Below are 288358 nucleotides of genomic sequence, written 5' to 3'. Positions count from 1 at the left end.
TTTATATGTTTATGAATTCTTGGTCAACTATCAATCTGACGATGTTCAAATTAATAGATGTTATGTAACATATGCTCGCTAGCATGGTTGTGGTTCAATTACCATAGTAGCCCTGTAAACCTTCAAAAAATGTGTAGCCTTTGAAGATTTTTTTTTTTGATATGGTAAAAACATATCAATTGATTTTTTATATCCAAAATTTGCTGGATAATTCTAATTTAGTTATTATTTGACCTTAATTTAAACGTTACCTCAATAATTTATCGATAATATTGTAAGCAAACCTTGTTTTTACTTTCTAGCCCAACCTCATGAGGCTTAACAGCTCCCATGTAAATAATGGTTTCATTATTTGATATTTTCCATTCTGTCTCCATTTTTACAACCTCTTTTCCGTTTTTTGGGAACTGATCTTTCCATTTTTTAAGGTTTTTCTCCTGTCTTTGCACTTTGCACTGAGAAGGTACATCAGCCTTAATATATATACTTCACAGGGCTTGTTCTGTCTACCTTAAGAAGACTCTTATTTGTATTTGTAATATTTATGCTCTTTCGTATACTTCTAGCAGTGAAGTAGCTAGTAATTCAGAGTTAATAATTGTTGCATTCGTTAATATTCTCTGTTTCTGTCTTCTGTTTTCAGTAGCTGTATCTAGTATCCTTTTTTAAAGAGCTTCTGCTATTATTTTTTAAGTTTTTTGTCTTTACAGTAGAACGAGAATGTAAATCAACCTTAATTCGTATGCTAAAGACTTAAGAGTTTAAGGAGACTCTCTCATTTTTATTTGTTATATTTCTGTTCTTTCGTTTTTGTTCTAACGCTTAAATAGCTATTGACTGGGAATTTATAAAATATTTTGAATTATCTGAGCCAATCAAAGTTGATGAATTGTTTACCTTAACTTGCTGCCGTAGGACATGTTTGGATCATAGGTTATATGTTTAAAAATTTAGATGGTAGACAGTTATTGCCCGTTAGTGATGGACGCGCTCCCAGCGATCAGGACGGACGACTCTTTTCGGATCCAGACTGTTTGTAGCGGGCGATTTAATACGGGTGATAACTTATTATTATCGCGTAGTGTACCAATAATAACAATTATCATTACAAGTTTCCTCTTCTAGTTTAAATGTTTCAGACATTATCAAATGGTAAGACGTAACTATATGTATAAGTAACTTATACGAGTACTAAGCGTGTTTTGTTCCTATGTTCATCATCAACCAATGTTGTCAGTGCTTAGTTTACAGTGTTAAACTCTGTTAAACCCCCTTTCTTCAGTTTTCTGTGTAAAACTAATATAAAATCATTAAAACTTTAATACATTTTGGAAGGATTAAAAACAACGTTTAAATAAAGTTTCTTGCATTGTAAGTCAGCAAAAATAATGTCTGATCCTTATTTTTGATATATCAAAACTTTTATGTTGAGTTCAAACTAATTTCATTAAGAATCTGTGCAGTATGAAAGAACTGTTTGGTGAAACAACTTCTTCTACAAAGGATCTAATATCTTTTAGTTAAATTTTCATCAATATAAAACCTTATATTAATATTATAATGATTTTGCATTTGTATTAAGTCAACATGAAAGTTACTATTTCACTAAATATTTTAAGACACAGAATAAAGTCAATTAAATGAATATACTATTAATGATTAAAATTAAGCATACAATTCGTTCAAAATTCATAATGGTAAATACATTTGGTTTTTGATGAATTTAGAAAATGTCCTTTGATGATTTTATAAAGATCGATAAACTTAAGACTTGAATAAAATAAAATCTCATACAACTTAAAGGACTGTCTATAGTTATTTGTACTATTTATTTATTTATTATATGTTGATGTGAGTCTGTAATAGTTTCTTTTTGATTTCGTTTTGAAACCAGTAATCCTTATTTTCGATATATCAAAAAGAAAAATCATTTAAACATAAATGTTACTACTTTTATGTTGATTTCAAACTAATTTCTTTAAGAATCTGTGCAGTATGAAAGAACTATTTGGTGAAACAACTTCTTCTACAAAGGATCTAATATCTTTTAGTTAAATTTTCATCAATATAGAACCTTGTATTAATATTATAATGATTTAGCATTTGTATTAAGTCAACATGAAAGTTACTATTTCACTAAATATTTTAAGACACAGAATAAAGTCAATTAAATGAACATACTATTAATGATTAAAATTAAGCATACAATTCGTTCAAAATTCACACTGGTAAATACATTTGGTTTTTGATGAATTTAGAAAATATCCTTTGATGATTTTATAAAGATCGATGAACTTAAGACTTGAATGAAATAAAATCTCATACAACTTAAAGGACTGTCTATATTTATTTGTACTATTTATTTATTTATTATATGTTGATGTGAGTCTGTAACAGTTTCTTTCTGATTTCGTTTTGAAACCAGTGGTTTTATAACGTCATTTTTTTAAATATTTTATTTTTGTATAGAGTTGTTTAATTTGAAATTCGTCAAGTATATTTAGGTTTAGTTCTGTTTAGCCTTTAGGATTTGGTTATAAAGATATGACTGTGTGAAATAAAAGTAAGTAAAATATGTCTTTTAATGTCTTTCACCTTTTTTTCAAACGATTTATTGGTATTTACGACTGTATCGTTTAATTTTATAATACGCTTTTCATAATAATTTAAAGCAGTAGAAGGGAATGTTTATTAAATTATATTTATTTTATTTGCTGTTGATTTTTAATCATAGGTACCGGTCATAGTTCCAAAACTTTTTTGAATAAACTGATTGGTACTAAACGGACATTTGTTTTTCTACCAAACATACATTGAAATAGTGTCAGTTGAATTTTAGAAATCTCAATAACCATAGAAACGCTAGCCAACAAATTTTATTGATTTCTATCCAAGCCATCGGCTTCCAAATGTTTGTCATATATCTATAAGTGTTCAAACTCTCACTGCTAATCTGACAAAGTGCAAATAATATATTTAGCTTGTTCTTGATGATTTAATCAACTTTTTAAATATATCAAATCAACCTGGGCTGTCATATTTACCTTCTTGAGCATATCTGGATTAAAGCTCCCTGTTTTATTATATTTATTAATATATACTGCTTTGTATCAAATTAACCACAGTAATATCTGTCTAAGGTTTAAACAATTCTTACTATATTATTCTTTAAGATTAATTAATTTATTTAATGTTACTTTAAGTAGCACCTCAATACTCATTGTCATTACCAACTATTTATTGATGATATTTTACTATGAATAAGCACACTTTATCTTTTCCTTTTCATCTGACCTCCATTCCATTTTAATAATTGTTTCATTATTTTCATTTGTTTCTTTAAGTTCTTTATCTACTTTATCTACTTCGTTTTCATCAAAAATCTCTCCGTGTAGTCACAAAATAATGATAAATCATTAAGAGTTTTAAACAAACAGTAGTGTATATATTTTTTGTGACTGACTTTCGTACAAAGTTGCCCAATCAAATCTAAAATATTTATAACATATACAAAGCTCCGAAATTTACGCCAAATTTAAATATGATATTTAAATATCCCTTACAGTAAAATTCGAATATTTTTACTTAGTGAAAAATGTTATTGATGTTGACAACTTGTGATTTCAATATGATGGTTCACAGATCTATACAGCCCAAGAAAAACTTAGGTGTAACGAATGATTCTGCGTATATCATAATATGTTATTCTAGTGCTAATGCTATGGTATGTTTTTTATAATTCAATAAACTGTTTTTGATTTAAATTTTACGTACATTTTGGGGGGTACAGTGGACTCCACTACCCATAACAATAAAATAATGTATAATTATCTGAAATAAACTTGTGAATTACTTTTTTCGATTCATTTAAAGAAACCATCTATTCGATATTAGAACTACTATTATATTATTCACTATACTATAATAGTATTACAGTTCATTGATATAGTAACAGTAATCAATTTTTAGGAAGGAGATACTATTGTCAGTGTGGAAAGAGCTACAAGAACCCGGAAAGTCTTTACAGGCACAGGAGGGAATGTGGTAGAGATAAACAGTATCAGTGTCCTCACTGTAGCCACCGCAGTCACAGACAGGATAATCTCAAAAGACACGTCGCCTTACACTTCATGGGAAGAAACTTCTGAACGTTCTTTTATCGAACCCTTTTTTTTATTTTGTCGTCCGAAGACGAGTGATTTTAGTACAAGGATTATGAATTAATTTTGAGTGTTTGACGTACGACCTTGGTTATTTTTTAGGAAGTGGTACTTAATCAGACCATGTGGTAACATGTTTGGTGCTTATAGCGTGTAGGGTATAACTTCCTCTAAAATTTCTTTCAAGTATATTCTTCAAAATTATTTTACATTTTCAATAAAATAAAGACCTAGGGTTGAGAAATTGAAAGAAAAATTGCCAAGACTTATTTATAATTAACAACATAATTATATATATATAGATATAGTATTTTTTTCGATATAGCAATAAACTTATCTACTGTAAATTATGTATTTTCACTATTCGTTTGCAAGCGAATCAAATTTTTTTAAGTTCGGTCTGTTTCATAGGTTCATGAATTACTTTTTACTTTGCATTTGTTCTTCTCTCGTTTTTAGTTGATGTTAATGTTAAAATTGACGCGGAGAATGAGTATTACGAATGTGTGAATACCTCATTACTGCATATAAATAAATATCATAAAATTAATAGTTTATTATGCCCTTAATATTTTAATTAACAATATTCAATAAAACGTACTTAAGTTGATTTTATTGAAAAGTCAACAAATTAACTAGTAATCAACAAGAAAAGAGTTATTTTGTCACGCCATCGTATTCTAAATATTCTTCTATTCATTCTGACTTTCTTCTCTAACCAAGAGTTAGCTTTGGACTGCGTTTGATCGTTGATATCAGCATTTTAAGGTAGTTATATTCTTGCAGGTTAATAATTTTCAAGATTTTTTAAAATTAATACGTTATTACTAGTCGTTACCAACTAACCTAAGGTTTATTTTCACACTATGTTAAAAAAAACATGGTATATATCTTGAAGAACCTATTTTATTTAATCTGTATTATAATTAGTATTCAAGTATTTAAATTAACTATGTTATTTTTCCTGTTAAATACAAGATCAAATGGTTATAGTATGTGTTCTGCTGAAATGCCCAAAAAATAGATGAAAAAGAATAGGGTTGTAGTAGGTTAAATAGAAGAAGGGTTGTAGTACTTCGGTATTGACATTAGAATGGTATCCCTCCACATGTGTATTTGCGATTATCTTGATTTCTAAGTAATTAATGAATAATAATAATAATAATAATAATAATAATAAATTAAGTAACCATTTCTATAGTATTTATAATATATTTAAGAATATATAAGACATTCTTTTATATTCCAGTTTTAAATGTAAATCTTACAACATGTAACAAACCACTCAGTAACACCAATTCAATAACCCATTGAATAAAGGATTGATTTCTGCACTCAGTTCAGCTACTTTATTTGCTCTGTAATTATATACTTCAGTGATAAATTAATAAATAAAATTAATATTATTTGATTGAAACAATTGGTAAAATGAACTAATATTTCTAAGCATCCAATCCTTATCGTTGCTGCTTCTACTGGCGTCATAAATAATGAGAATGGACCAGGAATGTTGAATATAAAAATACAGTACTCTATTCTTTTCATTAGCTACTTACTTTCTTTGAGTGGTCATATATATATATATATATATATATATATATATATATATATATATATAGATAGATATATATATATATATATATATATATATATATATATATGAGAAGGTCTAGTCAACTAAACCAAATTAAAAATTTTGATATCCCATAGAATATGGAAAAAGTTATACCAGTAAGTCATTCAAAATTAATTCACACTCCTCGTAATACAAAAAAATGTACGCAAAACATCAATGTCTTAGCCGAATTATAATAATGACCAAGACTGTTTTTATAATTTAATATAGTATTTATATAAGATATAAATTGATGTTTGGTGATGTTATTTTTGTAATTTTATCGGGATATTGATGAGAATTTTCTTTAATATCATCGTTTACTGATTTGGAATTAGCAATAAATTTATCGATAATGTATTGCGACTTTTTATCGAACCTTTGTTTATATCGTAATTTTGCGTGGAACAGGGTAGTTATTAAATTATTAGCAATTTGTTCGTTATATTATACTGTTATTTATATTTATTTTTTTAGACAAAGCGAGATTCTATGGGCATAATGAGTATTATGAATGCACCACTTGTATGAGGTCCTACTCCACCAAGAATAGTTACGCCGGCCACAAGAAACACTGTCAGGACAAACAGAAATCGATGCACTTCTGTGATCGGTGCGGGAAGTGTTACACGCAAAAAAGGAACTTGCAGAGACATCAGGTGTACGAGTGCGGGAAGGCCCCTCAATTTTCCTGCCAGTTTTGCTCCTATAAAGCCTACAGAAACAATGTAATTGTCTTACATATGAACAAAAAGCATGGCCTTTATAGTTAATAGACCCTCCATCAATTGGGATGATGACTAATTATGAAGAATCATTCTAATATATTTACTACTCCCTAAACATATTATTTCCCCAAGAAAAACGCTTTTTTTTCTATTTTAAGTCTTGAATTCATGTCAAAATGCCCGCAGTAGCACATAACGTCAATATACTGTTACTAAATGATAAAGTTGAGAGCTAAAGCATCAAAATATTTTTTTTTTCATATAAAACGTGAACTTTGAAATATATAAATGGCATACAGTCTTGCAAAAACTCACAAAAAACAATAAGAGGCAGAATTTGTTGAAATTTTAGCACCGTAATTAAATAAAATTGATTAAAATATGTCTATATCTTTTCTGTACATAGAAATAATGTCAAAAATATTTTTCTAACAAACCTATATGCTGGCTCTGACTGATTATTTATTCACCACGCTATAGTTCTTGGTTATATTTGTTCAAATAAATAATCAAACTCATTCAATGACTTGATTTCATTGGGTGAATACAATATTTTGGTGACTGTTGATAACTGTCATCATCCCAATACTCTATGAGTTAACTCTAGAGTTACACTTTTGGATATCTCAAAATACAAGGTAAATTAATCGCCATCTCATTCTAAATCGTTAACTGATGTGGAGAAGAAGAATTTTAATAATATTATTATGCCATTAATATATAATTTACGGAAATAATACAAAAACTATGGGTTTATACAGCACAGATTATCTACAATTATACATAGCACAGATTTTTCTAATAATAAAGGTAATGAACGAAGAAAAAATTAGGTGTTTATTTAATTCTTGAGTAAAATCTAGAGTTTCCATAATTTCAAAAGTATATACCTATAAAGCAGGAAGCAACAAACTTCCTTCTGCTTGTCACCATTTTGAATTATAAATATTTTATATTAGCTAACTTGGCGATAAAAAAAGTATATTCTTTCAAATTTGTAAAATACAAGATATATTTCTAGGACTGAGAAACGTGCTCGTCTACTGTAAAATAACCAACTCCAAAAATCCTTCTGTTTCTATTAAAAAAAATTATTAATATTGCTGTTTTTCTATAATTAACCTCACTAGACTCACTACCCATAAGATCTTTTTTTTCTTATTAGTATATGTCCTTTTCTGGTGCCAAGACTTGCAATACTTTGTAATTAACATGAATATAGATTATCCCCTTGTGTCTCCTTACGATTCTCTAGATTTCCTGAGTGACAGTCTGTATTGAAGGTCTCGGTGTAGGTGATCGGTCCTTTAGTATCTGGATGTAGTTATTTTAAATTATCCAGGTTTGGATCCCATTAATTATTTTTTCACTGGCCTGTTGATGCATATAAAAATCGTGCATATAATGTTTATTATAATTTTTCATGAGTTGTAATTTCGATTTATGTTTGCCTCTAATGATATATCTAGAATGGTGAAAGTTATATACTTACTATCTCATAATTTTTATCCGCAATTTTCAATATATTCATTTTTTTAACAGCAATATCTGGATTTGCTTAAGAATTAAAAAGACAGCTCTGATACTTTTGTCACCTATTGGGAGAACTTATTTTATTTGATTGCCTTGAATCAAACTGTTATCTTACCTTTATATGTTATATCACGTATATATACCGTTTACTCACTAAAAAATGACTCTGTGGTCTCATTAATATGTTTTTAATATAATAATTAATGATATATATAGTTGTATTATTTTTATATGTATGTATAATAAATATTTCTATTATTTGTGTCTTATTTTTGTAGATGTCTATTTGTCTATATTCCGAATTATCAGCCACAGGGTATATATATTGGCCAAGTGCATGACATTTTCTCAGTATGAAATATCTAGGTCCATTGAAACAGATGCAAGTCTTCATTTACAGGATGGATTATCACTTTCTCTGAACATCACTGCGAACGAAAATCAGGATTTCCAAAAATAAACTGAATATTCTTTGGATCGACAATCTTGTCAGTATAGAGTTATGAAATTAATTTCAATAAAATATTCATTCAGTATATTCCGAAACATAATATATTTTCTTTACAATATGTTAATGGTTATTTTAAATATGTAGACTATAAACCTTTTGTTTTTTTTTTAAATTTTGTTGAGCTTGAAAGGAGAACAATATACGAGTATTGTTCAAGAAGTTTAAAAATATTGAAAAACCGTCCCATGTTTCTCTTTCGTTTTCAAGTTACGGCATTTGTTTTTCTTTTTTTTTCCTTCAACAGGTGCTATTATCAGCCAATCTTTCGTGGATATACAGTTACGTTTAAATGAATCTATCGAATTGTAAACAATTCTAAATACAAGAGCTGATCGACCATGAACGTTATGAACATCGACTTCGATATGTTTAAATGTTAAGGCACGAGGCAACTATGACTTTTAATGGAAATAAACCAATTTTAATTCTAATATTACCTCGGTCTATGTCACAATCATTATATTATTCTCAGTCCTTAAATTCTCTAATTTTGTGGAGAAGCTACACACTCACTTTATTTTTTTAAATTAATTTAATTTCGTCAATGTAAATCAGTTTTAAGTTTAACCTGACAATTTTAACAGTACCAAATCTGTTTAATGTGACACAATATTTTATTCTTAGATCTAAGGCTTAAGTTCTTCGGCGTTTGTTGGTGGATTGTTTATATTAAATATACAAACAATATAATGTGTGTGTCCTTTTTGTTATTTTATTAAATACATTGGTATTTAAAAGTACCACGAAATATGAAAACGACGAACAATGATACATGGAGATAATGGTGTATTGTCTAGAAAGTTTCAAATTATCTACGTATTAATACAGTCCTGTTTTAGGCACAAAAAAGAAGAGTTTTCAATGCCCCACCTGCCTTAACTCATTCACGCGAGTGGACAATCTCCAAAGGCATATACGGCTGATATGCGGCAAGAACTGTAGACCGTACATGTGCAGCGTTTGCCGGAAAACATTCAAGCTAAAGCACCACTTGAAAAATCACGTGTTGGGCGTGCATTTCAAGGGATCCATGGGCCATCCCAGCGATTTGGAGGAGTTCTATTGATATCTGATGATTCAGTGCCCAGATTAATCGCGACAGTCATTAATCTCGACACTGAATCAGAATATGAAGAGATTCTTCCATAAAACGCGAGGATATATAAGATTTTTCTCTTGTTTCGGGTGTATTTCGATATTTTCAATTAGTTGCGGCATTTGAATCGACATATCAAGTTAAAAATTGATATTTCCATGGATGAAAATGTAAATGTTCAATCATCTGACTCAGCAATAAGTCTTTTTACGAATACGCTAAGAGTTTTTTTTAAGTTTCGCCACTTTTTCTCGAAAAAATTGTTTCGGTTTCCTTTTTTCCCAACGAACATAAAATAATACAAACTAAATTTAATTTTCAAGGTTTTAATGGCCATGTTATTAATACAGGCTATTATTTATTAATAATATAGGGATTTTGGAATAATGTAAAGGCAATATGAGACATTTTCATAAAATACATCGTATTTTAATTATTGCGTAATATATTTTAGCAAATTATTAATTGGCTCCTCCACCATTTTGTCGTTATAAAACGTTTTCTACTGATAACTCCATATGTACTTTCTTGGTAGCACCCTGTATTTTTTTAAAGTTATTATGCACTGTCCTCTCATCGAAGAGGAGCATCATCCTTAAGTTACAAGCTTTCCACTGGCGGTGGTCGAAATTTTTTCTTCTTTAACTTGACCAAAACTTTTTAAAAAATCTAATTTTGGTATACTCTGGCATACATACGAGAATCTGAATTTGCGACGTTGTCAACTCTCGCAAAATATACGTATGTTTGGGGAATATAATATAAATAAAATAAATTATTTTAAATTCACAAATTAACTTAAAAAGTTTGAGTGTAATTTTAATCTCCTGTAACATGTAAGATATCCAGATCATTTATTTCGAGAGTATGCTGTTCTCGAATTCAAAAATTTACCTAAAATTTCCCTTAAAACTCATGTTGAGATAGAACAGTTATATATTATTTATTGGCACCCTGTTCACCTTCTATAATATAATAAATATATTAAGCATAATTCTTGATAAACATATTTGGTTTTAAAATAATTTTGAAAGGAAAAATAGAAAATAAAGCAATATGTAAAATAACTAATACAATTTATTTATCAATATCTTTTTTCTACACCAACTACGATGTAGCTCTAGGCGCACTTTCGTTATATAGTGTCCACTTTATGTAGTCTTAGGACTAGTCCACAAGCATCCGTTTATTTTTACAATCACACAATAATACACCATTTTCCACAATTCAAACTTAATATATTAAATAAATACACTGTCCAATATCTCATCATATTCGATTACATGGTACAACAATCAAAATGCAATCCTATCCCTATCAAAATTCTCATTTCTATTTCATTTTTGATCTCATTTACTCAGGCTGCTGCATTTATAGGATTAGTTTTATGCATTGTACATATGGAATTCAAACAATTTGCTTGGAAATCTCCATGAGTCAATAAGTCTAATCGTTCCACTATCTAAATTATTTAGGATTTCGTCTAATATAGCATTTATTAAAACTTTAGCTGTGGGTATGGCTGCAATCATATTGAGTCATTGATCTGGTTTTAATAGCATTGATTTACCAAAGTAATTTAGTTGTTCTTTCAAAATTCATTGTTTCTTGATCAGTTTTAATGTTGCAGTTCGATCAACGTGATGTGTTTTTGATGAGGTATGCTCACATAAAGGGCAATGAGTCTTCTTTCTCTGAACTTTTACTTTCACCGAATAAATTATACCTAAAGTATAATTTATTCAGTATTCAGTAACAGTACGGAAATAAATAAAATATAAACAACAAAATTCTTAACTTTACTTATTAAACAATATAATACTTAAGCGTACTTAATCTAAAATTACATAATACATCAGTTTTATATGATAATAAGTACCAGATATAAACACTTAACTAGAGCTCTTACCAAAGTCAAAAGAAAAATTACTGCCGCAGTTCGTTGTATTCTCTTCCTAGTTCACTTGTTAGTGGCAAAATCATGCGGAAACTGCCGAAACCTACCGAAAGCCGGTTGGAAACGGCCAAAATTATCCATTACTTTTTACATTTTATGGTTACCAGCTTTCTGTTGTAACATTTTACAGAGGAAAAACTTATATACTCTCAATACATATTAACAGTGTAAAAATTGCCTTTCCATACCCTTCGTTTATATTAACAATGACCCAGATGATTTTAGTGAGCGTAAAATCACCATAACTTTAAAAAGTATAGATATTTTTTTAAAGAACATATACAGGATAAACCTGATGATGAGCAATAATCACCGGTGCTTTTGGGGATAATATTGTAAATAAGAGTTGTTTAATACTATTACCTTTATATAATATTTTATTCGATACTGTTTGTTTTGGTTATTATAAATATAAAATATATATGTACAGTTACAATTTAATATATTTTTTTATCAATTATTTCGAGGTGTTATTATTTCGGTTTAACGTTATTAATGATGATAGAAAATACTACCTCAGAGGGGGCGTAGCTCAGATGGTAGAGCGCTCGCTTAGCATGCGAGAGGTACCGGGATCGATACCCGGCGCCTCCAACTTTTTTTTCTTAACTTTAAAATATTAACTATAATTCCGCGCGTCTGTTAAGTATATTTTACTAATTTTGTCTAGTTTTTAGTATTGGTGCGGTATAGTTGTCACAAATGCCACAAGACCTACTCGTATAAATACAATCTGAACAGACATATGAAGTACGAGTGTGGCAATATGAAGCCTTTCAAGTGCTCGGTTTGCGATAAGAGCTACACCCAGAAGAGTTCCTTGGTTACGCATACGATCACGGCGCATAGATTGAGTTCCCGAAGGATAACCGTGTCAAACAATCTCGTTATCTCAGGAAAACAATAGAGAAACTAATTGCACACTGGTAGATTTAGGAAATGTCTTTAAGGGGTTATACCACTTTGGTCTTTTGGGGTTGTACCACACCACCATGAATAAATGAATCTTTTAAATCGAAAACTAATAAAACTAAATAAAATTCTTAATTAACTTCACTAGCATCATTACTTGACAAATAATAGCGGCACGGCAAGCAAGGTTTCCTTTTTCTTCTTGCTCTTTTTATATATTTCTTTTGTCAATCTTCTTTTTGTCAACTCGGGTTTATCTGGACTGTACTTACTGCATTCAGCATAGGGATTGTTCAGTGACCAAGTTGGAGATCATCCCATAGGACATCCGATCTTACCCGGCTTGGTTACTAACGTGACTCGCATTATTTTCCTTGTCGGTTTTTACACTCTTACCTTTTGGACAATCACAATTATAAACAATCATAAATATAAATTTACGATCATGTCCGAGCAGGATTCGAATCTGCGACTATTGCAGCAGTAGGAGGACCGTTCTGTCGCTTTGAGCACTGCGCCAACCCAGTCGGTAGCAATATTTTTAGAATAATCTTACAGAATAATCTGACAGCGCATCTGATCGTATAATAAGTGACTGTTGGTATCGCAGGACTTTCTTCTCAGAACAGTAATATTCTTCACTAAATCTCGCCATAGTTGGCGATCCGACACAGCTTTTCTGGCCTCCGAACATGTTAGTCTTCTAGGTGGGTGGACTAAACTTTTAAATAACTATCTGGATGATTCCATATGAATTTAAACCACTAAACAAAAAGCAAGAGAGTTGAAGATGGTATAAGCCCTTAAGAAACTACTGCCTATCGATGAAATTGTATAAATATATTTTGATAGTTCTAGAAATTGTATTTCATTGGACATTTTTAAAAACTTTCTTTAAGGTATGTTTATCTTTGTTATTCTTTCATCAATATAATGTTTTTAAGCTCTCTACACTGTGTATATATATATAGGTCTATAAGTTAGTTGTAAAGGTTTTCGAAGTACTGTCCATCGATAACCGCTACTTTTTCTCATCTTTCGGTCAATTTGCGGATTCAATTTCAAAAAAACTATGTATTTTTTAAAGTTATCTACGAACCGATCTATTTTTTGGCACCTTCACAAGTAACGGAGCGCTACTCAGACAGGTTATGATTCATATGTCGGAACAAGTAGGAGAAAACTGGTTTTAATTTCTCTGGATGGCCATTTTAATATTTCCAAATATGTTTTCGCCGACTTTACAACATGTGGTACAGTGTTGTCATGCTGAAAGATAACATTGGCGTGTCGTCGCTCGTATTCCAGAATTCTCTTTCTCTTCGGAGTCAAAATTACCACTTTTAATCTAACTGAAACCAGTATTGTCGTCCTTTTAAATAAAAAGTAAAACTTTCGGCAAATGCGAGTTACTCGATACAACTTCAGACATTTTCTATCGACTGAAACATTTTTTATTCAGACTTCGACGATATGACACATCGATAAATGAGGCTTCGACTTGAAATTGATATACATAGATGTTTATCAAGAATAACGGGTTTATTTGTTTGCTAAGAATATTGTAAGGTGCCAAAACAAAATTCGAATAGGTTCTTGCTTCGAGAAGAAATTGGAAATTGGGTGCAGTTTGTCTACACTGTTATTTTTTTTAAATTTATGTTTATCACCGATTTTTTTAATAAAACTTCGATAGATTGATGAACCTAAAATATTATCCTATATGATTTTCTACGTAAGATATAATTTTTAAGTATTTTAATGTGAAACTTTGTTATTAACTATTTTCTCGTAATTATCGTCAACATCAGATGTTACTTAGAATAAGAGTTTTTATACCATTATTTGTTTTTATGCATATTTAATTTTAGATACCTCATCTTCAAGGGCTAATTTTTCGTTATTTAAGGTCATTTAACATACAGAGAGAGCATGTCTAATTATTTTTGTACATAACATATTAATTTATATCGATTTCGATTAATTTCGAAACTTTTTTATGTCTGAATATTGTATGGTATAGTATCTAGTTTTTTTACTGTAATATTAATAGTTATATAGATTTTTAATATACTGTCTCCCAAGCAGTAGAGTAAGATTGAATTACTAATAAAGATTTTAATTTGTTTAACGTAATGTCTATTTCGTGAATACCGTCTTTCTCAGCACCAATTTGAAATATAGAATGAAAATAATATGAAGCTCATTAACTTCTACTTTATATTTTAGGATTCTATATCAAGAACTCGTTCTTTTATTGTTCGACGTGTAACAGGAAATATGTTACCAGAAGTGCCGTCGGTCATCATCTGAAATATAAGTGTAACAAACCGCCTCAGTTTCCTTGCGAACATTGTGAGAAAGCGTTCCGAAGCAAGTGTAGCTTGCAAGGCCACGTCTTTTCCAAGCATAAGGATATAGTTTTAGAGCATGTGTAAATTTATACATTTTGTTTCTTAAGTGTATATCAGATATGGGGAAAGTTCGCAGTGTTTTTGTGTGGGAAACTGATAATGTCAATAAAGTTCGTAGAAACGTGCAGCAAGATGAGCTTGTCTCCGCGTCTTTGAGCAAGTCGCCCATCGCATATTACAAACATAGCACCCTCTGGCTATAACTTCTTCCTATCTATAACCATAAAACTAAGCTATGTTTTCTAAAGTTCTTCCGATTCAGTTTTTCGATCAGAAACTGCAGGAGTTTTTCATCGGGAGCTTGGGGATGACTCTACCCCAAAATTAGCAATGAACTTTTTCCCACATCCATTGATCAATAAATTGATTATAAATCAATCGTCTATTTTGTCTCTGTGATTTAGCAACCTGATTTTTTTTATCTCTGATATTATAATCAACTGTCAAGTCAGGTCCCTCTTCTACAGGGAAATAGCTGGGAAAACTACCAAGAAAGGGGATTATAAAACTGACCAATTTCATCAATGCAGCATTTCGACTAAAACGTATCCCAGATGTTTGGAATATGGCTGCAATTATTATGATCCCAAGACCCGAAAAATCACCAAATAATATAAAAGTCTATAGATCTATACCATTGCTAACACTAATACATAAGGTATTTTAAAAACTGTTGGAAAGAATAAAACCGATTATAGAGATATAAAACCTAATAAACTGAAAAAACTTGAAAAAACTTATGGGAATATAAAGCCTATGTTCAGCTATATTCTTAGATGTGGCAGAAGCCTTCGATAATGTGTTTATAGACTACAGGAAATGTCACCTAAACAGCACACTGAACTATTAAAATATTACGTTAATATTATTAGCCGAAACGTTTGGAGTCAAACAAAACGAAGACTCTACAATAAAAGAGGCTTAACCAGGTATACCACAAGGAAGTATATTGGGAGCGATACTTTAACTACTTTACACCACAAATACGAAATATCACGATGGCTACATTTGCTGATGATACTGCATTGCTTGCTGGAGACAATAGTGAAGAAGCCACACAAAAATTATAACAGTTAAGTGACAATATAATTAATTGGACTCAAACCACTCAGACTGCCCTTATACCAATAAAAATTAATAATACTATCATTCCATATAGCAACAACGCTAAGTATCTCGGAATGAATTTTGATACAAAAATTCGCTGGAAGGAACGTGTAAAATAGAAAAGGAAAGGACTGTAGTTAAAATATAGTAAAATGTATTGGTTAGTTGGAACAAAATCATAATCATAATTAGTACATAATAAATTGCAATTATACAAGAAGGTATTTAAACCTATATGAATATATGGAGTTCAATTATGATGATATTCCGCGAAAAGTAATATAAATAGAAGTTTTCCAGAACAAAGTTTGAGATGTATCATATTCTACAGGACTGATACTTACTCAGATATCGACTATCACTCACTGTTAATATCGAAGGGTTACAACCTTGCATAACACCAAGACAAAAATCAAATGAACATTTGACCTAGTGAAGTGTAGTGAGGTGCATTTAATAGATAAACTGCAATGTTAATACATAAACATTATTACAATAGAAGATAGGATCGACCTATCCTCCAGATATATACCTAGATTTAAGTTATTGTAAAGACAAATTGTAAGTTAGTCAGCAACGACTAGTAACAATATAATAAATACATTTAAAATATATATATATATATATATATATATATATATATATATATATATATAAATCAATTTAGATAATAAAATGTTCTTCAATTAATTGTAAACTTATTTAAATAGTTTCATGTTATATTTTAGGTTATATCCCACTCGTTAGCTTGTATCATAAAGACGACGAATGGTTTGTTTGTAACAAATGTAACAAGAAATGCAAGCACAGGGCGTCAGCGTCGAGACATATCAAATGGTCTTTTTAAATTTTCTTGCGATATTTGCGGGAAAAAGGTCACGCAAAAGTCCAAGCTGAAATCTCACATAGGAAACGTGTTCTCCAAGGTTTATAATTGATGGTTCTTTCTCTTAGAAAATATGTACATTTTTAAATAAAATTATTTTTGACACCTTTCCATTTTAATTTAAAGGAAAGAAAGGTTTTAGGTCATTGTAAATTTCATAATCTTCGTTACCAATCAAGTTAAGGCCCTTTTTTAAATCTTCAGTAAAGGATTCAATTTGTCAGCAACACTTATATTTAGTCTATGAAACTAAATCAAATAAATCTTGTTAAATATCGAAAATATATTTTTCGAATCGGTTGGGCGGTTAGTCTTCTTCTATTGTAACAGGTCAATTGAAAAGCCCCCGGCCTACCATAGTACAACACATTTTTTGCCAAAATTAGTTTTTTTTATTCGACATAATTGCCTTCAAGGGTGATACACTGATTATAACGACCCTCCAATTATTCCAAATAGGCCCCAGTTTTGGCGATCACCTCTTCATTCGACGAAAATGTCTTCCCAGCGAGCATTCGTTTGAGATCTGAGAACAGGTAATAGTCGCTGGGCGCCAGATCTGGAGAATACGGTGGATGAGGAAGCAAGTCGAAGCCCAATTCATGGATTTTTGCCATCGTTTTCACTGACTTGTGACACGGTGCATTGTTTTGGTGAAGCAGTACTTTCGGCGATTTCGTTCTTCAAACGGTCCGATAACGCTATGTAATAGGCGGTGTTGATGGTCCTTTCATTTTAAAAGCAGTCAATGAAAATTATTCCATGCGCATCCCAAAATACAGATGCCATAACCTTTCCAGTCGATTGTTGCGTTTTCCCACGCTGTGGGGCGGGTTCATCGTGTGCAGTCCCCTCGGATGACTGCCGATTGGACTTCGGAGTCAAATGATAGAGCCATGTTTCATCCATTGTCACATATCGACGCAAAAACTCGGGTTTATTACGCTTGATCATCTTAAAACACTGCTCCGAATCATCAACTCGTCGTTGTTTTTGGTCAAAAGTGAGCTCGCGCGGCACCCACTTTGCACAGGGCTCTCTCATACCCAAATATTCGTGAATGGTATGCTGTACACGTTCAGTTGATATCTTTAGAGTGTTTGCTATTTCAATCAATTTCAATTTACGGTCATTCAAAATCATTTTGTTGATTTTTTTAATGTTTTCGTCGGTAACAACTTCTTTTGGGCGTCCACTGCGTTCACAGTCTTCGGTGCTCATTTCACCACATTTAAACTTAGCATACCAATCCTTGATTGATTTTCCTGGGGCAGTGTCCGGAAATTCGGCATCAAGCCAAGTTTTTGCTTCAACTGTATTTTTTCTCTTCAAAAAGCTATGTTTTATTATCACGCGAAATTCCTTTTTATCCATTTTTCCCACAATAACAAAACTTGCTTCAATTAAAATGTTATAATTCACAAACTAATAATCCGACAGCTGTCAAATTTATACACGCATCTTTTGAGTGTTAGGGTTAACTAAAAAACATATATATTTAATTATAATAGCGTCATCTGTTTGTCAGGCCCGGGACTTTTGTATTTGTAGGCCCTTCGTAATATTTGAGTTTAATGTTGGATCTTCGTAAAAATGTTGACACGTTACAAAATTATTTTTTCACGTGTACTCTTGTGTACCAATAGTTCTACTTTTCCATATTCAAATCAACTAACGCTCATACGTTTTTATGTATGAATGAATCAAATAAAGAAAAATCTTTGGCAAACGATTATTGCTCATAATACTACATACTTGTAGCTAAAATATGACAGAAAATAAAGTTGCATGAACATAGTTGCTAAATTATCTAATGCGATCTGGCATCAGTTACGTAATAGTTAGTAAATGCCTTAAAATTAATTCATAATTGTTGTATGGCGTCTTTCAATTATAGGTGGGTAGAAAGTAAAATCTCATTTAAATAAATTTGGAAATTACGCAAAATTCATTTGGTATCCTGTAATATTTTTATAAATTCATATATATTTTTATACTACATACAGAACAATATGTTATAATCGCTCTATTTTGAATATGTGAAATATGTGCATGATGTATCTCATTATACAAGATGTTCTGAAATTTGGGCAAAATTTCAATTAATTCGAAAATTAGTAGTCTTACGACTACGCCATCAGGCTAGTAACCAGGCCGGGTAAGACCAGATGTCTTCTTGGATTTTTAATCACCCCAGGTAAATTTCTTTCGTACCTTTATTGGAAAACGTCATGAATTTAGCTGACTTGTTCAACCTTGAAGACAACTATTTCTATTGATTCTAAACCATCAGCTCTCAATTTTTTGAGGTTGAACGGAACATCTCCTGTATTGCCTTATATTAATAATAAACGTTAAATATACTATTATTTCCATCAATTTTAATAACATTTGCTGATTTTATTTAAAGTGTATTGATCGAATTCATTATTAATTATTTATATCAAAGATTGGTGTGACCTATGGTAGCTTGTCATAACACTCATATATCTGTGTGTGTCTTTCATCAAGTTATGGTTAATATTTTTTAACCATGTCCCAATTCCTGCTTGAATAACTATTTCCGACTACAGGGACCGAAATATGAATTAAATGTATATAATTATACCCGAATATATTATACAGAATTGTTATATTAATATATATTTATTTTTAGGTTTGGTAAGGTATCAACACCTAAACTATCAAGTCTTGAGCGGACCGTTTGAATGCAAGACTTGCGGGAAAATGTACAAGTACAAGACTAGCTTGAACAAGCACGTCAAGTACGAGTGCAACAAAGAGCCGCTCTTTCTTTGTCCGATATGTCGTAAGAGGTTTTTCCAAAAGATTCATCTAAAGAAGCACCTGATGTCTTCAGTGCATCGAAGAAAACCGCACAGCACAGACGAGAAAAGTCTCTAAACTAGTGTATAATGAGTGTAATCTATTTTTAGTCGTTCTTCAAACTGATGATGATTTATTTTATTAAAATATGTTGGGAAAGGTGCTTATACAAGAGATCAACAAAACGAAAGTTTTCTAGATAATAGTTACAGTTTCAAGTGGTGGTTTCGGGTGAAGAATTAAAAATTAAAATAATTATGTTGCTGTCAAAAACATCTCATGTTCGAGTACTACTCTAGGTCTTGTTTATCGACAATAGTGTAAAATGTAGTATGAAATAATCAACTCACTCAGTTGTCACAGGATGGTGAGATTCAGGAATTCTTATTATATTGTGTTATTTTTTATAAATATTCTCATATTTTTATAGTACTTTCGATAAAACTCATCCCATCATCATTCATCATCATTATCTGACTCGTTGGTTTTTCGTTATCATAGGAGGTCAGCAATTACATTTAGCCCTGGTTTCTTTCAATTGTTTTATCCCATCAAAATAATATATTTTCTCAAAACCCTCGGCAAGGGCTTTTGTTTCAGTGATCACCATTTCGTGATGAATATCCTCCCATCCATCCTTTTCTTCAGGTTTGGAAATAGAATATAGCCTAAATATATAGTCTGTGATGGAATTAAAACTGCTGTGAGGGAAATTTAAAGTCTTTGACTGAAAATCTGAGTCTTTAAAGTTTCTTTAATATACCTTTATGCAGCTGCTTCATATACAGCAACATAAATTGCTTTTAAATATACATACTCGGCATGAAATCTATTAAACTTTATTTTTTCAAAAATAGATAATATAAAGTATTCTTACTCCCTTACTGTAACATTTCAGTAACGGATAATAAATTGAAGAATAAATAATTCAAAACAAACATGAAAATGCAGAAGCTTTCAAATAACCAGTCATATTTGTTTTTTTCTTTTAGTATATAGTCTCTTTATATGTGAACGTTTATGGTTTTGGTTCTTAGTATATTTGAAACGGTTTAATCAATTGACAATTTTGTTTAGTCATTGATATATGGTCTAGTATGGGTATGAGTTCTAACAAATTTACCAAAATCTTCATTATTTCAGTTATATTAAAATCTCCAAAGTATCAAACCATACCATATCAAATGATCAAAACATTATTGGTAAGAGACCGCAACTTTTATAAAACTACAGACGCTACCTCTTAAGCACCAACATAGCGATGGCAAAGTGAAAATGTTCGAAAAAAAAATAGATTACACTACATTTATTAATATTCAGGAAAAAAGAAACCCTATTGATATTTATTTACATAGAATTTGGATATTATACTAATTTTTAAATTATTATATTAATCTATATTAAATATGAGGGTGAGTTGAGAAGTAAAGCAGGTAAAACATGGACAAAACCATATAGAAAAAACTAGTAAAATGTATGTTAATCTTCATTTTTTTCCCAAGATGATGATGACTTTCTCCAATGAGATATCACTGACCTTTCAATGATACGGTTTCTTCTTATTTCTGAAAGGATGTAATGATTCAATTCGTTCACGACGTTCATTTCTCCATGATAGTCGCCCTTGGACCTGGAGGAAAACACAAATTCTGCAGTAGGAATAAAACTATTCTGATTCCCTGCATGAATATCTATATATCTGCAATTAATTATTACTAAATATTATGACCAACAAAACCTAATCAAATTCTCTTGTAACTTTTAACTTTAACCATCAATTTTTGTTGTCTTTACATTCTTTTTGTTACTATCTTGAATGAACCATTTTGAAATATCCAAGTTTCATCAATATACACAAATTCAAATAATTTATCTTCCTTGATTTTATTGTAGGCCTTTAAAAATTGAATTATTTTTAAGGCAATGTCTGGAAGTTCCATTAGATGCCCTCGAGGGTTATATTTACACCATTTAAATCCTATGCCCTCTAAGAGTGTATGAAGAGATGTCTTACATCTCTCAAAAAGTTGCATGTTCCTAACTCTTTTATGTATACTTTCCAGACTAATAATTTTTTCTGAAATAATTTTGTTAAATTAGGTTTATATCGATAAAATAGTTTGTATAGTTAATGTTCTTATACATTTCGTATATTTGATCTCGAATAGAGCCATTGTCAAGATGGTCAAGATTCGTCACCCACTTTGTAAGCGATGTTTTTCACTGTACCTAGCAGCAGAAGCACGCTAAAAACATTTTCAATAAAATTGCAGCAACTTATAACATTTAATATCATCAATAATTACCTCTCTAACAGAATTTACTGGCAAAAGGAGGGCCTCCATTATGTCGTTCCTTTTCGAAATAACTTACTAAAGCCGCAATAAATTTGTGACCCTGATTATCTATTGATTTCGGCATTTTCAGACAAAGTGATACGATATGTTACTACAATTGTAACTAATATTTTGAATAATTTTGCATTTTGACAAACCGACGACTGTGACAGGCTAGTTCGGCGTGACGTTCGAATTTATCAGACTGAATTATGTCTCTTTTTAATCGGAATAGAAGGAGAAGGAAAATATTGTCTAATTCTAAAACGAATTGCGACAGGCAAAACATTAAACATCTTGATCACGCACGTACAAAAGAACTTTTAACGTTTTTTCATTATATCTACATTACTTTTCAATCAACCCTTGTAATATTACCATGGCAGATTAATAGAATGGCAGATAAAAGTAAATATTTACATTAAAAACCCAATTTTAACTATCAATATCTGTGAACAATCACACGTTTTATACGACAAATAAAATAGTAGATCATTTATTATTTTATTAGATTTCGTCACACCAAACAAATGGGCATATATTTTCGTAAACCTCTAAAGCATTATATCTTAGAGTACCGAGAAACCTTGGGTGCCAAAATTGTTAAATTTTAAAACAATGTCTTCCGTTTATATGATATATTAGATTGTTCTGTTGGAGACTGATTTTTACGTAGACTTTAGATATTTTATATTATATATATATATTTATACAATGGCAACTGTTAGACAATTACAACAATTAATATTCATTGTAAGTAGCTTATTACTATTTTAATTAACAAAACTATATCAAGCCTTATCCTGTGCCTTTATAATAGTATTATTATATTTTTGTATTATCCTATTATACGAGTGTATAACATATTTTTATGTATATTTTTATCAGAATTGTTATTGCAAATACACTTTTTTGAGATAAATCACTGTGTTTATGTTTCTGCCGTTGGATCGATATCGACTAAATCATTTTTGGATAACTTCGTGGTAGTGTAGATGTTTGTTATGATTTTGACTAATGAGTTTTTATAGTGACATTGGTTTTCATGTTGTAGATTATGCGATGGACGGAGAGTTTTTTTGCTGTTTAAAGTGCAGTAAGCGATACAAATCCAAAAGCGGTATCAGGCAGCACCAGCGCTACGAGTGCGACCGAGAGAAACAGTTCTTCTGTCACATATGTTCGAAGTCGTTTACTAGAAACGGTTCTTTGAAGAGCCATATATTGATTTGTCACCACAGCGTAATATAGGACGCAAGTTATTAGTTTTTACCTGTCAGAAGCCTATTTACCTCTCGAGACATATTTACCTTTCGTTTATTTCAACTAATAAAGTCTGAAGATTCAAACACTGTTCATAGAGTAATATGTAGAGTGTTCAGTTAAAACGTTTAATTTCAGAATTGTTTTGCGTGGTCTCAGCAGGAAGTCGCTGAGAACACCATTTCGCTGCATTTCATTGGTTAGTTTAAATTACCATTACAGGGACTTGTAAAGAAAATATTATATATATATATATATATATATATATATATATATATATATATATATATATATATATATATATATATTATATATATAAAAAATTGTCTATGGCGCTTTTTCCCTTGTTCAAATTTTATAGTGTTGTATACTGAAAGCAGAGCAGTACAGCTGAACGGATCATTAAAAAGGTCAAGTTGTATGATATAGAAAACATACTAAAAGGTAATACTTTTTATGAACAAGTTAAAATGTATAATATATGTCAAAATTACCGTTGTGCTCTTATTATGGTAAAATCCAGGAGTTAAAAAGACAGCTATTATCTATTAACTAAGTATCTATAATTAAGTATATATTAACAATACAATAAAACAACGATGAGATAATATCCTGTCCATAAAATTAAGCTCATTTTCTTGGGAAAGAAATTTTATTATCTTATTTTGTATTAATGTTATCTCGGTACGGAGCCTTAAGCGAAATTATTAATTATAACTATCTTAACCAATATACATTTGTTTCAAGTAAATGAACCCCTTCATAATAAACAAGTTTTTAATTGATTGCACTTTACAACTTAACTTTTTAAAGGGTAATAAAAACTTTTCATGTAGTATAATCACATTTACCTTAATTTTACCATCGCCCATTTGGACACATTTTGGTTTTATAGTATGGGTAACATTTTCATGATTTCTTCTGTTGTATCTGGTTAATGTTATGTACAAATTCTATACGTACCAGGTAAAAGCCATGCTAAGTCACACACATATCCCTAATCTAGCTAATTTGGGCTCTCCAAGGAAAACGACGTCTGTTTTTAACACAACACTTTTGAGAATGTACATGTTTATAATCAAATAACGGTGATTATCATCAAGGCACAAAAATGATCACCATACTTTATATAAAACACACAATAATAGCGTAATAAACAAACTGATCGCATTATAGAAATAAGCCAATCAAATGCCTTTGTAGGCCATTTCAAATGAAGCAATCAAAAAAGGGCTCTCAGAGCCAGCATTAATTGGACTGTGGTCCGATCTTTTGTGTGCAAAAGGTTTCGTCGGTTTCGTCTGTTTAAGTAAAACCTCCATATATACTCTATGGCGTTATTCTGGAAAGTTCTCAGAAAGCGCGTATATTCCTATTTCAGCTGGTGTTGAGCATCTTTGTTTATTTTTGAGAAATGTAGTCCCATGGAAGTGTTGTATTGTGTTAACCAAGTAAGTCATGAAGTTAAAAACTGCGTATTTCTATAGATATTTTATTTGAATATATTTGTATATATTGTCAAGTCCATGCACCATATTTACATAAAGACATCGTATTGAAACATTTTTACAGAAAATCCATTAACTCATATTCACATAAAGACCTGCGGTTATCTAATATTATTTATAAAAGTCCAAAAACCATATTTGTATATGTCATTCTTCTATATCAAAGCAAGATCTTCATCTTGCAAACAATCGTACGTTTCACCTAAAGGAAGTCTACAGTCAATATACATTATTTTTACAAAACTCTTGTATAAAAATGTATTATTTTTTCTTTGTTATTTTAACACTTGCACCTTTAGAGTAGTCATAAAGTTATTATTTGTTAGTTATATTAGTAGTCATTATATCATTAGGATGTCATTGATTGTTTTCAAAGTATCGTCCACCACTATCTTGCAAAATCCTATCTAATGTTGATGGACAAGCCCCAGCTTTTGATTGAGGTATAGTACATTAGGATAGTTAATTGATAGTTAAGTACCTTTAGTATTACTTCTAGTACAATTGTATATTATTTCTTTCACATCCTTGTGCGGAATTTTGACATGTATTGATTACTTGAATTTATGTTTGGATATTTTAAGTTTTAAAAATATAATTGTAAGGTCCTCACTTATTTTTGTTCTTCTGTGTTTTGAAACCAATGTATGTTACTGCATTAAGAGTTTTTTTTTTTTTTTTTTTTTTTTTTTATAATTATATACATTGTTACTAGTCGTTGCCGACTAACCTACAATTTGTCCTTATAATAGCTTAAATCTAGGTATATATCTAATAGGACTCATCAGTCCTACATAGTCTCTAACATAATAATAATTGTTTTAACACTTTGAGTTTTTTCTAATGCACCTCACTGCACTACACTACAACACACTACACAAGTTCAAATGGTTTGGTCCTTTTGAGTCTGCGTCCGGTTTTGGTGTTGTCCAAGAGTTGTAATACTTCGAAATTAACATGAGAGTGAAGTCTCTCCTCATGTCTCTTTGCAATTCTTTTAATTTCTTGATTGACAGTCGGTATCTGAAGATCTCGATGTAAATAAATGGTCCGGTAATATCTGGGTGCACCTACGATGCTTCTTAGGACTTTGTTCTGGAAAACTTGTATTAGATTTATGTTGCTTTTTGCGGAACATCCCCATAATTGTATTCCGTATGTCCATATAGGTTTTAATATTTGTTTATATAGAAGTAATTTATTATGTATAGTTAATTGAGATTTTCTTCCAATTAGCCAATACATTTTTCTATATTTTAACTCAAGTTCTTTTCTTTTCTTTTTGACATGTTCCTTCCACCGTAGTTTTGCATCAAGTGTCATTCCGAGATACTTAGCATTATTGCTGTATGGTATGACAGTGTGGTTTATGGTCAATGGTGTAAGCGCGGCCTGTTTATAGGTGAATTGAACATGCACAGATTTGTTTTGGTTAATTTGTATTTTCCAGATTTGGGTCCATTTATTTATAGCGTCAGTAGCCTGTTGTAGTTTTCGGGTTGCTTCTTCGCTATTGTTTCCGACAGCAAGAATAGCAGTATCATCAGCAAATGTAGCCATTGTAATGTTTTCGATTTGTGGTATATCACATGTATAAAGTAGGTACAGAATTGGCCCCAGTACACTTCCTTGTGGTACACCTGCTTTAGCTTCTTTTATTGTAGAGTAAGCTTCCTCTTGTTTCACTCTAAACATTCTGGCTGTGATGTAAGATTTTAATAGTTCGGTGTGTTGCTTCGGTAATATTTTCTGTAGCTTATGGACGAGGCCTTTGTGCCATACCTTGTCGAAAGCTTGTGCTACATCTAAGAATACAGCTGAGCATACTTTATTATCTTCATAGGCTTTTTCAATAACATCTGTTATTCTATGCACTTGATCAATCGTTGAATGTTTGGTAATAAACCCAAACTGGTGTGTTGGTATTAGGTTTTTTCTCTCTATAATTGGTTTTAATCTTTTCAAGAGGAGCTTTTCAAATACCTTAGCTATCATCGGTAATAGTGAGATAGGTCGATAAGCTTTTATATCATTTGGTGATTTTCCAGGTTTTGGAACCATTATTATTTCAGCCATTTTCCAAACGTCTGGGACATATTTCAGTCGAAATGCTGCATTGATTAAGTTAGTGAGCTTTATAATACCCTTTCTTGGCAGATTGTGCAGCAATTGCCCTGTTATTAAATCATAGCCTGGTGATTTATTTGGCTTGATGTTAGTTTTAATAACGTTGGTGACTTCTTTCGGAGTTGTTAATTGAATTGTCGAATTTTCGCCGTCTATGTCCGGTAAAGTATGTTCAATTTCACTTTCGTTTGGTTTGAAAGTTTTCTCTAAATGGTCAGCGAATGCTTCTGCTTTCTCCAGGTTGCTGCGTGCCCAACTTCCATGCATGTTTCTTATCGGAGGACTATGTAGACAGGATCGTTTTAGGTATTTAGTGGCTTTCCAGAGCGAGTAGTCTGTGTTCTTGTCATCTGTTAAATTTCGTAGATAGTTATTTATGGAATTGTTTTTAATTTCCAAAATTTCCCTCTTCAACCTTTGTGTTATGTTGTTTAAGATATTCTTATTTTCAGGTGTTCTATTTTGCTGCCATTTTTTCCGTAGTTTTCGTTTTTCAGCTACCATTTCCTTGATTTCTTTCGGGTAATTTATTCCTTTGGTTGAAGTTTTAATTTCTGGAGTGTTATTCCAAGCAGCCTGTTGGATGTCTGCAACGAATTTTTCGGTTTCATAATTTAATTGGTCTTCTGTCTTAAGGGGAACATTTAGTTGAATTCGATTGTTTATTTCTTCAACAAATCCTTCCCAGTCTGTCCTCTTGTTGGTTAATGTTGGATTTTGTTGTTTTCTTATAATGTTTTCACTCAGCGTCAAAATCACAGGTGTGTGATCTGAACTTAAGTCAAAATTTTCTTCAACTTCCATGTAGTTAGTGGTTATGTTTCTAGCTATAAAGAAGTCTAACAGGTCTGGAGTTTTCTCTGGATCGGTAGGCCAATAAGTTGGTTTTCCTGTCGACATGTAACTGCACCCTAGCTCAGCAGCTGCTTTATGTAATTCATTACCTTTAGTTGTCGTCATTCTAGATCCCCATCTTGTATTTTTAGCATTGAAATCACCACCGATTATAAATTTTTCTCCTAGGTTGTTTAGAACATTCAAGTAATTTTCTTTTTTTTGGTTGTATCTTGGAGGGCTATATATGGAAGCTAATGTAACCCTGTATTTGCTAGATATAACAGTTACTGCCGTTACCTGATTTTCTGCTAAACTGAGTCCGGGTTCTTGATGATGGCATATATTATTTTTTATTATTATTGCACTTCCTCCTCTTGCTGTGTTAGCTGGATGAATGGTGTGGTAAAAGTAATATCCTCTAAATTTAATAAAGGATTCCTTTGTCAAATGGGTTTCAGATATTAAGCAAATATCTATTTTTTGCAATTCTAGGAATACTTGTAGGTCAGCGTGATGTTTCTGAATCCCATTAGCATTCCAAATTGCGATGCGGATGTCTTTACTTGCCATTTTTAGTTCTTGAGGCCACCGCCCTATTGTTTTCGAGTTTAAGTAATCTTTCAGAAAACGATTCAATAATCTTTTCCTGGTTGTCCAGCTTTGCTATAAGTTTCAATAGCAGTTCGTTGGTTGTAACGTCTTCTTTTTTTGTTTCTTTTTGAGCGGTTTGGTTTATGCTTTGAGCATAGGTCATTTCATCGTTGATTTCGTTGTACATTTTTGGTTGTTTATTTTGAGTCACTGTTTTTTGCTCTTTAGCCTGACTGATTTTATTTCTTCTCTCTTGGAATGTTTTCGCAACTACGCATCCTCTGTAGCTTGCTGGATGCGCTTCATTGCAATTCGCACATTTCGCTTTTGTTCCTTTGGGTTTTTTGCATTCTCCCGTGATGTGTTTTCCTGAGCATTTTACACACCTTGGTTCCCTTTTACAGAATTTTTGTGTGTGTCCATGTAATTGGCATCTCTTGCACTGTGGCACAAGATTTGCCTTTCTAAGAGGTTCTATTTTTACTTCGACTCCTAGAATTTGTTTAATTTCATAAATTGCTTTTATGTCCGTGTTATGTTGGAATGATAACATAAACAGTGGTAAGGGCTTCTTCTGGACAACTATTTCTCCATTGTTATTTTTATTTCGTTCTTTTTTCAGGATATTTGTGACGTCAGTACATTTAAGTCCATTTTTTATTAACTCTTCCACTATTTTAGTAGTTTTAGCTGTCGGTGGAAGCCCTCTTGCCATTACTTTAATGTCTCTGGTTTGCTTATCTTCATACGAGTGCCATTGTAATTTTAGGGATTCCAAGCACTCAGCAATTTTCGTAAAAGTTTTACGACATTCGGCGTTTAATTTGATTTGTCCATTGTTTAATGTTGTTGCTCTAAATAGTATATTATTTGTTTTCATTGTTTCATATAGCAAGTCAAAGTCTGTGACATTACTTACTATAATTGGAGGTGGTCTCGGCACTTTTATTTCTTTATTCAATTCTTGTGCTTTAATGGTTTTTGGTTGTTGTGGTGAAGCTTCAGGTGTGTAGTTTGCTTTTCGTTTCTTATTTCTTTTAACTGTTATCCAGCCTACTTCTTTTTGCAATTCTTCCTCGTCTGTTTCATAGTTTACAGGCAATTTGTTTTCAGTGCACTGGTTCACTACGGGAATGCTAGTTGGATTGTATGTGTTTTGGTTTTTTATTAGGAGTTGTAGTGCATCTAATTGTTTTTGCATATTTGTTAGTGCAATTTCCAGATTCCGTCGGGCTGTTTTTTCGTTAATATACGCATTATAGAGAGCTTGCTCATTTTGCGTTCTCTTATGGTTTTCTTGACAAAAGATTTGATTCTGTTGTGCCAGATAAGCTTCACCTGACGTTGAGGATTGTGTTTCCATCTCATTTAGTCTCTGGTTCTCTCTATTAATCATTTTTATTTAATGAATAGTTTAATTCACGTTTTTACAAAAATTTCAGTACCGGTATTTGTTTCAGAACCGTTATAACGCCGCATTTGTGGTACAGATGATGCACCTCCGACCCTTAACAGCCCCCAAAATTTTACCTTTGTTACTTTATTGCAGTGACCATCGTTTTAAACACATTTTCACTAAACATTTAACGCGCAGTTTTAACACTGTTATTGTCGTCACGGTTTTTACTTATTTTTTAAAATCGCATTTGTGGCACAGGTAGTACACTTTCAAATTTATTACACTGACCGTCGCTCCAAACACGTCTTTACTCTACGAAGGTCGAACGACAACTGTGCATTAAGAGTAACATAACAATTCAATTTATTATTGTTACAGAGTTGTTGATGCCTCACAAAATCTAAATATTCTCGATTTTTATTGTTTTCACTCGATTGACAGTTTATTTTAAAAGGCCTATTATGCATACTGTAAATAGAAAAAGATAGTACGCATATGCCGACCAAAAATTACCTTCTGAGTACTGAACAAAATAACTAGCATGACCTAAATATTTAAAATTAAGAATTTTGTATTTTAATTTCCCTAAGAATCTTGTAATTTTCAATAAAGTCTTCAGGATGCGCTGATGTTTTATTTTCCAATAATAATGTTAAAATGTTAAATTTCTATTAGAAATATGATGGTTAATATTTATTTTCTCTTATTTTGAGTTAATTTTAAGGGTATTTTATATAATTTTAAGACTCTATTTGGAGAAATTGTGTACATTTCTTACATGACCATCGGAGAATCTTACATCCAGCTTAGCGAAGTTGGCAAGGGGGTATTTCTTTTTGTAGATACAACCTTCATCATTGTATCATTACTGTGTATGCTTTAAATAGCGACCAGCTTCACATAAAGTGATCTTTTTAAGTACTTTGACGACAGGTTTTATCTTAATTGAAGTGTTTATACTCGAATTTTATATTTCAGGATTTTGCTAGGGCCTTTTGTGATGTAAACCTGTACTATTTTTTGCGACCATTCAGAAAGAAATGTCAGTTAAAAGGTTAAAAGCAACTAATTCTTGATAACTGAATATCGTAACTACTAGAGTTTTGAGAGTGCCATATATATGTTATATCTCGCTACTGATACTGCTATAACTACGGCGGCTGTGTGTGTTTATGGTTCTCTTAATGGTGAGATGTCTGTGCATAGAGGTTTTGTTTACATTAGAATTGATTTAAATCCCCAGTACCTCCACTTTGCATAAAGTAATATAATAAACTAAATAAGAAGTTTTTGTTTTTAAATTATTTTAGTTTATTTTAAACCTTTTACATATAATGTGTACTCAATATTATATAAAATCTGTCTCTATCAAGCCATCTCATTTATACCATTTTGTCGTTTTTAAGGAACTTTATACTTATCTGTTTAATAAAACACGAATATGAATCTTCTGAATTTTTGTAATTTTGTACCCAATTATTATAATACCCAATCTTATGCAATTACCTACTAATCATTCATGTATACGGTTATACCAGTGCTATCTATTCGTATTTAATGACTTTGTTCTATTTTTTAGGGATTAATATAAAATGCGAATTTGAAGACAGTATCGAGATATTCGAACACGATATTTGCAATGGCGACAGCGACTGGAACAGCGAATCCACCGAGGAATACCCGTGTCCGTTGTGCGATCAGATATTTGTCAAGAAAACGAATCTAAGATATCACGTTACGTTGTACCATATTACATAAATTCGATAAAATAAACGTGCCATGCCAAAAGACTATTCACTTTTTTAGACTAAAAATATTTGGTTGTTTTAGATGACTTGGGGGGGGGGGGCAGTTGTAGTATACTCTAGTGGCATGAATTTTAGATATTTTTAAATTAAAAAAAAAACAATATTTTACTGAGCAATAGTTGATATTTATTAATGTTTAAAGGACACCTACAATAACATTTATTAGAAAAGTTACAGGCTGATGAAGCCCAATAATACCACGCCCTTGTTGACGTAACTGCAACCTTCCTAATAATCTAAAATCAATAAAAAAGTAAAAAAAAGTCAAACAAATTTTTTTTCAATTTTTTAAAAATAGTGAAAATATAATTTTTTTTTATAATTTTACTTTGATACGATAGAAAAATAAATAGAGAAAATAGACCCCACACCAATTCTGAAACCTCTTAAGGGCATATTCTGAAAGGTTTGAACTTCGAAAATATGAAAAATTTAGAATACCCCTTAATTAAACTAAAGGTTCTTGTGACCTATAATGCTTAATGTTTCTGCAAATTTTTATTATTCATATTAGACATTTTTTCGTATTTTATTCAGGTACAATATACCCACCAACTGTACGCAAATTAAGTCAAGAGCATATATATTTTATATTTCAGCATAATATTTTATATTTCTGCTTTAATTATTCTTCATTCGAATTAACTTTAACAGTATACAATATATATTCATTGTTCCAGCATTGAATGAATGAGTTGATTATTTTAAAACAAAAGTTTTCCTTTCGTTTAACTACAGTCTTATGGCCTAATCTTAGAAATAATTTGGTAGTTGATCCGTTAACGAGTTTGTTTGGTTGAGTAGTTTGTTTAGAATATATATATATATATATATATATATATATATATATATATATATATATATATATATATATATATATATCGCGAGGTACAAAATCAAGGTCTTTCAAATTCTGATTTCAATATCTGGTATTCATTTATTCATTTTTTCCTAGTTTCTATATATTACTTCTGACTGTCCCATCACCTCAAGTTACGTTTTCCACATTTTTAGACACTATTTTAGTCCTGCTTTGTCTATTTCACGTTTCTTTATTACTCTATCCATTCATATTATAAACAAGGTTGAGTTTTAAAGGTTCTGATTTAGAATTGTGTGCAATGAGGATATTAATATCTGTCCTATATTTTTGCCTATATCTGTCCATATATTTTTGCTCAATATAGTTATTGGAATTAACTAACAAATACATCAGAAATAAGATATTACTTCAGGTATGACAGTATACCTATTTTGGTTTTCTAAAATTCATCATAAATATTTTATTTAAATTATTATTTTATTTTTTTATTATATAAGTATTTTATCCTAAAATACCATGACATATTTAAATGTCTCAACGTTCTTTTAATAATGGTTACTTTTTTATGTTTATTAGGAATTTATTTAGGCGTTAAAATTATTTTTTTAGTATAGTTTTAAGTCCTTTTTAAGTGTTTTATTTTTGAGAAATTTATTTTATAATCATCACGAGATGTTCCTGTCGTTTTTTTTCCTATTATATAAATCCAAACTATTAACACGTTTTGTTTTGTTATGATTTAGTTTAATATCTATTCTTTTACTGTTTGGTCTCAAACTAAACGATTTTTACAACTGTTTTGGTATTTTTAGGTAAATTCTTTTACTGCAATTGTGGAAAATCCTATCGGCACAAGCACACTCTGAAAAGGCATATCCTAAATGAATGCACACGAAAGACATATTTCCACTGCGACATGTGCAGTGCTAAATTTACCCAGAAACACAACGTGAAACGCCACAAAATGGTCGTACATCCTGATGCTGTCTAATAAATTACTGAAATAGGGATATTATGTTCAAAATAAATGCATTACATGAAATAAGTTTGTTTTATTTGTTAACTTACCTATTATTTTTGCTCGTTTCTTTGTTTTTTCACAATTATTGCACGAGCTCTCAATTGGTATTTAATTTGATCAAATGCCTTTCGAAATGTGAAAGTCCAGTAGGCCTAGTACTTTATTACCGTCGGTCGGTCAGTAAATGAGTTCGTGCCCTGAATGATAGTTACAATTAATAATATACATTGCTGTGAGTAATTCGTTTCTTTTTCCAGGTATTATTAATCGCAAATCCCATCTTGTTTGTTTAACAAGAATGTCCCTTCCAATGATAAACATTGGGCCTTCTTTTAAAAAATAAATCTTTGTATTGTTGTGTTATTTTGTACCATGGTGCAAATTATATAGCTATTATGTCTATTTCAGCGCCGTTATTTTCAACACTAACTATCGTAGCTTGTATTTCCTGTTATTTTATGTCGTTGTCATATTGGAAATTCTTTATATTTCGTTTTATCATTAGAAAAATTCCATCTCGAGGACGTTCACTAGGGTGTACTGTAACAGGTCAATTGAAAACTCCCAGACCTACCGTAGTTGAGCACATTTTTTGGCAAAATTAGTGTTTTTTATTCAACATAATTCCCTTCAAGGGTGAGACACTGATTATAGCGACCCTCCAATTTTTCGATACAATTTTTGTAGTACGATTTGTCATCAAAATGGCGATCAACTCTTAACTCGACGAAAATATCTTTCCAGCGTGCATTCTTTTGAGATCTGAGAACAGGCTATAGTCGCCTTGGGGCCAGATCTGGAGAATACAGTGGATGATGAAGCTATTTGAAGCCCAATTCATGGATTTTTGCGTTTTCACTGACTTGTGACACGGTGCATTGTCTTGGTGAAGCAGTTTTTTCGACGATTTCGTCCTTCAAACGGTCCAATAACGCTATGTAATAGCCGCTCTTGGTGGTTCTTCCTTTTCCAAGGTAGTTATTGAAAATTATTCCATGCGCATCCCACAATACAGACGCCATAACCTTGCCAGCCGACTATAGCGTTTTCTCACGCTTTATATTGGGTTCATCGTATGCAGTTCACTCGGATGACTGTCGATTGGACTTCGGAGTGAAATTATGGAGCCATGTTTCATCCATTATCATATATCGATGCAAAAACTCGTATTTATTAGACTTGATCATCTTCAAACACTGCTTCGAATCATCAATTCGTCGTTGTTTTTGGTCAAAAGTGAGCTCGCGCGGCATCCACTTTGCACAAAGCTTTCTCATACCCAAATATCGTAAATGATATGATGAACACGGTCACTTGATTTGATATCTTGTGCCTGCTATTTTATTCAATTTCAATTTACGGTCATTCAAAATCATTTTGTGAATTTTTTTAATGTTTGCGTTGGTAACAACATCTTTTGGGCGTCCACTGCGTTCACCCTCTTCTGTGCTCATTTCACCTCGTCTAAACTTAGCATATCAATCCTTGGTGGTTGATTTTCCTGTTTTTGCTTCAATTGTATTTTTTCTCTTCAAAAGCAATATTTTATCAACACTCGAATTTGCTTTTTATCCATTTTTTTCACAATAGCAATAGTTTCTTCACTCAAAATGCTATAATTCACAAAGTAATGATCCGACAGCTGTCAGATTTATAAAAAACATATGGATTTAGTTCTAGTAGCGCCATCTATGTGTCAGGCCGGATACTTTTCAATTGATCTGTTACAGTATACATCCTAACACCGTATTTTAATGTATTTTTTTAGAATAACGGGTCCTCGTTATGATAGCTATATCTTTATTATTTTTTCTCAGAAATAGTTCTAGTTTCCGATCTCACTGATTTAGACCATTTGCGTTCCATGCTAAAATTCTGAAGAACGAAATTCTCATTTTTGTTCTTCTTTAACTTGTTTTGGGATTTTTACTTAGTCTTACTTAGTCACTTTGGTAGCTCAGTTTGTGACCACAAACTTCTTCATTAAGGAAACCAAATATAGCGATGAACATTTTAATTATAGCTATTAATCACCGTTTAATATTAACGTCGGTGCTAATTATTCTTATTATTTTAGGTCTACATGAGTGTAAGGCCTGTAACAAGACATACACCAGCGTCAGGACAATTCAGAGACACAAAAAATACGGCTGTACTAAAAGCAAATAATAAATAAACTATTTTTTCACCACGCCATATTTTTTAGTTTATCGGGAGACCGTTTTAGTGTAAAATAATGTAACAAAACCGGAATTAGTAGCCGCAGCTCTGACCCATATCGACACCTCACTCTAGCTGTTTTCTTATTTTAGGTGGATATTTTTGCCCGAACTGCTACAAGCCCTACGTCAAACTACAGTCGCTGCACAAGCACATGAAAGTCGACTGTGGAAAATCGAAAAGGTTCGCCTGCATCTTCGAAAACTGCTCATATAAAAGTAGCAGGAAGGAAAACGCGAAGCGCCACATAGCGCTTGTTCATGGAGTGTCTTCGAATTGCTACTACAAATAAAACACAAATATTATCACAGCTCGGGAGATAACCAATAGAATTTTAGCGACTCATTGATTGATTCGCTATGAAATTTTAATTATTTTTTTTTATATTTATCTGTTTTTTGTATATTTTATAACCGTGGTTCTTGTTTTATTTTTGTCTCTATCAGATTTAGATGTTATCTGGGCAACATAGGTGCCGTTTAGCTACAACCAGACCTAACCACTCTTTAGATTACCGTACCTGTAAGCTCGATATTTTATTAGCTTCATCTTCGTTCTAATTTATATTGATTGTTATTTATATGTGTGCTGTTTAATATACGTCAATATTTTATACAATTTTTCTTTTTACAATTTTACAATTTTTAAGGCCAACAAAACATATAAAACCATAACTCACAATTTTTCACAAAATAACATCAGTTACATATCTCCAAAATAGGGGAGGTTTTTGGACTGTATTTCCATGTTCTATGTGAAGTATTTTTTATATATTTTTCTCGGTGGTGCTATTTGTCGTTGCTGTTAAGTAACCACATTGATATTTTCTCCATTTATTCTTGAAAATGATGATTCTCCATTATGCCTTGAAGAAACCATTCTTCTTATTCTTCCCTCCTTTCCCTTTCAGTCTTTTAAGCCTTTCGTCACCATCCAAGTTTTTAAGAAAAGCGGAGAGTTGTACAAGAAGTGGATTGTAAAGCTCATCAGACAACGAGGAGTTTTAAGCTTGTCTATCGTGTTAGATAGGATAAGTTTATATCTGGGCATTTCACATTAGCCAAAAACCTAGTCCCGACTTCTTCCTGAATTTGTAACTGAACATAAAGAATCTGTTGTTTCTGTTTAATTTTTGATATACGAGGACAATCACCATCTTTTATGAAACATGTGAATCTCTTTTCGTATGTACTTCAACAAAATGAGACCTCAGTCTGTACACTTGAACTGTTTTTGAGTAACTTTAGGCCAGTCGACATTTATTTTAAAAAAATTATGGCCAACATTTTCACCATTCTTTAACCTGTGACTAGCACTTAGTGGTATTATTTATTTATTTATTCTTATTATAAAAACGATTCACTTTAATTCACTTCTGATCAATGAGTTTCTAAAATATATTAAATTTAATTTACTACATTAATACGCAACGGAAAAGAAAAGTGATAACGAAAACGATGATTGTCTATTTTAACCCAAAACTAACTGACCCTATTATTTCTATTTGTCGTTGCTGTTAAGTAACCACATTGATATTTTCTTCATTTATTCTATGCCTTGAAGAAACCATTCTTCTTATTCTTCACTCCTTTCCCTTTCAGTCTTTTAAGCCTTTCGTCACCATCCAAGTTTTTAAGAAAAGCGGAGAGTTGTACAAGAAATGGATTGTAAAGCTCATCAGACAACGAGGAGTTTTAAGCTTGTCTATCGTATTAGATAGGATAAGTTTATATCTGGGCATTTCACATTAGCCAGAAACTTAGTCCCGACTTCTTCCTGAATTTGTAACTGAACATAAAGAATCTGTTGTTTCTCTTTAATTTTTGATATACGAGGACAATCACCATCTTTTGTGAAACATGTGAATCACTTTTCGTATGCAATTCAACAAAATGAGACCTCAGCCTGTACACTTGAATTGTTTTTGAGTAGCTTTAGGCCAGTCGACATTTATTTTTAAAAAATTATGGCCAACATTTTCACCATTCTTTAACCTGTGACTAGCACTTAGTGTTATTATTTATTTATTTATTTTTATTATAAAAATGATTCACTTTAATTCACTTCTGATCAATGAGTTTCTAAAATATATTAAATTTAATTTACTACATTAATACGCAACGGAAAAGAAAAGTGATAACGAAAACGATGATTGTCTATTTTAACCCAAAACTAACTGACCCTATTATTTCTATTTGTCGTTGCTGTTAAGTAACCACATTGATATTTTCTCCATTTATTCTTGAAGATGATGATTCTCCATTATGCCTTGAAGAAACCATTCTTCTTATTCTTCAACTCCTTTCCCTTTCAGTCTTTTAAGCCTTTCGTCACCATCCAAGTTTTTAAGAAAAGCGGAGAGTTGTACAAGAAATGGATTGTAAAGCTCATCAGACAACGAGGAGTTTTAAGCTTGTCTATCGTATTAGATAGGATAAGTTTATATCTGGGCATTTCACATTAGCCAGAAACTTAGTCCCGACTTCTTCCTGAATTTGTAACTGAACATAAAGAATCTGTTGTTTCTGTTTAATTTTTGATATACGAGGACAATCACCATCTTTTGTGAAACATGTGAATCCCTTTTCGTATGTATTTCAACAAAATGAGACTTCAGCCTGTACACTTGAATTGTTTTTGAGTAGCTTTAGGCCAGTCGACATTTATTTAAAAAAAATTATCGCCAACATTTTCACCATTCTTTAACCTGTGACTAGCACTTAGTGTTATTATTTATTTATTTATTTTTATTATAAAAACGATTCACTTTAATTTATTTCTGATCAATGAGTTTCTAAAATATATTAAATTTAATTTACTACAATAAATACGCAACGGAAAAGAAAAGTGATAACGAGAACGATGATTGTCTATTTTAACCCAAAACTAACAGACCCTATTCTTTTAATAGACCGTCTAGTCAACGTATAACCGTCGAGTTATTTTCCATTAATTCACATTCTGTTAGATCCTATTGTATTGCCTTTTAAGACTTTGTTCTAGACGAACATTAAACAGTATCAAATATCTTTATATCGTGAATTATTTCGATTAACATCTCCATCATTCCAACATCGTTGGTTTCATTGTTGATATTGATTAATTCTTGTTATTTTTTTAGCTCATAATTATAAGTGTAAGCGATGCGGGAAGGTTTACGACAAGAAAGTCTCGTTCACCTGTCACCTGTCATACGACTGCGGCATCAAGAAGTTCTCGTGCGCCATAGATTCGTGCAATTTCGCGTCGAAGCGGAAACACGACTTGAAACGACACCTGAAGGTTAAACATGACATTTACACGCCGGAGGACTCTCACATTAAGATCGTGGATCAGACGAACGAATGGTGATTAGCAGTGGAGCTCTCGGTAGCGAGGAGATTATTGCTTTTTGGATTTGAGATATGTTTGCTTTTTTTAGAGTAGTTTTCAGGAGATTGGTACACTTGGTTGATGGAGATCACAACATTTCATTACATCTACGTTAGATTTAAACAATTTTACCTCACATGCTACCACTTGATGCTGTTTCCCCTTCCCCTGTCACCGCTTTTACGTAGCTGATTGGAATTTTATTTTATTTATAACAGTTTGTTTAAAAATTCTCTATCTGGCTTTGTTAAATACCATGTTAAGATATTGTTTCATGTATCTAACTTAAATACTTGATTACTCACAACTGAACTTAAATTAAACTGATTTTGGAACCAAGCTGAAATTATCACGGAATGCTAGATCGTGCAACCCAAATTCGCGAATAATCTGAAGAAAGTTGGATGATCAGATTCCTACCTCATTAACTTGAATGTAGAAAAAGCTCTAAGAGGCTTTTTTAAGTAAACTTTTAAGAACCTTTTTTTTACCGGAAATAATATTCCAAAAAGACATAATATATAAAAATATAAATTATTTCAAACGAGACCAACGATTTTAATAAAAATTTGAATTTAGTTTGATATATTACCAAGTCTGTCTGGGCTTGTATATTGTTAACGTCCTCTATGTTTGGTGTCATTTTCAGTACTCATCATACTGTTTTCCGTTGAGTAAATCGACTTTCTCTCAAAGACTTCTTAGGATATTATACCGTCTTCGTTCAACAATAAATATATTAAAACTGCTGCATGTCTTATTTTTCATCTATGCATTTGTTAGTTAATATATTTAATACAATTTAAAAGAGAAACATATAAAATATTCCTTAAACATTGCATTGGAATTGCTGATATTTACAGGTCACAGACTTTACCAGTATCTCAATCTAGAAGCTACAGCTCTTCTGTAATTTGGTTCTGTAATGATTTTTCATTTTTGATAATATTTTGAAATGTACATTATCTATATTTATGTATAAATTAGCATTTTACTTCTAGATATCCCATCTATCTGATATATGTGATAAGATACTTTGGGTTGTTGAATACGCTTTCGTCAGAATAGTGAATTATCAAGGTTTTTATTATTTATGAGTGACAAAATAGTGTGGAACACTTTTGCTGACACGTTTTTTTCTATAAAATCATCACTTTATATTTTGACATATTTTTTTATCTAAAATCATCAGATATTTGTGTATAATGCTACCTCTGAACTGATATGACCGAAAATCAGATGTCGGTCAATGCAAAAGCCATTCAGTATGCTTTTTGAGCAGTAACCATATCATATGAGAAGTCGTGGAAATATTGTAGTCAACTGCTTCTTGGTGTAATGGTTAGAGCATTCAATTCTCACGCAGAGGTCGCGGGTTCGATTTCTGGCGGGGGCAACGACTTTTTGTGGTTCTGGTTTGGCAAATCACTTAGTCTTCCCTATTTTTCCTCAAACTGGCCGCACCTTTACTTGACTTACCCATTGTAATACTTAATAAAATAACTGCATAATTTATTGAGTAAATATCTAACACTAAAAAGCGAAAAATAAAATATTTTTAACAAAAGAAATTGAAACAACTTCAAAAAATAAATAAGGAACCCACTAAAATATAAAAAATAATCAAACTTAGATTTGTAACACAAAAAAAAAACGTTTTAAAATAAAATATGTCCATAATAATCATTGTAAACAATAACTTTATTTAACCTATATGTTACACGTATTTTATATTCTACTATATACCAACAATTTAGCTTAATACCTACCTAAACCTATTTATCTACTTACAATATTTACATATTACATACTATAGGTATTAACCTAAAGTATGTATATATAGTAGAATGTAAAATATGTGCATTACATAGATTAAATAAGGTTTTGTTTATTTTTATTTAGTAATTACAACGATTATTATGTACATATTTTATTTTAAAACGTTTTTTTTTGTGTCAAAAATCTAAGTTTGATTATTTTTCACTTTTTAGTGAGTTGCTTATTCATTTTTTTGAAGTCAGTTCAATTTTTTTGTTAAAAATATTTTATTAACTATATTACTATATCGAATATACATTTCAATGATTCCTGATACCTGATTTCTTTGATATTAAATATAAATTTTCATAAGAATTAAATAGGCCATAATATCAGTTACCATTTTCAAATCCAGAAAACCATTGATTCTACAGTGATTGTTATAAAAATTAATAGAACATGTTAATAAAACCCTCTCGAAGAATAATGCCTTTTTCTTTCATTGTATATCGTTTCTGTTTTTGTTGTTTATCTCACGCAAACATCCACACACATTACTCCAACATCACCGATTAGTCAGTTTACTCTTGAAATTTGTAGATTTCACCATGCAATTTCTGGAAGTGCGACAGAGGTTTTACTGCAAAAACTGCGACAGAAGTTACAAACACTATCGTCATCTAACGGCCCATCTCAAATACGAATGCGGCAAGGCGCCAATGTTCCAATGCGATTTCTGCGTAAAAAAATTCCACTACAGGTACAACCTAAATTCGCACACCCGAAGCGTGCATATGAGAGAATAAGTCCTGTTTTAATATCATATATATTTTTCCAAAAACAACGGCTCGATATCTGTTCAATGAATAACTTGCCAATACGTTTTATTGTTGTTTTTTTTTTATTATTTCAATACACTTTGTATATATTAATCTTAAACGATGAGTGTTCCATTGGGTTTTGAGTAGTCTTATTTTATATCTGTTATTATTCTGTTTTTATTTTCTATATGTATATATATAGACATGTGTTAATTAAAACATGGATTTTTACCGTTCGTGTTGTTATTACTGTATATTATATTTAAATTTGTTCCTTAAAATGAATAAAGATCGATACCAAATGTTGATGGTAGTTTGTGGCTTTTACTTTTTCAGGTTAAGATGAGTTTAGTATCGAGTGTTTTTTGCCAATGTTAGATACGGTCGACTATACCATTTTGTTTTGTTGTTAATTTGATTCAAATTTTGTCTCGTGCATATAAAATATTCAGTCATTTATATATAGCAATTTTTGTAATTTTATGTTAGTGGAAAAAATTGCCCATCGAGCAGGCTTACTTGAATTTAACCGTGAAACGTAGAAATTATAATAATACAAATAAAAACACATTAACTGATTTTATGTTTATTAATCTCTTAGAACTTCAACAATCTGCCCGTGGATAATAAGTATTATAATGTGATTTCCGTTATACAATATATCTCTACTGACATGTAGAAGATCGCTTCAGTAACTGATCTACTGTACAAATATATAATCTAAATATTATTCTAGATACTATTCTAACTTATTCTAAACTGTATCCTAACTTATTCTAAAGACTATTCTAACTTAATCTAAAGATTATTATATCTCACTCTATGTGTCTGTTAATTAGTACATATGGTAGTTTACGTTTGAGCTTTGGCGAGTGCATTGGGATGCACTAACAGTCTTTCAGACTAACACTTCAAGTCACAGTCGTTATGGGTTCTAAGGGGATATAGCGCTGAATTAGTTTGTTGGAGACGTAATATGGGGCATCGACGATGACTCGCAACACTTTATACTGAAACCTCTGGAGAATGGATATCTAAGTTAGATTTACTAGTAGTACCCATAGTTGTTATCTAAGGATAATTTTGATTTACGCCTTATCAACCAATACATTTCATTTAGTTTAAGCCCAAGCTGTTTACGTTTTGTCACTATATGTATTTTCCATGTCAAATGCCGATCAAAATACATTCTTAGATATTTAATAAGTTTATAATTATTTATTTCTACTGGGGGACAAGTTCTTCTACAAGGGTGAACGCCACATGAGTAGATTTTGTCTCATTTGCTCTGATAAGCCATATTTTCAACCACAATTCGACTTTGTTAAGATGAAGTTGGAGGTTTTTTTGTAGCTGATATTGCATATGTTGCAACAATAGTGTTTTTGAGATCAGTATGTACACAATAAATGTAATAAAACATTTTATTTAAGTATTTTAAAAGAAAATTTATAGAATTTTCTATTTTTAGTAATATTGTATATATGAGCATTTAATATATTCCCTTTCAATGAACATGAATGAACAATATTAAATTTCTATAATAAAATTTTATATGAAAGTAAATGGAATAACTTTAGGTGGTAACTGATTTCCTATTGGTATCTTGCATTTGTATTTTACATTTCTACAATAATAACGTTTCATATGAATCTAATAATAATCTAATAATTCTAGCTACAATTGATTTACAATTGTTATATTATGGGCTTAACTATAATACAATACATTTTAATCACTACTAAAATTTCAGTTAAATATTTCCTAAATACTACCTAATGCAAACGACAAAAACTATACAATCTTACAATTTTTATTTTCAACAGATATGATATATTTTTCAATATTATAAACATAACACAAAAATAACATCTTCTGATAAATGATATGTGAACATCTAGACTAGAGAAGCATTTACACTCATTTCAATATACATATCAACTATATCAAAATCAGTGTCAGTGAACTTCTAGAATTCTTTATCAAACCTTGTCATTAGCTCCACTGCAAGTATAATATCTTGATTTGGTAGTCATTCGGTATCTTACATTTCCGAGAGTTTTTTGAAAATAGGTATTTTTATAGATTTCGAATTGCATTCTTTCCGAATTTCAGCTTTTCCACCTCATAGAGGCCGTTCGCGCCATCATCTTTGAAAAATGGCACAACAGTTTTTGACTCCTATCCTCCTTTCTGACTTATTTAGCGATGGAGACAGGTATATACGATATAAAACTTTAAAAAATCTCCCATAATGTCTCCACTAAATAATTTTCCATTAAATAATATTTGTGTAAACGACCCAGTGAATAATATGTGTGTTAAAACAATTATTACTTTAATTAACTGGTTTTAACGTTTCTTGAACTGTAAACGCATCTTTCTCGTCATCAGACAATATAATATAGAAGAAGGAAATTGACTCCAGATTTCCTCTTGATTTCTGTATACAAAAGATTGAGTTCCAGAAAAAAACAACCTGAGTATGAACTAACCTGTTGAACTAAAATCCAGTATGATATAAAATAAAATATATCCGATGGACGCATTTTTTTTCATCATTATGAACAATTATTAATCATACACCGTCGTATTTTGATTTTATTTGGAATACAATATAAGTACTAAGCGGGCTTGGTTGGCTCACTGCTAACAGCGATAGAACGGTCCTCACGCAATAGTCGCGGGTTCGAATCCTACTGAGGCATGGTTGTAAATTAGTGTTTAAAATTTGAGAACTGATCCCAGTGACGTCAGTAACCAGGTTGGGTAAGACCGGATGTCTTTTGAGATGATTTATAAGTTGGTCACTTGCCAGTCGGTGGGCTTAATACAGAGAACCGTGCTTCGCAGTATACGTTAAAGAGTACGTCCAGTCTAGATACATCCTGGTTGGTAAAAAAGGGACTTTAAAATATATAAGAAAAATAAGATTTAATATATCAAAAAAAAAACACAATATAATGTTCTTTATTCAAAATATCTTCACAATCTTGACGGCATACGATTTTTTCTAGTTGCAGCTTTTCACAAATGGATGTAATTTTTTGTATCTTTATGTGATATAAAATACTACTCAATCAGGTTATATGTTATTGAAATAAGTAGTACTTAATCCGCTAAACAAGTGCTAAAGCTACATTTTGCTTATATAACTGACTGAATCAAATACATATTTGCTTTCCCAATGATATACTCCAATATATCAACTTTGAAATAGAAATAATACAAATGGCATTGACAAAAAACCTTCTCTCTGATATAGACACGACACTAAGTAAAAAAGGGCCATCGAAGCCCTTTTACATGTAGATAGAGTTTGGTAGAACAGTTACATGGTAATTAAAGGTAATTATAACAGTGCCTGTGTTTTGGATCAATGAAAATTAGCAATTCTTATTTAGAGTTATAAACCTTTCGACAACCCAGCTGTAGCGAAAGTTTGACAGGTTTAATGTATTCTTGTTTTCTTAGATTCGAAGCCTCACAGATGTAATATATGCCGGAAGTCGTACAGAAATGCCATTTCGCTGACACGCCACCAAAAGTACGAATGCGAAAAGCCACCGAAATTTTTCTGCCATGTCTGTTCGTTCAGAACGAAGTACCAGTTTACGCTTAAGACGCATCTTGCGAGATTACACAACATCAACAGCTGATTGGGCAGGTTTCATTTTGTTACTAATAATTGTTATTTTTTCTACATCTTCATGGTAGCATTCCTGGCGTTGTTTTCTGGATTATTTAAATACACAACAAACAGTAGATTATCGTCAGATTTTGTTGACAATGTTTAAGTCTATTGTTATGTTGATTGAAAGTAAATATTCCAAAATAGTTTGTTGTTTTTTTTAATAAATACTTTGATAATTGAAAGTAAATACATCACGAACAGGTGTAGGCTGAATAAAACAAGAAATCGAAAAATGGGCAATGTATTCAGAAGGAATATTATTGATGAAGGGAAAAATGAACCACAAAGTATAGGAGATTTTAGAAAATATTATGAACACCGTGCAATATACAACGTGGGGTGAAAGTCCCGTTGTCATTTTGATGGCCTGTAACTTTGCTCAAAGAAAAGACAAGTAAGTTTGGTTTTCATAAAAAGTTTATTCGGTCTTTACGTTTTTTTTTTTTCGTTATGATGAAAATTATATCGGCTAAGTGGTGACCACGATTCGTTATACAACTTTTGGCTCTTTTTAAGGCCTTTTTCGTGACGTCCTGCAACATCTGAGGCTGAATTTCTTCAATTTAGTGACGAATATTGTCTTTAAGATATTGACATTGATTATTAGGGACTTATTCACATAAACCTTTAATTTTATAAAACCCCATAAGTAAATGGCTGGTGCTGCTAAATCGCCACTTGGCGAAATTAGTCTTCGAAGAAAAACGTCATTCAATTATTGAATTGTTGAACGAGCTGTGTGTGCTGTGGCACCATCTTGCTGAAACCACATGTCATCAAGTCCTTGCTCTTCTATTTCAGGCACAAAATTTGGAATTATGTTTTGGTGCCGTTTAGCAGTAACAGTAACAGCAACACCTTGGTTATTAAAAAAAAGGGACCAATGATGTTTTCAGCATGAATACCACACCATACAGTTATTTTTGGTGAATGCAATAGTGTTTCATGAATTAATTGAGGATTCTGTGTTCCCCAAAACCGACTGTCCTCTTTATTGATGTGGCCACTGAGAAGAAAATGTGCTTTTTTCGCTCATTATCAATTTAGATAAAAAATCTTCAATTTCACAATAAGGATTGTATTACTGTAGTCAACTTGTTGATCAGGATCTTTATGTATCAATATTTGAACTAATTAAATTTTGTACGGGAACATTTTCAATTCAGTTTTCAAAATTCGTCTTAAACTGCTTGTAACTGGGATTTATCCAGAATCTCAAAATATTGTCACTGCTTGTTCTTGTGGTGTACAACACAATAGTTAAAGCGAAACTGAACTAAACGTTATATAACCAAAATGGTGTGCAATCAAAATGGTAGTGGGACTTTTGCCGCACCTGTTAGTACATCTTGCGATTTGTTCGAAAGACTGCTTCATAAAACGTACCCAGCGAAGAGTAATAATGGATGCAACCCAAAGTTAATTAACTAAGATCGATGAACTAAAAGTATTATGGTTATATGACATAAAAATACTGTGGCAAAAGTCACAGAAGAAGTTAACACTCACTTGGGTAATACCATTGCGACAAAACACAAAGCTAACAATCATGGAAGGGTTGAGATTATGCCACAATTATCATAAACACTAGACATTTGATGATTAAACAGATGTAAGAGGTCCAACGAATAGTCGTTTACATTGTCTCCTGCAAAAGGCCGAGCTTATGTGTGGAGAACCCCAAAAGACACCTACGATTTAGATTGCCTGCTTCCTACACTCAAGCATGGAGATTCCATTTTGATTTGGGCGGCAATATCGTGGTATTCAGCTAGTCTACTCATTCACTTCATTGATCGGATTACGACGAATGGATATCTCGACATTGTCAATTATAAAGTTCTTATTAAGACTAGTACATTGCTGCTAAATACTGCCATATTCATATGTTATATGAGGTTTTGAGACAGAGAATGAGATATACATTTCCATCTCCAACATCTTTGAAGCAATTAGTGGATGTTTTGGTACAAGAACAGGACGTACATAAATCAGATTCATGTTATTTTGTCCATCCTCTGTATATATATATATGAATGTATAACCTGTCATTATTCAGTCACTCTTAAAAATGATATAACTTTATAATCAAAGTAACTGCCTGAACAATCATCTGTAACAAATTGAGGCATTTCTCGGCGTTAAAAAACATAATTCATGTAGAAATAAAACGAAAACAAGCCATAGAAGGTTCACCAGGTGGTAAGACATCCGAAGAAGTTATTGTTTGGTTCGGATTTGCCGTACGTACGTAGTCTGTATATTTTCATCTTGTCAGCGATTACCCATTTATTTTTAGGGATATGGTTACTGGAGGTAACACAAATTAGCCACCAGTATCATACGGTATGACACCGCCAGACTTTTTCTCGTAGGGTTTTCTACATTCAACATAAAGCAGTAACCCAAGAAGAAGCCGCAGTAATAATGCCGATGAACCGGGCATAGATCAAAGTTAGACAACCAACATGAGGTGTTATTAGTGTTACTAATAAAAAAAAACGTTAGATTATTAGAAAGGCATTATTTATTATCCCAATTCTATACCAACCACCATACTTACCTGACTTACCAATATGTAAGTTTTCTCTATTCTCCAAGTCAGAGTTGCGGTAAAAGGAACAGAGTAATCCAGCTATTGGTTGAAGACTTTAAAATAAATTAACATACTACCATTAGATCATATAACAGAATTAAAAGCTTAAAAACTTAATACAACGTGATATTTAATTTATAAAGTTGTTTTATATACAGAACACTTAATATGAAAATACAATAAACAATATCGACTTACATTTTTCAAAATATGCTCATTCTGTGTCAACATGGTATTGGCAATGACTCTGCCAATCTTTGAAGACTCTGTGGAAATGGTCTGGACTGAACTGTAGTTCTTAATCGTTTTTAGTAGAGGGAAGACGAAAATGTCTGGGGTACTCGATTTTCAGTTACAATTGCTTTTGTTAAATTGTTCTTTCATCAACTGTGATCAGAGATCACAAGATTTCGCACTTCCACCAATGTTTTCGTCATTTTTGAAGGTTTTACGTAGTCTTAAGCATCAGAAATAATATATTATTATAAGATTAATTTAAGATATAGTTTCAATAAATACTAACAGGACAAAGTGTGTCATCTTGCATGCCTTCCTGTTTATGAATTTAGAATGTTTTTTTGTGTTGACCATGCTTTACTAATTCTTCTTTCATTGAAAGTGATAATCTGTATTTAGTAGAACCAAAGGAAGGTAACAAAACACAATCGGTCCGTTTTTCTTTCGAGCGATTACCATCGTTAATTAAAACACATTTTTTTTCAGATATTAAATATAAATGTACGGTGTGCGACAAGGGCTACGATAAGTACCAGTCGTTCTATATGCACAAAAAATATTACTGTAACGTAAACCCGAAGTTTCACTGCACATATCCCGGTTGTTTGTATAAGAGCAATCTAAAAACAAACTTGAAGAGGCATTATAACGCTTTTCACGGAGGGGACCTCCCCAATTAATGAAGAATCGTATGTTATGATATATCATATATTTAATATACATATTTATATGAACCGTTGCTTTTTTTAATATTAGTTAATGAAATATTTCAAAATAATCATTATAAAAGAAGTCTCTTGCGTTTAATAAATATAAGGTAATAAATTCATTCAAACTAAGCCAAACAAAGGAGTACATAATAAAATATTTTAAGTGATTTTGATGACGTGACTTTAAGTTCCAACGTAAATAAAATCAACTTATTTTATATATTTCATGACCTACCTTGATAATTTACTGAGAAAACTATTTTAAGAATTCATGTATACGTTTATTAAAAATTTCAGAAAACACAAAAAGAAAAAAAATGTTCCATAAAGCAACTTCTTCAACAAAAACAGAGGTATCTGGGAGGTAGTCATTCTAGAGCAGCAGAAGGTGGTTCTGAAAAACTGTTTGTTTACACTGTTGTTGTACTGACATTGATGATCCCGGCTTTTGGGGAGTATGAGCGATAAACTTATGAATATTCTAAATATTCGTGGTTCTGTTCAGGTTGTTAAATATAATTTTTCAGCCGATCTGAAAGGAAGAAAATCTGCGGAAAATTATTATTGGAGAAATCTCCCTAATGGGAGAATAATGAACAGAGAATGGCTGGTCTATTCTGTCTCAAAGAATTCGGTTTACTGTTTCTGTTGCAAGGTATTAGCTAAAACCGTATGTCGATTGTCTACTTTTAAAGGATTTTCGGATTGGCGACACTTGTCTTTAACACTAAAGCTACACTAAACAAGCCTTTGTTATAACAAATATGAGAAATTATGGATTATTAGAACCAAAAAAGAAACAATGAATTATAGCCTTCTTATCTCAACTACTCATATATCTATAGTCTATTCAAAGCTTTTTTGTACATACGTCATCAAGATGTTTAATGTACTGCCTGTCGCATTTTGTAACTTGATTTCAGAACCAGACAATATTTTGCTTCACATTTCATTCCAGTTAAAAAGAGACACAATGTTGTCTGATCAGTTCGAACGCGTAAACGAATGAGCCTGTCAAAATCGTCCGGTTGTCAGACGTATGCAAATTTCTTAAAAGCAATAGTGTTAAGAAGTTTTAACTCTTACCTATAAATTATTGCGGCTGCATAATTAAATTCATTTCAAACATTTTTGTTCAATTATTTTATTTAGATTAGAATTTAGATTTAGGATTAGAAATTTTGTCATTTCGCCGAAACGCAAAATTAACATGACAGATTTTGAGCTATTAAGGCGTATTTGTCAGTCTCTAGTCCATTTGTAAACTACTGCTTGTACTTTTTCCATAACCTCAGGCAGAGATACATCTTTAACATTATAACAGCCGTCAGTAAATATTCGAAATATTGTTTCTTCTGTTGTTGGAATATCAGCAGTATAGAGCAGATATAAGACACTACCCTGTGGAGCTCCAGCTGAAGTAGGTTTAAATGTTGAGAATGCCCCTTCATGCAAGACTCTCAATTTTCATTTAAAAAAAAAATGATTCCGGCAGTCGACAGTAATTCCACGGCAATAATTTGCTCATTTTTAATGGCATACCCGGTCAAAAGCTTGTGAGACATCCAGGAATATACCAGGGCAATATTTCTTTTCTTCGATTGCCTTTTCAATAACATGCAGTTGATCGATTCCGAAATTCAAATATATTTATAAAAATGGTATTTCTATAAATGGTTTAACACGTTTTAACAGCAGTTTCTCAAATAATTTTAATATCGCAGGTAGCAGTGAAATAGGGCCTGTAAGATCCAACTTTTTCCGCAGGTTTGACAGTGAATATATACGTCAATATGATTATTGCTTTTTTTGTCAGCTTTTTACACTAGGTCTGTAATACACTAGGTCAAATGCCATCAATTCCAGGAGCCTTTTTAGGAATGACGTTGTTGTCAATTTCTGTAGCAACTGCCAGTGGAGAAATTTATAATAATACTATTTATCAAACAAAATTATATATTTTCGCTATTATATTAATAAATAATATAGAAAAATAGTGTTTCAAAATGCTACTATGTTATTGTATTATCTATATTGTTATTTACACCGTGTGTAAAGTATGTAAGTATTTACACATATTTAAATCGGTACATTATTTTCAAGGTTAGGACTGCTGTGATTAGGGGAACGTTAAAAACAAGCCAAATAAACTAATTATAACACAAATTAGTCGGTCGAAAAGTAGTAGACTGAAACACTGGATAGTAAAAAGTAGTAGTACCAAAAATAGCGACTAAAGCAGTCAAGTAGTAAACAATAGATAGTCGTTTTCAGGCAGTAGTACCCATCCTACAAAATAGAACGTAAATTAAATGTATTAATGGTGAGATTGAGATTGAGACAGACGATGATATTACTCGAGAATTAAGACGAACTGGAGGTATGACTATTTTTCAAACAATGACCACGTTAAAACGAATTGGATTGAATTCATAGGTATATGTTGAATACATAATGCAAGGGTGATTTCAAACTTTTCGATACCATTTGTGTAGTACGATTTGTCCTTTACTTTAAAATAGGCCTCAGTTTCGGCGATCATCTCTTCATTCGTCGAAGATTTCTTCCAGCGAGCTTTCTTTTGAGATCTGAGAACAGGAAATAGTCACTGTGGCCAAATCTGGAGAATACGATGGATGAGGAAGCAATTCGAGGCCCAATTCATAGATTTTTGGCACGGTGCATTGTCTTCGTGAAGCAGCATTTCCTTTTTCTTCAAATGCGGCCGTTTTTCGGCCATTTCGTCCTTCAAACGGTTCAATAACGCTATGTAATATTCGCTGTTGATGGTCCTTCATTTTTCAAGAGATTCAATGAAAATTATTCCATGGGCATCCCAAAATACAGACGCCATAACCTTGCCAGCCGACTATTGCGTTTTCCCAGCATTTGGAGCCGGTTTATCGTGTGCAGTCCACTCCGATGACTGTCGATTGGACTTTGTAGTGAAACGATGAAACCATGTTTCATCCATTGTCACATATCGACGCAAAAACTCGGGTTTATTACGCTTGATCATCTTCAAACACTGCTCCGAATCATCAACTCGTCGTTGTTTTTGTTAAAACTGAGCTCGCGCGGCATCCACTTCACGCCGAGCATTCTCATACCCAAATATTCGTGAATAATATGATGTACACGTTCAGTTGATATCTTTAAAGTGTCTGCTATTTCATTCACTTTCAATTTACGTCATTTTTAATCATTTTGTGGATTTTTTAAAATGTTTTCGTCGGTAACAACCTCTTTTGGGCGTCCACTGCGTTCACCGTCTTCGGTGCTCATTTTATCACGTCTAAACTTAGCATACCAATCCCTGATGGTTGATTTTCCTGGAGCAGTGTCCGGAAACTCGGAATCAAGCCAAGTTTTTGCTTCAACTGTATTTTTTCCCTTCAAAAAGCAATATTTTATCAATATGCGAAATTCCTTTTTATCCATTTTTTTCACAATAACAAAAGTTGCTTCACTAAAAATGCTATAATTCACAAACTAATGATCCGACAGCTATTAGAGCTAACTAAAAAATATATGGAATTAATTCTAGTAGCGCCATCTATGTGTCAGGCCGGGGACTTTTCAATTAACCTGTTAAAAAACGAAAAAAGGTAATATTCTGAACATGAATTAATTAGGCTTATTTGTACTCTAAAGGAAATAAACATGTCCGCATAAAATGTTTTTTATTTGAAGAATAGTGGAGAAGTTATGACATTATAAATAATTAACTTCATGATGAATTTTTAAGGTACCAAAAATTGAATTTGATTTATTACCATTTTTTTAGGTGCAACCTACGAATGTAATGTGTGTCAGAAGTCGTACAACAAATATCATTCGTTCTATATGCACAGGAAATTCTACTGCGGCATTGCTCCGAAATTCGCATGCCCTTACGATGGCTGTCAATATAAGAGCCAGCTGAAAACAAATCTAAAGCGACACCAGAACACTTTTCACAGAAAACCTACGTTTAGTATTTAAAAACGAATTTCAACATGACGCAATGTAACCTAACATTCTTGATGTTCCATAATAAACAATACCCTGAACTTCTGGTTTATGTAAAAGTCACTGAAGGTTTATTTAGTGATTTGACACAAACACAATGTTCATCTTAAATCCTGCTTATTGCTTCTGGTTCTTCGACTAATCAATACTATTCTTTTAGCCTTTTCTTGTGAAAAATGCAACAAAGGATATAGCAGATTGGAGTCTCTATACATGCATAGACGTTACACCTGTCAGAAAGTGAAACAAGGAGGCTATAGGTTCGCCTGTTTCGTAGAGGGATGCAGTTACATGACGAATCTTAGATTTAATTTTAATCGACACATAGCAGGTCACAAGAATCGAGGGGAGTCTACACCTTGGAAGTTGTAAATCCGAATGACGTGAAATAAACATTGATATTACCCATAAAGTTATTTTATTGTCTAATTTTTAACGATGTTCTGGCGTCGTCATGGGCGGGCAATCAATAGCTAAGCTGTCTTGTGTGATATTACCATTATTTAAGCTGCATAAATTGACCGAAAGTAACACTGCATAATATTAATTAAATATAAATTAAATAATATAAAGAAAAAAGCAACACTTATGTCTTTATTCTCCATTTTATTAGATGACAAGTTACATAATGTTCCATAAAATATTGAAAATCAGTTTAGTGGACATCAGTTCTTTCTATTTCTCTATAATAACTTTCACTAAACTATAATTAAACTCAGATTTCAATAGCCAAGCTATCTTCTGAGATATCTCTATACTACCAATCTTTAAGCTTCATAAATTGGCCGAGAGTAACACTGGACAATATTCGAGAGGTTGACACGGTTATTACACACGTTTAATAGGAAAAGAGTAACATTTATGTCTTTATTCTCCATTTTATTAGATGACAAGTTACAGAATGTTCCATAAAATACTGAAAATCAGTTTAGTGGACATCAGTTCTTTCTATTTCTCTATAATAACTTTCACTAAACTATAATTAAACTCAGATTTCAATAGCCAAGCTATCTTCTGAGATATCTCTATTCTACCAATCTTTAAGCTTCATAAATTGGCCGAGAGTAACACTGGACAATATTCGAGAGGTTGACGCGGTTATTACACACGTTTAATAGGAAAAGAATAACATTTATGGCTTTATTCTCCATTTTATTAGATGACAAGTTACAGAATGTTCCATAAAATACTGAAAAGCAGTTGTGTGGACACCAGTTCCTTACTGAAAGCTATTATTTATTGCTATTATATACTCTATAATAGCGTCCACTGAATAATAATTAAATATTTTTTTACCTTTGTGCTTCACAGCTATATATTTTATTTAATTATAATTTTGAAGTGTTGTTTATGAGTACCACTGTTTTCATCTTTCTAGTAGTATATTAATAAATTCTAGTTATAATCAAAACGTACTAAGTTTATCCAATACAAGAGCCAATACATTTCTATATTTATTAAAAACATTCCTTATATGCTACACTCTCATGCATCTATTTTATTGATGACTATTCACTTGTTTTCATATTTCTGCCAATACTGGGACCATCCATTAGAAAAAAGTGTAATTAACTACTTATTTAAATGATTATTTGTAATCTCTATCAAGACTATAACAAAAACTTGTTAAAACCAATACTCATACGGTTTTGTACTCCCTATGTACTGCCTTTATTAACTGATTTAAATTTCAGTATATTTAAAAACATGACTTACATCAACAGCATTTTTTGTTATTCCATTTTTCTGGCAATAGTGAACTAAGACTCATACAGCGTTCCACCAAGGCAGTCCCTTAATAAGAAGCAGTTACAATCAAAGGAAGCAATGTTTGGTCATTAGAACCTCTAATTTAAGGAATTATCCTCTAATACTGTTATCTGTATCGACATCATCACAAAATTGTCGAAACCGTTCAGCTAAGTTTCAGTAAAACTTTTCTTTGAATTTGCCAAGAAAAAATAACTATGCAGAATTATCATTTTTAATATAGGAGACAAGCATATAGGTTTCTGACAATGCTGCAAGATTTCCAACATTCTTCACTAATTTCTTCACTATTGACTGCAGTCGCTCTGGCTTCTTGTACTGATAACATCATTAATCTTCAATCCAGAAGATGGAGGATGAAGTGTGAAGTATATCGTTTCCATATTTCCGAGTCGCAGGACTTATAAGTTTCATTTTCTATCTTTATCGTTTCCAGAATGTCAAAAACACTGGAGATAATGTGTAAAGTATATATATAATGTTGGATATAGAACACATCTGAACTGTTTGAATACACTCACACACACATAATTTAAGGCATCCTATGTATATTATAAATTATACAAAATAATCTAGATCTACAAGTTATATTAATTTTTTTACTTATATACTTGTTTTCTTTCAGTTTATGACTTTCAATGTTCCACCTGTGGTAGTAAATTCGAGACAAAGAGCCGCCTAACCTACCACATCGAGTATTACTGCGGCAGGAATTGTTGCCCCTTTTGCACTTTTAAAACGGCCAGCAAGTTCAAGTTCAACAGGCACATCAACACTTCACACTATGTTAAATTGATGAATAAATAGAAATAAATCCAAGAAGATGCGGTTGACTTTTTTATATCCACACTTAATGAAATCGCACTTAAGTTTGGTGGCGATTCTTCTTCAGTCATCTTGAATAACTAGAGTACTTTTGTTTTAGATGATAATAAATTCACGTGTGAGGTGTGCTTTCGTAAGTACAAGTACCCTAGTGGACTCAGTCAGCATAAAAAGTACATGTGCGGAAAAGAAGCACAGTTTGCTTGTGAACAACTTGGATGCTGTTACAAAACCAAATTCAAAAGTGACTTGAAGAAGCACTGTCGAAAAATACACCACATAGACTTATAGAGCAGATAATTAAAAAAATTACTACGTCAGCATCGTGTTATATAATGTTGGGTTGGAAAGAAATTATTTCTTTGTGTACAAAAATTAAATTTGATCTCAACTACACATTTTCTATATTTTATTGGTAAGCCAAATGCGACATAACTCTCTCTATAACCTTCATGTATAATAATAGAGAGCATGTGTAGGTATGGCAGCATAGACGCCTTATTCAATCATATTATCATTGATAAAAGAATAAAAACACATTATATTGGTATGTGAATGTGTAAAGAAGAAAAAAAATTTAGTCAATTAAAAAATTTATTTTATTTTCACTTAAATTACACATGAGCTGAATAATCCGGGGCCTAACACATAGATGGCGATAGTTTTATTGCATTCTCGGCTTGTTCACTTAGTACTAACCTTCAAAACGAAGCTGTTAAAATTTCATTATATTCTACTCATACGTTTGTGAATTATTGTGCTAAGAGTGACACTACTTTTGTTATTTTTCAAAACAATTAATCAAAAACAATTTCGTGTTTTAATTTTACGCTGCTTCATGATGGCAAAAAATACTATTCAAGCGAAGCAATGGCTTGAGAGCTGTTATAAGGGATTCACTCTATCAGAAACAACAATAAAACGTTGGTTTGCTGACGTGGTCGTAGAAACACCGATGGTGCAGAACACAGTGGAAATCCGAACTACATGGTAACACCACAGAAAAAAAAACATCATAAAAAATCCACAAAATCGTTTTGAATTATCGAAAAATGAAGTTGCGGGAGTTAGCTAACATCGTAGAGATATCAAAAGAACGTATTGGTTTTATATTGCATGTGTATTTGACTATGAGAAAACTCTGTACAAAGTGGGTGCCGCGTTTGCTCAGTGTTGACCAAAAACAAGAACGTGTTGGTAATTCTGAGCAGTGTTTGCCCATGTTTAAACACAACAAACCGGATTTTTTTGAATCGATATGTGATAATGGCTGAAACATGGATCCATCACTTCACTCCAAACACAACTTCACTTCACGCAACTGGTGAACCTTATCCAAAGCGCTCGAAAGCATAACGATGGACTGGAAATTATAAAATTGGAAATTGTATTTTGAGATATGCGTGGTTTAATATTCATCGACTATCTTGATAAAGGAAATACCATCAACAATGAATATTATATAGCTTTATTGGAGCGTTTAAAGGCCGAAATTGAAAATAAACGACCGCATATGGTTAAGAAAAAAATGTGTTTCATCAAGACAACGCACTGTGTCACAAGTCAATCAAAACAGTGGCAAAACTACATGAATTGAACTTCGAATTGATCCCACATCCACCGTATTCACCAGATTTGGCTCCCAGCGACTACTAGATGTCCGTAAACCTCAAAAAAACCAAAAACCTCAAAATGCTCACCAGTAAGAAATTTCGCCCAAATGAAGAGGTTACCGCTGAAACTGAGGCCTGTTTTGAGACAAAAGATAAATTGTTCTACAAAAGTAATATTGAAATGTTACAGCGGCGCTGGAATGATTGTGTGGCTCTTAGTGGAGATTACGTTGATGAATAAAGCCAATTTTAAGCAAAAAAAACGCGTTTTCTTTATTACGCCCGGGACTTTTCAGACAATGTGTTAAATAGACAGTCGTTGATCAAGTACTCGAAATTACATTTTTGTATCTGTAATAAATTCATCAAGATCCAAGAATTGTCTAGCACTCTTCAAGTACTTTTCTTATTTAGTCACGTTGTATTTCTCCAACTTCATGCAATTATTGTGATATTTTGTGTCTTCTTAAATATACGAAGTTATCATTCAAACTCACTGTATTTTTCTGTATTTTATTCTATAAAATAGATGCTCAGTATGATAGAAATATCACACACGATGAATGCCTGGCACATTATTGTAAATTTTTTTTGTTTACTGTTTCACAAAAATAGAATAACATAATTTTAATATCATTTAAAGAAATTTCTTTTTTCTGAACCCAATATGACGAACAACAATTTTTACACTAATTAACAACCTGAATGTACACACAGAAACGTTGCCTTATAAGTAACAATTATGATTTTAAATCAAGATCTTAAAGTCTGATTGGTTTAGTTATATGTCAGTGACGCATGTTGATTAAGATTACCAAAACAGTATATAATTTTAAACAGATTTCCTAAATGTTTATTATCATTATTATTACTGCACAAACTTCATTTCACTAAGAATGTGTTGATACAGAATATTTTTTTATTTTAAATAGTGCTGTGAAAAACTATAGATTCAGTTTTAAAATGTTTATGTAAAATACATATATATTTCTGGTTATTATTTTATAAAATAAATGCAACAAACAATCAATATCAAAATGTTTCATTTAATGAATATAATTGACAAAGACATTTTAATTATTACAACTACTATTTATTTTTATTAATATCACTTACAACAAATTGAATTTTGAATCACAAAACTGCTATGAGAATGTGTTAAGGTGATAAATATAGTCATTTGATGATTTCATTTCTTGTAAATAAACATTTTCATATCATTCAATCATATAAGTATCATATAATTATGTCAAGTTCCTTAAAATATACTAGTACATCAATCTTCAAACCTCTTTTTGTCATTATATAAAATTTACGTCTTATGTTTTCAATTTAGCTGGAACTTGTAGCATTCTAAATATGTAGCTTAATTTGAGAGTGTTTATATAAACAAACATTCTATATGTTTCTTAATTGTAATTAAAATAATAACTTGAGTTTTCACTAAACATTTTCACAGCACTGTATGCCAAACAATACTGGTTACATAAATAATATTTGGTAAGGAACGTTGATAACTAAATACAGTAATAATTTAAGAATATTTTTATTATTTTTTTAATAAATTTCTATAAATTTCATCCCCGATGGGTTTCTTATCTATTTTTTTTAATAAGGGACAAGTTACCTGCCGTGTAAATATGAATAGCTTTTGTTGTCTTTTCTAGATATACATTATTTCAGAATGGGAACAATTCGCTCTTAGATGTAAATGACTTTTACTTCACCATCTTCTATTTATTTAAATTATACACTTTATTCCTAATCATTAAATTTATACTGTTGTCTTATTATCTATATTTTATTTCACATATTCCCAAATATATCATCGTAGCCCTCCTACGAAGTCAAGAATATTTATAGCATCATTTCAACAGCAATGTAAGTATAAATCAAGGTAAGCTTTGATTTAACAAAACAACAAACATTTTCAACTTATTAAAGTAATCACTAGATTGATTTTGACTGGTGATTTTGTTTTACAGATAAACCAAACATTTGTCAGAATTGTAGACGTCAGTATCGATATAGGAAATCACTGCTACGACACTTGAGGTACGAGTGTCAACAAGACCCGAAAATTCAGTGTCTGTTCTGTCCCCACAAAACGAAATACAACACCAGCTTGACATCTCATATGAGACAGAAGCATCCTGACAAGTTCAAAGAACAAGTTTGAAACAACAGTCGCAAATTAATTGCTGACAATAGTTGTTTAAATAAAATGATTTTTAGATTTCTTTTTATGATTTCTTGCGAACCACAAAATTAATGTTTTATTTAAAGATTAACCTATTGGTTTGTAATATATTGATTTATGAAATAAATGACACTAAAATGTTGCATTAAATCTATTTTGAAATATTCGGCGATTAATAAATCCACACAGGGTCACGTCAGGTGAGTACGGTGACTGATCCAGCGCTTTTGTTTTGTTGCTAATGAGAAATTAGTTCTAACGTTAGAGGTTATCGGTCCTAATGTTAAGAAAGTATATTCTAGTCGTCGCAAAATCTATGAATTCGAGGATTCTTCAAATAATTCTGGAGCGCCAACTTGAATTTTGTATGTATGTTTATGCCGTTAAAATTTCTAAGTTGCTAGCATATTTGTCATTGTAAGTTTTCTGCAAAATTGGCATCAATTTGACTGTGATCTTTTAGAAAATTACCTGTTCCACAAAACACTGAAACATAATGAACAAAAATATCAATTATCAGCTAACTGAATGGCAAGTCATACCCATATTTCATGTTATAACTTAATACTGTATCGTTCACTGTTATAAAAAGATGATATATAATGATAACTTAACATATACACACATAAATACTGCGTAATATCTTGCATATATATAAAATATAGTATCCATCTTAGTTGGCATCATTATATAATATATATATATATATATATATATATATATATATATATATATATATATATATATATATATATACAACAGTCAGAATAAATACGCCGTTCTTTTGCTTTTGAAGAAACTACTAGAAGATCTACTATTGTCTGGTCTATGTTAGACAGCTTACAATTCCAATCAAATTATTTGTATCGACTCTTCACCAGTTTGCCTTTGATGATCTTCTGAACTGCACTATTTTATACAGGGTGTGCCATGAAAATTTGAAAAATATCGCACTGTAGGTAACATACGAACTCATAATGTTACAAAATCTGGTTAAAATTATGTTCCTCGAAAACAAGATCTTGACAGATCCACCCAAAAACTGTTGTCGCTAGATGTTCATCGAAATCGTTAGAGAAGTCCGCTTGATAGCATATATATATATATAGATAGATAGATATATAAATTATCAATACCAGTAGTATCACAGATTTTATGGTACCAATATATGTCAGTCTTTTTACCTAATTTTAATTATTTTTAGAGGCATTTGACTGCTTTCAATGTGGAAAGCGTTACAAAGCGAAACGTTCACTTTACAGACACCTCAAATACCAATGCTCGAAGGTACCGTCCTTTCAGTGCCCGGTGTGCTTCACCAGGTCGTATCAGAAGAGTCACATCAAGATGCACATGATCAGTAGACATCCAGAGCAGACAGGACTGGATATCATTGATTTACAAACATATTTATAATAAACTTTTAATATTTCCGTTATGTTGCACGAGTTTTATTATGTTACTTAATTTTTAGAGCCATCGATGATATATTTTTTCTGTTTGATTTTCTCTTGTGCCCATTATGAAAATAACAATAAAATAATCATTTTTATTGACGTCTCTTTATTGAAGGTTCAGCCATATTCAGTTTATTGATTCTAGAACAAGGTTATCGAACACAACAAGACACGCAACATTGTCGAGACATTTAGAGGATATACTGACAATACTTATTATTTTAGGTAATCCTATTTTTCCCTGCTATCAATGCGGAAGAACGTACAAGGCGAAGAGGTCTTTATGGCGACACCACAAGTACGAGTGTCAACGAGATCCCAAATTCCAATGTCCCATCTGTACGTACAAGGCTAAACAGAAATGTACGGTGGTAGCTCACGTCTGCAGTAAACATCCGGACGTTAAACTGAAAAAACACGAAATGTACAAGGTAGTGAACGAAATATCAATGTTTTCGTCTTATTGAGGGTAGTTAGAAAACGAATTAAATGCTTCCAATACAAATGATATTATCTTTTGTTGCACTAGAATATTGAATGTACACGTAATGGTACTAGAAGCAAAAAAGCAACCTATTAAAAATCGATGTTGTTCTGCTGATAAACTCTCTAAGTAAAAAGCTGGTATTTTGTATTTTAAATTATTTATTTCAGTATTATTTTTGTTCATATTTTAACAATAAAAACAATGAATAGCGTTTCTAATTATAGAGCTGGTAGTGATAAGATTTTTGTCAGTTAATCTTTAACGATCTCAAGCAAATATAGTATTTCATAACCACATCTTAGTTAATAATTAAATTTAATTCATTAACACTGCCCTTCAAAGGTTTGGAAACAATAACTAATAAAAAATAAGCGATAATACGAGGGTCACTATTTATATTTCGGGAATAGGAAAGAAACAAATAGTTAAGCTACGAATATATTTTTATTGTTTTTCAAAGTACTGGCCATGTACACTCGCCATGATGTACGCACAATACACTTTTGCATACGCTTAAACCAATTTTCAAAGCATTTATTCCATTCCGAATGAGATATCCTCTAAAAATTATTTTTGAACGCTTCAATAGCTTCTTCGGGCGATGAAAATCGTTGACCACGCAGTTTATTCTTCAGGGATGGGAACAAAAAGAAGTCATTGGGTGCCAAATCAGGGCTGTACGGCGGATGACCCATCAATTCGATGTTTTGAGTGCTTAAATAATCTTTTGTTTGAGCCGATGTGTGAGAGCTTGCATTGTCGTGATAAAAAACAATCCGGCGTCTCTTGTTTGTTTTCCTTATTTCACCGAAGATTTCTAGCAAACAAATGGTTTTGTACCAATCAGAATTTACTGTTCTACGATCCTCTAGAGGCACTGTTGCAATATGACCAGTTTTCCCGAAGAAACAGGTATTGATTCATCTTGGAACACCCATACAGTCGACTGTTGCTTACTTTCGGGATCATACGAATATATCCATGATTGGTCACCTGTCACGATTTTATAATCGTCTTTATAAACCGCGATTGAATTTCTTAAGCATTTCTTTGCACCAATCGACGCGAGCCTTTTTCTGAGCGATTAAAAAATGATAATTGCCCCAAATTGGTCACCTTTATTTCTAATTTCTTGTTCACAAATATTACTCATTCTTTTTATTATCTTATTGTGTTTACATATTCGAGGTCCAATGTCCTCTATTCGCTTTGTAAGTATTTATATATCTGTGTTGAGCTCAAATATCCATTTCATTTTTCACTTTTTTCATTTTATGAAAAAAAGTCTTCAGCCAATTAGAGTCACTCCAGAAGGAATAACATTTTCCTGAATATTCATGTATTATTCTTCTTTATTCAGTTTTCTTATAATATTTAATTTTAATTAATTATTATTTTAATTAAAATAATTATTAAATTAATTATTATTTTAATAATATTTAATGATATGGCCGAGTTTCTTATTTTCAAAGCATTCTCAAAAAATCATCTTACCGGCACCAATCACCATGACGCACAAAAATACCTAAAAAAAAACCTAAGTTCCTAAAATTGCAATTTGGACTCATCCGTCCACAGATTCTGGTTTATATCAATTTTAGTTCGCTCCCGACTCTTTCTCTTATGAATACTAGTTCTGGTTTTTTGACTGCTTATATAATTTGGTCTCTTACATAGTTGTATATTTAGGGTAAAAATGATGTGGCTCGGTGAATGGAGGTAAATCGAAATGAAACAGTGGTGTTTACATGATGTGACCGTTATTTATTGACGATATAAAAAAATGTGAAAACACAAATAAATAAAACGGATGGCAGCGGAGTTACCTGAAGACGAGGCTTGGGCAGTCGATGGTGGCACGTCTTAACCAAACGAGGGTTGAGCACTGAATGACCGAAATACCCTTCAATAATATCCCAGACAAACGTCTCGGGGTTGCCGCCAGCTATTCGGTGTCGGGTTCCAATTGGCACCCCGCCCGTGTTCAACATCTGGGATTATATTTCTGGGTATTTCGTAGACCGTTATTCCACGATGTAAAATTCGACATGCCTCAATTCGCCACAATACTCCCCTGCCAGAATTTTACATAAAATTACTTCAACAAAAATACAAAAATGTTTGCAAAAAATATCAAATACAAAAAAAAAAACATATACCAAACAAAATGTGCTGTGTAAACTGGGCTTTGAAAAAATATGATAGTTCGAAACGGTTGTGATCTGGTACGGCTGTTGATATCTTCCGGCCCTACAGATACCGTTGCATCATCGTCGCTTTGGCACTTGAATGTGGTCCATCGACGACGTTGAAAACAAGCTATTCTTCAGACAGGGCTCCCGTAATCGACGCTGTGGGAGGATCGACTGTTCGACGACGTGGTAGCTTATTTTCTTCGACGACGAGACGTTAGCAATTCTGGTACTTCGGCGAAGACATAACGAGTCTACGGTGACTGCAATCGGTACCTAGCTTCTGGAGCTGCTCTGTGACTAATCCGTAGTCACATACGTTAGGTTAATTCATAAAAAACAAATAACGACGGTATCCGACCGAAGCTGCCCAAAGCCTTTTAAATCAAAATATCTGCCATTATGACGGAGACGGCGAGCGAAGGAAGACATTATGATTTAAACATAGCGCCGAAAGAAATGTTTAGCCGAGACGCTGATGATTAAGCAGTGACGTAAAAATATTCCAAAAGATTGTGAAATAAAAATTTTGACAAAAAAAATTTAAAAAAATGAATTGGAAATAATGAAATTAATCGGAATAAAATGAAAATGAGCCTTGAAGGTAAAATTGAAAACGAATCGAATTAAAAATATTTAAAATTTTGAAACAAAAAAAAATATAACGGTCACGTAAAATACACAATTTTCTACGTACCCTCCATTCACGAGTCCAAACCCAATTATGCGAAAGATCACGTCGGGGTCACCACTTTAGGGTAAAAATGATGTGGCTCGGTGAATGGAGGTAAATCGAAATGAAACAGTGGTGTTTACATGATGTGACCGTTATTTATTGACGATATAAAAAAATGTGAAAACACAAATAAATAAAACGGATGGCAGCGGAGTTACCTGAAGACGAGGCTTGGGCAGTCGATGGTGGCACGTCTTAACCAAACGAGGGTTGAGCACTGAATGACCGAAATACCCTTCAATAATATCCCAGACAAACGTCTCGGGGTTGCCGCCAGCTATTCGGTGTCGGGTTCCAATTGGCACCCCGCCCGTGTTCAACATCTGGGATTATATTTCTGGGTATTTCGTAGACCGTTATTCCACGATGTAAAATTCGACATGCCTCAATTCGCCACATATATATGAAACTAGCTTTTCTCGTGTTTCATTTAAAGCAGCAGTTGATTTGTTTCCATAGCATTACAAAGAGATTATCTCCTACTTTGTTGTAGATTTAGATCTTGATTTTCTCCAATAACTGGTTTTCACATAAGAGCAGAATATACACTTTCACATAAAGTCCTGATCTTTTCTGCAACTTGGCATATAGAATATATTCCCTGGTTCAATATACAGAAAACGCTATGTCAAATAAATAACTAGCAGTGTAGTAACCTTTTTTTCAAAATAAGGTCAAAAGAAACTAATAATTCTGTTATGAGCACAATATAATTGTAAATATAATAAAACCGAGTGCTAAAATGTGTATTTAAAGATTTGTTGTAATCTTTTTATAAGTCAACTAAAAATAGGATGTTTCCGAGCTTTTGAATGGTTGTGTACATATGAAAATTAAAATTATGATGGTATTTTACATTAAAATTGCAACTTTTTAAAATACATTGAAAATAATCTCAGTAGAAAAGGACTCTAATCACTTATTTAATGTATACACACTATTCTTAGTCATGTGTAATATCAGTCGTGTGGTACTCACCAAGGTATGTTAACAAATGCACAAAATTTTCTTTGTCCAGCAGTTCAGTAACCCACCCTGACTGTTTCCATTTTCAAAATTTATTCGATTAATATATAACACACATATTTATTCAGCCAGCCTGTTTTCAAATGGTCTTGTCAGTTTAAACTTTCTTACCAATATAGTCCTACAGTATCAATATGCAACAGTATTTTGTCCTAAAACAACCGAATGGTGATTCTTCTCCACATTTTTATATCAAATGACTTCTAGTGATCGTTATTACGCAATAATATATCTTGGAAATGTCATTGCGAATTGCTGTCACTTCATTAAGTGTAATTAATAACACAATTTTACACGCTAGAGTCTCTCTATTCCTTATTATTATTTAACAGTATTAAAAAATAATTAATATTGATACTATTTTTCTTAGTCCTACCTATATTAACAATCTTTAATTTAACTATGCACTATTTTATTTTACGCTAAGTTGGTATTATTTTTCTTAATTAAAAATTACATAAAATAACAGCAAACATGAGAGATTATGTTAAAACTATGCGGTACATTTAATGTTCTATTCTATTCGGTTTATCAAAAAATCAAATAGCAACACGAAAATTTTGCATATATTACGAAATTGTACCCAACTAGGTTTGACTAGGCAATTTCGTATAAAACCTTGATCATAATGATTACTTCATATTTATTATGAAGTGAATGCATGAAATCAAATGAAGAATCATTTTTAAGTAATTGCAGTTGAAATAATGTTCTTACTGGAGTTGAGAAGTATAAGTTAGCTTTACCAATATACAGATATCTATATAATATCAAAACCAGTGGTTAGTACCATAAAAGTGTTAGCTTTAAACAAAGAGAATTTAAATAAATGATTACCAGAACCCACGTTGATTCTATAGGTCCCAGGCATGAGCAAATACGGGCTGCAAGTCTGTTGTTGCGAGACCATTGAAGCACATCCATTAATAACACTGTTGACACTAAATTACTATTATTAATACTAACTAATATTAACTAATTATATTAGTTAATAAGCTGAAGTATTATCAGAATCAGTGGAGGTTTGAAGAGGCAAATTGTGATGTGGAAAACATAATTGGAGTTTGGTGGAGGAACCAGAGTAAGGATTATGCCAATCCAACACTCAGTAATAATATATTGAAACCAGGTTTGCCTCGGAGCTTAAGAAGGAATACCAATACTGCCACAATATGGATTAAACTGATTAACTGTGAAAAATCTGGCTTTGTACAAAATTGCCTTAACAAATCTAACTATAATTTCAGTAATTTTTACCGTAATTTACATACTTTATATAAAAGAGGAACAAACAAGATAAAAGTAACAATTACATGCTGAAGTACACCATGGAAAGTTTCAATAATTAATGCATATACTGGCCTGAACGTTTAATAGGGTCAAAAATCATGGTAGTTATCTTTTTATTATTATGCGTTAAGAATAAACATTTCCATAATTATCATCACCATGTAACTTTTAGTAAATTTATTACCACCTTTCCCAAAGGCCATGCAAAATTTTAAACCATCTATTTTTGTTCCTATAGTTACTCTGTAAAATATATAGGTCTGATTTCTGAAATTCCTGTGAAGTTTAATTAATTACTTTAAGTATTTATTAAATAGTGTACTTAATAATTCAGTATTATAGTAAAATTAGTTAATTCTGCATTTTTTAATTGCATATTTGTTATGAACGAAGGGCTCTAACACTGGTGAACAGAGTCTCGTAATTACTAGTTTAAATGACAAAAAAAACAACATTCCCAAGAGGAGAATGATCTAGTCTGTTTATTATTTCATTTTTTTAAATATGCGCTCTGTAAAATTTTGAAATGATATTATTATATATTATCCATCGTAGAGTTATATGTGATAATATGTATAATTATGAGGATTCCAACAAGTTCGATTCGATCGAGCTGAACCATTTTGTTCAGAAATATCGCGTAAAACATCGAATAATTTTATCAGTTTCTGTCGAATGATTCGGAGTTTTACCACAAATATTCGGAGTGTACCTGAAAAGCAAATAAAATCGTTTGGTTTAATGTATATGATGGTATATATCGTGAATATGTTATACGAACGTTTCAGGTATTCTCTTGAGTTAAATAATAAAATTAAAATTAGCTAGTCAATGAGTTTATTTAAGTCCCTATAAGCTAAAATCTGATTAGTATGTATTTTTATGGAAATAGTAATTGGTTAAATGTATCACTACGTGTTTTATTCAAGTATATTAATCCTTGTTGCATATAAATGCCGTATATGTGTTATTGTGTTTTGTTAATCTAGTTAATCTTGTTAATCTGTTAAGTTAATCTATTGTGGTATATCTTTGTTTTATTTCACAAAATGGAACTTTTTTTTTCTTCCAGCTTTATTTTCTTGTCCAAGACGAAGCTTGGATATCAACACGTTAATGAATAAATGAATGACAAGTAGCAGAAAATGAGATATCTTAGAATAGTCAGAAAGATAATATAGACATAATATAATGAGAAATAAAGAAATAACAAAATACTGGTGTATTTGATCAATTACAGTGTAAAGAAGACACAAAAGGGGATAAAATAATTCTAAAGACCGACGTAGGAACAAGCACATTCTGCAAAAACAAGCATGGACCGAATTTATGAAACATGGGAATTTACAAAATCCATACAACATCTATACTGAACATATCAACTTCTAGCAACGTCACTTTATTTTCATTGAGGTGGCCAATATATTTACAATTTTTAATAATAAGTTATTTTTAAATTTCGAGAAATTCTCGAGCAAGATGGACGAATTAATAGAGAATTTAAGTATTCCACCTACAATAATAATAAATAAGGATATCAGAAGCATTCTCATAGGCAGTACCATAATCACATAGTGGTAATAATAAAAAAACGTAACTTTATAATCTTTATTTTATTAAGAATTTTCTACTAGCAAGAGCACTGGGACTCAAACTAACAAATCTAACATAATTCTGACGAAACAGCAGTTATCTAGCTTCAAGATAATCGAACTTTAACTCAAATCAATACCGATTGTATAAAGAAGCTGAAAAGAAAGAAACTGTTTGGGCAGGCTTAAAAATACTCCAGAACTATGAAATCGTATTGACATATATGTTAAATGATTCAATATTTCTAAATTAAGAGGTAATTTCGATGTCCACTATAAAAAATGGCCTGTTAAATTTACTTAATTTAGTCGCAATAGTACCTCTATCATGAAAACGTATCTCACCTGGCCTGTCCCTTAACAAATTCCATTCGTGAAGCAATAATTTTAAAAGCCGGCTTGGTTGGCGCAGTTGTAAAGACGAGAGGATGGTCCTCCAGTTGTTGCGATAGTGGCGGGTTCGAATCCTGCTGGGGCATGGCCGTAATTTTATGTTTATGGTTTTTTAACATTTGTGGTTATCCTTAGAAAGAGCGCAAAATCCGACATGGAAAATGATCCCAATCACGCCAGTAACCATGCTGGGTAAGACCGGATGTCTTCTGGTATGATCTTCTAGTTGGTCATTCGCTTAATGCCGAGGACCAAGGTGGAAGCCCACGTTAAACATTAGGTCCAGTCCAGAAACCCTAGTTGGTAAGAAGGAGACTTAAAAATATAACAAAAAATTTATTTTAAATACATAAAATAGATTTTTTAAAATATCATAATTTTATAAAATATACTAATAAAAAATATAGTATTCATAGAAAATATTGTGCCATACATTTTGCTCGTCTCGTCCCCCACATTTTTGTACCCCTTCAAAACAACGTTTGTTTACGCTGTCGTGAGAAGTCATGATCTTGAACAAACTTGTTTTGCGTCTTCAGTTATAGATCAGTGAATGTGATCTCTCCACTGGTAACTTTATTTTGTGATTATTTGTCTAAAGATTTTGTTTTATGTGTATTCTTACTATTATTTGTGCATAAGTTTTGATATTTCTCTAATAAAAAAAATATAGTTATGATTATTTTTGTCTTATAACCAAATAAACCGTCATATCTCCCCTGCCTCATAAGATACCAGGGGAATGACGTTATGCCCAAGATAGATATAAAAACGTCAGATCAAAGTATTTTTATGGTTTTAAGTCTTCCCGGTCATATCTCCCCTGTCATCGTAAGGTGTCAAGGGAATGACGTCATGTCCAAGAGAGATACATGGATTGTTACGTATTTCATTTAATATACATTTTTGCTCTTTTGACTTATCTCACATATTTAATCATACTCTGCCTTTTGCAGAATATGGTGGCAGGAAAAAAATGACGCGTGAAGAGCGCCTGGAAAAGAAACGCGCGGCGGAAAGATTGAGATACCAACGCATAAAAATTAACCCCGATAAGTACGTACAACAAAAAATTAAAGAACACGAAAAGTATCAGAGGAAAAAAGAAAGAGGAATTATTAAAACTGTGAACCAAATGAACCCCCGTGAACAGAGAGAAGCTAGGAAATTGTGGAGAGAAAAAGCGAGAAAGAGGAGACGGCGTTTGGCACAAAGCAAAAGTGACGCCTCTGTAACCCCTTCTAATTTGGATAATAAAGATCTGATGCTACTATCGCCTCGAGAAAATTGATCGAAATTCACTTTTTTTCTGTGTTTTTAAATAATCATGAGATTTGATTTTGGACTTAGAAGGTAATGTAATAATATGTAATGAATAAATAATGTTGGTTCATAAAAAGAGTTTGTTTTCTCTCATAAGGAACTTTAAAATCAGACGACAGTGAAGGCATAACTGCGTTCAATGACTTCGTGTAATTTGCTGAATAATATTCGGAACGCTGGTTCAATTGAGTCAAAAAATAAGTCGCTCTTAAGGATATTAATGATTCGCGAAACTGACATCAATTTCCTGAGTATAAGGGTTTTTTCCTTTTCCAAATAAGCTAGAGGCAATAAAATGTGAAACATTGTCATGGCAGAGAGGTCCAAACCACCGCCATAAAGCTATAAAAAGGCAAAAAAACGATATCTTGGGAAACAAATATTTTATAAACATATTTAACAATTGTACTAATTTATCTCTCTGGCATCCTGAACTTCATAAAGACTCTGTCAAGCTGGATTAGAATGCATGCACGCACTTTTGCTTTCATTGTCGCCTGTTAAGTCTCTCTCCTGTTCATAAATTCTTCTACCCTGTATATCTAAACACTCCTATGTATTGAGTGTATCCCCTGGTATCTTATAAAACAAGATAAATTGAACAAATTGACTGCATACTTTTTCTATAAAATTGTTATATAATTGGATAAAAATTCTAACCTCTCAACTTAGAATGGCCCTTATAAGCATATTATTTGTAACACAGTAGTAAACTGTTTTATTGTTATTACCAAATGTGTTGTAAATATTCTTTAACACACTCGGTTGGTCGTTCTGTTTCCTGCTAGTTATTAACCAATCATTTTTTCAGTTACGAAATATCATTGTCCCACCTGCAACCGTAAATATCAAACCGCCAGCGGTCTGGGGAAACATCGAAATTACGAGTGTGAGAACGAGAGAAAATTTGGCTGTCATCATTGCGACTACAGGGCTCGTCAAAAGGTCCATTTACAAACACACCTACGCCGCAGGCACAAGATCAATATGTTATAGATCTGCAAAATAAAGCAGCTTATAACGCAAAATGCTTGTTATTATTTAAAATCCCAAATAAAATGTTCAGTATGGAGAAAAAAACCTTTGAAAAAGTTATTTTATGTATTATATTCTAAATTAAACATCGTTAGTACAATTTTAATTTACAATTGATGTATTACTACTGTTGTGTTGGACTTGCAGGAGAGTACGGGATTAATACATCAGTATGCATTTTCCAAATTAATGTTAAACTAATCTACAAAAATTACTTAAGCTAATGTCAATAATATACTTCCTGCGTGTTGCCCATCAGCTGTATTGCTTCCATGTTACTGTGATTTAGCAACCTTATTTCATGTTTTAACGCGAAATCTTGGATCACTTCGTGTTATCTATTTGATTTTGAAGTCATCGCGCAGCTCTTTGTTGGTTACGTAGCGATAAGCGTTGGCAATTAATCGTAGAACTTCGGTTTGGTTGCGTTAGATTACTAGTGGGTTTGAGAGTATCTTCGGACTAACCAGTACAGTAGCTTGAGTTTGAGTCTAAACTGCTCTGCTGATTATTTTTTATATGATTTTATATGATATATTTTGATTAGATTATCTTCCAATTTTCTGGCATTGAAAATCTTCATATCGTTTTTCAATAATTCCCTATTTTCTGTCTTCACGGCCAATCCTTGAATAAACTACATTGCATCTCTTTTTCACTTCATCCATATAATCAATCCTAATTCTCATTTGATTCATTTTCATCGTAATTGCGTGATTCTTGCAGCAGACCAAATATTTCAACTCAAATAAAACACAAAGCAAATTAAATTCTTACACCTGGAAAGTGTTTCTATATTGAATGCAAATACTGAGAATTAATCGTAAGAACATACTATTTTCTTTCAATATCATTACAAAAAATAGATAATAATGCTGCTATTTTGTAGTTCTAGATATTTCATAAGTAATTATGAATTATATATTCCATATATAGAAAGTGTATTATAGTTTTTGATGTATTTTTACTTAATAAAGTTCCCTCAATATGATAGTAAAAAATAACATAGTAAGGAAACAAAAGGAGCTACTCAAGCAAATAAAAATAATGAAAGATCATGTCAAGCCCATCAAGCTAACGGAGAGAGTTATTGTAGTGTATTGAGAGAGATATTTATACTCTTCTTCTAACTGGTGTCAGGTAATAATACGTTTTGTGGTATATTTTATATGGTTTGATCAATCAATCAAAATCATATCTCATCTTGGTTTCCAGAAAGGACTACTGAAAGCTTCATGCCTTTCAAAGTAGTATGTTCAAAATGATTCTAAACATCTTGTAATACTTAAATCTATTCCTCTTTCTTACAGCAATGTTTAATATGCTGAAAAAGTCTGTTTTTAGAGCATCCTCGAAACATTCCAACAAATCGCTCTTTGAATTGTATCAACATAACAATTAATCAGATTTAACAACCTAAATTATACAGTTCCTTTAGATAAATGTTTCTTCTTTTACCAGTATAGTTTCTGTGTAACTGATTTAATTTTTTTGTAGGGCCATACGTTTGCACGACCTGCGGAAGACCATATAAAGCAAAGAGCTCCCTCTGGAGACACATGACCAGAGAATGTCAGAAAGAACCGACATTCGGCTGCAATTATTGCAGCTATAAGGCTTTCCAGAAGATCCACGTTTTATCGCACATAAAAACTCGCCACCGAGGGGATAAAACCAGTAAGTAATACAGTGAATTGCGAAATATTCAGAAAAATTGGTTAAAAAGTGATCCATGTCTCAAAATAATCATCAACTAGCTTTTATTTTACAAAGTCACTATTATTATAAAAAAAAAAACAAAAGTTTTTCTAGTACTAATATCTAACGTTAATGAAAATTTTACTTCGATTGAAATAAAAGATAATACATAAACAATAATCACCTGGAGTAAAAACTGGGCGATATGGTGTATGTGCTTAGTCTATTCCTCCAATGTTTTTAATTTTTTTATTACTGTTAATAGTTCCACAATCTGCTCAGAGGGCAATAGGTATTTGTTATGTTTATATTATATATACATGGCATGTAGAAAATCATTAAGTGATCTCCTGTATAAAATACTAGTTTACTAGTCGATATATGTCCAATAATCAGATCGGATGGTGTTAGATGTTTTAGTCTACGCACTGTCATTTCGCATATTTAGCTAATTAGTGAGTACATTGGGATGCACTGACACTCTTTCGAAGTACTTCTCACAAATACGTCGAATTATACTCGTTATTGGTTCTAGAGGAATGTCGCATTGTATTATTTCATTTGAAACATAATACGTGGCATCGACAATGGCATGCAACGCTTTATTTTGAACCGTTGTTTCATGTATATATATTAGACTTGCTAGAGGTTCCCCACAGTTGGAATCCATAGGACCAAATAGGCTTGAGTATACATTTATAAGCCAATACATTTGGTAGAGTTTAAGGCCAAGTTGTTTCCGTTTAGCGAATATGGGCTTCTTCCAAGTTGGGCGTCAATCTAGGTGTATACCAAGATATTTAGTATCCTCTGTTATCTATTTGATTTTGAAGTCATCGCGCAGCTCTTTGTTGGTTACGTAGCGATAAGCGTTGGCAATTAATCGTAGAACTTCGGTTTGGTTGCGTTAGATTACTAGTGGGTTTGAGAGTATCTTCGGACTAACCAGTACAGTAGCTTGAGTTTGAGTCTAAACTGCTCTGCTGATTATTTTTTATATGATTTTATATGATCTGTTTGCGAATTCACCATTATTGATATAGACTGGTGGCCATGTTGTTCTATGCAGCGTAAAATTTATATAGCTGGATTTTGTTTCGTTGGCTTTAATATGCCATGTTTTCAGCCATATTTGTATTTCAATAAGGTATGTTTGTAGATTGATTGATGCTATGGCTAGGCTCCATGAGCTCCACAGTGGTTATTTTTGTTGTAGGTAGATCAGCTGTGTACAGAAAATGTAATAGTGGACCTAGTACCTTGCGAAAGTCCTGAATATATTGCATTTAATTCGATATACCCATCGCCTTTTTTTACAGTAAAATGACGATCTGTGAAATGAGATTTTACTAGCTCATAATCTGGATGACGGAGAAGTTTCTTTAATTTAACCTCTAATCTCGTATGCCATACTTTATCAAAGGCCTAAGATATGTCTAAAAATGCAGCTGTGCACTTGTTTTATTGTTTCATGCTTATTGTGGAAACCATATTGATGTCCTGGAATGATTTTTCTTTTTTCTATTATACATTTGAGCCTCTTTATATACAGTTTCTCAAAATATTTTGGGATTATCGGTAATACACTTTTAGGTCAGTAGGAGGTGACATCTTATGTTTTTGTCCTGGTTTGAGAATCATTATTTTGAGCTACTTTCCAGATGCTAGGAAAATAACTAATTCGTAATATATCATAGAATATGGATGTTAATAATTCTACTCCCATCTCTGGTAGTTAATATATCATAATATCCAGTTGCTTTTTTACGATTAATCTTTCTGATTATTATTTGTTAAGCTTATTTGACGATGAATTTTATGTTGAAAATGAAAGTTATTGTTTCTTGTTTTCACTTTTTATCGAGCATGTAAAGTTTCCTGTAGTCACGTGTTTTCTTCAGGTCATAAAGTAATATTTACCGATTAATTACACCTACATAATTAAGCGTTATTGTTTAACGGAAATAAATTTTGCAAAATCTCAAGCCTGAATTACTTTTTCACGAGCCTAATACAATAAGAATTAACGTGTTGTATTTTTAGTAGGTATACCGACGTGTAGCATTTGCCACAAAATCTTCAGAACTCGGTCGGCCAAGTGTCTGCATGAAAAATATATATGTCAGAAGAGTCCAACGTTTTTCTGCGAATATTGCCCACGAAATTTCTACATAAAAACCCACCTGGTCAATCACTTGAAGAGACAACACGGCTTGACGAAGATAGACGTTCAATCGTACCTAAGTAGATCCAACTGAATCTTTAATCTTATTCCTTTTGAACGCTACTATATATTTATATATAAGCGTTTTTACTTCATGCACATATAAAATAACAATTATGTCAACGTTTTAGGATCTTTTGGCAGATCTGGATATTTTAACCGAAAGGTTTTTTAAATCAATATTTTAGTTATAGTTAGTTTTAAATTTATTGCTAAAGTAGGTAATTTTTATGCAAATTGTATGTTAATTTTTAATGATAATTTTAAGTTCTCTACCTCTATATTTTTTCGTGTTAATTTTCTCGAATATAGATACAAATTTTTAGGTAACAATATAAACTTTTCTTATGTAATAGTTATTTTTCACAGCTTGAAATTAATTTATCTGATTATTAAATAATTGTATCTAGCATATATGATTGGATATGCTTTTTAAGGAAGAATCACTGTATAATAAGGTTTTTGTCTGTATAGCGATATATATTCCGCCAATTTCACTTATTATAAGATCTGTTTCAGTGTCGAGTACATTAGCTATCATCCATAACAATGATGATATTAAGACACCCGTCATTATACCTTAATTTTTTATTGTAAAGTTTAAGAATTGATATTATATATGATTGCATATGCTTTTTAAGTATGAATCAATGTATAATAAGTTTTTTGCTTGTATAGCGATAGATATTCCGCCAATAGCATTCATTATAAAATCTGTTTCAGTATCGACTACATTATCTATCATCCACTAGAATGATGATGTTAAATCTCGCATCATAACAATTTATTTTTTTGTTGTAAAGTTTAAAAATTGATGGACAATATTCAAATAAAGTGCAATGTATTATGTGCTTGTTTACTTTTATCAGGGATATTTATTGGTGAAAATGCGAAGTATCAATGTGACATTCATTCATTCATTCATGACATTTCTTTAGGTAAAATAAGAGTTTTCTAATTGGTATTATTGAGAGTTTCAGTGCTCTCATTCAAACTCATGGTGATCCTGCTTCGTAATATGTCAGTTTAAAAGTGGTTATTTTAATATGAATGAGAAATAATGGCCTGTAGAACCAAAAACACCATGAATTGCAAGACTTGCAAGATGAAAATCCAGATCAAACTCCCTAGATTAGATTTTTCAAACAGTCACGCTAAACTATTTCCAGAGGTGGGTAAAAAGTGGGTCTGGTATGTAAGTGCCAAATGTAAGAAGTCACGGATTAGTCCTAGAGAATGGTTCACATCGACCCAAAAACTATTTCTTCGAAGATATTGTGATTAGCAAGGTGTGGTGTATTACGAGATACTAAAACCGAATCAAACTGTTACTGAAGATGTGTTTCGATGTCAGTTGAACAAATTTAACAATGTATGGTTGCAAAAAGATGAACAAGAAGAAGGAGACATCGTTCTTTTGACGCAGTATGATCCATAGAGTAATGTATAGAGTGTTAACTTAATGCGTTTAATTTCAGAATAGTTTTGCGTGGTCTCAGCAGGAAGGCACTGAGAACGTCATTTCGCTATTTTCATTGGTTAGTTTAATTTATCATTACAGGGACCTGTAAAGAAAATATTTTTTAAGAAAGCATGTCATTGGCTCAGGATTTCATACGCATCACGTGACCAACCTCTAACATCACATTCTATTCTGACCAATTAAATTTAAAATAAAACTCAAATGCAATTTTTCAAGACAATTTTAAAATAGAATTCTTTATAAATATACAATATATCTCCTGGTAAATATAATCATAATTGTATATAGTGCTTTTTTATTTTTTCATATTTCTTTAGTGCTATCAATTTAAATAATATGTAATAAAGTTCATATCTTTTTGTTTCCTCATACTGAAAGGAGAGCAGCACAGCTAAAATCTCTGTCTGTTAATATTTTACTTGTTCAACACCATAATGTATTGAGGTAAGTTATAACTATTTTTAAAATGCCATTGTAATTTTTAAAACGGTTAAATTGTATGATATGCGTTAGAATGGAGAAAACATACCAAAAAGTAATGTTTTAAAGAACAGCAACAAAAAATTAAAATGTATGATATATATAATAACTGCTGTTGTGCTCTTATTATGGTAAAATCGAGAACTAAAGAGACAGCTTAAGGATCTATTTACAATATAATAAACAATCATGAGACAATCTCTTGTCTATAAAATCAAGCTCATCTGGCTGCTCTAAAAATTGTTGAAAATTTTAGCTCGGTTAAGAAGCCTTAAGCCAAAATATTAATTATAAGTATATTAATCAATATACATTTGTTTCAAATAAATGAACCCCTTCAAAATAAAAAAAACCCAATCAAAAAAAATGGTCTCATAGTCAGCATTAGTTGAACCACGCAAAATATTTCCTCTGTTTCGCCTTTTAAGGAAAACCTCTATATATACTCTATGGTGACGATACCAAGTGTTGTCAGAAAGATATTTAAATGTAGTAGAAAATGATGGAAAATATTTTCGTTAATATATATTACACCAATTGTTCTCAATAAATATCTTTTTAAAGTAAAAAATATATTAGTGGTAAATGTAAAAATGTATTAATATGAAAGCACGTAATATGTTGAATCGAAGTAACTTAAAATTGTTTGTTATGTTACATCCATCACGAATGCATACCAAACTAATGTATACAGTTGAAATTAAAGCTTAAATCAAGTCCGGATTTTTATTTTCTTGTTAAGGTAAAATCTCGAACTTAGAAAAAAGTAAATGTTTCTTCTTTTATAACTGGTTTTACTTTCATGTGGGGCCGAGTTCATTCTGGAGAATGTTAGAAAGAACATTCAATTCCAAACATTAAAGATATACGTCTTTTCACTTCTGAAAAGATTCTTCTGATTATATCTTCATATAATTTTTGGCATGCACCAAAATTGGTCATCGAAGTATCAAGAGGCGTAAGAAATAAAACGTTTTCTTCTAACTGTTCACAATTTATGGAATAATGCTAAGTAAACACGCGATCAAAGTTAAAAATAGTTCATTAAATACATAGGACAGAGTTTTATAACCTCTAGCACACTTCGCTTCTATGGCATTGCTAACGTTAATTACTTTCTTATTACAAACCTATTATAAATAGTGACATATTATGTTTTCGTATTTATGCATATGTGGAGTATTTCTACTTGCTACAGGAGTTTTAAACTAGATGTATTTAAAACAAACTGCTTGATCACACAAATTTTCGTATAGAAATAAATCAGTTTGGAATAGTTTATTTATGTATAAAATAATAATAAAAAGCACAATAATGTTACAATTGTAATTAGTGTTAGATTGTTAAAATAAGGACTTTTTATACAAATTGTATTTGAAACGTTGAGAATTATTTTATGAATATTAATGAAAGTAAGATTTAATTAATTTTTATTCAATAAAATATAGTGTTAGTCTGTACTAGTTCTTTTTTTTAAACTTAGGAAGCATTGAAAAGTTGGATGTTTGATAGCTACTCTTTACATGATTTTATTTGTTTTCTAGGTCCATATGAATGTACGACTTGTGGCAAACACTATAAAGCGAAAAGCACCCTCTGGAGGCATTCCACTGGGGAATGTCAGAAGGAACCACGATATGCTTGTCAATATTGTAGCTATAGGAGTTTCCAAGAAATCCATCTAATATCCCATATAAAAAATCAACATCTGCCAGCTGACGATAGTAAGTGACGACTAAAAAATCTCTTTAGGTTTTTTCAGAATTATTATTCACCTCTCAATCATAGTTATAAGGACTGTGAATTCTTTTCTTATTTGGAGTTTGCTTCAAGATTTTGGCCAGGACAAGACCCTTACTATATTTAGAACACACCCTCATACCAAATGAAAGTAAACTTGAACGTCACCAAATTTATAAAGACTGGCATCAAAACCAAATAAATCACTAGGTTGTGATTAACAGGACATCACATTTTTTTTGACAAAGTTAGTTTTTTTTTATTCAACTTAATTCCCTTCAAGGGATTTAAGTTGAATATCGTACCGTTGAATACTTTCGATACCGTTTTTGTAGTGCTATTTGTCCTTTGCTTCAAAATATGCTTCAGTTTCGTCGATCACCTCTTCATTCGACGAAAATTTCTTCCCAGCGAACATTCTTTTGAGATCTGAGATCAGGAAATAGTCGCTGGGGGCCAGATCTGGAGAATACGGTGGATAAAGAAGCAATTTGAAGCCCAATGCATGGATTTTTGCCATCGTGTTCACTAACTTGTGACACATTGCATTATCTTGGTAAAGCAGCACTTTCTTTTTCTTTAAAGGCTGCTGTTTTTCGGCGATTTCGTCGTTCAATTGGTCCAATAACGCTATATAATAATCGCTGTTGATGGTCCTTCCTTTTTCAAGGTAGTCAATGAAAAGTATTCCATTCGCATCCCAAAATACAGATGCCATAACCTTTCCAGCCCACTGTTGCGTTGTCCCACGCTTTAGAGCGGGTTCATCGTGTGCAGTCCACTCGGATGATTGTCGATTGGACTTCGTAGTGAAATGATGGAGCCATGTTTCATCCATTGTTACATATCGACGCAAGAACATCATCATCTTCAAACACTGCTCCGAATCATCAACTCGTCGTTGTTTTTGGTCAAAAGTGAGGTCGCGCGGCACCCACTTTGCACAGAGATGTCTCATACCCAAATATTGTTGTTGATATCTTTAGAGTGTCTGCTATTTCATTCAGTTATAATTTATGGTCATTCAAAATAATTTTATGGATTTGTTTAATGTTTTCGTCGGTAACAACCTATTTTGGGCTCATTTCACCACGTCTAAACTTAGCATACGAATCCTTAATGGTTGATTTTCCTGGGCATCAATCCTCGGCATCAAGCCAAGCTTTTGCTTCAACTGTATTTTTCCCTTCAAATAGCAATATTTTATCAACACGCGAAATTCCTTTTTATCAATTTTTTTACAATCACAAAAATTGCTTCACTCAAAATGCTGTAATTCACAAACTAATGATCCGAGAGCTGTCAAATTTATACGCGCATCTTTTGAGGGTTATGGCTAACTAAAACATATATGAATTTAATTCTAGTAGCGCCATCTATGTGCCAGACTTTTTAATTCACCTACTCCTACTTCCTACAAATATTCTTCAAACATGAGATGTGATAAAAAATACTCACCAACAAGATGAGTTATTGTTGATAAAAATAAATGATGAAATTTATCTATAATAAATGATTTAAAATTAATTCATAGTCCTAGTAAATATCGGGAGGTATACAAATATACTTTAATCGATTTTGATTTTTAGGCAACAAACCTTCGTGTAGCATCTGTCACAAGATATTTAACACTCGGTCTGCCAAGTGTCTTCACGAGAAATACCGATGCCAAAAGAGTCCTATGTTCTCGTGTCAATATTGCCCCCTTAAATTCTACTTAAAATCGTGCTGGGTCAGACATACGAACAGACAACATGGCATATCCAGGGCAAATATATTGTCTTAAAGACTATCACAGGTTTTTTCATGGTTAAAAGCCATGTTTTATAAAGTTACATTGAGATTTTTCTGGTTAAACAGAAACGAACTAAACTAATTGTACTTAGTGTATTTTAGCTTCATGTGTATGTTATAGGTGAAAATACTAAATTATATTTTTTGTATAATAGGTTTTATAATTTTAGGTTGTTATTTTGAATCTCGTCTGCAATTTTTTCGAACTGTTAAGTTATAAAACGAAAGAAATAAAAATATATATCATAGGAAATGGATATTACTCTCGTATATTATTAGATATAGATTATAGTATTTAGTAACATTATTTGAGTGAGTATTTATTTTAAAAATCACAATTTCTTCAAATAAATATTTTTTATGATATATTTTATTAGTTATTTTTTCTTGTTAATTATTTTCATATTTATTTCTACGCTCTCCGGATCAGATTTACTTAAGTTGAGGATCTTTAAAAAATAGTGAGTGAGAGACGCTATTACAGAACAAAGCTTTTTGTTCAAAATCCTATTTTTTTATCCGGATATTGGTAACTGTTTAATTTAATATCGATTATTTTAATTAAAAACCTTGGTGAGTCTAATAAACTTGTTTCTTTATTTTAATTTTTTAGTTTTTTTCTGACAGTCGCAATTTATATTTGTCAATTTTTGCACTGTAATAAACTATTTTTCTCTATTAGCCCTATTTTTTTAATAGATGTTCAATACTAACCACAGTCGCTGTTTCTTCTTTCGTTGTTCTTATCATGTGACTGATATAACTCGTTTTTTAGGTTGGTATGGTTGTACGACATGCGGAAAAAAATACAAAGTCAAAAGCTCACTCTGGAGACACACCACTAGAGAATGCCAGAAAGAACCACGGTTCAGTTGTCACTATTGCGGTTACAGAGCGTTCCAAAAAACTCACGTTCTCTCACACATAAAGCATCGACATAGAACCGCCAATATCATGGCCTTCAAAATAGCAAGACCCTATTAAATTGCCTAAGAAACTGTCTCGATCTGTCCTATAACTATTTCCAACGTTTGCATTCAAAAAAATTTGTTAATATATTATCTAAAATGGAAGTTCCTAATACTTGGTAACAATAGGAATTTTGAATTTGATATTATTTAAAAATTATTGTTAATTTTAAAATTTATCTGTTATATGATAGATTGTACTCTCGTATTGTTAAAAAGACAATTGATCTCTAAATTATTATTTATTACATTTATAATTAAAGGCACAAAGCTCTCATTTACTTTTACTTTCAGTCATTTTCGCATTAACTGTACAAATGGTAATAATCAACAAGTGTGATGAAATATTTGGCAGTATTTTTTAGCTGTGAAAATTTGGCACACAAAATTGTATTATACCATTTATTGTAAATTTAATTACGAATTGATGTATTTTAAATAAAGCTAAAGAAGAATAAACTGAGCTAGTTTAACTACTATTTATTTTAAATTAAATACTACAAACAATGATTATGTTTTCTGTAACCTTAATGGTTATTTAATTACGTAAAATATTAGTTACAAACAATGTTAAGTATTATGACTTTAGTAATATACTGTATAGAGAAAGTATTTGACTGAGTTTTACATATTTGGGGCTTTAGTCCTAACAAAGAATCTAGATATGATAAAGACAAATTATGATTTATAGTTTTTTTAGTTGATATAACTGAAACGAGCGTCGTCGATCATTCAAGCAATGATGTTGTGATACAATTTAAATATAATTCATTCTTTTTGGCTTGATTTTAATTGATTATTTTAGAATCTCTATTTTCTAAGATTATTTATCACATTTACTAACGTAAAACGTTTTGTTGTTATTTAGTAAAATATTTTTATATATATTTATAGTCTATTCAAAGAATTTTTGTACATACGTCACCAAGATGTTTAATGTACTCTCTGACGCAATTTGTAAATTCGTTTTAGAATCGGACAATATTATTCTTCTGATTTTATTCTAGTTAAAAAGAGACACAATGCTGTCTGCTAAGTTCGAACACGTAAACGAATGAGCCTGTCAAAGTCGTCCAGTTGTCAGACGTATCAAAATTCTTGAAAGCAATAGTGATAAGAGGTTATAACTCTAACCTATAGACTATTGTGGCTATATAATTAACTGTCGTTTTTAGATGAACTATTATGTTAAAATACATTATATTTGATAACATTTTTGTTCAATTATTTGATTTAGATTAGAATTTTTGTATGTCAAAGTCAAACTGAACTAAAACAGATTTTGACGTTATAAATTTAGATGACGTATGTACAAAATAGCTTTGAATAGAGTATATAGCCTTTTAGCAGGTCAATGCATTTTCTTTCTTCATTTTTCTAAATTTGTTAATACTACTTTCTATATGAAAAATCCTCGTTATATTTCCCATATCCCGAGCTTGCAAAAGGAGCAGATTATATAAATATACTCAACCAATGATATTCAAGAATCTAGATAGGATAAAGACATCACTTAATTTATGAATGAAAATGAAAGGCTTTATACCGTGGTGCTTCCTTCAATTCTTTTTTATTGTAGTTAACATTAGCGAAAAGTGCATCGTCTACCATTCAAACGATGATGTCACACAATTTAAGTGTAACTTATTATTTTTTGGCTTTTATTAGTTGGTTTAATTTAATTGATCTAATAGGTCGAGGAAAAATTTATTTCTTATCGTTTATATATAATTTCGTAATTTTTCTTTTTGGCCATCACGTTAATCTTTATTGGTTGCTTCTATCGTTCAATAAAGGAAAATTGAAAAACAAATCTAATCCTTTCATGTGAATTATATAGGCCTAACAAGCCAATATATTTCGTCCTTCATTTTTCTTCAAGTTGTTATTAGGATTTTCTAAATGAAAGAGCATCTTTATATTTCCCGTATTCCGAACTATTCTAACAGTACACCACTAATAATATTATTTATTACTACAATAAAATAAACGAATTTAATTTGTAGGTAAATTTTGCTAGTTACTGTTATATTCTGTAGGTAACAATATATAGACGTCAATTGATTTAACGAGTGATTTTTTAAAATTGTAAACAGGCATAATTACAAGAAGGATGAGTAACAAATTGAATGCGCAAGAATGAAACAATAACCTCACTATTAATTGCAGGAAGTAGCTCCAATTTTTGCTGTATTACCATTAAGCTAAATTGTAATTAACATTTTAAGGGACGACTAGTATTCCAATAATCAAAAATCTCAAGTTGAGAATATAGATATTTTTTGTTATTAGTTAGATAGAATAAAATATATTGTATTAAATATTACGGTATTTTTAAATAAACATGTCATTAAATTATACTTTCACATTTATTCAATTGCTAACATAACAACAATCTGTAATTTTACAAGTAATTATAAAAGATAGTGATTTAGTTACGTTTTCAGATCTAATGTTTCCTTGCACAACGTGCCACAGAAAGTACAAAAGTATGGATTCGCTGAAGCGTCATCATAAATACGAGTGTCAGAAAGAGCCCCAGTTTTCTTGCAATAGTTGTTCGTACAAAGCGAAGCTGAAGTATAATCTGTTGAAGCACATAAGAAAACGGCATGGACAAATGAACATGTTTATTTGACAACCTTAGTTTTTTGTTACATTATAGTGACCAAATGATCAATTATATAATTTTGATTAAGTTCTTATCGTGCATCGTACTTAGTTCTATTAGCCCTCCGGTCTTATTCTAGCCTAAGTCTAACATCAGCGGTAGGGTAAGCGCACGAGTGCAACAAGAATTGGCAAGTTTATTTATAACTGTACTGGAGAAACTGTAAGTACTGTCTATTTTATGAATCGTTGCTCAATGATATCTGTTAGAAGTTGAAATAATCATCTTTTTTTGGATGAGTTTGGATAAAAAAAAACTTATGAAGATACCTAATTAAGTGTTCTAAACCCAAATAAATCATCACGAGGTCGTAGAAAATGATATAAAAGCGTAGACGTAACAATTAAATGTCCCTATTCAAACTTACTTGTTTATATACATTTATATACAACACAGTAGATTTTCTTGTTATATATGAATGACCATTAACCATTAAATTAATATAAGATATTATAATAACCGTTGATTTTTTTAGCATTTTTTGGCCTATTTCCTTGTCTGAACTGTTCGAAAAAATACAAGAACAAGACCTCCTTACAGCGACACTGCAAATACGAATGTCAAAAGGAGCCTCAGTTCAGCTGTAACTATTGCAGTTATTCCACGAAATTGAAGCATAATTTCTCTCGTCATGTCTTTACGAGACACAAACAGCTTGAATACAACACACAAACACAAGTATTGTTCACAAACAGCTAACACATAGGCTCAGAAGTCCCGGGCCTAACGCATAGATGGCACTAGTTTTATTGCATTCGTTGTTGTGCTAAGAGTGTCACTGTTTTTGTTATTGTCAAAACAATGCATCAAAAACAATTTCGTCTTTTAATTTTAAACTGATAGGAAAAAATACCGTTCAATCTAAGCGATGGCTTGAAAAGTGTTCTAAGAACTCTGCTCCATCAGCAACAACAATGAAACGTTGGTGTGCTGACTTCAAACGTGGTCGTAGAGACTCCGATGATGCAGAACGCAGTGGACGTCCAAATGAGTTGCAAACACCTGAAAACATTTAAAAAAGCTACAAAATCGTTTTGAATGATCGAAAAGTGAAGTTGCGTGAGTTAGCTAACATCGTAAAGACATCAAAAGAACTTGTTGGTTTTATGTATCATAAGCATTTGACGATGAGAAAGCTCTGTTCGTAGTGGGTGCCGTGTTTGCTCACTGTTTATTAAAAACAAAAACGTGTTAATGATTCTGAGCAGTGTTTAGCCATGTTTAAACGTAATAAACCAGAATGTTTGCATCCATATGTGACAATGGATGAAAGATGGGTCCATCACTTCACTCCGGAATCAAAACGATCGTCATCTGAGTGAAGAGCAACTGGTGAGCTTCATCCAAAGCCCTCGAAAGCACAACAATCGGCTGGAAAGGTTATGGCCTCGGTATTTTGGGATGTGTGCGGTGTAATATTGATTCAACTATCTTAAGAAGGGAAATACCACCAACAGTGATTACTATATGGCGTTATTGGAGCGTTTGAAGGTCGAAATTGCAAAGAAACGAATATGAACTGTATTGTGACAAAGAAAAAAAATTGCATCAAGACAACGCACCGTCGTCAACGTGACACAAGTCAATCAAAACAATGGCAAAACTACATGAATAAGATCTTCGAATTGCTCTCACATCCACTGTATTCGCCAGATTTGGCTTCCAGCGGCCATTGGCAGTTCGCAGAGCTCAAAATAATGCTAGCTCAAATAAAGAGGTTATCGCTCAAGCTGAAGCCTTTTTTGAAGCAAAAGATAAATCGTTCTACAATAATGGTATTGAAATGTTAGAGCCACGCTGGAATGATTATATGTCTCTAGATGGGGATTGCGTTGATGAATAAAATCAATTTTGGACAAAAAACGCGTTCTCTTTTTTACGCCCGGGTCTTTTCAGTCAATGTGTTATATACTAACATATAGAAACTAGTGTGATACTTCTCAAATTGGCTTTTATTTTTTGTTTGTCTAACGTTGTTACTTTTTGTTAACAAATGAACGTAAGCGGATCTACATGGACGGCTATGGAAAATCACAATGGAAAACATATGGACTAAAACTCCCAACTCTATACGGTGTACCAAAGATATTTGGGAAGTACAAAAGAAACGGAACAAAAAAATTGTAATCTACAGGAGTAAGGTACGGAGAATATGATGGATTCGATTAAAGATTACTCTCGAGTGTAACGGCTTTTTTTATTGAATTAAAGATGTTTTTCCCATATTTGCCCTTTTTGTTTTCATTCTTTGACATCAGACGAAGAGTTGAGTTAATTTAATAAATCAGAAAATTGTTGAAACTTATTACTCAATCTATGTTATCTATCAGGCCTAGGGATGTCGAAATATTTGTCTACAATATACATATATTGGTACCATGTAGAAAGAATGACATTGCGTGATATTGACAAATAGTGTTTTAGAAACTGCACATCATAAAGAGGCCATAAAATATATTCACCATTTTAAATGTCTTTTTAATTCCATTTTATTTAACCATAATACCACATTATCCGCTTAGTAAGGTATAGCCTAATATTGTCCTTTTTTTGTAAAATAATTGTAAAATCAACTTACAGGTAAAATAATAAATAAAATTTTAAAAATTAGATACAGTATTCCTTTATTCTTCAGAATATTCAAATTGTTAACTATATGTTAATAACTGTTAAATCATTAGTTTCCATTAAGTAATTCTAATTTGAAGTTCGAATCTATTTTAAATTTCGACAAAAGCTTGATATATCCATTGGAAACATTTAAGGTATCTTTTTTTTCATGTTTTCCAATTTTTGGTTCTGCTGATACCAATAGAAAAAAAAACTTTATAAATTACTTTAATTGCATGAATGATAAACGAATAGATATTAAATAGATTTCTTTGATAATAAAATGATTTCTGAGATAGTTCTCGTTGATGCTACACCGTTTTGTTTTAGCTCAGTATAAATGCGAGCGGTGCTCTAAACGATACAAAAACAGGGTTTCACTATTACGTCATTCCAAGTACGAATGTGAAAAGGAGCCACAGTTTTCCTGCACCTATTGCAATTACAAGGCGAAATTGAACTGTAACCTGTTAAAACACATAGCTCACAAGCACCAGAGTTCGATGATTTTTAATGTATAGCTTGCATGATAGTTGTAAGTCAGTGTAAACCAATTAATATAAGGTTTTTCATGAACATAGTTGTATTTTATTAGTAGTTAAAGCATAATATATTTCTGTTTCAATTAATATATTTCACCAGAAAAAGGTAAATATTTTGGATTAAAAATTGGATTCTTTTCTTATTTTTTATAAATATTATATTAAACCTATAAATTGTTTTTACTTTGTCAGTTTTATTGTGAAATATTGTTACAATGAATTTTATTCTTCGTAAATATCCACGAATCGACCCGTTTTTGGTATGTTCATAAGAAACGAATCGCTGCTTGGACCAGATCACGACATCTGCTGCATTATAAAAAATGGAAATTGCTTTCTCCCCAAACTTACATAATTTATCTGAATAGGAGGCACAATCAACTACGTATACTAAAACCTCACAGGTAGAGGAAATATTTAGATCAACGTTATGAATAAATAATAATGTTTCTTCACGTGAATTATAGGAACAAACTTCTTAGAACTATAACATATGAGCTGAATATTCAGGTGCGTAACAAAGAAAACGCGGCTTGTTTTGTTCGAAATTAACTTTATTCATCAACGTAATCTCCATCAAGAGCTACGCTATCATTCAAGCGACTAATATTTCAATACCACTTTTGTAGAACGATTTATCTTTTGCCTCAAAATAAGACTAGCATCACTTGCTGTCCACTCAGATGACGATCGTTTTATTTCCAGAGTGAAGTGATGGATCCATGTTTCATCTATTGTTACATATCGACGCAAAAATTCCGTTTTGTTACGTTTAAACATGACCAAACGCTGCTCAGAACCATCAACACGTTGTTGTTTTTATTCAGCAGTGAGCAAACGCGGCACCCACTTTGATCAGAACTTTTTCATAGTCAAATACTCATGAAATATAAAATCAACACGTTCTTTTTGATATCTTTACGGTGTTAGCTAGCTCATGCAACTTCACTTTTCGTCATTTAAAACGATTTTGTGGATTTTTTTATGTTTTCTGGTGTTGCTGCGTTCTGCATCAACGGTGTCTCCACGACCACGTTTGAAGTCAGCAAACCAAAGTTTTATTATTGTTTCTGCCGGAGCGGAGACCTTATAATACTTTTCAAGCCATTGCTTCGCTTGAACGGTATTTTTCCCATCAAGAAGCGGTGTAAAATTAAAATACGAAATTGTATTTGATCCATTGTATGAGTAGAATATCATGAAATTTTAACAACTTCGTTTTGAAAGTTAGTACTAGTTAGTAGGCCCGAGACATTTCAGCCCATGTGTTAACAACCAAACGCCATTCTTATATACACCACAAGCAAACCACTAGATAACCATCAAGTTTAACTTATTCGCTTGTTGAATAAAGTGAGGAAGATCACTACTCCATTAAATAAACGGAACATTCATTAAATGTTGAATATTTTACGACTTTATTATTTCCATTTATTACAGAATAATTTGTTTTTAGGTCAATACCAATGTACTACCTGTTCCAGACGATATAAACTAAAAGAATCGCTTCAGCGACACGTCAAGTTCGAGTGTCAGAAGGAACCACAATTCAAATGTCCCTATTGCAGATACAAAGCAAAACTGAACTGCAATCTTCTAAAGCATATCGTTTGCAAACATCAAAAAGTCCAACACAAAGAATTTGTACTTAGGTGTGAAGCTGATAATAAATAATTGGTGGTTTCATTTGATTCATCATGACGATATTAAAGTGACGTTGCACCGTTGTCTTAGATGTTGAATTATTCCAAAGATTTAAATATCAAAATATAATAAAAAACAAAAACATACTTACTTTTTCGTGTTTCAATACAGACAGTACTTCTTCTTGATTGTTTCCATCTCAACACAATTATAACAATTGTTGTAGTGAAAAACTTTTTTAATAATTTTAACTAGTCTCCAATTATAAAAAAGCAACGAAATTAATATAGATATGCTTATGGTTGATTGACAGGTGCTCATTCAGTCTACACGAAAGAAATATACGAAGACGTACGAACTTTTAGTTTAATTAAATTGTTTAATTGTTTCACTTTTGCCATTGAATAATAACTTATATTAAAAAAAATAAATAACTTTTTTAACTACAGGTAACCGATGAAATTAAATGTACTAGGCACTTTGTCTATATATACTTTATATACTAAAATACTAATATATATATATATATATATATATATATATATATATATATATACAGTGTTTCAAAAAACAGACAAACAGATTGTCTTAGTGCCGCTACATATATAATAGGGTTGAATAAAACAACTTGAATAACTTTAAAACTGTGAGTAACATTCCATATCAACATAAACCTGTTTTCATTGAAAATAAATCTGTAGAAACAAATACCGGACTATTCACACATTCGACCAAGATTTACCCTATGATGACTTCGACAGAAAATAATTTGTTATTGCTCTGTATTGGTTGACAATTTCCAAATATGAAAATACTGACCATCCGGTTAAAATCGTGGTAATCTTTAAAATATGTGTAAATAATTTTATTGTCACTCTGCATGATCACAAAGACGTCATCATCAGTGCAAAAAGTTTCTTCGAATAATCAATAAGCTACCCAAAACAATTCTTACTAATTTTTGTTTAAGAAAAAATTGATATGAATAAACAAATATTTTTGAAATTGTTGTGTCATACAAGAAGCGATGAAAGAGAATGATAAATATTAATAATATATACTAACACAGTTTCATTTGAGCACTTCTTTTTGGTGAGCTTTATGTTCTAAATTCTTGAAGAGAATACCTACCAGTTGACGTCAACTTTGTTCTGTTGTAAAAGGCCCTAATATGATTCTATAAAAGATTCCAATGCTGTACGTACCACATTCTTCTGAGACAAATCAATATCTTAAATGAGATCACTCAAAGCCAATTGGATTAGTCTATGTGGTTGACTCTCTATTGTTTTTTAAAAAGCCGAAATTGTTCCTCTTTTCCTCCAATTTCTTCAATTTCTACTTTCATTTTTTCATATTTAAACTGGAGTAAGAATATGGTGAGCCGTTCGAATGTAAATGTTTCTATGTAAAAAGGTGAATGAACAAGAAAGTATCTGTCCCAGTCCTTTATTAACCGACTTCAAAAAAGCAGGAGGTTCTGTTCGACTGAATTCTCTCCATCAATTATGGACCGATTTTCAAAATTCTTTTTTTATTCGAAAGAGTCCACCTCCGAGGTGGTTCCATCGAAGGAAAACCGCAAATATCAAAGGCACGTACAAAGTTTTCATATATTTGTTATGTTTAACAGAAGACCGGAAATCATTCAGTACAAAAATCGTTCAGTTTGCTTTTTAAGCACTAACTATATCATATAACAAGCCGTAGAAATATTGCAGGCAACTGATTCTGTTCGTTGTCGTTCTAATTTGGTTAGAACATTTGTCAAATCACTTCTAATCGTTTTTTATTGTCAATCATTGTTTCCTGATTTCCTATTGTTTATATTTTTCATCATACAGGCTGCACCTTTACTTGCCCTACCCATTGCAATACTTAACAAAATAACTGCGTAATTTATTGAGTAAATATCTAACACTGAAAAGAGAAAAATAAAATATTTTTAACAAAAAAATTGAGCCGACTTCAAAAAATAAATAAGGAACTCACTAGATATTAAAAAATAATCAAATTTAGATTTTTAACAAAAAAAAACTTTTTAAAATTAAATATGTACATAATAATTGTTATAATGACTAACCTCCTACTGTTGCGATAGCCGCGGGTTCGACTCCTGCTGGGGCATGGTCGTAAATTTTGTGTTTGTGATTGTCCTAGGCAAGAGTGTAAAATCCGACAAAGAAAATGATCCCAGTCACGCCGGTAACCAGGCTGGGTAAGACCGGATGTCTTCTGGAATGATTTCTAAGTTGGTCACTGCCAGTCGGTCGGAGGACCGTAGTTCGGAGCCCACGTTAAACTGTAGGTCCAGTCCAGATAAACTCATAGTTGGTAAAAGGAAACTTTAAAATATAATTAAAAAAACACAATAATACTAATATAATTTTGTGACATATAAAAAATTAAATTACGAACAAAAAAACTCTAATTTGTTGCTCAAGTCGGTTAATTTTTTTTATTAAAATATTTTCTTAATTATCCTGTTGTTCTATAGGCAGTCTTCTGATTGTCTGCTCATTGTTCCAAAGTTTATTATCAAATCTAAATATTCATTAATTACAACACAAATACTGTGTATTTCGTCATTACGACAATGCCATCATTGTTTCTTACCTTTAAACAGCTCTATTATTTGTATGTTAATAATAACACACGTCCCAATATGCTGAAAAAATTGATTTCCCACAAACTGAAAATTGAAACCATTGAAAATTTAAGTAACTTACAACTGTATATACAACTTGATTAACCTGAAGTGATTTTTGCTTTTAACAGCTAAAATATTATTTTAAACTATTTTTTAGTCCAAGACATTTTGATTGATATTGGTTACAGTACAGGTAAAATTTCTGAAGCCTAGACAATACTCAAAAGTTGCTTCGATATGTTTCGCTGAAGCATGTCATTTTCTGAAACCCTATTCTCCATTTATTTTATGTCTAATAAGACTGCACTAATTTATTGTTATATATTATTTCCTTTTTCCTTCTCCTTAATCCGATAAACTCTAACATTATCACTGTATTTGCACATTTTCCTTTTTTTTAATATTCTCGTACTCTCTAGATCGTATTAATCAACGAAAATAACGACAATATGTTTCAGTAATTTGCGTTTTTGTTTTAGCAGTGTTTTGTTTGAGATGCGATAAGTGCTCGAAAATATACCAGAACAAATACACACTGATGCGACATCAAAAATACGAATGCGGTAAAGACAAAGAGAATCGTTGCCTCTACTGTCAATACACCTGCAAACAGAAGTATAATCTGATGCTGCACGTCAGGAAGATCCATCCACAGTTCCACGAGTACTTCGCCAATATATTCTATCAGAGGTCACGCAAGAACAGTACCAAGTAGTATCTGAAACAATCAATCAATATAAGATGAAGACTTCTTATGTTACTAATTTATTGGATATTACATATTTGTAACAATATTCTCAACGGTTAGATTTTATTGTTGATCCTGTCTTGTAATATAAACCCAGTTGTTCTTCAGAACTACCTTTAAAACAATCCAAATTGTGTTCGGATAGACATGTTCGTTTTGTATTATAAGATTGTCTATATGTCAGTTTAAACTAAGAGATTGAGTATTTTTAGGTTAGTGCCTTTATCGATGTTTGAAATGAATGGTCGATAATCTGAATATATCGACTCACCTACTAAATTAATATAGAAGAAATGTAGTTGTAAATATATTATATTTTGCACAAAATCATGTAGTCTTTTTCAGTTTTTTTCTTACCCATTTATTTAACTTTATTAGGTGGTGTTATGTCTGACGAGTACACTGGATGTATCAGATGTTCCTAATCGAGCTGTAACAGTATATTATTCACAACTCTTTCAACCGTATGGCCGAGTGTTGTCACCCAAGAAGATGACTATAGTCTATCCAGTAAAAGAGTTATACCACGTCATCTAGTTTTATGAAGTCAGAATGTCTCACAGTTGCCGCCTTTAACTTTGAGTTTTAGTTTATTTTGGCTTTGACGTATAACAATATTCTAATGTAAATAAAATAAAGAAAAGAAAATAATGTCTTCAAGTATAATTTATTTTAGCATTGTAATATATCTAACGCATATATTGCCGAAGAACTTAAGCTACAATAAGTTTTATAGCTACAATAGTTTGTAGGTAGGAATTTTTTTTATTATATTTACATTAAACTTACATTATTACTTATATTTTATAAACTATCTATGGTTTCCCATGCAACTCTAATCCACCTAATCTATATACAATGTATGTAACAATCTATAACAATGTAATGTATTTTAGCTTCATTAGAGAGCATATCTCCTTTTTATGGTTCTTATTTTCTTTGTTGCTGTGTTCTGCTGTCAAATTTCTTCTGTTACTACCATGTATATCTTGATAAAATTCGATTAGCATTCTTTCCAATATATTGACTATATCTGCAACACAGTTAGTGGTCAATATATCTTCATACATTTTAACAATTTGCTCATGTCTAGGAAGAATTTATACACATATCTATGCACATAAATCTTTTATATTCTACAGCACGATTTTTTCCAGTTATGCTATATTGTTTTGAATCTTTGAATGAATCTAGATCAGTTAATTGATACAATAAATCTTGCATCTTCGATTTTTTTATCTCCCATGCTATTATCTATATTGATTTCAAAATCGCCATTTTTAAATCATTGAAGTCAATACCACAATTAGGATATGACGCAGCAGCATCACCATACACTTTTAAAACTAAATAAATATCGTAAAATTAAATGGAGAACTGTTCGAATTTAACAGTTGTTTACGATGAAGCTTCATCTTTTCACGAATTAATATCGCTGATTAAAATAAATGCAAGGCGGTCCAAAATCGACCATCGATTTCAGAGGCTATCGAAAAATCATTTCCCTACAGGAAAACTTTGAATTTGCACGAAAAACTCTTTTTTTTCTAATCTAGATATACTTTCTAGATTTTTACAAGACAGACAACGGCAGATATGGCTGTTTAAGATGCCCGTCATCCTACAAGCATAGGAAGGACTTGTCCAGGCATCAGAAATACGAATGCGGCGTCCAAAGGCAGTTCGAATGTCCGAAGTGTCATAAGAAATTCAAACACAACTATCACATGAAAGCTCACTTAAATGCTAAATGCTGCTATTCTCACAATACGTGTGTTTAACGGTCAGTATAACCTGTATTAATAAATTATATTAAAACACGACTGCAGCTCAGTTATTTTATTTTGTGTAATATGATGATAACATGTGTGATAAACTAGTACACGTTCTTAACAAAAAAAACTGTTTACCGGCGAGCAGTTTCGAAAGCATTATTTATCAAAAAAAAATAGTTCTAGAGAAACCCCTATAAGTTCATGACACTGAAATATCTTCAGCCGAGTTTCTAAAGGCGTTGACTATCGAAAAAAATGTCATGTATCATTACAATTCTTCTGCATTATCAGCCATTCATTAGGTGCAGCTTTCATTCTTTTCAACTAATTTTTAAATTCATACTAAACTCAATATATTTGTTAACATTCTTCATTAGTGTAAAGCACCTGTTTACCGTGTTCTGCACCCATCAGACGCTTGAGCTTTTTAGAACCTGTTGTTTTACAAGAAAGTATCCAACCTAAAAATATTAAGAGATAAAAATATTACATACAGTTATAATACATTAGCTGAGTGTAAAGATTGAAAGAAAATTAATATAATAATTGGAAAGGCCATGTAATTGCACAAAAAACCCTGGCCCAAGCAAGAAGACTAGGAAAATGGAAGGAATTTATACATGAAGACAGAGAGAATATACAATAAACATAACGTACCTACACCACTAGGGGATACAAAAGGTATTTTTGAAGATATTTTTAAGATATGGCAGAATATTGAATTATGTGATATATAATCTATGCAAATTAACAATATATAGATGTTCAAGAAATGCAAATATACAACTATTTAGACATATGGAATTAAAAACGACTACAAGAAATACTAAAATATTTTTTTAAATTATTTTAATATATATTTTAAGATAAAATACTTACCGTTTGTACCGGCTATCTAGGTTAACTATATGAATGCATGTTGTCAAGTTGCTCCAGATGCCAAAAGTTTAGATAAGGTAGTCTAGAGAGTCACACTCAATCGCTATTATGTATGTTTAGTAGTCAGAGGCGATATAAATTCCGTACAGGTAGTACTTCCACTTGCAATTGTCATCTTGTGTCCTTGAATGTACGCGTAAACTAATTCTATCTCGGACTAAAATAGAGTCTACACCTGCTAAGGTCTTTTATGCTTGGATAGAAGTTAGAAAACTTATATATAATAGAAAATGTTCTTAATCAACTGCGGCTTATTGATGTTCTTTCAAAAATGTATCACTTATTCCAACATCTCGCTTACTCGCCCGATCTAGCTTCCCCTAATCTTCTGGTAAACCATTACAGTGATGGAATCCATACATTGGAGGTTAATGAGAATAAATCTATTGAAATCAAAGGTAATTCTGTAGAAAAATAAAGCCATTATTATATCTACAAATTTTTTTTCGCTAATATGGATATGATAATATATGCGAACCTTGGTGTCTCGGATCTCAGCTAAGCAGATGGTATCAATCAACAGACATAATTTATATTCAACAAGAGAGCCGTAATTTACAAAAATGCATTTCTTTTAATTTTAAAAGATTATTACGCGTTAACGTTTATTGCAACATTCACTAGGAATTGGTGCAACTGTCGATTAGAAATCATCTAGAGTTAAGTAGTAAGTTGTTACTACGTTAACAAAACAGAAATAGAAATATATTAGATATTTTAAACCGTATATGTAATTTCTAGATTATTATGAAACGGAAGACGGTAGATACGGCTGTCTGAAATGTAAGGCGACCTACAAGCACAAAAGAGCCCTTTGGAGGCACTCTAGGTATGAATGCGGGGTTCAGAGACAATTTGAGTGTACGAATTGTCTCAAGAAATTTAAGCACAGGTGTCACTTGAAAGCTCATGTCACGTCCAAATGCTGCTATCGTCGGAATATGTTGTGATTGTCAATGTAAAATGTGTCAATAAAACGTCAATCATAATATGTTTATGATTTTGATCACCTTTTATGAGTTCAGTTGAGTTCAGTATAGCTGGTCTGCTAGTTTTATATAGTCCATCAGTAAATTATCAAAAAAACAACCTCTTAATATAAATTTTATATTAAGTATTTACATGTACTTTTATCAGCGGTATCTATTAGTGGAAATGCGAAGTATCAATGTATACAACTATTAAATACCTTTCTACAATTTTCCATATAATAGATCGCTCAAAGATACTCAATTTTCGATATTTAACACTTCATTTGTTTGATTTGAAAAAGAACTCAAGAGCCTTAAACAAACATCGAAAGCATTCTGAAAGAATATTACTTAATAGTTGCCAATGTAACATATAGTTTGTTCAATCTTATTTTGTACATACGTCATCTAAATTTGTGAACGTTGCCGCATCAACTCTGAGTTTTAGTTCAATTTGACTCTGACACACAACAAAATTCTAATCTAAATAAAATAATTGAATGAAAATGTTATCAAATATAATTTATTTTAACATTATAGTACATCTAAAAACTACAGTTAATTATACAGCCACTGTAGATTATAGGTTAGAGTTATAACCTCACTCAATCACTATTGCTTTCAAGAATTTTGCATACGTCTGACAACCGAACGACTTTGACAGGCTCATTCGTTTACTTTTTCGAACTTATCAGACAGCATTGTGTCTCTTTTTAACTAGAATAAAATCAGAAGAATAATATTGTCTGATTCTAAAACGAATTTACAAATTGCGACAGAGAGTACATTACACATCTTGGTGACGTATGTACAAAAAGTCTTTGAATAAGCTGTAAATATTTTTAAAAGTATTTTACTAAATAACAACAAAACGTTTTACGTTAGTAAATGTGATAAATAATCTTAGAAAATAGAGATTCTAAAGGCTCCTATGTTAATGTAATGTAATATGATTCTTATTTACAATCATATTACAAACAAGACATAAAACAATATGTTAACTATAAATATAAATTCGGTACATTATTTTCAAGGCCATGGCTGAAAGGCAAAGCCGAGACGTCAAAAAGTAGTAATTACAAATTAAGTAACGACTGTAACATTTGATCGTGTCATTCCATAGTAAAAACTAGTCAATTACCTAAACAGTCGATGGTCGTTTTCATTCGATAGTTCCCGCTAACACAACCTTTAGCGCTAGTTTTCCCAAAAACAATGGAGGACCAAAAACGTAAATTTCAAGCCTCACTGGATGAAAATTCAACTCAAGCTCTCAAGGAACTTTCAGATAATTTAGCTTAATGTATGAATCAACTGTTTCCAAGCTTTAACATGTGATGGGAAATATCCAAAACAAAGGAAAACTACTATCACATTCAATAAAATAAGTATTTGGTTATAGTATTATTTCAAAAATCGTACTATTTTTATCACAATAATAAATTAAAACCACCATAAAAAATAGATTCATGAATCACACAAAAGTAAAAAGTCATACAGATATTTAATAATATTATTATATAAAAAAATTAGAATTATATATTCAAATAATTGGGAAACTAATATATTTACATCTATTTCTCATGGAGGTTCTTTTACTGAATATTGAAAACGAGTCTTTCATTAATATCAATACATAAAACTGTTTTAGTAATTGTGCTGTGATTTGGAAAAGCTTACTGATATTATGTGAAACAGATTGCAACATTTTCACGGATATGCATGCGATATAATGGGTTTTTTGCTAATACATGTTATTAAAAAAAGGATACAACTTAATGGTGCTAAATATAAATATATACTGTTTTAATACATTTATATCATCATATATGTAACCGACATTTATTTATTTGTAGCAATCGAGTACTACCTGACAGACAATGGACGTTATGGTTGTCTAAAGTGCATGTCTTCCTATAAACACAAAGCTCATCTGGGCAGACATATCAAGTACGAATGTGGCGTGCAACGACAGTTCATGTGTCCGAACTGCTTCAAACGTTTTAAGCACAAAAACCATCTACAGAGTCACGAGGTGTCACAGGTTTGCTACAAATACAGCAATCCGGCTTATTGATGCTTCAGAATCGGCCGTAGTACGTTTTCTGTTGTTCAACGAGAATTTACTGCTGATAATTGTGACGAGTTAAATCAATTTTGAACCAAAAATAAATACGAATTGAATAAAATAGTAGTGATGGTATTTTTCCATTCACAATGCTGACCATCCAACTGTAAGGTTGAACACGTTTCATCTAATGTTAAATAACAGAACAGAAATTGTTATTTATGCCGTTTAAACTGGACCGAACAATATCCGGAACCTTTTTACGCGCAAAAAAGCCCATTTGTATCCAATTTTTCCATACCTACACACCTACGTAACTATCCCTTTTGTATTGAGAACACCTCCAAAATGTTCTTCAATTTTCAACCTATTAAATTCAGAGGTATGTTAAAACGCAATATATTCATTAATCAGATTTAATACAAGTTTCGAAACACCATATTTTTAGTTGCTATTTTTTTTACAATAAATTGTTAAATAAATATGTTAGTATTGGAGTTTATTATTTTTACCTGACCCTACTTATAAAAATAATCGGCAAAATTAATACTTCCTTATTAATTGTCCATTATTATCCGCCCATTGTGGATTTCTTAGAATCAGCAGGCTTCAGAAGTGTGTATTGTACAGACTGTCACGCAAAAAATAATTAGAATTATAATCCTGAAGACACATTCTTATACATCTACAATACTTCCTTATCAATTGTCCATTATTATCCGCCCATTGTGGATTTCTTAGAATCAGCAGGCTTCAGAAGTGTGTATTGTACAGACTGTCACGCAGAAAATAATTAGAATTATATTCCTGAAGACACATTCTTATACTTCTATAATACTTCCTTATCAAATGTCCATTATTATCCGCCCATTCTGGATTTCTTTGAAACAGCAGGCTTCAGAAGTATGTATTGTACAGACTGTTACGCAGAAAATAATTAGAATTATATTCCTGAAGACACATTCTTATACTTCTATAATACTTCCTTATCAATTGTCCATTATTATCCGCCCATTGTGGATTTCTTTGAATCAGCAGGCTTCAGAAGTGTGTATTGTACAGACTATTACGCAGAAAATAATTAGAATTATATTCCTGAAGACGCATTCTTATACTTCTATAATACTTCCTTATCAATTGTCCATTATTATCCGCCCATTGTGGATTTCTTTGAATCAGCAGGCTTCAGAAGTGTGTATTATACAGACTGTTACTCAGAAAATAATTAGAATTATATTCCTGAAGACACATTCTTATACTTCTATAATACTTCCTTATCAATTGTCCATTATTATCCGCCCATTGTGGATTTCTTTGAATCAGCAGGCTTCAGAAGTGTGTATTGTACAGACTATTACGCAGAAAATAATTAGAATTATATTCCTGAAGACGCATTCTTATACTTCTATACTACTTCTTTATCAATTGTCCATTATTATCCGCCCATTGTGGATTTCTTTGAATCAGCAGGCTTCAGAAGTGTGTATTATACAGACTGTTACTCAGAAAATAATTAGAATTATATTCCTGAAGACACATTCTTATACTTCTATAATACTTCCTTATCAATTGTCCATTATTATCCGCCCATTGTGGATTTCTTTGAATCAGCAGGCTTCAGAAGTGTGTATTATACAGACTGTTACGCAGAAAATAATTAGAATTATATTCCTGAAGACACATTCTTATACTTCTATAATACTTCCTTATCAATTGTCCATTATTATCCGCCCATTGTGGATTTCTTTGAATCAGCAGGCTTCAGAAGTGTGTATTATACAGACTGTTACGCAGAAAATAATTAGAATTATATTCCTGAAGACACATTCTTATACTTCTATAATACTTCCTTATCAATTGTCCATTATTATCCGCCCATTGTGGATTTCTTTGAATCAGCAGGCTTCAGAAGTGTGTATTATACAGACTGTTACGCAGAAAATAATTAGAATTATATTCCTGAAGACACATTCTTAAAGGTATAAGCAAAAAATAAGTATTGCCTATCGATAGCCGCTAACTTTTCCTTTTCGCCCTTTCAGCCAATTTACAGATTCCATCTCAAAAGAACGATGTATCTCTAGAAGCTATCTACGAATCGATGCATTTGTTGGTATCTTCATAAGAGGTGAAGCGCTGCTCAGACAGATCTCTCATATGTTGGAACAAATAGTAATCATTTGCCATTTTGATGTTTGTTTTCACCGGTTTTGCAACATTTGGTCATGACTAAAGATAACATTAATATATTTTACTCATGTCTGCCGTTTTTCGCTCAAATTCATCAATTGTAGTTGATATTTATCCTCATTGATGAATTTACCTACCATTAGATTCGAATCCTCGTCCTGATTTTTTTTGGCTGTACAGAATGCTTTTTGGTTTCGGCGCCAAAATTACCACTTTTATAACATCAAAACCATTATTCACATGTTGAACATTCATATTTGTAAGTTCACATGATCACTAGATTTTTGCAAATGTTATCAGACAAACAACTTCTTCTTGGAGCATGACAAAAACCTGCTTAAAAACTTATGTTATATGCTATAAATATTTTTTTATATTTTAATAGCGTTCAAGGGTAATAATATTTTTGCTTCTATCGTTTAGGGAGCTGACTAACTCTAAATCCATTTTCTATTGATGTCTGTGGTTTATTACTGTCCATGTCAGCAAAAAAAAATCATCTCCTTCTTTACTAGTGCCGTTGTTTCTGTTACTCTAAGACATTATTTCATGTTTTTTTTTGTAGTCCAATATGGCTTCATTTATTTCAGGTGACAGTTTAAAAAGATTATCGAGTGTTCTTTTTAATCTCTGTTTTAGTTGTCATGCAATAACACTAAAATACTTCAATTGATCTAATCTGGTTCAACAGACATTAAAATAGGCAGAAGTTTTTCATAGTAATATTTGTTGACCTAAATATATTTTCAACCTAGGTCTGATGGTATAGAAGATCTCTTACCAAATTTGTTAATATTTCTGGAAAGGAAGACACAAACAAACGTGAAATTAGCGCGATATTCAAACGCAGCCTTATTGACATTTTTATAGTATGATCATCTAGTTATGAGAACAAAGAGATTAAATGAAATGAACAAGTTTTTATCCAAGGTATTTTACTACAGGTCCTTCTCTGTTATTTATTTAAATAGGTTGTAAGGAAAAAGTAATTTATATTGGTCTGTGTTAGTCCCAGATACTATATAACATATTACTTTATTTTGCACTATTTCCCAGTTTCTATTAATTAATTACTACTATTCTACTGAGAAAACAGTAATCTTGTCTTGTAAAAAAAACGATACAATTTTCATAAACCTTTATACAGAATATCCATCAAGAATGTTGATATGTATTAATGCCATATACATAATTACTAGAAGACCCAGTAAATTTCGTTTCAATTATCTAGATATTATGGCTGTCAGATGGCATCCGATGCAATATTATTTTCAACAATCGTTGTTCTAATAAAGAATCGTTCTTGAACAGTACTTCATTGTTGGATTGTGATTGAAATAGTGAAATAAATTTGTAAAAATTGATGATCCGGCTTAATGTGTCTGGTATCTGTAATTGTTTAAGACTTCCTTGTCCTGAAAGGAAATTGTCCTGTACAGATGTATTTCTCGAAAGAAACGACGTCATTTGGAAACAACTATTATGTTTTTGCATGTTGGTCAAGTGGTGGTTAGTCCTGTTCTAGAAACTAATAAGCGTGATGTGGTTGATTTCCCACCGGAACCACATAGCCGCTATATTTTAGTGCTATACAATATTGGCAAACGATTATTAATTACCCAATGGTAACTGATTTGTTAACACTAAAAGTAAGCGATCAGTGTGACAACCAAGAACAATGTCGATCCTTTATGACATTTATTCCCTATTTTCTCACCATATAAACATTATCTGTCCTCGAGTTTTAGCGAGACTAATCAAGCAATTCATTTATATATATAGACAGAATGAGAGAGATTATGAGATTAATATAAATGAAAAATACTAACCCTTCTCAAATTTAAGTTAATTAATTACAATAGATTATATTACACGTATTTTACATTTACATGGATCTGATGTCAGGTTTTGTTTTAGAGAATATGCTGCTGTGCGGAAACAATTGTGGAAAGCGATACAAGTACAAGTTCAACTTGGAGAAGCACATGAAATACGAATGCGGCGTACCTCCGAGGTTTAAATGTCACTTATGCAATTACGCGGGGAAACAGAAGAGCCATCTAAACAGTCATTTGTCCAGAATACACAGTATTATTCAGTGAACCCCCGAAGTATCTATCTTCTTCGATAATTGTCGAATGCATGCCCCACCTGCCGATATTCTTCGATAAGACTCCGTATTGTAACACGGTTCGTTTTGTTCCAGCCGTCTTCAATTGTCCTAAATGCAACAAACCTTATAAACATCCCGGGTCCATTAAGAACCATCTGCGTAACGAGTGTGGCGTTGAACCACGGTTTCAGTGCGATATATGTCTCAGAAAGTTCAGACAGAAAAAATCGTTGATATTGCACGCCTTCAATATCCACAACCAAGGACCAATGCCATAGAGTAATAGAGAAAAACCCCAGTAGGGCAAAAGTTTTGCTTTGCCCAACATCCAGATGGGCTTATTATCGGACGTTCAAGTAAAATTTACTACCCCTCAAGGTAGTTACTAAATTTTAATTGCTGACACTTTGGCATAGTTGTTCTTACTTGAGCAATAAAATTTAAGCGCTATTCAAGTCTTTAATCGTTTTGCACCAAAATTACTTTCTTAGCATAGCGATTAAAACAAGTAATAAGTCAAAAGTAGCGTCATCTAGATGTTGGACGTCGTAAAGCATTTCCCCAAAATTTCCTATAATGTTAAGTCTCTATTTCTCTCTGACCAATACTCGCGAATATTGTATTATATAGTTGATTATCATTATTCGTAAGATAAATGTAATAAATTATTAAAACAACAAGGTGTTGCATTAAATTTCCTTTGAGGTCATGGCTTTTTGTGAATTTTCATTAGACTAGCCCCTAAAATAACTATATTTCCCACTACTAAATCAAAATAGTGTGTATTTTTATTTTATGCAAGGTAAACATAAGCTATATATCGGAAAAATTCGAAAAATAAATGTTGGTAAATGAAACCATTTGGCATTGTGAGGAAACGAACACAAGTTAAGTATTTTAATTAAGTTCGCTATAATGAGCACCTTTCTTGTCAAGCACTGTTCTTCTAGATATGGGTCTATGATATCTGAACATAGAAAAAAATTTTTATAACATCTTTATTAGATACGCTTAGTACAATCTTAATTATTATTATTATTACAATTAATTTATTACTACTTTTCCTATGTGCTTGGATTAATTAACAAGCAAGACGAGTGCGAGAAAATACATCAGTATGTATTCCTCAATTATAAAATTATAATTATTTATTAATTATTAACTTATAGCTGTAGTTTACACTAATAATACACACTAAATGTTCACACAAGTTCGTATGGTTTTGTTCGTTTCAATCTCCTGACATCCTGTGCGCTGTCCAGCAGTTGTATTGCTTCCACGTTAGAATGATTTAGTAATCTTCTTTCGTGTTTCAAGGCGAAATCCTGCACAACTTCGCAAATCCATTTGATTTCCAGGTCATCGTGCAGTTCGTCATTGGTTACATAGCGATAGGCATTGGTAATCAATCGAAGAATCTTGTTTTGACAGCGCTGTATGACTAACTGATTTGAATTTTTAGTGCAACCCCATATTTGCACCCCATAGGTCCAAATTGGCTTTATAATTGTATTATAGATCAACCTCTTTGATTTTAGATCAAGTTGAGAGTGTCTTCCGACTAACCAGTATAGTTGTTTTATTTTGGTTCTAATGTGTTTTGCTTTTTGTCTAACGTGATGCTTCCAATTTAAGTCAAGATGGATTCCAAAGTAATTAGCCGATTTTGCTTGAGGAATCAAGCACCCATTGAGTGATATAATTAAGTTTTTATTATTTCGCTTTAATGCAAAATTAACGTGGACAGATTTGGAGCTATTAAGTTGAATTTTCCAATCTTTTGTCCATTTGTAGATTTTGTTGACTGCCACTTGCACTTTTTCTATTGCCCTAGGCAGAGATATATCTTTTGCCATAATAACTGTGTCATCAGCAAAGGTTCCAAGAAGTGTTTCTTTTGTCGTTGGAATGTCAGCAGTGTAGAGCAGATACAGGAGAGGTCCTAAGACGCTACCCTGTGGAACTCCAGCCGAGATATTTTTAAATGTCGAGAACGCCATTTCGTGCGATACTCTAAATTTTCTTCCGAATAAATATGACTCCAGCAATTGACAATAGTTACGCGGTAACAATTTGCCCATCTTACAGATTAATCCCAAATGCAAAACCCGATCAAAAGCTTACAAAGAAAATGAAAACTATGTAATTCTTTAAACAATAATTTCCTAATAATAATAATCTTATAAACTAATGTTCAAAAAGTTATATTAACTGTCTGAAATTGGTAAGTATAAAAATGATGCCTCAAAATGTTAGAAAACAAATTTTAGCATAAAAAATATACACGTAGCTAGTTAAGTTAGCAGTTTTTAGACTAAGCTTAACCGAAAATTGGTCTATACAAAAACTGTTTTAAGATTTTATATTAATGGATATAAAAAACAAATTATTCACTAAAAATATCCGAACATAGTTACAAATGTGTACATTTAACATATTTTATAACAGCCACTGAATGGCCAAGCCGAGCATTGTGTCCCCATAATAAGTTAAATAAGACTTTAAATTTAGAACAAAGTTTGGCATATGCAAACAAAATTCAACAGGTCACTGCCAATTTACCCTTTCCTTCCTAATGGATCAAACAGAGACTTCTCCTATGTTGTGTTGACATGCAGAAACGTATCAACCCTCAAAAAATGTCATGGCTTGTTTGATTCATTAAGGAGTATGTTCTTGTTTCAAAACTTGCCCGAATTATTTGATTTTCTCAAGAGAATCGGTCTTAACTGTTGAGTCTGCCATATCGTTTTAGAATTCCTTGGAACTCGCAGCTTTATCTGCGTTGATAGTCTTCAAAAATTGCAAAAGCGTTGAAAAGATTCTAAACCAATCAATCAATCAAAAATTTGGTTAGATAATTATATTTCCTTACCAAGGTTTATCTTTATTTTTGTTATATAAGTTTAAAAGAAAATAAATAAATCAATTCGGCAATATTGCTGCCTTAGTCTAGACGAAGTAAACAGCACTTTTGATGACAAGAACCTCACGGAGACAGTCTTTGTTACACAAAAATGCACTTTTAAATTTCTTTACTAATTTCTAGGAAAATATCTATCTTAACAATAAAAGGTAAGTGTTTTTTAACGGTGCTATCTTGAAACAATTTAATTTGAATCTGTCATGTTACTTTCTGGTGATAAGCAATAAAAGAAAACCATAAAGCCTGATAAACATGGAAGATTTTATTTTAAAACTAAAATAATTATTTTTCAGCTCTCTATCACTGTCCAAAATGCAACAAAAAATATAAGCACCCCATCTCAGTCAAAAACCACTTGAGGAACGAATGTGGAGTCGAACCTCGATTCCAATGTACTATTTGTTTGAAAAAGTTCACTCAACGCAAATCTTTAGTGCTGCACTGTATGAATATTCATAAACTGTCAGCACAGGATTCTAAAACTAGCCTGCGTTCGAAACTACGAACAGGCATGTAAACGAAATAAAATGTTATGTCTGTAGCAACAATATACTTCCACTAGATATATAGACTAGTTATTTTAAGTCAATTGAGGGTGTCGACCTTTGAGAACTAGGATCACAATAATGTCTAAGTTTGAATTAGAATTGTTTAGTTTTTCTCCTAGAATATAGATTCATCAAGTATTGTATTCGTAAGTTCCTTAATAATAAGTTTCAAAACCTGTTTGTTTTGATGAGGCCAGATATTTCTATTAGGTGCTTACATGTATTTTGATAATGTTTACACTTTAAATTTATTGGGATTTACTGAGAAGGCTGGATTGACTCCGATGACGATGTCCGAAAGAATTGCTTTCAAACTTTTTTCCCTGTTCAGGGCTTCAGGGTACTGCATTTAGATATTTTCTAAAACTGTTTCTAAAACAGATTTCTTAAAATCGAAAATGCAATTTTGAGCTTTCCAAGAGAAGTGTCTACTTTCAGTATATTGAAAAATTATATATATATATATATATATATATATATATATATATATATATATATATATATATATATATATGTCAAAATTATCGAATTTATTAGCTGTTTACATTTTCACATAGATATTGTTCATCAAAATACACGCAAACACGTAATATTATATGAATATCTGAAACTTACCTTAAACAACTATCATTTTATTGTACAGTTACAAGTGTACAATGTCACTAGCAATTGCATGGTGGTTATATGTGAATGATAATTAGAAATAAAGAGCTAGTGTTCTACAACTTTCTTATTCTCCAATCATACTATATAATATTTAATGCAATCTATGCCTTAAAAGATATTCTGCATCTGTGCATTGTTAATAATATTTTGAGATCAAAGGACTTTTAAAATGGCCTTGGAACTGAAATCAGAGTTTAATGATTCATATATTCTTCAAAATTTACATTTTTCTTCATTCCCTTGTAAAGAAGCCAAGTCACAACATCTCTATCTTAGTGAACATAACATTATCATCAGCGAAAACCACAGTTGTTATGAAGATTTTTATAATGGAAAGCCCCATCCCATCCCATCATAACTGAATAAGTTACGCCGTTTTAATCCTACTGTAACATGTTTGTTACAACAAACAGTATGTAAAGGAAGTAGTATGTTTTCTGTGTAGATAATACCATTTATCTATGACATTTCTATATATTAAAGCATATATTGTACAAATAAATTAGAAATAAAGATGTAGATCCCCCTCAAGTAGGTTTTCCTTTAGTTTGCCGCTTTATATTTGATATAAATCAAAAGCAAATGCGCTTTTTTCGTAACTGTAACTTTACACAACTGCATGAAGCTGAATCTCCATTGTAAACCCGTAGAACACGAACTAATGTCCGTTATTTTTTAGATATGATGTACGAGCGTAACTGTCAATGGTACAGGGTGACCGAGAACGGTCGATACGGCTGCCGGAGGTGTATATCGTCGTATAAAAATTTAAACAACCTTCGCCGACATCTTCGGTTTGAGTGCAACAAGGAGCCGGCGTTTGTATGCGAGGTTTGCGACAGAAGATTCACGTATAAGTACATTTTGGTCAGACATATGTCCATACACAACATGTAAATAGGAGCAGAGGAATTCTGGCTTTGTACTGCTAATTGTTATCGAAATTCTTACTATCATTGATGTTTATGATCTATTTGGTGCTCCCTCACTATAATAGAAAATAAATATGATATATATCATCTTTTTATTTATCATATATATTATATATAATGTAAATGATGTCAAATCATACATATAATATCTATGGCATAGAGAAAAAGCTTACAATTTTGATATATCCTTTTTAATTAATAACTTTTTATAATGTTAAATACTTAGGAGAAAATAAAATCAAATGAATAATGAAATCTAAAACAATATCATTATTCAATTATTATTTATATAAATATACTATTATATAATTATATAATATATTATATTATATATTTAGTTAAGTAATTATATAATATGAATATAAATATATATTATTTATATAAATAATTAAAGGATGCAAAGAAAAAAAGAAAAAGGGATATTTAATAAAATCAATTTAATAATCTAACTACTTCAACTAAGAAATATATCAACATTTTCACATTATCATTAACAAGGTTGATTTACACAAAAATAGAGTCCTACAAACCAAACAATATCTACTAATACTACAGATGAAAATATAACCCGAGAAAGTTTGTGTATACCATTTAGAAAAAAGTAAAGAAATATTTATGAATCGCAATGGGAGAAACAGATTTTTCCTTACTTTTATATCTTACTAATTTGTTTCTTGAACTTAATCCATTGACTCGTTGCCAAATATCTAAACCACTCTTATATAATTTTGATTTTTCTATTATTATTTCTTTTACTATGTACTTATTTTGCATTGTTATTAATTACATTTAAAAGTTCCTTTAATTTCTCTTTTATATTATTTATATCATTCATTTTCTTGAATATTCTTCATGTATATATTAGTTATAATAAGAATTAATTATTGTCCACTAGAGATATTGCCCACTATGGAACACTAAGGGAATAATCTAAAAAATATAATATTTTTTTCATTTGTTCCAAGAGTTTAATAAGTTCTTTTGTAAATATTTTTCAACAATAACAATCATCATTAGGTGGATATATCTTATACCTTTTTTCTTTATTATTCTTTCATAGCCTGGGAGATTCTCTTTTATAATTTATAAATAACTAAAGCAGTTCATCCATTATGTTAAACGTAGTTATTCCTTCATAGTTTCAATTTTATTAATGTAATTAATTTTTTATACACTCTGTTGTTTGCAAGTATTTTCCAATTCATAGTTCATGGGTTCACGGTTCATGGAAAACATTACCATTCATTTTATGTAACTTATGCTTATGACAGAAGGAGCTATTTGGACTTACTTTGAATATATAGAACACTATATTCCGTAGGATATCTTCTGAGGACCGTAGGACTCTTCTGGTAGATGAATCTTTAATCCATCCATAATGTAAACTCGTTTTTTCCTCCAGAAATAACCTTATGTAATGATAAACAATGTCTACACAAACTTTTTACTATTTAAGAGTTATTTGATTAGTTCCCCGAGATAAGATCATATACAACTAAATGTAGTAATAATTTCGTACATAATGAATTAAAGTACAAGTCAGTACTTGACGTATAAACATTTGTACATTACAAGTGATGTTACTATTTATACATCAAAATACTGATAGGTGATATAGATATAAAAAATATACCCAATAAATATCACATGATTCTGTTTTGTACTTAAAATATAAGTAGTTATACTAACATTTTTTCCTTTTAATATTTTAGTAAGAAAAATATGCATATATACGTATTTAAAACTAATTATTTATAGTGATTTCTAAAACTTATTTTACGCTTTCATAAATCTACTAATGATTAAGACGCATTTTTAGTATTTGTGTGACTGTTTATTGTACAAAGAGTATTTTTTTAATGTTTTTAAAAGGTATTCTTTCTTTGTTTCTTGTATATCGTATTTTGTAAAATAAATCGACGTTTAATGATTTAAATTAAGGAAAATGTATGTGAGAATTGTTCATTTTGTTTAAATTTGTGCCATATTAATCCTTGCACATTTCTCAATAAACACCAAAGTTAGTTAACAGTGCTTTTCAACGAAATATCAAGAATCAATTATCATTTTATCTGAAATTGTCAGTCTCTCTTCGTATTCTATGATTTCATATGAAAGGCACTGTGCGTTATTATTATTTTTTTTAAATACTTTATATCATTTATTTAACGAGCTTGTGTGACATAAAATTAGGTAAATAGAAGACTTAACTTAAGAAAAATTAGACTACTGACCGTAGAGTATAGATTAACTAAATGTTCCTTTATATGTAATTAAAGTTTCAATAAAAGGGAGGGCACCAGTTGCAGGAATTTGACATTTTTGTGCATGTGATGTTGATAAATATTAAGTCAATAAAAACGATTCCAAAACCATTGAAAAGTGATTTATTTTCAAATATATAATTGAGAATATAGTAGAGCAATTTCTAAATATTTATCACTGTTTTTATATTAACTTTTTCATCATCAATTATATTATTTATCGCTAACTCGCATTTCTTAAAGATATGTATTCATTAAAACAAATATACTGCTCAGAAACCATTGTTTGGTCAGTAACCAGCATAAAACTATTATTTTCCATGAACAATATATATATATATATATATATATATATATATATATATATATATATATATATTGCATCGTTATTTTGGAACCAAAGTAAGTCATAACAGTAGACGTACTGTACGCCCCTTTTTGGAATTTGTTTAATTAGTTTAAACTTCTATTCCAAATACCCTAAAGAACATATTTTGTTTTCAAAGTGTGAGTATACCAAACATCCTTCACTTAACCCCTAATGCCACCAATAAATACAAAAATAAATTTAGTATCTAATTTTAATTTAATTAATTAAAATTCCATTAAAATTTTAAGTAACAGAGAAACTCAAACAATGCGATCATAATCAATGTATAAAGAAAATCAACCTTCATAATGTACATTAAATTATATGTATCTAAATTTAATTTTTCAAATAAATAAGATATAAATCTATACAAGTCAAAATGAATTAATAGAAAAAAAGCAAAAAATGGATGGAAGAGATTTACAAGTGCAGTTAAGAACAAACAATTCATTAAAACAAGTTATTTTAAATTATTTTCTAAGTCACAGTGAAGAACCTAGGAAAGCTGTTAGAAACTATACGTTTATATTATATAGGGTATGCCCTACAGAGTCATCATGAAGTCAAAATTAATCTTAACTACATAAGAATATTATTAACTAATCTGTAAGTATAGGAAATCGGCTGCCATGTGTTCATTATGGTGATTTAAACTAGAAGAACGAATATTTAGAAATGTTGCTGTAGTGGCGATCAAACTCCAATTATTGAACCATACCTTAACCTTTGAATAATCTCATTATCTATCAGGATCTGCTCTCATAATATTTTCTATGTATGGCTCTCGGACAAAGCAGTAAACACTTATATTATGCACAACCAAACAGACATCTGTACTATCCGTAGATTCAGATGTTTAATTTTTCTTTATTGTTGTTTTGATATTAAGGATTGTGTTCATATTTTACACCTATATTCTACAATCAACTTTTATCCTGTATTCAGCTAACAACTTTTAAAAAAATTGAATATAATATCAAAAAAGCCGATTACAGGACATTAGGACTTTTGAAATATTGGGCCCTTTTCACATCGAACAAAATATATCAAGATTCTTTATTTCCCTGTTAATATTGTGTTAATTTATTATCGTCAAAAATATAATTAGCACCTTATAATTATTTATGAACTTTTATCTTGAAAATTAGTACATATTAGACAGTAAAAATATTTAAAATAAAAAAAACAATCTTGATGGAGTGGTTAATTAAGGGCATAAAATACTGCTTTACATAATTAATGTGTTTAAACAAAAGTTGCATGTTGTTTGTTTTTCTTCTATAGATTTTTAAAAACTCTAATTTATCTCGGTTAGGTATCCTTAAACTAGTACATTATAATTGGATATTTAACTAAAATAGAATCATTTGAGGAAATGAAACCTTTAAAGGAATAATTAAAATTTTTATTGATAACAATAGGCTAAGGGCAATGAGGACAACAAAATTTGGCACTATACATATTCACATTCAGTGACTGCTCATGAAGTGACCTCAGATTTATCTTTAATACCATAGACATTGTATTTTCTTCACCATTAATGATCTCTCAAACAATTCTCAAGATCACCTACTGTTGACATTCTTAATTACTCTACCGTATGTCTCTATAATGAACCCCATTTGCCGAAATACTCTTACGACTTTCATTTTGAACATAGAAGGCCAACAATACCACTATTTTAAAACCCACGCTGCTTTTTTTCTGGCTTATTTGTTTATGTGTCCTTCAAAATAAGTTTAAATATATTTGTGTAGAAACTAGTTCAGTCGAAGATTTTAGTTAATAAAATAATTTAAAGATGCAAAAACGGAGAAGAGTCAAATATATCAATTTTGACTTTACAAATTTATTTTCAAATTATTTTTTATTGAAGATATAAAAAATTTTAATCTACAATATTTATGTATTGTAAAGTCGTAACAAAATGCCAGAGTATCATTTTATAATAGTGGCCTGTTATAATGATAATATTTTCAGGACTGATGAATGAATGAATAATGAAGATTCAACAAATTATGAAAATTGCATATTAGTTATTCTATTTATATATATTTTTCTGTAGTTATACAAGTTCTATATATTTAGGTATGATATTCGATCTTTATTTGAAATAGAAATAACATATTAACAAAATAATAGTCGAGCTAAAAATAAAATATAGACAGCCATGTTGACTTCTTGGAAGAAAGATACTAAAACTTGGCAGTGGTGGTTGCCTAAGGAATAGCATTATAAAGAATTTTTATACGCAATGATAACCTGCATCGAAACTTAGGAATTCCTTCGATGAGAAGGCTACATCTTCATGAAATTGAACATGAAATGGATCCTTACACACTGAACAGAATCAGACACTGAGAACTTATGCAATAGGGTTCGAGGGGATAGAACGTAAATTAATTATATAGAACTACAGATAAAGGTAACTAATATAAATATTGTTGGAAATAAATTAATTGAAGTTCGCGTAGGACTATTGTGTTCAGTGCTTAATAATGGTCAATTTGATGAACTGGATAAAAATATCTTTGCTATATTCGATCTTCATTTGAAATAGAAATAACATATTAACGAGATAATAGTCGAGCTAAAAATAAAATATAGACAGCCATGGTGACTTCTTGGAAGAAGGATACTAAAACTTGGTAGTGGTGGTTGCCTAAGGAATAGCATTATGAAGAATTTTATACGCAACGATAACCTGCATCAAAACTTAGGAATTCCTTCGATCAGAAGGCTACATCTTCATGAAAATGAACATGAAATGGATCCTTACACACTCAACACAATCAGACACTGAGAACTTATGTAATAGGGCTCGAGGGGATAGAACGTAAATTAATTATATAGAACTACAGCTAAAGGTAACTAATATAAATATTGTTAGAAATAAATTAATTGAAGTTCGTATAGGACTATTGTGTCCAGTGCTTAATAATGGTCAATTTGATGAACTGGATAAGAATATCTTTGCTCACTTTTTTCTGCTCTTATCGTCATCATTAAACTTCCTTCTTGATATGTCAATGTTAATCAACAATAATTTACGTACATAAACACTGTACCTAATATAAATTTATTTATTTCTAGGTATATATTGTTTAGCTTGTGAATACTGTGGTAAAAAGTATAAAAGGAAACAACACCTTGTCGAACACATTCGCTACGATTGTAACACAGAACCTCAATTCACATGTGGAGCTTGTTACAAAAAATTCAAAAGGAAATCCACACTACATAGACACACGATCATCTGCAAGGCTAGGAGCAATTAGTGAGAGCCAACTGAGGTTAATGAATACTTCGTATTTCCGTGGGTATAGTGCAAAACTCTTAAATTATTAAATTATTATATATGTTTATATTTGATATAATTCTCACGCACTTATGGAAATAAATGTTAACGAATGCTGAGTTTTATTCTCCAGTATTTGTAGTATTACCATAAATAAAAATATCGGTTTTGGTTTTGTTTAAATGTTTCTAAAGTTGTCCTAGGAATCAGCACAATTAGCTTTTGACAAAAATCTATAATATCCAATTAAATAAGAAACGCGGAAAAAAACAAACTTTATTTCTAATATTAATACAAAGGAAGCTTAACACTAAGATGTAATAACTATAATGGATTATTATATACTATAGACTAGCGTTGGGAACTAGACTAGCGTTGGGTTTCAGTCATGTTCGCACGGTTCGACTGTTTTGTTCAATTCGTATTGTCAGACGAAGATGTCCTGTATAAATTGTGAGAGAGGAAAGGACGAAGATAATTGCTTGCAGTTAATTTTATATGTGGTTTTATATTTTTATATTTTCCGGTAGTATAAGCGAGACGGTGATGTACATATTCCTTCACGTACTAACTTAACGTAATAATTTCGTTTTAAACGTAGAATTACCTTTATATTTGAATGTTCCATGGATCTGTAAAATGAAATAGAATTTTTCTTTGGAATTGAATAATACCCCACAAATGTTTTATCGTATATTAATATGTTAATTGCTATTATTTATTATACAATAGAACTTAAATAAAACCTAAAAACTAAAGATGTACGATAACCATAAATACTAAGTAAAAATTAAGCATATACCTAATCATGGAAAAATAACTAATTCATGACATAATAAAAAATTATCGCACAATAACTACTAGAGCTTTTTTAAATAAAGTAAATGCTTTATTTATTATTAAACGGAAATATGTTTTAACAAAAATCGACAGAGTAATCGAAATATTATCTATTATTGCCATAGAAGCCGTCAAAGCTATTTTACTATTTATCATTCACAATTTTAATCTTTTTACCCTATTACATTAACACTCTCGAAAAATATCGCTCCAAAATGCTGCTATATTAACATACAATATATTGTTATTTACAAGCAAACTACCAAAAAATCATAAAACTATATATATTACATATAAATCTATGTAGGCATAAATTGGGTCCATTTTTGTCAAGGTCGCGGCTAGGACAACAGAGCCAAAACGTTAACAATCAGTCGAATGAAACTAGTGGAACCAAAAATAGTAACTAAAGGTATGACTGGAACAGTCGATAGTAAATAGTAACAAAGTCAGTCGGACCGAAAATAGCGACTGAAAACAGTTACTGGTAAAAGTAGTAAAATCACTAGAACCAAAGATAGCTACTGAAACAGTTGATAGTAAAAAGTGGTCAATTACTAAACAGTCGATGCTCGTTTTCAGTGGTCACTACTATAGACTAACTTACGTACTAAGGATATTCATATTTATACTATTTTAAAGCTATATCAGCACATTCTTAATGACTAATAGTTACACTAAGGCAAGCATAAATGATCATATAACTATTCTAATGCGTTTTTTCTAGCAAGATTTTCAAGAAAAAAAGGTTTTGACCCTTGTGACGTCACATGTTGATGTAAATTAAGCGAAAACATTAGTGGACAAAACATCAGAAACAATTGCTTTGCGTGTTCATTATAAATTGAAAAGGGTATCAGTAGTGTGCGGTACCTCAAAACAATAATTCGTCTATAAAAACTCTCTAACAAAGCAGTTTTTATGTTAAATTTGTTTGCGGCATATTTGTAAACTCTTTGTAAAGCAATCAGTCAATGACATTGCACAGTTTTAAGTATATCATCCTCAATTAACATACCTTAACGTTTTGACTTCCAGTGTACATATATTTCAATCGCGTTTAAGCTAAAAGTAGCACAGGGTGAATCCCGTAAGATATCCTGGATGCTCTAAATATGTTCTGGTTAATAAGAACAATATTAACCTTATATAACCTGGAATATAATTCTATGAAGAAGTGCTTTTAACAGATAATTTTCCTTAGAACTTTTAGATTATCGTATAATCTTTGACATTACTAATTTCTGCTCAACAAAAATCTTTGTTTGATACCAAAAACTCCCCCAGGGAATGTAAAGGGAAGGGACATATAAATTGTTGACAAAAAATGGAGCTATTTACCTTGGCGAAGGTTCCGTGGTTAGTCTTCTTTCCTGAAATCGAAAGTTAGATAATTTATCTTTAGCAGCAACAAAAACTCAGTGAAAAACCCAGGTCAGTTTTATTGAATTACATGTTACATTAAATCCGCTTAGTACAACCTTAATTTACCAATTAATTTATTATTATTATTCTGTTAAGCACGGAATAAATACATCAGTATTTCCCAAATTAAAATTAAATAGACTACTTAAGCCATAGTTATTTTTTTATTAATTACATCTTACATTATATATGGTTGGTGAAAACTTAATTTATTACTACTGTTCTGTTGTACTTTCATTAATACACAAACAAGGCGAGTACGGTATTAAAACATCAGTATGTAGTTCCTAAATTAAAATAAAACTAATCTACTTAAGCTAAAATTAAGAATACACTTATACATTAATGTATGTATAAACACGTGTGGTCTGGTTCCCTTCTTCTGATTTCCTGCCTGTTCTCCAGTAGCTGTATTGCTTCCACATTGCTGTGATTTAGCAACCTTATTTTATGATTTAGAGGGAAACCTTGGATAACTTCGCAATTCTTCGTTGATTATGTGGCGATAAACATTGTAATTAATCGAAGAACTATGGTAGCGTTAGATTACTAGTAGGTTTGATGTTTTAGTGCAATCCCATAGGGCCAAATAGTCTTAATGAAGATACGGTAATTAAAACACAGAGAAAGCCATCCAAGTTAAAAGTACAGCAAAGCAATTGCGAAAATTTAGAAGAAGTCGGTTCTTCCAAGCATCAAGTAAAGACTGATGATGTGGAATCGAAATATAAGGTTTCCACTCTAAAAGAAATGAAAATTAAGATTTATGAATTAATATAAAATATCGATCTAAAAATACCTGAAAAAATCTCGTTGAAAAATCCGAAATGAGGATTTAAAATAATTTCGACCAGAATGATTTTACTAAAACGTCATTATTTAATTAATAATTTCCCATTTGTTACGAAGAAATGGTCAAAACAAGATGCGCCTTGGATATGTTTCACCAAAAAAGACAATAATCAACAAAAAAATCCGTTTGTCTTTGGAAATGTCTTTCGTGATGATAAAATTCAGTGAATTAGGTAACGCAATTTATTATTAACAGGTATTTTTTCTTGCCAAACGTCAAAAAACTATCTAGCTAATATGTTCGCATTGTAAATAGAGTGTAAATAGCGAAATTATTGACCAAACTGTGAAAAATACACGAATCTCACTGGAGACTGTCCTAATAATCATTATTTTTATTTTATTTAATAATTTCGTAATACCTTTTGACTCTTCTTTACAATATAGGGATCAACGTGCTTTTAATATGAGGTAAGTCTACTTTTCCTTCCTTTATTTTAATGTTACCAGTGTCGTGTTACTGTAAATATATATGAACAATGTAAATACGAATAACTATCTTCAGTCTTTATTTCTCGATTTCCTCAATTACTAAAACCAAAATATAACACCGGTCATATCCAGTTGTAGATCACGTGAAAGTAAATGATTATTTCAGATTCTCTAACTCTGGATCAGCTGAAGGCCATGATGGGGACACATAATCTTTTTGCTTGCAAAAAATGCGGCAGGGCTTACAAGAGAAAGAGCTCCCTGTACAATCATTCTCGGTGGGAGTGCGGCAAAGAACCACAGTTCAAGTGTGCTTATTGCCCGTATAAGGGCAAGCAGAAGATACACTTCATCATGCACGTCATGGCCAAACACAAAGAACACAAAGCGGAGGTGTTGAGCAATAGTTATAAGTAAAAATGAACCAAAATTCTTATAAAATCACACTAGAAAAAGTCACCAGAAAAAGACTTAGTATTACTAATTTATTTATATTAAATTTAAATATTCGGTTTGGTTTATATATTGTCGTTAACATAGTTTATTTATTCCCTTTTCTATTTCTACGTTCATGGAGGTACAAGACTACACTTTTATAAGACTAATTTAACAATATTCTATTTTGACTGACCTACATCAATACAAAGTACAAATATTAAAAAGGCAATACAGAAAACAGTATACTTATCATACCATCTATATTTCCACTCTAAACACAAATATTCCTTTCGTATTTTATTTTTTGTTTCGTTTATTATTTTTTTTTAGATTTAGAAAATTAAATTTAATTTTTATAAAGAATTCGGTGGAAGAATATTTTAATATACATATATTTATTTATATAGTTTATAGATTGATCGAAGAATTCAAGTTTGTTTTAATAGTCTTCATGTTATTAGAATACACGTTTTTTTATTATATAAATATATTGAAATGTATACCCATTGCTGGATAAAAATATTATATTAGTAGGAGGTTACCCTCAGACTGGGTGAGTTAGTTTTAATGCCGTTTTAACTTGTGGATCGTAGTTTGAAACCGACGTTAAACCAAGTGTTGGTAAGGGGAAAGACTAAAAGATAATAACACTAAGGGGCTATACCTTGAAGACTTGAATAATGAACCTTTTTAGTTATTTTCTCGAAAATTATCCAGTGAATTAAATGATTAATCAAACTGATGAAACTATTAGTAGTTTGAAATAAAATGTTGAGCATAATATAAAGATATAATAAAATATACGATAAAATATATAGTAAAATATATAATAAAAATTATAATAATATAGTTAAAGCCTAAAATGGTGTACACCGTCTACAAAAAAGAAAAAATCTTTAATTTGCATTATATTTCTGTGGTATCTATGATTTTATTATTTTACTATTTGAGAGTTTTGGACAAAAAATAGACTTTAAAAGTTTAAATGATACAGATTGTAGTATTTTGATAAAGCGTGGCAAAGTTCACAAAGTGGTGAGAAAAATGTGTGCATTATTTCAATTAAGTTCAAAAGACCTGATATATCAACTCGCCCCCTTTGTCTAATTGCTAAATTTCTCTTTCTTATAACTTCATCTCTTTTTCTCTTAAAGAAATTCAAAAGTATAGGAGATTTTTCGAGTGTTTCGATGAAAGTGCATACTGCTAAACGAGAATGGTATAGCCCCTTAAATTTTTCAGAGATTTAGACGATTATTTATTCAAACAATCTTAAACAGCATACTCCGATGAATTTATAATAAGAATTATGTACAGGTCATATAGCAAATAAATGATATTTTTTCCAGCAAAATAAGTTCACTATGACACGTTTCAGACAATTCGTAGCGGTTTTTATCATCATTTCTGTTTTGACTGAATGAACAAAAACAAAGTACAAACACAACAAACTATTAAAATCACACATACACACACCTGGGCAGTATATTTATGTATTATTATTGTTATTTATTTTAGTTAATATCGAATTGTTATTTTTACGAAATATATTTTTTTATTTTTTTTTTCTATAAAAAGGATTAATTTTAAACTATCTGTTTGGTTTTGTTTTATTTATATTAATTTTTCATAAAGGACTCTTGTAGCATTCAACCTTATCTATCGACTATTCATGATGCTAATTTATTTATTCAATCAGCCTTTTAATAGGTCAATTGAAAACTTCCCCGACCTGACACATAGATGGCGCTACTAGAATTAAATCCATATGTTTTTTAGTTAGCACCAACCCTCAAAAGATGCGTGTACAGATTTGACAGCTGTCGGATCATTAGTTTGTGAATTATTGCATTTTGAGTGAAGCAACTTTTGTTATTGTGAAAAAATTGATAAAAAGGAATTTAGCGTGTTGATAAAATATTGCTTTTTGAAGGGAAATTATACACTTGAAGCAAAAACTTGATTTGATGCCGAGTTTCCCGATACTGCCCCAGAAAAATCATTCATCAAGGATTGGTATGCTAAGCTTAGACGTGGTGAAATGAGCACCGAAGACGGTGAACGCAGTGGACACCCAAAAGAGGTTGTTATCGACGAACACATTTAAAAAATCCATAAAATGATTTTGAATGACCCTAAATTGAATCTGAATAAAATAGCAAACACTCTAAAGATATCAACTGAACGTGTACATCATATCATTCACGAATATTTGGATATGAGAAAGCTCTGTGCAAAGTGGGTGCCGCGCGAGCTCACTTTTGACCTAAAAAAAAACCAGTTGATGATTCGGAGCAGTGTTTGAAGATGATCAAGCGTAATAAACTCGAGTTTTTGCGTCAATACGTGACAATGGATGAATCGTGGCTCTATCATTTCACTCCGAAGTCCAATCGACAGTCATCCGAGTGGACTGCACACGATGAACGCGCCCCAAACCGTGGGAAAACGTAACAGTCGGCTGGCAAGGTGATGGCGTCTGTATTTTGGGATGCGCATCCAATAATTTTCATTGACTCCCTCGAAAAAGGAAGGACCGCTTGAAGAACGATTAAAAAATCGGCTGTCACCTAGTCAGGATTGTAAAGCAGTAAAGCTAAAATGGCTTTGTGTTATGGGAACTACCCTGATGCAGTATCCAGTCATTCTGGTCTAGATATTCGGTTCGCAATAAGATTATAACAACTGAAACTATAAATCCTATATAAATTGTTTAGTGACAATGTTAAAGCTATTTTTTTAATATCATGTAAAAAAGAATTATGGGACAACTTGTTTCTCGTTAATTGTGGTCAAGTCTAAAAAACCTTTGAATGAATACCTGAAGAAATTCAGTTATTATAGTCTCGATTTCATATATTTTCAATCACTTGTTCTTCACTCTATATAATTCCCAAATATTTATCTTAAAATCAAGTTCATAGAATGATGAATACTTACTGGAATCTTGTTATTGTGGTACATCGGTTTCGTAATTTTAAGACATAATAGCAACTACTAAACTATTTGAACTACAAACAGCACGATTAAATTACCAGGCATTAAAGTACCTTTTTTTCATAAGCGTGATGTGCTTTCTGGATATTATCAAGGAAAGATATCACTCGTCTCTATTGTTTGTAAGTTTCCTCCAAATCATAACCTTCATTTTTCCATTTTTCCTTTTCATTCTCACAATATTAATATAAAAAAAGGACTTTTACGTTAAGCCATCTTAAAATCACCAGTCTGTTGTTTTCTAATTTTTCTGTAACTATATAATCAGCCAGTGATTAAAAGAGTTTAGTTTTACTTTCTTCCATAAAGACTTACTGCTTCTTTTAAACCAATGGTAGTGGAATGTAAGTGGTAAAACTAACAACATTTTTCAAACCAAGAACTATCAGTACAATATAACGAATTACCCGTTGATAAGCTTAATGTTCAGGAGTTCAGAACCTATGTTAAATAGTAGATCCAATCCAGATACAGAAAGATCCTACCATTTTGATGAAAAAAATTTACATTTATTCTGATAATACCTCTTTTGAAACTGATATTACTGATATTTAATAAGCAATTTGAAAATAAAAATAGTATTTACCTGTACTGTTGAATATAACTTATTGTAGATATTTTTATAAAGTTTTGTTTAGATTATAATTTTAGTAATTATACTATATTTTAGGCGAACAATGTCCGCATTGCTTTAAGCGATACAAGAACAAACGCAGCTTAGCGAGCCATCTCAGGTTCGACTGTGATGTCAACGACAAAATCTACAGCTGCGACATCTGCGAATACACAACGAGGCGTCGATACAGCGTCAAAAGACACAAAATCAGTGTACACGGTTACGCTAACTAGCTTTTTTTTTCTAACACGAATAAACTAAGATGTACTTATATTTTGTTTTTAGTTAACGCTAATAAAAATAGATTTTGGTATAACCCGTCCCTTTTATGAATTTGGTCGAATTAGAAGAAAATATGAAACATTAAATATACGAGATTAATTACAGTAAACTCTACACTGCTATCTCCTCTTCAGTTATACTTTGATTAGTATTTTTCTATGAAAAAACTTTGATTTTGTACTTCAACGGGTGTAACAAAGATGGACAAGATGAGAATGAAATAAGTAAGAGAATACCTGATCAATGAAGCAATGAAAGAGTGCATATTAAGAAGACTGCTTAGTAGGTAGGCCGATATTCTTCGATAACATCTTCAGGCCGATATTCTTCCATCTGATTTCTGTCCAAAATATTGTCCTCTGCATCGTGACAAGTGAGTTACCCTTCGACATAGTGTCATCACCTCTTAACCAAAAGTTTCAGTGATGGTAAAAATATTCTTATCTATTTCTCGGTACTTTTTCTTCTACTATAGAGGTATATCCTGCACTTCCTTTTGGTTTGCTATTCACCAGTAATAACATCAAGATAATGAATAGTCAGTGAACTCTTTGAGAATTGTTCCCACACCACAATATACCAAGTGCTTCTTCCGATAACTGTTGACATGCTGTCTTAATTCACAGTGTCTTCAGTAGATATGTTCAGATTTCAAAATGTTATCTTAATATTAATCTTTTGGTTTTAGTTTGTCTCTCATTTGGGTCAGTTGCTAGCCAACATGTTCAATTTTGGTTATTTACATAATCTTTTGAATAAAAATGGACTTCAACACTGTAGGTTACGTTGTTTAGTATAAAATAAGTTTTCAAATGATTATGTTTTTCTTAAAAACCCTAGGCATTTTATAACTTATATACATGGACATTTTAGGTTCATTCTAATTTTTCAGCAAAATAAATGAAACAAATAGTGAAGGATTAACAAAAGTGGGATATAATTTTAAAGGATTTATAGAATTATGGTGTAATTTATTCTACATCGCATCAAACGCTTTTATATTACTTAAATATTTTATATTATTTGTATTACTGTATCATATATCATTTGCTTTTTCCTCCAAGCGTCAAATATACTGAATTGAATGCACCATTGGCTAGGAATTGTATTGTGTCATCGAACGTCGTGTAATAATAGTCATCGAGTGCTATTGGAAACATACTCCACTTAAAGAACAATTTTTTCGATATATTTAAGAAAGAACGAGTCATTCAGTGGGAAATGTCCAAATACATTGTTTAACTGGACGCTAAATTGAACCAAAACTATCAATACAATCCTTGAAATAGAAACGACCAAAAACCTTTAAAATTAATTCACTAGTTTTATATCAAATAAAATTACGACTCATCATCATTCTAAGCCCTTCAATGGTCAGTTCTTAACAATGACTAATAAAATAAAATAATTCGCGCGATATAAAGTTACTACCAGCTCCATTGTTATTTTAGAGTTTCGGTGGGTGGTTACCATAGACTAAACAGGTATAGTAACTGATAATCAACCCATCCAATCATCCGCGTGTTTTGCTCACTCATTACATTCACCGTTACTAACCAATTTCATTTTAGAAACCCGCATCATCTGCCCGAAATGTAAGAAGGACTACAAGAACATAAATTCGATGAAGTCGCATTTCTCTCAAAACTGCGCCAAGAGCACCTTCCTGCACTGTCCCGTCTGCGAGTACGTATGCAAGCGCAAGTTCCAGCTGAAGAAGCACATGCACAAGCACGACTTCGAATTAACGAGGAACAGTCTGGGTTCGAGTCGCGAGAACGCCGAATTTCTGAAAAAATGAAAGGAGATTTGCGAGACGATGTGTTCGATTTTAATTTTAGGTATTTAATAACTTGTGTGTCGACATATATGACATGTAGGTTAGGATTAGAAAGGCATTTTCAGTTAGAGTGACTGGTTGTATCCGTTAACATTATTCATTAATACACTGGCATTAATACAAGCTGTCAAAAAGCCCGCTATGGTATCTTATTATATTTTAATTGCATACCAACTTAATGCATTTCCAATACGCAAATGTGATTGATCAAAATCCTATCTAATGTACGAGCATTCAACTTTTATTAAGTCTTGTGTGAGTATGCAAATAAGTTTATTTAACAACATCACCGATATGATTTATTTATTATTATTTTTACGTTTTGAACCAATTAGGAGTGATTTACTTGCTTCAACTTGAAGAAGTATGCAGCTGACAATCACAGAAATTGTCGTAAAATGTTTTGAAAGTTTAAAAACAACAAACGAGTTCAGTATCGAAAACAAAGAACATTGCGGAAAGCCGTAAGTGGTGTAAGTAAGTGTTGGAAGCTCAGTTTGAAAAAAGAACATTATGGGAGACTGTTTCAACAAATGCAGGAATGTTGTCGTCACCACCACTACACTTTTAGAGAACTTAACGATCAAGAGACTGAATATTCTCTTTGGAAGGCGGTTAAAGAAGTACTAATATTACCGCAGACTACCCTATATCATGTTTATGTGTATGGAGGTTATTTAAATGTTTTCTTAACTGGTATAATAATATTTCCTCTAATTTTTTCATCGCAAATTTCAAATTAAGAGTAGTCGCTACAACTACAACTAGTTGTATTACAAGTAATTGTTGCCGACTAATTTGTCTCTACAGTAACTTAACTAGTACCTATCTAGGAAGTCCCATTGGCCCTTACTTAGTACATAATAAAATAAAAGTTAGTAGCACTTTTAAATGTTTCTACCATTTGGTTCATTACACACTTTACTGGACAACTTTACAAAATTACACGGTGTATTTCTCTTAAGTCTGTGCCCTAGTGTTAGCCAAGACTTGCAACACTTCACTGATAACATGTAGGAGGAGTCTTTCCTCATGTCAGATTACTAATATTTTAATTTCCCCTATAACAGTTGCAATCCGAAGATTTCGATGTTGAGTTTTCGGCACTGTTCCGATAATATCTGACTGTATCCGCAGTACTTTCTTTGAAATACTTGTATTATGTTGATATTAGTTGCCAAGAACTGAGTCCATAAGTCTATATCGCTTTTAGTGTTTGTTTCTACACCAGCAACTTATATTATGTACGGATAATTTTTATTTTCTTCCAAATAATCAATTTTTATAAAAACCATTTTTTTGTATTTTAATTCGAATTCTTTTCTTTTCTTTATAGGTTCGTTCCAACGATGTTTTGTATCAAGATTGATCCCAACTTAGCATTGTTACCGTATAGGATAATAGTATTATTCATATTTAATGATATATGGACAGTTTGACTGTAGGTGAATTATGTACTCTCGAAATTTACTGTCGTTGGCTTTTATTCTCCATATCTCGGTCAACTTATTTAAATAATTACTTGCGCGTTGTAGATTACTGATTGGTTCTTCGCTATTGTCGCCAATATCAAGTTTCGCAGAATCACCAGCAAGTGTTGCCATAGTAACATTTTCTTTTTGTGGTACGTCACATTTCACAAAGAATGTATAAAAAATAGACTTTATTAAATGAAATAAACCTATAACACAATGATCATGTTAAGAAACAACATGCATATTTATAACGTGAACAATCACCATTTTTCTGTCTCTTTGACGGAGTTTTGCAAACCAATCGCAATCCAATCAATAATTTGCATCTCGATATCGTTTTTTCATCTATATTAACAAGGAGCATCTAAACCGCAAACTGTGAATTGCTAATATTCAATGGCATGTTTTATATAATTATATTACTTTCAATAACTTGTTTTTTTCAATCGTTTTAGCCTGGTACGAATCAAAAAGGTTCCACCAAAACATATCAAATACTGAATTATGAAAATCAAACAAGTTTCAGCCATATTTTAACCCTACATTATATTGTTTTCTTAATAATTTGCCTAACTGAACTGTCACTATGAGATGCACAATGCTATTGTTCACAAAGAGTCTAATTTATAGGTTTATAACTTGTTGTTTTTTTTTCATTATTATAATATACGTTCTAGCACAGCAGAATCTCAACTGGATTGATCTGTTGTATTTCCAAAGTATTTCTATTTTTTGGACGCAGTAGTACTTTGAATATATAGATATAATTTAAATATATAGTGAAGGAATTTAATAGTTTATATTATTAGCGATTTTTTTAAATTTATGATGTGTTTACTAATTACAATCTTTCCGAATTTAGTTAACGAATGTCCTTTTCAGTTTCCGGAAAAGTTTGTCCTATCTGCAAGAAACAATACAAGAACTTCAACACCATGAAGTCCCACTATTTCCAGAATTGTGGCAAAAAAACTTTTCTACAATGTCATCTTTGCGAATACTCCTGCAAAAGACGATTTCAGCTCAAAAGACACATGATACGCCATAGGAAATGAATAAACCCGCAGGACATATCGACATATTCAAATAATCGTACAATATAACAAAACTTAGTACTACTGGTAGTACTGAATGTTTCTTGCATAGTATTACAATAATACTCATATTTATTCTTAATTATTTCTTCTAATTCATTATTGTTCTGTTTGAGTGTAAAAATTATTGTTTTGTTCAATATATTTACCTAATAAGTACACAAAGTCCAATAAATACCTGAGTGTAAAATAAAAATCCTTGTCATAGCCCTCCCACAACAGATACTCTTTCTGCTAACACCATTATTCTTTTAAGGTACCGTTGCAATTGTTGCTTCGTAAGATACATATTGTATCCCAGTTTATTGTGCCACCTGAAAGAATGTGAATGGAAACCGAGATTTAATGGCATATTGTGTTGGTTCAGCTACATGAAGAAGGCAAATCTCATTCGCTGTCTTAGAATTCTCCATCAAACATATATTAAAATTAGTTCTAATACAAGGTAATCAAAAAATACCCAATTTTATCTAGATTAATGATTTACCTCCGTATAAATGAAGGGTGTGTCTGTCTGTCATTTAACTAAATTACTAACATAACTTACATTACTAAATCAGTTGTAACATATGACGAATTATTCCTGTGAAAAAAACGCTAATAAGATACTGTAAAAGGAATTATTTTGAAATATATTCAAATAAATGAGTACATACTAAATAACTCAATAGCAGTAAATGGAGAACTATTGATCGAAATACATGTCAACAGCCAATGTTAACATATCTTTTATTTTTCAAATGATGGATTTTTATTATTGATTTGATTGATTAGATAGTTCCTGGATATTTTTCTCATTATCTGAACACCTATAAAAAATTCCACTTTTATTTCAAGACCCTATTTTAAAGTCTTCGTACTTCTTTTTAGCCCACTTTCATAACGCCACTGTTTGGATGATTCTTTTATAGGTGTTACATATTAGCGTATCCACACTTTATACTTATAGTTGCAGTCATTCTCGTCAGGATGCGAGAACATAATTGTAGTTATTCTCCGGCGACAGCAGACACATTTTTGTGAATATGTGACAACTCTTACTAATTACTCTGCCTACTTACTCTAAGACTCATCAAACAATATATCTACATGTCAGCAAGTTATTTAAAAAAAGGAAGCATTGTCGAGCTAAAGGTAGCAGCTTGATCAGACAACCTGTTTTTTCAGATATGCTGTAGTAAAATTTGTCAAAACTTTCAAATGTAACGTCTGGTTATACTTCCATTATGTCCTTGGTTTATAAGAGGATGCTGTTTTTGCAAAATGTCATTGAAGGAACGCTTATGTTTTGTTCATATCAAATTAGTATCATACTTATATCGCATTTTATTCCTTATGCTTCTCCTTCACGCTCTAAACCTTGATCTCTCAGTCTCATATGGTCTAAAATAAATGCAAGTAAAAATGTGTAGTTCATATAATTTCAATTTTGTCCTCACTGACGACAACGGAACAGATAGCCTGGTTTCAAATTACACCTTTCATTAGATATGTTTAGATATAACAAGCCTAATTTACAAATTAATTTATTAGTATTGTTCTGTTAAATTTGCATCAATGCCCAAGCAAGACGATAGTGTAGTATAGTATTTGCCAAATTAAAATCAAATTAGACTACTTAAGCTAAAGCTAAGGGTAAAACTATCTTATAGTCCATTCAAAGTCATTTTGTACATACGTCAAAACGTAGCAATGTTGCCGCATCAACTCTGAGTTTTAGTTCAAATAATTGAACAAAAATGTTATCAAATATAATTTATTTTAACATTATAGTAGATCTAACAACTACAGTTAATTATACAGCCACAATAGTTTATAGGTTAGAGTTATAACCTCTTATCACTATTGCTTTCAAGAATTTTGCATACGTCTGACAACCCAACGACGTTGACAGGCACAATCGTTTACGTGTTCGAACTAATCAGACAGCATTGTGTCTCTTTTTAACTAGAATAAAATGAGAACGAAAATTTTGTCTGGTTCTTCAACGACGCGACATTAAACATCCTGATGACGTATGTACAAAAACACTTTCAATAGACTATATGTGTTAAAGTATAACATTGCATACTTAAGTCCAGCGACATCTGAAAGAAAACCCTGTAATCACTTTCCGGTACACCTCGTATTCGAATAAAACAAATTTAAAAAAGTAATTAGTATTGAAAATGTAGTTTTAAGCGTTCTTTGATCAGCATCTGTAGCTAGACCACTACGACCCTTTAGGCCACCATAAATACACACGCTGGATTCGACGGTTGGCAGCACTAGTGGATTGGTACCAGCACGACCACGCCTCCTCATTTATTCTATTTCATTCCTTCCCTGTACCACGCGATCCTACTGCCTCGACCTAACCTAATATCCTGTCCGTCCCACCATCGACCACGTGTTTCTAACAACTTAAATAAAGAAGTTTATATCAATCGGTGTTTTCTGTACCCGTGAAAATTCCTTCCACGAAATAGTAGTGAGTGTTCGAACAAACGAATAAAGTAAAATACGATAAGCAAACATTTCTACAACATTTATCAGTTGGGTTAGGTCGTTTAATATATGTTTACAACCTGATCAACATGTATCCAAGCAACTAATATTAAATAATCCTTTTTTAACAGTTATTTTCAGCACCACAGTTTCACAATTATCTGTAAGCAATTTCAGGAAACCTTAAGTCAAATTGTGTTTTCTGCCATTTTTTTTACAAGGAAACTATAGAGTTTTATACCACTACCCTAAATACAACATTGTGGATTTGGTAATAAAGTTATTACGTGTTTTTTTAATAAAATAAATATTTCATACCTTAAATTGTGTTGATATAGTAGAGCATTCACTTTGAATTTGATGTATATAGATATAATGTTAGATATTTAGACGAGAGTAACAGCGGGTAAGTGTCAAAATATCATGAATTCTAGTAGAAACGTGTTTTTAGGTAACCTAATCGAAACCAACGGAGATTCCTTAACGCCCAAACCGACCAGACTGGAGAAATTCGGCGTGTTGCAGCATTTCAGGACGAAGGACGGCTGTCTCAAGTTCCGCAGGGAGGTAAGGTTGAAATGTCCCTTCCCCAATTGCCCCTATATAGGGAAGAAGGACGCGCACTTAAAACTGCACATCGCAAACGGACATAAGGGTAATTGGGGCGCCTTTTATTCCTCTGTGGATGGCGATGAATGAATATAAAAATGAATGTTCTGGATAATCTGTTGTTAATTTATGAAACATTAGAGATAATTTCAGTTATACATGTGATGTTTTTATTTATTCCTTTATATCAAGCTTAAACGAATAGTTCCTGATGAGGATGTTTCTATAGCGATATTGCACTAGTTACTTACCTGTCCTGTATATTCTCCAAACTCAATTCGCAGCGATCGTTTTAGAAACGCCAAAATCTAACGAACGAAGTACCTAGCCCCGGTTCCATAATTTTCCACAACTTTCTGGTAACACTTTTCAAGTCTGATTAATACGGCATTGTTGTTATGACTTTACGCTGATGATTCGATATTTCTGGTCTTTTTTACATCAATATATCATATATATATTCAACTGACGTCAGTAGACATCTGTAGTAATAGTTTTATTCGGTTTTAGCGGCTTATTATACACCACACCCTGCTGATCTTGCTTTGTGGCCATGAATATCCATTTCAGTGTCGATGTAGATGGTTATTCTGGTCGAATCCATGACTTTTTAGACTTGAAATTGTCGTAATAGGTACACTTTTCATTACCAGAAAACACCACAGAAATATTTATATAATATTTATATATATATATATATATATATATATATATATATATAAATAAATGTATACGCCACAGAAAACTTTTCCTTTTTTATCAATTCATGAATATTCAGCCAGGCGTCAGTCAATTCGTGTGGTAGCCATTTTTCGGTCAATTTATGTTGCAGTCAATGAAACAACGACAAAGCCAATTTCAAATAACTTACAAGCTGTTAACAATGCGAAATTAAATAGTATAGACGTTGAAAGTGTATTAAGCATTGATCTCAACTCAAAAATCCAATAATCCAATACAAGTATACAAAAATCAACTTAGTTAAGGTATAAAACGAAGTAGTACTAATATCCAACCAATCAAAAACACATAACATATAGTTTTTAGATCATATATTTATCAAATTTAGTCGAAGCAGAATAAATACTACAGTAATATTTTAACACATGGCTTGAAACGTCCTGGGCCTAATACATAGATGGTATTAGTTTCATTGCATTCGCCGCTTTTTCAGTTAATACTACCCTTCAAAAAAAGCTGTTAAAATTTCATAATATTCTATTCATAAGTTTGTGAGTTATTGTGCTACACTACTTTTGTTATCTTCAAAACAATGGACCCAGAACGATTTCGTGTTTTAATTTTACACTGCCTCTTGATGGGAAAAATACCGTTCAAGTGAAGCAGTTGCTTGAAAACTGTTATAACGACTCCGCTCCATCAGAATCAACGATAAAACGTTGGTTTGCTGACTTCAAACGTGGTCGTAGACCGATGATGCAGAACGCAGTGGACGTCCAAATGAGGTGGTAACACTAGAAAATATCACAAAAAGTCCACAAAATCGTTTTAAATGATCAAAAAGTGAAATTGCGCGAGTTAGCTAATATCGTATAGATATCAAGAGAACGTGTTGATTTTATATCGCATGAGCATTTGACTATAAGAAAGTGGGTGCCACGTTAGCTCACTCATGACCATTTGGTCATGTTTAAACGGAATTTTTTCATCGATATGTAACAATGGATGAGACATGGATCCATCACTTCACTCCGGCATCAAAACTATCGTCATCTAAGTGAAAAGCAACTGGTGACATGCCTATTTTGAGGGAAAGATCAATCGTTCCACAAAAATGATATTGGAATGTTAGAGTGGCGCTGGAATGATGCGGCTTTTGATGTAGACTATGTTGATGAATAAAGCGAATTTTGAACAAAAAACGCGTTTTCTTCGTTACGACCGGGACTTTTCAGCCGATGTGTTACCTTTGTAGTTTTGTTTTGCAGTCATCTATTTGGCATTTGTATTGAAACCATTGTACAAGCTATTAAAGTAAAACGATACCATTAAAGAAACTTACTGATGAAATTTGAGTGTTCATTCGAGAGAAAAAAAACAAATGCTAAAAAATCTTTTTAATTTTCTTTTATCCTACTCCGAAAACACCATATCTCAGACCTCTTTCAGACCAGAAGGCCCCTTTTAAAAGGCTGATTGCTGATAATCATGTACCTATAACAATTATTTTTATGTTCTTATAGCAGATGTGTCAGTAATTCCTATCCGATTGTTTCGCTTATTTGTTACACGTTATTTATAATGAATAATTAAAACGTATTAGTCATTTAATTATGTACATTTTGTATATCTCTTAGGCAAAAGCGCACTTTCTACTTCAAACTAAACGATATTTCATCAAATTGTTTCATCCAATAACTCCTGCAATTCCCCATCTTCCAATGTTTTAAGACGTACCAGTCAGGATCATCACCGTAAGTATCCATCAGCAAACCATAACTTTCGGTGGCTTTTTTTCAGGTACAAAACTTTCAAAAAATACAGACAGATTTGACGTTTATTTCAGTAGAATAAAACAAACATATATATCAAAACATTACACATACTTACGGCCAGTGAAACTTGTTACAAAAGCCGGAAAATAATTAATTGGTAAACTATTTTATAACTATAAATTTTGGGAAAGAATATTTAATTGTATGGACTTAAAGTCAACCGACTATACTGGTTAGTGGTACTGATACTCTCGACTTGATCTACGAGAAAAGATTGGTTTATCAACCAACGCAACCAAAGCAAAGCTCTACGGTTAATTACCAATGCTTATCGCTACGTAACAAACGAAGAGCTGCACAATGGCCTCGAAATCAAATGGATACACGAAGTGATCCAAGATTTCGCCTTAAGACATGAAATAAGGCTATCAAATCACAGCAATGTGGAAGCAATACAGCTGCAGCACAACACGCTGGAAATCAGAAGATTAAAGCGAATCAAACAACACGGACTTTTTCTTTTGATAGCTTTTTTGCATTTTAAATTAATTAGAAAACACCTATTAACACTCATTAAAAATAATAATCATCTATATGACTAATTGTTTTCTATTATAGAAAAACTAAAATATAAATAAAGTTAAATCGTTTCGCATTTGTATTTTCCTTTCACCGTTCCTTAAAAATCCGGTATCCTTAAGTAGATTTATATTTAATTTCGTTTACCATGAATAAACTTTAAAACTTTATACTATCTAGTATTTATTTTATACATACTCCCATTCATCTAACCATAACTCCAAATGTCTATATTAATTTTTAGATATAATAAAGCAAATTATCTTTGTTAATAGTTATAGATTACTTTATTTAGTAAGATAGTTTACCATTACTCCTGGATCCATCTACCGGACGAGGCCAGAGTCGAAAATTGTCCGATTTTATTGACCGACTGACTTGATGACGACATTTCTCTGTTTTAGAGCGATACATTTGTCCGATCTGCATGAAACATTACAAACACCAGAAGAGTCTGGTGAGCCACCAGAAGTTCGAGTGCAACAAGAGTCCCATGTTCCAGTGTCAGGAATGTTCCTTGCGATTCCACTATCGGTACCACCTCAACACCCACATCAGGCGGAAACACCTTCCGAAAACATCCAACGGTCAGGTCAGGTTATATCGGACCTTCTGACAACTCACAGGAAGTGAATTTTACTAAAAAACTACTGTTATTTGGTGAATAAATATTTCAACAATCTGTGTAATTCTACGTATAGTCGTGTTTGATTTAGTTTGATATGTTGTACTTATATATATTTTGTCAGATATTTAAAGAATGCGTGTTTAACTTCTCTGTTTTCCCTCCAAATATAGTTCTTAAAACGAGTACCCTCGCTTTTAGTTCACCTAGTCCTGTATCAGTGGCGTAGCGTAGTGGGGACAAAATTCCACAAGAAAAAACGACTTATCTTATTGAAAAATCCCCGGCCTACCATAGTAAATACATTTTTTTGGCAAAATTAGTTTTTTTCATTCAACATAATTCCCTTCAAGGGTTATACACTGATTATAGCGACCCTCCAACTTTTCGATACCATTTTTTTAGTATGATTTGTCCTTTGCTTCAAAATAGGCCTCACTTTCGGCGATCCCCTCTTCATTCGAGGAACATTTCTTGCCAGCGAGCATTCTTTTGAGATCTGAGGACAGGAAATAGTAGCTGGGGGCCAGATCTGGAGAATACGTTGGATGAGGAAGCAATTCGAAGCCCAATTCATGGATTTTTAACACGGTGCATTATCTTGATGAAGCAGTACTTTCTTTTTCTTCAAATGCGGCCATTTTTCGGCGATTTCGTCCTTTAAACGGTCCAATAACGCTATGTAATAGTCGCTGTTGATGTCTTTTTTCAAGGTAGTCAATGAAAATTATTTCATGCGCATCCCAAAATACAGACGCCATAACCTTACCAGCCGACTGTTGCGTTTTCCAATGCTTTGGAGCGGGTTCATCATGTGCAGTCCACTCGGATGACTGTCGATTGGACTTCGGAGTAAAATGATGGAGCCATGTTTCATCCATTATCCCATATAGGTGTAAAAACTCGGGTTTATTACGCTTGATCATCTTCAAACACTGCTCCGAATCATCAACCAGGTCCACCGGAATGGCATTACCGTTTTTTTTTTCGGAAAGATAACTTCAAAATTTTTAAAGAAAATGAGAAATTGTATTTATTCAAAATATTGGCCATTCGATTCTATACATCTTGTGCATCTTTCAAGCATTTATGGCAAATTATAAGCAAAAAAAATGTTTGTCCTTTGAGTAAAACCATTCATCGAGTCATTTTCTAACTTTAACTTTTTCGAAATTGGCGAAGTGTTGCTCTACAAGCGCGTGTCTGGAGAAGGTCTGGAGAGTACGGCGAGTGCGATAATATGTCCCATCAAAGTGCTTTCAATCCTTCCTTGACCTTGTTTGACCAGGTTTAATCACTTTACCGCCTCTTCAGCTTACCATTCTGGACGTTTTCTGTCGATGCATGGTTCAAATTTAACATTAGTTGTCTGTAACGATCGCTATTTGTTCAATAGTTCGTAATACACCAAGCCACTCTAATCTCACCAAACATAGAGCACTGTCTTGCGACTAAAACGATTTGACCTTGGAGTCGATCAGCCGGCTTCGCCAGTTGACAACCATGATTTTTTGCGATTGGGGTTTCCAAAATAAATCTACTTTTCGTCACCCGTCACTATTCATGCAGAAGTGACTTCCCATCATTTCCGTTGGCCTATCATTCAGTTGATGTGGCACCCATCTTCCCATCTTTTGCTCGTAATCGGTCGCTAATCATTTGTTTGGGCTATATTTAACGCTTCTGCTAATTGTTTTTGGATTTATATTGGGTCTCCATCCAATAACTCTTGTAATTTCGCATCTTCAAACATTTTCGGTGTTACTTTCGCAAAATATAACATATATAGCTTTAGAGCTCGATGTCAGTAGAATAAAATTACATATGTGTCAAATCATAGCATTGTATACTTAAGCCTAGCGATATCTGTTTGAAAAACCGGTAATGACTTTCCGGTACACGTAATATTTACACTGAAGTGGACCAAGGCGATGGTTTTTCTAGGTTTTCGCACCTCGACCTCTTGTATGAGATTGTTTTACCCTTGTATTTTCAATAAAGATCGTAAAAGTGTTAAAAAGTCCCAAACATTGTTTTTGTGGACACTGAGAGTGACATCAAAAATGGAGTTGGAGTTCAGTTTCCTAAACGATAAAATCAAAATGCTTACCATCCTTGAAGGCTATCCGGATATAAAATATGTATTTATACAATGTAACATAATTTTGAGACCTGCAGAAAATTATATTTTTTAATTTATATGTAACTAGCACCCGCCCCGGCTTCGCACGGATGCAATGCTGATACTAAATTAAATCCACTACAGAAAAAATATGAACGTTGTATATAAAAACATAGCGGCCCGCTCCGACTTTGCACGGGCATAAAATATATATGCCTATGTCACTCAATGAAAACATGATTAAAATCGATCCAGTATTTTTGGTTCATTCATTACTGCCCTTGGCCTGCACGCATTAAATTTGGAGTAAAACAATTCCTCTCCCCCTATACTTACTATGAAGATTTCCTGCTATCTTTGGAATATCTAAATTCATCCAATTTTTATTACATTACACATTTTTAAACGCAAATTTTAAATTTGTAATATCTCCGAAAATATTTGTTTAATTTACATGCTGTAAGGAACCATATTGATCTATATTAATTGCACACTGTATTTAAGGTACTTAATTCGATAAGGATTAATGCCGTATTGCTTAAAATAGCTTCGTAAATAAGTCATTTTCTCACGTAAAAAGTAAACAATAAAAATGGTTAATGTGGGTTATCCCTAAAAGATAAACATATACCATCGCGGACTTTTTTGTAGACCTTTTTATGGTGTACAATACTGTAGTACATTAATTTGATCTAACTCGTAGGGTTAGGCAGCGTTTTTGCTAATTGCTAAATAAGCCTAAAAAAATAGGTTAATTTACGACATCACGTTAGAAACCTCTAAAATTAGCAATGTTGCCTTAGTATATTATGCATGTATATGTATACATATAAACCTTCCTCTTGAATCACTCTATCTATTGAAACAAACCGCATCAAAATCCGTTGCGTAGTTTTAAAGATTTAAGCGCACATAGGGATATAGGGACAGAAAAGGCGACTTTGTTTTATACTATGTAGTGATGTATAAAAATATGTAAATTTATAATAAGTCTTCCTGTGCATATGGTGTAGATCAGCAAGCTGTAGTCCATTACGAAGTACTAATATCGAATAAAACTGTTACTGTAGTTATCCACCGACCTCACTTGAACAAACTGAGCTACTCATTGTTGAAAAAAAGACCAGCAATAGCCACACTCTGCAAAAGCTGTGGAGTAAACACTGTTGCAACTTAAATAGAAACTTATGCCACACCCAACCTACTCACCAGACATAGCGCCTTTTAATTACCACATGTTCACATCGAACGTTCAGGTTGAAGAAGTGCGAAAATGGATAGATGATTGAATCCAATGAAGCCAACCGACATCGTTCTTGTGATATAATATTACCATTGGTTCCTTGTTAAAATCGAAAAAAATTAGTGAAATACATGCAGGCACGTAATAATATATTGGAAAGATAATGACAGGAGAGAAAAAAAATATGATTAAATATATTATTGTGTTATAATAATATTTAGGTTTTCAATATTTAAAAAAAAACACCTTATATACCATCGTTTTTACCAATAATCCCAATAATTACACAATATTGAACGAATACGGTAAAATAAATCAACTTTTTTAAATTTCAGATCGGTTTTCATGCGTCAACTGCCCCAAGCACTACAAGAATCGTCGCCATCTTCTCAACCACATGAAGCGCGAATGTGGCAAAGAGCCCCAGGTCATGTGCCAATATTGCGTATCGAAATTTTACCATAGATATCATCTCAACTTGCACATGAGGAGAAAACACAACCTCAAACAAAAATATCTCACTCCGACTTACACTTGATCTTGTTGAAATATATAACTATGCTAAAAAAGCTTTGGTTTTCCCCTATTTCTGGAAATTCCCCTAAATAATCACACTGTAACATTGAATCAAACATTGTACTTTGAGCTATAACTATAGTGCTTCCAATAAAACAGCCAATGCATGTCATAGGTGACGTCAAACATACTGCCAGATGGAGTTTAAAAATATAAAGTCCTTTTAATCTCGAACACCTTTTTCTTCTCATTTTATACCACTTAAAAAAGAGAGAATGCTGCGTTGGAACATGTAACCGAATCAGAATATGAAATACGATACTGGTAGGCCATGTTGTCAAATATCGATAAAACAGACGACAGTAAAAGCTTGACAGTTTGAGAGGTGTGTGTGAAATACTATGTCAAAATAAATTCTGTTTATTCGAATTTTTGTTTTAATATTTTATTTATATTATTTTCATGTCTGTCTAGTTGTGTTTTACTTAGATTTGTTGTTTATTCTGTTCAGATATCTCCAAAAACAGAAATTATAGGTTTAAAGTAGACATATGATTTTTCAATCTTACCTTAACTATAATCTTCAAACAAATCCGGTTCTCATATTATTTAACATAAATATCCTTTTGTTCCATAGCAATTCACAAAATTAGTGAACATATTACTAATAATTCACACCTTATATATTTACTTTCGTATTGTTTAAATAATAAATAATTATATTATCTCAACAAATTTTTTCACCTTTTACTGTCCTCTGTACAAAACTCTTCAAAGCGTTAGTGATCACAATTAAAGATTATATAGAAGAAGCCGGCAAAAATGTAAAACCAAAAGTCCAACCTGATGCGGCAACATTGCAATGTATTATTGACGCTATAAATTTTGATGACGTGTATTGGCTATTTTATTGGAGAGATTTTATTTAATAATCATTAAGATCGGAAAATACTTTCCTCGTCACACACACTTCCCTACCCTTCGAACCCATTACAATACAGTCGTTTTATTTTCAGATCGTCAAGGTTATTTTATCTGTACTCGCTGCCACAAAGCCTATAAGCTGAAAAGTTCGCTGAGGAACCATCAGTACTTCGAATGCGGCAAGGAACCCAACTTGTTTTGTCCGAACTGTCCCTATCGTACCAAAATCAAATTTAATTTTCGACGTCACTTACGACGCCACCAAATATAGTTCGACGAGAACTCGGGAACTTTTATCACTATGACTACGTAAAATAGGAAAAAAGTACCTTATATTTTATGGCCAGGAATTAATTCTTATATTTTTTTCACTATAATAGGTATTTATTGACAAAAATTCTACTGTTATAGCGCTGACAACTGAAAAATGTCAAAGATGTCAAAATTGACAGTATAATTCCAATTACGACGAACAGATGGCACTATAAGAAGTAATTCATGGTTTTAACGTGTACATAACGTGTTAAATGTTAATAATGTTAACAAATGTTCATCACTTTATACATATATCACTAAATAAAGTGGTAAACTTTTGTATCTCTATATTTTTATAGCTAAATTGTCGTTACTTAAGCAACACCAAAGATTGTTATTGTTTTTAAATTTGATACAGTTTTACTTATTACCCATTGAAGCAAATATTGTAATTGGGAAGCCTTACTAAAACCAAAAATTACATGGAATAGTATTTATGATTATTTTAGTTTTGGATTTATTAACAACCCGTAATCCAAATTAGCATTATTTCGCTTCATTCGTTACAAATCGAGTTATTTTCAGTTATCCATCGTTGTTTCCAGTGTCACAAAAGCTACAAGCACAAGACATCCTTGATCTTCCATCAGAAGAACCAATGCGGGCTCAGTACCAGTTTCAATTGCCAATTTTGCGGGGTTCGTTATAGCCTACTCAAGAATCTCAAAGCCCACATAGCGAAATCGCATCGACAAAACCATCACACCATTCATCAATGAGCGTTATCGTTTTTTTATGTGATAATAAAGAAAATAAAATACTTTTCAATTTTAAATGGTTGTTGATAATATGGTGAATGCGCACGGTCTTTGCCTAGATTACTATATTTTATACGAGTCGTAGCTTAACAGAGCATGATTTAGTAACAATTGAGTGCAGTTTGAATGTTTTTAGAATATTTAGAAATGAGATGGCGATGTCCAACGTGCACGCGATCATACAAGAATAAGAACCATCTGAGCAGGCATCTACGACAAGAATGCAATGTGGAGCCACAATTCCAATGTCCCATCTGTTTCCGGGGATTCAAGCATAAACATGTTCTGTCCAAACATGTGTCAGTGCACTCTAGATTTCAGTCGTAGTAGTATAAGTTTTTCTAAATAATGATCATAACAAGAAATACCTTTAAAAACATTTATTACATTGTTGGTTAATGAGCAAAAAACAAAGAAGATTGATTAATATTTATTATTTTATTTTTTAATAAAGGTGGCTCAACTATAGAGAACGGTGATTCTCAACTGTGTTTAAAAGCAGATTATGCTTTATTAATAAATAATAATTATTATATGGATAATTTTATATATATGGATTGTAAACCTATTTTTCATATCTAAATTTGGGGCATATGTTTGGGGACATCAGTTACATGTTTGTTAATAATTTTGGAAGTGGCTCAAACTGTACCAAATTATCTCCTTTTGTTTTTTTCCATTGAATTATTAATTTATTTTTATGTAGTTAACCATATTAACAATTATCATTATTAACTTCCAATATTAGTTTTAATTCTGCTGCAAATATTAAGCAATAAGGACAAAAAACAATGCATTGTAAACTCTTTATAAACCCAATTATAGCTACCATAGAGTACCACCATCTATGTAAATACTAATACGTCATTTCAGGAAACATCGGCAATGTTTTTTGCAGTTGTGCAGTCAGGCAACCTAACATATACAGATTGATTCATTGTTAGTCCTAAAATGACTTTTTTGTTTTTGGCCTGAAACCGGGAAGGAACTCTGTTAAGGGGCACAGAGGCCAGGCAAGGACATTACTTCGTTATAACACCATGCAGCTCGCTGTACTTGAGTTAATCGCTCTCCGGAGAAGGTTGAAACATTTTGGAATTAGAGCACTACAGGGCAGTGTCGGCTGCGATAATGAGGCCACAAAGAGCCGAATGAATTATTGGCCTAAAATATCGGCATATCTCGAATAAAGCTCGGATATAAAATTGTGAACTTGGGGGACCTCTGTTTCTCTATGAATTTGATTATTCCTGACGAACCAGGGGGCATTGATTATTCTCCTGGAATTTTGTTCGAAAAACTTGAAGACGTTCCACCTGGCTAGGTGAGACGTATTTGAGACAGACGCTGGAGCCGTATAGAACGACTGGTCGAACCAGCATCTTGTACAGGAGAGATTTTATTGAGAGGAAGCCTGCTGGCCCGGTTGATAAGCGGGAACAGCAAATTAACAATACCTTGACCTTTACGGAGGGACCTTTCAATCTGGGAGTTCCACCTAAACTTGCGATCGAAGACAAGACCGAGATAGATGACTTCTTCTGACGATGGAATTTCGGCGTCCTCGACTTTAAGACGCGAAATGCTCGATGCAAAACGCCTCTTGTGGAAGAAGATGGCCTGGGTTTTCTGTATTCAATATGAGAAGTTATCTAAGCTGTTTTAAGAACACTAAATTGTTCTTAAAAAACGTTTGTTTCTTTGAATATTAAAGATAATAATTTTTAAAGGTTGCGTTTATCTCTTATATCACTCGATTCATATATCATTGTTTTGTTCGGGCCTGCTCAAAACTATAGCACTATGATAATTTACAATCGTATTCCAGAACCTGGGGAATACCAATATGATTATCTATTATCAATGTAAATCCAAATTTTAAGAAATCTTCATCTCTTCCACAAGGTTGTTTTAAAATAAAATCAATGTTTGTCCTTAGAGAGCAAACCAGTAAATAGTTAATTTAATTACTACACAGTTTCGTTCGCGTTTAATCCACAATTACATGTATATATGAAGCACCAAGGCCCTTTGGTTGAGAATCACTGATATAGAACATTGTATTGTTTAATATTTAAGATGCTGTAAAATTTTAACTGGTTTTAATACAAACAGGAGTTGAAACATTTCTCTCTCTCCCTCTCTATATATATATATATATATATATATATATATATATATATATATATATATATATATATATATATATATATATATATTGGTTTTCCTAGTCAAGAAATTATATAAGTTTATTTAATATTTAAATAAATTTCTTTAATCAATACATCTATTTTGTATACATTTCACCTATATCATTGATCATAATAGCTAATCACAAAATAAAATAGGAATCTATGAATAAAACAATACATATATTACTACCTATTTATTTATCAACAAATTGTTCGCTAGTAGAATTTGTACCAAGTGGGCAGCCTTCATTGACAGTAGGAGTTTCTTCTGACTGCTGTGAACTAAATGCCAACAAGTTATATTTTTTAAACTTGATGAAATTAGGAACAACAGCTAAGAAAGCGAACCCTCTTATTATTTCAATTACAATAGAAACTTCTGCATTCTTTAAATCAACCTTGTGTTCCAATTTTTTTTCTTCGCCCATTTTTGACACCATATCTGCTATATTTTTTATAACATCATCCCTGGAGACTGAATTATTATTTCTATGGTTAAAAACAATTGAAAACGTTTTAGGAGTGGAGGAAAAATATCTTTCACAAAGTTGACAAAAACTTTGTTCAATATCCTTGACATATGCTTTGCATGTCACTTCTATAGGAATCAAACGTAGCAGAAATTTACTTTCTTGTCCTTTTTTTTCATAAATGTCATTCATAATACGCTCTGCTAGTTTCACTGGATCATCAACAGTAGTCTGTATAAATAAAAAATTCTTAGCTCCAGAATCCACCACCTGGAATCTTTTTTTATCCTTATTATTCTTTAATTGATCTAGTTCCTTTCGTAACTCATCCTCAATTTCGTCGCTCTTCGAATCGACAGGGTGTTTTTCAGATGTCTGAGGTTGTTCTGGCCATAAAATGTCCGCATATTTGTTTAATATATTGTACGCTTCTCGTATGCAGTCCTTTTCTCTATTATTACAGCTACAAAGGAAGCCCTTTAAATTAACGTCCAAATTAAATTTTTTGTTGCCATTCTTTTTATAATGTTGTTTATACCGAGGTTTTTGTACTTTACTCATTATCACAAAGATAATAAACAAATTTTAAATACCACTTTTAGTCGAATAGTTTGTTATAACCCCTCATTTTCAATTTACTTCTCGATATACAAATTTAATGGCAATTAGCCTCAGAAGAATAAAGAAGAGGAGAAACGTCAAATTTGACAAGGCCAAATTAGAAATACCTTAAGAAAACAAATCTGGGATATACTATTTTCATAAATTCAAATAAACTATAGCTGCTAAAGTTATTCTATACTAATGAAATGGCATCTGCTTTAGAGCAGTTTGTAAACACAGTAAGAAATCTTTCATCGCACGGTGAGTTGTCATAGTTATTTAAAAATAGACTTTCGAGGTTAGATTTTCGGTAGTAAAAAATGGAAATAATCCAGATATTCCAGGTAACTTTAGAGAACTGTATGAAATTATTACGAAGTCGAATGAAGTATTAAGTAAAAATGTCCAGCATCTAGATAATGTTCTGGAAACCTTAGATGTTCAACAACATTCTCTAGGAGTTCTAGCTGTACTATTGGCAAAATTTAATAGTCCAAATGTGTCTCTGCCAGACAACAGATTTTTACAAGCTCAAGAATTCCTGACCAATTGCAATATTGAACAAGTTAGAAGTGCCCCAGACTTATGTAAAACATTTAATAGTGTTATCAGTGATATGATTTTTATGTCCCATATAATTTTAGTTGCTGAGTTTTGTCATTTGTTTACGAATTATTTAGTAGAACAGAAGCAACCGATAAAAGGTATCAGTCTTCTTAAACAGGCCCTTATAAGACTGAAGTATGTATCTAAAGCTCAACTTACTTCAATCCATGCTGATTTGTGCCAGTTGTGTCTGTTGGCCAAATGTTTCAAGCCAGCATTAGAGATATTAGATGTTGATATCATAAGTATTTGTCAAGAGGTAAAAAGTATCTATAAAATATTACTGGATGATCGATTGTTGTAATTTTAGATCACCCACACTAATGTGACCAGCCCCCAATTTGATGCAAAATATTTTCTCCTCTATTATTACTATGGAGGAAAAATTTACTTAGCACTGAGGAATCTAGATAGAGCTTTGTATTTTTTTGAAATAGCTCTAACTACACCAGCTCATGCGGTTTCCCATATTATGTTAGAAGCTTACAAAAAATATATTTTAGTTTCTTTGTTATTGCATGGAAAGGTGCATGGGATTCCTAAATATTCTGCGAAAGTGGTTGGAAGATTTATTAAACCCTTATCTTTACCATATATTGATTTAGCATCTGCTTTTATTATTAACAATACCACTGAATTGAATAATATAATTACGAAACATACGGAAGTAAGTGTGTTTTGATAAATAAATTTATATAAATAAATAATTTTTTTAAAGGTTTTTACGAGAGACCACAATATGGGTTTGATTAAACAAGTATCACAAGTGCTCTATAAGAAAAACATACAAAGGCTTACTAAAACCTTCCTGACCCTGAGTTTAACCGACGTTGCCAGCAGAGTTGGTTTACCTGGTCCTGCTGATGCTGAAAAACACATTTTGCATATGGTGATATATTATGCATGATCTATGGAGAATTTTTAAGTAAATGAACATATGATTTTAGATCGAGAACGGTAAAATATACGCCACCATTAATCAAAGGGATGGCATGGTAGTATTTAGGGATGAACCAGATAAATACAGCGGGCCCCAGGTATTGAAAACATTAGAAGAAGAATTAGCTTTATGTATGGAGCTCGATAATCGAATCTTATGCATGGACGAGGAAATACAGGTATGCGCTATTCTTATTCTATTATCAGTGAGCGAGTAGGGCAAAAATGCATCCGACATTTCCAGGTCAATCCTCAATATGTCAAAAAGACATCCGGCTTACAGGATGACGAACAACCATCAAAAAGCACATATGCGATGTAATGCTCGCGCCAAAATCAACCACACGTTGAATTTTTCCGTTGTATAAACTTACTACACCTTACGAATTTCGTTTTTTTTTAGGCCGTTTATGATTGGAAATAGTGATTTCGTTAGCAACTCGCAGACATTTCTATTACGAGTGCAAGTTAACACTAAAAAAATCTAATACATTATTTAAAATATATTTTAACACATATTTTTTTGTTGTTAATATGATACCCGCCCACAAAAAAAATCAACCGCGCTACTGTTAACCAAAACTAAATCCTGCCGCCCTTTGCTGTAAAACGGTTTGGCATTGGATTATTTTAAACTCTAAATAACTACCTCTCATCCATACTGAGCATAGGAAATAATTTCTAATTTTTTTAAAATCAAATCCGGCCAAAGTGAATTTATATATAAAAAATAAGATTTTGCAAGGATTAAACTGTAATTATAATTTCATCCATAACTACGGTTACGTGTCAACAAATTATAAGTCAAACTAAAGTAAATGAATTTTCTGTTTCCCTTGAAATTTCGATCTAAAAAGTATATATATAGTAACACTCGCAAGTAAAAACGCAATATTGTGCAAAAATTTCAATCCAATCCATGAACTACTTTGCGATTTGTACAGTTAAAAATATAGGCAATATAAACTTTATGAAAATAAGATTTTACTAAGACTGAGTAGGGATTGCAATATCATTTTTCCCATAACAACCATTACCATGGCAACGTAACTATTATATATTACAATTCAGTATAAAACAATTAGGATTTAATGTATCGTTGGGAAGTCCTAAATAAAAAGTGTATGTTAACACTCTTGCGTTAAAAGACAATATTGTGTAAAAATTTCAAGTCAATCCCTCCACCACTTTCTCAGTTTTGAGGACATTTTTAGGGAAGCCGATTTTTGGCATATAAAACCAACCGCATATAAAGCCAACTACATTTTAATGGTATACCTTAAATATTTTCCCCACAAAAACGTCTCACTCATATGCCTAATAACAGTTTGAAATGACATCTATTTACCCTTGAGACACCTGCTAACAAAAGTATAGACATATAACAATATTTCTGGATACATTAATCAAAAATTTTCATATGCATTTGGTGGTTTTAATTTTTGAAAAATTATCAACACATTTAAATAAACGCCTTCATATGTTTTTCTAATGTATCTATTTTTTGACCTTGAATATTTATCAAAGATTGTTTGATATATATTAATCGGGCTATTTTAAAAATGGAATTTAAATTACTTTCTAATTAAGAAAAAAAAAACAGAACAAAGATTAAATCCTATATTTTTGTTGGAACTGCGTAGGTTTGAGCGAAAATGATAAATAAATATTTTCAACTATTTCCATAATCATTGCAAAATCGACAAAAGATTTTTATCAACTTCTTTACACACATTAATAAATAACTTAAATCTAATGTGCACAAGTGGAATGTCAACATTTATTGTTTTTGAAGTCTGAGTATTTTCAATGTTATTGCTTAACCGATTTATATAATATCCACAATGTCACTTAGAATTTTATCAACAATATTAACAGTATCTTCATTGAAATACTTCACATTTTGCACTGTCTGCTTCACTTCTGATGCTTGCTTCAAATGTTCTGGCCATGCACATTTTTCAAAATATCCAGGACAGTCTGGTGGTTCATACACTCTCTTCATTCTTCTCTTGAAACACTCCTCATAATTCAATGTCAGGTAATACTTTAAATCACATAAGTCGGCTAGTGGCTTATAATTCAATATACAGAAACCCTCAACAATTACTATATGACAACCTGACGCTTTAATCTTATACAGATTCTCATATTTTTTGTTTGGAAGACAAACCACTTGATCGCATGCTGAAATATCCTCTGGAACGTGTATTCGAGATAGCTGACTAGCTGTGTGTTCCTTTATATCATTTGTCATTCTGTCCATGTCTAAGGAACCGACTACATCGAAATTTATGTGATTCAATTCTGGAATCCAGACATGTCTTGAATCATTAACGTCAAAAAAATAATCATCTTGATTGAATACCTTGCTGTTTGGTAAAAGTTTATTCAATTCGTTCGCAGTAGATGTTTTTCCGCTACAGGTAGCTCCACAGATAGCCAAAACAAGCACTTTATTGTCAGGCATGACTTGTTTTTAAATCACATATAACTTTCACTAATCAATATCCACGTAACGAATTTGAATGTTACCGACGTTACGGACGGCTATGTGAAAAAAACGACTAATTTCAAACCAATGTAAACAAACCATCAATGCTTTCGGTTTTTATCTGCTCGTTATCACCATATTGCGTAATGAGTCTTTTTATTTGACCCAATAATTGGAGGCGCATAATCTAAAATTAAATATACCGCGACTAACCACATGTAATGCACGTATCTGATTGGATGAAATGAACAGTTTCGCCAAGAGTATAATATCAAATAACTAACATGACAGTGACAGTTGACATTGATAGAATAACCATTATTTCCACAATTGTTTATCGTAAAAATAGGAGAATCAAATATCTAAAAAAAAATAAGACAATATGGTTTGTGACAGTTGTCAAAAGAAGGTTGGCAAAGTTATCACCCCCGACCCTTGGAAGAATGGGGCGCGAAATACAACGGAAAGCGGTGGAAGAAAAATAAATGAAAACAAAGCGTTGACGGCTGGGAAACATCGGTTTAGTCCATATACCGCAAAATTTGAAAAATGCAGGTATATTTTGTTTTATATGAATTTATTATAGTTACGTTAATTATTATATATTTTTTATAGAATATGTAGACAAATTGTGCATCAAGTTGGATCACATTATTGTCAGGCTTGTGCATACAAAAAAAGTATTTGTGCTATGTGTGGAAAAAAAATGATGAGTACCAAAAACTATAAACAATCTTCAGCTTAAAGTCATTAAAACGTGTATATATTCACATACAGTCTACAATATGACCTAAAGATGCAGGAGATAATAACATATGTACATACAACTAATACTTTTTAAAAGTAAATTTTACAGAATTTTAGTTTGCCTAATCAAAGAGCCCTTTTTTAATATAGAGTATTATAATTATAAGTTTTTAAGTAATAATAGTGATACTAGTGAGACATCTCACATTAGTGAACTTTATTGAAACATTACAGTTTAAGTATGTTTACATAAAATATTGAGTCATAATTATAATACATATAATGTACAAATCATATTTTTTCTGATACCTTAGTGTTATATAATTAAATGTTTTATATGTGTTTATTTTATGTAACTTTGTGATAGTTAATAGAAACTAGATGAATTTATAAGGAAAGGATATTTATAATAATAATAATAAAAGGTTTGTAAGAAAAAAACCAAACCGATATATAACAATATCTTTATTTGTTGACCAACATTGATATAATGATTTATTTTAGTACACATTAATTATCAAAAATAATGGTTTATATTATAACAAATATAATGAAATGCCCCTACAAGCAGAGGTACGTACATAACAAATAAATACATATTCAAATATATTCTTGTTATGTTGACTTTAAGAAGTTAGAGGTGAAAATTATATAAATATTTAGTTGTGTTCAAAAGTCATAATAACATGAATAAAGTGATTCAAACAAATAAACAAAACACAGAGTATTAAAACAATAATATACTTAGATTAAATACACTTTTGTTTTAGTTAATAGTAAGTCATAACAGTACTTTATATACAATACAAAAGTATTCTTATTTTCTACCGAGTAACACTACTTATATTTAATAAGGCACATACAATATTTATAAATTCAGTGCACCATTTTGAAAAACTATTTATCTTTTATACAATATAGCACTGTGATTTTTCGATAATTATTTATAGAATGAAGTTTTATGGTCAGTATATGATAAAATTTTACTTCATATATATATATATTCATATATATATATATTCATATATATACATATTCATATATATATATATATATATATATATATATATATATATATATATATATATATATATATATATATATATATATATATAAAATAACCTGGCACTTGTAATAACAAATTAAAATGTGTAACTCCGGAATATTGAAACATATTCACATAACGGACCTCTTGTATCACCAAATTATCTATCACCATTAGAACTCTGTCCCTACATTATTTATCTTTCACGAACGAGATATTGCCAACGTTGCTGTTTGTATTGAAAACCCATTGCTTAAAGCTGCTCTCCACCCCACCATTATTGGATACTCCATCGTCGCTTCGCCTGGGTACTATCGGAGGTTTACTGTTAAGCGTCGGTAATCCTGAAGGTATTTTCGAGCTGCTTCTTATAGATGTGACCGATATGTTCTTGCTGCTGACGCCCGGTGGCTTGATTTTCGAGGAGAACGGTGTGGAATGTATGGAAGACGAAGACATCAGCTCCAAGATGGCCTTCTCGTTTTCGTTTTCCAAGTTACGCGAGTCCCGTCGTTCCGGACTAGTTGGCGGTGTTTTCATCGTGGTGGAAATCGGGATGCGAGACTTGGGGGGCGTCGTGCTGTCCCGTTTCGGAGGGCTCCGGTCTCCCGACGATTTCTCGAAGTTCGATCGCAGTAGCTCGAAGGAGTGTCGTTTCTCGGGGGTTTTCCTGTCGGTTTCGTAGCTGGACGTGGTGAATCTCATCTCTGGAAGGGTTTTTAGCTGTTCCTCGGCGATTTCCTGGATTTTGCTGGCCCGTTTCTCCGCGTCTCCCTTTTCCTCTAGTATAATCGACTGGGGTTCGTTTTTAATGAAGTCGTCCAAGTTAGTTTCGAAGCTCTGCATGTTATCTTCAAACGTTTCGAGTTTTGTCTCGAAATTCTTCACGTATTTCTCGAAGGCCGTTTCGAGATGGTCCTCGTTCTGTGGCGTGATGGTTACTTCCGACGTCGCGTTACCCGGAGTGCGAACCTGGATTTCCGTGATGTAGGTTTTCTTTTCGTCCTGGGAGTTGTTTAGCGATCCCTCCAGGGATTCGTCCTCCAGAGGTTTGATTTCGGTGAGGGATATCGCCGGACTCTCGTCGTCCAGGCCTTTGAAGACGTGCGATTCGCTCAGCGCGGGTACTGGTGGAGGATCTATCAGGGGCGTATCGATATGGAAGTCTTTATTGAGCATCTGAAGCAACGGCTTGTCCACTTCGAATGTCGAATATTTGCTTTCGGTGATTTCGACTTTGTAATCGTGTTTGTTGTCGCCTTCTTTAACAGAAATGTGTTTACTTTCGCTGATGTTTACCGGGATGTTCTCGATCCCCTTAGATATCTTGGAGAATGAGTTTTCGGTAATCTCTACGACGGGATCTGAGGATGTTTCGATTTTCTTCACTGTTATTTTGTCCGGTCTTGACACGATCACTGTAACTTCATTCGCTGCACCCTCCTGTGGAATGGTACTATCCAATGCTGTCGTGTACAACTCGCTGGGTTCGTTATTTATCGTTAATTCCAAACTGTGTAGGTTAGATCCCCCATTTTCACTTACTGTAACGTGACTAATTAAGTTCTCATCAACCTTAATGGGTTTTCTGGCTTCATTTACTTCGAACGCATTCCTGGACACCTTGACGTCGTCAGGGAGGTTGATGTCAGCTTCGTACACAGATTTCTCGTTGAAAATAAAATCCGCCGTCTCGTTCACCAAATTACCGACCGATTTAGACTCGTCCGGTACGTTGCTGGCGATCTGAGACGTCTCGGGGGCGGGTAGTACTCTTACTTCGTGCTTCTGATTCTGATTGTAGCTCTCCATCACTTCTTCCACGAGGGTTTTACTGGACGATTGCGCGGCGGACGTATTGAGTTCCCATTCGTCTTTTATCATTTCCCCCTTGAGGATTCTGTCCTTGGCCAATTCTTTGCAGGTCTCTACGATGGTATGTTTCTCAAACGACGTAATGGGCAAGTTATTTGATAGATTAATGACGGTTTCTTTCTCGGGAGTCCTTTCTCGTTTGGGTGGGATCGGGCGGATACATTCGTATTCCACCGTAATGTTAGTGTTGGGGATATTGGCCAAATTTAATAGGGACTTATTTTTCGGACTCATTCTGTGGTCCTCCTTACCGTCGACCTTAACTATGGTCTCGAATGTCTCGGTGCGCTTTTCGTCGGTTTCTTTTTCGTGTTTTTCTTCGAACTGTTCTTTGGACTGTTTGTTCTCTCGCGACTTGTGTTTTCCGATAAAAGTCCTTTCGGGAACGACGGGTACCTGTTGGCGTTTCTTATAGGACGCCTCTTCGGTGTCGCTACTTTTGTTGCTGTCGGCGATCTTCCACTGAGAGTGTTCTGTTGGCGGTTCTTTGATTTCTTTATCGTCGGGCCAGATCTTGTTGACTATAGAGGGCGGCGAGTGCTCCATTGACCTGTTCTGGTACTGCCTGACAATCTCGTCCGGTAGGATCTCGATCTCCTCGCTCTCCCGCTTGATCTGGATGACGCGGTTCATGACCGCATTGAACTGGGGCTCAGACTTGCGTCGCTGCTCCCATTCCTCGTCGTCGCGATTGAGGTTCAAGATGGCGTCCTCCAGATGGCCCCATTCCGTCGATTTCTTCAGACAGTTCTTCTGGAACGCGCTGAGACCGTCCAGGATAAGCGATAATCGGGGCTCCCTGTCGATGAGGAGGTTCTCCCTGGCGTCGTACGTGGTGTTTTTGATCAGGGTTGGCCCCGACGTGTCCGTTATGTCCAGGCTCTGAGCCCTCTCCAAGGTCCCCGTATTGGATCTCGGAACCTTCTTCATCTTCGACAGGTCCCCGGTGCTGGCGGTTTTTCGGGCCTTGCGCTCATGGTCTTCGGTCTGGTGAATCGTGATGTCGCTGGCGTTCAATTCGATGGTGTTGACGGAGGACAGGGTCCTGCCCGTTTCGTCCTCGGAGTCTGACCCGTATCGCAGGTGGTTGTTCGTGAGGGAGGAATCCGCGGTACCCAGACCACTCAGGTCCTCGAACGCCTTGGTTTTGCCGTTCCCCATGCCGAAATTGAGTTTGATGTCTCTTGGCGGAGACGGGGCTTTGGTCTTCGTCTTGCCACCCGACTCTTCGTCGGTATCGATGGATTTTTCCACTGAACTTTTCCTATTACGTCTCGCGGCTACGGCAGCACCAAGCATATGGTCCGGTATCTCCAACGGTATGCCGTCCTTGTCCCGTTTGATCCCGGAGTCGTTACGTTGGAACGCCTGCTCGGGCGATTTCTTCTCCCTCTTCTTCACCTGCGGCGGTTGCAGCTTGTTGGCGTCCACCTCATCGATACCCTGAATGGTTATCTCCTCCATGTTCCTCTCGATGTTGTAGTTGTTCTGATTCTGCTCCAGTATTTTGGGACTTTTTTCCAAGTTTTCGACCGGCAGCACGCGTACTCCGAACTTCTGACCCTTGCTCTCCGTCTTTTGCATGTCGGCGTCGATCCTGCCCAGTCTCTCCTTCGTTCTCAGCTCCTCCTGGGACATCCTCAGCTCGATGTGGGTCTTCAGGGTTTCCGGAGTGATTTTCTGCGGTGACCTGTCCATCTTCCGCGGCTTGGGCTGAGCGGGTCTCGGGGACTTCGATTCCTTGCGTTCCAGCGTGGTCATGTTGCTACGGGATTTCTGTAAGCTGGAGTAGTTCGAGCTGGACGAGTGATCATCGCCGAACAGGCGTTTTTTCGACGTTTTCTCGGTCTGGAAGAAAAGGGCGTTAACGTCGTGGGTTAGATTTAATTAGTGTTGGGAACTATCGACAGTCGAAAACTAGCGACTGAAAATGGTAATTACTATTTCAGTCAAATGCAGGCTTCGTCTGTTTTTCTATTCGTGATAACTTCCTTCCGCCACTTGGGAGAGGAATGGACGGAAATAATTGTGTGATCCTTTGTGCTGTACAGATCAGTTCATTTTAAATGTCTTTAAAATGGCAAGAGGCAATGGTCAGAAAAGAAATGGATTAATGATCCCAAAAATATTTAATTGTATTTTTATATTCCGAAAGTAGATGTAAATAGTCGGTAAGTAGGTATAAATGATATAATATAATAAAGTAATTGGTTTATTTCTATTTCATTCCATCATGTGCTTACTAATTTTAAGAGGAAAGAGATAATTGCTGTAATTTATTACCTTCAAAGTAACAGTTTAATTTTGACTGATGTAAAATTATTATGTAAAATTTTATATTTTATATATTTAACTTTATTATAAAGAGGAATGGAGTAATGATACCAGATATTTGTATCGTATTTTGTCGCACTCTTTTTAAATACAACAATAATTTTATTTATCGCTAATAAGGCATATTTTAAGATTATTATTCGTTAACTTGAATGAAAGGAGTTTTGACATTCAAAAAGCTTGAATAAATATCGATAGACTTGGAAATCGAAAAAGATAATTAGAAAAATACATATATATATATATATATATATATATATATATATATATATATACATATATATATATATGTATATATATATATATATATATATATATATATATATATATATATATATACAAATAAACTTTGAATATACTATGTATATGGTTTTATATGTTTTGTTTGTAGTACAATTTTAAATAACAATGTATTGTATGTAATAAAGTAAAAAGAACATTTTGACTGATAAATAGAAAAATAATTTGGACTGCATTTATGTTCTCTTAGCAACTACTGAGTATTTTTCTAATTATCTTTTTCGATATATATATATATATATATATATATATTATTTTCAAGGTCGCCGATAGGACAGCAAAGCCAGAAAAAACAAAAATCAGTAGGATGAAACTAGTAGGGCCGAAACTACACAACTGAAACAGTCGATGGTTCCCAATGATAGATTGAATCACTGTTTTAACGGTGAACTCACGTGATATAAATCAATCAAACTCGAGCTTCGGAATATGGGATGGACGGGACTCTGCCCTTGCAAGGGCGTGTAGGGTATGGACTTTCCACTTTTGGCTTCGATGATCACCTCATACGGGCTGGCGTAGCTGAGAATATTCATGGCATCTTCATACACCATGTGCTCGAAGCTGATCGTAACACTGTTGATACGGTCGCCTAAAAAATCCCATTAAATAACCAGAATATATTTTAATAAATAATGATGACGCCTCCTTACCTGGACTGAGTTTGCCGGACTCAAAAGCAGGCCCTCGGTGCAATATATCTCTGATGTAGATACCTTCTCGCATATTGCCGCAGATATTGAAGCCCAGACCGGTGAAATCCTGACTTTTCAGAGCGACAATCTTCACTTGATTCTAAAACCGACATTATTTAACCATAATCATTAAGCACGGTTAAAAATATATACCTCTATATTCGAATCGTCCATCGGCTTCTTCTTTTCCGACGACTTTAAATGAAGACCCGACAGGGGGGCCCAGTTTGTCCATTTCGGTTTATTGTTTGCGTCTATTTTCGATGATTTTTCCGTTGCCGTCACCAGAGTTGTATCTAAAAATGTATTGATTTTTATTTATTACACATTATAATAATTTTTTTAAACATAGCACAAAAAATTATAAATATCGGACGAAATAAAAAAATTATTGTAGTAGGCTATGCTTTTGTTTACGTTCGAGCGTGTCAAAAAAAAACGACTTAGAGACGCCTGGCATCAGTTCATTTCATTGTCTTCCGATTGCATTTTGCAAATTTTTAAAATTGTTTCAGTTCGCGTAGTAGTGTAGTGGATCCAGACAGTGTTTTAATTTTAAGGTAGGTTTTAATTTATATTTTTAACGCACTAAAATGTTATAGCTGGTATAATATAGGGTTAATAAGTTCAAGATAAAATATTTTTTTCTACGCAATCATACTATTTAATGGAGACTAATCTGAAACAATCTCGTTTCGTTCCACTATTGTTCGCTACCGGGAATTTCAATTTATATTCGTATTATGCACGGATTTTTTCTGATACCATATTGATTGACTTTAAATAAGCAATTAAACGTTTGCCTTATTAGCTGTATTTATTACAAGGCGTCCGAAAAACCAATTTAATGACAGTTTGAAACCTGTTTTGGGGCAGTAATTTGCGTCACGAGAACGTCTGCCCGATTATGTGCACTAACGAGAATGGATGACACGTTTATTATAAAATTATATTGTAAATTGAGTTGAAAAATGTATGATAATTAATGATATGAAATTTTCAAATATATTCCTTCGTTTTTCTACGTAATGAAAAAGGAATTTATATTATCTGTATACAGGATTCTGTAATGTTTGTCGGTTTACTATGTCGTGTCTCTAATAGAGGGCGCGGTCTGATTTAAATTTGTTCTTACCTTTAAATCCAGGATTATCGAAGGCATATTCTGCCTTACGCCCTTGTTCTGGATCAGATTCCAATATTAAGTGGGTTCCTGGAACAAACAGAAATCGTTAAATTGTTGATAACGACATAATGTAATTAAAACTAAAAATTTTGTCAACTATTTATGACAGTTTATTAATTTATTTTGTTATTGAATGTTATTATGATTGTTTTTTGATGTAATTAGATTTAATTGAATAGCTGTGTGTAATATTGTTTATTTTCTGTTTTATCTAATTTCTTTAGTATATTAAAATTATTAACCAACGCATCCACCGTTTTATGAAAGCTACAGAGAATATTTTTTATTTTTATTTCCTTGTCATAAATAGTAGAAACAATAAAAAACATATTTAAATTATTTTTATAGATGAACAACTATTTTTTATGGTTAAGGTGAACATGCTTTTAGGGTCAGTATTATGTTTTAATCGAAGCTCTATATCTTGAAACTGAATTTAATTGGTATCTAGGTAAACCATTTTTTAGTTTACATAATTTGTTTTTATTATGATGGTTATCAACATAGAAAATTTTTGTTGATTCATTTTATATTGATAATAAGAAAATTAGTGGTTCAATACCATTTGTAACATCAGAGCCACCATCATCATAGCTTTCTAGATAATACTTATTGTACTTAACAATCCTATAAAATTCTTAATATTATTTATAAAACTAATACAAATCAGTAGCTACAACACTACAAAATAAATGACATAAGGGATGAAATAAGAGGATTATTAATAGGTAAAAACTAATGTTAAAAAGTTAATTTTATGCTCGGACACCATATAGAATATATGCTTTAATCATTTTTCTAGCTAACAATAAAATGTTAATGAGTATTTGCAATCGTTTTCTTTAAACAGAGAACCAAACGACCACAGAAGTGTAACGATTATAAATCTAACGCCTTTTATGTTCTTTACCACTTTCTACATTTGCATTATAACGAAAATATTGTATTGAACGTTGTTCATTGTGCAATTTTCTATTTACAAAACGCTAATTGAATCGATATTGTCTGAATGACCAACAATAATTTTCAGTTAAAATTATTCATGTAATTAATATTATTGGTATGAATTACTTTCTACTTACCATGGGTGTTCGAACCATATATTTCAGTACTTTCAAATTTCTGCCGTCGTACCTTTGTATCCAGTAAATACGATTGAAAAAATAGAGAGTGTTTTATCAGTTTTGGAGGACACTTGTCTGAATTCCCATGCGATTGTTCCCAGTTGCCTTATTGGATCACGATAACTGTTTGTGTTTAATCTATTCTTCTCCGACAATGAAAAGTGTATACGCAACTATCTGCATCGATAGTTTTTCTCGAGAAAAACAAGTCCAGTAAAGACATAAGAATTCCGCAGCGTTACCTTGTGTTTTAAACGTTATCACAGTCCATTGCATAAACTTACGGCCAGAGGTATCTTGATTTGTATTTCTTTACGTTCCTTTTGGCTTAACGCTATATAGTGGCGCGTTGTAAATGATTATGCAATATAGTAGTACCACAGGGTTGTACTTTATAGCTTTCTACGTAGCATATTCTAATACAGATGTTGTGTTTGTATTATATACGTGGTTTTATTCTTGTTAGGCATATATTTAAAATATTTACTGGTGTATTAGGTTGTATTTTCCAAGGTCTATAAGCAAATGAATGTAAAACATTAAAGAAAATCCACCTAGGATCTGTCTTGCAGGTACACAACTATATTAAAACATTCCTGCTGGAATTGATTTGTCCTGTACGGTCCTGCATGCCGAGATTACTTCACATACTGATGTGTACGTGGGTGATTTCATTCACAATTCCTTGGCGCCTTTTTAAGTCCTCGCTGGCTATGTATTTTTAATATCCAACGTCCAAGCGAATCGATGTTACCGTGTCTTGACGAGGGGATTGAATGGAGCAAATGTTGTTGTGATTTTTTGGGGCCTAGTTCACCTTGAACGTTTCGTTTCATTCGGTTCACGCCGATTCCGAATCTTTGAACTTTGTATCGTAAATACGAGATTGTTTGTAAATATAAGAAGTGATCTGCGTGTCATCTGACCAGTTTAGTTGTTGGAAAAACAGACATTTAAATTTTTGTTATATTAGTACTAATGCTAATAAAAATAATTTTAGGAAATATATAATATGGTGAAGGTGAAGGTGCATTACTAATATGTTAGAAAAAATAAATATTAATATAAATTGTTTTGGAAATAGGTCAGTTTTAATACTTTTCACTGATTTTACAGCTTCGTTTATTAATAATGGATATATTATTTTATTAATTAATAATATTACTGGGTAAATGCTAATGTGATGTGTTTAATTGTTATGTTACTTGGTTTATATCTAACTGTATTTCTGTTTGATACTGATTTGAACTGAGAAATATCTAGCGATTTTATACTTATTTGATTTGTGGTTTATATATAATATTTGATCTAAACTGTAACAAGATATTCAAACAAAAAAAGGTGAATAGACTTGAGCAAATAGCTTCTGTTTTAATTCCACTGTATATATGCTTTTCACACACAAGTGAAAAGTGTATAACAATGTTTGACATCATCAGCTGTTTAGTGAAATGTCGATTGATTTGTTGAGAAAATGTGTCTGGGCAACAGGACAATGCCATTAAGTGATTCTTATATAATTATTTTAGCTTATTGACCGAGTTTCACCATACAACATCCAATACACGTTTATGTATTTAAGTTTTAATTGTGTTGTTGTTTTAACATTTTCACTTTCCATCTTGGATTAGCGTCCCATTTAGAGTTTTTCTAGTTTTTTATTTGGAATATTGATATTAATAAATTTTCTTTGTGTACTGGATGGGTCGTTGAGCTGTCAACATTGGTAGATATTTATTGTTAGCATTATATGTATAAGGTGAGCTTTTGGTTGGCTTCATTGTCTAGATATCTATGTTATGAATAAATCAGTGAATATTTTTAAGGATATTAATGGTTTGTGGATTGATCAAATAACATAGGCAATAAAATTGAACTTGCTGATACTTGAATTCTTAACGGGTAGATTGTTTGTTGTGGCTGGAGTGGCTCGTTGCTTCCTTCTAATAGAGCCAAAGTTGGTTCAAGTCTAAATCGTCTAATATATATTATTATTATAACAAATCGTATTATTAAACTTATTTTAATAAACCATAACGTATTAAGAAAGGTCTCTGAAGAAATAGTTCATTGTATAGAAAAACCTTGGGTTATTGGCTCAAAAATTAAATGAAAGTTAGCGAACATATGCCTCATTATTATTTTTCTGTATTACATGTGCTTTGACCCCGAAATGTCATTGCATCCTGAAAGAGTGCTTGCTGTGGGGTTTGGACTGGAATATTTATATGTGAATAACGATTGAAAAGTGAAAATAGACAGACCATTCTCAAAACAATTAAGAATGCGTCACCCAATAGTTTTGGCACAATAGAAAAATACGGACGACCGTTACACAAGTGCATTTTATTCCCATTATGGAACCCTCGGTATATGGATTATCAATCGTCCAAATAGGGTCGTCTGGTTCGACTTGTTCATAATTTATGCCGAATGCATTAAGGTGTTGCGTGATGATGACAACGGAAGTGGGATTGCGGTATACACTATGGACATGGTGGAGACGTGTTCGAAGGCACAAACACGGTTCCGTCTTTTTCCGGTACTGTTTGATTTCCTTCGCGGCGTTGCACAATGCGAGGAGGGTTGAACTGTTGAGTTATGTAGAGCATAGGCCTAGAGCAACTAGTTGAATGTTGAGCAGAAATTAATACATTATTTCAGTTTAGATTTAGTTCTGCATTACTATCAGATGATCTATTTTTCCATCTTTGCTCTTGCTACAGAAACTGCCTTATATAATATTTTATCTATAGAATTTTGTTTTTTTATCTATAAAACTAATTTTTGGTTTATGATTTTCAGTTATCAAAAGATACACATGATTTGGTTTGATGGACTTGATTAACTAGTTTATTTTGGTTTACTCTCTTTTTAATTGAAAACAATTTCGTGTTTTTTGTCTGATTTAGTATACTGGTTGCTGAACTTTTCATTGATTAAATGTTACTAGTACTTTCATTTTTATCCTCTTTGGTTCTTGAAGGAAATAATGAAAAGATGTCGGAAAAATGTGAAGCAGATAGTTTTTCGAATTGTTAGTCAATATTTTGTGTTTATAGCTACGAGTGTTTGGGACTTCTGCATTGTCCAAGTGCTATTCTTTGAAATTATATGACAATTAACAGTTCTAGCAATTCTCTACAATTCTCTAAAACATCAGCATGTATATTAAAGTACACTTGTATTTTTTACAATGTATATTTAATTGTAGAAATAGTTTTTCACTTTTTGTTTATAACAATTATTCTAATCTAATAACACAAAGAAGCATGGGCAACAGTTGTAAAACTATTGGCCAGAGTATAAATCCAAATGGAACAACGTCAAAAATATGAAGTTAAATGTGACTACACTACAAGAATATTTGTATCGCAAAGTCAATAACATTTAAATTGGTTAAATTGAATTGCCTTTTAAAAATGCACTTATTAAAGTAGTATCAATTTTGTTAGGGCGTTAATTTATTTAGAGAATTATATTTTGGCTCGGTATCCAAATCAATATGTTGTAGCTTATAACCTACTTAAAGAATATTAACGATAAGTGAATGACATATGTTTGGATAAAAGAAGTTATTGGAATTATAACAGGGAAGAAATGAGGAATTTGTTTTTAATATAATAAAACAAAAAGACGAATCTCTAATAGATCCTTTTAAATTATAGGCACTAATGAATTCTGAAATGCATTTTATCAAATTTTATCACAACAAAATATTTTCTTTAAGGCTGTCCATAGCAGAGATTTAAACATACCAATTAAATTACTTGAATGGGTGATTATAAGCTTTTCTACATTATTTAAGTCCATTTTGTTTAACTATATGATTTCGTCAGTATTAAACATCGTCTCCATTTCCACCGGTACCGTACGTAATTTTAATTTCTCAATTTATTATTATTAAATCCTCAACGGTATTTTGACGATAGCTGACGCATTCCCAATCTTTCGGCTTCAAACATCCGAACAATTTAACGACCAATCATTTGAAAATAATACGACACAATCATCACCATACATTTGAATCGTTTTGCAAACAGATTACAGTTACGCACGGCGGTAACACATGCGAGCGTATGCCTCCATCTCACACGCGTCGTTCCTTCCTTGTTCCACTGCTGAAAAATGAATACATAAATAATACGAAAAGAAAAAGGCCCCAACATATTTCGTTATTAATCAGCCAGCAAAGGAGGCTCTCCGTTCATACATATTAATGGTCGTACATTAGCAGTCGATGGGCTTGGCCGGGCTAATACACCGGCCGTACCGCCATTGTTGAAATTGATTATGAAATCTGAAGTTGTAACGAATGAATCCCTTGCGATTGTTCGGTTCGGTAATACATTAACATTATAACTTCGATAATGTCAATACGAATAATACAATTATTTATACTTCAATATATACTGTGTAGTATTGGGTACGTGACAATCACCAAAAGGCAGAAGCATTTACTGAATATCTAGAAACTTTCAAACCAAACGAATCTAATATTGAATATAATTTGCCGGACATAGAAGCTGAACATTCGATGATTGAATTACTCACGCCGAAAGAGCTAACCAAAGTTATTGAAACTGAAACTGAAATTAATCCCAGGAAATTACCAGGCTATGATTTAATAGCAGGATTATTACTTCAAAAACTGCCAAGAAAGGGAATTATAAAACTCACCAACTTGATTAATATAGTATTTAGATTAAAACATGTCCCAGGCATTTGGAAGATGGCGGAAACTATAATGATCCCAAAACCTGGAAAGTCACCAAACGAAATATGTAATCACACCAGTAATATCTAAGGTTTTTGAAAAACTCCTGTTGAAAAGAATAAAACCGATCATAGAGAGAAAACACCTAATACCAACACACCAGTTTGGGTTTATTAACAAGCACTCAACAATCGACCAGGGCCACAGAATAACAGATGTTATTGAAAAAGCATACGACAGTAAAAAAAGTATCCTTAACTATATTATTCATCATCAATATATTATTCAGATACCCACAGTCAGTAAAGAAATCAACAGAATGCGAGGGGGCATGTGGAAAGACTCCATTCTCATGAGAATATTGATGTATTGCAGCTTTTGGATACCACCAAAACAGAAAACAGACGCAAAAGAACCAAACAATCTGATCTTGTGTAGTGTTGTGTAGTGAGGTGTATATAATAAACATGCAGCAGTGACATGTATAAACATTATTTCACCAGAGACTAAGATAGGGCCGATGAGTTCTCCTAGTTATATACCTAGATATAAGTTATCATAAAGACAAAGTGTAGGTTAGTCGGAAACAACTAGCAACAATGTAATAATTAAATAATAAAAAAATATTTCTGCATAAGAACTTGTCCCAGAGCACTATAGTTCGGTTTGATCTTATAAGTTTATGTTTATTATTATTATTTTGCTTATGTTAAGGGGTGCACGAGACAACAGACACCAAATACACTACACCATTTAGCCGAGGCTTATCTTGAAGAATTAAATATTTTACAGCTGTAAAAATTGAGATTTTTATTTAAATTTTTATTGGTACAATATAGCGATACCGTGTGGACCCTATATCTATTTTTCCATCTTTGCTCTTTCTACAGACACTGCCTTATATAATATTTATAATATAATATAACATGGTTTGGTTTGATGGACATCATTTAACTGGTTTATTTTGGTTTACTCTCTTTTTAATTGAAAACAAATTCGTGTTTTTTGTCTGATTTAGTATACTGGTTGCTAAACTTTTCTTTGATTAAATGTTACTAGTACTTCCATTTTTATCCTCTTTGGTTCTTGAAGGAAATAATGAATAGAGCACAATAGTTCGGTTTGATCTTATAGGTTTATGTTTATTATTATTATTTTGCTTATGTTAAGAGGTGCACGAGACAATACCACCAAATACCACCACCACACCAAATACACTACACCATTTAGCCGAGGCTTATCTTGAAGAATTAAATATTTTACAGCTGTAAAAATTGAGATTTTTATTTAAATTTTTATTGGTACAATATAGCGATACCGTGTGGACCCTATATATGATGCCAAAATTTGAATTAAATTAAGTAAAATAAAACTGGTTATAATATTAACGCATATTTTTTCCCTACATCAGCAGGCGAACAACTATAGTCCTAAAGTTCCCATTACCGTCCACGGTTACCAAATAATTTGTCGACCATTATACGCCGGCATCGTATTTACCATAAATTAATTTTAAATATAGGAAAATATTTGCGAGTATCGTTTATGAGCAATCAAGCGATTAATAATTATATAAAATATTCAATTAAGTCGTACATAACGAGGCAGTCAGAATGGAAACATCTAATTTTAACATTTTTTCTGTGTGTATCTGCGTTTGATTATAAATAATGAGGTGTATGGCGTTAATTAGAACTAAACAGTCTTATTTTACAGTAGGTTTTGAAATGTATTATCGCAGATATTGTAATAAATAATATTTCATTCAAGCATAAAATGCTATTTATAACATATATAACATCAGAAGTATATTTTACAAGTGAGAGGCTTTTTAAGTCCCAAATCACTTAAAATAATCAAATATATTCATATAGCATATTATAATTTGATCTACATTATGTTGATGTATATTAATAATTTTTATATTGATATTCCTATACCGTCATTTATTATATATAATAATGACATTATACATTATTAATATGACATAGTTTTTCTATATACGTAATTCTAGTTTTGAAACTTATTGTCTACATATTACTCCCAGTGATGTATGTTATAAGCTCTTGTCGTTTCGGTTTATTATGACTCCCCGATACTAAATGAAAATGTTATATATAACTTTGTTTGAATTATAATGAATGCTAGAATTATTGCTAGAGATTATTTGTGGTCCACTAACAGGTCAATTGAAAAGCCCCCGGCCTACCATAGTAAAACGAATTTTTTTGGCAAAATTAGTTTTTTTATTTAACATAATTCCCTTCAAGTGTGATATACTGATTATAGCGACCATCCAACTTTTCGATACCATTTTTGTACGATTCGTCCTTTGCTTCAAAATAGGCCTCAGTTTTGTCGATCACCTCTTCATTCGACGAAAAGTTCTTCCCAGCGAGCATTCTTTTGAGATCTGAGAACAGGAAATGGTGGACGAGGAAGCAGTTCGAAGCCCAATACATGGATTTTTGACACGGTGCATTGTCTTGGTGAAGCACTTTCTTTTTCTTCAAATGCGGCCGTTTTTCGGCGATTTCGTCCTTTAAACGGTCCAATAACGCTATGTAATAGTCGCTCTTGATGGTCCTTCCTTTTTCAAGGTAGTCAATGAAAATTATTCCATGCGCATCACAAAATACAGACGCCATAACCTTGCCAACCGAATGTTGCGTTTTTTCACGCTTTGGAGCGGGTTCATCGTGTGCAGTCCACTCGGATGAATGTCGATTGGACTTCGGAATGAAATGATGGAACCATTTTTCATCCATTGTCACATATCGAAGCAAAAACTCGGGTTTATTACGTCATCATCTTCAAACACTGCTCCGAATCATCAATTCGTCGTTGTTTTTGCTCAAAAGTGAGCTCGCGCGACACCCACTTTGCACAGAGTTTTCTCATACCCAAATATTCGTGAATGATATGACGTACACGTTCAGTTGATATCCTTAAAGTGTCTGCTATTTCATTCAATTTCAATTTACGGTCATTCAAAATGATTTTGTGGATTTTTTAAATGTTTTCATCGGTAACAACCTCTTTTGGGCGTCTACTGCATTCACCGTCTTCGGTGCTCATCTCACCACGTCTAAACTTAGCATACCGATCCTTGATGGTTGATTTTCCTGGCGCAGTGTCGGCGCTTCAAAAAGCAATATTTTATCGACACGCGAAATTCCTTTTTATCCATTTTTCACAATAACAAAAGTTGCTTCACTCAAAATGCTATAATTCACAAACTAATGATCCGACAGCTGTCATCTTTTGAGGGTTACGGCTAACTAAAAAATATATGTATTTAATGCTAGTAGCGCCATCTATGTGTTAGGCCGGGGATTGTTCAATTGACCCATTACATATCTCCAGGAGTTTTTTCCTTGTTCAGTATTTTTGCTACTTAGCAATCTGTTCACTTAAAACAGTAGTCTAATCCGTGGTTAGATTTTTATCGGTAGATATTTTTAACCGAGTTGTGCACCCATTAATGCTATCCTATCTTCTGTCTGCCAATCTTGGTAGATCTAGTATATTATTTGTCTTACGGCTAGAGTTTCTTAGACTACCCACTTCCTGCAGTTTAGCAGCTAACTGGCTTGATAGTGAGATCAATGAAACCCATTGAAGTTAACTATTTGTGAATTATTAACAGTCAGATATCGAACGGTTGTTATAAAACATAGAATAATAGCAAAACATTATTGCAGCAGGTTCGTGAATATATAGTATATGATATAATTCACTGGTAGTGGTAGAACCGTAGATATTATATGTGGCCTTGAAACATAAACAAGATAACTCGACAGAGTCGACTACCGACCAAACAACAACACTATTTACGACCGTCTTCTTTGCTATAAAGAACTGCGAGACATTCGAAGCAATTATCATAAAGCATGCACGTACTGCGAAGTTTTACGGAAATTTTGAACGGGTCTCACTTATTTTACCTTTTGTTTATGAATTATGCAAACCAATTACGTGGAGAAAACAAACAGCTTCATTCGTATTCATTCCGTAATAGAAAATCTACCCTGTAGCGGTACGTACGTTTGTTTCTCTCCAAGCCAGCGGTGGAGCGGCGTGAAAAGAGGACGTGCGCGACGGACGCCTTGTATATATTCCGTTTCGAGTCGGTCGCTTCATTTAAATCACCTCCAAGGTCGGTTGTGTTGCATAATACCCGTGGAGGGGTGTGGGCGTTAGATGGTACGATGATAATATCGCTGGTAACGTCTTTCGACCGTCGTTCACCAAAGGTTTTTTTTTCCAAAGCGCGTGAATGGTTTGTTGTTTGTTTTGAAATCGAATTATCGTACTGGGGATACACGTGAATTAAAATATATCGATATGTTATTATATATTTAACTTCAATCAGATTACAGAGATTTTTATCTAGGAGAAAATTGCTGGTGATTTCAATACAAAAAATACAAGATGGGGATCTAGCTGGTGATTTCAATACAAAAAATACAAGATGGGGATCTAGAATGACGACAACTAGACACGATGAACTTCATAAAACAGCTATTGGGCAAAGATTCAGAGAAAACCTCAGGAACCTGTTAGATTTATTCATAGTTAGAAACATAACGTCCAACTAACAGGTCAGTTAAAGAGTCCTCGGCCTGACACATAGATGGCGCTACTAGAATTAAATCCATATTTTTTAGTTAGCACTAGTCCTCAAAAGATGAGTGTATAAATTTGACAGCTCTCGGATCGTTAGTTTGTGAATTATAGCATTTTGAGTGAAGCAACTTTTGTTATCGTGAAAAAAATGGATAAAAAGGAATTTCGCCTATTGATAAAATATTGCCTTTTGAAGGGAAAAAATACAGTTGAAGCAAAAACTTGGCTTGATGCCGAGTTTTCGGACACTGTCCCAGGAAAATCAACCATCAAAAAATAATGACGAGTTGATGATTCGGAGCAGTGTTTGAAGATAGCGTAATAAACCCGAGTTTTGCGTCGATATGTGACAATGGATGAAACATGGCTCCATCATTTCACTCCGAAGTCCAATCGACAATCATCCGCGTGGACTGCACACGATGAACCCGTCCCAAAGGGTGGGAAAATGCAATAGTCGGCTGGTAAGGTTATGGCGTCTGTATTTTGGGATGCGCATAGAATAATTTTCATTGACTACCTTAAAAAAGGAGGGACCTTCAACAGCGACTATTACATAGCGTTATTAGACCGTATGAAGGTCCAAATTGCCGAAAATAGACCGTATTTGAAGAAAAAGAAAGTGCTGCTTCACCAAGACAATGCAGCGTGTCACAAGTCAGTGAAAACGATGGCAAAAATCCATGAATTAGGCTCCGAATTGCTCCCTCATCCACCGTATTCTCCAGATCTGGCCCCCAGCAACTATTTCCTATTCTCAGTTCTCAAAAGAATGCTCGCTGGGAATAAATTTTCGTCGAATGAAGAGGTGATCGCCGAAACTGAGGCCTATTTTGAAGCAAAGGTAAAATCATACTACAAAAATGGTGTCGAATAGTTGGAGGATCGCTATAATCAGTGTATCACCCTTGAAGGGAATTATGTTGAATAATTTACTTCTTCTGCTGTTTTACTATAGTAGGCCGGGGACTTTTAAATCGACCTGTTATGTAGAAGTCGAAGAAAACTTTAACCCAAGTTCAGATCGCACACCAGTGATTCTGATACTGAGTGAAAATATAATAAGAGAAGAACAAACTCTAACGTTAACAAACAAGAGAACAGACTGGGAAGGATTTACTGAAGAATTGAACGATCGAATTCAACTAAATGTACCCCTTAATACCACCGAACAATTAAATTTTGTAGCCGAACAATCATTCGAAATGACGGCTTGTTTGTATCGATGCACAGTATGACGTAGTATGCGGTATAAGGACAAAATTCGATTTATTATAAATAAAAGTACCAATTTTAATTCTGTAAACGGTTTTTAATGACTTGATGCATGATCTAACAATATACCAAAAGATATTTAGGATTTTTTACTTAATATCTATGGTATTCGGGTAATGATATAAAGCGGCCATATCTTAATGAGTATATTAGTTCTAAATTATTGAGAAAAAAATTAATCAATTCAATTTTGTTTTGAAAATACTAAATTAGTTTATTAATGGTTCATTGAAAAATCTTGGATATAACGCAAATGGACTTTTTTAAAAACTCGAACGAAGCTTAAAATACTGATGACTTACACAAATTTGGCTAGATATTATACAGAACTTTGTGATAGATTTTATCTATAACAATATGATTTCGAATGACTCTACAATAAAAGAAGCTAAAGCAGGTATACCACAAGAAACTGTATTGGGGCCAATTCTTTACCTACTCTACTCATGCGATATATCACAGATGGAGAATATCATGATTGGTACGTCTGAGGACCCTGGGATTCTTGCTGTCAAAGGCAACAGCGAAGAAGTCTCACGAAAATTACAATAGGCTAGTAGCAATATAGAAAATTGGACCCAAACCTGGAAAATTACAATTAACGAAAGTAAATCTGTGCAGGTGCAGTTCACGTATAATCAGACCACGCAAGCAAAAATAATAATAAATAATAGTATCATTCCATATAGCAAAAACGCTAAATATCTCGGAATGAATCTTGATGTAAAACTTTGCTAACAAAAGTGCTATACTCTTATTAATAATTATTAATACTTAAAAAAATCGATATATAAAACAAAAAAATATCACCTAAAGATATTTTTTTGGCATAGAGCTTTATAATAACGGTATGGAAACATCGATATTCTCATTACATGTATAGGACATCCGCGTTATATAACACTAGACTTATTATCACCCAAGCTATGGTAATATTTTTTATTTTGCCGTGGATATCGCCAAGAATGAATGGAAGAATATATAGTCGTATTCGTTTAGCATCAATTAGTTTTTATTATACGTTTCAGCTTGAGCATTTGTGTAGAAATAAGTAATTGTTTGTTTATTATTATATATCTTGACTGTCAGTTTGTTTATGGGTACCATATTGTACCATTGATAATTTTTGACCAATGCCTACTTCTTATTGTTGTAATAGTAAAAATGATTGTGGAAGTCTTGGTCATTATTAGATACAATTTTATACAATATACAATATTTTTAGAACAAACGTGTGTTACTCATTTTATTTCTATATGTCAGGAAAGACATCCAATCTTCGGACTCCAAAGAGGTCGTCATTGAGTTTAATACACATGTTTTGCAAATGTTTTAACATAAATTGTAAAAATTCTGGAAATGCTTGAGAAGTTTACAAAAGTTAATTAATTTTAATGGAGAACTCTTGCTTTGATACTGATGTGTAATCATGATATAGTAAGAGTAGCATTTTCAGGACGTCCGATATCTATCGCCTTCAAAAATTATTGTTTAACAAACACGAGATGATACATTATTTCTGTTATCTTGAAAATATTACAAATAGCTCTACTAAAATCGGTCTAATTCAATGTCTAATGATCGAAATGTCATGAACACAGTGTTTGTGTTGATGGAGATATCTTCAATTTCAATTAACATTTACTATATCTGGGTTGTCACATAATCTTTGTAACTGTTTTGGAATGCTAACAATGATTTTATTAAGTAACACGGAAATATTATGTTACCTTCGGTGCGGCGAAACTGATAAAGTGCATTACTAGTACTCCATACTTTCACATCCATCTAATGATACTGCACTGGGTTTTCAAATAGTAATTTCACAGATATTAAGATTTTACTAACGACTGTCGTTACATAAAAATGTACATTTTTGCGAATTTTTAATTTTTTTCAACTGTTTTAATTGGCAATTAACAGTATTGGAAAAATTGCGTTTCACTCGTTGAAGTATTTTACGAGTAATCGACCGATGTCATTACATTTTGCTCATTGATATTTTGTAACATATATGTTATATTACATGTACTTTGATTACCCGTGAAATTAGGAAGCGTCAATGTAAACGACTCTTAAACAACCCGACTTAACTGTTATATTCGATGATTCAGTGTATACTCAACGCACAAAATTGCATTTTCGAAGTTCATTACTTCTGCTGTATAATTTGAAGAAAGCCATATCCCAATTGTCCGTTTTAGTTTCAACGACTTCAAAGTGGTGGTTTTTGAACGGCATGAAGGACCAAAAATGTTCGAAGTCAAATAATTGCAAGACCTATCTGATGATAACCCAACTGAAACTGCCAAAAAACTTTCCGACGGCTTAGCAGTTGATGAATCAACTGTTTTCAGTCATTTGCGTGTGATGGGAAAGATCCAATATGAAGGAAAATTGCTATTACGCAAATTTGCTGCAAATTCGGCTGCGATTGTATTGCTTGCTAAGAAATAGTATGGTTTTATATCCCTCATATAAAGATAAAAATATAAAATTACATGCATTTTGAACAACACAAACCAAAATTTATTTTGTACATACGTAATCTAAATTTTTGAGGTTAAAAAGTCGCAATGTTGCCACATCAACTCTGAGTTTTAGTTTAGTTTTTGTTACAACAAAATTCTAATCTAAATAAAATAATTGAACAAAAATGTTATCAAATATAATTTATTTTTACATTACAGTACTTCTAAAAACTACAGTTAATTATACAGCCACAATAGTTGATATGTTAGAGTTATAATCTCTTATCACTATTCCTTTCAAGAATTTTGCATACGTATGACAACCGGACGACTCTAACAGGCTCATTCGTTTATGCTTTCGAACTGATCAGGCAGTATTGTCTCTCTTGTTGACTAGAATAAAACGAGAAGGAAAGTCTGATTCTGAAACGAATTTAGAAATTACGACAGGCAATACATTAAACAAATTGATGACGTATGTACAAAAAAACTTTGAATAGACGATATACCACTATTCGATTCAACATAAACTTGTCGATAATCCTTATAATTTTAGTTTTAAATTTTAGATTAAATCTCTTTATCTCTCAGATAAAGATAAATTATGCCAAAGCTGTCAATAATATTCGAATCCTTGGAATACCTGTGACTAAAACAAGTTCAAGAAATATTATTAAAAACCTACAAGGACGCTTTTTATCCCATTAGAAAAATCAAAAAGTTTACATCTCATCAGAAAATATGAGCAATATTTGGCTGAAATTTTGGGCTCTAAAAAAACATGCGACTTTGAAATTATTATTATTATTATTTTTAAATATATTTTATAGTCTCTTTTTTCCAACGAGGGTTTATATGAATTTTAAAATTATTAAAATGATGTTTTATCGCGCTAAGGAATGGTATGTAACTCGGTACTTAAAATCCAGTTAGTGTCCAGAAATGGTCCAAAGAGGTATATGATATAGTAATATTTTGGACGGCAAAAGGTATTTTTTCGTATATTAACTTCTTGACTGAAAAACAATAAACCGTTTATTTTAAATGCTTCCCATCTTATTTATTATATTATAAAATAAATATTTTATTTGTTAATTACAGTCGTTAGAATTTCACAGACCATTAATTCTAGTTTAGGTAATAAATAACTATATTACAATAACAATATTATCTATCTATCTATATATATATATATATATATATATATATATATATATATATATATATATATATATATATATATATATTATAGGTACAAATTAATTAGAAATTACATGTGACTGAATGTGTCCTGAACTTAAAATATATTAATATTCAAGTTAAACAACATTATAAATTCAATATATAAACTTACCTATTGACATAGCAAAATAAATATATTATACAAAGATAATTTGTCGAGGTAAGGACTTTTTATTGCTATATTTATCCATTTTTAGACAGTTTTCATTATACATATATGCGTTTGATATTTGTATTTTAAATGTGTTACTCAATAAAACATTAACATACAAAATTGTCAATCGTTGTAGGAGTCAGATATGAATCACTTTAAATTATTCACATTAAATGACGAGCAGAACTATTCATATACACACACTGTTAATTTGGGAGGTTGTAAACAGAACTTCAGAAATTTCCATACATAATTAACGATTTTAATTTAAATATTAAACCAGTCTGTTGGTTATGTATATAATACATCACACATAAGATAGTCTCCATTTCTCTTTTCTTGAACTCTCCTGTAACTTTTCGTGTAGAACAATTTGTATTGGTCGCTTTTGATGGCTTTTACTCACTGCTGTCTATTTAAATGACGATTTTTTTTCACGTTTTATCCATTATTACATGCGTTCGTATTTTTTATTTGGCGTGAACAGACTACCTTATAACATTAAGCATTTCCGAAACGACAGGGGATAGACACATATGTACAACATTTATTTATCAATTCGCAAGAAAATTTAGACTTTCGCATGAAATGGCCTTCTCGACATTTAAAACTATTTCGGCTGGAGTTCCACAAGGTAGCGTCTTAGGACCTCTCCTGTTTTTGCTCCACATTGCTGACATCCCAACTATTATGGCAAACGATGAAAGATTGGAAAATTAAACTTAATAGCTCCAAATCTGGTCATGTCAATTTTGTATTGCGGCAAAATGACGAAAACCTAATTATATCACTTCACGGATGCCCGATTCCTCGAGCAGAATCAAAATACCTCGGCATCCATCTTGACGGTAGATTAAATTGAAAACATTATGTTAGACAAAAGGAAAACACATTAGAACCAAAATAAAACAACTATACTGATTAGTTGGAAGATACTCTCAATTTGATCTAAAATCAAAGACGTTGATCTATAAGACAATTATAAAGCCAATTTGGACCAATGAGGTGCCAATATGGGATTGCACTAAAAATTCAAATCAACTAGTCATCCAACGCTGTCCAAACAAAATTCTTCGATTAATTACCAATACCTATTGGTACGTAACCAACGAAGAACTGCACGATGACCTGGAAATCAGATGGATTTGCGAAGTCATCCAAGATTTCGCCTTAAAACACGATAGAAGATTACTAAACCATACTAACGTGGAAGCAATACAACTACTGGACAACGCGCAGGAAATCAGTAGATTGAAGCGAACCAAACCATATGAACTTATATAAATTATATACCTTTAGTGTAAACTATAGCTTAAGTTATTATAATCGTATAATTGAGGAAAACATTGATGTATTTATTTCGCACTCGTCTTGCTCGTGAATTAATCCAAGTACAAATTAAATGTAGTAATAAATTAATTTATAATTAAGATTGTACTAAGCATAACTAATAGAGATGTTATCAAAAACAAAATAATATTTATTAATATGAGATAAGTCATCATTCGCTTTAGAAATAGCTGTAATTCTTCGTGGAATACTTTTGTAGAGTATCTTAATAGTTTCCAATGATCTCCCGTTCTTATACCTGAAAATCCCCCAACTGATTCAGTGATGTTGGAGATGGAAATCTACTCCTCAGTTTGTGCTTTTAAACTCTCCATAATGGTTCAATTATGTTGAGGTCTGGTGATTGTACTGGCCAGAGTAGAGGATATTCTGATGTGTTCATCCGTTAAAAGTGTTCGGCAGCTATCCCCGTAACTTTTGGGTTTTCATATTTTTCTGCTGCAAGTTTTTGGCGATCAGAGCCTATTACATCATCAGCTTTTGTACTAAATTAATAATATTAGAAATCAACTTTTTTTGAATTCATTCAAAGAGATATGTCATAAATAAATATATGGTATATACAGCTCGACTGATACAGCACTGATTGTTAAAAAACAATATTTTTAGTTCAGTTTTGGGATATGATAAATGAAATATTTAGGATTAAAGGGTTTTCTTGATATTAATATAATAATATTGTCTGAGTTTAGTCCTTCGAATTGTACATCTCATAGTTATTGATTCTTTCTTCAAGAGGAAGGTGTTAGCTTATGTTAGTTTTCTTGTTAATTATACATATACATATATATATATATATATATATATATATATATATATATATATATATATATATATATATATATATATAAAGGATATATTTTAATAATCGTTTAATATTAATTAGTATAGCTTTATTGGAAATATTTTGAGAATGTAAATTATTATATTATTGTGTTACTGATTGAACTATATTATGCACTAATGTATATGATTCATAAATAACTTATATTTAACGATTTATAGATTTTTAATGGTTCCCTAGAAACGTTGCTAATTCCAAGCAATCCGGATATTCCTGCTTGATCGAAAGTTTTGTTTCGTGAACGTCGAATTCCATTGTTCATTCCAGTTACATTTAAATGTCGTCAGGATCATGGGGCAGGAATTTGGCAATCGGATATTGTGGTTTTTCGCGATTGGACGTCATCGTAGGTCTATGAGGTCCAGTCGAAAAGTACAAGGATTGTTGTCGTTTAATTGGATTCTTTGTTAATTATTCATTAATAAATTCACATCCATAGTATACATATACATATACAAATTCAATAAGTTAATGGTGAATCATTACATAAATTATTAATTTGTTGTTAAATTGAGTATAGATGTATTCCTTTATTACACCGTAAATTATTTTAATTTATCTTTTAGGAATAGTACAAGCAGAAAAAGTGAACGTTATTTAAAGTATTATGTTAGAAACTGCTTTCTCAGATAGCTCTGGTTGAATGTTATTTCACAAATTTTCTAATAAATCCTCTTCTGCATTTTCAAAACTTCTCAAGGGTTTTTGGACAAGTCAAGAGTTTTTACACTTCTTTGTAATTAAGTTGGTTATAACACATATGATTCTATAATCCATCTAGTACAATACACTTTTAAAATAAAATAACCATAAAAAAAGTAATTAATGTTCCTTCCTAAGAATGAATTCATAGAATATATTCAATACTAATCGATGATATATTCACTGATAACATTTTGTCTCTTTGTTTTGGTAAAAGCACTATTCAACTAAACCAAATCCAAGCAAACTGCGTTTGGTATCTATTGTTATATAAATGGTATATATATATGCAGGTCATCGTGCAACTCTTCGTTGGTTACGCAGCAATAAGCATCGCTAATTAATGGAAGAACTTTGTTTTGGCATCGTTGGGTTACTAGTTGGTCTGATGTTTTAGTACAACCCCATATTTCAATTCCACAAACCCAAATCGACTTTATAATAGCCCGATAAACTAATCTCTTTTATTGTAGGTGAAGTTGAGAATATCTTGTGGCTAAGCAGTACAATTTTTCGATTTTGAATATGATAACTTCGTTTTTTTTTTCTAACATGATTTTTTAAGCAAAAATAGTGAACATTTTAAAAGCTGCTATACCTAACATAATGAATCATGTATCTTGTTCATCATTTATAAATCTTTTCAAGGGTCTTTGGAGATTTTAAACTGGGTTTTAAAGTTTTGAATCAAATTAGTTAGTTAAATTAGTTAAATATTCAAAAATAAATAAATTTAAATTCAAAAATAAATAAACAAACAAGCAAACAAAGTAAAAAGATATATTCATGATTGAGTTTGTTACCCTTGATTAGCACCTCCTGTGTGTCATTCAAATAATTATTCATATACTGGGCCTTCAAATATTTCCCGCCCACAATAAACAAAGTTCAAGGCAAATCAAGATTATCCTGCGACCTCCTCGTGTACGCCAAATTTCAGTGCAAATATGTGATTACCGACCAACGTTTCATTATACATTGTTTTTTATCTGTACGCGTGACCCCCTTTAACCTATAAAAATAATACAATTAAGCATTTTTACATGCATTATGTAACATAAACTAAAACATACCGACCGCTGTTAATAAATTAGGGCAATTATTAACGATTTAAGATTTTTAATGAATAAATGTAAATTATAAATTGTTAAATTATGTTAAAAATAATAGTATTGCCGTTTGAAACATTTTGTGTCTGTAAATACTGAAGAAATCTGGTAAATCTAAAATTTGGCCTATATTTTTGGTATTTATCTGAATCTTTCTTAAGAGAATCGTTGTTTTCATGGCAAATTTTCGACAGAATCATTTCTCGGGCACCGTCAGGTATTATTTTTATTTAGTTTCTGTTAGGTCAGCAGAATGTACTTTTTTTCTAGGGCGTATAGTTTTCGTTACTAGCACTAGACTTGCTCTTATGTGTTTCGTTATCTTCGTGTAGAATGTCAATTTCATGTTCTTCACTCGGATCATTAGTTTGTGAATTGTAGCATTTTGAGTGAATCAACTTTTGTTATCGTGAAAAAAATGGATAAAAGGAATTTCGCGTGTTGATAAAATATTTCTTTTTGAAGGAAAAAATACAGTTGGAGCAAAAACTAGGCTTGATGCCGAGTTTCCGGACACTGCCCTAGGAAAATCAACCATTAAGGATTGGTATGCTAAGTTTAAACGTGGTGAAATGAGCACCGAAAACAATTAACGCAGTGGACGCCTAAAAGAGGTTGTTACCGACGAAAACATTTGAAAAATCCACAAAATGAATTTGAATGACCGTAAATTGAAATTGAATTAAATAAAAGACACTCTAAAGATATCAACTGAACGTGTACATCATATCATTCACGAATATTTGGGTATGAGAAAGCTTTGTGCAAACAACGACGAGTTGATAATTCGGAGCAGTGTTTGAAGATGATAAAGCGTAATAAACCCAAGTTTTCGCGTCGATATGTGACAATGGATGGAACATGGCTCCATTATTTCACCCCGAAGTCCAATCGACAGTCATCCGAGTGAACTGCACACGATGAACCCGCTCCAAAGCGTGGGAAAAGTCAACAGTCGGCTGGCAAGGTTTTGGCGTCTGTATTTAGGGATGCGCATGGAATAATTTTCATTAACTACCTTGAAAAATCAAGGACTATCAACAGCGACTATTACATAGCGTTATTAGACAGTTTCAAGGACGAAATCGCCGAAAACGTTCGCATTTGAAGAAAAAGAAAGACCTGCTTCACCAAGACAATGCACCGTGTCACAAGTCAGTGAAAGCGATGGCAAAAATCCATGAATTGGGTTCCTCATCCACCGTATTTTCCAGATCTGGCCCCCAGCGGCTATTTCCTGTTCTCAGATCTCAAAAGAATGCTCGCTGGGCAGAAATTTTCGTCGAATGAAGAGGTGATCGCCGCAACTGAGGCCTTTTAAAGCAAAGGACAAATCGTACTACAAAAATGGTATCGAAAAGTTGAGGGGTCGCTATAATCAGTGTATCATCCTTGAAGGGAATTATGTTGCATAAAAAAATCTAATTTTGCCAAAAAAATGTGTTTTACTATGGTAAGCCGGGGATTTTTCAATTGACCTGTTATATGAACGCTAATAATAGAACACATAAAAATGCTTTTTTGGCATTATTTATTTTATCGTTTTACTTGAAGAAGGGTGTTGCTGAAGCTCTTCTAACATTTTAATAAACTGATGATGATAATGACTAAATGGCCAAAAAGTCCGAACTCAATGAATTGGAATATTTATTGGACGATAACTCAGCTGGGCAACGATGTGTGGACGATAATTGTGCTAGCAATAATGTGCTTGCAATTCAATTTATATCAAGAGCCAATGGCTCTATTCGCCTGATTTAACTTCGCCATACGATTTTTTAAACTTATTGGGTTCTGACGAATCAAAGAGAATAGTTTAAACGTTGACGTAAATGTATTTTATAGAAAGTTTAAAAATATATATATATGATAGAACTTTAATAGTACTTACAGAAAAGAGAGAGACAAAGAATCATTTTAAAACAAAATTTGCACGATAAACAAGAGATCATCAAGCCACAAATCGATTATATAAAATGTTGACGGCTGTAATTCCATAATTAATTAATGATCGTTTGCTAGAACTAATTTATGTTTCCTGTCGAGAGATGCGAAATAAAGCCGATACCAAAATACGTCTCTTCGAGACGTTAAATCTTGAACTTTCTCTTGGCTCGACCAGTTTTTTTTTCTACACACTACGTCGCCGGTATTATACCGATATCTTCGGAAGATCTAAGCGTGGACGCTACAAAATCTTCGTACTAATCGACGACGTGACCTAAAATGCGCGGAATCATAAATATTCATGCGAAAATCGGGATCAACATACTATATTTGATACCTTACGGACGCGCGATGTTATGTATGTTGGACATATAAATATGGAAAAGTCGTATTTTAAAAATGAATATCTCAGACCGGTACTTGTACTGTTATATGTCACTCGATCAGTAACAAAGGTGTTCCCTATCAGGTGCCAGTGTCGAACGGAGGATAATTGTTCTTTATGTGGGTCAGAAATCCTTTTTAACTGGAGTTGTTGGCTGTACTTGTTGTAAGTAACCCAGTTTGAATTATTTGAGAAACTTCTATTAAAACATATTAAACCATTTCTTTTAAACGGCATTTGAAGAAAAGGAATACTGTCGTGCAATATTCCTGGACGTCTCACACACTCTTCTCTGGGATTAATCTACAAAATGAGCATATTGCTACCGAGGCATTATATCTTTTCAAAAAAAAAAATTGTATCGCACTAAGGGGCATTCTAAACGCCTTAACCTATTTCGGCTGGAGTTCTCCAGGGTAGTGTCTTGGGACCTCTCCTGTATCGGCTCTACATTGCTGATATCCCAACATCAAAATAAACAGTTCTCGGGTAACATTTGCCGACGAATCATGGCAAAAGATATATCTTTGCCTAAGGCTGTAAAGAAAGTACAAGTAGCAGTCAACCAGATCTACAAATGGACTAGATACCGGAAAATACAGCAAATGACAAAATCTTATTTCTATCACTTGGCGGATGCCTGATTCCTCAAGCAGAACTAGAATCTCGATAGTAGATTAAATTGGAAACATCATGTTAGACAAAGAGCAGAGCAGATTAGACTGAAGGTCAAGCAACTGTACTGGTTAGTCGGAAAATACCCTCAACTTGACATAAAATCGAGAATATTGGTTTATCACTCAATCATAAAGCCCATATAAAAACAACCCTATATTTGGACCCCATAGGTCTAATATGGGGTGCAAAAAATATAAGGTTGCACTGAAGGATTAAACCAACTAACAGGTCAATTGAAAGGTCTCCGGCCTGACACATAGATCGCGCTACTAGAATGAAATCCATATGTTTGTTAGTTAGCCCTAAGCCTCAAAAGATGCGTGTATAAATTTGACAGCTGTCGGATTATTAGTTTGTTAATTATAGAATTTTAAGTGAAGCAACTTTTGTTATTGTGAAAGACATGGATACAAAGGAATTTCGCGTGTTGATAAAATATTGCTTTTTGAAGGAATAAAATACAGTTGAAGCAAAAACTTGGCTTGATGCCGAGTTTCCTGATACTGCCCCAGGAAAATCAACCATCAAGGATTGGTATGCTAAGTTTAGACGTGGTGAAATGAGCACCGATGATGGTGAACGCGGTGGACGCCCAAAAGAGGTTGTTGCCGACGAAAACATTAAAAAATCCACAAAATGATTTTGAATGACCGTAAATTGAAATTGAAATAGCAGACACTTTAGAGATATCAACTGAACGTGTACATCATATCATTCATGAATATTTGGGTATGAGAAAGCTCTGGCAAACTGTTGGCCGAAAACAACTAGTTGATGATTCGGAGCAGTGTTTAAAGATGATCAAAAGTAATAAACCCGAGTTTTTGCGTCGATATGTGACAATGGATGAAATATGGCTCCATAATTTCACTCCGAAATCCAATCGACAGCCATCCGAGTGGACTGCTGACATCATATTCATTTTAATAGTGATCAAAAAATTATCAAAATTAAACCCACATGATATTTAAAAGTTTTCTCTCACTGCATTATTATTTTAAAATTAATTTCAGTAATTTTTGTTCTATTGTGAGTATTTGATAAATAAAATTGATAAATAAATTTTATTAGCTCATATTATTTTATTTAAACCTTAACAAACGAATCACATAACCTACATTACATAATCCATATGTGGACGATCCGACATTAAAAGGGTTTGTATCAGTGACCTACATAAAAAAACAGTTAATAATAATAATAATAATAGAACGTCTGTTTCTGATGTAAATTATTCATACCGACATAAATTATTCATGGAGAGAAAATTGTAGAAAAACATAATGAAAATTTGCATATTTTTAATTAGCCAATAAAAACTAAAATCGGATAGTTTATAGAAAATCCACTTGCGAACATAGTTAAGTAGAAATGACCGAAAATTAAACATTATGGATGTGATAAAACTAAATCGGGGTTACTTTATTCGAAAGAAATGCTATATTTTCTGACCTGACCTGACCCGGGAAACGTTGTTTAGCCATGTATATAATTTCTTGATATATCGATATTTTCTGAAAAAAATATCGATATTTTTATCCGATATATCGATATTTTTTAGCTAAGACTTTTCGATATTTTTTCATAATAAATTAAATACAAAAACTCCTAGAAGTACTTAATTTTATCAAAAATATTACTATTCTATAGAAATTTAGAAAAAATATATATTTTTTAGGCTAATATTTCACTATTTTCAATTTTCCTTAAAATATCGATATTTTTTTCCTCCGATATATCGATATTTTTTTCGGTGGCCAACACCCCTAGTGTAAGGATGTGGTATATGAATGAAAAAGGCACGGAGCGCTGTGAACGGTGGCGGAATACAAAAATAACAAAACACCAAACATTAATTTTTTAAATTTATTTTAATTATTAATTATTTATATCATTAATTCATTACATAATGTTGATCTATTAATGCTACAGCGTGAACAAAATTTTTTGTTTATCCGTCTCTAGCTAATATAAACAAACTTGATGGTTTACAAACTCGAGAGCATGCAACGTATAATTGTCCGTGTGAAAAACATGGTGTGACCAAGTGATAATAATTGATGTTATTCAGCGGGATAAAAAAATTATAAAACTACTAAAATGACTATTAAAACGCAGTGGTTGGTGATAGAAAAGTGAAAATTTAGGGTTGTATGTATTTTTTTGTGCCACATAAAGAAAATTGGGGTGGACACCCCTTATATCATGTTAAGATTAATATTAATATTAGGAATTCATTACTACCTAGGCGGGGCTAATATCAGATTTTGAACTTTTAAATTTTGAATATCTATTGAACTATTATTTTACCGGTTACAATAATTTTGGTTACAATACCTTTTTATTTTTTTTATTTTTTTATTTTCGAAAACAACAAAACAAAAAATAATTTTATAATCCGGCTAAACATTGTTTTTTGATAGAGAAATCTATTTTTTATATCTATTATCAAATGATGCTCTTTTTTAGCTTTCTTCTGTACTAATATTTCATTAGCTATTGCTGAGTTTTGTACATAATACATGGGCTTTTTTCAGTTACTTCTAACCTCCAAAAGAAAGCTTTTAAAATTTCATGATATTCTACTCATAAGTTTGTGAGTTATTGTGCTAAGAGTGACACTACTTTTGTTATTTTCAAAACAATGGATCGAAAATAATTTCGTGTTTTAATGTTACACTGCTTCTTGATGGGAAAAATGCCGTTCAGGCGAAGCAATGGCTTGAAAAGTGTTATACGAACTTCACTCCATCAGAAACGACAATAAAACGTTAGTTTGCTGACTTCAAATGTGGTCATAGAGACACTGAGGGTGCAGAACGCAGTGAACGTCCAAATGAGTTGGTAAAACCAGAATACATCAAAGAAATGCACAAAATAGTTTAGAATGATCGAAAAGTGAAGTTGTGTGAGTTAGCTAACCTCGTAAAGATGTCAAAAGAGCGTGTTGGTTTTATATTGTATCAGCATTTGACTATGACAAAGTGGACGCTGCGTTTCCTCACTATTGACAAAAAATATGAACTTCTTGAAGATTCTGAGCAATGCTAGGCCATTTTTACGTGGATATGTGATAATGGATGAAACATAGATCCATCACTTCACTTCGAAATCAAAACCGAACCGAACAACGACCGTCATTTAAGAGGACAGCAACTGGTGACAGGCCAATTTTGAATGCTGATGCTGGAATTATTGTGTGGCTCTTGCTGGATATTACGTTGATGAATAAAACCAATTTTGAACAAAAAACGCGTTTTCTTTGTTGCGCTCTGGACTTTTCAGTCCATATGTCTACAGTATACCTTCACAATTGCTACATTGTTGATATAAATATACGAATAATCTTTATAAAACCACAGTTAAATGTCACATCACTCCTGCTTTAGTAAAATAATAATCGATACAATCTAAAACGTCTGATATGTAATAACTGATGAGGTAATAAAGGCCATTACGTTAACAACAATTCGATACCAAGGCTTTAAAAGCAATAATAATGATATTCATTAACTTTCCGCTAGAAATCACCTTTATATTGAGTTTAACTTTAACATCAGGTAACGTAACTGTCCCCACATATGATATTATCAGTGTTACATTTTAATCTATGATAGAAAACCCAATATGAAGCAATCGACTATAGTTACGAACAAGACCTACATAGATAACAATCAATTAGATAGGTCAGTCTGGCCAAACACGTAGAATAACTGCATTTGTTAACTGTTTATAATGTGGAACTGCAATCCAAAAGTTTTATTATTTAGGGTCATCCATATATGGATTATATAATATAAGTATGATCTAGTTTTGAAGACAATAGTCTCTACATATATATGCACAACAACACCCAAGTAGAATGTTAAATTTATTACATTTGCAATATTTAAAAACTATAACATTTCTTTGGAATATCGTTAGCCCGGTTTTGCTTTATTTCTTCAATAACGCCCATGAATCATTTATTTTAAAATAACTGTTCTAAAAAGTTTGATAGATTATGCGTTTGCGTGTGTTTTGATCAGCAATATCTGTTGATGAAAATGCGAACTATTAATGCAAAAAAGATTAAGTAATAACCTAACGATACAATTTCATAGTTTTCTCTACATAAAATTACAGTTTTCAAGTTAATATTATGGAGTTATTCAGTGTATACAGACGCTAATCATAGAACACTCAAAATTGCGTTTTGACACTCATTGCTTTTATTGTTTGATGACCAAATACTTAGAAAATAATGGTGTTGATACCGTATCATATATGCCATATAAGTAATGTTTTGTTGTAGGATGAAAAAAAGTTAGAACTTAATAAAGTGCAACTGTTAACCCGGCTCAAACTCTTAAATACCTTTTTGGTAACTTAGCAGTTGGTCATTCAGCTATTTGTAGTCGTTTATCTACGATGGAAAAGATCCAGAAGAAGGGAAAATAACTAACACACGAATTTCTCTGAAAAACAGAAGAGTTTTCTGCTATGCATTGTGGTAGGCGATGCAAAACGCGCAAAACCAAAGGGCTATCATGCAGGAGTTATGAAGAATACCACAGTTATTCCACACCCATTGTAGTTATCAAACATAGCGCCTTCTAACTATCACTTGTTTAGATCAATGCTGCATGACTTGGCGGGTAACCTGACTGAAGAAGTGAGAAAATAGATCGATGACCGTTTTGGAAACCAGCATCGTTCTTGCAATATGCTATTACCATATCATCAGTCAGACAGATGGGACAAAGTTGTAGAAAATGACGGAAAATATTTTGATCAATATATCTTGTAACAGACGCTAAAGAAGGTGTTACTATAGGGGTCAATACTTTAGCTACTCTACAAATGTGATATACCACAAGTGAAAAATATCACGATCGGTACATTTGCTCATGATGTTGCGATTTTTGCTGTCGTCTAAACCTGGAAAATAAAAATTAACGAAAGTAAATCTGTGCATGCGCGGTTCACGTATAATCAGACCTCACAAGCACAATATTATTCCATATAACAACAACGCTGAGTATCTCGAAATGAATCTTGATGCAAAACTTCACTACAAGGTATATGTAAACAGAAAAGGAACGAACAGGAATTGAAATATAGGAAAATGGATTGGTTAATTGGAAGAAAATCACAATTATCGGTATATAATATATTGCTATTATACAAGCAAGCGTTGAAACCTATATGGATATACGGAATTCAATTATGGGGATATTTCGCGAAAAATAATATAAATACAATACAAGTTTTCCAAAACAAAGTCCTGAGAAGTATTGTAGCTACACCCAGGTACTACAAGACTAATTTTACACTGAGTCCTTCAGAGAGCGACTATCGCTCAGGAAATCAAGAGGAAACAAGGAGACATGAGTACAGACTCCATATCCAATATCCCAGTAGTGTAGTGAGGTGCATTTAAACAGCAATGTTAACACATAAACATTATTACATCAGAGACTAAGATAAGGCCGAGGGGTCTTCCTAGATATATACCTAATTTAAGTTATTGTAAAGATAAATTGTATATGTTTATATAATTATAATGTATATATATTTTCTCAATAAATGTCTTTTAAAAATCAAAAAAAATCTAAAATATGTTATATGATATTTTATAAACATGTTATTAGAATTGTATATTTTTTGCTAATCTTACATTATTTTAGAAACAATTGAGTGTATAATCCTCAAAGAAAATTTAAAATGGTTTAAAATAATAAATACTATAACTAATATAAGTTCGAGATACACCAATATTAGGCTAATATGTGTCTATTTCCCATTATTCATGAACGAAGACGACCGAATGTGGGTCTATCAAAACACATTACCTGCCCAATCGAACCATGCTGAAGACCATTTTCCCACACATATATAAAATACTTAAAAACATTATTTAACTATCGAGATATGACGCCATGCGCGCGAACAGCGCCAACAGCCCAGAGCCCCCTTTACAGTTAGTTACTCTCGGCCGTACCAGCTGACCCCGAAAAATTCTCAACTATTTGGGTTTTATTTTCTCCAAAACTCGTTCTCGAGACCGAGATGAGGCGATGATGTCTGCACTCGCGGCAAGAATGAGACTGGGCCACTACGATTCCCATACGTAACAGATTCCGAGAGGCGGCGACGAGTCCAATCCGAAAGGATTTCGAAGATTTTACGATTTCGCATTCCTAATTGTGAATCGGATAAATTTGTCAGTAATGTGGTCGCGTTTTTGGGTATTTTTACAAACAAACATTTAAATAACTGTCACTTGTCAATAATAATAGAGGAGCATATGAGAAGGAGAAGAAGTCGAATTATAATACAAAAAAAAACGTATTGGTTATCCGTACATAATAAGTAGCTGCTATACAAGCAGATACTAAAACCTATAGGGATATATCAGGGATTCAGTTATGGGGATGTTGTGCGAGAAGTAATATCAACATAATACAAGTATTTCATAATAAATTCTTGAGGAGTATTGCGGAAGCATCTAGATACTTCAGCTCCTCAGTGCCCGTCGATTTGTTTATTTCTTTTCGTTCTCCTTATTTACCGAATAATGGCCATTGACAACTGGTTATTACAATTTGCTTGTGCATTCATGTCAACATTAATTATCAAGTAAGGTCCAGATACCCAAACTCTACTTGATCGAGTTCATTGTTTATGCCTCCTCCGACACTTCCCGTCTCTGATCTATCTGCCTCAGTGTCGATGTCCAGTTATTGATCTATGTCCAGTTATTGATCCAGTATCTGCCGTACAGGTTTCTGACCTTTGTTCTTTCGTCCAGTCCAGTTTGGATTTTGCATCAACTGCTTTGAAGCCCATGGAATAACCATATCGTTTGCTCAAAGTGGCCTGCACCAGTGCTTCTGCTCTAAAGTGAAAGTAGACATTGCAAAAGAATCCAGCAAGTCTTCAACATTCCTGAATTTGAAGAAGATGTTGAGAAGACCACACTGATTTTTCTTTTGGTTTAGACGGTATTTTTAAAATAAACCATTTTCTGGAAAAAAACGGAAATCCTAGAAAAAATCTCATTAAAACAAAAAAATTTAAATAAAAGGATTTAAATCATCTCTTTCGTAATATAACTTATTTACGATATCGGTTTATTACCGCATTTATATCATTGCTTGGCTATTTATTGCTTGTTTCACATATGGCAAATATAATCAACCATAAAACTATTATAGTACATTTATTATATCTATCGTTTGTTCTTGCGTTTTACAGTTGAACCAAGATTGCACAATCAACTCAAAAAGAAGGGAAGTCTACATACTTTATAGATTGTGGAACAAAAAGTTCACGCAGGAAAATAACGTTTTTCTCGCAATCTATTGGCAAAATTCTATTATAAAAATCGTAAATGGTTAAATTGTTTTAAATCAATTAAATGTTTTCATTAATTATATAATTTAATAGTATATCTATAAAATAAATGACGTATATTTAATAACTAAAAACAGTAAAAGTAAATTGTTTAAAGAAGTTGAAAGCTATTGTTGAAATGATGACCTTAGGCATTGTTTTGTGTGAAACAAATCAATATATAGAAAAGTAGTAATAGTATATACTCTGTACAATCTGTTAGCTTGGCAAATCTATAGGTATCAGATGCTATAGATACGGAAGATATGGATATGCTGATTTTAACAATATTCTTAAAAATTGTTGAAAACTAATAATAAACATTTTACTTTCTGTCAGACGGTTTTAAGCTCGCAAAATAAGGTAACGTTGTTAATAATCTGTCTAATGTTATTTGCTAATGGTTCATTTATATGATTTATTAGATTAAAACACATATTTCGGATTATATTTTATGATAGCTTAAAGCAAAATAACAATTTTCCAGAAACTGTCTTAGTTTTTTTTCAATTACTTGAAACAATGGCACTAATGATTTATTTTCTACTAGATATGGGATTTAATATTAAATGCTTTGTATTTGTTTTGAGTTTGTAACAAAAGTTGTTAAAATTTTATGCATATTGTTTGGACAACAAGTTTTCTTGCTGTTTGTGTCTATGGGATCTCTATGAGACTCGATCAAAAAGAGTTGGCCACCCAAGAGGGGCTTGAAGTTAATGAAAGGCACCAGAAAACATTGGTATCTCAATGGATGAACCAAATGAGTTTACAAATGGATAAACCATTTTGTAAACTCACTTCCCAAAGATGGTGTTTGCTTCAAACACATAGTTTCAAAGTTTGTAGGCTTCTTGGAAGAAAACATGACGGAAGGTGTTTTCATCGGACCAGATCTTAGGTGGCTTATGACTGATTCACAACATGACCATGAGGAATGTTTAAAAAAAAGGTCGGATTGATTTTAAGGAGGTCATAGAGAAAGCAGTCATAAAGACCCTAACTATATACAAATCGACAAAAAAATGCTAAAAGCATTTCAAGCTTTAGGTTGCCTAACGGGTCTAAAAGTAAATTCTCGCCTGACTACTTTCCGGAAAATTTAGGATATGTGATTGAAGAGCAAAGAGAATGATTTCACCATTATATTAAAGACATGGGAAAAATCTTTTTTATCTACCAGGGATTATACTCCAGTGAAAATGATTCCTTACGTAAAGTTATCCAATTTGTCAAGAAACATTATGACAAAAATCAAGGCATTCTCGGATTCGACACATCCAGAAACAGTTTTTTTTGTTTATCTTTAATTTGTGAAATCTCTCGTACGTGTCTTGCTTATGAACAGAACCAAGAACAAATAAAAACCACTAAAAAACATTACTAGGTATACCGGAAGGTCATTACCAAAGTTTTTCTAACACATGTCTCTAAGCTTAAATATGCAATGTTATGATTTGATACTTTGTGATTTTATTCTACTGACCTCAAGCTTCAAAGCTATACATGTTATATTTTGCTAAAGTAACACCGTCATAGATGTATACCTCTCTGACTCTCTGACGTGTATTTGCGGCAAGCATTGCTTTTCTTATTGAATCAACAGGCAAAACCGCCGAAAGTCATCGTTTGCTAGTAGAGGTTTACGATAAGCATGCTCTAACTATAAAAACATGCGAGGCATGGTTTCGAAAATTCAAAACTGGTGATTTCGATGTGCAAGAAGACAAAGAACGTTAAGGCAGACCGAAAAAGTTTGAAGATGCGAAACCGCAAGAGTCACTGGATGAAAACTCAACCCAAATTCAAAAACAACTGACAGAAGCGTTAAATATGACGCAAGAAACGATGCAATGGCGAAAATTCAAAATATGGGAAGATGGGTGCCTCATCAATTCAATGACTGGTAAATGGGAAATCGAAAAATTGTCTGGGAAATGCTGCTTCAAAAGTGTGATCGGAAGCAATTTCTGCATCGAATATTAATGAGGCTCCAAGGCCAAATTGTTTTGGTCGCAAAACAATGTTCTCTGTTTAGTGGGACCAGAGTGGCGCGGTGTAATGCGAACCGTTGAAACCTGGTGGAACAGTTAATAGTGATCGCCACCGACAAAAAATAATTGAACATAATCAATTTGAACCATGCCTTGCTCGAAATATGTCCAGAATGGGATCGAAGTCACGGTAAAGTGAGCATTGAAAGCACTTGGATGGGACATATTATCGCATCCTTCGTACTCTCCAGATCTTGTCCCGCGCGACTATCAAATTTTCGTAACAATGGGATATGCGCTTGCAGAGCAGCCCTTCGCCAATTTCGAAGAGGTTAGAAAATAGCTCGATGAATGATTTTGCTCAAAGGACATCGTTTTTTTTTGGATGGCACTCATAAAATGCCTGAAAGATGGACAAAATGCATAGAATCAAATGGTCGGTACTTGGTGATGACTTTCCGGTACGCCCGGTGAACTACAGAATGAAATAAAAAATATAATTCGTACAATATTAATGAGACTCCAACATTAATCAAATACGTAAATATAAGTAAACAATTTACTAACAGATAGATCGAAAGATGTTGCAATACCAATTCGAACGGTTCCCGATGCCGAGTTCTTCGGACGAGAAAATCATCGACGATAATCAGCGGCCGCATCTAAATTTATTATTGCAAAACTACCGGAAAAAATCGACAACAACGTTGCCGTTTTACGACGATATCAAACTTATTAAATCGATACGCGTACGTCGCGTTCCTTTTGTTTCCTGCCCGTCGTCTCCTTTATCTCGTTCGCTCGTTAACAGGCCCTGTTTATCTCTCAAATACCGACGCCGTAATTGAAATCGTTTAATTGTGCCGCTATTACATCGGCAAATTCCGGCATTAATCCCCTCAGATAACCACCACCGGCATTAATTGAAATATAAAACGCCCGTCCGGCTCTAATAAGCTGTCGTATATTCAGCATCATCCGAGAGAGTCCGTAGAAAGAAGCCTCGTTTATCCTTAATAAACTTTTATCGTTCTTTACACGTATTTATACGTGTTCGTCATCGTTCGCAACGTTATAACCGTTTCGATAGTCAGGAAATCAGTGTTAAATCGAATCAAAAACACCTTTTGTATGGACAAGCGTTGAAGACAGACAAGCTTTTATCAGCTAGGTCTATCTTAGTCTTGTCTTATACAAAATTCAAACTCCTTAATATTTATCAATGCTTTAAAGTGTTCACACATTCACTGTTAATAAATCATTTCTTCTATTTGTCCTCTGTGATCCATCTATTCAGATTATGTAGTCAGTTTCATTTTAACTGCTGCATATTTTCATTAACATCACGTTAGACAAAAAGCAATACCCATTGGAACCTAAATAAATTAACTATACTGGTTAGTCGAATCAAAAATCATCTAAAATCAAAGAGGTTGATTTATAAGACAATCATAAAGCCAATTTGGATCTATGGGGTGCGAATATGGGGTTGCACTAAAAATTCAAATGAACTGGTCATCCAACACTGTCAAAACAAGGTTCTTCGATCGATTATCAATGCCTGTCGCTACGTAACCAATGAAGAACTGCACGATGACCTGGAAATTTAATGGATTTGCGAAGTTACCTGTAGATTACCGAAGATTTCGTCCTGAAACACGAAAGAAGATTACTAAATCATACTAACGTGGAAGCAATACAACTACTAGACAACGCGCAGGATGTCAGAAAATTGAAGTGAACCAAACCATACGATCTTATATAAAGTGCACACCTTTAGTGTAAAACTATAGCTTAAGTTATTATAATTTTGTAATTGAGGAATACATATTGATGTATTTTCTCGCACTCGTCTTGCTTGTGAATTAATCCAAGTACCAATAAAATGTAGTAATAAATTAATTTATAATTAAGATTGTACTAAGCGTATCTAATAAAGATATTATAAAAAAAATATTTTCATTACTTCATTTATAGTCTATTCAAAGTTTATTTGTGTATGCGTCATCAAGATGTTTAATGTATTGCCTGCCACAATTTGTAAATTCGTTTTAGAATTAGACAATATTTTCCTTCTCATTTTATTCTAGTTAAAAAGAGACACAATGATGTCTGATTAGTCTGAATGCTGTCGAACACGTAAGTAAATGAGCCTGTCAAAGACACCCAGTTGCCAAACGTATGCAAAATTATTGAAACCAATAGTGATAAAAGGTTATAACTCTAACCTATAAACTATTGTGGCTTTATAATTAACTGTAGTTTTCAGATATAACATAATGTTAAAATAAATTATATTTGATAATATTTTTGTTAAATTATTTTATTTAGATTAGAATTTTGTTCAAATCTAAACTGAACTAAAACTCAGAGTTGATGCGACAACATTGCGACGTTTCGACGTCATCAATTTAGATGACCTATGTACAAAATAACTTTGAACAGACTATATATATATAGTTGTGAAGATATATAAGCGGTTAGGATCATAATTTATATTAAAAATACATGGTGTTAAAATCAGTGAATTTTCTTTTGGGATTTAAACAATTTCTTTAATTAAAATTAATAATTCAAGATGTAAAATCAGCTTTTGGGGATTGGCCATAGCTTAAAAGGTATATTAAACTTTTTAACTAATTGTCTGATTTTGAAAATAATTTACAAATTGCGACAGGCACTTCATTAAACATCTTGATGACGTATGTATAAAAAACTGAATAGACTATATATAGATGTTCTGTAGCATTAACTCCATTTTATATTTAATTGTATACAGAAACTGTGCTATCAATTTAATATTTTCAACGGTCGAAGAAAAAAATAGTATCTAGTCCATCTAACGTTCTTTGTTGTTCAAAACGTCCAAGATATCTATGGATACGCTGAGAACGTCTTTATCAATAATTCTACCGACCGTTATGTGTAAAGTGTATCGAAAAAAAGCGCATTCTTTTAACGAAGAAAACGGTTTTCCACGGTCCGTTCTACTTTATCGGCATAGATGTTTTATCATTTCGCAATTTTCACTCTCTATATTTGTATATCATTGTTCGTTCTTTGTAAATCGACAATGGGTCGAAGAAAATCCCAAGTAAACTTTCACACGGTTCATAAGAAACCGAACAGGTAGAAAAATGATTTAGTATTTCCTTTTTTCCATATTTATGTCACCTAAATTGCGATAACAACAGATAATAACAGATAATGTGCTACCCTTAAAATCTATTTAGTTTAAAAGCTGTTGTTATTATTCAATGTTTAGATGTGTTTTTATGACAATAATTAATTTAACAAAAAGAAATCTGCTCTTTTTTCTCTCCTATACACCCTGTATTAAACAAATTATTAATGTAAATACGAATGTATTGTAATCCTAATCATATATAATTTACCCAATATATCATGAATGTTTAAAAAAAATTTAGTTGTAATTGAAGTTGTTATAAATTCAGAACGAGAATCTGTTGTTGGTTTTTTTATATTTTGTTATGCTTAACATGGACATCATAACATCAATGCCCTTTCTTTAAACTATGGTTTTGTTTAAACAGACATATATATGACTATACCGATAAAATTAATTTTCCTTTGATAGAAATAGCCCATAGAAATGCAGGGATATGTTTGGATTTTATTGTTATAAAATTATTTTTCAAGATCTTTTTCTTCATTTCCATTGAAACGACTTAGCAGGAATTGCACACATTTTACATTCAAATACATACAATTTCAGCAGAAGCCATGATTCCTAATATCAGATATATTTCAATTCAAATTCGTTATATTAAAATATATTTAGCATCTTTTATTCATACGTTAATACCAAATGGTATTAACGGTTGATACGTATATGAATTTTAGTTACCTCACCCTTTTGTACATTTTTATTGACTGTTCTTGGTGTCTTAGAGCCGTAGTTAAAGTTCTCTGAAGTGTTGATATTTGGATATGTGTGAATTATACTGATGGCAGATCACCAATGTCTCCACATTACATAGCTTCAAGCAACATCTAGCATTACCCATTTTAGATAGTGATGTGACTGAGGTTATTTCTTAACTAACTTAACCTAAGATAATAATGAATCAATAATAAAACCTATTTGGACTTACAAGGTTGCACTAAGTCATCAAATATTTTCAAAATCTGAACTCTGATGATATATATTTCAATCATTGATATTTAATTGTTTCGTAATATATCCTGTTTATCTAGCCTTTACCTCATGTATGTTTTATTATATCTATTTTTACTATATTATTTTACTTTTATAATTTTTTACTTAATTAGCAATGCCAATCACTATTAACAAAAATTAATTGCATAAATCAATTATTTAAATGAAATTGAAAGTAAAAAAATAGAATAGAAAAAATTCTCGTCTTGTTGGTGATAATAATGTTTATAAAATAAAAATAACATTACTGTAAAAAATATCTGGTTACAAATGTCTGTTATAGCGTGTATTTCTCGGTATCTAACTGCTATCTCCAAATATTGACCTTTAAGAGCAGTATTGTTGTCGAAGGTCACAATAATGGGTTTATAAGAAAGTCTTCCTCTTTAGTGGGTCATAAACTTACAAATATTTTGAAAACCGTATTGTATTTGTACAGGTATTAAAAGTTTATGACTATAACCTGTCGCCATTTCTACGCTTTTCAACTCAACGTTTCACTTTTTTTATGCCATCCTGTGGTAGGGGTTCACGTTATTTTGTCGCCCAGTTTTATAGCAATAATAAATCTACAGTCTATTCAAAGTTTTTTGTACATACGTCATCAAGATGTTTAATGTAGTCCGCCGCAATGTGTAAGTTCGTTTTAGAATTAGACAATATTTTCCTTCTCGTTTTATTCTAGTCAAAAAGGGACGATAAATTCGAACACGTTAATGAATGAACCTGTCAAAAGTCGTCCGGTTGTCAGACGTACGCAAAATTCTTGAAAGCAATAGTGACAAGAGGTTATAACTCTAACCTATAAACTATTGTGGCTATATATTTAATTGTAGGTTTTAGATGTAGTATAATGTTAAAATAAATTATATTGGATAACATTTTTGTTCAATTATTTTATTTAGATTAGAATTTTGTTGTATGTCGAAGCCATACTGAACTAAAACTCAGAGTTGATGCGGCAACATTGCGACGTTTTGACGTCACAAATTTAAATAACGTAGGTACAAAGTAACTTTAAATAGTGTATATATGGTCTTCGCTTACTTTATGCTAAATTTAATCGCGTTCATCTTCAGTTTTTCATATCAAACTCGAAAAATATCATTAAGTCGGTCTTCGTTAAATCATCAACCGACGATTAAAACATTATGTTAATCATCCATTTAAACGATGAACTTACGCGTAATTGTTCTACGGTGCTTTAAAATACTATAGATCGGATTATACGATAAAAATCTCATTAAAACCGAGTGAAAATTAGTGAAATCGTCGAAAGTACTAAAATCATTTGAATTTTAAGCTCATAATGCCAGATAATATGGGATTATCGTCATTATTCATCATTAAAATATTTCGTGGTTTCGAAAAACACCTTCACGGATTGTCTATGTTATCAGTCGAATAAAGATAAAATTAATATGGAGGATAATTCATACATATATGCTAATTTCGCTTTTTCTATAATAGAGCTTGTATATCTCGAGTAATTATTATTCAATGAAGCCATACTATAGCGCGTTTGGGGACCCAGGAAACACTTGACACCTGCTATGTTGACGTTCTCGCCCAGAAAACTCCGAACTATAATGAAGGAACTGTGACCTTTTAACCCCGACACTTCACGGACTAAACAAACAAACAAAAACATAAAAAAAACTAAATTACGTTTTCTACAGCTTATTATCGATCACCAACTATTGTTGTTTTGTTTGTCTGCAATTATATCTTATTTTTTACATTTAAATTTATTTTACAGTTTTAATATATCCATTGTAATGTTACGTTTTTTTATAACTTGGATGAATTAGTTAAGGGAAATATAATTGCATCAATTTTTTTCCTATAACTCTTGGGTTTGACACATAAATGCCACTACTGGATAGTACTAACTTTTAAGCGACACGTGTCAACATTATATGTCCTTCCTACTGTTAATTAACAAATTATAGTGATGAGAAAAGAAAATAGAATTGTTTGTGTCCAGTGAAAATTTTATCTATTATTATTGAAAAATATATTGAAGACAAGCAATCACTTGAATAGTATTATGCAGATTCTGGACTATAAATACACCAATAATCTTAAACTATTTAATTATTGAAAGAACACAAAATCGTCAAGATACAAAGAAATATATGGTTCCTTTTGGAGAGGGCGAAAACACTGGTAGAGTTTTATTTTAGTAGATTTATCCTTTCTAAATATATGTAAAAATGCAACGTACCATAGTCAGCGAATATACAAGGATTTTAATTGAAATTGGTATGCAGTATAAGTTTGATCTACATGGGAGATGGAACGGTGCTCTTGGTTGTTCAATTGTTTTCTTACTGTTTCAACTCTAGGGATATCAGTCATGTAGTTGCAGTATTTGAATTAGTTGTAATTGAAATATACATTTCAATACAAACATATATAAACATATTTTATAATTGTATTTCAATTACTTGTGACCAGCTGACGCTAATTTGTAGTATCTCGTATTTTAAATACATTTGAAAGCGTATCTTTAGTTAGAGATACTTTGTGAAACTCCATATTGGATGAATTTCCTACTAGAAAAACAATAACCGATTTTGATTTGGAACGAAGAAGTTTGAAGTTGAAGTTTTTCAAGTATGATTGTATCAGGTTTTTAAGATCACTACGAATATCATACTTTAATGCCTTAAATTAGATCACATGTTGGTGGTGGTGATCACATTATATGTTCTCACATGTTGTTGAAAGCACTAGTGAGGTCCAGGAAGACTACCACCAAGAGGTTCTTATCACAAAAGGAACGATTTACTTCGCCTGCTAACCTTTTGACAAATTGGAAGACTGATTTATTTCCCTTTTTTTGCAATAACGGAAATATAGACGTTATTGTAAAGGTAGGTGGATATTTTTGGAACTGAAGATTGAATTTGTTATATTTAGCAGCTCAGTAAACCGTTTCTGAGAAGAATTTTAATAGGAGCCAGTAGAAAACATATTATTGAGACTGAATTATGTATTAATATTAACTGTAAAGGTCAAGATTCGTACATTTCTATATTTGAACCACACAAAATCCACCTATCGCACGTATAAACCTAAAATTCGAAAAATAACAATGACGAGAAATGAAAAATCTCATTTCTCGGAGACGATACGATATTAAAATAACTATGACCTTCCCTACCTAGAATTCTTACTGTCGACGCCCGAAACTGTCTATCTACCTGTCTGTCTGTGACGCCGAAACTTTCTACTCGAACAATTAAGTCCTAAACGCACGGAAAAAATTAAATCCGAATTATTCTCGGGTCGTTTCATACTAATATCGGGTACAATTAGCGCCCAGGACGGAAAAGTACCATTGCCAATTACGAAAACAATGAGTATGTAATGGTAATTTTCTCAGTCTCTAGGATCGTTTCGTATTTGAATGCAACTGGGATTACGAATTTTTAATGGATATGAAATTATGTGATTACCTATGTCGCAATACTTTATACATAGTGGAGAGAAAAAGATCACTATAATTGATTTTGCGTACCTATGATATTGATGAAGATTATCCTGCCTTATTAAGAATAATAATCTAAATAAATTAATTCATCATCTGATCGACAGAGGAATTACGACCAATATAAAACTTATAATCCGATGAAGCCATTACAGATACGTATATATCTCTATATCTATATAAAATAAGTATTTTTTCTATTACTTTGCATACTACATAGTGGTATAGGAGTATTATGTTTGGCGTCTATTCCCCCTTGCTTCATATATACATTCCGACCCTAATTTGGGTTCCGCGCCAAACACTCAGCCGTTCATCAGACCCATCGGCTGTCCGCAAAAATCAACTGTGCTTTTAACCGACGTGAAAGATTTGGAGCTGTCTTCTTGTACCTAACCAAAGCCTTTGACAAGGTTTGGCACGAAGGCTTAGTGACGAAATGCATCCGATTAAGTCTACCATTTCATAGAGAAACAGATGTCCCCCAAGTTAACGATTTTATATCCGAGCTCTACTCGAGATATTTCTCCACTCTTCGTCTCTCGGACAATAGATGTATTACCGATCTGGCCGATATTTTAGGCCAATAGACTCATTCGGATATTCGTCGCCTTATTCTATCACAGCCGACACTATCCCGTCGTGCTCTAATTCCAAATGGTCTCGACCTTCTCCAGCGAGCGATTAACTCATGTACCTCAAGCTGCGTGGTGTAATAACGACGCCACGTCCTTGCCTGGCCCTTGTGCCTCTTAAAGGTGTTACCGATTACGGGACACCCTCCTTACTAATAGTAAGAAGTATCAGTTGGGGTCATTGGATTTAGTGGGTAGTCCAGAGACAGTCTCCACATAACCACCCCAACTTGCTTATTCTTGCGGATCTCCCCGACCAGGTATCCGCAACAGGGTTCCCTTTCCCGGTTTCAGGCCGAAAAAATGTTGTTGTTACTGTTACTGCTGAACGGTACCAAGACACGATTCGAAATTTTCTTGCGATTCAACATCTTAAAGACAATATTCGTCACGAAATTGAAAAAATTCAACCGCAGACGTTGCAAGATGTCATGAAAACCGCCTTAAAAGAGCCGAAAGTTACATAGCGCTCACCATTTAGTCGATATAATTTTTCAATACTAACGAAAGAAAAACAATTAAAGACCAAATAAACATTAACCAAACCAAACTTATTTGTCTTTTGTCTGAGCAAAGTTATAGTCAATCAAAATAGTAGCGGGACTTTAGCCCCAGATTGTATCTTCTTATAATTTTTTTAGACGAACAACTAATTTTAAATAAAGTACTCCCGTGAACTTTTACTCATTGGAAGGTTCTCAAAAAAATCTTTAAATTTCGAGAAAAACACATGTTAGATATTAGATGTATGTTGCTTGATCCAAGATATTAGTTGTCAAGGATTTTCACAGATTTTTGATTGGTAAAGTCCTATTACGGTTTACACAAGACCCTGTCCAACACGTTCTCTAACAACTGTCTATTAAATTAAAAATAATCGTTAACAATTATGAATTTTGATACCCGTAGTGAAATTCTGGTAAATTACAAAATATCAATACAGTTATATCACGTGCAAGTGTACTGATTTAAACAATATTTTATAAAGAATTGCCTTCATTGAAACTAAAATATTGGAGCAAATATGGGGATAAGGAAGTTATGATACCATTCTCCTTCTAATTATAATATAAAATATGATCAAAAAAAATATAATCAAGCTTCCAGTTCGTGTATTTTATCAAACTGAATTAGGCAGGTCCGAATGCCTCGCTTGAACTTGAACCAGATGGTGGCTACATTGATTTGGCGCTCTAACTAATTCTATTTTTATATTTGATTGGTGTAAGGAATCGAGGGCTTTATACGATTAATCAGTTGGTAATTCACAACATTAACTGTAAGTAAATTTTAATAATGATGATAATGATTCTCAGATTATACCAAAAATAAGTTATTAGAAACTGATTATAAATAAGTTAATATATCATTATAATTTAATTCCTTAAAAATGTTTATAATAATTCACATTACCTTTCCTGCATTTCTGTCTCCTGTACCATATGTACCATATAACCCCGACAAGCAACAAGGTCAAAATGAACGTTAAAATGACCGATGTAGCGATGGATCCTCCTCCATAACAGGTGCTTGGAGCAGCCGTCTCCTGTCCATAAACTACATCCAGTGTCAAGCACACGCTTAGTATTAAAATGATCGGTAAAGCCATTCCAGCGAATTAAACTTTTAGTCGTTTTATAAAATGAATTTCGTTCGTTTTTTTTTCGAGGACTTCAGTGGTATCTCTCCGGTTTTTGTCTTCTTATGACATATTGTGTGTTTCCTAAAACAAATTAAGCAATTAGTAACGGGTAATGACAAACAATTGCATGTTTTATACTGGGATATATAGATTTTTACTGGTTGTACCTTTTTATCGAAAGTCTGTTATTATAATGTTGTTATATATAATCTCCTATTTCCAAATCTATTGCACCATTGCTTCTAACTGATATAGCAAATGGTTTATCTATAGAATATTAACATGTATGCTGTAAATCTAGTAACATAAAAAAGCATTAAATAATAAATGCTACAGAATCAATCCCAATATTAGTTAGACTTGGGTCTTGCTGGGTGGAACTGTTCTTTATTTTGAATTTTGAGAATGTGAGAGAACATTCAAATCATCAAAAGATCCAGCAATATATAAGTAAGTTAGAAACAAAATATTATTCTTGGTAAATCGACTATTATTTCATGAAAAAAAAAATATATATGAAAAAATTTATCAGAATTTTATAATATACGATTCATATACGCGTATACCATTACCGTTCAAAAATTTGGAAACACTACATTTAACTGCGCCTCAAGTAACCAGTACTAACGGGTAAAGCAAAAGTCCCGCTACCATTGACGCAATTTCCTCTGACTGGTAATGGGACAATTATTTTCTTCCATAATAAAATTTGGACGTCTACACAACTCAATGGTTAAAGCAAAACTGAGATAAACATCACATAACCAAGATGGCGCGCAATCAAAATGGTAGCGGGATTTTTGCCCCACCCTATGCTTTAAATGAAACATGAGAAAAGCCAGATTCAACTGCAACTGCCAATAGGTTGGTGTAAGTAGGTTAAAACACAAAAACTGGACGACAAATACTGGAAAAAAAATCCTACTGACGGATGAGTCCAAATTTCAGTCAGATTTCTGTGCAGACTGCTAAGTATGGTGGTGATAGCATGAAAATTTGAGAGTAAAAAGCCCGGTCATGTGATTAAAACTGATTAAAAAACTTAACAAAGAAGGTTATCTAAAAACTGGTCTAAGTTTTGTTTTTCAACTGGACAAGAACCCTAAACATTCGTAAACAAAAATATGTCTGGGTTTCCTAGAGGAAAAACGAAAGGAAGAAATGTTGTAAACTTCCCTAATGAATTAGTACAGGAGTTTTCGAACTCTACATATACTTTGTTTTATATTCGTATCACCTATGATTACAAGAAATATAATATTATCTAAAAATATTTGTATAAAAAGCAATAAAAATTAATTCAACAAAAATCAACCACATTATTACTTAAATTAAGTTCAGGGAAATTAAGCAGTTGATTCCACTTATGAAACATGTATCAGCATTAATTAGCATAGCATTTTTCCATGTGAATTTTAGTTGATAAAGTTATATAATAATAATAACCTGTAATTGATCAATCAAGGTCAGCTGACGAAATGAGTGCCTTTATAATATTTCATCACTTTGAGACAATACTTAAAGGTATTGAAATTACAAATATATGTATTCAGTTGTATCATATATTTTCTGTATAGTAAATACAAGAGAGCATGAGAAGATGCCAGTTGATCAGATCTTTATAAGAATCCCGATTGACTGAGTGAACAAGTAATTCAACACTGTTATGCGAACTGAAGAAGCAGCCCTGTTTTCCGTCACAGAAATTAAAAATTGAATTTGTAAACAAAAGAAAAGATGAAACCTTTAAATCATCTGGAGGAAAGCTCAGTTTTATTGCATTTGTATGATTCCAACAGATGAGATCTCTATATACCTGCACAGACAATGGAAAAATCAATACTGTACATCCGCAAGTATTTTATTATAAAATTAAACAAATTATGAATGTGCTCTTCCTATTTTAACCGACTTCAAAAAAGGAGGAGGATCTATGTTCGGCTGTATATTTTTTTAATGTATGTTCGCCGATATCTTCGTCAATTATGGACCGATTTTCAAAATTCTTTTTTTATTCGAAAGAGTGCCCATCGCCGACGTGCTCCCATCGGAACCAAGTTAGGATCAGATAGGGGAAAGGGTGGGAAATCGAAGGAAAATCACAAATTTCAAAGTTTTCACATATTTTTGATCTAAAATAATCAAATATTTGTGTACAATGTTATTACTAAACTATGCGACGAAAAATCGGAAGTAGTTTAGTATAAAAGCCATTCAGTTTGCTTTTTAAGCACTAACCATATCGTATGAGAAGTCGTAGAAACATGGTAAGTAACTGTTTCTATGGTGTAATAGTTAGAACTTTAGGCTCACACGCGGAGGTCGTGGGTTTGATTCCCAACGGAGCGCAGCAACTTTCTTGTTTCTAGTTTGGTTGGAACATTTGTCAATTCACCTAGCAGGTCAGTAGAGGGCCCCAGTGCCTGAAAGATTCCTTATTTTCAATCATAGTTTCTGTGTTCCTATTGGTCTTCATACGGGCTGTACTAAAAAACTGTGTAAACAATATTTTTTGTACTTGTTATACGTAACTGAGTTAGCTATCGATATTTTATATAATTCATATCTGAGGAACTTGTTTCTTTGAATTAGTTATTATAAATATAATTCAGCGTAATTCTATCTAAGCTGATTGTTTTTTTTTGTGAACCTTTAACATAAAAATTATTACTGATAATAATACGATCATTGTCTATTAGATGTTCAATTATATTTGATTCGGCGATTTCGAGGAATTCATTATTTTTTGACGTAATTACGATAACTGTGGATCAAATAATCAATTAATGTTCGTAAATAAAAGTGTAAAATTAATTTATATACGTCGAGGCGAGTTATGTCAATTAGAAAGAGGTGTTTCTGCTATTTATTAGACTTATTGCTACTATTAGTCTGAGCTATTTGTCATGGATACTGTGAAAATCAAAAGAAAATTGATTTCCTACAATATAGAGTACTAGAAATATAAATGTAAATCTAATTTGTTTTTAAACATTTAATAATTATTTGTTACTGGATATTGAAATACTGGTTTTACTTACAGTGCGATTAAGATAATAATATTATAAATAGATGTACTCAAGAACCTATCATGGTTTAAAATTTAAAATTATGTGCCTAAAGTTGTTTTATTCTAGAGAAATTTCAATTACATAATTCACAGATGACACATGTATTTTCTGGTGATAGTTTTTTTCTAAGATTATAGTAATTCTTTGTTGATATTTATCTCTACCCATTTGTCACATTTGTTTTGAGATACATATCTATGTATATATGATGGCAGCTAGAGCGAGATGTACGCTAGTGAAACGGAGACTCTTGTTACGATGGTACATTCTGTACTGCTTCACGCTACATCAGTGTAGTGTGAGGTTTTGAAATATGCCAAAAATAAAAATATGTACATAAAGCTTCAAAGAAGTTACCAGGATAATTGATCTGCAAATAATATAACAAGCCTGAAATAAAGGAAAATATAGCGAGCTTGATTTGACAAAGGACAGGAAATATAAGAAACGGTATAAAAGAAATTATGGAGAAAAAACACTATTATTTGAGCCATTTATTCACAGGTCATTCATGTTGACTTCATGGCCAGACTAATCACGATAGAGGTGCAAATGTACGATGTAATTACACCAGAAGATTTGAGACAGATTGAGAGACCGTACATAAATTGAGTCGTGATTTCACACCCTTTTTGAAAACATATGACGATGTTCTTTAGTGAAAAAAAGTCTTTATATCTTCCCTTACCACCACTGATAACTAAGGTGTTTCTCTTGTTGAACGTGTTTAATTGTTGTTTTTCTGTTTGTGTGACATTTCAACAAAATTTTGATTACAATAATGATGCTGTAAAGGTTTACCTTGAAATAGTACACACTGACCATCTGGTTTAGATTTTTTTGTTTGTAATTTTTTGCTTTCATTGCTTTCATAATATATCGAAGCTTCATCAGCTGATAATGACTATGGACTTTCCGCACTTTCTCAGAAGAATCCTTTCCAGAAGAATACATTCTAGAGCCATCTTTTTAGCTAGCTTTTCATTTTGACCATTTTTTTTTGTGGATTTTAATAATGCTTATCCAAAACTATTAGTGATATTTTTTGTGAATAAAGTTCTATTACGAAATTCAAAATAGTTCATTAACACTGCAACTTTACAATTTACATAGAATGTTAATTAGACCTGTATAATATCACTATATAACAGGTCAATTGAAAAGTCCCTGGCCTACCATAGTAAAACACATTTTTTGGCAAAATTAGTTTCTTTTTATTCAACATAATTCCCTTCAAGGGTGATACACTGATTATAGCGACCCTCCAACTTTTCAACACGATTTATTCTTTGCTTTGCCGAAATAGTCGCTGGTGGCCGGATCTGGAGAATGCGGTGGATGAGGAAGCAATTCGAAGCCCAATTGATGGATTTTTGACATCGTTTTCACTGACTTGTAATACGGTGCATTGTCATGTGCATATCGGCGATTTCGTCCTTCAAATGGACCAATAATTCTATGTTATAATAGCTAGATGATGGTCCTTCCTTGTTCAAGGTAGTCAGTGAAAATTATTTCATACACATCCCAAAATACAGACGCTGTAACCTTGCCAGCCGACTGTTGCGTTTTCCCACGCTTTGGAGCGGGTTCATCGTGTGCAGTCCACTTGACTTGACTTTATTTCTTGACTGACTGTGGGTATCTGAAGGTCTCGATGTAGGTAATCAGTCCTATATGTTAGTATTTGGGTGCGCGCACAATACCTATCAGGACTTTGTTCTGAGAAATTTGTATTTTCTTTATGTTACTATTTGCAAGAACATCCCCATAATTGAACTCCGTATGTCCATATAGGATTCAGTATTTGCTTATATAATAGCTATAATTTATTATAGACTGATAATTGTGATTTTCTTCCAATTAGCCAGTACATTTTCCTATATTTCAATTCCAGTTCTTTTCTTTTCTTTTCTTCTGTATATGTTCCTTCCAGCGAAGTTTTGCATCAAGATTCATTCCGAGATATTTAGCGTTGTTGCTATATGGAATGATTAGTATTATTTCATGTTATTGGTGCTTGTACGGTCTGATTGCAGGTGAACTGCACATGCGCAGATTTACTTTCGTTAATTTTTTTTCCAAGCTTGTGTCCAATTATTTATATTGTCACTTGCCTGTTGTAATTTTCGTGAGGCTTCTTCACTATTGTCTCCGACAGCTATAATCGCAGTATCATCAGTAAATGTAGCCATCGTAATATTTTCCATTTGTGGTATATGACAAGTATAGGGTAGATAAAGCATTGGCCCCAGTACACTTCCTCTCTCTTCTTTCTTTTATTGTAGAGTAAGGTTCTTCTTGTTTGACTCTAAACATTCTAATTGTAATGTACGATTTTAGTAGTTCGGTGTGTTGTTTTGGTAACATTTTCTGTAGTTTAATCCTATAAATGAGGCTTCAACGTGAAGTTGGTTACAAATGTACTTGATGCCATTTAATACAAAATAGCACCATCTATTGTAAATCCTGTAAAATTAATTTATAGGCCATGTACTTTCGAAGATACTGATGAAGCTTGTCTGATGATTAGTTAGATTCATATGAGTAAATTTGTTTTTAAAATGTAAAAAATGTTGAAGTTATGCTTTCGTTGCACAAAAACTATTTTAAATTAATCATATCGTATAATTTTCAGCGGATATGTCAAATATATTCACGATTAGTTTCATGATTCACGATTGCTTGATTAGCATACAACAATCTTTACAACTTTCCAATTAAATAAACAATAACATGACGAAAAAACGAATAACACCGCAAAAAGTCTCGCCGTACCTATCGTAAGGTCACTTATTAAAATTACGGTGACCGTTCAAGCGAACTGAATTAATTGAAATATCTAATCAATTGTGATACGGTTCCTAACGACGAAAACAATGAAGGAGCTTATCGGATTCGTTCTTAAAATAGTCGAGAAGTAGAAAACGATCGAATTTAGAAATTCCGTTGATTCGTTATCGTTTAACAATCGGCCATTAAATGAGTAAAGGGTGGAATATGTCTATTATCGCGTATTTTGTAGTTGAAGTTGTTTAAAATTAATAAAAGCTGGGAATAAAAATTACAAATACTGCTACAAGGACTGTTAAATAAATATGGAGGGAGGGAGTCATTTTTGCATAATGGATGACGATTGTTCTGATTACAGGAAATAATTGCATGTATTTCTAACAAGCGGTATCTATTGGGAATATGCGAAGTAGTTATGTAAGTAATTGCTGTAAAACAACAATAACCAAACAAAACTGTTGAATTCGATGTCTTTAACTATTCTCTACATAAAATGATAGTTTTCCATTTAGTATCATTAAGTTTTTCAGTGTACTGATAATCGTCCTGTGGTTGAAATTCGATCACAATTTATTTTTATAATATATATTATAATATTATTATAATTTAAAAATTATATGTTACTAACAATTTTTAATGTTTTCTCAGTATTTTCAATATATGATCAGAAATATATTTGATATATAACATTAATCAAAATAACAAATAGTTATAAATAAATGCAAACTATCTCAAGAACTAACAGACACTAACCTTTTTAAATTGCATTTAATTAAGTCTAATTCCCATAAAGTTTGAATAATCAACAAAGTATTGATAAGTTTAAATTACTACACTACTACAAAGATTATAACAAAGTAAATAAGTAAGATTATTTACAGTACTGCAATAACTTCAGGGCATCAAATATAATTGTACATGATCTTTCTTTAGTTTAATGTTACAGTCATAAACTAGGGAATAATAAATAAGTAAGACATGTTTGTATATTAAAATAGAGAATATATGAATAAGACAAATTTGAAATTAATATTTGACTTTACCGTACATATTAAAACAATAACGTAAACACAAGCAATAATAGGCCATGTAGTCACATATCTTATTACATTAATCTGGACTGTTGATTAATTATTGAGGGAGTCATTTTTGCGCTATGGATGAGGAGTTTTGTTCCGATTAGAGGAAATTATTGCATGTATTGGAGGAAATTATTGCAAAACAAGCGGTATCTATTGGGAATATGCGAAGTAGTTATGTAAGTAATTGCTGTAAAACAACAATAACCAAACAAAACTGTTGAATTCTATGTCTTTAACAATTCTCTACATAAAATGATAGTTTTCCATTTAGTATCATTAAGTTTTTCAGTGTACTGATAATCGTCCTGTGGTTGAAATTCGATCACAATTTATTTTTATAATATATATTATTATATTATTATAATTTAAAAATTATGTGTTACTAACAATAAACTGTTTTCCCAGTATTTTCAATATATGATCAGAAATATATTTGATATAAAACATTAATCAAAATAATAAATAGTTATATATTAGAACATATTAAAATAAATGCAAACTATCTCAAGAGCTAACAGTCACCAACCTTTTTAAATTGCATTTAATTAAGTCTAATTCCCATAAAGTTTGAATAATCAACAAAGTATTGATAAGTTTAAATTACTACACCACTACAAACATTATAACAAAGTAAATAAATAAGATTATTTACAGTACTGCAATAACTTCAGAGCATCAAATATAATTGTACATGATCTTTCTTTAGTTTAATGTTACAGTCATAAATAGGGAATAATAAATAAGTAAGACATGTTTGTATATTAAAATAGAGAATATATGAATACGACAATAAGTCATTTTTGTACATTGGATGAGGAGTTTTATCCTGATTAGAGAAAGTAATTGCTGCTGAGGACAATGCAATACTGTCTTTGTACGATACATTAACAAATACTCCTGTTCACTAAAATTCTTCAGATATAAGAAATTGATATGACAACACTTGACTACATATTGCAAAATCCATGAGAACTTATGGAAATTGTACTTGTATTTATAAGACAACACGTAACCTTTCAATGTATTCCTTTTTCTCATGGTCTGGCCAAACCGTACTTCTATTTTTATGAAAATACTTGAATTGGTACTGCTTCTGGCATATGTTAAAAAGATATATTGTTTTTTTCTGGCATGGATTTGAAAAGACATAAACAATTCTAAAAATGAAAAATAATGTCGACAATTTTTCACAATATAACTTTTTAGCCAAAAATGACTCACACTCCTTAGATATAAGGCAACAAATAATATATTGTTTTATTGTTATCAGTGCTATAGTTTAAAATTATAATTTCATGAGATTATTGTTTATTTGTTCTCCAACTATACTTCTAATGTTTACGTAAATAAAACTGTTCTATATTTAATCGAGTTATCATTATACTTTTTATGCCTGTATACTTTATATCTATTGTTTCTTATTGTTAACCAGTCCTGAGCATTATTCTAGATGTTTAGATGTTTCTAGATCATTTTTAAACAGGCTTTTATTGAGAAAAATAGGGACAATATATATTTTTTACATCGTTTTCAATAACTTCTTCAGCATTTCAAAACTATATGATCAATTAACGTCAGCCATTTGATTTTAGCAGCCCATAATGCATTACACCTTGCTGATCCCACTATATGAACAGAATATTCACGAATATTCGGGTGTCGACATGGATGGCTCTGCAGGACTAATTCGTAACGCCTAAGCTGTCTGAAATTTTGAGTTGAGCTATCGCCCAATAAATCATGCAATTCATTATGTTGGAAGTTTTTTGGTCCTCTAGCCAAAAGGCCGTTGACTTGTGGGTTTCGACACCAAATTTAAAATAAAATTAAACAACAGAAATACATTTTCTCTCTATGCGTTTTTTTTCTAAAATATAATTTTAGGCTCAAAAAATCTGTAAAAATTAAATCATACATCTAGCAACAGTTAGAGAACGGTGTTCTTGTTCTTTTAACAGGTAAATTGAAAAGTCCCCTGCCTGACACATAGATGGCACTACTACAATTAAATCCATATGTTTTTTAGTTAACCCTAACCCTTAAAAGGTGCGTGTATAAGTTTGACAGCTGTCGGATCATTAGTGTGTGAATTATAGCATTTTAAGTGAAGCGAGCTTTTGTTATTGTGAAAAAAATGGATAAAAATAGGAATTTCGCGTGTTGAAAAAATATTGTTTTTGAAGGGAAAAAATGCAGTTGAAGCAGAAACTTGGCTTGATATCTATTTTCCGGACACTGTCCTAGGAAAATCCACCATCAAGGATTGGTATGCTAAGTTTAGACGTGATGAAATGAGCTCTGAAGACGGTGAACATTTGAATGACCGTAAATTGAAATTGAATGAAATAGCAGACATTTTAAAACGACGTGTTGATGATTCGGAGCAGTGTTTGTTTGAAGATGATCAAGTGTAATAAACCCGAGTTTTTGTGTCGATATGTGACAATCGATGAAACATGGCTCCATCATTTCACTCCGAAGTCCAATCGACAGTCATCTGAGTGGACTGCACACACGATGAACCCTACACATGATGTCCAGCTGGCAAGGTTATGACGTCTGGAAAGTGGGATGCGTATGGAATAATAATATTCATTCGTTTCTGTTGGTCAATTACGGTTCTAGTAATTACAGTAAGATATAAACAGTAGTTACAATAATTTTAGGTGTTATTATTTTACTATCACTATTTTGTGATTGCTTGTGTAATTTATTTAATAACTTTTAGACCGACCAACAATCCCAATAAACCTTTCTAATAAAAATAATAGTAATTGCATTGTACTTGTATTTGCATACTTTATCTAATGTATTTTCCATGTTAATGTTCGCATTGTACCGACCACCAATGTGTTTACAATATATTTTATTACTGTAATATGAATAAGTCAATAAAATACCGGATAGGTACTATCTTTCTCGCTACCTTGTCCCAGGACACCTGCTAGAGGGATGCGATTCTGTTCTATGCCAATACCTCCCCCTAATTCGCCTAAAAACCATATCATGATTCAAAATTTGGCATATTTTTCTTTGATTTAGATAATATTGATTTTTCTTAATCACGGAATCCTTGAAAATTAAATACCATATGCAATACGAAGGAAGAAGGTCAATACGTTTTTAGCGTAGTATTGACTGCAGTATTTATTTTCAAGACTTTTCGAATATGGACAGTTCACGGACATGTTCAGCTTCCTAAGCTGCTGCTGCCCAAAGTGAGGGGCAATATATACAGTCGAAAGTAGTGCAAAAATTAATAAGACAATCATCACACGCTTACCACTTCTAATATGTTTCTCCACAACCGTCATTGTACCCTTTGTACTCGTTTCTTCGCGCATTTTTTTGTATGATTTTCATAAATATCAGACCTGCAAATTAATTTTAAAGGATTTACCACAGATGGTGTTACTGTATATTAATGGGATCGGATACTTTTGTAACCAACCTCCTGTTGAAGCCTCCCTAACAGGCTTCAATTTTCAGTATTTCGTCGAGGTGTGAACAAAACATTTTTTCTTTGCTTCAGTCTAAAGAAAAAGTGCGACTTAAATTGAGACTAAAATGAGAAAAGTAGCTATTTTGACATCATTGATCAATTTTAAACACGATGATTTTAAGGCATTGATGAACTTAAATATGACTCAGTATACTCGACCACATGTTGCATTTTTTTTATAACATATTTATTAGATACGCTTAGTAAACTCTTAATTATAAATTAATTTATTACTACTTTGCATTTGCACTTGGATTAATTCACAAGCAAGACGAGTGCGAGAAAATACATCAATATGTATTCTTCAATTATAAAATTATAATAACTTATAGTTATAGTTTACACTAAAAGTATACATTTTATATAAGTTCGTATGGTTTGGTTCGCTTCAATCTCCTGACATCCTGCACGCTGTCCAGCAGTTGTATTGCTCCCACGTTAGTATGATTCAGTAATCTTCTTTCGTGTTTCAAGACGAAATCGTGAATAACTTCGCAAATCCATTTAATTTCCAGGTCATCGTGCAATTCTTCGTTGGTTACGTAGCGATAGACATTGGTAATCAATCGAAGAACCTGGTTTTGACAACGTTGGATGACTAGTTAATTTGAATTTTTAGTGCAACCCCATATTTACACCTCATAGATCCAGATTGGCTTTATCATTGTCTTATAAATCAACCTCTTTGATTTTAGATCAAGTTGAGAGTATCTTCCGACTAACCAGTATAGTTGTTCTATTTTGGTTCTAATGTGTTTTCCTTTTTGTCGATGTCGACGTGATGTTATGTTGCAAAATTAGTGAAAACATACTTGGAAACATTAAGATTGATAGTGTCATCCTACTCGACTTATTTTCCAGACTTTGCTCCTTCTGATTACTGCTTCTAACACATGAGTCGTAACCTGTTTGGATAGCGTTTCACTTCTTATAAAGCTACCAAAAAATCTAGGAGCCATCGATGGACAATACATTAAATAAAATACATTCTACCGATTCTTAACAATATAGCCTAAAATTTTTAAAAACCCTTTTTAGGGTAAATGATGTGGCTCGGTGAATGGAGGTAAAACGAAATGAAACAATGGTGTTTACATGATGTGACCGGTATGTATTGACAATATAAAAAAAATGTGAAAAATACAAATAAATAAAACGGATGGCAGCGGAGCTACCTGGTGACGAGGCTTGGGCAGTCGATGGTGGCACGTCTAAACCAAACGAGGGTTGAGCACTGAATGAATGAAATACCCTTCAATAACATCCCAGATAAACGTCTCGGGGTTGCCGCCAGCTATTCGTTGTCGGGTTCCAGTTGGCACCTCGCCCGTGTTCAACATCTGGGATTATATTTCTGGGTATTTTGTAGACCGTTATTCCACGATGTAAAATTCGACATGCCTCAAGTCACTATACCTTTAAAATTAATTTATATGCCTAATACTTTTCCGACAATTAAAAAGAGGAGAATTATTCCTGGATAGGTATTGCTATATTTTGTATCTTTTTCATTTCCAATACTACAGCAATTATTGACTTCTCGCCCTTAAAATTAATTCACAATTCTTATATATACCTTTCCCAAGATTATTTGGCTTTTAATGGCCAATTATCTTTGAAAGAAAGGAATGACTTCGACTGAACTATGAAAAACTATGAAAAAAATTGAAATTTTTCTAACAACATTCACGCCCTCTCCCGCTCATTTTACGAACCGATTATGTAACCGAAACATTGTAACCGAAAAATCATTATTTCTCTTCCGATGATGATGGCCATTTAATAAAATGAGCTCGCAACATATTTTCGTCGTAACGATGCCGTCGAAAAAGTTACCCAAACACAATTTCGAGCCGGCCGCGTCGACCGGTACCATAAATTTGCATAAAAACAGCTCGCGAATATTTTTCGGAACCTGTTCGGGAGTACGGCCGGTACCAGTACCAGTTTCCTATCGAGATTCGGACAAATATCGTTGGTCTTTCTTTTTTTTTCCTTCTTGGCGGTGCCGGCATTGGCCTTGAATTCGGGTTACGATTAACACGTTAATTTATATATATACGCAGCGCGCAGATGATGGGTTATCAATGTTTTTTTTGTTTCAAAGTTTAAATAGGAAAAACCCATTTTGTTTATATTTGTTTGTTGATGACCATTAGAACTCTTTAAACATTATTCAGTGGCTAGTAGCTCTGTTATATCACCTAATAAGTCTGCATGTATTTCTAAAAAACGTATCTATTGGGAATATACGAAGTAGTAATGTAAACAACTGCTGTAAAACAACAATAACCAAACGAAACTGTTGAATTCGATGTTTCCAACAATTATCTACATAAAATAATAGCTTTTCCATTAGTATTATTGAGTTATTCAGTTTACTAGTAATCGCCCTATGGTCGAAATTCGACAACAATTATATGTGACTAATACTAAAACTTGTATTCACAGTATTTTCAATATAAGATCAGAAATGTATTTGATATATAATATTAATTAAAATAATAAATAGCTGTATATTAAGACATATTAAAATAAATATCTCACTCACTAACCTTTTTTAAATGCCGTTTAATAAAATCTAATTTCCATTAAGTTTGATTCAACAAAGTATTAACAAGTTTAAATTACTACACCACTGAACATTATAACAAAGTATCTATCATAATTAAGATTATTTACAGTTCTGTAACAGGTCAGTTGAAAAGTCCTCGGCCTGACACATAGATGCGTGTATAAATTCTATCGGATCATTAGTTTGTGAATTATAGCATTTTGAGTAAAGCAACTTTTGTTATTGTGAAAAAAATGGATAAAAAGGAATTTCGCGTGTTGAAAAAATATTGCTTTTCGAAGGGAAAAAATACAGTTGAAGCAGAAACTTGGCTTCATGCCGGGTTTCCGGACACTGTCACAGAAAAATCAACCATCAAGGATTGGTATGCTAAGTTTAGACGTGGTAGAATGAGCACCGAAGACGGTGAACGAAGTGAGCGCCCAAAAGAAGTTGTTACCGACGAAAACATAAAAAAAATCCACAAAATAATTTTGAATTACCGTAAATTGAAATTGAATGAAATAGCAGACACTCTGAAGATATCAACTGAACGTGTACATCATATCATTCACGGATATTTGGGTATGAGGAAGCTCTGTGCAAAGTGGGTGCCGCGCGAGTTCACTTTTGACCAAAAACAACGAGTTGATGATTTGAAGCAGTGTTTGAAGATTAATGAAGCGTAATAAACCCGAGTTTTTGCGTCGATATGTGACAATGGATGAAACGTGGCCCCATCCAATCCAATCGACAGTCATCCGAATGGACTGCCCACGATAAACCCGCCCCAAAGGCAAGGTTATGGAGTCTGTATTTTGGGATGCGCATGGATTAAATTTTATTGACTATCTTGAAAAAGGAAGGACCATTAACAGCGGCTATTACATAGCGTTATTGGACCGTTTAAAGGACGAAATCGCCGAAAAACGGCCGCATTTGAAGAAAAAAAGTGCTGCTTCACCAAGACAATGCACCGTGTCACAAGTCAGTGAAAACGATGGCAAAAATCCATGAATTAGGTTTCGAATTGCTTCCTCATTCACCGTATTCTCCAGATCTGGCCCCCAGCGACTATTTCCTGTTCTCAGATCTCTAAAGAATGCTCGCTGGGAAGAAATTTTCGTCGAATGAAGAGATCACCTCTGAGGCCGAAACTGAAGCCTATTTTGAAGCAAAGGACAAATCGTACTACAAAAATGGTATCGAAAAGTTGGAGGGTCGCTAGAGTCAGTGTATCAACCTTGAAGGGAATTATGTTGAATAAAAAGAACTAATTTTGCCAAAAAAATGTGTTTTACTATAGTAGGCCGGGGACTTCTCAATCGACTTGAGCCTATTTTCTTTTATTGGAATTTATTTATTTGTGCATATTAGACAAGAATTTTAGGCCTAAAAATTCATCTCAACCGTGTACGGTAAATCAGGAATCATATCAAGTTCTTACTTGATACCTGATACGTCTTCTTCTTAGAAGAAGATATCCACCAGAGATTTCAAGTTAGCAATCTTATTTAATTTTCCAACATTTTTATTTTAAAATATTTGGGAGCCTTTTTTATATTTTTGGAGCTATAGCATTCCTGAGGGTATATTTTCTGAAGCTATTCCTTACTCCATTATATTACTATCTTTGCAAGTGTGTTATAAAATAATAATTAGGAAAATGATACATACTGAAAAGCAAAATCTTTACATATATAGTTGCAGAAGTTATCTAAGCGATAGTTACGTCATATTTTATGGATCCTTTAAAATTAATTCAATCCTATTACATATTGTATAACCTCTTTATCAGATTATAAACATATTTATTAAGCTAATTATGACCGTAAGGTTTCGAATCTGCAAACATTGAGAGAGTCGCGACGGTATCACTCTATATTCCGTGACCAAACCCACCACAGTTGTTCACCAACAACCCATTCATCTGCAGTATGAACGTTAACCCACCTAGCGTTAATGTTAAGCGCGTAAAAGTGATGCAGGCAAACAGCGGACATTCCAACGACCAATTAAAGGTAAATTTTTGCTGTTGACTCCATCGCTCAAGGTCTTTTTCCACATAATAATAATAAAATCGCTTCCAAAGCTAGATAGCCGCGGCAAATATTAGCATTTAACATATATATGTATGTATGCAACACATCGATGAATGCGTACCTGATAATTAAATATTAGTGTATTCGCTAAAACCTTCGAGACAATAATTGAATCGCTTTGCATTTGGCCAATGTATAATATGTTACGTTGTTGATGAGTCAGTTATTTGTTGGATGATTTTACGTGACTTAATTATTTTTATTTGTACTTGTCATGCGGTTTTTAGTTTAATTTCCGTCCAGGTATCGGTGGAGATCACTAAATCTCCATTCCCCGATCAACAAACTACTCCTAAATGTTTTGTTCTGAAACCACTGAATTATATCCATATTGCTCCATATCTCCATCCGTATATGTCCATACGGGCTTAAAGATTTGCTTATACAACAGCACTTTATTGTTTCGTAATCTCCAATATCCAGATGGTACTGTGGTACTCCTGTAAAACTAAATATGATTTCTGAAAACAAATGTATTAAGTAGCATTCAATGTAAACATGAAATGTGTATATACACCATGGCATGATACCAGAACAGTCTACAGGTACAGATACAGTTAGATATTGACACATTGCCTGGTCTTGCCTGTCCGATTAATAAACCAGTATTTTTGTCGAATAAAGGCCTTTTATTTAAACAAATTGGGCCTTTATTTATAATTCCTAACATCGCTAGTCGCAAGAAATTTGAAAGCCTTGATAGTCCAAAAACTAGCGACTGAAGTTTTTCAGTCAAATGCACGGTTCGAATGTTTTGTTTAATTTGTGATGTCAGACGAAGATGTACGAACCCTTTTCTGTATAAATTGTAAGAGAAGAAAGGACGGACAATACAATATTTAAACAAATCTAGAAGATAAAGATGTACAATAACCATAAATACTATATATATGTATATATATATATATATATTACATATAGATAAGCATAAATTGGGTACATTTTTGTCAAGATCGCTGCTAGGGCGACAGAACCAGAACGTTAAAAATCAGTGGAATGAAACTACCACAACCAAAAATAGTAACTAAAAGTACACGAAGGAAACAGTCGATAGTAAATACTAACAAAATCAGTGGAACCGAAAATAGAAACTGAAAACAGCCGACTGAACAGTCACTGGTAAAAAGTAGTAAAATCAGTCATTCACAACAATTTTGATAGTATCAACTGTATTTATTATTCATATACTTAACATAATAATTGTCACATTTTATCCTGTAAACCATTATGTATTATGCAACGAAAAGATTTAAATTTTATATTTAAATAAAATTACTGTATCATGGCAGAATGTAGGAATAAAATAAAGCAGATAGCTTAAAGACCTGCACATAATACAATAAAATAGTCATGAGATTTTGCCCAACCTCTATAAATTTTATCTCATCTTGGTCTACAGAGTTAGTCATAACAGATTATAAAGAAACATTTCACTTAACTCTCTTTTAAACATTATTTATTTAATTGTTGAGGCATGTATATATTTCTTAAGGGAAAAATCAAAAGTGTCTTAATTATGTTGTATAATTATGACACAACATATTGAATACTTACCCAAAATATATTCCTTTGATGAAATTAACCCCTCAAATTGATATTATTTTAAAAGCATATATTTAAAATACAAAGCAATTTGAGACTATTTTGGGTTTACACTCTCGTCAACATGTTTACGACTATTGCCCATTTGTAAGTAATAAAATGAAAAATAAGTTAACTTTGTAAAAAAACAGTATATATTTATATTGTATAAATATAAACCAAAACAATGCTGAGTCACACACCGATGTCACCACACACATGCATAATCCAGATAATTTTGGATTTTTGATATTACCCATCTATTTTTTTAAATAACAGTCGGAAACTTCTTAAAAGGAAAACGATGTCTCATTTTGTATAGCCAGTATGAATAAGATGCGCACTGACCAGCAGTTGGTAAAGGTAATTATTCAAAGGAAATACAGACACATAGGACACGTAGCAAAGCTAGCAATAAACGAAACACGAAACAGTTTAGACGGAGAAATAGAAACAAAAAGATGACCTGGCAGAAATAGGATAATCGCCAAGAATTTTCTGAACCTGACAAACAACAGACAAATCTGGACACTGTTCAAGACAGAGAGCAATATGGCAGAGTTTAGTAGCAATATATTAATCGTAATAAAAATATCATGATATCGAGATATTCATTGGCATAATTTAGTAATTTGATTTGAAAAAATGAAAAAAAAAACTTGATGGTTATGAGCCAAACCTTCTAAAACATATTCATTAAAAATTTTTAAAGCAAATAAAATTCACTTAACATACAGTACAATACGTAGAAATTAAAACCTTATCTTATCTACTTCTTGATTACACTTTTAAATTACTCTAATCTACCTTCACCTATTGTTATCTAGATAAATATATAAAGGTCTTTGTATTAAGTCGTAAACATAGTCCTCACAAATTATTTTTACATACATTTCTTATTCGCGGAGTTTTCGTTTTAACAAGACCCTCAAGATTTATATATTTAGAATATTATTTCAAACTATGTCTCACGATATAAATCATTCAACAACTTGTTTGGGATACGATACAAATCGGTGATAATTACTTTTCAAACTTATAACGAAAGTTTTAAGAGAATTGAAGATAATGAAGGTGTACTATGTTTCTAACATACAGGTCGTTGTATTTTAATTATCAATCATTATTAGATTAATCACTTAAACGGATATAATATTAAGGTCAGATAGTATTTAGAAAAAAAAACGGGTGAAAGAATTACAGATATTGTAAACGTTGTTATATTAGTTTGTAAAGAAACAACTTTCTATCTAGTTTCATTGATTTATTTTTGTTAAAAGTTTTGGAGTACATATACTGGATTTAATTATTTATATATTATAAACCCATCAGCCTTTTGGGCTATTTAGGGTCTGTTTACAGATATACAATATAATAGCGTTGGGAACTATCGACTGAAAACAGTCGAAACAGTCGATAGTCGCAGAACAGTCAAAAAAATAGCGACTGAAAATAGTAATTACTATTACCAGATCCTTTTTAAATAAAAGTTTTATTTATTTTTGAACGGAAATACTTTTAAATTACTGTTAATTAGTTTTAGTTACTTTTCTCCCGTAAGGCGATTTCTTCGATCGTTAATTATTTGCCGAGATTTTGAAAAAAGGGACAGATGTTGCGGGTATAGAGGAATTTTTTACGTGTAATTGATATAATTCAGGTAGTGTCATTTTATGGGCTTGCCAAAAATCCAATGGGTTTTCTAAACGCCCAATTAATGGCATTTCCAAATGCTGCTTAATCTGTAAAGTTGCTGCAGTACTTGGAGTAATTACTTCTTTCATTCTAGCCATTTTTTTATTAAAATATCTCCAGATGTCAATACATTATTGGTCAGTAGTTGTGGCTTAAATTTCGAGTTGTGGAACTATATTTGTATATTTTGAAGTTAGAATGAAAGCTACCTCTTTTTGATAACTTTTTTGTATCGCATCAGCATTATTTGCAATACCAAATCCTGCTTTTTGAAATCTAGGATCTAAAAATGTGGATTTCCCGCATGTCGTGTTCATTTCCAAAATTGCCAGTCATTTATTGATGACATCTAATAGACAATTTTGTAATTTTTCTCCATTCACTTGTCAAAATCTTGGATTTGATGCAGTCCTGATGCATGATGTTGATTGCAGTCCTCTTATTAACGGTATAATTAAAGACACCGTGGGATCACCAGATAACTCGGTGGTCACTCTTTCAATGCGCTTTAAAAGTTGAACACATTCTGTTAAGATAGTACTGTGGTGCTCTTCTTAATAGCCATCAAAATAAATTGTTGAATATTAAAGTAGAGTTTTCCTATCAGAAAATGTATTTATTACAAATATTTAATATACTTTATTCACCTCTTTAACGTTAATATTTTTAAAAGAAATTTAACAACTGCTGCTGTAAAAACTTCTTCAAATCTTTTGGAAACGATGCAATTTCTGAATCCTTTGGAATATAATTTTAGTTTTCAAGATTTTAGTAAAAAAGTTTTGACAAACAAAAGGCTTCAAAAGTTTATCAAAAAAGTATTACTTATTATACCAGCCCAAAGTATTTCCTATTATGCCAGTCAAAAGTATCTTGCTATTTATCATTTACAATTTTACTTTTTTGCCCTCGAAAACTAGCCTTTCAAAATGCTGCTATATTAATTTAGAATATACATTTATTCACGAGCAAACTACAAAAAAACATAAAACCACATATATTACATATAAATCTATATAAGCGTAAATTCGGCACATTACTTTCAAGGTCGTGGCTAGGACGACACAACCACATTGTTAAAAATCGGTCGAATGAACTAGTAGAACCGAAAATAGTAACTAAAAGTAAACGACTGAAACAGTCGATAGTAAATAGTAATAAAATCAGTCGGACCGAAACTGACTGAAAACAGTCACTAGTAAAAAAACTAGAACCAAAAATAGCGACTGAAACAGTCGATAGTAAAATATACTCTCCATAAATTTCTAAGTTTTACTAGTTACAAGTCTGATATGTCAATAATTTAATATATGATTAAACTTTACAATGAGAAACATTTGATTTCTGATTTTGTCACAGTTTAAAATTCTCCTAGGAAAGAGTTGAAATTATATACCTCCTTGCAATTCAGAATTCGGGAAATTGGAGTTTTTCGCTTTTATATATTTGATGTTACTAATTTCAGGGTAATAATCAGTTCTCATCAGTGCTGTTGACACCTACTGCATTATTCATTTATCTTGAACATCATCTTTTTCTAAACTTTTACTTTTTATTTATTGTAACTTCTACTTTCAGTTATTCATTGATACTGTCACCTTGAAAACCACGTTAACTTGATGTTGATGATAACATTCGAGACAAGACGTATCAGTATTCATATTCAGTCACTTTTTATTTTTTTACATAAAAATGTTAGCACGTTTTCTAAGAGTTTAATAATTCATAGACGATAAATTATCTTTTGCATCATTCATTTTTTCGGCATTTTTTTTGGAATTGTTTATATCTCTGTAGATGTATTCGAATATTATTTTTGTATTTGCATACTTGATGCCTTAATATTCGTTGTTTAACGCAACAACTTTATATCTCACTTGCAAAATGCCTTTTTAGCTTTATTTTACCTAAACCAGTAGTCAAATGAAAACATTAGATATACATATTACAATAAGTTATTTTACAAATTACTTGTAAGTCTTACTTGCATTAATATACAAGCAAGACGAATGTACAATATATATTGTCTATTCAAAGTTTTTTTTGTATATACGTCATCATTTACCCGCCGAAATTTGTAAATTCGTTTTAGAATCATACAATATTTTCCTTCTCATTTTATTCTAGTTAAAAAGAGACACAATGCTGTCTGATTAGTTCTAACACGTAAACGAATGAGCCTGTCAAAAGTCGCCCGGTTGTCAGACGTATACAAAATTCCTGAAAGCTATAATGATAAGAGGTTATAAATCTCATGTATAAACTATTGTGGCTGTATAATTAACTGTAGTTTTTAGATGTACTACAATGTTAAAATAAATTATATTTGATAACATTTTTGTTCAATTATTTTATTTAGATTAGAATTTTGTTGTATGTCAAAGCCAAACTGAACTGAAACTCAGAGTTGATGCTGCAACATTGCGACGTTTTGACGTCACAAATTTAGTTAACGCATGTACAATTCTGTATGAACAGAATATGTTTGAATAGACTATACATTAATATGTGTTTCCTAAATACAAATTAATTAACTATAAATTAAACTGCTTAAGCTCAAGTTAAAAGCTTATACACTATTTAAGTTCGTATGGCTTGGTTCGATTTCCTGCGTGTTGGCCAATAAATTGTGTTGCTTCTACGTTGCTGTGATTTAGTAGCCTTCTTTGATATTTTATAACGGAATCTTGGACAACGTAAATCCATTTGATTTTGATGGCATCGTGTAGTTCTTCGTTTGTTATTTAGTGATAAGCGTTGGTAGTTAATCGAAGAACTTTGTTTTGGGTACTTTGAATGAGAATTTTTAGTGCAACCCCATATTTTCACCCCGTAAGTTCAAATTGGCTTTATGATTGACGGATAAATCAATCTCTTTGCTTTTAGGTCAAGTTTAGACTATCTTCAGAGTAACCAGTAGAGTTTTTGGGTCTAATCGGCTCATTTTTTCGTTTTTTTAACATGATGTATTCTATTTATTTAAATGTCAAATATTTCTTCATACATAATCTATATTGCATTCTTGAGAATCTTTTTAATTTATCTATGAATGACATGTCAAAAATAAAGAAAAACATCTAAAAATATAATACACTTGAGAGGCTAAGAGAGAGAGAGAGAGAGAGAGAAATATCTGTTCTAAATAATACAACGTTCGAGTACGCGTTAAGCACCATTTAGAACAGATGTTGCTCCATTACCTTGACGCATACTGATCGTAAATAATTTCCAAACGTTTCAGGGTCAGACCGACCGTAGATCCTCTTCTGTTTTATCAATTACAGGTCTTAATTTGCGACGAAAGTCTGCATCTTGGTTTTTCAATTTCGCCAAAACCGCAAATCGCTCGCTGTAGTGGAGGAGTTTATTGTTTGCGAAACTAGGCGGTTGATTAAGGTTCGCTAAATTACGTTCGTCATCCACGGAGACCGCATTCCAATTAGGGATTACACGTTCATTTTCGTAAGTCGTGATGATATACTGCGCTAGATATAGGTCCGTAAAAATAACCTACAACTTTCGTTGTTTGCCTTATTGTATAACACTGGGTTGGCTTTTTGTTATAAATATTAATTTACAATATTTATGACGGTGGCGTCATCGGAGTTTTTTAATTCATGTTCGTCTCCTGGTAACTGTAAAATGCACAGTGTGATGATTACATGCATTTAGTGACAGCATTTTTGGCGGGGTTAAATATCATTTGATAGACATTTGTTTTAATATTTTGTTTCCGAAAATCAATGTTTTATACTCTAAACCTATAAATTATATTTTGCATATTGTGGTGAAATAAGCAACAGTAACAGCAACAACTTTGTCTGGAACTGTGACTGAAAATTTGCCCACCAGTGAATATTAATAATTTTCAACTACCCTAGGAGGAGAATGCTAAATATCTTGGCCTGCATGTAGACCGACGTCCAACTTGGAAGAAGCATATATTTGTTAAACGAAAACAACTTGGACTAAACTAAACCAAATATATTTCCTTGGTTGCACGTTGATAAGATTGTTTATTGACAATTTTATATTGTTAAAAATAAGTGGGCCCTGCCATGGAAAGTAAATCATAAAGTGTTTCATTAAAAAATCCAATTGTCGATTCGATTTATCGGAAGGAAATATCAATTATCCATACATTATGAAGTTGCTACAGACATTTATACTACACTTATAGTTGCTACATTATTAATGCTACAGTACATACAAATATTGATATTTTTTAGGCTTTTCTGTAAAAGGTAATATACATTTATATTTTTTATTACTGATCCTTGGATTCCATATATTATTCAGGAAATAAAATAAATTCCAGAAGCATATTTGCAACGAAACATTATATTAACAATCTTGTATGTAACTCTTTGATAACTTTGATTCTTCGATAGAAAAATACAGCAAAGTATTAGCATGCGAACAAAATAATATTTTTGTAACGACTAAATAAAGACCGACAGGTCCTAGTAAATATATACCTAGTTTTAAATGACTGTAAATACAAATTGTTTAGGCTTGTTAATAATAACTAGTAACAAAGTATTAACAACATAATGAAGTTAAAATTATAAAATAAATTGTTTCCATTAATCGTTATCGTTAATATGTAAGGTTCAATATAAAGGCCAGTCTTTACCCACTTTACATGTGTGATACACTACGAATGGTAAATTGCAATAATTATATTTACTGCAAATTAATTTTGTTTATAATGTTATATAAATGTGCACCAGAAATGCAAAATAAAAGCCAATGAGAGTGAATCAGTGCATATTGAATACATGTACTAAATTGCATATATATCATCCAATTATTATGATTAATATATCATTCTCTATAACAACAATATTAAGAATCTTGATGTAAAATTTCGACGGAATAATCACACAAAATAGAAAAGAAAATCGTAGTGGTAAATCAGTAGGAAATATCAATTATCCGTATATAAGAAAGTTTGTACTGTACAAATAAATATTGATATCTATGGGGATTTTCTCTGAGAAGTAATATAAATATTATACAAGTATTTCATAAAAAGATCGTACCAAGTAGTGTTGATGCATCAGTAGATTATAAAAGTAACAACATTACATTTACACAAGTCACTTTTCTATGCAATTTTCCGATAAGACTGGGTAAGACTCAAGAGCATCAAACCATTTGATCTTGCATAGTTGAGTAATGAAGCTTATTCGATAGAAAAACACAGTAGTGTCGACATGTCAACAAAATAATATTTTTGTAGAGATTAAGTAAGGACCAACAGGCCTTCGTAGATAAATACCGAGTTTTAAATGATAGAAAATGCAAGTTATTTAGAGCTTATTAGTATAAGCTCTAAATGAATTCAAAAATTATACAACAAATTGTTTCCATTAATTCTTTAATGATAATTCGGTTAATTATCGTTAATATAATAAGTGAGACACTTGAAATACGTAAAAAAATATGTTCGTTCAATAACAATAATAAATAACGACAGCACCTCGGTACTGTTACTACAGGAATTATTTAAATAAATATTTAGCGTGTTTCACGTTCGCTGAATATTAAACGACGAAAAAAAAACGTCAACACCGATGATGCCGGCCGATCGAAAAGTTGTCATCGTCATCATCATCATCGTCACCATCTTAAAAATAAAGCAAACGGCTTACCTTTCGAGCTGAAGAACCACTATAGCACGGTACCACGACAACCACTAACATCCACTGATCCACCCTGAAGATGGCCGCATAACCGGTACAAGTCGACGAGAACACACCACCGACGGGGACAGATCGACCATGCCGCGGTACGATTTTCGATTGTTTCTGTTATTTTTCTCTCGTTCGATTCCGTACGATCGCGGATTTGTTTACTATCGACTCGCGTAAGGTGAACGCGGCGAGACTGAGACTTACCTGCCTCCCGTCTCGTACAGGTGGAAAAGTGGTACTGCCGCGCTGTGTCGGTCAACAGGTGTGTCGAAGGTATGCCGTCTACCGGGGCGCGTCCGATAGTACTTCGAAATCGGTTTGAGATGGACGGCGGCGCGGTTTGCGGTAAGGCTCGGTGCGTACGTGTGTCGACTACGACGTTTCGATCGGAATAGCTGATGGCTGAGTCAGGTTTTGTAATCGGAAAGGACACTTTTCTTTTGTTGTCATCGTTCGAGGTTCATTTACCATCGCTAATAATCAAGTGGACGAACTGGGATGGATTCAGGATGACTGCGGAAGAAAGTATCAACCCGAACGACTGAATATGGAAGTAGAATAGTTTGTCGTCATTTTACAACAAGTTCTAATAAAGTGGTCTCAAGGACTTTGTCACTTGCCAATTCCCTTTGCAGATATATATAATAACTAGTTTATGTGAATAAACTTGAAGCAATTGATGAAAACGTGAATATAGAAACATTATATTTCAGTTAAAAAAGGTTCGGCTTCAAATTTAACCAATATAAGCTTTGATTTTATTCGAAACTTGCGACTTTCCAACTAAAACAAACTAAAGCGATGACTATTATGATCCTAAAATCTAAAAACCATCAAATAGAGTAAAATTGTACTACTGTTACATGTAAAATTTAGAGAAAACATTCAAAACCATCAAAATTAACATATAATCTTAGAGATGAGCTGTGTTTCTGGACGGATCCTAGGCTTCGATAATAGTTGTTGTAAAGATCCATCCATAAGTTTCAAAAATTGTTACACTGAACTACTTTATATTTTATTAAATCCGTAATCAATTTGTGACCCTGACTATCTGTTGTTTTCAGCATTTTCAAACGAATGATATTATATATTGCGGAACGATTTAAAATTTATCAAAATAATCAAAGGGCTAAAATAATTATCGATTTTTAATCTGCATAACTAATATTTTGAATAATTTTGCGTACGTCTGACAACCGGCCGCCGTCCGTTTGTCAAACGTATGCAATAGTGTTAAGAGATTTTAACTCTTACCTGTAAATTATTGTGGCTGTATAATTAACTAACTAATTAATAGTTAATTATTAATTATTAATTTATTGCTATTGTTCTGTTGTACTATTCAAAGTTTTTTTTTATACATACGTCATCATTTGCCTGCCGCAATTTGTAAATTCGTTTTAGTATCATAAAATATTTTCCTTCTCATTTTATTCTAGTTAAAAAGAGACACAATGATGTCTGATGAGTTCTAACACGTAAATGAACCTGTCAAAGTCGTCCGGTTGTCAGACGTATACAAAATTCTTGAAAACAATAGTGATAAAAGGTCTAACTAAAAAAACTCTAACCTATTAATTATTGTGGCTGTATAATTAACTGTAGTTGTTAGTCGTACTATAATGTTAAAATAAATTATATTTAATAATATTTTTGTTCAATTATTTTATTTAGATTAGAATTTTCTTTAACATACAAAACCAAACTGAACTAAAACTCAGAGTTGATGCGGCATCATCGCAATATCTCGACGTCATAAATATCCCTGATGCATTACTAAAAAAACTTTGCTATCACGTGTACGTTGGTATCACATTCATTTTCAATTAAACCTGGTATAGTAAATTCGACGCAGGTCGATATCTAGCCCGCGGCATCGTCCAATGGTCCTGCCCCTCGAGGGCTTTCTCTCTCACGCCGCTGGATCCACTACCACCATTACCACCACCACCACCACCACCATACCTCGATTGGTCGACCCGAATGGACCAAGATTATTTCGGACCTGGCGTTTATTACGGTTATAAATACTGAGGCGACACTCAACCTGTTTTTCTAATTGGGAATGTCGGACCGATCGGCAGCCTGCCGCTGAAGCGGACTGATCTCTTCGCATCTGCGTTTTCTGCGAGTGCATCTACGTAGGTTCGTTGTCTGTTCGACTGTTGATGTCTAAACCGCCGGGAAATCTTCCCGGTTTAGCTGATTCTTGATTTTCATTCTGTATATATGTTGAGCTTTGACGAAATAGTAATAACAGGTCAATTGAAAAGTCTTCGGTCTACCATAGTGAAACACATTTTTTTGCCAAATTTTTTTTCCTCCTCAGTTTCGTCGAACACCTCTTCATTCAACGAAAATTTCTTCCCAGCGAGCATTCTTTTGAGATCTGAGAACAGGAATAGTCGCTGGGGGTCAGATCTGGAGAATACGTTGGATGGGGAAGCAATTCGAAGCCCAATTCGTGGTTTTTTGCCATCGTTTTCACTGACTTGTGATACGGTGCATTGTCTTGGTGAAACAGCACTTTCTTTTTCTTCAAATGCGGCTGTTTTCGGCGATTTCAACCTTCAAACGGTCCAATAACGCTATGTAATAGTCGCTATTGATGGTCCTTCCTTTTTCAAGGTAGGCAATGAAAATTATTCAATGCGCATCCCAAAATACAGACGCCGTAACCTCTCTAGCCGACTGTTGCGTTTTCCCACACTTTGGAGCGGGTTCATCGTGTGCAGTCCACTCGAATAACTGTCGATTGAACTTGAATGAACTGTCGAGTGAAATGATGCAGCCATGTTTCATCCATTGTCACATATCAACGCAAAAACTCGAGTTTATTACGCTTGATTATCTTCAAACACTACTCCGAATCATCAACTCGTCGTTGTTTTTGGTCAAAAGTGAGCTCGCGCGGCACCTACTTTGCACAGAGCTTTCTATTACCCAAATATTCGTGAATGATAAGATGTACACGTTCAGTTGATATCTTTAGAGTGTCCACTATTTCATTCAATTTCAATTTACTGTTATTCAAAATTATTTTGTGGATTTTTTAAATGTTTTCGTCGGTAACAACCTCTTTTGGGCGTCAACTGCGTTCACCGTCTTCGGTGCTCATTTCACCACGTCTAAACTAAGCATACCAATCCTTGATGGTTGATTTTTCTGGGGCAGTGTCTGGAAACTCGGCCAAGCCAAGTTTTTGCTTCAACTGTATTTTTTCCCTTGAAAAAGCAATATTTTATCAACACGCGAAATTCCTTTTTATCCATTTTTTTCACAACAACAAAAGTTGCTTCACTTAAAAGGCTACAATTCACAAACTAATTTGAAAAAGATATATGGATTTAATTCTAATAGCGCATTCTATGTGTCAGGCCGGGACTTTTTAATTGACCTGTTATAATGCCATCATAACATCAGCTTAGACAAAATCAAAGCATGTTAAACTCAATATCAAAGAACTATAGCTGTTAGACAAAAGATACTCCCAATTTGACCTAAAATCAAAGAGATTAGTTTATCAGTCAATCATGAAGCCTATTTGAATTTATGGGGTTCAAGTATCGTGTTACACTAAAACATTAAACCAACTAGTAATCCAACGCACTTAAACCAAAGTTCTTCGATTAATTACCAATTCTTATCGCTACATGATGACATCGAAATCAAAGGCATTTACGAAGTTATCCAGAATCTTGCCTTAAAACATGAAAAAGGTTATTAAATCACAATCACATATATGCAATACAGCTACTGGACAATGCCGAAGAAATCAGAAGATTTGAGTGAGCCAAACCACATGAATTTGTATAGCGTAAGAGTATTTAATTGTAACTTTTGCTTAAGTGGACTAATATCATTTTAATTTGGGAGATACATACTGATGTATTTATCCCGCATTCGTTTTTTTTGTGTGTATTGGTGCAGGTATAACAGAACTATAGTAATAAATTAATTTTATAAATCTTAAATTCATATTTAATTGTACGTACGTACTGAACATATTTAATATAAGAGGTATATTTAAAATAAATCGTTATTACACTGGTATAACACATGTCACTCGTCATCAACATTAATACTGTTCAATGCCTTTTTTGATTTAGTATAAAACCAGTTACTTTTGGTCCTTTTAAACTGGGGTAATCTTTTTCATTCAAGTTTCAACTTATATGGATACATAATCCATTGTTATATAGCAAGATAAGAAATCCTTTTTATTTCGATCAGGCTCTCGTGTAAAATGGTAAACATGCTGCTTTTTTATACCTGGAATATTTAAAATACTATTTTATGGCGTTCGTTCGTAGACATTTGGCCATTTAAATAGGCTAGTATAACGTCAGTTAATGTAGTTAAAATAGTAATCGTTGTTCTTCAAATTCAATATCCTACCAATCCTCGTAATAATTTCGCACATTCACATTCATTAAATATTGAGAAAACTTGATGTTGAATCTTCATAGGGAATTTTCGTTGTAAAAAATTATATTTTTTTAACGTTGGTAGGGCTGTGAGCGGTTATTATTTACACTACGAAATACTAAAGCTTAATAAAGATTTTTTTAGAGTATTATGAGTAGATACAATTATTTGTTTTATTTCAGTTACTTAGTGTGTACAAACACTAATTATGGAAGGCTAAAATTGCATTATTCGAATAGACTATAGATATTCATTATTTGTACTGTTTTGTTATTTAGTTGTTCGAGAAACCCTCCAAAATGTCTTCCTGTGGTGCTCAGGGGAGAGTTATTCGAAGAATTTCAAAAAATTTGGCAAATATAAACATTCAAATATCAATATTATTAACTGAAATTATTCTATGAATATTCTAATGAAAACTATTCTAGACATATTACAATATTGGATAAAATATTTAATTTTTTTAAGGTAAAAATGAAACATAAAAAATGTGTACCGTATCGGAGCGTACCACAAATTTATTTAAATCGTGGACACGGTGACGTCTATCCGCACGAAGATCTCGCCCGTGATATCCGATTTTCATTCAACGTTTCGGTATACGACGTGTACGAATTCGCCCGGCGTCCGACTCATTTCCAATTCAATCTCTTTGTTCCTTTTCGTTCGCCGTTGTCTTTTGATTTAAAACGCATCGTTGGAATAACGAACATTATTATATCATCATTGGTTAATCGACTTGATGCAATTGTAAGTCGTATTGCATTAACTCACACTAACACGTTCGCTGGCGATCTGGGATCAAATACTTACCCTAGAAGCCGACTAGGTTTTTTCTGATTATAACAGTAAAATATTCCTAATAAAATTTTTTAACGTCCAGTCTAGATTTTAATATTTTTTGACAAAAATTTATTTTTTTGTGTCACGCGCCAGAGCGTGATCGGTCAAATTTTATTGCCGATAACCGCATAACGTGCGAGCCGGTGGCGAATGAAAATGGACAGAATAGGAAAATACGTTGTTGATTAGAAGATATAATTTAATATACCATCACAAAATTACACATATATATATATATATATATATATATGTATGTATATATATATATATATATATATATATATATATATATATATATATATATATATATATATATATGTATGTATATATATAATGGGAATGAATCAAATACTAAAATAGGATAAAAACCCTATTCAGATAAAGCATAAGCAAGAGTTCACTCATGACTAATTTTTGCCCATTCTATAACCAGGATATCCAGGACATGCACTGCATATATAAATAGTGCTTTTTCTTTTTTTATTTGTAAATAACAATTTTTACACTGATTTCTCATTACCTTTCCTGCTTTCTTCTTCTCTCGTTTTATCAAAACATGTTCGCTGATAACCGCTCTGGAAGTAGGTTTGGACGCCTTTAATAACATTTTATGACAGACAAACAAAAGTCGTAAATTGGAATACGATTGCTTGATTATTTATTGTAAAGTTAGGGCACGAGGGGGCTCTGACATATCGATATTTTGCCCGCCACATACAATTCTGTAATACATATGAATCAAAAAGGAAAAATCGAAACCGAGCACGTAAATGACTCACCTATAGTCTTCAGATAATGCCGATAAAACTGTACGGGCACCCCGATAATGCCGAACAAAATGCAAGGCTTAGAAAGGCCACCGCACATATAACGCCGTGGAGCGTAATTGGCGTCCAATGAAAGCTACACATTACGTCCTAGCGCGTTATTGGCACCGAACATGTTAATGTAAGAATTTTCATCAATATACTTTTTATGTATATGCTATTGCCATCAAGAATAGTAACCTAGAAGGTAAAGAGCTGCTGAAAGATATGAAGACCGAAATAAAAAACACGATACGAGTCGTGTCAGACAGAATGCTTCGATCTGCCTTCTGATCTTTCACTAATAATAATAATAGTTTCTTCAAAGATAAACCTCCTTCTCTGTGTAATAATATAATTAACTGGTCGCTATTTTAAGAAAAAATGGACAGAAGCATCACTTTAAACTTCAACCGTTACAAACCGAAATTAATATAGATTATAAAACATACATAGATCGTATACAGTTGAGAAAAATTGCAGAAAAAAGAAAATTGCCAAAGAGATGGCTAAGAACTCAAGAAAATAAAAGAAAATTGTATAAAGCAATAAAAGACCTGAAAGTGTTGATTCAGAATGAACAATACCAAGGCATTTAGGAATAGTTAGAACATCTGACACAAACTGACACTACACATTATTCATTGTGGAGGACAACACCAAAAATGAAAAGGTACCAGCAGTATAATCCTCCTGTAATCCTCCTTTTTGTCATTTCGCCGCAACACAAAATTAACATGGATAGATTTGTGGCTATTAACTGTATTCTCCAGTCTCTAGTCCTTTTGTAATTTATTGATTTGTTGAAACTATTACTACAGCTTTAGATCATATTCAGGGCAACACTTGTTAATATGGCAACTTGAGCCTATTTTAATGTCTGTAAAAACCAGATAAAATCGGCTGCAGGATTACAATTTGGAGCATTTGTTATATATTGTTATTTCATCACAACTAAGAGAAAACTTGGATAGAAGATTTCGTAAGTTTTTAAAATATCACCTGAAATAAATGAAACCGTACTGGCGTCATACTACTACTCTAGTTACGAGATACGTTGGTTGTCAGAAAGCATCAGAACATAACAAATCATTCAAAATCTTGTAATTCATGCCTTAGAATCCATAAAAAAATTCTTGGGAGTAACAGGAGTAGCAGTACTGGTAAGGAAGCTGATGCTTTTATTGTTTTTCTGAACAGTGATCAACTACAGATATCAAAAAAGGAGTTAGAGTTAGTCAGCTTCTCCTAAGTGGTTGAAACAAAAAGTTTATCCTTGAACGTTGTCCAAAATAAGTTTGTGTTCATCAGGACCTGTAGAAGGATTGTTCTCTTTAGCAGGTTTTATTCATTCTCCAATAAGAGGCTGTTTAACATCTCATAGTATATTTAAAAATCTAGCGTACAGGAAAGGAAATTCATATTTTACTGAACTAAATTAGTTCTATTATATTTAACCCAACACCTTACTAATTTATAATCTTGTAATTTGTATTTTCATTAAAAACAGTTAAAATACTCTATTTTGTATTTTATATTTCAAATGCACTACTTAAAATATTTGTATTTCGTGTTTTAAATACAGGCGAGATATTATTTTGTAATAGGTATTTTAATTAAAGAAAAGCATTTATTTTCCTCAACTCTGTCAATAAGTATGACTGATTAAAATATAAAAATGAGTTTTATTCTTGTTAACTCGACGAACCAACATATTACAAGGAAACATCTTTAAAATACCACGAAAGGCGGTCAGTCAGATGAACAGGATACCTTGACATACGTGCTCAAGTAAAATTAGCTTTATACGATCTGAAAGCCGTAGCCGGTATATTAATTTCCTTCTAATATCGGTCTTAAAAGGCAGCTCTTTGATTATTAATGTTCTCGTCGGAAGATTCGGAATGGTATTAATCCAATTTGGGTCACCGAGCAACCGAGTATGTCGTTAAGAGGTTTTTATACATGGGCCCATTGACGAGGTAATCAACATCGTCTAGCTTATCGCGAAGGAAATTTTGTTGCTGAATAATTATCGACTCTTAAAGAGCTTGCTTTTTTTGGGAGGCAAGAACGGTTAATTTCAATTAAGCATTAAATAACAACGAGGAAGTAATAATAGTGAAGCAATTTCGGGGTATTATGTACAGCAAGCAACTGCTTATATGTTTTTGTAACCATTTCTTATTTTCATATATTGCCTTTAAAAGTTAATAAGCGCATTCACCATTTTCGGCGTATTCGCCGTTTTGTTTTTATTCTTTAAACTAGCGCTCATTACTGTGAATAAATGGTCTATAACGTGTAAGTATCGCTCTTACCATCTGCTAAAATGTAATTAGAACAATACCTCAGTTGTAGGTCATAATATAGCTTTTTTCGTAGTTTTAACCGTTACTCCATTCCGAAATTGGTTGGTAAGGCGTACATTTTCTAAATTATAATTTGTTTTCGTCCTAAATATAAATATGTTTTAAAAAAGTAGATTGATACCGATTTATCATACAATTATGTTTATTTCGTTGTTTTAAGGATTGCCGAAAAAACTAACTAAACCGAAACCGCCTCACAGTTGACCCCTGTGGATCACTACTGCTACTGCATTAAATTTGGGGATATGGCACCCGCTGATCGGGCAGCCGTTATTGGGCACGAGAGCCCGGCGATTCTATTGATTCGCGAACCTGAGTTAACACACAACTGGGTACTGTTGTATGGGGGCAAAAGTTATGACTGTAGCGACGGATGAGGTCGTTTCAGCCTGGAAAAGGGGGGGAGCTTAGCGGTGATGCGGTGCTAAGCTCCCAGCATGTCGACCAGCTCGCGAACAAGCGCGTTTTCAGAAGAACTTGAGCTGAGTTGTTGTTTGTGGAATGATTGAGATATGAAGTGCTTGATTTCTGGAGTGTCAGTTTCCCTATGGATTTGATTATTTCTGACAAACCATGGAGCGTTTAATATTCTCCTGAGGAGCTTATTTTGGAAAACTTGAAGCCGTTTGACCTGGTTGGGTGTAACAAACTTGAAGTAGACATTAGATCCGTAGAGGAGTACGGACCGAATTAACATCTTGTAAAATAAGCATTTGATGGAGATGGGAAGCCTGCTAGAAGGGCAGATCAGAGGAGATAGCAGGTTTGCTATCCCCGAACCTTTTTGGATTGCTTTCTGGATTTGGGAATGCCAACCGAACCGCCGGTCGAAGTGAAGACCTAGGTACGTGACGTTATCCAGCCATGGAATTATTGCGGTGTCGATCTTAAGTTGCGAGACGCGCAGTGCGTAACGCTTCTTGTGGAAAATGATGGCCTGGGTTTTCAGGGGGTTGATTTGCAACCTCCAGAATTTGAACCACTTGACCGCATGATCGAGCTGCTTCTGTAAACGCTCATGAATTGTAACTTCGAACCTGGCGGCCGTGAAGAAAGCAGTGTCGTCAGCGTAAAAGGCGACGTCAATATGCTCTTTTCTCGGCATATCTGAAATAAAGAGATTAAATAAGGCTGGGGCCAGCGGGGAACCTTGAGGTACGCCAGCATCGATTTGTTTACGACTGGAAAGTGACGCCCTGATCTTGACCTGGAAAGATCTGTCCGAGAGATAGGACTTGATGAGAGCGGTTAGGTCTTCTGGGAGGCCTAACCGCACGCACTTTGCGAACAATCCGTCGTGCCAGACCTTGTCGAAGGCTTTGGTTAGGTCCAGAAGAACTGCTCCAAGCTTTTTACGTTGGTCAAGAGCATGATGGATGTGTGCAGCCAGACGGGAAGCTTGATGGACGGATGAGTGGTGAGCGCGAAAGCCGAATTGTTCATCTGGAATGATGTTGTTTTCCTTTGTGAAAGAGTTGAGAGCGTAGAGTATTGCCCTCTCGGCAAGCTTCGAAATGGCGCTGAGAAGGCTGATAGGCCTGTAATCAGATGGAGATGATTTTGCTCCTTTCTTGGGTATAACCGCTATATGTGCGTGTTTCCAAGACGCCGGGAAGTGTTGCAGTCTCATGATGGAGTTAATAATGTTTGCCAGTTCTGCGAGTTGCTTATGCGGGAGCTTTTTTAACTGGGTAATCGATATTCCATCGAAACCTGGAGATTTTTTGGTTTGAAGTTTGCCGATCATAGTCTGTAGAGACTTTGGAGATACAAAATGGTTGAGAAGAAAGGCGGGGGTTACTGGTCTTTTGACGGAGTTGGATTCGTTGATGACAGTGTCAATGTCTTTAGTTTTAGTGTTCTGTGCGGGTGGGAGGCATTTCATTTGAGCTTCGTAGGTCTCTGCAAGGAGCTCGACTTTTTCTTGGTCAGTGACTGCAAAATTTCCTGTAACCGCTGACTTCAGGGGAGGGATGACATTGTGCGTCTTCCCCACGAGGCATTTGGAGACACGCCAGAAGGAAGGGGGGCCATCCAGCCTTTGGTCCGCGAGAAATGAGTTCCATTTCATTGCTCGCCAAGTAGAGACGGCCGCCCTTACCCTCTTGCATGCTCTGTTCGCCTCCCTTTTGTCTGCAGCATCAAGGGTAGGATTGCCGAAGTCGAACTACCTCCATCATTTTAATCACTCTGTCGAATACATACACAGCCAGGGACTTGATCAAGCACGAATTTATTTTATTTTAACGATAATATATTAATATAACTCCTTCAGCTATCTGATTAAAAAAAACTAATAAACATATTTACCATTTATGTAAATTGCGCATTCACCATTTAATATAATTATTCATTCACCATCAACAATTGTTACTCCTAAAATGTATTTAGAACGATTCTGTATTTTCGGCCATACCTTAACGTTATTATTGAATATTGTACAGGAAATGTACAGTTAATCATTTTCAATATTTGTAACACATACAATTACAAACTTTCTATATATTTGTGTTATAGCACGTACAAAAACTGTGAATTATTTTCAAACCTATTAAGTACATAGTTTGCAGTTGTGTTTACATATATGGTAATTCAGAGAGGCTTTGCTATTTTTAGTTATACTATTATTATTGTTACTTGTATGCAATTTATCCTAATATTTTATATCAATTAAAATAGTTAATCAACGAGATTTTTAACTCGATATGGAATTCGCCATTTAAATTGATGTGTTGTGGGTGTTGTTTGTTTGTATTTATGGATGTTGCAATTAACTTAGTCCAATATGATGACAAGTAGTAATTATGTTGAGTCGGATACTTCATTTAAAACCTAAAAGTCCATTCGTCTTTTAATTTTAGGCGCATTCACCATATTATTAAAGAGGTTCCTATTTTTTAGTTTTTATATAATATATCAGAAAAGAAACGGTATTTATTATATGTAATATTATTTCGTTAATTGCATAATATTCATGTAGATCATTTATTTATTTTATAACTAATTTATTATTGGAGTAATATAAAATCTAATCAGCGCATTCACCATTTTATTAAATATACACAATAATTATTAATATAGAGTAACTTAGTTTACTGTATATTTATTTTATAATAACAAGAACATTTGTATTCATTACATACAATTGTATCTAATATATTAAGCGCATCCGCCATTTCACTTCATATTTTCATTCAGAGATTCTAAATTATTTTTGAATATATCTGTTTATATAGTGTAAACTATATTTATTACGTAACTTTCAGTTTATTGGTTTCAAAAAGATTCAATTGAATTATTATAAGTTAATTGTACTTTTATTTATACAGGAAATTCTTATAAAAATATGTATGTCTTTAATTGTTTTAAAAAACAAATTCATTTAACAGAAATTGAAATTATTCGAATGTCGTCATATGGTTTGTCGGTTTTCGCGTTCGTTTTTACATTGCTGATGTTCTGTACCACTTCCATTCCTTTGACCACTCGCCCAAATATCGTGTGCTTATTGTCCAACCAGGGAGTAGGCGTAACGGTAATGAAAAACTGACTACCGTTCGTATTGGGGCCGGCGTTCGCCATAGACACCGTGTAGGGTCGATCGTGCCTCAAGTGGGGCCTGATTTCATCCTCGAACTCCCCGCCCCAGATGCTTTCACCGCCAGTACCGTTCCCTGTAGGATCACCGGTTTGTATCATGAATCCTTTTATGACTCTAGAAACCATATATGAAATATTATATATAGATCAAGAACAAATGCTTTTATTACCTGTGAAATATATGACCGTTATAGTAACCATTTTTGCTGTGTACACAGAAATTCTCAACCGATTTCGGACAATCTTTCATGAACAGTTTTATATGAATATCGCCGAAAACCGTGTGAATAATGGCGTTCTCGTATAATCGTTGAACTGCCGGATTTTCTGTGGCGGCCATTGTATCTTCTTTCGATGGTTTCTCATTAAAAACATCTCTGAAAATATATTAACATTATATGGTATCTTCAAAGAAAGTTTATATTCAGTGATTTAAAAAGATAAGCCGTAATAATCCTGATTCTTTCCATAATTCTAGCTTATTCATGGAGTAAGTTAAACAGATATAAACTTTGTGACTTTTCTTGAGACACTTTGTACTTTAATCCAATTGATTCTTAAAATGTAAAAAGCTAAAGTTATAATTACCCATTTTTTAGAATTTTTAAGAATGTTATTGAGCAGAGAAACAAGTTAAAATTAAATCAAACATAAGGACAGACAAAATATGTGTATATAAAGAAAATGTATGTATGAATAACTAACCTGTCTTGATCACCCTGCAAATCATCCGGATCCCTTCTACTAAACAGGTAAAATCTTGATTTTTTATATGCTGTACAGATAAGTATCGGGTCTGGTTGTATTGCTTCCAGTGTAGGATTATTTGAAGCTTCAATTTCCAAAGTTACTGCAGCTTTGGACTTTTTAGCCGAGCCTATCCAAAAATTTAATTTTTAATCTGATTTAATTTTATTATTACAAAATACCTTGATAAAGTGCAATGTTCAATATCCTTAAGTTTTCATTTTTCCCAATAATTTTAACTAACTTGTTGCTGTATATATTAATCAGTTTAATACCTAAAAGTGTAGCAAACATGATAAAATTGCCACTATAATCGAAAACTAGATTTGCAAGATGGAATGCTTCAGACTTCTCCAGGTCCCTCTCCACAGCCATCCTTCTTCCAAACTCCATATTAGGCAACTGCTGAGTGTTTTGTTGTAGTTCTGTAAATCTTGGTAATGTTTCGTCATACACTCTAGTCAGTTTCCCGGAAAGGAAATTAAATACCCTAATTTTGCGGTCAGTTGAAATAGTAGCAAACCTTTTACCATCAGGAGCTATTGTGAGCGATGTTAGGTGTGTTTTAACCTTTGCAAATTCAAACAGATCTGTGTCTAGTTTTGTTTCAAACAGGACATTTTTGGGGAATATAAAATCTTGTTTTAAACCGGTCCAATATTCTAAAAACATTGTACTTTACTATGAATAAAATTATGACAGAAGAATATAATTTACATACCCAGAATATTAGATTTATCTGCTGATATGACAACATCAAATTTTGAATTATAGCGAATTAGAGTTACAGGGTGCAAATGTAATTTCTCCAATATCTTCAAAGGTGCATTAGTACTTCTTCCATCATATACATATATTTTTGAGCTTCCTTGATCTGCCACTGCTAGAGTATGTATAGCATCTCCAGATCCATGTATCCATTCAATTGTATTCGGAATGTAATCCAATTTCATCATATTTATCATATCAAAATTGACTACATCAAATATTTTCAAGGATTTATCTAAACTAGCTGAACATAACAAGCTTCCTGCACTGTTAGTTGCTATTCTAGTTATTGGACCTAAATGACTACGAAAATGCTTGACAAATTCTATACCTAACTCAACTTTCTTCCAAAATTTAATATGTCCATCACAACTTGCTGTTATTATAAAATCAGTTGGAGTTACTACACAGTGAGTTATGGTATCCCTATGCATATAACTTTTCTCATACGACTCTGCACAAGGTAAATTATCTAAATAGAGCATTTTAAAGGGTAATTTTTTTTGCTTTTTTGGTGGAGAGGCCTCTTTAGGAAGAGGACCTATGACCTCTTCATAGTCACTATCGCTTTCATGTTGTCGTTTTTCGGGCCCTTTATTTAATTCGTCCTGGATCTCACTCATTTTTAATTTGTTAATTCGTTTCTAATTTTTATTATTGAAATGTTTCTTATGTTTCTGATTATTTGAAATATTAGAGCTAATTGTTAGGTTATAACATTATCTTAGCTTTGGTTTGAATATTGGCTTACTTCACAATTGATACATGTGTTGTTTTTATTCAGACTTCAGGTATATTTAGTTTTAGGTTATAAATATGGATAATTTATCTGATAAAATAGAAAAAGTGAATTTAAGTGATTCATCAACAGATGATAGTGAAAAGTCCTCAGTTAGTGATAGTGATTCCTCTAGCGAAGAAGGTTTTGATAAATTAAGTGGTTTTTGGAGATAATCAAAACGTGATATTTTAGATGCTGTGCCTAGCTTTAACATTGCTATGTGGGATTTCAACCAGTGTGACCCTCGTAAATGTTCAGGTCGCAAACTTTCTCGTTTAAAATTGATTAAGACCCTTAAAGTGAAGCAGCGTTTCCCTGGTTTAGTTTTAACACCGACAGGTCAGAAATGTGTTAGTCCTGCCGATAGAGTTATTGTCAGTACCAAAGGTATTGCTGTGGTTGATTGTTCATGGGCTAAATTGGACGAGACTCCCATAGCAGCATTGAAACCAGCACATGGTAGACTTTTACCATTTTTGGTAGCAGCTAACCCAATTAATTATGGCAAACCACTGCAGTTAAGTTGTGTAGAAGCCATAGCGGCCACCATGTATATAACAGGGTTTAAAAAGGAAGCCAAGTTTTATTTAGATAAATTCTCATGGGGCCATTCATTTCTGGAATTAAATGATGAACTACTAGAAATATATTCAAATTGTAGTGATAGCCAAAGTGTAGTTCTGGAACAAACTAAATATATTGAAAGGGAACAACAGCTACAAAAAGAGAGGCAAAGTAAGTATTGACAGCATGTACAATTCTCAAATAATCTATCTCAAATCAATCAATTCTCAAATCTATTTTGTGTTTTAGAAGCAAGAGATTTTCCTTCAAGTTCGGATAGTGAGAGTGATTAAAATATAATTTGTATCAGAGAATATTTTTCTATAAAAGAAATGGAAAAATTGATCAAACATAGTATTATTTAAACCTGTATTTCATACATCTTAAAGTGTTCAGAAGTAAAACTAAAACAACAGTAAGTACAGATTATTTATGAAAATTCTATTATAGTAATTAAAAGTGATAAAATACCAATCCGTTCTGATTAATCGTAGGTATATACAATAAGTGTGGGATATATAGTCACAGGGAAGGCCATATGGGGCACTGATTTTCTTGAGTGTTAAATAACTACATATTATATAATTTCATTTATAAGGTCAGAGTTAATTTCTTCACTATGGCCTCAATTTGGATCATTATTTCATGGGGAACATGAGAAAAATTGTATTTATCAAGTCCTTTTTATGATTGAATGTCATACTTATTATTCAATCTTATAAATTATTTATATATAATGCATTTTCTTCCTGAAATTTTTTGGAGCAATACAATATAAATATAAAATATAATTTGGTGGCGCATTCACCATATTTTTAAAAACCTTACAATAATATAAATTCCTTTGAAAATATTTTAGAGTATTATTGGCAGCACATGCATCAGATATAATTTTATTTAACTTTTATCCAAGATTAAATTGTTATTTTCTGTGAGTGCCTAATATTGCTATAATTTACAAAATAAATGAAAAAGTAATTGTATTAAATATAGTTTTATTTAAAATTGTAATTTGTACAAATTAAATGTTCATAATTAAAAATAAAAAAATAGCAAGTACTAATTATTTATAAATATGCAATAATTATAATTAAAAAAAGATAAAATAACTGTCCAATTCAGATAAATTATCACATATACAATATCCATAGGATATATAGAGTACAGATAAAGCCTTATGTGGCACTGACTTCTTCCAGTGTTAAATGAGCAATAAACCTAAGTCTCAACTGCAACGCCGGTCTCAACTTCCTCACTATGGTTTCAATTTCTTTCTTCATACTATCACCAATAAACATATACTTTATGTGATATAGAAGATCACATATTGGGTCCATGTATTTCAGTTCTTGTTGTTGAGCATCAACTTGTGCCAAGAGCTCATATATTGAAGTTGTGAGTTGCACCAATGCCATATTTGTTACCCTGAAAAGAATTACATTTAGATTTCATTGGATGATGTCAGTTGATCCTAATACCTCTGCAAAAAGGGTCCCACCAGATGACAGACAAACAAAAATTGTTCTTCGGTTCTCACTACTGGCGGTAGACTCTCTCTAACCCATCTAGGTACACTGGTTATTTGTCCCGGCCCAGCATGGTGCCAGACCGAGTGAGCCAGTGCCAACATATAACTAAATTTGTTATGTAACAAAGCCAAATGAGTTTCCTTGAAATTAAACATGCGGAAAGGTGAAGAATCAAATGGCCACGTGTCCAGTTCCGACAGTATAGTCAACAATCTATCGTGGAGAACGCTCCAGTAACTGATGGGCAATGCCGATAAAATCAGCCCGATCGCATTGATCCACTGGTGAATATCTCCAGAAGGAATCATAACATAGCCTGTCGATATACAACAATAAGCAACAATATTCATACTCTTCAAAAACGGTTACCTTTGGCTACGACATCTAATAATCCATTAGCAACTGCCACGGGACCAGCCGGTAAAGCCATCAATTCAACACAAGTCGTGTACAGGATGTGGGCGCCGGAATTTGGGAATTCGTTGAATCTCCAGTCAATCATCGAGTTGGATTTGGTCCCGTTTAAGATGGATACTACACGCCTTCAATTAAATCAACAATCAGTACAAATTTGACCTATTACAGATACACTTACTCTACGAGTTGTATGTAATAATCTAGTTCTGGTATCCAAATGTCGTCGGAGTTCTTGTTGAGGAAGGCTTGGTACGGTTCGGATAATGTTTCTTTCAAATTGCCTAGAACCGCTGCTATTAATCTGGAAAAAAACAATTATTATGTTGTTCGACGAGCGATTGGTGCTTTTATTTTTTGATTAATTGAGATTTAGTGGTGGCCCTAAGGATGTTGATTGGTGATTTAGGTCTCATGAGTGACGTAGAGTGATACGATGAGGGTATACGAAGAGTGATGCTCTAGCTAACAATAGAATAAAGATGTATTTGAATATAACTTTAAAAAGTCTCAAAAGAATGTGTCGTTTAACCAGCTTTAGTGCCTTAACTTGCCCTAACGGGATATACTGTTGCTCAAATACTCGCAAACTCATTGCGATTTAAGTGAAATCTGGGTTATTATCAAATATTATCACATAGGAATTAAATTGCTACTACCATTTCTAAAATATAATAAATACCACGAGCTTTGTTGCTTCGTTCTCTCGTTGGCTGGATATTGGAGCAGACGAAAATAAAACAAGAGAAAGTGTCAAAAAATTACGGATTAAAAACTGGACAGAACTATCTACTCCAAAGGATCTAGACAGCTTCTTTGGAAATAGACACAGGCCAATTCAATTCAATTCACCCTCTTATACAACTTAAAAATTATCAAGAAAAATCAGCGAATTTGGGAATTGCAATATTCACCCTATTGGCCAAATCTAGTTTCCCTAAGTAATACTAAGCGTATTTTGATAGTTTTTTTTGTTACATACGAAATCATAGTGAATATATAATGTATTTTAATGCAGCTAAGATATAATAAATGAAAGACTTACCTGCGTTTTAATGGAGGCCTATCTCTTAACTTGGCTTCATAGTAGTGAAGAGTATTATAAACGTACGTAACAGGCCTATCGTGAAATTTATATAAACAACCCAGTCTTTCCAGTAATACTTCTAAACTTTTTTGCACTTGTTCAATTTCGATGAATCTACAAGTGTATAGAATTATATACATAAAAACAAACACGTTTATTACGCGTATATTACCTGTGGACCACTATATCGAAAACAGGTAGGAATCTGAGACAAACGTTCCCGAAATACGGATGATAGCCGCTGGACTGTTCTTCCAGCGCGAATTTCTCGGGATACTTCCGATGAAATTCCAGATGTTTCTCGTGCCAATTGGTCTGGTTCCAGTGGTCCGGCGAGTTCTCCTTGACGAAATCGAACACGCGATTTCGGAATTCCGTCGCCTTCAGCAGCAACAGCTGAATAAGGAACGAGCAAACTTGGGCGTCGTTTCCTTCCTGCATTCGCAGCGCGAGACACAGGACCAGACGGTCGAAGGTGACGATGTTGTACTTCCATATCATGTCGTTTATGATGTCGACGCATTTGTTCACATGAGAACCGCCGGCGGAGTTCGTAAATTCAAACACGAGACAGTCGCAGAACTTGCGCAGATGAGCTGAGAAGGCTCTCGCACCTATCCGCTCCAGAATCCTGCAGTGAAGAAACAACGTTGAGGATCGATAACAACTAAAAATAGCGAAACATTTACTTATATGCTATAGGACTGATGTGATTAGTCTCCAGTAACATTTTCCATAACAAACAAAGGAACAACGGAGGAGCACCTGGCGCCCCGAAGTGAGCCATGATATCGTTCTCGTTGTTCATCGAAGCCCACTTGCGATTTTCCTCCTCCACCGCCTTTCTGAGTTGCTGTTTGTTTTCCTGAAAAAGCATCTAAACATGAAGATTCAAGTCTGGCTTAGATGGCTGACCAAGCTTACTTGCGGCATGGCGTGCTGCGTGAAAAACTCTTGCAACGCCCTCGGGAAGCACTCGAGCGTGTGTGGGGCCCAAGCGTGCGGCGTGCTCTGCGCTATAGTCGCGAGCAAGTCGTGACACCAAGCCCCATCCGAGCCGGTCACGTGCGTAGCCCGGGCCAGCGTTAAAACGAGGGCCCTGTTGAGTTCTTCCGATTCGGCCGAAACGATGGTCTTCGGTTCTTGAAGGAATCGAGATAGCTCCGGCTGAACGTCGCCACTGCCCAAACCTGAATATGATAAAACGATTTTATTAAGATTTCGAAGGAATAATACACAAAAAAACCCACCCGTGATTAATCTCAGCGCGGTAGATTCCACGCAAAGATGTAGTTGCGTTTGGTTCGCTTGAGGAACTGCAGCTAATGAGTGTAAGTGACTTAATAATTGTACCCTGAAAATTAGCACACAATAAAGTTTAAAATATATTCCAAATATACAGTATGTTTGACGAGAACCTGCGCAGCTATACTTGGCTGATTAAGAAAATCGCAAGTAGCTAAATCATTCTCTTGGGATGATTGGTATATAGAATGTTAGTTGTCGTTCAAACTTTGCCAGAGAGTGCGCTTCGTCAAGAGAGTGACAAGTTTTGTGTTTGCACTGACCGAAAAACGTCCAGAATCACGGATCACATCCGCTGTACTCTCCAGACCTTGCCTCGTCCGGGTATCAACTTTTCGCATCAATGGGACACGAACTTGCAGAGCAGTACTTCAATTTCAAAGAAGTTAGAAAATGACTTGATGAATGGTTTAGTTCAAAGGGAAAATAGTTTTTTTTTAGGATGGCATCCATAAATTCCCTTTAAGAAGTGTAGAACCAAATGGCCATTGCTATGGATAAATACATTTTTCCATTTTATTGAAAATTGCAGTTTTTTTTCCGAAAAAAAAGGTAATGACTTTCTGATACACCTGGTATATAGAAGGCATGACCTTGGTCTGCCGAATCACAGCAAAACGACGAAAAAGCAGAATAACACGATTTTAGCATTCCGGAAGAATTTCAGCTTATCATCAACGTGGTGAACAATCGGTTTTGTTTAAAAAAAATCTTAAAGTATCATATGAAACCATATAAACTTTTACTGGTTCATAAGATGAATGTGTTCATAGTATAAAATAATTCTCGGACGAAATATTTTCTTGAGCACGTTCTTCGGTCACTCATACCTAGATGTACTTAGTCCCTTGCACATATTTAAAAATTTGAAACATTATCAAAATCTAGAGTAGTCAAGTCATTTAATAATATACATTACAGGTTTTATCAGCGTTCTTTGTATCAAACAGACAATATCTTACAATATACTTACCGGTAATGGGGATGTATGTGGTGCATCCTATAGCTAAACATCTCCAAGAGTGTATATAAGGTACCCCAAGCATGATACTTATACACTTGTGGTAGTAGCTGTGTGATGAAGCCTTTAATTCCCAGTGATTCTATTTCGGTGTAAACTAAAAGTCTGCTGTATGTTTCCACCAATGCTGGTGCCAGTGCTACACCTAAATTTAAAAATATACATATTCGATCGTCGACAAAAGATCAAAAAATGTCATATACCTGTTTTACTTCCGGCCAACTTAATTACGTGTGTGACTATACTATGAATGAGGCTCATCTTTGAGTGCACCGTCAGGGAATCCAAAACAGCCATGCTCAGAGGACAGGTTGGTAGGGAACAATTCATCGATGGCGTTTTCGTGCTACCCTGAATTGTCTCTACCAAAGCTGCCATTGGTTTACTGTAACAATTATAAAACGTAGTATCTCGATGGGTAAAACTATCTCTTTTTTTACAGAAACATACCTGAAACATTCTTGGTTTGTGCTGTACGCATTGCACAGAAGGGCTATGCGATAATCGTTTCCCATTGTCAGGGGGCTGTTGCTAGGCGGTACGACGTGTTGTAAAAATTCGTGATGGGATCTGAGCTTATTTGGTAATGGCCAGCTAATGTTGCTTTGCTCAGACTGCGCCTGAAATAGTATAGAAAAATACTGGTACTTTCTTTACATTATAGTAAGGGCCTACTAGGTAAATCTTTTGTGGTTTTTATGGTGTTTTTTTTACAATTCTTGTGGTTATACAATATTTTTTGTTGTTTCATTGTCTAGCCATAGATATTGTCTACTTGAATTGTGTTCGTTCGAATTAGTACGATTCTTTTGCTATTATATTGGCAAGCATGCCTAGGAAGTCTTTTTGAACCAACTTTTCATATTGGTTATCTACTTTTTGGTTTACAGTTGAAAGAATAATACGTCTTACGGCATTTTAGACAAATTTTCAATTTTTATGTCATATTTTTCATATAAATATGGAGTAGTCATGTTTCTTAAGTAAAATCATAAAAATAAGTTTAGAAATAACATTTTCCGCGCTCGGGTAGCCAACCCAGCCCAAACTGTGCCTCTAGAGTGATCAACATGACTTATGAACTACTATGACTATTACAACCTTACCTTCTTCATCAGATGAATCCAAATACACGTCATCGCCATTTGTCTCGTACATTGCGGTTGATTGAAGTCCGGAACAGGTAGTGGTGGTTCTTGTTCTGGGAACAGTAGCTCGTATAATTTCAACACCGGCATGAAGTTTGCCAGTGGGTTGCGTTGTATCGAACCCGATATGAATTGAAGAAGAACCCACATTAGTTGGTCGCGTCCCTTCCTTAAATCTCTACCCTGCAATAAAACAGTGATGAATTTAGCACTGTTAACGTGTTACGTGATACACTTTACCTGCAACCGAGTGTGCAACGTCATCACGATATTTGGAAAACTGGCAAATTGAAATAGGACAAAATATATTAGCTGGGAAGATAGGTGCAGCCATAGCCCTTCTGTTTTATCTTCATCTATTTCACTCCTCTCTAGAGCAGAAATTATTAATTCCACTAGTTGTTCATCAATCGCCTGGCAATGTTGTTTATGTTGTTTATTCAATCCAAGCATACCACAAACCTGAAACAAATATAAGTGATGATGTTACAGTGACAAATTATCTTAATACTTTTAAATTCCTAAACTACTATTGTATTACATATTATTTTCTCACAAGATCTTAATTTGAGTAATGTAGTAGAGAAAAAAACCAGTACTAGTAATAAGTCATTTGACCGGAAACGTGATTAGAGTTTTTAAAACATTTTTTAGTTTTGCTAGTATATTTATATTCTCTTATGTTCATTTATTAAAATATTATAATAAATCCTTCAATAGTAATTAATTAAAAAATAATAAGTCTTCTAATGATTAAGTAATGATACAGCCAGTGCCACAGCACTTCTCTTACACAACAACAAGGCTTCTCTCTACAACACTATAAGAAAGTGGTAAGCAAATTTACAACAGAGATCTTTCTGGATTTCCAAAAAGATTGTTAGATCCTCGACGTTCAATTTCTTTTATGAAACCAAAGAGTCGAGAGAGTAAAAAGCTTTCGATTAAGAAAAACCCTACTTCTATAAGGAACTTGAAACGAATTAGAATTTATCAGACTGTAATAATGAGAACATACCTTTGATCAAACATTCAAATTATTTTAAGCCGACTCAACTACTAAAGGTCATTATGAAATAGGAATGAAGGACAATGTTTTTATGACAATTTTTGATGGTCATAGTCAGCAATATGATAAAATTTGTAAAAGAAAAGATCGCAGTTTGAACTTCAGATAATAGTTGATGTTTTTACAGAGTTTTTAAAATAGATAAATTTGTGCAAAAAATATGACCAGATTTTTATTTTACATATGGTTTAGACCATTTATATTATATTATTATAAAGTTAATATAATCTATGATAAAATATTAGCAAATAGAGAATTAGATAACTTGATAATAATAAAATATGAAATTTCTGCTAATCAGTTATGCAAAGTATAAGTAACCTTACAGTAATTAGAAATTCCATGTAACCTTTAGGCTTATTAAAAATTGTGACAATTAATTACAAACAAAATGTAATTATGCTCAATTATTATTAATAATGCAGGTATTCTTCAATAAAACATTAATTTTGGTTGCTAGTCTACTATTAACACAACACTACTACAATCTAGTCCAGAGACTAAAATCTATCTATTAAAGAGCTACTTGATTCTGTTGCTCTAATATAGATAATGTAATTTTTGAGTTGAGTCCTCTAATTATATTTTTTTTAGTGTCAAATATATTGTACTTACCATATCTCTGCTATAGGGTTGTTCAAGTACATATCTCAATAAACCAGTTTGTTTTTCTAGCAATTCTGGCTCGAAAGGTAAAGTACCTGTAAAAGTAGCATTAAATATTGAGCAAATCAAAATAATTACAATTAAAACCTTTCAAAGCAAATCTGAGGGTACTTGGATCCAATTTCCAAGGATTAACTAAGAGTTCAGGACATCCACTGTGCTCTACAACAGGACGCATCTCAGAATGGCCGATAATAGTCAACATTTGGGCACAAGGCCTGAAGCTCTCTACATAGTCAGAGAAAAGTGCTGACAAGCTCCAATGAGGACATTCTGGATAAGACTATAGCAGACATGATTAAAACAATATTAACAAGTAACTAAATAACACTACCTTTTGTAGTTCATTCACAAGTAGATATCCTGGAAGTAAACAAACATCTCTGTTCATAATTTTTTCAGCAACATCCAGTAAAGCTTGTGCTTGTGGTTGAACACTAACAGTAATAACAAAAGGAAGCCCCTTTACTTTTTCACAGCAACCTTTCATTATTTCACGAACACCTTTGTATTCCACCAAATCAATTACTGATTTTATTAGCTTGAAACACAATATCCAAAAACGTGAATTACTATATTGTAATTGTTCACAGGTTATAATAAATTCACAAGCCTTCCTCGCGGGCAGAGAACCTTTTCTAATAGAGTGTTCTAATAAATTAAACAATAGTTCCATTTGACTCTGAGATCCTTGAATTGTGACATGAATATAATGCCTTAGTGCTGTATCTATCAAATCTGGATTTAAATTTGTGAAGAAGTCGGAAAGTTCTTGTTGCCACCTTGCAACATTTTGGGCTTCGTCTTCGGGCCGATGTACTAGGAAACAACTAAAGGCTTCTTCAATACCATCCACATGTAGGATATTATTTAAAATTACAGATAGAGCCTCGGCCATGATTAATATTTTTTGAATTAAACTTGTCTGTTAAAAATCATAGTAGGTTATCTATAATTCACTAATTATACGTCCACAAACGTTAGGTAACAAACTACACTGAAACTCACAAACACAAAACAATATAATGTTATTGTTTGTGGTTATGTTTTTCATAGCATAGTTGTCAAACAACCACAGTGTCACCAATAGCAAAAATAATACTACATAGAATTTTAAAATAAAATACCTAAAATTTTATTAATATATTTTATTTTTTTAATATTTCATAACATGTGCAAACATTAAAAAATAATAACAAAAGTCGATTACATACTATCAGTCTATTCAAGTTTCATCAAGACCTACATTTAAAAAGATAAAAGATCTAAATTAATATATTGTAGTTAATAATAGATGACATCTGAGATATTTAGGATTCCTTTTTGTCCGTGATGTGTTCAACAGGAATAGTTTTCTCTTGAGCCAATTCTGGTGCCGTTCTTGGAGCTGTTATGGTCAAGACTCCGTCCTCACTCAAACTGGATATCACAGCCTTCAAATCATGTCCTTTTGGTAGAACAAATCTTCTTACGAATTGTCGAGAAATAAAGCCGTGCTCGTCTTGTTTTTCTTCGTGTTTTGCTTCGATTTCGATAGTATTTTGATCGCTGATGGCCTTAATTTTAATCTCTTCTGGTTTGAATGCTTCGACATCCAGTTTTACTTGGAATTTTTCCTTGTCTTGGATTATACTTGCGTCCTCCGACTCCGGGTATTTCAAAATATAACGAGGTCTGTTGAAAAAGAATGGCGATGAACGGAAAAATTCTTCTTCGAAAGCCCGCATTTCGTTTTCCAGTCGTCTAAAGGGACGAATCATGTCTCTAAACATAATTGGCACCAGTCGGGACATTTTGCACAAACAATTTTAATACTACCGTCAAACGCGATTATTTTTGCGCTTTTAAGCTTTGTGGGATAACTGACAGGAGGCGCGAATGTCCACCTTTTATATGTTGGTAGGAATCATCTTGAATTTTCTAGAAAATTATTGATATAAACAGAATATTCCTGATATTATCCAAATTTAGTTGTTTACCAATAATTAAACGTTAATATACGTTTACGATGTAAGAATAACACTATTTATGAAAATCTCAATACTTTTTAGTTAATTTCATAAAGTGACAATCCTTATTATAGAATTTAAAGTTGGTGACATTGAAATTTCGATGGTATGAGGTTTTGGCGTCGTTTTTCGGCATTTCCATTTATTTGCAATTTAACAGTCGTAATAAAAGTAATTAAGGGCAAGTGAATTGATTTACTTAAATAATACTTCTTAGCTAAGGCATTGAAGGTATATTATATTACTTTACCAGAAATATGATTTATAACCTAACTACTACACATTTCAGATGGATATTCGGCCAAACAACACGATTTATATCAATAATCTGAATGAGAAAATTAAAAAAGAGGAGTTAAAGAAATCCCTTTATGCGATATTTTCCCAGTTTGGACAAATATTAGATATTGTGGCTCTGAAGACCCTAAAAATGAGAGGACAAGCTTTCGTGATTTTTAAAGAAATTCAAAGCTCAACTAATGCTTTAAGGTCTATGCAGGGTTTTCCATTTTACGATAAACCTATGGTAAGCCTATTTCTTAATTTTATTTACAATATATTTCACATTTTTCGTATATACTTAATATCATATATATTTCATATGTACTTCAATTTTATTATATTATTCTTTTCATTTAAACTGTATATTTTCTTGGAACATATCTTGTTCTAATTGTTACATATTGTGCATTGCACTAGGCACACATTTAAGCATTTTGGTTACAGAGAATTCAGTATGCAAAGACAGACTCAGATGTTATAGCAAAACTCAAGGGTACTTTCCAGGAAAGGCCTAAGAAAATCCGCCCTCCACCAAACAAAGATGAAGATGCACCAAGAAAGAAAAAGAAAAATAAGGTATGTTTTCAACTAGTTCCACGTTGTAGGTTTTGTTTGCAACTATTTTTTATAGGATCCTAACAGAGTACCTGGTGGTGCAAATGCTGAACAACCACCCAACCAAATTCTTTTCTTAACCAACTTACCTGATGAGACCAGTGAAATGATGTTATCAATGTTGTTTAATCAGTAAGTATTTTTTAGAAATGCGTCGGAACAATATTTGGTGCTAATGAATTCTTTTTGTAATAGATTCCCAGGTTTTAAAGAAGTACGTCTTGTACCGAATCGTCACGACATTGCTTTTGTCGAATTTGAAAATGAATTACAGTCAGCAGCTGCCAAAGATGCTCTGCAAGGATTTAAAATAACTCCGTCACATGCCATGAAGATATCATTTGCTAAGAAATAAGTGAATACTAATCAAAGTACCAGCATGATTCCATAGATATAGAAAGATTAAGACTAATGATTATTTTTTTTGCTGATTTGTTTTTTTTTTTGTTTAATGTTAGAATTACTAATTAAATATAGTTCTGCCTTATGCACCCGAGACTTTCCGGTTCACCTGGTTCTAGGTGCTCTTCATACCCTGTCCTGGTATAGAAGCTTAAGAATTAACATCTAGAGTTCTTTTGATACCCTGATATCTATATTTCTTTTTTTGTTTATTATAGAATGGTTTAAAATGTTACTTCTTAGGGTTTGTCTCAATCTACCATGGCCTTTAAAGCTACAGAGAATCACTAAATAAGGGGTTTAAAATTGTTCTGTATTGGTGGAGTGACCACTTCAAAACCTGTGTTTTAGTAGAAAATAATTATCAGTTTCTAAGTTTACACTAGAGTTTTTCTCAATCTATTATGGACTACTTTGTGATTTTGCCAAATTATTATTTTCATCCATTTTGATAAATGGGAGTCATACATTCGAATGTATTTAAACAAAATGATATGAAGTATTATTTGTTGAGCTAAAACCAATGATTAAGTATATTTCTGTCTTACATGGTCTAAAATTAGTTTTGGGTACAGTGAGTGGTCACACCAAATCCTATATTTTTCTGATATGATACTTCAGTTTTGTATTTGTACTAGCAATTCTAACATCTACACCTTTTTTTATTTCAATATCACAACCTAGTAATTGTTTCTATTTCTTTTTTCTTTATATAGAAGAGTTTAAAATTCTGTACACTGAGCTATTTTGAGTTTGCCTCAATCCACCATGGCCTTTATGATTCTTCCAAATTCTTGTTACATTCATCAACGCCAAGCTTGATAAAAGAAGTCTTGAAGAAAATACATTGTAAGTGTTTGAAATTAAGTATGACCTTCCATATTTATTGAGTTAAATAACAAGTACATCATAAGGTAAAAATAAAATTTAATTTACACTAATATATACATAAAAAAGTATTAGCTACGACATAACTAAAAAAACAAGCTGCAGAACAGTACTTTTTAATTCACAATGTGTTCCACTTCTTGCAGCTAAATTTCCTTACCACCGAAATGTGTGATAATCTTGACACCTTACTCTTCCTAACAATACAAAATCGAATTTTAGCCTTAAACAGGTATAATTTAATTTAAATATATAAATTGGTAAACTCTATTTGCTGCTTCCCCCTTTCTTGGAGGACTAATTAGTTTAGAAAGCGATAGGTAAAAGCATAAGCATGAGGTTCAAATGATTTTTAGCTAGAACAAAGCGATCGATGAATAGATGAAAATACAGTGGATGTGATTCATATAAAAAGTGTGTAAATTGTTTTTGGATTCCTCTGTATTTTAAACTTTTATCTGAAATGGTACTATCGCTTTATAAACTAGGCGTGTAAGCAAGCAAATATTTACATGATCAATGAAAATATTTACAGTCAAATGTTTTGTAGAGTAAGAAGGATTTTTTTGAGATTTAGAGCAAAAATGATAAAAGTATTTTGCCAATGGTAATTTTATTCTAGGCTCTCAGTTTCTATTTAAAATTTGTTCTCTCACTATCACAAATCAGTACATCAGGTCCAAGACTTGAGACGCATTGACACAATTAAATTACACTTCCCCGTCACATGCATGAAATTCAAAGGATTTTTATTGAGATTATATTTTGAGCCAACATAAGTGGTATTTCCTAACTATTTGTTCGCTAATAATAGTACGTTTAGAATCTGATATGATGTCTTCCTACGGGCGCCTTTAAGCAGTCTCTCAGAATCTCAATGCATTCTCCCAAGCACTCCAAACAACTTTTCCTATAATCCCCTAAATATTAGTCATCGTCTATAACCAACCCTGTTCTGCTCTGCTGGGCGTGTTGGTTCCTCTGTAGGATGTTCAGGCACTGGTTCAAACAGTGTAGACTGGCTGCAGATGTGGCTTTCAGTAGCAACAGGTTCGGGTCGATGAAGAACTTATTACCGGACGACTCGATGGCTCTACATAGAGCAGTATCGGCTTGTTCCGTCTGGTGCAGTTGGGATCTTACGCAGCTCAGGGCGTCTAGGACCGCGAGGTGTTCTTTAGGTTGAAGAGGGGGGCTGTTAGCGGTGATTGACTGAAACATGACAAGTTGTTATTAAAAAAAAGAATTCAGTTTTAATTGGGGTATTTCTGATTACTTAATTAATTGAAAAAGTGAAAGTGTACCGTTAATTTTTAATTCTTTTTATTTACAAGCAAAAATGTAATAAATGGAATTCCACAATTCGTTATATATACAAGGGGTGTTTAAAAATTAGAGTGCTTGTTATTTTGTTGCCAAATAAATCCAGAAAATATCGATAAGTTGCTAATTAGACTTCCATATGAATTAGCTTAATGTAAACTTTCGAATGTTTCGGATATGAAACGTATCAACATTTTTTTCGAAATTTTGGACAAAAACATTGAAAAATCGAAGTGGCTTTGAAATTTCTGAATGAAGATGCAGAAATAATAGAAACATGAGTTTGTGGTGATTTTGTCGAAACTAAAGCGTATTCAGCGTATTATTCGTATAATTAAAATTCCTGTCTTTTTTAAAACTTGATATAAATCATTTGTGTGGTCAAGAAATACATCGAACCAGTTTTTTAGGTCGTATGTACAGATGCTCTTGAAAATATCGACGTAAATCTTTTCAATGGCTTCCTTGTCATGGCATAATGCTTTCCTATGACCGGTAAATGCAATTTTCCGTATAAGGCGGTATAGGGTGATGCTACGTCAGGAAAATATGAGTGATTTTTGATTTAAAAAATCAGCCACACGTCGGATTGTATGATGAAAAACTTTTTGGAAGCTCAAATATTCGATGAATACGCGAAAATAATATGTTTAAGGCATATTTAATACAAATTCCGTTATTTCTAATGAAAATTTTGCTCAAAGAATTGTTTTATGAAATCACGCTCAATTTTGATAACATTTTCTGTTATCACACGTAGATTAGTTATTATTTTGATTTTCACGAGCTCTGCCAGGTGTTAGCTAAAATGTTTAGGTAAACCATCTTTTTAACTTAAAAAAAAAACCTATAGCAGACCAACACAACATTTCCGTCTGCGACTTAAAATCATACGATTATTTATTATATCATGATAGTAATATTTATATCCATCAGGGCCATCAAATTGTATTTCTTTTCGTCGGAAAATGTTATATGATGTCACTTTTTCCACGATATTTATTCTTGAGCAAATTGTAAAGACTACAGGGGAGTGAACAAGATGTAGTATAGGATTGGTTCATTCTGCCCGTGCGTATTACGGTAATATACACTGGTTGTGTTTATTATTTGCTAATTATATGGTTATAAACACTAGTTTTTTTATTGGTAATCGACGAAATAAACAAATTATAGCGAATATAATATGACAAATCGAGTTTATAAATACATATTAATCCCAGTAGGTATCTGTTACTGTCTATTACTGGAACAAAGTTCATTTAGTGAACGTAACTGAAATTAAACTATAAATAAAAATTATAATAAATATCAACAAACTTACGAGGATAAGGTAATTTTCAAAGCTCAAAAAATGGCATATAATATAAAATGTAAAATAGTTATTTAACACTGTCTGATTCCTTGTTGATTGGTTGTTAGTAGTTATTAAAAAATATGTGTTAAAAAGAATGGATACTGATACTGAGCGGACAATACTGTAGATGTTTGAAGTATGAAAAGTGCATAAATGCTGCTGGATGAAAAATAAAGTTATAAAAAAAATAATCTAGGAACAGACAAGAAACATTTAGAGCACATTGGTGATGGAAAAAACCAAAATTCAAGGGAAATACATTATTATGTGTATTGCTTCTTTCATTTTCATGTTTGAACTCGAAAAAAACAGTAGAATTATAGTTGAAAACGTGGCGTATTAAAGCAAATAAGACAAAATCTACCGATGTAACATTCACCCTTTGTAGAAGAACATGTCCCTCAGTAAAATTAAATAATCATGAACTTTCACAAGCAGACAACGTTAAATATCTGGGAATGCATTTTGATCGACGTTTGACATGGAAAAAACATCTATATTATAATACTTATTGCCCACGGGCAAATTGTTGAAGTCCAAGAAGCAGATTAATAAAAAAAATATGTTTGAAATATTTTAAACATGTAATATCTTGAAACACGTATGACATTCACAAAACATAAACAACACGTCCACTAATCCCCTAACAAAAGTAAACTGCACATGTGCTATAGTTTTGTCAAGTTCTTTGGGTGACACGATCTTACGCGGAACCTGTAAGTAAACAATTGTGGCTTGTTTGTAATGTTTATAGGAATACCTTGATTAAAAATTACTAATTGTAGAATCTAATAGCTATAAATATATTTTTAATAAGAGTTGTATTGAAAAATGTGTAGTGTGCTAAAGTTTTGTCGCGGACTGTAACATGCAATAAAATAAATCAGGAATGTTACACGCGTGACACTTAAGGATGAACCATTAAACTAACGTATACGCTTTATTTTGTTTGAAATACGCTTATTTATTACACCGGTACTCGTTAAACCGCATAAATCGTTCCAGATTATTTTTTAGTGTTGGGTGGTGTACTCATCGACAGGTGGGGCGAATACATTTAACAATTCCTGTTTATTTTGGAACGCGCCTTGTACTAAGCTGTGGTCGTGTTAATCAGTTTTCACCCATCACCATTTATGACTAATGCCTTAATCTGTTATAAGCCATGAACCGTAGTCCATACTCGATCTGAAATCGTTTAGGGACTAGGATTTTTATTGCGCGCATTACTGTATCTTGTCAAGACCGTCCTTGTGGTGATCAAGTACCTAACTAATCGCGTTATGTATTTAAGTAAACAATAGTTAACAACAAACAAGTTTCTGTACTTAAACCGGCTGTTTTCACGTGTCGCGCAAATACGTTATTACTTGCGTCGATATAATCTATAAATTGTTTTAATTGGTGAAGTGTTTTTTTCCTAAAAATTCAAACTACGTCCGCTCGTACGGATATTTATGCCTCGGAGGTCAGCTAGTTTGGAATTACTTCACTCGACGCGAAACAAAAAAACGAAACAATAACAAACGCCGTCAACTTACTTCCTTGTCTTTGTCTTTGTGCCGGTGATGGTGGTGATGATGGCCGAATATCACTGAACTGAACCGTTTCATCTTCATGGCGCGCGGAGGACTTGGACGACGCGCGGCGCTGACAATATCGAAAAGCCGTGTTTTTTTAATTGGCCTAATTAAGCGAGAAACGCTGGTGGTGTTGGTGGTCGCAGATGCGCGCTTCTGCGGCCGGTCGGGGCCGAGAGGTGTGTTTGCTTCACTCCCGTCAGGATTTACCCGGTTGTTTTTTTTTAATTCGTGGAACGTTTAAAAAAGACAGGAAGACACGCTATCACCGCGGAAACAAACGAGTGCGTCGTGTGCTATCGCGTAAAACTATACATGTGCCGTATAATTAAGTTACCATTATTAAATCCGTTTATACTTGAAAAATTTATCGGCGATTTTAACGCCGCGGTCTCGTCATATACGAGGTCCTTTCAACAAATTATGGTTATATACGTTGTCTTCTATATAGGTCCTGAGATTATAAGAAAAGTTGCTACGAATCACGATTATTTATTAATGCTGATTTTCTTACTTTAAACGATGGCATGAATCAACAGGTCAATTGAAAAGTCCCCGGCCTACCATAGTAAAACACATTTTTTTTGGCAAATTTTTTTTTATTCAACATTTTTATTCAACAATTCCCTTCAAGGGTGATACACTCTGATTATAGCGACCCTCCATTTCTTTTTTGAGAATAGGAAATAGTCGCCGGGGGCCAGATCTGGAGAATACGGTGGATGAGGAAGCAATTCGAAGCCGAATTCATGGATTTTTGACACGGTTCATTGTCTTGGATTTCGTCCTTCAAACGGTCCAATAACGCTATGTAATAGTCGCTGTTGATTGTCCTTCCTTTTTCGAGGTAGTCAATGAAAACTATTCCATGCTCATCTCAAAATACAGACACCATAACCTTGCCAGCCGACTGTTATGTTTCCCACGCTTTGGAGCGGGTTCATCGTGTGCGGTTCACTCGGATGACTGTCGATTAGACTTCGGAGTGAAATGATGGAGCCATGTTTCATCCATTGTCACATATCGACGCAAAAACTCGGGTTTATTATGCTTGACCATCTTCAAACACTGTTTCGAATCATCAACTCGTCGTTGTTTTTGGTCAAAAGTGAGCTCGCGAGGCACCCACTTTGCACAGAGCTTTTTCATACCCAAATATTCGCAAATGATATGATGTACACGTTCAGTTGATATCTTTAGAGCGCCTGCTATTTCGTTCAATTTCAATTTACAGTCATTCAAAATCATTTTGTGGATTTTTTAAATGTTTTATCGGTAACAACCTTTTTTGGGCGTCAACTGCGTTCACCGTCTTCGGCGCTCATTTCACCACGTCTAAACTTAACATACCAATCCTTGATGGTTGATTTTCATGGGGCAGTATCCAGAAACTCGACATCAAGCCAAGTTTTCTCTTCAACTGTATTTCCCTTCAAAAAGCAATATTTTATTAACACGCGAAATTCCTTTTTATCCATTTTTTTTTCACAATAACAAAAGTTGCTTCACTCAAAATGCTATAATTTACAAACTAATGATCGGGCAGCTGTCAAATTTATTCACGCTCCTTTTGACGGTTAGGACTAACGAAAAAAACCTATGGATTTAATTCTAGTAGCGCCATCTATGTGTCAGGCCGGAGATTTTTCAATCAACCTGTTAAGCGAACACAGGGTGATCATAACGAAAAGAATATTAAGAAAGAAACGAAAGAAATTTTATAGCGCTGAAAACATACAAAATAAAGGAAAATAAAAGACAAAATAGACATTTACCCAATTGAAAATTTACCGAAAATATAACTGTATGGATGCAATTACATTAGTGATTTTTAGAACTATTAATTAACTGGCCGATGAAAATCTACCCCTTTCTCATATTTTCCTTCTCGCATTCATTTAACCAACTATAAATATAACCTATAGTCCTTTCAATAAAACAGCCAAAGCACGTCATAAACACCGTCGAACATATTTTCAAATTCAATTGATAAAAACGTAACATTTTTTGTAAACTCGAGGCGTTTTTTTCTCATTTTACTAATTAGCATTACCATATAATCCAAATCTAATCCCTAGTGATTCGCAAATGAGGAAGTAATTGTCGAAGTTGAAACGAAGCCTATTTCAAAAACAAATAAAAATCGTTCTACGAAAGATGTATTAAAAGAACTAGAGGAGAGTATTTTGACCAATAAAATTTAATAATTAATATATTAATATAAAATAAATTAATTAAGACTGTGTGTTTATATTATGCACAAATTGCATCTACGATGACAAACTCAAATATATTTTGATCAGCTTAGTAATATAAATACGATTCGTCGAATTAGCACAGCAGATGTTTTTAGAGTTAATGAAGTAAAGTTCGTTGGCTGTGTTGAAGTAAAGTCATCAAACAATGCCGTAATAGTAATACCAGTTCGTGACTTATGCATATTTATTATGGATAAAATCATTAGCTGATTAGTACGGCCCAATGTCTACACAAGATATTTTTCAACGTAAACAGGCGACTTTAAAAATAGCGTACTTTATTAACCCCACTTGTTGATTACTCTCTAAGCTGGAAGCTAATAACATCTCATAAAAAACGAATATATCTCTTTGTTTTAGTTATCCTGATAATATTTGTCCATGGTCTTCGAAAAATATATGGATGTCAAACTTAACATACAAATATTTCATGAATTAATGGGTTTATTATTTTATTATCCACCAGTTATGTTGTGGTTCATTATTTAAACAGACTCTGTAGGTATGACATCATAAAACATGTTTTTTATATGAGGTAACCAGAGTGGTTATCGGATATTGTTATTTACAGGAGTTATCTGTTTTTTTTCTCTGCAAATATTAAGTTGTAATGAAACGGCGGATTGCGATGATGTATTTATATTGCTTTTCATTTTTCAAAATGATAACGTTTATAGGTCACAAAGGCTTTGATACACCGTAATTTTCGTTTATATATACGTTATCATTGAACAAAATTATTTATTAATGCACTGCTGTGTACTCAGTAGATAGAGTGCAACACACTAATTGCTTTCATGATTCAAATTGTTTATGTAGGTCATGTAAATTGATACTGATTTTTTACATTGTTCTTTCTTTACTATCTGCATATATATGCATATTATGCATATATGAAGAAATTTTGATACTTTGAAGAGGTACAGTTAATGAAGAATTTTAATTTAAAAGCTTTCCATATCCGTTTGGAATGAATCAGTTCTTTCGAGCCACTTCATACTCAATATATGTCTTAGTCAGTTTCTTCTTTACTGTTTTACTTTTTCTAATTCATAGTTAATTTTTATTCTGTATTTATTTTCTGATATTTTTCTTAATACTAGTATGGTAATAATTGTATAATTAGGCTATATATTACTATCGCTCTGATTAAAGTTTTATACATTCCTTTTTTTATCGTGTAATTATATTTCTAATGTTCATTTTTTGAACACTTAATTCTTCATTTTATATTTTTTGTGCTCTTTCTATCATTAATTCTTCATGCTTCTAGTACATATCTCTTTGTTTAGTTGTTGACAAGCTGGTTTTGATTTAATTTCTATTACATTTATTAATGCCACGCCATATTACAAATTTTGAATAATTTATCTCTATTGATATAATGGATACCTTGTTCAAAACCAAGGGGTACTGGTTTAAGTTTTATTTTATACACTAGTGTTTTATCTATTACTTGTTTTAAAATATATAACTGCGTCAATTGTGGACTTTGCTTTAATGAAACTAATTTATAACTTTCTTGTTTCAGTCTTTTTTGTTTTCATACTATTCTTCTGTGGTTCTTGTAGATCTTCTACATTTTCTTGTTTTATATACCTTCCTACATGAAAATGTGATGATATATTCTTTTCTGTCCATGTTCCTTTAATGTTCCATGTTCCTCCTAATTTAATTCTTTACCAGTTCTCCTATACCATCAGTCCTTTCCAACATTTTCTATATCTATATCTATCATATTGATGCTAAACAGGCTTTGTGGGTGTAACATCATAAACCAATTAATTTTTTATGAGTTAACCAGAGTTATACAATTTGTTGACTTCTTTTTAATATCCAGTGATTTCTTCTATAGATAATAAGCTGAATAATAATTTTCGTCTTTAGACGTAATATAACTGAAAAAAAAACTGCTTCATTGCACCATTATGTACTCAGTGGGTATAGTGGTCAACAAATTAATGATTTTAATAATATTTTAAATTGTTTATGCACGTTATGTAGAATTATATACATGCTTTATACAATTTTTCTTCATTATGCATGTAGAGGGTGTCTCAAAAACATTTTATATTTGTAACTAGCTGTGTGAATACAATGAATCCAAGGGTGTAAGGAGGATTTCAATCGGAAGGAATTATCGACTTTTTAGGATTCTGGAGATGAAATTGATGAACTTTTTAAAATAAAATAATGGGAGATCCTTGTACAAAATATCTACTGGCTGCTGTATTTTTATTGGTCCTTTCTAAACAATATATTTAAACTGATAATAGCATTTATTTTTAGCATACATTTGGCATAGGAAAACACCAAGTGATAAGCGTAATAATAAATTATTATTTAGACAGATGAATGAGGTATTGTTAGTTTTTTTCAATTAAAAGAAACCCACGTATATATACTTTTAAACAGATATAATTTGCAAGTCTGATATGAATATTAGCATGTGTAAATGAGTTACGCATCGGAATAAACAAATGAATTCAACGTTCTCAATTAGAGATGAGATCTAGCCGCTTCAGCATCAACAACCGGCGCATTCACCAAATGTTCATAATTTTATAAAAAATTGACATGACTTACTTTTGTGTGGGATTCGGCAACCGCTCTCAAGCCATTTACCCATTCTTGTCTAGCTTTGGCATCGACTGCTCTTAATTTCAACATGTCACCAGAGGCACAGCTCACAGTGAATGTTCTAGAGTCCTCTTCACTATAACAAAAAGGACACTGTACCCAAGGACAACCATTTACCGTATGATAATGACTAAAATATGTTTCATTCAATATTAATCTTATTACTCTGATTGATACATGATTTGAAGTGAAGCAATATGTTTTTAAATATTTTGGGTCAATTACCTTGGACATATCACAGCACCAGCTAAATGTAACGAGCCTCTTGGGACATTCCCTTCTGGTTTCTCACCTTCGCACAGGTAATAGTGCAACAACCCGGCATTGGCATCAACCAAGAAGTATCTGTACTGCCATCCTTTAACTACATTTGTGTATTTATATAGTTGGCCGGAAAATTGTCTCTGCTTGGTGTGCAGATCCATTGCCGACTAGAAATAGGCATAGTTTAGTTTCCCCAAACAAGACTTATGTTTTAGCACACAGATGCTATTTCAATTAGTAAGAATCTATTAGGTATATTAGTAATTTGACTAATTTGTGGCGAACATTAAAAGTCATTCCTCAGTTATGATTAATTAGCGCCTACTATGTGAATTATTGTCAAGTTTATTATGAAATAGTATATTATTTAGGGCTAACCTCAATGTTCTTGTTGTGAATCATCAAATGACACTGGGTTCGACTTCCAAGTGCTAGGAATTAAATAAGTTTGGGATCATACACCGACATGTAGGTTACCAATTAGTTTTTTTTACAGCTATAAATAATTCTGTCTGCGGTCAACTTTGGTTAACAATAATTTTGCGACAATTATCACCAATATGAGTAAATCAAAATATGTCAAAAAAGTTTTCTCAGCGCACTCTATCGGAACATTTCTGAGGTTATGGCAAAAGTAGGGATTATGTTTACCCGTTTTTATTAGTTGTTGGTACAAGGTCTAGATGTCACGTCGATGTCGAAAGAAATTAATTTTAATTCTACCAATTTTAAATTATTGTTAACCCACTGTCAATTATCAATGGGAATATAGATAATATACGATATGAATATTGATAATACTTGTTGTTTATGTTAGAGAAAAGAAGGAATATCTTTGGGAGTGTGATTCCAATTTATTGAATCTTTGCCGTAATTTTTTTTTGTTTGATAGTAAAAAGTGTTTAAAATCTACAACGCAATATTGACTAAAAATAAAAATTTGGAATTCAATTGTTTTACCTCTCGAACGTCCAGGTATTACGGCTTTTATATTTTTGTCGTTGATTTTCGGAAGCTGACAGGCGAGTAAATATTTGAAATATTTCTGGTTGCTGTTGAAGTAAGAAGAAAAAATTAGTAAGTTTTGTTGTACCGAGCATAATAATATTGTTTATAGTCGTTATTTTATGGCCAATTATATTATTTGTATAGTCTGAGTCTAGTTTTAATATATACAATGGGTATAAAAATAATGAACTTTTTGGAACAAATGAAAGGCATTTCTTTGGTTATACAGTGACATATAACTTTTATGGATTCTCTCTTAAGTATAACGTGTAAGTTTTACTTCTTTTGCAGAGATTTCGTTATTTAACCAAATTTTGATACTCTTAAAAAAGTAAACTGTTCTTCAGATTGGCTGAGTGCATCGATCGGGAGACGTAATAATCAGAAGGTGCAAGCTTTGGTGGATATCGCGGATGGGTAACTTCCTTAGTGCGGTAGTCATTTCTGATTGGCTGAAGTTAGTTGTAGATACAGGAATGTAGTTTATAGCGTTTGACCCCATCAAGAGCATGTTTTATCATTTTTTTTTTAGGAAAACACCTTTGACACGAGATGATTCTGATGCTATTGGGGGAGTGGTTTTTTAGATCTGTTGAGAATAATGCAAAATGTTAATTGGGGGACTTGTGTTATGTATTTGTTAAAACATATATGAAGTTGAATAAGCTCTGATCATAAACTTGCACGTATTTTGATTATTTTTTCAGTTTAAAAGGGTATTTATTGGGAGGAACTGATACAATATACAATAATTTAAAAAATTACCATCATTTTCTATCGCTCATGCAGCATGGCGATTAAAGACGACGGCCTGAGCGCATTACTCGTTGCTTGTATTTGTTCTAACAATATGTCGTTTAATTTGTTTAATTAACGTTGCTGGATATCACATGACAGGGAGAAAGCGTTATTAAAACAGCTTGAAATGCCATTTTCAGTTTTTGTCGAATAACTCTTCATTGTTTTTGGTTTTCCAAGTTGTTCTTGTCTTATTGGCATCAAAATCGACACTTTAAGCTCGTTTGTTAGACTTTGGCAGCAGATTTCTTCAAATTCAACAATAAAACTGATTATTGATACATTGATTAACGTCTCCATAGAGTGAATAAAATTGTAGAATTATATAGACAATTGTCGGAAACCATCGTATTTAATTGTTAGGTTAGGTTGTTTAACATTTGTTTAGTTTAATACTTCGCATTTTCGCCAATAGATATCGCTGATATAATTACATGCAAGCACCTAATATAAAAGAAAAATGCTGATTAGCGGATTACTGACTGAAGATGATAAGAGAGAGTTTAGTTTTAACTTAATTTACAGCAACCTACCAAAATTTGATTATTTAAAATAATTTGATGTTGTATACAAAGAAAATATTGAATGCAGTATGTCTTCTTCTTTTCAGCCTGTACTATTTGAGAATTACTGGTAAACCCAATTGTAATCATGGTTCATTATATATATTCATCAGGGTAATCTGTTCTGTTACGAGAAAAACTTTATGAATACATAAATTAAGACATGCTTTTATATTTTTATATTGTATTCAGGTATTTTCTAATAACGTGTTGACCTTTAAACTATTTTTATCGTTATATATATCTAATGTAACTATTTATTACTTTCATCAGGGTGGAAATCTAATAAAATGTACCGAAGGATACGAATTTGTATTTTACAAAATTTTATTATAAATGCAAAATACTTTGACATATAGTATATAGTCTATGTAAGGTTGCTGTGAACATACGTATTCTAAATTTATGACGTCAAAATGTCGCAATGTTGCCATATCAACTCTGAGTTTTAGTTCAGTTTGTTCATTTTAGTTTAACTAAAATAGTGAAACAAAAATGTTATCATATACAAAAGGTTTATTTTAACTACGGTTAATTATACAGCTACCATAATTTATAGGTTAGTGTTGTTTTATTATATTTACATTGAACTCTTTTCTACACCACCCAATATGTAGAGTTCTAGGCGCGTTTTTTTTTATGTAGTGGTATCTCCCTGAAGGCCTAATTCACCTAATTAACAATTGTCTATCTAAATAGTGTATTTTAATTTCATTAGACAGCATATTTACCTTTTTACGTTTAGTTGTTATTTCCTTCGGTGGTGTGTTTGCTTGTCAAGTCATTTTGATATAACTGTATTTTTTATTTCTTCTGCTACTACCTGTGTTCACTATTCTTATAAAATTAATCACTAATTCTAGTTGGGTGTATCACTAATACACTCATGAATATTCTGAACAATTACACACATATCTAATGGACATAAATCTTTATCATCTCATCAATCATTTTAATCATATCAATAATCAAAAGATCACCAATTAAATAACTTCTCAACTTCTTCTTCAAAGTGTCTCATCGAGGTCATCCAAACTGAAGGTGCTGTTAAGCTTTCCTGTTCCCAAAATGAAGTACAATATATCTGCAATAAATTATTAATAAATGTTATGACTAATAAAACCTAATCAATTGTCATTCCAACACTTACCTTTTTCCATCCAGTACTACTATGGTAGGCCGGGGACTTTTCAACTGACCTGTTATAAAGCAAAGGATATGGGGACAAACAAACACGGTATTACTGCAATACCTCTTAAACACGGAGAAACAAATCTACAACCCCCGTATACGAAAATCGTTGATGGAACGGACCCCGTACACCAGCGCGCCAGCGAAGAGGAAAAAAAAAACCTACGGGCCTCGGGTAAGAGTTATTAACACTCTCACTATAGGCACCCGTACAAACCAGACATGGAACTCATAAATTTTTCTCCCTTTATTTACATATGGTCTGTTTGGTTTCGTAGGAAATTTATTTGAACAAGGCACAGTAACAGTATTAAAAGATAAATTTATTGATTTGAACTGTTTATGGCAGAACATATGTAAGTCAATATCACTGATTGCTCAGTTTGTTTATATAAAAACAGTGAGTGGCAATCCGTAAATAATCACGATCCGTAACGCGCGATAAAGACCGTGTGTTTGGAGATCGGGCACGACGCAATAAAGAGAGGTACAGTTCCGTTTGGTACGATTACGAATTGTGTGTTTGGTACCGGAGGATGTTTGGCGACAATTAAAAAAAAAAATAGGTGCAAGGGTTGTGATTGTACTGGCCTTATACATATACTGGTGTAGCGACCTTGAGGCATGTCGAATTTTACATCATGGAATAAGGGTCTACAAAATACCCAGAAATATAATCCCAGATGCTGAACACGGGCGGGGTGCCAGCAGCGCCAACTAGAACCCGACAACGAATAGCTGGTGGCAACCCCGAGACGTTTATCTGGGATGTTATGGAAGGGTATTTCGGTCATTCAGTGCTCAACCCTCGTTTGGTTTAGACGTGCCATCATTGACTGCCCAAGCCTCGTCTCCAGGTAACACCGCTGCCATCCGTTTTATCTAATTGTATTTTTCACATTTTTTTATATACCCAATAAATAACGGTCACATAATGTAAACACCACTGTTTCATTTCGTTTTACCTCCATTCACCGAGACACATCATTTACGCTAAATATAGTCTATTTAAAGTTTTTTTGTACATACGTCATCAAGATGTGTAACGTATTATCTGCCGCAATTTGTAAATTCGTTTCAGAATCGGACAATATTTTCCTTCTCATTTTATTGTAGTTAAAAAGAGACACAATGCTGTCTGATTAGTTCGAACACGTAACCGAATGAGCCTGTCAAAGTCGTCCGGTTGTCAGACGTATACAAAATTCTTGAAAGCAATGGTGGTGATAAGAGGTTATAACTCTAACCTATAAATTATTGTGGCTGTATAATTAATTGTAGTTGTTAGATGTACTATAATGTTAAAATAAATTATATTCGATACCGTTTTTGATTGAATATTAGACTATTGTGCCATACTTGATTGAAAGCTTTGGAAACACTTAAAAATATGGCTTCAGCTTTGCGGCCATTTCTTAATTCTCGGTGGATGGTTGCTGTGACGCGAGCATCTTAATGAAGGCTTGAGTGTTTGGCATGGAAACCGAATCGTTCGTTCGGGGTTATGTGGTGTGCATCTGTGAAACTGTTTAAAACATGTAATATCGCTTTTGCGGCAAGTTTGGAAACAAAAGAAAGAGACGTCATCGTGATGGTCTTTTATAGCCGGGAACCGCATGGTACCAATCCACCAGCGTTGCCAACCTTTGAACTTAATGTGGATGTATTAGTGGTGGCCTAAAGGGTTGTAGCGGTGGCCACACAATATATGTAAATAATTATAATAATTATCTATAATAGATGTGGAGTAAGAGTGCTAAGTACCTTAGGATGTATCTTGATATAAAACTTTCTTGTAAAGAGCATATAAAGGAAAAGAATTTGAAAAAATGTACAAAATATATATTGATTATTTGGAAATAGCAACAATTACTTATACCGAGAACTTCGGATTCCAACTGTTATAGAGGGAATTAAGAAAATCGCAACAAGACATGAGGAAAGACTCTACTACCATGTTAACACTAAAATGTTGCAAGTCTTGGTTAACACCGAACTACGACGCAGGCTCAAGAGAACCAAACCGTGCGATCTTGTGTACTTCAGTGAATTAAATGGTACAAGCACTGAAAAGTGGTACTAACTTTCATATTATTTTATTGGAGACTTATTAGGGGGTAATGGATCTTCCTAGGTAAGTACCTAGTTTTAAGTCACTCTAGAGACAAACTGTAAGTTAACTGGCTACCACTAGTAGCTCGTTTTGTCGTCTAGTTTGCTCGTTTGCGTTCATGCGAACATGCTCAGTGTAAGGCTCTCCCTAGGCGCCTTAGAACACAGCCACATCTTGATAAAATCGCTACCCATCCATAAACCTCGGTAGATAACCAACTACGACAATCCCAGTCTTAACTGGGTCTCTGTAGCCGGAAAACATTTCTCTATCCCGAACCCGGAGCGACATCAGCAAAAGACCATTTGGTTCTAGCTGATCATTCTGTAATAAGGGGGAAAAACGTCTCTCTCTCTTTTCTCTACCCGTTGTAACAGTACCACATCCATAACGCTTCCGTACTTCCTTAAGCTAACCTAATATCCTGTCCGTCATCTCGTCGAACACATGTAGTATTTAACGCATGAAATAAACAAGTTTTTATTCAACCGGTGTTTTCTGTTCCCGTGCGAATTCCTTCCACAAGAATAGTAGTGACTGTTCAGATAAACAATCGTGTTGACAGCCACAGATTCCGACCGACCAGACGAACATTCCTACAATTGCTATATGAACACTTTGGTTGAATTCAATGAATTCATGAATTCAATATGCACCGATTCATAAAACATCAATCCTTAACGGCGTTTTGATGTCTGAAACAAAGTAGAAAAACGTAGTGGGTAACGATGCACAATGGTTTGAAATATAACAGCCGACACAATAGAACCTTGAATCTGCGATAAATTACTCAAAATTAATTCGCATTCCGCGCACAGTTAATTTTAAGACTCTTCAAACGTTTACGCACAAAATTCAGACCAGTTTTCGAACGGAAACTCGATAATTTTCCTCAAATCTCATTACTTTCTCCGCCGTTATTGATAGTTATCGATGTTTTTTGCGCGCAACATAATTGATGCCCGCACATTGTTGCTAATAACAAAGTAAGTTTCGAAAAAGTCGAGATGAAAGGGAAGGACGGTAAGTAGTTCGGGAGAATAATCGCACCCGAAAAAATAAACAGTTTCCGTAACGTCTCACGGGCGAATTTGTGTTGTGGAAGAGCGCGCGGTTTGTTGCAAAACATTTTTCCACGTCTAAAAATAAGCGCGGTTTATTGGCGGACTTATATTTGGATGCGGCCATTATATATTGGCTAAATATTTGGGACGGCTACTAACAATACGGGCTCGTACATAATTTTCTTTTTGTAGAAAGTTTATGTTATTTCGCTGAGCTCAACGGCGCAACAGAATTTCGAAATTATGGTCTATCCAAAGTTATTTTGTACATACGTCATCTAAATTTGTGACGTGAAAACGTCGCAATGTTGCCGTATCCACTCTGAGTTTTAGTTCAGTTCGGCTTTGACATACAACAAAATTCTAATCTCGATGAAATAATGAAACAAAATTAGTGTTATCAAATACAATTTATTTTAACATTATTGTAAATCTAATGCATATATCATCGAAGGACTTAAAACTACAATTAGGTATTCAGATATAATAGTTTGTAGGTTAGGATTATGTTTACATTGAGTGTTCCATACTATGAGTTCGAGTTCTAGATATGTTTATAGTTGTATCCCCTGGAGGCCTAATCCTAATTAACAATTGTATATCCAAATAATGTATTTTACTTTCATTGGAAAGTGTGGCGATCGCCACGACCCTTTAGGCCACCACGAATACATCAACAAGTACAAAGGTTGGCAACGCCGGTGGATTGGTACCATGCAGTTCCAGGGTATAAAAGACCATCACGACGACGTCTCGCTCTCTTCTCTTTTCTCCATCCCCCTGTAATAGTACCACTTCCACAGCGCTACCGTACTTCCTCTACCTAACCTAATATCCTTTCAGTTCTCCTGTCGACCACATGTACAATTTAATATTAAAAATAAACAGTATTTCTTCAACCAGTGTTTCCAGTTCTCGTGCAAATTCCTTCCAAAAATAGTAGTGAGTGTTCAGTGTAGTAGTGACAAATAATCGCAGCGGCAGCCACACATTTCGACCGACTGACCGACCCGACGAACACTCCTACAGAAAGCATATTTACCTTTTACGCTTAGTTCTTGTGTCCTTCGGTACAGTGTTTCCTTGTAAAGATATTTTGCTATCACTGTATTTCTCCTTCGTTTGGACTGTTAGTGCCTGTCTAGGAATGTTCGTCAGGTCAGTCGGTCGAAATGTGTGGCTGTCGATGCGATTTGTCCGAACACTCACTACTATTTTTGGAAGGAATTTGCACGAGAACTAAAAACACTGGTTGAAGAAATACTTGTTTATTTGGATTATAATTGATTCATGTGGTCGACGGGAGAATTGACGGGATATTAGGTTAAGGTGAAGGAAGTACGGTAGTGCTGTGGAAGTGGCACTGTTACAAGGGGGTAGCGAAAAGAAAAGAGAGCGAGATGTCGTCGTGGTGGTCTTTTATACCCGGGAACCGCTTGGTACCAATCCACCGGCGTTGCCAACCTTTGAACTTGCTGTGGGTGAATGCGTGGTGGCCTAAAGGGTCGTCGCTATCGTATACAGCTTTCTTGATAAAACTAGATTTAATCACTGCATTCTCCTTAATGGATTTGTCTTACCTGCAAAACAGTAACTATTCTTTCTCTTCTGACATATTTTAACCAAATGCCCATATAGATTCTGAACAATTACGTACATATCTGTGCACATAAATCTTTTCTCTAATCTTTAAACTCTACAACAAGATTTCTTACAGTTTTCATATATTAATTATATATTGACCTTTACTTGTTTCCATTCTCATCACGCTGTCTTAAAAATTGGCATCATTAAATTATATTATATTCAGAAAGTTTAATTTAAATGAATAAGTAGGCTGTTAATTTTCAATATATCTAACATTTGTTCATAATTCCATCATTTGTCAATTTCTTCTTCAATGTGTCTGATCCAAACCCAAGGTGTTATTAACCATTCCAGTTTCCAGCATGAAGTACAATATATCTGCAATGAATTATTTGGAATTGTTATTCCAAAGTTTATCTTCTTCCATCAACTTTTGTTGTCATAACCCTAATTTTATTATCATCTTGCCATGAGTGACTATTGGGTATGGTTCCTTTCTGAACTGTCGATGTCTCGTCTAAATGCTTTTAAACATTTAACAAACAAACATTCTTTTAAAGAATTTTTTTGTATGTCATAGCCAAACTGAACTAAAACTCAAAGTTAATTTGGCAACATTGCAATGTTTCGACGTCACAAATATCCATGATGCATTACTAAAAAAACTTTCAATAGACTATATATATATATATATATATATATATATACTAGCGACCCGCCCCGGCTTCGCACGGGTGCAATGCTGATACTAAATTAAATACACTACAGAAAAAATATGAACGTTGTATATGAAAACATAGCGGCCCGCTCCGACTTTGCACGGGCATAAAATATATATGCCTATGTCACTCAATGAAAACATGATTAAAATCGATCCAGTATTTTTGGTTCATTCATTACTGCCCTTGGCCTGCACGCATTAAATTTGGAGTAAAACAATTCCTCTTCCCCTACACTTACTATGAAGATTTCCTGCTATCTTTGGAATATCTAAATTCATACAATTTTTATTAGATTACACATTTTTAAACGCAAATTTTAAATTTGTAATATCTCCGAAAATATTTGTTTAATTTACATGCTGTAAGGAACCATATTGATCTATATTAATTGCACACTGTATTTAAGGTACTTAATTCGATAAGGATTAATGCCGTATTGCTTAAAATAGCTTCGTAAATAAGCCATTTTCTCACGTAAAAAGTAAACAATAAAAATGATTAATGTGGGTTATCCCTAAAAGATAAACATATACCATCGCGGACTTTTTTGTAGACCTTTTTATGGTGTACAATACTGTAGTACATTAATTTGATCTAACTCGTAGGGTTAGGCAGCGTTTTTGCTAATTGCTAAATAAGCCTAAAAAATAGGTTAATTTACGACATCACGTTAGAAACCTCTAAAATTAGCAATGTTGCCTTAGTATATTATGCATGTATTATACATATAAACCTTCCTCTTGAATCACTCTATCTATTGAAAAAAACCGCATCAAAATCCGTTGCGTAGTTTTAAAGATTTAAGCGCACATAGGGATATAGGGACAGAAAAGGCGACTTTGTTTTATACTATGTAGTGATATATATAGCACGTATATTAAAACAGTAACCAATACAATTATGTGATTTATTTTTTACAATTTGGAAATTGAAAAAATTGTAAAATGTAATTTGGAAACAATTTTGGAAAAGACCACGAAATAACATCTATGGGCTTATTAAAATTTCGCCTTTATTTTTAATTTAAATTTTTAATACTGCAGTAACGCTACAAGAACAGAATTATTACCAACTTTAGCGAAAGACATCCGTTACTAAACGACGATAAAACGAAATCATTTGTCTGGAGTAGAGAAACAACGCCTCGCATTGTCTAAGTTGTTTTCGTGTGATTTTTCAACGTTGATGGGGCTACGTGATTTTCTCATTTAAACAAATATTTGTCCGATTGTCAGGTCTAATGATCAATCACATTCCGTGTGTCCGATATTGTGATTCCGGCGACGGGATTATTTTCATTATCGCGTCGGTACTGCCACCACTGCAAATAGGACGGATTGAAGTTCGATAGAAGACGTTATCTTCCGCTGTGTAGATATCGTGATTTTCAACGGATCACTGGGTTGTCCGTGTGCACTAACATTGTTTAAAACCGAACAATCCGATATTGTAATAATATTTTACTAGAAACAGCTCAAATAGTTGTTAATTTCCATCTAGAAGTTGTCTTTCGCTTTCAGTGATACGAGGACGGTTTGATTAGTTGATTTTCACGCGCAGTATCTTTAACTGCATCGCTACTTCCCTCAACTGGCACTTGATGGCAATAGATTGATACACGGGCTGTAAAGTCCCAGGCCTGATACATAATAGATGGCGCTAGTTTTATTGAATTCACCGCTTTTTCAGTTAGTACTACGCTTCAAAAGGTATCTGTTAAAATTTCATGATATTCAACTCATAAGTTTGTGAGTTATTGTGTTAAGAGTGACACTACTTTTGTTACTGTTAAAACAATGGATCAAAAACATTTCATGTTTTAATTTTATACTGCTTCTTGATGGGAAAAAATACCGTTCGAGCGAAGCAATCGTTTGAAAAGTGTTATAAGTACTCGATCAGAAACAACAATAAAACGTTGGTTTGCTGACTTCAAACGTGGTCGTAGAGACGCTGATGATGCACAACGCAGTGTACGTCCAAATGAGGTGGCAACACCAGAAAATACTAGAAAATAAATACAAAGTCGTTTTGAATGATCGAAAAGTGAAGTTGCGTGACTTAGCTAACATCGAAAAGATATCAAAAAAAGTATTGGTTTTATATTGTGTGAGCATATGACTACGAGAAAGCTCTGTTCAAAGTGGGTGGCGCGTTATCTCACTGTTGACCAAAAACAAAAACCTGTTGATGATTCTCAGCAGTGTTTGGCCATGTTTAAACGTAACAAACTGGAATTTTTGCGTCGATATGTAACAATGGATGAAACATGGGTCCATCACTTCACTCCGGAATCAAAACGATAGTCATATGAGTGGACTACAACTGATCAAACTCGTTCAAAGCGCTCGAAAGCACAAGAATCGGCTGGAAAGGTTATGGCCTCGTCATTTTCAGATGTGCGTGTGTAATATTCGTCCACTAAGCGAAATACAATCAACGGTGAATATTATATAACGTTATTTGAACGTTTGAAGGCAGGAAGTGGCAAGGAAACGACCGCATATAGCGAAGAATTTCTTTGTTTCATCAAGATAATGCACCCTGTCAGAAGTCAATCAAAACCACGACAAAACCACATGAATTGAACTTTGAATTGCCCTCACATCCATCGTATTCGTCAGATTTGGCTCCCAGTGACTACTGGATGTTTACAGACCTCAAAAAATGCTCACCGGTGAGAAATTTCGTTCGAGTTATGATTCGACAACAGTTATTATATAAATTTATTTTGAAACCAGTGTGGACTTACGGTGTGGTCGAAACTCGGTTACACAAAGCTGTATAGTCAACACAAACTTCTGCGCTGCATTATTAACGTACCAGGGTTTATTAGAAATGATATGGCCCACAAAGACTTAATGGTATCAAACGTCGAAGTACTGCAACTGCTTGACAGTCAGTGGATTTACTTGGAAGTTGATAAGTCAAAAACCCTTTGAACTGGTATGGTTAAATTAAATAAACAGGTCAATTGAAAAGTCTCTGGCCTACCATAGTAAAACACATTTTTTTGGCAAAATTAGTTTTTTTTATTCAACATAATTCCCTTCAAGGGTGATCGTTCTTACTGACTTGTGACACGGTGCATTGTCTTGGTGAAGCAACACTTTCTTTTTCTTCAAATGAGGCCGTATTTCGGCAATTTCATCCTTCAAACGGTCCAATACCGCTATGTAATAGTCGCTGTCGATGGTCCTTCCTTTTTCGAGGTATTCAATTAAAACTATTCCATGCGCATCCCAAATTACAGATGTCATAACCTTGCCAGCCGACTGTTGCGTTTTCCCAAGCTTTGGAGCAGTTTCATCGTGTGCAGTCCACTCGGATGACTGTCGATTGTACTTCGGAGTGAAATGATGGAGCCATGTTTCATCCATTGTTACATATCGACGCAAAAACTCGGGTTGCAATCATCTTCAAACACCGCTCCGAATCATCAACTCGTCGTTGTTTTTGGTCAAAAGTGAGCTCACGTGGCACCCACTTTGCACAGAGCTTTCTCATACCCAAATATTAGTGAATAATATGATGTACACGTTCAGTTGATGTCTAGAGTGTCTATTTCCTTCAGTTTCAATTCACGGTCATTGAAAATCATTTTGTGGATTTTTTTAATGATTTCGTCGTCTCTTTTGGGCGTCCGCTGCGTTCACCGTCTTCGGTGCTCATTTTACCACGTCTAAACTTAGCATACCAATGTTTGATGGTTGATTTTCCTGGGGCAATGTCCGGAAACTCGGCATTAAACCAACTTTTTGCTTCAATTGTATTTTTCCCCTCAAAAGGCAATATTTTATTAACACTCGAAATTTTTTTCACAATAAAAATGTTGCTTCACTCAAAAAGCCATAATTCACAAATTAATGATCCGACAGCTGTCAAATTTATACACGCATCTTTTGAAGGTTAGAGCTAACTAAAAACATATGGATTTAATTCTAGTAGCGCCATCTATCTATCAAGCCGGGGACTTTTCAATTGACCTGTTATGAAAACTTTGACATTCTTCAAAAGAGTGGAAGAGCACCGGTCGAAGCAAAAAGGCTGAGTACAGAGATAAATGAAAGCATTTTTTACATGAAGAAAGTGGGAATGGTTCATTTTAAAAGTTAATCTATTAATACTTCATTTCATTAAAAAAGATCGCTCGCGTTTAGATGCATTACACTCTTAACCTGTGTTATGTAACACCACATGTCGATGCTATGTATCATTTTTGATTATTTTGATCGAACAAATACGTTCTCATGCAAATGTGATTCGATTAAAATATTATTTAAAGCCAATTAATTATACATCAGCTCGCTATAAATATTAATGAGACAATCAGCAACTGTTTCGAGCCATAACAAACGATATTTAATAGATTTTTTTTCGTATGCGCTAACGCCAATCGTTGGCGCCGTATCTCGCCTCCAAATGCAACTATTCAAGACAAGATAATCGGGATTATCATGAATTATTTATGTTGTTATAGCGACAATTGCGAAATTTCCTCGTGGCGATTGTGCGAAGTCAAAGGTTTCACCTTGAACGACAAGGTTCGACAGTGTTAATTGCTCTAGATAGTTGTAGATTGTTTGCTTTACTAACGGTCGCCAGTTTTTGCTGGTGATATATGAATAATTGAAGAAAATGTGCTCGAACAATGAGATTTTCTGAAGAAGATAACATTCTACGGCATTTAATAATGTTAAAACTAATAAACCAATGAGTTTTAAACAAAATTCAAGGTTAGTTCATCATCATATCCCTCTTCAAGGGTGATACTTTCAGTTCAAAGCTCTTCTACGTTTCTGGCTATGTTTTGTTCTGAATACTTGCTTCTGCTTTGCTTTAAACTTCTGGAATCACTACTTAAAGAAAAGTACAATAAAGTTAATAGTTTCTTATCAATATTTCTTATTTTGTAGCGTATATAACAGGTCAATTGAAAAGTCCCCAGCCTACCACAGTAAAACACATTTTTTTGGCAAAATTAGTTTTTTTATTCAACATAATTCCCGTGAAGGGTGATACTTTTCGATACCATTTTTTAGTACGATTTGTCCTTTGCTTCAAAATAGGCTTCAGTTTCGGCGATCACCTCTTCATTCGAGGAAAATTTCTTCCCAGCGAGCATTTTTTATTCGTCTGGAGAATACGGTGGATGAGGAAGCAATTCGAAGCCCAGTTCATGGATTTTTGTCATCGTTTTTACTGACTTGTGACACGATGCATTGCCTTGGTGAAGCAGAACTTTCTTTTTCTTCAAATGCGGCCGTTTTTTGGCGATTTCATTCTTCAAACGATCCAATAACGCTATGTGATAGTCGCTGTTGATGGTCGCTTTTTCAATGCAGTTAATGAAAATTATTCCATGCGCATCCCAAAATACAGACGCCACAACCTTGCCAGCCGACTGTTGCGATTTCCCATGCTTTGGAGCAGGTTCATCATGTGCAGTCCACTCGGATGACTGTCGGTTGGACTTTGGAGTGAAATGTTGGAGCCATATTTCATCCATTGTCACATATCGAAGCAAAACTCGGGTTTATTACGCTTAATAATCTTCAAACACTGCTCCGAATCATCAATTCATCGTTGTTTTTGGTCAAAAGTCAGCTCGCACGGCATCCACTTTACACAGAGCTTTCTCATACCCAAAAATTCGTTCAGTTGATATCTTTAGAGTATCTGCTATTTCATTCAATTTTAATTTACGGTCATTCAAAATCATTTTGCGGGTTTTATTAATGTTTTCGTCGGTAACAACCTCTTTAGAGCGTCCACTGCGTTCACTGTCTTCGGTGCTCATTTCACCACGTCTAAACTTAGCATACTAATCTTTGATGGCTGATTTTTCTGGGGCAGCGTCCGGAAACTCCACATCAAGCCAAGTTTTTGCTTCAACTGTATCTTTTCCCTTCACAAAGCAATATTTTATTAACACGCGAAATTTCTTTTTAACATTTTTTTTCACAATAGCTAAAGTTGTTTCACTCAAAATGCTATAATTCACAAACTAATGATTCGACAGCTGTAAAATTGTCAGGCCGGGGACCTTTCAATTGACCTGTTAGTAGCAATACAACAAATAATTTTAAAAAATCTAAGACAATATCTGGTGTACCAGAAAGTAATTAACGGTTTTTCTAACAGATGTTGCTGCGCTCGAATATGCAGTGTTATGATTTAAGGTATATGCCTTTTTATTCTACTAACATCAAGCCTCAAACTATACATGCTATATTTTGCGAAAGTAACGCCCTCATAGATTTATACCTCTTTAAAAAAGTCAACTTTCGTGTAAGCATTACTTTCCTTATTTAATCAAAGGAAAAAAGCCTTTGAAAGTCATCGTTTGCTGGTAGAAACTTACGGTGAGTTCTGGTAGACTGAAAAAGTTTCAACCCAGCTCCCAACCAAACCACCAATCCAAACAAAACAATTGGAAGAATTATTAAATATGGCTCAAGAGACGATTAGCGCCTGAGGGAAAATCCAAAAGATGGTAAGATGAGTGTCACATCAGTCAAATGAGAGGCAAATGGAAAAACGAAAAATCATCTGTGAAATGTTGCTTCAAATGTTTGATCGGATAACTTTGGCACAGAAAATGAAAATTCTACATTTTCACCAAGTAACCACTTGTACAGCTTTATTCTTCACGTGTTATAAAACAATTTCAGTACCTTGGCTTGTAAGTTATAATTAATATTACATGTGCATATTTGAGTGCATTTCTTATTATTTTTCCATATTTACCAAGCATATAACAACCATAAACCCTGGTATTATTATATATCAGTATATAACGAGACCGAAGTGTACGAAAAAAATAATATTTTATGACTTAATGAAGCGAAATGAGCGGGACTCGTTAATCCTCAATAAATACGAATAAATATTCCGACTGCAGCCTGATAGTTGTTTACTTTTTGAAGACTAAAAACTATTTTCCTGTACGACGAAGGCCATAGCCAAGATAACAATCTGAGGCACGTTGAAATGATGCGAGCACTAAAATATTTTATTGCTGGACATCGCATAATAAAAGTTTCCTTAAAATAACGCTTAGTACTGAAAGGTTTATCTGTAACTTGTTTATGCTATATATGTATTTATTTATTAGGTGCGCTGATTTCGAATCCTGCAGTAAATACATCCAATACATTTTGACTCAACAAAGCAGACAAATAGTTATGGCAAATAATGGCAATAGAGCTGTTCATTGGGCTTTTTCATCGACTCTTTTGAGACGTAAAAGTCTTGCTGTTTTTTGATCGTATACAATATTTCAAAATAAAGTTCTTCGGATATTTTGAGACCAAATCGAGGAAACTTCAGGAACCTTTTATTTTAATGGACGAAAACGATAATTGCCGATCCATCACTTTCTCTACGTAAACAAACATCTGTAGAATGATCAATTCAAACTTCAAAATGAAAATATCAATAAAACTAAATCATGCCGGCTTGACTGGCGCTGTGGTAATGGCGACAGGACGACCCACCTACAGTTCCGATAGTCGCGGGTTCGAACTCTGTTGGGGCATAGTCATAAATTTACGTTTGTGATCAAGAGTGCAAAATCCGTCAAGGAAAATGATCCCAGTCACGCCAGTAACCAAGCTGGGTAAGACCTGATGTCTTCTGGGATGATTTCTAAGTTGGTCACTCCCCAGTCGGTAGGTTTAAAACCGAGGACTGTGGTTCGGTGCCCACGTTAAACTGTAGGTCAAGTCCAGATAAATCTTCGTTGGTAAAAAGGAGATTTTAAAATATTTAAAAAAATTATAAAATAGCTTCATAGAGTTTTAATTCTTCATTTGTTGTCGAGATGTTAGTTCCTAAATAGGACATATGACGAAGTAGAACGGAGTAGATGAACGAAAGAAATATAAGGCAAATTCGAGATAAGCTATCTGCAAGTGTGGGCTTGAAAGGTGGAATAAATAAGTAAAGATTGACGGAATTTTATTTGAAAAAATATTCGTTTAATCAGCCTGGTGTATGTATTGTTTTTGCAATATATATTTAAGGTGACAAATAGGGATACAAGACAAAGGCTATATGAATACATAAATGAACTAATGAAAATATATAGCAGTTAAAATGAGACTTACTTTACTACATAATTTGCACAGATAGGACAAATAGTAGAAATTTTGAATTATTGACGGTAAATTTGTACAATTTTTAAAACATTGATAAACATTAAGACGTTTAACGATTAAATTTTGAACTTTATATCAATTATTTTGATTATTTACTTTATATACCTAAGTTTTGAAAAATCGATAGTTAATTTAATGATTGTAAAAACATTCCAAATACAAATTGTCAAAATATAAATACGTATTACTTCATTTATGATAACATATTTATGCTTATAACATAAAAGTAAAACAAGATCATGTATGCTTATATTTGATGCTTTCGAGTTGTTACAGTTCTGAAAATAAAATTACTTTTGATCTTGTTATAATGTTCAGTGGTGTAGTAATTTAAATTTATCAATGTTTTGTTGACGGTAAGTTCTTGAGGTACTTATGTCTTAATATGCCTTAATATACAGGCATTTATAATTATTAATTATGTTTAATATCAAATAAATTTCTGATCTTATATTGAAAATACTGTCAAAATATGTTATAGTAACATATCATTTTTAAATTATTCCCTTTACTCTGTTGTAAGAGAAACATGATTAACTTAATGAATTGTGGTAGAATTTCGACCACAGAGCGATCACTAGTTTTTTTTTGGTAAATTATACAAAAAAATGGTACAAAGCCCTTCGAGTCAGATTGTTGATTAAGATAAATTAAGATCGTACTTAGATTATCTAATCGAAGATGGAGTACAATTTTTGGTAATTGTTTTAATATCCGAAATTTGCATGTTAACAAATTTAAAGCCATTTAACTAGATCGCGGTTATTCTTTTTCATCTCTACGCTTGGCTGGTCTTGTTTTTTTCCTGTTTTATTGCGATGTCGGCTCTGTCACATCCAGCGCGTAAACTTTCCGAGGACGATCCGTTTCGGCACGTCGAACTTGCACTAACGCAATTCGGTAGCAGCTCCCGAAGTTCGTAGCGCTGCAGGCCAGATTTCCGCGTGTCTGTTAAAGTTTAAGTGGGCTTGCAGCTTACGTGCGGAGCTAACTTCGAACTAATGAGCGATGTACATCGTAATACGGAGGAGTTGGGAAAGCGTCCAGGAATATTCAGGATCTTCGAAACTGATTTACGACAGCGTAATACTGGTGCGATATATAAATAGTGGGAGCCACACATTGTAATGTTGTTCATTATATATTCTTTCATTATTCACATAACTACTGCTGTACATAAAGTTGGAACTGATGAAGCAATTTGTAAAATCGCTGCCCAAAGATGGACATTGTTTCAAATATACAGTTTTCCTGACCAGATTCACATGCGGGAAGTATTCTTGAACTCTACTAGAGCCTTCAGGAATATCCATGATCTTCGGAACTGATTTACGACAGGGTAATACTGCTGAGATATAAAAATGGTGGGACCTACACATTGTAATGTTGTTCATTATGTATTTTTTCATTCTTCACATAACCACCGCTGTACATAAAGTTGGAACTGATGAAGCAATTTGTAAAATCGCTGCCCAAAGATGGACATTGTTTCAAATATACAGTTTTCCTGACCAGATTCACATGAGGGAAGTATTCTTGAACTCTACTAGAGCCTTCAGGAATATCCATGATCTTCGGAACTGATTTACGATAGGGTAATACTGCTGAAATATAAAAATGGTGGGACCTACACAATGTAGTGTTGTTCATTATGTACTCTTTCATTATTCACATAACCACCGCTGTACATGAAGTTGGAACTGATGAAGCAATTTGTAAAATCGCTGCCCAAAGATGGACATTGTTTCAAATATACAGTTTTCCTGACCAGATTCACATGCGGGAAGTATTCTTGGACTCTACTAGAGCCTTCAGGAATATCCATCATCTTCGGAACTGATTTACGACAGGGTAATACTGCTGCGATATAAAAATGGTGGGACCTACACATTGTAATATTGTTCATTATGTATTTTTTCATTCTTCACATAACCACCGCTGTACATAAAGTTGGAACTCATGACGCAATTTGTAAAATCGCTGCCCAAAGATGGACATTGTTTCAAATATACAGTTTTCCTGACCAGATTCACATGAGGGAAGTATTCTTGAACTCTACTAGAGCCTTCAGGAATATCCATGATCTTCGGAACTGATTTACGACAGGGTAATACTGCTGAAATATAAAAATGGTGGGACCTACACATTGTAGTGTTGTTCATTATGTATTCTTTCATTATTCACATAACCACCGCTGTACATAAAGTTGAAACTGATGAAGCAATTTGTAAAATCGCTTTCCAAAGATGGACATTGTTTCAAATATACAGTTTTCTTGGCCGGATTCACATGGGGAAAGTATACTTGGACTCTGCTAAAGCCTTCGAAAAAGTGTGCCAACTTCATACTTGGAAATCCGATAATTGCAAGTCAGAGATGGTGATTATTGTTCGACTATGAAATCCAGTCTGGTGTTCCACAAGGTTCCTCACTCACCCCGGTACTTTTTAACACCTTCCCGGCTAATATCCTTAATCTACCTTCATTTCATGCTCTTGATTATAGATTTCAAACCCGACGAGCAAATAAATATAAATGTCGGCTTAAACTTTGGAAGCTGCAAGTTAATCCACAAAATATCCAAAAGGTAATTATCCACCGTAAATATTCCGTTACTGAAACCAATTTACTTATCAAAAATGTTCCCATCCCGTGACTACAAATAGTTCAGTCTCCTCGAACTAACTAGTCAAATCCAACAAACCACTATGAAGAGTTACTGACTATCTTAACATATTTTGTGTATTTGCATTTATTTACTCTGATACATTTTAGTAAAATATTTTACCTGTAACAAATTTCGTTTTTTTTTTGGGTTTGTTATATTTTCCTTTCGTCTTTTATTCGGCAAAGTTAACGGTACGATGGTGGTAGCAAAAATTATCCTTCTGCAAAGTTCGTGACTGAGCCCGTGGGTCGAGCACGTGCTAATTGTTCGGTCGACAGCTGCTGGAATTGAACCTGGTGACATTCTATCTAAAGAAGGGTGCTTCGATACGTATAATGGGTGATTAGAATGCCCAGGACCGTATCTAACCTTGATCCAATAATGGGATTTATTCTTATTGCGATAATGCGAAATCTTTGAATTTTGTTTCTGTTGTTCCTTATTGCTTATTACACTGTCTGTTATTTATCAGGCTTTCTTGTAGCTAGTACGTTTGTTGTACTCAGTTTGACCATCGATTTTTTTACTGGATTATTTACTGTCAGACTTTGGTTATTCATTAATTAGATAAAGAATCCGTGATTAATTTATGAAATTACTAATACTTGCTTCACATACTATACCTATATCAGAATTTGATGCCAATTTCGTATACAATTTAAAGAAGATTTTTCGAATCTTTTTTACAATTATTAGTTGCTAACTGCACAATTGTGATAATTTTTTTACCTGAAAAAGGCATTTATTGAGTAAAATTGGCTTCCTATCCTCATGTTAACACGGCGATACTGTGTCAAAAGAGCAATGTTGGTTTGGGAGCGATCCAATCATCGATCCATTTTCGCACTTCCTTAGTATTTCGATACCTGAACAATTGGTAATCACAATTTTTGCAATGTGTGATTGAGTGTTGCCATATGGTTTATTGGTAATCTGTTCTGCAAGAATACGTAGTTAATCGACAGGTAGACATCTGTAGTATCAGTTTTATTTCACCATATACACAGCAAGACTTTATGGCCATGTATTGTCTGCTTCAGTGTCGATGTGGATGGTTATCCTGGACTAATCCATGACTTTTTGTGCTTAGGATTGTCGTATTAGATCCTCAGTTCATCACCAATAACAACACGCCACAGAAAACTCATCTGTATTTACTTTCCAAGCAATGTAACAGCGATGGTTCGAAATGTTATCGTATATTTTCAGTTAATTCCTGTGATATCCATTTTCCCACGTCTTAGATTATTCCCATAGGTCTGGAAATAGTTGATTCAACAACTGAAAAGCTTTCTGAATAATTCTTTGTAATTTTGATTTCGGTTTCCATCGAAGAAGTTTTGCAATTCATTGTCCTGGAATTTTTTTTGGTTCTCTATGCCGTTCTTTATTATTGACATCAAAATTACTACATTTAAATCGTTGATACCAAAGCTGTCAATTGGGATAGGATGAAGCACCGTCACCCCAAGTTTCTAAAAGTGTTTGATGAGTTTCGGCAACAGACTTCTTCAAGTGAAACAGCAAATGTAATGAATCTCCAAAAAGAAAATTGTGGACGTTCCATGAGTTGCATCTGTATACATTGAACATCTCAATAATTCTAAATGGAAAACTGTTATTGTATATAGAAAAATGTTGAAACCATCGAATTTAATAGTTATGTTGTTTAACAACTGCTTATATTGATACTTGAATATATATTGACTAGCGACCCGCCCCGGCTTCGCACGGGTGCAATGCTGATACTAAATTAAATACACTACAGAAAAAATATGAACGTTGTATATAAAAACATAGCGGCCCGCTCCGACTTTGCACGGGCATAAAATATATATGCCTATGTCACTCAATGAAAACATGATTAAAATCGATCCAGTATTTTTGGTTCATTCATTACTGCCCTTGGCCTGCACGCATTAAATTTGGAGTAAAACAATTCCTCTTCCCCTATACTTACTATGAAGATTTCCTGCTATCTTTAGAATATCTAAATTCATACAATTTTTATTACATTACACATTTTTAAACGCAAATTTTAAATTTGTAATATCTCCGAAGATATTTGTTTAATTTACATGCTGTAAGGAACCATATTGATCTATATTAATTGCACACTGTATTTAAGGTACTTAATTCGATAAGGATTAATGCCGTATTGCTTAAAATAGCTTCGTAAATAAGCCCTTTTTCTCACGTATAAAGTAAACAATAAAAATGGTTAATGTGGGTTATCCCTAAAAGATAAACATATACCATCGCAGACTTTTTTGTAGACCTTTTTATGGTGTACAATACTGTAGTACATTAATTTGATCTAACTCGTAGGGTTAGGCAGCGTTTTTGCTAATTGCTAAATAAGCCTAAAAAAATATGTTAATTTACGACATCACGTTAGAAACCTCTAAAATTAGCAATGTTGCCTTAGTATATTATGCATGTATTATACATATAAACCTTCCTCTTGAATCACTCTATCTATTGAAAAAAACCGCATCAAAATCCGTTGCGTAGTTTTAAAGATTTAAACGCACATAGGGATATAGGGACAGAAAAGGCGACTTTGTTTTATACTATGTAGTGATATGCTAATACTTCAGTACTTCATCAAGTTACTTTATTAGTAACCTCCTATACTTCAGATGAATCCCTATGAACTTGTATATTATATTAACACTGTATGTAATCAACTTCGCCAAAATGGTAGGAATTCGTTTATTATCAATATATTCATTACCAGTACAAAATCTTAAATAATTCCTTACTTAGAGCTTACACATACTAGAATAATGTATCTAGTATCTCGTAAGCGTACCGGAGAAGTAGGAAAACATGAACAGAAGACACACATGAAGACCTATGCTTGCTCTAATTAGGCGTCGTTGAGGTTTGCAATAACAGGTAATCGTATGTCATCAATACTTCGGTATTTTCTTTATTTATTTTTAAACTATATTGTTCCGAATGCTGCAATATTTTATTGTAGAGAAATATCAAAATGATCGAATTTAACAGTTGGCAGATGAGTTTCAGCTTTCTACTCATCTTATTATTTTTCTACATTCCTAACTTCCCATATAGTCCGATCTGTATTTTTATTTTTTATATTATCCTAATCATTTAATTTTTTTCGTTAAATGTTATTTTTGATATTGTTATTTGGATAGTTTTTTTTTTGGTGTGGGAAGTAAACTTTGATCTGACCAATTTTTAATAAAATCCATAATTTGACGAACTCCTTCTCTGGCCTATATATTTTACCACAACTCTCTATAAAGGGGTGAGACGCTGGCTGGGCTCGCCCTGGTCCGGGGGGCGGTGGGGTCAGCTAATTCTAACCCTTGGACGTGGCGCGACAAGGGCCGCGGCGGGGTCGGAAGAGACGGGAAGGGTTTCGAACAATAGTTTAAATAGTAGAAACTGCACACGTCATCGTTTGCACGCTCGGATAGTGATAAAGTAATAAATTATGATGTTCTTGTCTAGGGCGAGACGGTCTATAAAATTAAGTACCGCAACATTATTTGGATTTACAGTTTATGCATATATGATTAATGTTTATATATATATATATATATATATATATATATATATATATATATATATATATTATTTATATTTCTCTCATCATGAAGATAATTTTAAGTAAAGTTTATAAATGATATGGTGGTAAAGCTTGTTATGACAATATTTTTAATATAAGATCAGAATTGATTGAAGTAGCTTATGTCTATATTTAAAAATATATATATTAAAATATTAGAAAAACAATTTTTTCTTAATAACTTATTAGAAAAACATTATTTACAAGGTACTTTTTTCAATATTTAGAAAGTAGAAAGAATATTAAAGAAAGGAAATTTGTAACTGTTAATATTTCAACTTAGTGATTGATGAACAATTAATAAAAGGTTAAAAGAGTAAAAAAGCATTTATAAAATAGCTGCTTATTTCCTTGTATTAATTAATATATTCAGTAAAATGTCACTGACAATCAGAAATTATGTTTGTAACTTTCTCATATGAATTGGAACAATAACTCTTTATTAAAAGTCACTTTATTCACTTTTCTTACAATTTATTCTATTTGTTCTATGTGATCAATGTATACTATAGAATATGTAGTTAGTTTTAATATTTCTGAATATCTGTATTAGTTTCATATAATCCTTGTCTTTTAGTGCATATCTAAAATCTAAAACATACATTGAAAAACAATAAATGTACTAGGCTTATTTGATAAAAAAATCCTTTACCTACACTTTTAGGTAAAATAGCATTGTCTTTACTTACCGTATTTGTTCCACTCTTCGATATTATAATAACAGTAGCTGTCATATTTCATTATAATATTCTTCCTGTCAGGAAATATATTTATTTCAAACCATTTTATTATGTAATTTTTGATTTCAACTACTTAACAACAAATGATAAATAAAAATGCTATGAAGCTATTTTATAATTGCGAATATTCTTTTCAACATTTATTTTAACTCTTGATGCAGAAATTAATCTATTGATTGTCTGCAATATTCGGTTAGTGCTTTGTTACGAAATGCTTTACTAATGAAGCCTAAAATAGATTAGAAATTAATTTCAATAAAATTGACAGAAAAGTGTTGATAACATTTACAATTACCCCTAGTACAATAATATATTATGTCTTCAGAACCATATCGATTATCGGTTCTAAACAAGAACACACTTTCTTAGCTGTTGTGTGTTCTTCAGACATCAATTTAATTGACATTCTTAAAACTCGAAATACATTGATTGGTGTTTTTATTATGACTCCGAAAAAGCTGTCTGCGAAAATCAGCCTTCTAAACAAATATGACGTACGATTCTTGTTATTGTAAAATTTTGGTTTATTAATCTACATTAGAATGAAATATTTGCATATATAGTGTTTTTCTTCACAGCTGAATGTGACTTCCAATAATGTTGACAAATTAATGCGTTGTCCCTACAAATAATGTAAAATGTAACTTTATATGATCATAATTTTCTTAATCTTTAAATTATAACTACCATAACTTTTTAATAGTTCCCAAAATACAGGAATAATCACAAGTAATACAAAATCTTCAGCATAAGAGTTGGAGCTGGCAGAGCGTCGGCCAAATCCAATTAAAATAGAGCTTAAATATATTGGGTTATATATTTTGTGTCATCGATCTGGCGGCTATTCCTGGTTGCTTGATTTGGAAGCATTTCGTTTTATTGGAATTTACTTATTTGCAGCACGTATTACACAAATATTACATAAATTCAACTACTGAAGTCATATGGTACAGGCAGACATCTTATTGTGGCACAGGGAGACGAATATACTGACCTACCTCCAATATATTCGGGTGTTCCGCAGGGCACTTTTCTTGGCCCATTGTTCTACCTGTTGTTATAACCTACTGACCTCAAGAAACACTACTGTGCAACGTATGCTGACGATACATCGATTTTATCATCGTACGAAGATCCAATATCAGCAAGAAGAAACCTCCAACTTCATCTTAACACAGTCGAATTGTGGTTGAAAACGTGGCATATCAAAGCAAATGAAATAAAATCTACCCATGTGACATTCACTATTTGTAGAATAATTTGTCTCTCAGTAATAATTAATAATTATGTACTCCTGCAAGCAGACAACATTAAATATATGGGAATGCATTTCGATCCACGTTTGACATAGAAAAACATATAGTGACAGCTTGGGATTAAACTAAACCAGCCAGTATTGGCTGATAGGGCGCAAATCTAAATTATCATTAGATAACAAAGTTTTGCTGTATAAGTTAATACTTAGGCCCGTTTAGATTCATGGTATTGAACTGTGGGGTACTACTAGCAAATCTAACTTAGCTATCCATCAGAGGTTCCAAGATAAAGTGTTACGAGTCATCATCGATGCTCCATATTAAGTCTTCAACAAACTGATTCAGCGCGATATCCCATTAGAACCCATGTGTTATTCGAGGTGTTAGTGCGAAGTACTCTGAAAGTCTGTTGTACATCCCAATGTACTTGCCAAACAGTTAAATGTGTGCGATGACTCGTGAAGTGCGTAGGCTGAAATGCAAACTGCCATACGAATTGATTAGTAGACACATAGAGTGTGATATAAGAATCTGTCGAATAAGTTAGAATAAGTTTGGGTAGACTTTAGAAGAAGTTAGAATAGAATCTAGAGTAAGATTTAGATTATAATTTTGTACAGCAGATCCCTGGCTGAAGTGATCTTCTACATCTTCTACTTCTACAATACTTTGTGGCGACCGCCACGACCCTTTAGGCCACCACGAATTCACCACCAGCAAGTACAAAAGTTGGCAACGCCGGTGGATTGCTACTATGCAGTTCCAGGCGATAAAAGACCATCACGACGACGTCTCGCTCTCGTTTCTTTTCTCCATCCCCCTGTAACAGTACCACTTCCACAGCGCTACCGTACTTCCTCTACCTAACCTAATATCCTGTCAATTCTCCCGTCGAACACATGTATAATTTAATATTAAAATAAACAGTATTGCTTCAACCAGTGTTTTTCAGTTCTCGTGCAAATTCCATAAGCAACATAAAGAAAAAGAAACATAAGCCACTTGACAGGTGCTTGACACGTGCATGGAAGGATAGCACGAGGAACGGAACCCATCAACATCACGTGGTCGACGACATCCCACGAGACTAGCCTGATGGACGAAAACCATAGAAGCCCATCATGTATACCATCAACACATGAACACCCTCGCATCACGATACGGGACACGTAACACACTTATAGGTACCGTCAAACAAAGCTAAACGCCCCAAGACGAACGACGTCCTGCTACAACTCCGATGGCAGCTGATCCCGTAAAACTCCTCGTTCAGGTTGGGATCCCCATCTCATCAGCAGTCTCTGGGCGTTTGTTTGCGTGATTGCGGGTGCACTCCGGAACCTGCACCACATAGAGTAACTCTGGTTCCATGGCAGTTCCACTAGGAGGTGAGTTACGTGGCGACCGCCACGACCCTTTAGGCCACCACGAATTCACCACCAGTAAGTACAAAGGTTGGCAACGCCGGTGGATTGGTACCATGCAGTTCCAGGCGATAAAAGACTTTCTCTTTTCTTTTCTCCATCCCTTTGTAACAGTATCACTTCCACAGCGCTACCGTACTTCCTCTACGCAACCTAATATCCTGTCAATTCTCCCGTCGAACACATCTATAATTTAATATTAAAATAAACAGTATTGCTTCAACCAGTGTTTTCCAGTTCTTGCGCAAATTCCTTCCAAAAATAGTAGTGAGTGTTCTGACAAATAATCGCAGCGTCAGCCACACATTTTGACCGACTGACCGACCCGACGAACATTCCTACAACTTATTGCCTACTGGCAAATTGTTGAAGTTCTAAGAGGTTAATGAAAAAAAAACAATATTACATAAAAAAAGAAGCAAAATTGTCACTAAGCCCATTAATATATAGCTTTGTACATGATATATACATTTCTTTATATATATATATATATATATATATATATATATATATCGCACGTTATCTCAATGAGAACTGAAATATGTATATCCGCTGATCCATTCGAATAATGTTCGTGCTTTTTTCTTCTTTTTGTTTCCGCCTGAATTGCAAATGCCACATAAAGGATTCGGTGCAACTGACACGGGCTTTACATCGTGTTTACCGCTTCCTGGGTGCAAATATCCTGGGCACATACGCTGGAACAAGCAAGTCCCCAGCAGGAAAATCCCGATGTTTTAATATGGGTCACGCCCTCGCTTCGAATCATCATCGCTCCGGTATCCAGGGTCGTAGAAGGGAAACTTTATGGTGTTGGATAATCGGTAACTGACTAAGTTTTGGATAAGGTTTAGATGCAATAACACACGGGACAAAACATTAATTTTGCTGATGGTTAAATACACAGGGATGTAGAGAAGTTTTTTTTTGATACTTTTACTGATAGAACTTTCACTGGCGTAATTTGAAAGATGTATTTAGTAATTTTGGATAGAGTTTAGATGCAATAAAACACGAGACAAAACATTAATTTAGCTGATGGTTAAATGCACAGGGATGTAGAGAAGTTTTTTTTATACTTTTACTGATAGAACTTTCACTGGCGTAATTTGAAAGATGTATTTAGTAAGTATCGATAAAATATCAAAATTAAGACACTAATTCGGCATCTTTATGATTTAAACGACTCTCTACCGCTCAACATTGTAGTGGATGCAATTATACTTATGCAATACAAATTTCTTTATTGGTGCTTGATTATTACAGAATTCAGACCCACATAAAGTATTCGTATTTGGAATCACAGGGTTTAAAAATAAATAAAGAAAATACCGAAATATTGATCACATAGGATTAAATGCTATTGATAATCTCAACGACGAACGACAACGAACATAGCACCAAATTTTCTATAACATTATAGACATTGATGGTACTAGTATATAAGATTTAACGGTAACAAGATAAGAAGAGAAAGATTAAGGGTACTATTTTTCATCATATATATATTTTTGTCAGGATCCAAGAAACACGGAGAAGGATTTGAGAGAGCTTGCAGAGAAAGAAAGTAGATGGCGCTATTCTAGTAGCGCCCTCTAACATATCACATAACTATCACATATGGCCTGGATTTTTAAATATAATTTTTCGGATATTTTAAATACCTCATGATGATTTTTCTAGATCTACAATAAAAGCTAATATATAACAGGTCAATTGAAAGGCCCCGGCCTGACACATAGATGGCCGGCCTGACTCAAAAGATGCGTGTATAAATTTTACAGCTGTCGGATCATTAGTTTGTGAATTATAGCATTTTGAGTGAAAGAACTTTAGTTATTGTGAAAAAAAAATGGATAAAAAGGAATTTCGCGTGTTGATAAAATATTGCTTTTTGAAGGGAAAGGATACAGTTGAAGGAAAAAATTGGCTTGATGACGAGTTTCCGGACGCTGACTTAGGAAAATCAACCATTAAGGATTGGTATGCTAAGTTGAGACGTGGTGAATGAACACCGAAGACGGTGAACGCAGTTGACGCCCAAAAGAGGTTGTTACCGATAAAACATTAAAAAAATCCACAAAATGATTTTGAATGACTGTAAATTGAAATTGAACTAAATAGCAGACACTCTTAAGATATCAACTGAACGTGCACATCATATCATTCACGAATATTTGGGTATGAGAAAGCTCTGTGCAAAGTGGGTGCTCACTTTTGACCAAAAACAACAACGAGTTGATGATTTGGAGCAGTGTTTGAAGATGATCAAGCGTAACAAACCCGAGTTTTTCCATCGATATGTGACACTGGATGAAACATGACTCCATCATTTCACTCCGAAGTCCAATCGACAGTCATCCGACTGGACTGCACACCATGAATCCGCTCCAGTGTGGGAAAACGCAACAGACGGCTGGCAAGGTTATGACGTCTGTAATTTGGGATGCGCATGGAATAGTTTTCATTGACTACCTCGAAAAAGGAAGGACCATCAACAGCGACTATTACATAGCGTTATTGGACCGTTTGAAGGACGGAATCGTCGAAAAAAAGCCGCATTTGAAGAAAAAGAAAGTGGTGCTTCACCAAGACAATGCACTGTGTCACAAGTCAGTTAAAACCATGGCAAATATCCATGAATTGGGCTTTGAATTGCTTCCTCATCCACTGTATTTTTCAGATCTGTCCGCAGCGACTATTTCCTGTTCTCAGATCTCAAAAGAATGCACGCTGGGAAGAAATATTCTTCGAACGAAGAGGTGATCGCCGAAACTGAGGTCTATTTTTAAGCAAAGGATAAATCGTACCACAAAAGTGGTATCGAAAAGTTGGAGGGTCGCTATAATCAGTGTATCACCCTTGAAGGGAATTTTGTTGAATAAAAAAAACTAATTTTGCCAAAAAAATGTGTTTTACTGTGGTAGACCGGGGACTTTTCAATTGACCTCTTAGATATCATCAGATATTGTTCAATCTGATACGCCTTTGGTTTGGTATTATACCGGCCTGTCTCTAAGCGTATGTTATGGGTTTTAGAGAACGATTACGATAATCGAAGTTTAAACAGAGGCGTCGCGACGCTCGCCGTGACGAAACATATTTATTACGGCGTCCGGGATTTCAGCAAATGGTAATCGATTGGTCGACATAATGGAGAAATAAGGGGGTCGCGTATGGGGCGGTGAGGACATTATATGAATGCGAAGATATCTCGAGCGATGGGGTTTATGTAGTCTGTTCGTCGATTGATTCAGAATTATGGATAGATCCTGAGATAAAAAGATGAGTTGTTTATTGATTATTTAAATTTGGTTGTTGTTTTATGGATTAAATGAAACGTGTCTTCGATATTTGATCGAAATAGTGTAGGGATAGGGGAAATACTTTCAGGAATTATTTTGTTATTATGTAGGAATCAATATATAAAAAATACATCAGGAAAAGAGCGCGCATAGGAGATATAATTGAAGAATTGCAGGGTGTATTGCAGAAAACTAAAGAATAAAAAAACACCCAGTCAAGATTAAATAGTACTCCAAATATTTTTAAAAAATGGATCAAAAGCATATGCCAAAATTTAATGATAACGAAAACAGAGAAGAAAATGATTCTTGTTATGTTGGAAGCCATTCAAGTCATTCATTAATAAGGTTTGTCTATCAAGAATAGTAGCAAAAATTGTAGTAACTGGTAATAGTTAGATATTTATTTTAAACGTAATATATTTCAGTAATGTTTTAAATTTTATTTTATAGTTGAGATGTAGTGTAGATATAGAGTGCAATAATGTAAAATTAAGAGAATCAGAGAAGAAGAAATTAGACAACATTTTGCTAAGATGTAAGAATCTTTGCTAACAAAAGTAGACCTAGATCAAATAAACAAAATATAAAACTGTCAAGGACACCCTAATGATCTAATGACAAGGAAAATATATGCATTATTATATAAGATCATAGGTAAATACATTTTTGTTTTGTAAAAATAATGATGTGAGATTTCTTTCAGCTTATAAGTACGATCATCCATTCGATCGAAAGTTCGAGTCAATTCATTAATGGGGTCTGTGGATCAAGAATAGTAGCGATCATAGTTGATCGCTGGAGATGATGATCTTTGGAGATATTTAGGAGACTTTCACTGCTTTTATATATAGTGGTAGTTTTTTGTTTGGTTTTAACTATATTAGCTGGATTTGATCTAAACGATTTTGGTCCTTTTTTTATGGTAATGTTTATTTATATGATTCTTCGAGTTCATGTTAATTGTTCCAAAATGTAATGTGCAAAATTTTACAAATTTTGAAAGGGTTAACGAACTATTTTCCAGTTTCGTGTTGTTTACCAGTTAAATCAAACGAAACAACATCAAAAGTAAGCAGAACTGCGCTCGGCATGACGGGGGGGACCAGCGCTCATCGTCAGGGGATACAAATTGCGTATCGTTAACCTGATAATTACCGCGCATTGTTAACTCGTCCCTTTATATTTTTCTAGTGAAGTGAAACGGACGAAATTTTAGAATTAAACGTCGGTCTTCTAATTGGATTCGAATGCTGGACGAGGCGAATTTTAATTTACCAACAAAATTGGTTGTTATGAAACTGGTGAAGTGTGCAAAATGTTGTAGTGTAGAGATTTTCGTATAAGAACTTTGATGGTTTCAAAACGCACTATATATAGGGTATAAAAATATGGAACAAATAGAAATGGCAGTAGGAGCTCCTTGGTTTGATGTAATAATAACAATTGACCAATTAGAAGACCTACAGAAAATTTTAAACACTTTATTTTAAATGTTGAAAGATAAATATATAAATTACGATAATAACAATTATAATATGTTTGTCAGTTGTTATCATTTGTTTTACTAGTATTAGCATATATTTTGAAAAAATATGATCTATTCGTTCAAATATATACATCAAACAGGATTGAATTTTAAATAAACATTCTCATGATATTCTCTTTGCCACTTCTGCGACACAACACCAGAAAATCAGATAAAAGATAAACGAGACCAGGTCCATAAAAAATCTCGTCGTTTTTCCAGTTTCATAAACCGTCCGTACATCATATTCGGCCCGGAGCTTTCTCCGTTTCTCCCCCCGTTACGCA

At 32.7% G+C, this 288358-nt stretch overlaps 16 protein-coding genes, 1 non-coding gene and 1 pseudogene across 22 annotated transcripts; 11 read left to right on the top strand and 7 right to left on the bottom strand.

Annotated features, from left to right (window-relative positions):
• The first annotated feature begins 12121 nt into the window (after positions 1 to 12121).
• Positions 12122 to 12194, top strand: TRNAA-AGC (transfer RNA alanine (anticodon AGC)). Its single transcript has one exon. It is a non-coding gene; the product is annotated as a tRNA-Ala (tRNA).
• Positions 12195 to 49469: 37275 nt separating this feature from the next.
• On the top strand, positions 49470 to 53249 carry LOC143203398 (PR domain zinc finger protein 5-like). Its single transcript, XM_076415515.1, has 3 exons — positions 49470 to 49521; positions 52654 to 52842; positions 53038 to 53249. Exons 1-3 carry the CDS (start codon positions 49470 to 49472, stop codon positions 53247 to 53249), a joined length of 453 nt encoding a protein of 150 aa, XP_076271630.1.
• Positions 53250 to 68187: 14938 nt separating this feature from the next.
• On the top strand, positions 68188 to 69870 carry LOC143203722 (uncharacterized). The gene is made up of 2 exons (XM_076415982.1): positions 68188 to 68322; positions 69415 to 69870. The coding sequence occupies exon 2, from the start codon at positions 69435 to 69437 to the stop codon at positions 69747 to 69749; it is 315 nt and encodes a 104-aa protein (XP_076272097.1). The 5' UTR covers positions 68188 to 68322; positions 69415 to 69434; the 3' UTR covers positions 69750 to 69870.
• A 2384-nt stretch (positions 69871 to 72254) lies between these two features.
• Positions 72255 to 80913, top strand: LOC143203719 (zinc finger X-chromosomal protein). Its single transcript, XM_076415980.1, has 3 exons — positions 72255 to 72493; positions 78246 to 78425; positions 80031 to 80913. Exons 1-3 carry the CDS (start codon positions 72376 to 72378, stop codon positions 80225 to 80227), a joined length of 495 nt encoding a protein of 164 aa, XP_076272095.1. The 5' UTR covers positions 72255 to 72375; the 3' UTR covers positions 80228 to 80913.
• Positions 80914 to 94317: 13404 nt separating this feature from the next.
• LOC143203725 (zinc finger E-box-binding homeobox 2-like) lies at positions 94318 to 95771 on the top strand. Its single transcript, XM_076415984.1, has 2 exons — positions 94318 to 94524; positions 95524 to 95771. Exons 1-2 carry the CDS (start codon positions 94464 to 94466, stop codon positions 95730 to 95732), a joined length of 270 nt encoding a protein of 89 aa, XP_076272099.1. The 5' UTR covers positions 94318 to 94463; the 3' UTR covers positions 95733 to 95771.
• Positions 95772 to 101900: 6129 nt separating this feature from the next.
• On the top strand, positions 101901 to 102555 carry LOC143203724 (longitudinals lacking protein, isoforms A/B/D/L-like). Its single transcript, XM_076415983.1, has 2 exons — positions 101901 to 102122; positions 102218 to 102555. Exons 1-2 carry the CDS (start codon positions 102032 to 102034, stop codon positions 102400 to 102402), a joined length of 276 nt encoding a protein of 91 aa, XP_076272098.1. The 5' UTR covers positions 101901 to 102031; the 3' UTR covers positions 102403 to 102555.
• Positions 102556 to 115295: 12740 nt separating this feature from the next.
• Positions 115296 to 122811, top strand: LOC143203397 (zinc finger protein 711-like). Its single transcript, XM_076415514.1, has 4 exons — positions 115296 to 115353; positions 116844 to 117083; positions 120783 to 120947; positions 122582 to 122811. Exons 1-4 carry the CDS (start codon positions 115296 to 115298, stop codon positions 122809 to 122811), a joined length of 693 nt encoding a protein of 230 aa, XP_076271629.1.
• Positions 122812 to 135832: 13021 nt separating this feature from the next.
• Positions 135833 to 137400, top strand: LOC143203726 (longitudinals lacking protein, isoforms A/B/D/L-like). Its single transcript, XM_076415985.1, has 2 exons — positions 135833 to 135967; positions 137073 to 137400. Exons 1-2 carry the CDS (start codon positions 135886 to 135888, stop codon positions 137249 to 137251), a joined length of 261 nt encoding a protein of 86 aa, XP_076272100.1. The 5' UTR covers positions 135833 to 135885; the 3' UTR covers positions 137252 to 137400.
• Positions 137401 to 140424: 3024 nt separating this feature from the next.
• Positions 140425 to 141371, bottom strand: LOC143203714 (THUMP domain-containing protein 1). The gene has a single exon (XM_076415972.1). The coding sequence runs from the start codon at positions 141274 to 141276 to the stop codon at positions 140440 to 140442; it is 837 nt and encodes a 278-aa protein (XP_076272087.1). The 5' UTR covers positions 141277 to 141371; the 3' UTR covers positions 140425 to 140439.
• A 25-nt stretch (positions 141372 to 141396) lies between these two features.
• On the top strand, positions 141397 to 143381 carry CSN3 (COP9 signalosome subunit 3). Of its 2 annotated transcripts, none has more exons than XM_076415971.1 (7): positions 141397 to 141579; positions 141663 to 141905; positions 141963 to 142183; positions 142235 to 142591; positions 142643 to 142813; positions 142872 to 143042; positions 143108 to 143381. In XM_076415971.1, exons 1-7 carry the CDS (start codon positions 141525 to 141527, stop codon positions 143183 to 143185), a joined length of 1296 nt encoding a protein of 431 aa, XP_076272086.1. In that variant the 5' UTR covers positions 141397 to 141524; the 3' UTR covers positions 143186 to 143381. The 2 variants fall into 2 exon arrangements, with proteins under 2 accessions (XP_076272086.1, XP_076272085.1); XM_076415970.1 differs by having other exon boundaries at positions 141654 to 141905.
• Positions 143382 to 144469: 1088 nt separating this feature from the next.
• On the bottom strand, positions 144470 to 145475 carry LOC143203718 (nicotinamide riboside kinase 1). The gene has a single exon (XM_076415978.1). The coding sequence runs from the start codon at positions 145331 to 145333 to the stop codon at positions 144692 to 144694; it is 642 nt and encodes a 213-aa protein (XP_076272093.1). The 5' UTR covers positions 145334 to 145475; the 3' UTR covers positions 144470 to 144691.
• Positions 145476 to 146554: 1079 nt separating this feature from the next.
• LOC143203705 (uncharacterized) lies at positions 146555 to 219963 on the bottom strand. Its single transcript, XM_076415956.1, has 8 exons — positions 219528 to 219963; positions 195262 to 195571; positions 153489 to 153566; positions 152507 to 152649; positions 152312 to 152453; positions 152054 to 152250; positions 147137 to 150872; positions 146555 to 147090 (listed from the first exon to the last, which is right to left on the bottom strand). Exons 2-7 carry the CDS (start codon positions 195455 to 195457, stop codon positions 147342 to 147344), a joined length of 4287 nt encoding a protein of 1428 aa, XP_076272071.1. The 5' UTR covers positions 195458 to 195571; positions 219528 to 219963; the 3' UTR covers positions 146555 to 147090; positions 147137 to 147341.
• An 11356-nt stretch (positions 219964 to 231319) lies between these two features.
• LOC143203708 (peptidylprolyl isomerase domain and WD repeat-containing protein 1) lies at positions 231320 to 233885 on the bottom strand. The gene is made up of 5 exons (XM_076415966.1): positions 233090 to 233885; positions 232551 to 233030; positions 232327 to 232498; positions 231792 to 231998; positions 231320 to 231736 (listed from the first exon to the last, which is right to left on the bottom strand). The coding sequence occupies exons 1-5, from the start codon at positions 233757 to 233759 to the stop codon at positions 231400 to 231402; spliced, it is 1866 nt and encodes a 621-aa protein (XP_076272081.1). The 5' UTR covers positions 233760 to 233885; the 3' UTR covers positions 231320 to 231399.
• Positions 233886 to 233897: 12 nt separating this feature from the next.
• On the top strand, positions 233898 to 234831 carry LOC143203716 (18S rRNA aminocarboxypropyltransferase). The gene is made up of 3 exons (XM_076415976.1): positions 233898 to 234058; positions 234110 to 234652; positions 234731 to 234831. The coding sequence occupies exons 1-3, from the start codon at positions 233953 to 233955 to the stop codon at positions 234772 to 234774; spliced, it is 693 nt and encodes a 230-aa protein (XP_076272091.1). The 5' UTR covers positions 233898 to 233952; the 3' UTR covers positions 234775 to 234831.
• Positions 234832 to 235459: 628 nt separating this feature from the next.
• MED23 (Mediator complex subunit 23) lies at positions 235460 to 243779 on the bottom strand. Of its 3 annotated transcripts, none has more exons than XM_076415958.1 (17): positions 243055 to 243779; positions 242808 to 243003; positions 242670 to 242755; positions 241226 to 241447; positions 240944 to 241168; positions 240288 to 240457; positions 240041 to 240222; positions 239790 to 239982; positions 238762 to 238865; positions 238427 to 238701; positions 238201 to 238376; positions 237684 to 238142; positions 237470 to 237625; positions 236606 to 236728; positions 236380 to 236552; positions 235960 to 236326; positions 235460 to 235906 (listed from the first exon to the last, which is right to left on the bottom strand). In XM_076415958.1, the coding sequence occupies exons 1-17, from the start codon at positions 243616 to 243618 to the stop codon at positions 235657 to 235659; spliced, it is 3921 nt and encodes a 1306-aa protein (XP_076272073.1). In that variant the 5' UTR covers positions 243619 to 243779; the 3' UTR covers positions 235460 to 235656. The 3 variants fall into 3 exon arrangements, with proteins under 3 accessions (XP_076272073.1, XP_076272072.1, XP_076272074.1); XM_076415957.1 differs by having other exon boundaries at positions 238201 to 238388; positions 238436 to 238701; XM_076415959.1 differs by having other exon boundaries at positions 238436 to 238701.
• Positions 243780 to 243853: 74 nt separating this feature from the next.
• On the bottom strand, positions 243854 to 244797 carry LOC143203720 (alpha-crystallin B chain pseudogene; annotated as a pseudogene). The gene is made up of 2 exons (XR_013007412.1): positions 244700 to 244797; positions 243854 to 244640 (listed from the first exon to the last, which is right to left on the bottom strand). The product of XR_013007412.1 is annotated as an alpha-crystallin B chain pseudogene (transcript).
• A 17-nt stretch (positions 244798 to 244814) lies between these two features.
• On the top strand, positions 244815 to 246117 carry snf (U1 small nuclear ribonucleoprotein A snf). The gene is made up of 5 exons (XM_076415977.1): positions 244815 to 244960; positions 245019 to 245255; positions 245456 to 245587; positions 245643 to 245758; positions 245822 to 246117. Exons 2-5 carry the CDS (start codon positions 245019 to 245021, stop codon positions 245979 to 245981), a joined length of 645 nt encoding a protein of 214 aa, XP_076272092.1. The 5' UTR covers positions 244815 to 244960; the 3' UTR covers positions 245982 to 246117.
• Positions 246118 to 246938: 821 nt separating this feature from the next.
• On the bottom strand, positions 246939 to 256916 carry LOC143203715 (oxysterol-binding protein-related protein 11). 2 transcript variants are annotated; one of them, XM_076415973.1, is made up of 4 exons: positions 256717 to 256916; positions 256300 to 256505; positions 256021 to 256204; positions 246939 to 248128 (listed from the first exon to the last, which is right to left on the bottom strand). In XM_076415973.1, exons 1-4 carry the CDS (start codon positions 256738 to 256740, stop codon positions 247844 to 247846), a joined length of 699 nt encoding a protein of 232 aa, XP_076272088.1. In that variant the 5' UTR covers positions 256741 to 256916; the 3' UTR covers positions 246939 to 247843. The 2 variants fall into 2 exon arrangements, with proteins under 2 accessions (XP_076272088.1, XP_076272089.1); XM_076415974.1 differs by having other exon boundaries at positions 256021 to 256150.
• Positions 256917 to 288358: the final 31442 nt, after the last annotated feature.

This window comes from Rhynchophorus ferrugineus, unplaced genomic scaffold (genome assembly GCF_030347505.1).
Source record: "Rhynchophorus ferrugineus isolate W39M unplaced genomic scaffold, kcgeb_rfMv2 rfM10, whole genome shotgun sequence".
Taxonomy (NCBI): domain Eukaryota; kingdom Metazoa; phylum Arthropoda; class Insecta; order Coleoptera; family Curculionidae; genus Rhynchophorus; species Rhynchophorus ferrugineus.
Note: the sequence above shows the minus strand (reverse complement) of the source record. Positions and strands in the feature narration are given on the sequence as shown.

Coding starts and splice junctions, on each gene's coding strand:
- LOC143203398 (XM_076415515.1), top strand. CDS start 49,470: ATGGCTGGTCTATTCTGTCTCAAAGAATTCGGTTTACTGTTTCTGTTG. Junction 49,522..52,653: donor TTTACTGTTTCTGTTGCAAG/GTATTAGCTAAA, acceptor CCATTTTTTTAG/GTGCAACCTACGAATGTAAT. Junction 52,843..53,037: donor TCACAGAAAACCTACGTTTA/GTATTTAAAAAC, acceptor CTATTCTTTTAG/CCTTTTCTTGTGAAAAATGC.
- LOC143203722 (XM_076415982.1), top strand. CDS start 69,435: ATGACGCGTGAAGAGCGCCTGGAAAAGAAACGCGCGGCGGAAAGATTG.
- LOC143203719 (XM_076415980.1), top strand. CDS start 72,376: ATGACCAGAGAATGTCAGAAAGAACCGACATTCGGCTGCAATTATTGC. Junction 72,494..78,245: donor CCACCGAGGGGATAAAACCA/GTAAGTAATACA, acceptor TTTGTTTTCTAG/GTCCATATGAATGTACGACT. Junction 78,426..80,030: donor ACATCTGCCAGCTGACGATA/GTAAGTGACGAC, acceptor TTTGATTTTTAG/GCAACAAACCTTCGTGTAGC.
- LOC143203725 (XM_076415984.1), top strand. CDS start 94,464: ATGAAGACAGAGAGAATATACAATAAACATAACGTACCTACACCACTA. Junction 94,525..95,523: donor ACCACTAGGGGATACAAAAG/GTATTTTTGAAG, acceptor TGTAATTTCTAG/ATTATTATGAAACGGAAGAC.
- LOC143203724 (XM_076415983.1), top strand. CDS start 102,032: ATGTCACTTATGCAATTACGCGGGGAAACAGAAGAGCCATCTAAACAG. Junction 102,123..102,217: donor TTATTCAGTGAACCCCCGAA/GTATCTATCTTC, acceptor GTTTTGTTCCAG/CCGTCTTCAATTGTCCTAAA.
- LOC143203397 (XM_076415514.1), top strand. CDS start 115,296: ATGGAGCTATTTACCTTGGCGAAGGTTCCGTGGTTAGTCTTCTTTCCT. Junction 115,354..116,843: donor CTTCTTTCCTGAAATCGAAA/GTTAGATAATTT, acceptor TGATTATTTCAG/ATTCTCTAACTCTGGATCAG. Junction 117,084..120,782: donor AGCGGAGGTGTTGAGCAATA/GTTATAAGTAAA, acceptor ACTATATTTTAG/GCGAACAATGTCCGCATTGC.
- LOC143203726 (XM_076415985.1), top strand. CDS start 135,886: ATGCGTCAACTGCCCCAAGCACTACAAGAATCGTCGCCATCTTCTCAA. Junction 135,968..137,072: donor AATGTGGCAAAGAGCCCCAG/GTCATGTGCCAA, acceptor TTTTATTTTCAG/ATCGTCAAGGTTATTTTATC.
- LOC143203714 (XM_076415972.1), bottom strand. CDS start 141,276: ATGAGTAAAGTACAAAAACCTCGGTATAAACAACATTATAAAAAGAAT.
- CSN3 (XM_076415970.1), top strand. CDS start 141,525: ATGGCATCTGCTTTAGAGCAGTTTGTAAACACAGTAAGAAATCTTTCA. Junction 142,814..142,871: donor AAAAACACATTTTGCATATG/GTGATATATTAT, acceptor ATATGATTTTAG/ATCGAGAACGGTAAAATATA. Junction 143,043..143,107: donor GCATGGACGAGGAAATACAG/GTATGCGCTATT, acceptor CGACATTTCCAG/GTCAATCCTCAATATGTCAA.
- LOC143203718 (XM_076415978.1), bottom strand. CDS start 145,333: ATGCCTGACAATAAAGTGCTTGTTTTGGCTATCTGTGGAGCTACCTGT.
- LOC143203705 (XM_076415956.1), bottom strand. CDS start 195,457: ATGGCTTTACCGATCATTTTAATACTAAGCGTGTGCTTGACACTGGAT. Junction 152,454..152,506: donor TGGACGATTCGAATATAGAG/GTATATATTTTT, acceptor TGTCGGTTTTAG/AATCAAGTGAAGATTGTCGC. Junction 150,873..152,053: donor GTTTGATTGATTTATATCAC/GTGAGTTCACCG, acceptor CTTTTCTTCCAG/ACCGAGAAAACGTCGAAAAA.
- LOC143203708 (XM_076415966.1), bottom strand. CDS start 233,759: ATGAGTGAGATCCAGGACGAATTAAATAAAGGGCCCGAAAAACGACAA. Junction 233,031..233,089: donor AGATAAATCTAATATTCTGG/GTATGTAAATTA, acceptor CAATGTTTTTAG/AATATTGGACCGGTTTAAAA. Junction 231,999..232,326: donor TTGCAGGGTGATCAAGACAG/GTTAGTTATTCA, acceptor ATATATTTTCAG/AGATGTTTTTAATGAGAAAC.
- LOC143203716 (XM_076415976.1), top strand. CDS start 233,953: ATGGATAATTTATCTGATAAAATAGAAAAAGTGAATTTAAGTGATTCA. Junction 234,059..234,109: donor TGATTCCTCTAGCGAAGAAG/GTTTTGATAAAT, acceptor GTGATATTTTAG/ATGCTGTGCCTAGCTTTAAC. Junction 234,653..234,730: donor GCTACAAAAAGAGAGGCAAA/GTAAGTATTGAC, acceptor TTTGTGTTTTAG/AAGCAAGAGATTTTCCTTCA.
- MED23 (XM_076415957.1), bottom strand. CDS start 243,618: ATGGCCGAGGCTCTATCTGTAATTTTAAATAATATCCTACATGTGGAT. Junction 238,143..238,200: donor ATCAGTCCTATAGCATATAA/GTAAATGTTTCG, acceptor TCTTCACTGCAG/GATTCTGGAGCGGATAGGTG. Junction 236,327..236,379: donor ATTAGATGTCGTAGCCAAAG/GTAACCGTTTTT, acceptor GTATATCGACAG/GCTATGTTATGATTCCTTCT.
- snf (XM_076415977.1), top strand. CDS start 245,019: ATGGATATTCGGCCAAACAACACGATTTATATCAATAATCTGAATGAG. Junction 245,256..245,455: donor CATTTTACGATAAACCTATG/GTAAGCCTATTT, acceptor TTTTGGTTACAG/AGAATTCAGTATGCAAAGAC. Junction 245,759..245,821: donor TTATCAATGTTGTTTAATCA/GTAAGTATTTTT, acceptor TTTTTGTAATAG/ATTCCCAGGTTTTAAAGAAG.
- LOC143203715 (XM_076415973.1), bottom strand. CDS start 256,740: ATGATTCACAACAAGAACATTGAG. Junction 256,506..256,716: donor TTCACAACAAGAACATTGAG/GTTAGCCCTAAA, acceptor GCCTATTTCTAG/TCGGCAATGGATCTGCACAC. Junction 256,205..256,299: donor GGTGCTGTGATATGTCCAAG/GTAATTGACCCA, acceptor AACATATTTTAG/TCATTATCATACGGTAAATG.